This window comes from Emys orbicularis, chromosome 11 (assembly GCF_028017835.1).
Source record: "Emys orbicularis isolate rEmyOrb1 chromosome 11, rEmyOrb1.hap1, whole genome shotgun sequence".
Classification (NCBI taxonomy): Eukaryota; Metazoa; Chordata; order Testudines; family Emydidae; genus Emys; species Emys orbicularis.
The window spans coordinates 58,945,302-59,233,659 of NC_088693.1; the positions used below are offsets into that span (position 1 = coordinate 58,945,302).

The following is a 288,358-nucleotide window of genomic DNA, read 5'->3' on the forward strand; positions in this document are numbered from 1 at the left end:
TAAGTAGAAGTTGAGAGCCCTTCTGACCTGAGGCTTTGGATAGAACTCTGGTAGATGGATTTCCTGATTAATACAGTATTATGAAGAAACCTTAAGGAGGAAACAAGGATAGGGACATAATGTGACCTTGTCTCTGTAGAATGTAGTGAATGGTGGGTCTGTCATGAGCACACTGAGTTCGCCCACCCATCTAGTGAAGTGATAGTTATAAGGAATGAGAGAAAGGTGGCAGAGAGAATAGGTAGCCAATTGTTCAAAGAGAGGTTTCCTTAAGGAACTGAGAATTGAATTAAGGTCCCATGGGGGAGCAAGGAATCTGGTAGTGGTAGGATGGGCTAAAACTCAGAAGTTCTCAATAGGTGAGAGGAAGGCTTTAACAGCTGCTATGTGTACTCTGCTGAGCTCATTGACAGACCCTGTGTCTTTAAGTCCAACTGGTAGTCTAGGATCTTGGATATCAGAACTTCTGAGGCTGGAAAAGAGTGGCAAGAACATCAGGAATGACAATGTTTCCTCTTCTACAAGTCAGTTTTGCAAGTAGTAGGTTTCCTGATAGATAAGAGGACTGACTGGACATCATCCTGTGATGCTACACCCCATATTCTTCAGAGAAATATTGTTATGATATAAATAAGGCATAACTAAGATATGTTTTATGCAAGATGGGTCTGTTTGGGGACTACACAACCCATAGCCACATCTGAAGGCATCTGAGGCGTGGTCTTCTGTGAGGTGTCACAAACATGAACACCAACATGGAGCGTAGGCGTTGTAGGCAGGTCCTTGCAGTTGTTTGAGGGCTGTGCTGTAGTGTAGAAATTAGCCTGGACATAGTGGAGATTCTCTTCTTGGGCAGGTAGGCTCTGGTCATTAGGAAGTCTAGAGTGACTATGATCAAGTTTGTTCTCTTGAGTGGAGTCAGTGTAGGCTTCTTCAGACTGATACAAAGACCCAGGGACTGAAATAGGGCTAGTGCCTTGGAGGTTGCTGACTGATCGAACCTTGAGGAGCCAGTTGTCTAAGTATGGGAATACTGTGATGCCTCACTGACGTAGGTGGGATGCTACTGCTTTGTGAAGATCCTCAGGGCCATGGAGAGCCTGAAGGAGAGGACTAAGTACTGGTATTGATCTGAGCCCATTATGAAATGTAAGAGGGGTGGAGAGCTACATGAAAGTAGGCATCCTGGAGGTCAAGGCTGATGAACCAGTCCCCTGGATCTAGAGATGGAATTATGGTGGTTGGCATCACCATCCTTAAGTGCTCTGAAAAGACATAGACATCTAAGATCGAGGATTGGTCTCTATCCTCCACCCCTTTTAGAGACTAGGAAATAGTTGGAATAGACCCCCTTTCTGACAAACTCAGTGGGAACCAGCTTGATCACCCCCAAGAGCAGGAGAGATTGGACCTCCTGCTTTAAGAGCTTGTCGTGAGAGAGGTTCCTGCAGAGGAACAGGAAGGGAGGAATAGAATGTTAAGTGGCTGGAATAGCCCATGTTGACCACCTCTAGCATCCATTTGTCTGAAATGATGTGCTTCCAGGCAGGCAAGAAGTGGGATAGTCCATCTCAAAAAGCGGGGTGGATAGTAGAACTGTACAGCAGATGATCCAGGGGAAAAGGTTGCTCAATGCTCTTGACCAAGCTGTCAAAACTCTTACAAGAAGGTGCATAATGAGTCATTGTAAATGGGACAGTTCATCCAAATCAGACTCTGGAAAGTGAAAGAAGTCTAGAATAGTCTATGGTCATAGCCTGAGTCCGTGCCAGAACCAGGAATGTGGATTGATGCCAAAGAGTTGACGCGTGTAGTACTAGAGAGGCCCAGTGGGCAGCTTCTCTGACCTTGGAGCTGTAGAAAGGTGACTGTATCAGAGTGTCATATGTGCTGAGAGATGGCATATGGTACTGAGGCAGGAGCCACCCTGTGAATGGAAGACCTCTCTGCACACAATTTATGTGGTACTGGTGCCTGGGTACCAATTTCAGTCAGACCCTCTGTGGTACCCCTTAAGGGACACAAGGTCTACTGGCAATGAGATTTATGGGGTGACCTACCCCTCTTTGTTTCCCTAGTAGGGGAGAGAAGTTTCTTTTTCTTAGAAGTGTTAGCCCCCAAAGCTGCAGCCAGGGCTCCAGCTGTCACCAGGGCAGCTTGAAACGTTGAGGTCAATGTATGGGGGAGGGTGGTGTAGGATTGGGGGAGAGGAAACAGACTCTGCTGGATCTAGGGAGCATTCCATTAAGAGGAACTTCAACTTAGCTCCTCTCTGTCTTTTCTAGAGCTGCCTTTAAACCCTGAGCAGACCTTGTCTTCTAGACACCAGAGACAGTTAGAATGCCTATCACTACAGGGAGAAGACCTTTGGCAGATCTGGCAGGGTTTAAACCCCAGGGTCTTCAGTATAATCCAGCGTGCTGAAGTATTAAACCAAAAGTCCTGAAGGGGGATCCCCTTTGAAAGCACAACTATGCTGATATTAAATATAAATAAATAAATAATATTGGGAAGAAAAATTCATAGCCAGTGAGAAAAGGCAGGAAGCTGTACAACAGCAGACACCAAGCGCTCCATATCAAACCACAGACGGTTGAGAAGGAACTGAGTGGTGGTAGGTCCATGCCTCCCTATATGCTCTCGTATGTGTAGGTGCAGGCCTATGGACACTGCTTTACAGTCTTCAGTCAAGAGTGCACAGGCACATGCACATCTTATGGTGGAGCACGCAGAGGGACAGATATTTGAAGAAGCAGCACCTTTAATACTGGTTAATAACAGAATATACACAATCAAATAATATGCAGCGAGAACATTTATTTATCGTTACATTGGGAAAAAAGTTAGAAGATGATGATGAAACATCACCCTCCCCATGACACTCGTCTTAGCCATATCAATAGTCTGTGGTTGAGTTCATTAGCCATCCTTTTGGGGTCTCAAGTTCTGATGTAATATTCTTTGGACAATCTTACAAACAGCTGCCCACTTTTCAGAAGTCATTTCCACCTGCTGCTCTTGACTGTCTAGAATATCAAATTTTGAACTGGTAGCATTTCCTGGATCATCAACAACAGAAGGATCAAGTAAAGTTGTGTAAGAACTTGCAGGCTGTACTCTGCAGGTCTTTTTAGTTTGACTACAAATACTTGGAGCAGTGTGTGGTCTTGCAGAATGTAGTGGCTGGTACATGCTGACTTCTGGAACCTCTCCTAAATCACACAGAGCCCTTTCAACTGCTTTTTCAAGATGCCTAAACATTTCCATGTCTAATTCTTTTTTATCTGCATAATTCTGAATATTAAGATAAAAACAGATCTCATTAACAAATTGATTCAGACCTTAGACATCAGCCAACATTAAAGGGATATAACTTAATAAAAATGATCTCATATTGCCAATAAAAAGCAAGGGTGTTTATACACAAATAAAGGCATTCTGAACCATCAACACAGTAACTGGATCATCACTTATCCATAAACCATGTCCCTCTTTGTCCCCTTTCTAGAGTATTTTATCCTCAAAGCTCATCCAATTATTATTATTATTATTCATAATAATCATTTGTATTGCAGTAGTGCCTCAATCAGAATTTGGGTTACAATGTGCATTTTATGAGTTTCCCGTGAAGAACTTAGAATAATGATGGCCACTGTGTGTGTATATTTATATATGGATAGGGTGGTGGCGGGTAGAGCAGGAGTGCACTTTTTTATTCATGGATCTCAAACTGCTGTGCCAATTACCTCAGTAATCCCTTCACCCGCCACTTCAGTGTAGCCACCTCTGGGGCGAAAAGAAAAACTGTTTAAATGAGCTCAGCAACACTTACACAGTAGTTTAAAACAGGATGTGTTGTCTATCATAATCCATTAAAACTACAGGGAAATCTAGGAGTGTGGGATGCAGTTATACAAACTAGAATTTGGCCAGAACAATATGAGTAACAACCCATCTCTCACAAAAAGTGACACTGGATCTTTATAATGACGAGAAATAAAAGTGAAACACACTAGAAATGTAAAATTATTTTTCTGGGCAACACTGCAAAACACCCTGATAAACAGATAAATAAGCTCAGCTTCAAAATCCAAACTGAGATAAAACCAACACAAAAAGTGTAAATCAAGCTCTCAAAACGTAAGTGATATGAAATGGCCCCAAAATCCACAGCATGCTTCTTCTTTGAGTAGTGTCACTATGGGTGCTCCACTGTAGGTGCGTCTGCCCCCCCCCGCCCCCAAAAAAGGAGAAAAAGAAAAGGACTTTGTTCTTTTGTCAACCCTCTGGGTGGGGGGAGCCCCCTGGACAGGTATCTCCAGTTCCCTGGACTTCAAGAAGTGCCGCGGTTGCAAGGAATTTATCCCAGTGACTGATGGACACTCTCAGTGCTTTCACTACCTGGGAGAGAAACACATTCCACAGAAAAAACGGTTACTCACTGTGACGGTGCACGCGCTAAGGCTTTATGGAAATATACTTATGAATGTATATATGACATAACTGGAATATGTTTTATGCTACATATGCCATGTAACATATCTCTGTAAAGGTTATGATCTACTGAATCTATTCATCCTATTTGTATGCATGTATCATTTTTGTATTCGAAGTTATGAATGTTGGCTGTGTACTTGCTTGATTTTTAAGTACCCTTAGTAAAGCATTTGGTCAGCTTCTTGAGAAAGGAATGTGCAAATTAAGTGCCCAATCAAGAAACACTTAACGAACAATGGATCTTGGAAGGCTCCAATCCACATAAGAAGTCTTCCTGGAGACATTCAAGATAGCATGTGGGCAATGGCTTCTGCCTGTAAAAACTGAGTCATGCATGGACATGTGACTTGCCCATATGACTCCAAAACTCCATCTTGGAGCTGGACTTTGCATAGGGGAGAGGAGGGGGTCTCCACCCACAAGAGAAAGTCTATTTAAAACCCTGGGAGACCCCTCCATTTTGTCTACCTCTCCACCCCAAAGGATACCTGAAAGAAACTGGAACAAAGGACAGTAACCACAGGGGGGTGGGGGGGGTGTGTGTGAGTGATTGCTGGACCCAGACTAGAAGGAGACTAGTCTGTAAAAGGAAGCTTACTGGAACACCTCTGAGGGTGAAGTTTTATCTGTATTCAGTTTTCTTACTGTATTAGGCATAGACTTGCATGTTTTATTTTATTTTGCTTAGTAATTCACTTTGTTCTGTCTGCTATTACTTGGAACCACTTAAATCCTACTTTCTGTATTTAATAAAATCACTTTTTACTTATTAATTAACCCAGAGTATGTATTAATACCTGGGGGGGGGGGGGACACAAACAGCTGTGCATCTCTCTCTATAAGTGTTATAGAGGGCGAACAATTTATGAGTTTACCCTGTATAAGCTTTATACAGGGTAAAACGGATTTATTTGGGGTTTGGACCCCATTGGGAGTTGGGCATCTGAGTATTAGAGACAGGAACACTTCTTAAGCTGCTTTCAATTAAGTCTACAGATGTTAGGGTACGTGGTTCAGACCTGGGTCTGGGTTTGCAGCAGGCTAGCGGGTCTGGCTCAAACCAGGCAGGGCACTGAAGTCCCAAGCTGCCAGGGCAGGAAAGCAGGGGCAGTAGTAGTCTTGGCACATTAGTTGGCAGCCCCAAGGGGGTTTCTGTGATCCAACCCGTCACACTCACCTTCTTGTTGTTGTTCTTTGACATGTGTTGTTCATGTCCATTCCAATCAAGTGTGTGTGCGTGTGCATGGCAGCTGGAAACATTTTTCCCTAGCAGCATCTGTCAGGTTGGCCTGGGTGCCCCCTGGAGTTGCACCTTCATGGCGTTCAATACAGAGCCCTGCCGACCTGCCACCCCCTCAGTTCCTTCTTGCCGGCTACTCTGACAGGGTAGGAGGGTGGGTATTGGAATGGACGTGAACAACACATCTCAAAGAACAACAGTTATGAGAAGGTGAGTAACCGTTTTTTCTTCTTCGAGTGCTTGTTCATGTTCATTCCAATCAGGTGACTCACAAGCCCAAGTTCAGGAGGGGGGTCAGAGTCGTCCACTGATGGGAGCACTGCTCTTCCAAAGGTCGCATCATCGCTGGCCTGCTGGGTGATCACGTAGTGCGTCGTGAAAGTTTGGATGGAGGACCACGTCGCTGCTCTGCAGATTTCCCGGGTGGGAACCTGTGCCAGGAAGGCCGTTGAAGAGGCCTGAGCTGTGGTGCAGTGCGCAGTGATTGGGGGAGCAGGCACACCTGCCAGGTTGTAACGCTCACAGATGCAGGATGTGATCCATGATGAGATACATTGAGAGGAGACAGGAAGACCTTTCATTCTGTCCACCACTGCCACGAATAACTGGACGGACTTTTGGAACGGCTTTATTCTCTCGATGTAGAAGGCCAGGACCAGCCTTAGGGAAAATGGCACCCTGGGCAAACTTGTATTTTAGTGCCCCCATCAATCCTGGCCCCTATGGGCTCCCGGGGCTTCTCCCACCCCATCACCTCTGGGCCCTGTTGAAAGGGATGCCAGAGCTCAGCCGTGGCTCAAATTAAGCACTGGCAGGGTGGCCTGATACTGGCGGGTGCTGGCCGGGCACCCAGCTCTGAAGGCAATGCCACTGCCAGCAGCAGTGCAGAAGTAAGGGTGGCATGGCATATGGTGTATTGCCACCTTCTGCGCTCCTGCTGTGACTTGTGGTGCTTGATGCTCGCATGTGGCTCAAAGCGGGCTTCGCACTGTCACACATGGGCTGCATCTTGCCAGAGCCCATGGCCTTCCTGGCTCACCTGGGGCACCATTTCAGATGGGGGGGAGGGGTAGAGGAAACTTTAACCATGATTCCAGAGACTACTTAGGCACCTGAAAACTCTAGGGTTTTTGCAGATAACAACTTAGGAATTAGCTGACAGTATCTAATTGTTATATAAAGAAAGAAAAAATATACACAAACGCCAATTAAAGCCACGTTTAAAGTTTATATGTAAATTTAGAACAATCAGGAGATAATACAGCAAGACATTCCCAATCCCAAGCCTTGTGGTATCAGTTCTGGAGCTTTAACGCAGATATCAGAAACACAAATTTGATACTTTGTACAATATCTTTAGTAGAGATAAATAAAAATAAATAAAATCTGCTTACTTTCTCTAACAGACACACTGTGCTACTGCCATTATCTCCTCTATTTTAGTGAATTGTTTTTCACTTAAAACATAATTTTAACATAAGTGATTAAGGGTTTTTCCCCCTCTTTTATTAAGAAAGGGAATTAATTTTTCTAAATTATTTTGGCATTTACGTTTACCGATCACAATCATATATGTGACTCACTAACATTTGACTCCATCATTGCTATTGGTATCATAGCTAAAACTGCATTTATTTTCATGCAAATTTTAAGTTATTTTACAGATATAACTAAAAATACAATCTGAAAATAAGAAACCTTCATCTGCACAGTGTCTATAGTTATGTGTTTAGCTAATGTTTTTTAAACTGGCATTACTAAAGTGAGTACAAGCTAAAGTTACATTCTAGGAGGAGACTATTATTTGATTGTCATTCATTATTTAAAGTGGTACAAAGCACAATATGATAACAACAGTAATAATGATAATTACTCCAGCCAGGACAGGTTAGGCATTTTAGAACTCACTCCTCAAAGAAATCAATGTAACCATAAGAGAGAAATAAAATTATGAAATGCATAGACAGTCAAAAAACTAAAACAGTAGCACTTTGAAAGAATAAAATTACAGAGACTATATGTGTATTGCAGGAAGTACCAACAAGTAACAACAACAATATAAGTACTCCAGGGAGGTACGGTGTTTGCAGATGTATCGAGTGCTCTATTCAGAAGTCTCACAACATGAGGGCTTCCTGGCACAGGGGAGAGGAACGTGCACCCGTTTGTTGATATAGAACATCGCTGTGGTGTTGTCTGTCATAACCGATACACATCTCCCTATCAAGTGGTCTTGGAAAGTTATGACCTAACTACTAATACTAAACTAACACTAACAAACTACTGAGAACTAACTATAAACACAGTGACAGTTCAGTCACAGAGACCCCCTTGAGGCTGTCACCTGATGTGCTGGAATTACCTCTGAGCCTGTTTTTCCCTGCCAGCTTGGGACTCCAGAGCACTGCCTTGTTGAGCTAGACATGATAGTCTGCTGCAACACAGATCCAGGTCTGGTCCACGCCCCCAACGCTGCAGACTTTAACCAAAACCTGCTCAGCAAGTTACCTATTTCCAGTACCCAGACACCCAACTCCCAATGGGATCCAAACCCCAAATAAATCTGTTTTACTCTGTATAAAGCTTATACAGGGTGAACTCATAAATTCTCTGTCCTCTATATCACTGATAGAGAGATATGTACAGCTGTTTGCTCCCACAGGTATTAATCACTTACTCTGGGTTAATTAATAAACAAAAGTGATTTTATTAAGTATAAAAAGTAGGATTTAAGTGGTTTCAAGTAATAACAGACAGAACAAAGTAAGTTACCAAGCAAAATAAAACAAAATACGCAAGTCTAAGCCTAATACATTTAAGAAACTGAATACAGGTAAATCTCACCCTCAGAGATGTTCCAATAAGCTTCTTTCACAGACTAGACTCCTTCTTAGTCTGGGCCCAATCTTTTCCCCTGGTACAATTCTTGTTAGTTCCAGCGCAGGTGGTAACTAGGGGTTTTCTCATGAGTGCAGCCACCTTTGTTCTGTTCCACCCCCTTTTATATCTTTGGCACAAGGCGGGAATCCTTTGTCTCTCTCTGGGTTCCCACCCTTCCTTCTAAACGGAAAAGCACCAAGTTTAAGATGGATTCCAGTATCATGTGACATGTTCACATATCCTGTGAGACTTCATTACTCGCTGGCTGGCACCCAGGTATACAGGAAGGCTTATAAGTAAACAGAGCTATTTACCACCAATTGCCCTAGTTAATGGGAGCCATCAAGATTCTAAGCCACCATTAATGGCCCACACTTTGCATAGTTACAATAGGACTTCAGAGTAATACTTCATATTTCTAGCTACAGATACAAGAATGATACTTCATACAAATAGGATGAACACACTCAGTAGATTATAAGCTTTGTAATGATACCTTACAAGAGACCTTTTGCATAAAACATATTCCAGTTACATTATATTTACATTCATAAGCGTATTTCCATAAACATATGGAGTGCAACATCACAAACACTAAGAGTGGACACTGTCCAAACACGCTTGCAAAGCAAGAGCAACAGGTTCTTCCAGCTAGCCGTCACCAGCGGTAAGAAGGAACTGAGGGGGTGGTGGGTCGGCAGGGCTTTATATTGAGTGCCATGAAGGCGCGGCTCCAGGGGGTGCCCAGGCCGACCCGACGGATGCTGCTAGGGGAAAAAGTTTCCAGCTGCCTTGCACGCACGTGCGCACACCTGATTGGAATGGACATGAACAAGCACTCAAAGAAGAAGTGTGGTTTGTGTCAACAACTGAAGCCCAGATCCAGAAAGTACAGAGAACTGAGGCTCAAATTCCTACGTAAGGAGTCAGCCCTTCAACCACCTGAGCCGTGGCAGGGAGACCTCACCACAACTCTCTATTTCCAAGGGAGGTGAGCCCAAGAAGACGCTCGCAAGCCACTCACATAAAGCCTCTAAGAAAAGGTCCTTGAGTCCCCATAGCGAGTCCCCATTGAGTTGAAAACTACCTCCAGCTCGATCAGTATCATTGGTACCCATGGCACCGAAGCCATCTAAATCCAGTACTCAGAGTATGGCAGGTTGCCCAAGGACCCAATGGGCATAGGCAAGGAACCACCAGTACCATCAGGGTATGAGAAAGACAGAAAATCTGCCCCGGGGAAGGCTCCACCAGTTTGGACATCATTACCACCTGTGGTATATCAGGCACCAACAGACCATACTATGAGGTCCACATCACCGTCCCCATCGGTACAGGCCTCTCAGCACCGACAACCACTACTAGTACCAACACCTTCGGCACAGCCGGACTTCCAGTGCGTAACAGATCTTTCAGTGTCTCTTGCATTAGCTCTCCTCTGCTCAGTACCAGGGCCCTTGTAGTAAGTTCACCCAGAGCCTTTGACTCGCCGATGACTTCTTGCTGTGCACCGCCCTTTTCGTCTTCCAAGTCAGAAAGTGAACAAGAGGATGTGGTCTCCCAATGCTCTTCTCACCTGCCATATGGTGCCCATTTCACTATGGACCCCAGTGATATCATCCTTTTGATCCACAGCCTCCCTGGTTTGGACATCCATGGTGCCAACCACAGGGTTCCTTCCCACCCTCGCAATGGCTATACTGAGATCCCTCGCAGGCTCAAAGACAACAGGCCTCCCGTAGTTCTAGTGTGGCCTACCAGAAACCAAGGAAACACACTCCTCCAGCTGCTGCAAGGGCTTCTGAATCCCCTAAAAAGGCAAGGGAGGAACAGGAGGAGTTGAGGAGGAAGTTACCCCTCAAATCCATTTCTCATCATTATCGCCAGATGAGACAGTGATGATGAGACAGCCATCTATCGCAGATGACTTCAAACTGTTCCAGGACCGAAGCTTTACAGATACCATTACAAGAGGTGACTGAGTCACACCACAAGCTAGTGGATATTTTACATATCTACAGTGGAGCACCCATAGGGACACATATCTCAAAGAACCATCATTACTGCACAAGGTGAGTAACAACTTCTTTCAATCACTTCTTCAGTAGTGAGTACCCTGATAGATATAATAAATGTAACAAAACAGTAATAAAAAAGACATGTTAAAAATGACACAAATGTATAGAAACAGAAAGAGAGAGTAGGCCCTAATGTCTGAAATAGGCTTGGGGGTAATAACCTAGTACATTTCATACAAACATCCAAATATTTGTTTTAATACAGTGGATTACATTCTGTTCTCAGCCAGACGTTTCATTGTCTATTGATCTAGACAGAAGGTAACTAACCGATACAATGGCCAAGTTCTCCTCTTAGTTATACCAGGCAAGCTCCAATTTTACCTTTCACAAAGCCATACTAACTCTCAGCTATTCAATTATGTTTTTAAAATGTAACCTTAAGCAGCCCATAAATATCTCAAGTTTTTCCTAATTTAGAGCAAATTTCACCAAGTCAGTTGGAGTTTTGACTGAATCAGTATTGAGGGCTGTTCTAATAACTGGGCCTACAAATTTACTTTAATTGTAAGCTTAACTGGAAAAAGTATATAAAAGTTCATAAACTGTTACAATAACCTATAACAACAAATGTTAATAAAAAGTAAGTTAAATTGCTTTTAATAATTAATGTTACAAACAGGTGCAAAAAAAAAATCAATCAAAAAAACTAAGTCCAAACAAAAAGGCCACATCGATATAACTCAAGGACTGAGTTAAAATCATGCTTGGTAAAAAAAACAGAAAATGTGGAACCAAAAATTAATGAACCAAAATTCGTGTGTCAAATATTAGGCCTAACTGGTGGACATAATAAGGAGGGAATTGGCTATTCCACCCATCATTCCCTTTTTGGGTCCTTAAAGAAAGAGGCTTTTGAAGGGGAAGACAAAAAAAACAGACAGAGCCTAGTGAAATGAGTTTCACCATCATGGCTGCCCCGCCACCACCTCCTGGGACCCCAGGCTTTCATCATCCTAATCCTGAGAGATGTCCTGATCAGATCAGGCCAGAGAGAAGGACCCAGGAAACATCCACCCCTATTAGCTCCAGGTAAATCCCAGACACCACCTGGAATAAAATGGGATTGGACTTTAACAACAGCAGCTCCAGCCCATCTCAACTAACTTCTTCTTTTACCCAAAAGAACAGTTATTCCATCCTTAATACCATCTAAAAGACTGTCAAACAAGGGGGGAAGGAGGGTCCTTTCAAAACTCTCTCCAGCTAAAAGGAAAGGGAACAAAGAAATGTTGTTAAAATAAAAGTCTTACTTAATACTTTATATTTCAAATGCTTTACCTGTTTTTCCTTCTTTTTCATATCATTAATAAAAGGTTTAAAAGGATTTTTAATGGTTTGTTTGCTATGGTACCGAGCAGGCTAAGGTGTCTGCATACCAAAACCTGAACCTTGTTTAACATTGTTTAATATTGGACAGTGATTGGGTTATGTTAACACGTAGCTCATATATTCCATCTAACTTAATACAACAGGGCCCAAACCTTCATACCTTACTCACCTGGGCAGTTCCACTAAAGTCAATCCCAGCAAACAAATCAAAGAGACCGCTCCTCACCTTTGGGAGAATAGGTGAAGGGAGCTTTTAAAGGAGACAGCTCCCTTTCAGCCTGGAGGTCTGACTCAGGCCTTGGCACTGAGGGAGGCTTACCAGCCACACTACACATGCCTGAGAGACCTTTTTAGGAAAAAGTCATCCATACTCTCACCTCCAAAGCCTCTGCAGGTAGAGATTCTGGATTAGAGTGTCTTTTGGTGCTTCTGGGCTTTATCTGAGAAGGACTTGTGGGTATTACAGTCCTTGGTCATGTACCCTTCAATGGGGCATAATCCTTTATCATGTCCACTGGAAGCAGGGAACATAGGGTGGGTAAAAGGAACATCTCAAATTCCAAATTCTTAGATGTCTCTAAGTGCCTGAGGCAAACCAAAAACTATAAAAAACTGCCAAATTCCCCCTTTGCGAATGTAGACTAGAGGCTACATTTACTCTCTAGTAAACTTACTACATTATTTATAGTTATTCACTATTATTTCACTAACATGCCAGAGAAATTGAAATGCTGGTTTTCTTTGAATTCCCTGGCAGGGAGAAGCTGAGGAAGAGCTAGAAGAGTGAGGTATTTAGTTTTGATTTTTCTTCCCTATTTGGGTGACATTACAAACACTTTGGGGGGGGGGGGAGGGGGAAGAGGACTAGGGCGGAAGGGTAACAATGATTTCAGTGTCGGGCCTGCCTACTTGGAAGCTATCAGTTTATGAAGAGACACTGTACTAATAATTCTGCCTCCAGATATTTAGAAAGTCATGTATTTAGTTTTCTGTTTCAGACATTCATGAGGTGGAAATTTGAGAGAAAATTATTATTCTTACAGGTCTATTTCCTTCTGCACACCAGTCAAATGGAAACTACTCACGTATGATTTTTCTTGCGATGCTTTTTCAGAGTGCTGTAGCTGTGGTTCAGACACTGTGGCTGTTGGTATCTTAATAGACTTGCTAAGTGATTTCTTTGGTCTCCTATCATTCTCTCTTTCTTGCTCAGCTTTCTGCTTCAGGCTTTCCTTTTTCAAAATGTTTGAGACTGTTGAGTCTTTTGAATCCTTCTTGGCTTCTGAAACACAAGATCTTGGAGGTGGTGGTTCAGAATGTTTTCCCTTTAAGATCTCCTGACAGTTATTCAAACCATGTTTTTCCTTTTTAAACGTTGTGCACATTAATACTTGTCCCTGGGGTGGGTAGCATGATGCAACATGCTTCTTAGAACGCTTAGCATGCTTTTTTTTGCCTTTTGACTTCTCATGAGACTTGTTTGGTGACTTAGTTTCTTCCTCAGACCCTGAATGTACAAAGATAAATGTTTGAGGGTTTACGGGAAAGGACAGTGTTGGTTTGCAGAGATATTCCTTAAGTTCTGTTTGGATAGCAATATCATGGGCACGTAAGGAAGTTGAGTCTATTGTTTCATGTGTTCCCTTCAAAGTCTCATTCGGGGGCTTTGGTTTTAAAGATTTGTCAAAATCTGTGTTTGAATATGCTACTTCTGCTTTACCAAAACAACTTTGTGGGTCTTGACTCTCTTTTTCTAAAGTATTTTTTTGAGGAAGGTGTATTACACTATTGATTTTGGTTTCATTGATTAGATTTGCCATCACACATGTTACTTGTCCTGGAACATTCTCTACAGGAAGTTCTAACTTCTCTTTTCTTAAAATAGGCTTTTCATTTATTATAGTGAGTTTATCAAGACTCTGCTTAGAATGACATTGCTCTATCTCAAGTATATCTGTATCAGTAACTATCAGTGGTTTTCCTTTAGCATTCTGGCATACGCCCTCTAATTCTATCTCATTGATTAACCCAGTTTCTGAAGCACTTTCTATAGGAAGGTTTTGCAAGTTGTTGCTTAAAACAGATTTTAGACTTTTTATTTCTGTTTCAGAAAGTTTGTCTCTATGATCTTCCCTCAGTATTTTGCTTAAAAGAGAGTTCAGATGTACTAGTTTTGTTTCTGAAAGTCTATCTTTAAGGTTTTTGGTTAAAAGAGATTTTAGACTTAGATTTTGCTCTTCCCCGGGTAAATCTGATTCCACATCCCATGACAGTCTTTTGTTAGCTCTCAGCACAAACAAATTGTGGTATATCTTTCTTAACTCTTCCTCTGTGATCAACCCTATTTCAGAGAGTCGTTCTACAAGATGGTCTTGGATCTTTTTGCTTAAAAATGACTTTAGATTCATTATTTCTGTTTCTGAGAGTACCTCAAGAAGGAAGTCCTGTATATGTCCACTTAAAACAGGTTCTTCTTTTATTATATGTGGTTTAGCAAGACTCTCACCAGAATGAACTTGGCTTATATTGTGTAATTCTGTCTCCAGCGTCATTGGTTGTCCTTCCAGAATGTTCAGCAAGGAATGGTTCTGATGTACTGTCTCTAATTCCTCTTTTGTGATTAATCCTGTTTCTGAGAGTTTTTCTAGGAGATGATCCTGGAGACATTTGTTTAAAAAATCCTTTAGACTCATTATTTCTGTTTCCAAAAGTCTTTCTATGAGAGAATCTTGGAGAGTTTTGTCTGAAGCAGATTTTAGATTTATTTGTTGTTCTGAAAGCCTCTGCTTGTGACAATCTTGTCCTATCCTAGGTGAATTTGTCTCCATAACCATTGGCAATTTGACTTTGATGATCTGCATTGAGTGGTTTGGGTGCTCTTTTCCTAACTCCATCTCTGTGTTTATCCCTGTTTGTGAATGACTCTCTGCGGCACAGTTTTGTATGTTTTGACTTAGATATTTTATTATTATTTCAGGTTCTGAACATTTTCCCCTGGATTGACCATTCCTCTTCTTCGATAAATCTGCCTCAGGCTTTGGTTGTCTCTCATCAATCCTTGACAAAGAAAAGTTTTTGTGTTCCTTTCCTAACTTCACCTCTTCAATTAGCCTTGTTTCGAAAAGCCTCTCTATGGGAAGATATTGTAGATTTTGGTTTACAACAGATTTAAGACTTATTTCCATTTCTGAAGGTCTCTTCTCACAACTATCATGCATTTTCTCAGCTAAATCCATCTCCAAAACCACTGGTGATCTATCTTTAATTCCCTGCAATGATAGGTTCTGGTGCTGCTTTCCTAACTCCAAATCTGTGATTATCCCTGTTTCAGAAAATCTCTCTATGAGACGATCTTGCAGGTTTTTACTCAAAACAGATTTTAAATTTATTATTTCTGCTTCTGAAAGCCTTTCCCTGGAAATATCTTTTCCTTTTTCAAGTAACTCTTTCTCTAAAACAACTGGTGATCCGTCTATAATACTCTGTAGGTTCTGGTATTCTTCTCCTAATTCTATCTTTGTGACTATCCCTATTTCTGAAAGTCTCTCTGCGACAAACCCGTCAAGATTTTTGCTTAAAACAGATTTTAGCATTATTACTTTTATAAGTCTATCTATAAGAAAGTCTTCAAGAGTTTTACTTAAAAAAGAGTTTAGACGTACTATTTCTGTTTCTGAAAGTCTTTCCTCATGCCATTTCTCTGGCAAATCTGTTCTTATAGCCTGTGTTGGGGACTCTTCTTTAACGCTAATCCCATCCTCCTCTAATTCCATTTTTGATTCTATAAGTTTTAATATGGACAGGTGCTGACCGTTCTTGCTTAAAATAATATCTGGACTTCTTGCTGCAAATGTTGAAGATGCCTTGACAGGTGGATCTTGGTCTTCTTTAATCTCTGCACATGAAAGTTTGTTTTTCAGAAGAGTGAAAATAGGCACTTCTTGATCTTCTTTCTTTTCATTCTGTGCACTTGATTGTGTTCTACCTACATGTCTCAAAAAAGGTTCAAACTTGTCTCCACTAAGAATAGGTTGCTGGTACTGTAACATAAAACACAAATCAACTAAGAAAATATTTTCCGGGGGGGATTAATTAACAATTTCTTATATTACAACAGTGCACCAGTTATTTAATTTTCTCAGAACAGTTATTCAAGACTGATTAAATAAAAACATAAGCAAGAAAAAATGTTCTATGATAAATTTCAATATGACTAATACCCAAAATGTGTACAAACATTAAATTAATCCAAATAAAATTTCTGTGAGATCAAGGCTGGCGCTAGGATTTTTGCCGCCCAAAGCAAAACCAATTTTGGCGGCCGCCCCCCCCCCCCCCGTTTTTTAATTACCCCACCCCCGGCCCCACCTCAACTCCGCCCCTTCCCCAAATCCCCAGCCCTGCCTCCTCCCCCCAGGCTCTCAAGCCTAGGAGGGAGGGGGAGAAGCGGCGCCCGCGCCGCGGCCGCTCGAGATCTCCCCCTCCCTCCCAGGTTTGAGAGCCTGGGAGGGAGGGGGAGACTCCGAGTGGCCGCGGCGCGGGCGCTGCTTCTCCCCCTCCCTCCCAGGCTCTCAAGCTCTCAAGCCTGGGAGGGAGGGGGAGCAGCGGCGCGCGAAACAGCTGTTTCGCGCGCCGCGGCCGCTCGGGATCTCCCCCTCCCTCCCAGGTTTGAGAGCCTGGGAGGGAGGGCGTGTACCGGCGCGCGAGCGGCAGCGGAGGTGAGCTAGGCATTCTGGCGCCGGCCATGCCGCCCCTAAAAATGTGCCGCCCCAAGCACCAGCTTGTTTTGCTGGTGCCTAGAGCCGGCCCTGTGTGAGATTGTAAAATGGAAATAAATGCCTAACAGTGAAACAAACACAGATTAAGGCTAACATTTTCAAACTTTAGTGCCTCAAGTTGAGCACCTAAATCCTTATTTATTCACCTAATAAAGAGGCTTGATCTTCAGAGGTGCTGAGCATCAGCAGCTACTATTGCTTCCAATGGAAGCTGCGGGTCCTAAGCCCCTCTGAAAATCAAAGCACTTTTTTTTATGTCTACATAGATATTTAGCAGCCTGACTTTGGGCACTGAAGCTTGAATATTTTGGCCTAAATGATTTACCCAAAGCCACACAGGGAGTCAGTGGCAGAGCTAAGATTAAAATTGTGGATTGCCTGGCTCCCTTTCCTGTGCTTTTATCACTAGACTTGACCATGCTGCCTGCCTAGTGCTACTTCTTTGGGAACATGTACTGGACAACCAAAAATCACAGTCTTCAACCCTATAAATCAAGAAATCTTCAAAATTCTGTGTTAATGTTAAGGCTCTAACATAGACTAACGAAGATAAAATTAAGATGCTACTGCATCTCACCTAAAAAGCTTTGTTAAGCAAAAGACACTGATGATCATATTTTACAAGTAGCCACCTCTAATTTTGCATGCACAAAACTGCACGCAAGCAAGTTTCTGCACATACAGATCTGTTATTTGGAAGACTAACTTGTATTTTACATATTCTAATGCCTGTTTATTTGCACAGATGTAGTAACAGTGCACACACTATTATTATTACTATAACTGAAAGAGTAGGTGAAAATTTGGCTCAGAGTAGCTACAGCAGTTCCCCTTCAGAAAAAGCAAGCATGCCTCTCCACGGTACCTAGTTATTAAATAAGGAACTTAGAACTTGTCTACAAGGGAAAGTTTTACCAGTTATACCTGTATCACTATATCAGTATAACTGCCTGTTCGGACACACTTATTCTGGTAGAAAAGTAGATTTTTTCGATTTAGCTTAAATCGTTTCCCAAGCGACATAAGCTAACCTGAAAAAAGGCACACATACTGGAGTGTCTACATGGGTGTGTGTGTGTTATACTGGTATAAATATATTGGTTTAAATTCACACTTGGGATCATATAGATAAGACCATGTTTTAGACCCAAATTTACTTTCAACCCCCACAGAGAATTACTTACATCTGCAGCGCTGTCGCCAGCAGCAGAGCAGAAGTAAGGGTAGCAGTACCGCAACTCCCCCTACAATAACCTTGTGACCCCCCACCCCCACAACTCCTTTTTGGGTCAGGATCCCTACAATTATAACACCATTAAATTTCAGATTTAAATAGCTGAAATAATGAAATTTACATTTTTTAAAATCCTGTGACCGTGAAACTGACCAAAATGGACCGTGAATTTGACAGGGCCCTACTTATATCATATAGCTATTCTCTAAAGATATGAGACACTCAGCATTCTTGGATACATGCTACTGAGCAAAACCAAGGAGAGAATTCTCAAAGCTTGAAGCCACTGACTCCAGGAGCATGAATCCTGCGTCAGCCCCTGAAATGAAACTTAGGTGTCCCCTTATAGCCTTAGCCTTGAATGTCAATTTCTTTTCAAAGGGAGATGGAAACTACTTAAGTAAAAAGTGATTAAAAAAATTAAATATGACAAAAAAGTTACAGAGTCCTCAACACTGTGGAGAGGAGGGTGGATGAGTTATCATCAGGCATCACAATGTATATCTCAGAACAGCCATCACAAGAAATTCACTTAAATTTTAAAAAGAATAGTCACTTACGGTATGTCTTCACTACCGGCCGGATTGGCAGGCAGTGATCGATCCAACGGGGATCGATTTATCGCGTCTAGGCTAGACGCGATAAGTCGATCCCCGAGCGCTCTCCCGTCGACTCCTGTACTCCAGCTCGGCGAGAGATGCAGGCAGAGTCGACAGGGGAGTGGCAGCAGTCAACACACCGTTGTGAAGACACCGCAATAAGTGGATCTAAGTACATCGACTTCAGCTATGTTATTCACATAGCTGAAGTTGTGTAACTTAGATCGAGCCCCCCCCAGTGTAGACCAGACCTCAGGGTGTTATGTTTGAGAGAAATAGTTAGACCTAGGTTTGGAGCACTTTAAATAAACTCACTATTGACGCTGATGTATTGAAACAGTCTGTATATTGCAAGTAGATACCTGTATTTCTATTACTGGATAATTTTCTAAACCTGACAGGTCAGGCCTCTTTGATGATATGCCTGCTGGTTCCAGATCTTTTATTACTTCTTTGCCATGATTGTTTCCCAATTTTGTTTCCCTCTCTAGAGCTATAGCAATAATACTTTCTGAGTCCACAATTTTGCCTTGATCTTCTGAAGATTTCCTCGTCCGATTTTCAGATACTTTCTTAGTTGGCAGTTTTTGAGAAATAGTAGATGCAGATATTCCAGTCTCTCTGGGAACTGAAAGAGGATTTTCTTCAGATTCTGCATGTTCCTGGGCATCACTTAAATCTGTTTTCACACTTCTCAGTATGGTCTCTGCAATTCTCAAGGGCAGGTCAAAATCCTTGCTGGGTTCAGTCTGTAATTAAAGAAAAAATAAAATTATTTTTTCTCTAATAATTACTAATATTTTTAAAGGTCAAAGTCCAAAACGCAGCCTAGAATGAGTAGAGGCAACTCTCATGGAAGTCTCTGTGTCAATTTCAGCAATGAGCTAAATGGTGGTATATAGTTAACCATCAGATTTAAGTTGGTACAGTGGGAAAGCAGTTAAATTGCACTGATTTGGCATTCAGCAGTTTGCAAAACAATCACACTTTACACATTAATTTTTATGAATTTACAACAATGTAGCAGAACAAAACTTGGCCCACTGAGTAGGGAAACTAACAAAAGGGTGCAAGGTAAAGTACGCTCCCCTACTTTAACTTAAGCCCATGCTGTTCCCAACACCACAGGTTAAATTCACCTCCGGCGAAAGCAGGTGCACAATTCACACTGATTTCAAAAGGAGATGCACCCACTCAGACCAGGACTAAATTACTACCTAGAGAAAATCCTACACTGTTATAAATTACATTCAATCTGCAGACCCATTAAATATCAAATCTGTGCAGTACTTTACCATTCCCATCTGTTTTATAATCAACTTTCACCACCATTTATGTAATTGGTAAATTTGGCCCAGTCTGGATTTTTTGCTTATAATAAAAAAATCCAATATTATTTAAACATTTGAAAGTAAAAATAAAAAATCCCCCTTTAACAATAACTCATGTAAATAGCTTTTAAATATCCAACATTATGCCAATCAATAAAACAGAAGCTACAGAAAGGAGGATAAAAGTAAATGAAATGAGAAAATGTTACATTAAAATAAAATGTATCAGCATTACAGTACTTCTATTAAGGGCCTCAGCCAGCTCCCACTGAAGTTAATGGCTAAACTCCCATTGACTCCAGTGGGGAGCAAGATCAGGCCCCTAGAAAAGGTAAACATCATGATCAAAGTTAGCATTCTTTTGATTTTTTTAAAATTCCTATATATTACAGGCATTGCTGGACGATAGGTTCCCAGATAAGGGCTTTTCCTACAGAATCTGTCATAATGAGTGCTACTGTCTCTGAGTGTACATTGTCTTGATGACCTGAATAGATTAAATGTTTTTTCTCTTGCTTGAAGCACTTGCTAGTCACTCCTGTCAGTCTGCTCTCACAGATGCATAGCATTTCAAGTCCACAGTTATCCACCTCCCTCCCTTTGATAGTTGAAAGATTGTTCTCATGTTCCAGTAACTGACTCTGAAGTGTTTTCTTGCTGCCAGCCTCAAATTTTGGGGGGTTCTGCTTTCACCAGGAGACTTCATGAAACACGAAGGGTCAGAAAGTGTTCTCTATTAAACAGTCATTTTTATCATATCTATAACCCATGAGGTGTGTGCTTGGTTTGTTCGTTTTAAATAAGCTAGTTGGTTAGCCTTGCTCTCAAGCATCTCCACTTTATCTGGGCTTGGAACCGGCAGCATCCACATCGAAGTGCAGAAAGTGGGGTATCAAAAGATAGGAGAAAAGGCATCCACTAAACTCAACAATGTATAGAAATAAAAAATATACAGTACCAAAACAAAACAGAGTTTTCAACTCAAATGTCACCTGAATGCTAGTGTTTAACTGTCAGAGCTGGAGAGCTATTAAAAATGTTAGATAGAAAACTAATGCCTTCCAAAATAAATGCCTATGAAAGATTCTGGGTATTGGATGGAGAGACTTTATCAACAACCAGCAGCTCATCTCCACTAGAAGGAAGCATTGGATATATTTGGGCCATCTAGTCTGCATGCTAACATACAGACTCCCACATGAAGCTGTCAATTGGAAACCAACTAGTGTGAAGACATGAGGGCACCCAAGAGAAACCTTAAGAATTCTTAGAAGGGAGGGTAGACCAGTCTATCTCAACACCATAGAACGGATGGAAGCAGCTGCAAATGACAGAGAGGGATGGAAGAGACTAGTTTCTGCCCTGTGCACCAACATTGGTGCGAGAAGGATGTAATCATAATAATTGTTGGACAGACATTCCCTTTTCTAGAAATAGGATTATTTTCTTGTTTGTCTGGGGAAACAAAAATCTAAATCTCTGAAAATTCTTTGCATCATATGTGACTCACAGAAAAGAAAATTATTTAAAACTATGCTTGGTACTTGGAGTGCCTTTGTGCTTTCTGTTTATGAGATAACAAGTACATCTTGGGCTGTATAATCTACAAGGCCAAGGTGTTTATAGGAAATGTATTCTCAGGCCAAAGAGTTTACTGATCCAGTGTATGGTTTTTAGTGAGTTAAGAAAAAACGTCCTCAGGTTATTAATTATTGAAGATCTTAATTTACATATTAATTCTTAAATGAATGGGGGAATAGGCTGTCAAATGGATATGAAAAGTAAATGGTTTGAAAAAAGTTTTTAAAACTCTTTGGGTCCTTCCACTCTATCTTCTCTCCCTCCTTCACTCTTTCCTTACAGTTTAACAAAGTTCTTCTCATGAAAATTACTGCAATATATTTCTACTTGCATTGTTCTCAAACTAGTGATCTGTAAGTGTGGAGTTTCTCCCTGTGAAAGCAAACAATGTAAACACAAAACAAACGATATCCTGGTAACAGGAGTTATGCTGGGAAGAGAGAAATGGGCTCAAATGAATGTTTTTCAGAAGCTGCGGACTTCATTTTCTTTACTTTTGGTACTTTTCCCTTCTCTCTCCCTCCCTCTTTTTCTTTTCTTTCTTTCTTTTTTTTTTTTTTTTTGCTTCAAAGGAAGAGGGTCAAATAAAACTACAGGATCTGATTTTTCTAACTGAACAGGCACCAACCAATCCAGTTGAACAGGCACCAACCAATCCAGTTAAGCATTCTGGCTATTAGGTGTATGGTAAGCTCTTCAAGCCCTATTTATGAAGCATGGATGAATGGGGGAGAAAGTGCGTGAGAGGATGCATATGTGCAGATATATGGGTGTGGGTGGGAGAGAGAGAATAATTAAAGTTACAAAAGAGAAGTCAGGGTTGTGAAAGATTTTGGGGAGACATGAGAAAGACAAATATAGCAGAGAAGTTAGAGTATAAAATATAGGAAATGGAAAGGGATATAAGGAGGTGGAGGGAAAGAAAAAAAAAAAGAAAACAGACATTGGAAAAAACGTACACAAAGATGACCACAATCTAGCACGGAAAAATAATGCCAGAGTGAATAAAAGCAACAAATCAGAGACACTCAAGTTACATTTTTAAAACTGTATTAGCAAAATGTTACAATAAACAGTGTGCGACTGTTTAATTCATTGCAGCTGCAGGGTGGGAGGAGAGTGTGTGCTTCTAGTGGTGGTGCAAAGGCAAAGATTTTTTCCATCATAACTAGTAGGTGTGAGGTAAGTGTTCCAAGCCTTGTCCACTATATATATATATATATATATATATATATATATATATATATATATATATATATATATATATATAATATAATATAATATAATATAAGACAAGTGAATTCCAGCTACCCTTGCACTGAAGGGTGGAAGTCAAAATATAAAACAGACTGGGTAGGAAAAATTTTAGCCAATTATATGAGGGCAAATCTCTACTCAGACAAAATGTGCTATGGGATCTTTAATGTCTACTCAGGATAGACAGGTCCTCCATTTATATCATATCTTCCAAATGACTACCACCATCATTTGAAGATAAAATGAAACCCTGACCACCTGGTAGCCAATAGGAGTTTTGCCATGGATTTTAATGGAGCCAGCATTTCACCCATTGAGTTAAAGAGCACAGAGAGTTAATCCACCTACCTCAGAAATGCGAAGAGCTGAGCTGACCCCTGCTGAGATTTGAACTAATGGTTTCAGGGTGTTATGGTATTTCAAACCCTAAGTACAAACATCAACATTTCATTCTATGAAAATGCAATTAATTTTTAAGGAATAAACACCTTTACCTCAGTTCCAAACAGCTGCTCTTCCTGTAACTGTGAATCAGCTTCAGGTGAGAAAAGAATAATTAGAAACTATATACATTCTTAATCTTACTAACAAGGTATGATGTGCATCACAAGCAGAAAAAATGTTTAAATTCTAATTTATTCTTAATAAGTTTAAGGGACACTGCCAAGTTACACAAAGCAGGTAAAAAACTGATTTACTTTGTAAATTTCATCTCCTAAACTAGCTAGATCACCAGGCTGACTAGATAATAAATTTCAACAGATTACTTTATGCAATTTCACCTATAACTACTGAGATACCTACTAACAATATACTCTTTAAATATTTCCTTTATAGATTTGAAACATTCAATTCTAAAGCCTTTATTATGTTATAGTAATAACTGACAAAACATCAGTCTTATTCACAAAAGGCTGACTTGTATTCCAATCACTTGATTTACTTCTTTATACTGAACATACTGGATATTTGCCAACATGAGAACTATAGTCCCCTATCTCTGTATGTAATTTTACTGTGTACTGCTTAATAATAACTGAAAACACACACCATGGTAGATTTTTGCTTTGGTCAAATCTCATATGTAATAACATGTCCAATACAGTTCATAAAACTGAATGTAACAGCTCACAATAGGTCATCTACAACATCTGGTTACTGATAACTCATATGCATAACCTCCCAATATTCACACCAATTCTAGCAAGTCATCCATTGACTAATCATTACCATAACAAATAGCCTGTCACAAACCTTAAAATTCACCTCACAGGTTTGCATGGCAGTATCTCTAAAACACATGGCATCTCCCTAAATTATAAGGAAAAACAACTTAAAACTGAACTAAGACCAAAATCTGGAGCACATATTTTGACTCTGACTAGGACTATTTCCCTTCTCTAATACGGCCTCTTTAGTTATTTTGTTCATAATCGTTTATATATACACACCAACTATACTTAAAATTGTGAGCAAAGAGAATTATATATTTTGCATCGATAAGAGGCTCAAAAATCGCAGTTTTTGGCACTGTCCTTGCCACTTGCCGTTTTTTAAAATATGAAATACTGATGTTCTCCAAACCTGATGCGTCAGAACAGCTTCTGATTCCTTCCTCAGTAGCATGTTGTATCTTTCCAACCATTTCCTTGAAGCGAAAAGCCTAAAACCCAAAAAAGGTGAAAAGTGGAAGGTTATTTGTCAGTATCGTATCTGAATTTCTCCTCCTGAGTTATCTTCATTACAGAGTCACACTTTTTGATGTGCAAATTCTCAGAGACGTGTAGAGACATTTTAAATCTGTCAAGTAAGCTCAAACTGTAACTCTGTATGTTGTTAATAAACTCTAGAAAGAGACCATTTGTTACTACAACTTTTCTTTTCATCAGCTCATTCTGTCAAACATAAGCCAAAGACACAAAAGGAAATCTCTCTTCTTGCTAGGTGAAGTTCAAGAGGGGGAAGCAAACTACTGAGATTAGTGCAGATGGCAGTTATTTTTATTTTGAATGCACAATGATTTTAATAATTATAATAATATAATTCCCTGCCAAAAGTTAATTTAGAATGGTGTTAAGGTTGAGGGTACATTTCAGTAATCTAGAATAAATACATTATATCGATTATTACAAACTGGCCCAGTATTGCTCTGTATGGTCACTAGTCAGTTGTAAGTGGACCCAATTGCAGGGTTACTATCACTTGCTTCTAAGTCAACTGGGTCTGGGCACATTCAGTGTTTCTATCTCTGGGGTCTTAGAACACATCTATAGATCCAACCCTGATATTCTATGATTCTAAGTGGTTTGAAGGGACCTCAGGAGGTCATCTAGTCCAACCTCCTGCTCAAAGCAGGACCAATCCCCAACTAAATCATCCCAGCCAGAGCTTTGTCAAGACTGACCTTAAAAACCTCTAAGGAAGGAGAGTAACTGGGTAACCCATTCCAGTGCTTCACCACCCTCCTAGTGAAAAAGTTTTTCCTAATATCCAACCTAAACCTCCCTCACTGTAACTTGAGACCATTACTCCTTGTTCTATCATCTGGTACCACTGAGAACAGTCTAGATCCATCCTCTTTGAAACCCCCTTTCAGGTAGTGAAAGCAGCTATCAAATCCCCACTCATTCTTCTCTTCTGCAGACTAAATAATCCCAGTTCCCTCAGCCTCTCCTCATAAGTCATATGCTCCAGCCCCCTAATAATTTTTGTTGCCCTCCGCTGGACTCTTTCCAATTTTTCCACATCCTTCTTGTAGTGTGGGGCCCAAAACTGGACACAGTACTCCAGATGAGGCCTCACCAATGCTGAATAGAGGGGAATGATCACATCCCTCGATCTGCTGGCAATGCTCCTACTTATACAGCCCAAAATGCCGTTTGCCTTCTTGGCAACAAGGGCACACTGTTGACTCATATCCAGCTTCTCATCCACCATAACCCCTAGGTCCTTTTCTGCAGAACTGCTGCCAAGCCACTCGGTCCCTAGTCTGTAGCAGTGCATGGGATTCTTCCTTCCTAAGTGCAGGACTCTGCACTTGTCCTTGTTGAACCTCATCAGATTTCTTTTGGCCCAATCCTCTAATTTGTCTAGGTCCCTCTGTAGCCTATCCCTACCCTGCAGCGTATCTACCACTCCTCCCAGTTTAGTGTCATCTGCAAACTTGCTGAGGGTGCAATCCACGCCATCCTCCAGATCATTAAGGAAGATATTGAACAAAACCGGCTCCAGGACTGACCCTTTGGGCACTCTGCTTGATACCGGCTGCCAACTTGACATGGAGCCATTGATCACTACCCACTGAGCCCGATGATCTAGCCAGCTTTCTATCCACCTCATAGTCCATTCATCCAGCCCATACTTCTTTAACTTGCTGGCAAGAATACTGTGGGAGACTTGTCTGATGCTCATCCATTGAAAGTGGGGCACCACCACCAAGCCACCCTAGACCTGCAAACCAGAGTCTCCGAGAAACGGAAGATCTTCCAGGAACTCCCAGTCACTTATACATGTTCGCCCAGAGTTCCACATAGGCTGTGAGCACGCTGGGCTTCTAGTTTATCTGATCTGGGACAATGAGGCAGGAAAGCAAGGAACACAGGTTTCGCAAAAGAATTTCTTAACCAACAAGATTTTACGGTTAAAGTACTCGAGAGAGATACAGATCTCTGAAAACAACAAAAGTTCTGAGATGCATCCTCCCCATTTCTCATCTCCAAAGTTTGTCAGTGTTTCTAGCTAGGCAAAGTACACCCTGCACGTCCTTCTTATATATCAGTGGTCCCCAAACTGTGGGGCATGCCCCCCTAGGGGGGCATGGAGGAACGTTCGGGGGGGGGCAGGGCCTGGGCCAGCTCCTACGGGGGGCAGGGAGGGAGTGCCACCAAGCCCTGCTCCACCCCCATCTCTGCTATGGCCCTGGCTCCTGGCTGCGGCTCCGCTCCCGCTCCTGCCCCCAGCCTCAGCCCTGGCCGTGGCTCCATTCCCAGCCCCAGCCCTGCCCCCAGCTGTGGCCACAGCCTCAGTCTCCTTACCCCTGTCCACGTGCCCCCCCCCCGCCCCCAAGTTGTGGCCCTACTCCCGGGGGGAGGCCCAGATAGGGTAAGCGGGAGGCATGACAGTGAAAAGCTTGGGGACCACTGTTATATGTGGTGATAATTGGCCCTCATGCACAGAGCACAACTCTGCACTTAAGTACGGTCTCTCTCTGAGCTATGTGCTTAAACCAAGAGCTACAGACTGCCCCCAGTAATCATGCTTGCCCCATCCCCCATGTGGGTGTTTCGGTAGAAGGCCCATTGTTCCATGGGGACGAGCAAGCAGTTGAGAATCATTCAAAATCCCAGAATGCAATCTTAATAGCGCTTGGTGACAGTCCTTTAAGGAGATTTGAAACACTTTGCAGGGCAAGGCAATTATGTGAAATTCAGTAAAACAGGCAGATTTTGAGCAAGTTTAGATGTGTTCAACGCAATATAAAGTGAAGTTCATAATCTGTTTCTCCTCCAACTGTGTGCAGGGAGAAAGAAAGAGAGAGAATGATGTAATTATCCCCAAATCAAGCATTATAAACCCAGGAAATTCAAAGTTAAGATTAAACTTAAAAGAAACTCTAAACACTTAAAGTATGGAAATGCTATGTTAGGGCACCCAAACAACCTTAACTCTGTCCTGTTAGCTACTTGAGTGGGTTAAACAGAAAGACCAGCATCAATTCATCTGTTACTAATAAGTGACTTAGAAGGATAGTGTTTGAGAAATACTCGCATGCACTAACATGTTCTCCAATTTGTACTGAGCTTTACATAAATTCAAAATTTAATGAAAATTAGTCTTATTTAATGGTAATGTTTCGCCAATAAGAAAAGCAACAATAATAAAGTGTATACAGAATGCTTTCTACGTGCTCTCTAGTTACCATATTCTGCTCTGTTGTCATTTTAGGTCCCCTTTTCATGATGAGTTGGTCTAAATACTCAGCCTTTTCGGGCCATGTTTTCAGACCCCGATATTCCTTTTTCATTTTTTCCAATCTAAAGTGAAGAATCAGTTAAGACATTTATATCTAACCTTGCAGGGTTGTTCATCAGTGACTACAGCATGTAACTATGGAAAAGGCCAAAGAGCTTATTGCATGAACTCACATTTTTTGGCATTTACAACTGCTGTACAGTTAAAAAACATAAGAACTCTAGATTCAGTACATATATATCACTACAATAGACATTCTCCTCACCAACTCACTTTGTTTTAATGACAGTCCCACCAGTGCAATTTGAAGGGTATTCTTCCACTATGCTCTCAAACAGACAGAGGTGACAGCAATTACAACTAAGATGCTCATCAAAGAGGTCATCCTCTTCTCATTCCTATTTGCTCCTCTTCTTTGAGTACTTCCATAAATGACTGTAGCACATTAGCTTTACTCTGGTTCTACCTTTATTTATAAGACCAACGCTCTGTCTATTTCCTAACAAAATCTTTTCTGGGTGAATGTCTGCACTGGTATAATCAAGTCACAGATAGTAAAATTAGCAGATAAAGAGAAAAATTGCATGTGACTGTGCTGCCATCAGTGTAGATTGTGAAGCATGATTTTGCACAGCATGAAGGCAGAAACAGTAAGTACCTACTCATGCCCCCATATCAAAACTATTACTACTACTTTTTTAAAGAACAACGAGGCTAAGGGCACAAGTTAAATAAGAAGGAATCCATTTTGTCTCCTCTGTACAAAAGTGCACATTTCTTGCCTTTTTCGAGGAGACATTCTATTCAGAACACTCTGAAACATTTCTAAACCATCAGAAGGCACACCAGATGTTGTAGGAATATCCTTCTCAAGAGTCTCTTCTCTCACATTCAGATCTGGGGATAAGAATGCTGGGTATCCCATGTGTTGTGATGTGGTAATATTACTGCAATAAAACAAACCATTATAAGATCAGTAGTAAAAGAAAATTGTGTAAGGATAATGCACAAATCATCTTTACAAAAACAATGAATAATCTCTATGCTACTTCAGGGTCACTGTAATGTCACAGGTAATAAATTAGATGTTTTTTCCCCCACAGGACCTTAGATGTTAAGATTTTATTTTCGAAGGGGAAGAGAAGTCCCTCATCTCAATGATGACAGATGGCTCCAAAGTGATTATTCTTGAATTAAAAAAACAATGCTATAGCTATGGTTAAGAAAGCACGCTGTATAAGTCATTGTTTTCACACATTTTCTGAAAAAAATGACCTTTAGTTTGAAATTTCTCATGCTCTCTCTCAGCTAAGAGAAAAATCATTTTATAATTTTTTATAAAATTCTATTTTGTAAAGATCCATTATCAGGCTATAAAAGCGGTATTTTTCATGCTTCATCATTTTTGTACTTAGAACATACCCTCACAGCAGTGATTTCCATGGCCTATTGTGTTATTGGGAACACCAAACAATTTTGATGGTTGTACATTAATTTATTTTTTAATTATGAAATGTTTGCCATTTGGCTTTGCATTTTGGAGCCATCCCATCAGCCTGCATGGCCATGTGACAGTATTATGTCACAAGCAGACAAATAGACATGTTGAGATGATTGACAAGTTTCTGGACTAAATTGATGGTTCTGACCATTTTCAACATGTGTTATCATGATACCATGTCTGTGACTCAATCATGAACCTCTGTTCTCCTGCTGATAGTGTAGGGGAGAGATAGAGAGAGAGAGAAGAGCCATAATACCTCTGTAGGAATGGAAGAAGGTTGTCAGGCCCATTCCATAGTTAGGGCTCAGAAAGCACATGTACAACAGATGGGAGCCTTGACTGGTAGCTTTCATACCCAGACACTAAATCTGCAAGGAAGAAATCAGTGTTCTGCTCACTCTGCCTGTGAATGAAGTGCCAATCACTAAGAATCCGATCCTGCAACAGAATCCATATGAGCAGACCCTGTGCTTGCATGGAGCCCAACTGACTTCAATGGGGGTATAGAGGTACACTCCTGCAGATCCTGTTGCAGGATCTGGCCCTTAGCAAGTACTCCATACAGTCAGGGAGCTCCACTGGCCGTTACTGAAGTGTTATGGTTGCAGAGGTGGGGGAAAGGAGAAAGTCTTGGGGAACTCTCCTTTCCTTTCCTCCTTGCCTTCATGCAGAATAGATGAGAGGAAGACAAAGAAGTATGATCCTAATTTCTCCAATGTAGGTTGACTATTAGAAAATTTATTTCCCCAGTGATGCAGAAAGTATGATTGCTGAATGAATAGTACTTACTTGCAATAGTTACATCATGAAATGTCATATAAACAACACGTGGACAGATACATAGATGTCCATGGTATTTTTAAATATCACTAACAAAAATGATTCTTAAGAACCTTTGAGGATCTGTTCTGTCTTCAGGTGGTGGAATCCGAATAAACATGGAATGTTTAGTGGTCTTCCGAAGATCTGCTGCAGAATGTTTCAGCTACAGAAGGAAAATACTGCTATTAAAGTGAATAATTAGCATTGATATTGTAGACAGTACCACCCAACGATTTGATGGACTCAGGAAATATCTGAAACCTTCAATAAAACCAGAGAGACTGAAAAATTTGGAAGGACACAAGAAAAAGCTGTACAGTGAGCAAGTGAGGATAAGGTACCGTTTTGCTAATAATTTATCAAAGCCAATTACTGAAACCAACTTGTGGGTTGCATAGTACTATAACTGAAATATTTTGTAAAACCCACTCACATGGTTCCTATTATAGAAGGATGTTAGTTCCTCCATAATTAAGGCTAAAGTTAGTTTCTCATTAGAAGACTGATTTTCAAAACCAAACCTTATCTCACTAAAACCAAACTAACCTATCTGAAATTTCTTATGCCACATCCCATTCTAGGAAAGAAACTTTTGAGAAAGTTTGGGACAAATCACACAAGGAATATTACAGACATGGGGGTATAAAAACTTCTAGGTCATTCAAATTTCTGATTTTTCTAATGTCTTTTTGGCTTATCTTGGCCTTTCATACTGCTGAAAAAGATTCACTTAAAAAAAAAAATCAAGCTTCACTTCTTCAAGGGTTCCTGAGTTTTTTCCATAAGTTTTATGGGGATGTGTGACAGGGTATACCAGGCCTTCATGGTTCCCTGCTGGAGGCCCTGTGGTCTACTACACACCCACCCCAGGAAAGGAGCTGCGAAGGTGGATCCTCCAGGCCTGCCTAGAGAGGCTGCATGGAAGCAGCCAATCTTAGGCCAGCTGGCTCAGATAAAAGGAGATGCAGGGCCTTAGCAGGTCAGTTCCTAGCTGAGATTACAGGAGCAAGGAAGGATGTGCCTCTCTAGCCAAAGAAGCTTGAGGGACAATCAGAGTTTGGTTCTGGCTGCATTTTGCTTAAGCTTGGAGAGAGAACCTGAGAACTTTAACTCTAATGAAAGGGCTGAATATAAAGGTGCCAGGTGGGAAGAGGCCCAGGGAACAAGCAGCAATTAATTGAAGTGAGTGGTATGTAGCTGCTGTTTATAGGGTCCTTGTGTTGAAAGCCGGAGTAGTGGGTGGGCCCTTGTTCCCCCAACTGCTCACCAGCGAAGTAGTCTAAACCCTGAGAAGGGCACAAGGCTCCTTTGGAAGCCTAAGTGAAGGGATGAATTTAAAGGGCCCAGACAGAGGGCTGAAGACACTGGTGAGGGCAGATACACAGTTTTGTTGGACTCTCTGCAACCCCAGAAGGGGTTTATTTTGACTGGGTGACCTGGCTGGAGGGCCAAGCCACTGAAGACCTGCCAGGCAAGGCTGACAACCAACAAAGGGGTGCCAGAAGCAGGAAAAGGTCTGCAATACCACAAGCAGCAGCAGGCACTTACAAGGTGAGCGCTCCCCATTATAGGATATATGTAGAAAGTGTAGAGATAATTACAATTATTGTGGGCTGGTGCGCTGATGTGGGACGGAGCATTGCACAAAGTCTGCTTGGATCCGCAGGATGGTCACTCAGCCCTTCTTGCCTGAGTCTTGATGGCAATCCCATTCTGTGAAGGGTGTTAGTTTTAGCCCCTCTGGGGTGTATGGGTTTCCCCTTATGCTTGGTGGGGGCTAGCTGGTCCTGGTCCTCCGGGAGCTTGAAAACCCTTTTTGGTTCTTAAGCCTCTGTTGAGGGAACAGTAGGGGAGCCCAGGGCCATCCATTTCTCTGGGTTCCAGCCCAGGACCCTTAAACCAGGCAGGCAGAATCAATCCTCAACAATTCCTCCTGCCATACCCTGAACCTTTTCCTACTTCCTCAGACTGTGGTTCCAGTCATACCTTCTTTAAGGTGTTGTCTCTGGGTGGCTTTTCACGCGTTTGCTGGCAGGACTTTCCTTCTCTAGTCTGTTTACTCCTCTGACAGCTGCCCTCCCCACCACTGCTTCTTCTATTCTCTGAGCTGCTGAGAGGATGCCAACTGGCTCTGGCTGGCAGTTGCTGCATTATCTCCTTGGTGGCCAGATCAGCATGGGGGTTTATTCACCCCACAACAGACTTCCCCCCTTTGGACGGAAGCGTTCTCTGTGGAAGAAGTGCTCCCCACTTCTTGGGAGAAGAAATCCTCATTCTTGTTTTGACAGCCAGGGCAATGCTCAACTGAGGAGGAGGATTGTGGGCCAAGGTAACACTTCATTACTCTTGTGTTTATTTCTTTCATGTAGTTCAATCATTTTAGTGGGGTGTGGTCAGTCACCAGCTTAAAGTGGTTGCCTTGTAGATGGTATCTTAGTGTCTCACTAGCCCACTTCACTGCAAGGCACTCCTTTTCAATTATTATGTACAGTAACTCCTCACTTAAAGTCGTCCTGGTTAACGTTGTTTCGTTGCTGATCAATTAGAGAACATGCTTGTTTAAAGTTGCGCAATGCTCCCTATAACGTTGTTTTGCAGCTGCCTGCTTTGTCCACTGCTTGCAGGAAAAGAAGCCCGTTGCAGCTAGCTGGTGGGGGCTTGGAACCAGGATGGGCCGGCAGCCCCCCCCATCAGCTCTCCGCTCCCCTAAGTTCCCTGAGCGGCAGCCGCCCAGCAGGCTATCAATTGCCGGGCAGTTCAGCTGTCCCTCCCCTCACTGCCATGTGCTGCTCCTTCCCTCTGCCTTGGAGCTGCTCCTGGGAGCTCCTGATAGCTGTGCGGGGGGAAGAGGGGGAGAAGAAGGGTGCTAATGTCAGGGTGTCCCCCTTCCCCCTACTCCTGTCCCCCCCGCTTACCCCATCTCCATAGAGCAGGGGGGGATAGGACAGGGCTCAGGATGGAGGGAGCTTGCTGGCTTGCTGATCTAATTAAAATGGCAATGCACTTAGAGTGCGGTCAGCGTACTTAAAGGGGCAATGCGCATCTCTCTCTCTCTCACACACAGGGTGTATGTCACTGTCTCTCTCTGCCATGCTGTCTCCCCTCCCTCCCTTCATGCTGCCTTGTAGAATGTGAGGCTACATTAACAATGTGTTACCCTTGAGGGCTCAGCCAAGTGCTAGTTCATCATTTAATAGTAAGGCATTCCCTGGGAAATATCCCACCCTCTTCCTCCACCACCTCAACCAAGCTTCACAATCATCATTGCTATGTACACTATTAAATTGTTTGTTTAAAACTTATACTGTGTATGTGTGTGTATATGTACACAATATAGTCTTTTGTCTGGTGAAAAAAATTTCCCTGGAACCTAACCCTCCTCCCCCCCACATTAATTCTTATGGGGAAATTGGATTTGCTTAACATTGTTTTGCTTAAAGCAGCATTTTTCAGGAACATAACTACAACGTTAAGCGAGGAGTTACTGTATGGTTTTCCACAGGAGAGTAACTAACAGAAACTTGATGGAATGAGGATAATCAGTGAGACACAGTAATACCACGGTACAAAATATATCAGAAGGACAAAACAGGTCATGCTGGTGGGGAAGTGGCACTATATGTGAAAGAAAGGGTAGAGTCAAATGAAGTAAAAATCTTAAATGAACCAAACTGTACCATAGAATCTCTATGGACAGTAATTCCATGCTTGAATAATAAGAATATAGCAGTAGGGATATACTGCCAACCACCTGACAAGGATGGTGATAGTGACTGTGAAATGCTCAGGGAGACTAGAGGCTATAAAAATAAAAAACTCAATAATAATAATGGGGGATTTCAACTATCCCCATATTGACTGGATACATGTCACCTCAGGATGGGATGCAGAGACAAAGTTTCTTGACACTTTAAATTACTGCTTCTTGGAGCAGCTAGTCCTGGAATCCACAAGGGGAGAGGCAATTCTTGATTTAGTCCTAAGTAGAGCAAGGATCTGGTCCAAGAGGGGAATATAGTCGAACCACTTGGTAATAGTGACCATAATATAATTAAATTATATATGTGGTGGGGAAAACACCACAGCAGCCCAACATGGTAGTTTTTAATTTAAGAAAGGGGAACTATATAAAAATGAGGAAGTTAGTTAAACAGAAATTAAAAGGTACAGGGCCAAAAGTGAAATCCCTGCAAGCTGCATGGAAATTTTTTAAAGACACCATAATAGAGGCTCAACTTAAATGTATTCCCCAAATTAAAAAACGTAGTAGGAGAACCAAAAAAGTGCCACTGTGGCTCAACAACAAAGTAAGAGAAGCAGTGAGAGGCAAAAAGGCATCCTTTAAAAAATGGAAGTTAAATCCTAATGAGGAATATAGAAAGGAGCATAATAAACTGGCAAATGAAGAGTAAAAATATAATTAGGAAGCAAAAAAGGAATTTGAAGAACAGCTAGCCAAAGACTCAAGAAGTAACAGCAAACTTTATTTTAAGTACATCAGAAGCAGGAAGCCTGCTAAACAACCAGTGGGGCCACTGGACGATCAAGATGCACTCAAGGATGATAAGGATATTGCGGAGAAACTAAATGAATTCTTTGCATCAGTCTTCATGGCTGAGGATCTGAGGGAGATTGCCAGACCTGAGCCATTCTTTTTAGGTGACAAATCTGAGGAACTGTCCCAGACTGAGGTGTCATTAGAGGAGGTTTTGGAACAAATTGATAAACTAAACAGTAATAAGTCACCAGGACCAGATGGTATTCACCCAAGAATTCTGAAGGAACTCAAATGTGAAATTGCAGAACTACTAACGGTGGTGTGTAACCTATCATTTAAATCAGCTTCTGTACCAGATGACTGGAGGATAGCTAATGTGATGCCAATTTTTTAAAAAAAGCTTCAGAGGTGATCCCAGCAATCACAGGTGCCGGCTTCCAACTTTCCCCAGGGGTGCTCAACCCCCGCTCAATTTTTTAAAAAAAGCTTCAGAGGTGATCCCAGCAATCACAGGTGCCGGCTTCCAACTTTCCCCAGGGGTGCTCAACCCCCGCTCAGCCCTAGGCCCCACTCCACCCTCTTCCCCCAAGCTCCCACCACTGACCTGCCTCTTCCCATCCCCGCCTTGCCTCCGCCCACCCCCACCTCTTCCTGCCCAGTTCCGCCCCTTCCCCCAAGTGTGCGCTGGTGCACTCACGGAGTCAGCGCCTATGCTGCCAATTACAGGCCAGTAAGCCTAACTTCAGTACCGGGAAAACTGGTTGAAACTATAGTAAAGAACAGAATTATAGTAAAGAACTATCATCACATAGATGAACATGATTTGTTGGGGAAGAGTCAACATGGTTTTTGTAAAGGGAAATCATGCCTCACCACTCTACTAGAATTCTTTGAGGGGGTCAACAAGCATGTGGACAAGGGTGATCCTGTGGATACAGTGTACTTAGATTTTCAGAAAGCCTTTGACAAGGTCCCTCACCAAAAGCTCTTAAGCCAAATAAGCTGTCATGGGATAAGAGGGAAAGTCCTCTCATGGATCAGTAACTGGTTAAAAGATAGGAAACAAAGGGTAGGAATAAATGGTCAGTTTTCAGAATGGAGAGAGGTAAATAGTGTCCTTCATGGGTCTGTACTGGGACCAATACTATTCAAAATATTCATAAATGATCTGGAAAAAGGGGTAAACAGTGAGGTGGCAAAATTTGCAGATGATACAAAACTACTTAAGATAGTTAAGTCCAAAGCGGACTGCAACGAGTTACAAAGGGATCTCACAAATCTGGGTGAGTGGGCAACAAGATAGCAGATGAAATTCAATGTTGATAAATGCAAAGTAATGCACATTGGAAAATATAATCCCAACTATACATATAAAATGATGGAGTCTAAATTAGCTGTCACCACTCAAGAAAGAGATCTTGCAGTCATTGTGGATAGTTCTCTGAAAACATCCACTCAATGTGCAGTGGCAGTCAAAAAAGCTAACAGAATGTTGGGAATCATTAAGAAAAGGATAGATAATAAAACAGAGAATATCATATTGCTTCTATATAAATCCATGGTACACCCACATCCTGAATGCTGCCTGCAGATGTGGTCACCCCATCTCAAAAAAGATATATTGGAATTGGAAAAGGTTCAGGAAAGGGCAACAAAAATGATTAGGAGCATGGAACAACTTCCATATGAGGAGAGATTAATAAGACTGGGACTTTTCAGCTTGTAAAAAAGACGACTGAGGGGGGATAAGATAGAGGTATATAAAATCATGACTGGTGTGGATAAAGAAAATAAGGAAGAGTTATTGACTCCTCCTCCTAACACAAGAACTAGGGGTCACCAAATATAATTAATAGGCAGCAGGTTTAAAACAAATAAAAGGAAAAAAGCAACAAAGAGTCCTGTGGCACCTTATAGACTAACAGACGTATTGGAGCATAAGCTTTCGTGGGTGAATGATGTTGCTTTTTACAGATCCAGACTAACACGGCTACCCCTCGGATAAATAAAAGGAAGTATTTCTTCACACAACACACAGTCAACCTGTGGAACTCTTTGCCAGAGGATGTTGTGAAGGCCAAGACTATAACAGGTTCAAAAAAGAACTAGCTAAATTCATGGAGGATAGGTCCATCAGTGGCTATAAGCCAGGATGGACAGGGATGGTGTCCGTAACTTCTGTTTGCCAGAAGCCGGGAATGGACGAAAGGGAAAGGATCACTTGATGATTACCTGTTCTGTTCATTCCCTCTGAAGCACTTGGCATTGGTCACTGTCATAAGACAGGATACTGAGCTAGATGGACCTTTGGTCTGACCCAGTATGGCCATTCTTATTGTGATGAGTTGGATCACTGAAACCCCCTTGGGTTGCCAACTGATGTGCCAAGACTACTTCTACCCCTGCTTTCCCTGCCAGCTTGGGACTCCAGCACCCTGTCTTGTTGAGCCAGATACGCCAGTCTTCTCCAACACAGACCCAGGGTCTGAACCACGTGCCCCAAAGCTGCAGACTTAACTGAAAGCTTCAGTGCCCTGCCTGGTTTGAGCCAGACCCACTAGCCTGCTGCAAACCCAGACCCAGGTCTGAACCACATCCCCTAATAGCTGTAGGCTTAATTGAAAGCAGGTTAAGAAGTGTTCCTGTCTTTAACACTCAGATGGCCAACTCCCAATGGGGTCCAAACCCCAAATAAATCCGTTTTACTCAAATTGTTCACCCTCTATAACACTGATAGGGAGATATGCACAGCTGTTTGCCTCCCCAGGTATTAATACATACTCTGGGTTAATTAATAAGTAAAAAGTGAATTTATTAAATACAGAAAGTAGGATTTAAGTGGTTCCAAGTAGTAACAGACAGAACAAAGTGAATTACCAGCAAAATAAAATAAAACACGCAAGTCTAAGCCTAGTACAGTAATAAAACTGAATACAGATAAAATCTCACCCTCAGAGATGTTTCAATAAGCTTCTTTCACAGACTGGACGTCTTCCTAATCTGGGCACAATCCTTTCCCCTGGTACAGCCCTTGTTCCAGCTCAGGTGGTAGCTAGGGGATTTCTCATGATGGCCACCCCATTTGTTCTGTTCCACCCACTTATATATCTTTTGCATAAGGCGGGAATCCTTTGTCCCTCTAGGTTCCCACCCCTCCTTCTCAATGGAAAAACACCAGGTTAAAGATGGATTCCAGTTCAGGTGACATGATCACATGTCACTGTAAGAGTTCATTACCCACTTGCCAGCACACAGGTATACAGGAAGACTTAGAAGTAAAACAGAGCCATCTACAGTCAATTGTCCTGGTTAATGGGAGCCATCAACATTCCAAACCACCATTAATGGCCCACACTTTGCATAATTACAATAGGCCCTCAGAGTTATATTTCATATTTCTAGTTTCAGATACAAGAGTTATACATTTATACAAATAGGATGATCACACTCAGTAAATTAAAAGCTTTGTAATGATACCTTACAAGAGACCTTTTGCATAAAGCATATTTTAGTTACATTATATTCACACTCATCAGCATACTTTCATAAAATCATATAGAGTGCAACGTCACACTTATGTTCTTATGTACTCTCACAACTATTTTTAACAGCTCTGTTGCTATTACCAGGGCTATAGTGGTTTGTAGAGGAACTGGTTCTGGTTAGCAGGTGACATAGTCAATGCCAGCCAGTATGTATTAATAACTGGCAGTACTCTTCTCTACAGGTGATGACGACATGTACTTCTACCCCCTTGAATGAGACTTCCACCAATAGAAGGGGAACCAATGGGGCCAGTCACACTTGTTTGGGGATTTCCGGTTGGCGATCAGGACAGGAGGCACAATAATCTCTTATCTTCATATGGATTCTGGGCCAAAAGAAACAGGGTAATAGACAGCCGAGAGTTTTCTCCTGGCCCAGGTGGCTCACCATTGGTACCTGATGGGCCAACTTGAGTATTTCCTGCCTGAATATGTGGGATACAAAGAGTTGGATGTACAGTTCACCATCCAGCGTACTCTGTGCTAGACGACAGAGTAAGTCTCCCCGTAACTCAAAACAAGGCAAGTGAGCGGCTAATTCAGGTGTCACCACTTCCCCATCTATAAGAGCTATGCCTTCTTCATAGACTCTCCTGAAGGAATCTTTCCTCTGCTGTTCGACTTGCAGGTCAGATGATCCCTACAGCTTCCCCACATCCACTAGGTCTCGTTCCAGGTATGGAACTCTAGGAATACCCATTCCAGTGGGAGTCGTCTGACTCACCCAGACAACAACACTGGTCGCTTTTGCATAGGTCATGTCCCTCACATCTGGCAGTGCGTTTCTCATTCCTGGTCCGCCAGGCCTTCATTGGGGTAGGAAAAAGTCATTGTCCTTGAAGGGAAAGAGGTCGCCCAGAGTCTGTTCTATTTCACCAGCCATCTCCATTCAGCTTCTCAAGAGCATCTGTAATAGAGTCTGAAAGTGAAGACAATCCCACCCCAACAGGATTGGGTAATACATGCTAAGCCTACCATGAGGTGGCCAGACTGTCCACCTCTGTTAGACGGACTTTAGTACAGGAGTAGTCCCTCATGTACCCATGGTGACACATTAAGGATACTGTGCCTTCTGAGTGGACTTCAGCTTTCCTCAGCAGATCTTCTCTCACTGGGGTTTGTTCACAACCTGAGTCCATTGGGGCTTATAACTCTAGCTTGTCAACATTCATTATGGTTGTCAATTTCAAACCGCCTAGCATTTGGTTGAGGCTGGGTAAAGAGAAGCCTGCCTCATAACTAGACTCTATGGTTGGGCAATCTTTCTTGATATGCACTTGTTCACACTGGAAACAGATCATCCTCCCTAGTGAATCCTGTAATGGTGGGTGTGACATTCCTCTCTGGTGTTATCTGGACTGGTGATCTGCTAGGTCACTCCAAACCTTGACTTTGGGAGCCAGCCTTACCCTGCTCTGCTGTGAGAACACCCACTCCTGGGCTGTTCACGTACAGCCTCTGGCATGTAAGCTGCTGCTTGGATTGTGCAACCGAATGACACTAGTCAATATCTCCGGTCCCAGACACAACCCTAGGAACCTCCATCTTGCAGCGTCCAGTTATGCCCGCTGGACGCTGCAAGCTTATAGGAATTCATCAGTTTAACAAAGAAATTGATATGTACCAGGCTTGTTATCCCAAGGGGAGTCTCTGACACGCTTCAAACCAAACGCACTGCTTCAGGTAGAATAAACAGATTTATTAACTATAAAGATGATTTAAAGTGATTATATGTCAAAACATAAGTCAGATTTGGTCAAATGAAATAAAAGCAAAACGCATTCTAAACTGATCTTAACACTTTCAATGCCCTTACAAACTTAGATGCTTCTCACCACAGGCTGGCTGGTTGCGCTCCAGCCAGGCTCTCCCCTTTGATCAGCACTTCAGTCGCTTGGTGTGGTGTCTGTAGGTGTAGGTGGAAGAGAGAGGAAGAGCATGGCAAACGTCTCCCCCTTTTATCATGTCCTTTCTTCCCTCTTGGCTTCGCCCACTTCAGAGTCAGGTGAGCACTACCTCATCGCAGTCCCAAACTGACCAAAAGAAGGTGGGTGACTCACTCGAGAGTCCAACAGATCGGTTTGTTGTTGCCTAGGCCAGTGTCCTTTGTTCCTGTGAGGCTGGGCTGGGTTTGTCCCATACATGCCCTGATGAGGTGTGAATTGCTGCTCCGCTCTTGGAGAGTTTTTGCCTGGGCTTGCTTTAAGCCATGAGGATACATTTTCAGCCTCATAACTATATACATGAAATTATAACCTATAACATTACTATAACATCACTGTAACAACAATGCTCAGTGCATCATGAGCGCTCCGAAGACACCCAACATGACAAACTTTGCATTGGATACCACACAATCATATTATAAGGATGAACATGGGGGTGTAGGGTGTTCCCACAAAGTACAGAATGTCACAGTAGGATAGTCGGGATCTTGGTCTGGTGCGACCTTCAGAGTCCGGACTGTCAAGGGTGAGGCCAGCCCTGGTCTCAGAACAGCCATCCCCCCACCTCCTTAAGGGCAGCCCTAGTCCAACCAGAGGAGGCAGGCTCTGGCCTGCTGGGTCAGGTTTGTGGGGTATTACCCTCCAAATAGTTCCCTGCTAGCCTCACCACTTCTTCCAGAGTCTCTGGTTAGTACCTCTGAACACACCCTTGCACAGCTGTGGAGAAGACCCAGAGAAACTGTTCGAGGATGACCAATTCACCTATCTGCTTGCTCATTCTAGCCCAGGGGTCGGCAACCTTTCAGAAGTGGTGTGCCGAGTCTTCATTTATTCACTCTAATTTAAGGTTTCGCGTGCCGGTAATACATTTTAACGTTTTTAGAAGGTCTCTTTCTATAAGTCTATATTATATAACTAAACTATTGTATGTAAAGTAAACAAGGTTTTCAAAATGTTTAAGAAGCGTCATTTAAAATTAAATTAAAATGCTGATCTTACGCCACCAGCCTGCTCAGCTCGCTGCCAGCCTGGGGTTCTGTTCACCTAGGCCAGCAACAGGCTGATCAGGGCCTGCAGCCGGGACCCCAGACCTGGGGGGTGGGGGTGTTTCACGGGTCAGGGCAGAGGGCTGGGGGAGGGGGTTCAGGGCAGAAGGCTGGGATGTGTGTGGGGGGGTTCAGAGATCAGGGCAGAGGGCTGGGGGGTGTAGGGCAGAAGGCTGGGTGTGTGTTGGGGTGGGGGGTTCAGGGCAGAGGGATGGGGCTGTGGGGGTGCAGGGCAGAAGGCTGGGTGTGTGTTAGGGTGGGGGGGTTCAGGGCAGAGGGATGGGGTGTGTGGGGGGTGCAGGGCAGAAGGCTGAGTGTGTGTGTGGGGGGAATTCAGGGCAGAGGGATGGGGCTGTGGGGGTGCAGGGCAGAAGGCTGGGTGTGTGTTAGGGTGGGGGGGTTCAGGGCAGAGGGATGGGGTGTGGGGGGTTGCAAGGCAGAAGGCTAGGGTGCTCGGCTCGTGCGGGTGCTCCCAGCCCCCTGCCCTGAGCGGCTCATGGCAAGGGGCTGGAAGGGATATGCCCTGTTCCACCCCCTTCCCCCAGGCTCCGTCCCTACCTCTCTCTGCGTCCTCTACGGAGCTGTGTGCACGCTGCCGCTCTTCCCCCTCCCCCTCGCTAGGGCCATCAGCTGATTGGCCAGGGACCGAGAGGAGGCGGGGCAGGAAAGCACCACACTGGGGGAAGAAGTGGGGGAGGGGGGAAGCTTGGCTGCCGCAGAACCAAGCTTCTGCCTCCTGCCCCCGCAGGGGAGAGCGGGGGGGCTGAGTGGGGCTGGGGGCCGGGACTGCATCGGGGAGCTGCGTGCCACTCAGAATCGGCACGCGTGCCGTAGGTTGCCGACCCCTGTTCTAGCCTCAGGTCTCATCCACTTCCAGCTGACACCTTTGAATTTCTTTGCCAGTGCCTGCAGTTGCATGAATGTGCTACATCTCTGCTCTCTGAAATAGCAGCAAGTCTCTTCACTTAATTGCAGCCAGTCAAATATGGCTGCCTTTACCATTGGGTAGTCAAGGACGGATTGTTGGTTGAGGGCCTGTGGTTCCCTGGTCAAAACAGAAGCTAGGTGGATGATCCAGGTCTCAGGGTCCCAGTGGGTGCAGGTGGTGAGGTGTTCGAAGATCTCCTAAAAGGCCTCCAGGTCATCCTCAGGTCCCATCTTGGACAGCACAGGACTGCTGGACCAACTCATCAACTATGCCGTAGCTCCAGCCAGTGCGGGTGGTGCTATCCTAAGTGTTGCCCCCATACATTTACCCAGCTGCTGTTGCTGGATGGCTACATATCCAACCTTTGTTGGCTCTGCTGTTGAGCCGTGGCCTGGGTGGCAGGCCTCCTGCTGTTGTCAGTGAGAGACTGTTTGCAGGTCATTTTGCCGCTGCTGGGCCTGTAACAAGTGTAGCGTCAAGGTCTGCATCTGTTGTTGTTGCTCCTGGGCCATTGCTTGCTGATCCAAGGCAGCAGCCCACTGCTGGGCTAGAAATCTGAGTGCTTCCTCCATCTTAGGCCTTATTGGGGGCTCAGACACAGTGAAACCCCACTTTCGGTACCACATATGGGCTGGTGTGCTACTGTATCAGTGCCCCCTTTGGTCAGACGGAGCATTGCACAGAGTTTGCTCGGTCCAGCAGGACTGTGAGTCAGCTCTTCTTGCATGAGTCTCTGTGGCGGTCCTATTCTGGACTATGAAGGGTGTTAATTTCAGTCCTTCTGTGATGTACACGTTTCCCCTTATACTTGGCGGGGGCTAGCTAGTGTTGGTCCTCGGGGGGCCTGCAAACCCCTTTTGGTTCTTAAGTCTCTGTTGAGGGATTAGTAGTGGAACCCAATGCCAGAATCAGTCCTCAACAATTCCTCCTTCTGTACCCTGAGCTCCTTCCTACCTCTTTTGCTTCTGTGGGCTACTTCAGCCTGTGGTTCCAGTCATCCTCTCTCTACAGAGTTGTCCCTGGGTAGCTTCTCACCAGTTTGCTGGCAGGACTTTCCTTCTCTAGTCTGCTTGCTGCTCTGGCAGCCACTCAGTCCCTCTGGTTCTCAGCTCTTTTATTCTCCTAGTTGCTGCGAGGATGTGCCAATCAGCACTGGCTGGTAGTTGCTGCATTAACCCTTAGACCTCATGCCAGCACGGGGTCTATACACCCAGTGAAAGTGTATCAAGATTACAAAACTCAAGTTATACTGTTATAATTTATTTGCTAGCTAGATGAACACCATATATATATATATAAAACTATATAATATAGTTTTAAGCATACAACTTTTTTCATCTTCATCCACTCAAATACCATATCAATGAATTTTGTTCAATCTTTACAAAAGGATTCCACATAAGGATTAATCCAAGTTTGAAAAATATCATCCCCAAATACAAATTTTTATGGAAGTGATAAATGTCTGAACTTTGGAATGGAATAGCTCTAGTCCAAAATTATAACAGATCAAAAAAAAAAAAAGGTCCGAACCTGGTGCGAGTAGCCATATCCGAAACTTCCATAGCAGAACATAAACTCCACTTCTACTGTGCAGAAAACCTGAAAATAAAACATTTTTCTCTTTTAAACGTAACAAGTAATTAACTCTTACAGCAAATACATTTACAAACAAGTTCCACGGTAAACAAGTACAAGTATGGTAAGCAAAGGGTTAAAATACATGACACACCCTTTTTATTAACATGTTACTTATTTAATAGGCAATTCCTATTACGGATACAAAAATCTCCACAGTTACTTTCCTATACAGTAACTGTTGTTCCTCAAGATGTGTTGCACGTGTACATTCCACTGTAGGTGTACATGCACCTAATGTACTTGAGTCAGAGACTTTTACTCGTCATACCATTGGGTAGTACGTGCACCCCTGCTATCCTTGTGTACCAAGCTGAGGGTATAAAGAGACGTGGTCACCATCTCCCTCTCTGTTCCTTCGCACAGCTGGTAAACTAAATCCAAAGCTGCAGGGAAGGTGGGAGGGTCATGGAATGTACATATGCACAATACATCTCAAAGAACAAACAGTTAGTGTACAGGTAAGTACATTTTTTTCTCCTTTGAGTGATTGTGCAAATATATATTCCACTGTAGGTGACTCACCAGCAGTTTATTTACAAGTGGTAGGACTTCAGACTACTTCAAGAGAGACTGCAATAATGACTTGCCAAAGTTGGCATCCTCTCAGGAAGCTTGAGTAATAGTGTAGTACTGTATATGGAGAAGGGATGTATAAATGACCACATTGCTGCTTTACAAATGTCTACTATAGCAATGTTGCTCAAGAAGGCTGATGAAGTGAAATGAACCCTAGTAGAGTAGGCTGTTATTCTCAGTGGCGGAGAGACCTTTGCCAGATCATAGCAACATTTAATACAATCTGACATCCAATGTGAAAAACGCAGACCTATAACAGGTGGTCCTTTAATGCTGTCAACATAGGCTACAAACATCCTGGGAGAGGATCTGAAAGTCCACATAAAATGCCAGAGCACTCCGAACATCCAAGGTATGAAGCTTCTCTTCAGCCTTGGAAGAATGAGGCTTTTGAAAGAACACTGGAAGATGTTAGTCTGGTTGAGGTGGAATAGTAATATCACTTTGGGCATAAACTTAAGGATATGGATAACTTATGGATACCAAGTGATGCAAAAAAGATGGAAAATCCATCCACTGCTGGGTGTACTGCATACACGACCGTCAAATGGACTCTCACTGATCTGATAACGAGACCAGAGGATTTACAATGCAGTAGGAGTCTCATCTCTATTCTATCAGCAGATAGCTGATGACATTCTTCCCAGATTTAAAACCTTTTCCATTTTGCTGCACATGTGGTGTTGGTGGAATCCTTTCTGCTGTTCACTAGAATGGTTTGGACATCACAGGAGCAGACTTTCCTCACTGCTCAAATAAGATCTTCCATGCCAATAGGTGAAGAGACTGTAAGTTGGGGTGTAGTGACTTGCCTTGGTTTTGAGACAAGAGATCCTCGACCAGAGGTAGAGATACAGGTGCACGAATGGGGAGCTGATATAGATCTGTATACCAGTACTATCTTGGCCAGGTCAGGCAGGCAGGTGCTACAAGAATTAAGTTTGCCTTGGCTATTTTTCATTTTCTGATCACCCTCAGAATCAGAAGGACTGGAGGGAATGCATACAGTAGATGGTTCGACCAGGGAAGAAGAAAGGCATCTGTCACGGAATCTGGGCTGTGACCTGCCCTGGAGCAGAAGCTCCTGCAGTTGCTGTTCAGGTTGGTTCCAAAGAGGTCTATTATTGCACAACCCCTCTAACAGAAGTTTTGCTGGAGAACATCCCTCCCTATTGACCGCTCATGATGGTCTCTGAAGTTTCTGCTGAGGGAATAACGTTCTTCACCCTGGAAGGTGAAAAGCCTTTAGCAAGCTATTGTTCTTTATACAGAAGTTTCACAAGTGGACTGCTTCTTGGCACAGCTGAGATGACCTCACACTTCCCTGCTTGTTCAGATAAAACATAGCAGTGGTGTTGCTGCTGAGAACTTGAACCACCTGCTCCCTGACGGTAGTAATGATCATCTCACAGGCCCAACAAATAGCTCAAAGTTCCAGCACATTTACATGGAACAAAAGTTCCTGAGGCATCCAAAGTACTGGAGTCTGGAAGCTGACCCAGGTGGGGCCCCCCCAACCACATTGGATGCATCTGTTACCAAAGTCACAGTTTGTTCTGGTGGTAGGAAAGGAAGCCCCTGCATACATTGTAAGGGTCTAACGACCAATTCAGGGACTGATCCATTCGTGCAGTGTGTCCAGTGAATGTCTGCTTGGATGATATACTGAGTGAAGCCAGGCCTGCAGACATCTGAGGTGCAGTCTGACATGCTGAATCATGTATGTGCACAAAGCCATGTGTCCCAACAGTTGTAGACACAAGTGCACTGTTGTCCTTGGGTTAGACTTGAGATTCTCACACAGAAAGACTATGGACCGGAACCAGTTCATCATTGGGAGGTAAGCCATGGCAGTTGTGGCATAGAGATCTGCCCCTATGAAACCTATTCGCTGTGTTGGTTGTAATGTTGATTTCTCTACATTCAGGTTTCTTCTGGTAGTAAGATCTGTCCCGCATTTGGGGCTTAAACAGCTTCCTTTTTGTTACTGGGAATATAGAAACCCAGCAAATGGACCACATGAGAATCTTTCAACATGCACATGGTGTCACTGGTCTTCTGAGAAAACAGTTTAGCACCTTCAAACAGCAGATCTTCTATTGTATTTTGTAGATCTTTTGGGATGCCGGAGGTCTGCAACCAAGAAGAGCATCTCACTGAGATGGCTGAAGCCACGGAACATGACATAGTATCTGACATGTCGATAATCACCTGGAGAGATGTCTGTGCTGTGAGATGACCCTCAAAGACTAAAGTCAAAAAGTGATCCCATATTCTTCGAGCAGTTGTTCACAAATTTTGAAATTGCTGACTAGTTAATAAAGGTGCATTTGGACAATAATGCCAGGTCATTTGCAGGGCCGGCCCTAGCCATTTTTGTGCCCTATGCAGACCCCCCCACGAGGAGGCTGTGTGGGGCACCAGGCCTCTGCGGGTGGGGAGGGGAGCAGCTGGCCCCAGGCCTCTGCGGGGGGGGGGGGAGGGGAGGAGGAGAGGTGGCTTGGGGGGCAGGGGGAAACCGCCCCCCAGCATGAGCCGGCGGAGCGGGTTGGGGCTGGGTCGCTCCACTTCCTGCTGCCCGGTGAGTACAGGGCAGGCCCGACCCCACACTCACGGGGCCGCGGTAAGTGGAGCGACCTGGGCCCAACCCGCTCCGCTTCCCTGGCTCCCAGCCTTGGGGTTTGGGGGACAGGGGGGAACCGCCCCCCAGCACTCACTGGCAGCGCGGCTGGGAGCCAGGGGAGCAGAGCAGGCTGGGGCCAGGTCGCTCCACTTACCAATGCCAGTGAATGCAGGCCCGCTCCCTATTGCAGTCCTCAGGGGAGTGGGAGCGGGGTTGGGGTGGAGCAGGGGCAGGAAGAGGCGGGGCAGGGGCTTTGGGGAAGGGGTGGAGTGGGGGAAGGGCTGGGGCAGAGTAGGGGTGGGAAGAGGCGGGGCTGGCGTGGAGCATGGGTGGGAGCCACGGGGAAGAGGTGGAGCAGGGCCTGCAGCAGCACATAGCTGCGTACTTTGCATATGGGTAGGGACAGCCCTGGTCATTTGACACCCTCAATTTGAAGGCTTGCAGTAGCATAAACCTTTCTACTGTACAAGTTCAGTCTCTTACTCCTTATCCTTCAGGGTAGCCAGGGGGTAAGACCGCCTTGAATGCTTGTGTACCACTGTGACCACTAAAGAGTCATGAAAGAGGCAATGTGGGTAAAAAAAAAATTCAGATTCTTGCTGGGGAACCTGATACCATCTGTCCACTCATTTGGCAGTGGGTTGGGTAGAGAACCAGTCTCTCTCAAAGGGTCTTTGTGGAATCCAGCAAGACTTCATTAATGGGAAGGGCAATCGTTCCCAGAGTGGAAGTTTGTAAGATATCCAATAGTTTGTGTGGATTGTCTTGCACAAGCTCCACCTGTATTCCCAGAGATGTGGACACCTTCCGACTGAGATCTTGAAAAAGAGATCTTGGGGAAGAGAAAGAAATACTGAGGGGGACTATCCAGGCGTTTCTCTCTAGCATCCTCTTCTTCTGTGGGCTCCAAAAAAGAGACTGTTTCAGGTTAGGAGGAGGATCTTCTCTTGTTGCTGTAAGTGCTTGAGCAGGCGACTTTCTCCTGCATTGTGTGGCCAACAGAGACCTAGATGCTCTTGGAGCAGTTTAAGACAGTGGTTCTCAACCAGGGGTACATGTACCCATGGGGGTATGCAGAGGTCTTCCAGGGGGTACATCAACTCATCTAAATATTTGCCTACTTTTACAACAGGCTACATAAAAAGCACTAGCAAAGTCACTACAAACTAAAATTTCATACAGACAATGACTTGTTTGTACTGCTCTATATACTATACACTGAAAGTACAATATTTATTTTCCCGTTGATGTATTTTATAATTATATGGTACATATGAGAAAGTAAGCAATTTTTTTTCAGTAATAGTGTGCTGTGACACTTTTGTATTTTTGTGTTTGATTTGGTAAGCAAGTAGTTTTTAAGTGAAGTGAAACTTGGGAGTACACAAGACAAATCAGACTCCTGAAAGGGGCACAGTAGACTGGAAAGGTTGAGAGCCACTGGTCTACGAGGCCAAGTGGGGCCAAGGAGCACAGCCCAGTCTTTGTACTGCCATTGTGGTGGGCATCATAATGGGGAGTCTTTATAATACTGTTCTAATAGGGTTCATGTATCCTTAGAGCATGATCTGTATGGTGACTTGAAAGACCTTGACAGATACGTGGGACTATCATGGTCAGTGTCTGAAGATGAGGCAATATTACTCCCCTCAATGAATGGCAGAGCAATCCCAGTATATGTTGATGGAGGTCTCTGCATGGGTGACTGACATACAGTGCTGTCCCAAAAGTATCAACGTTGACGATGTATCTGGTGGTGTTGGTGGAAGCAAACGGGGAGGACACAATGCAGACAGTTGAGTTACTTTTGATGGTGCCGATGGAGAGGAAGCAGGCTGCATCTATGAAGAAGATGGAACTGCTAGTGCTGTGGTGATTATTAAGGCTACAATTTAATCATGGGTATTTTTAATAAAAGTCATGGACAAGTCATGGGCAAGAAACAAAAAATCATGGCCCATGACCTGTCCATGACTTACACCATAAATACCCCTGATTGAATCTTAGGGGGAGAGCCCCGGGGGGCCGGTCGCTGCTGGGGGGTGAAGCCCGGGGGGCCAGCCGCTGCTCCAACTGCCCCCAGCACCGCTGCTCAGGCAGTCCCCAGGGCCAGCCGCATCAACTGCTGCTTGGGTGGTCCCGGGGGCCAGCTGCCCAGGACCACCAGAGCAGCAGCCAGTGCGGGGCCACTCCAGCAGTGGGTGGTGCAGCTGGCTGCAGGGCCGCCTGGGGTCAGCTGCTGCAGAAGTCACAGAGGTCGCAAGATGTCACGGAATCTGTGACCTCCGTGACAAACATGCAGGGCCGTCCCTAGAGATTGTGGTGCCCTACGCAGCCCCCCTGCGGGGAGGGGGGCCGGCCCCAGGCCTCTGGGGCGGGGCGTCGCAGGCCTCTGCAGGGGTTGGGGGGTGTCCCAGGCCTCCGTCTCTTACTAGTGGGCTGGGGCCGGGTCGCTCCACTTCCCGCCGCCCACTGAGAGCAGGGCAGGCCCGACCCCAACCCCTGCTGCAGTCCCCCGGGATGCATAGCTCAGGGGATGGGGTTTGGGGGGGAAGGGGCGGAGCAGGAGCGGGGCTGGGGAGGGAAGAGGTGGCGGGGGTGGAGCAGGGGCGGGGGCTGAGGGGAAGAGGTGGGGCAGGGACGGAGGCAGCTTTCCTGGGCCTTGCTGTGTGCAGCCCACGAGGGGCCGGCTCAGCCGTCCGGGGAATTGGGCTGGCCGCTGGAGCTGGATGCAGCACACAGATGCATAGGGCACCAGGAAATTGGTGCCCCAAATTTCCTGGTGCCCTACGCAGCTGCGTAGTTTGCGTATGGGTAGGGATGGCCCTGCAAAGACGGAGCCCTAGTGATTAGTAGTGCTCATAGTGCTGATGTAGTGGAGGCCACTGAGATCAGGACCAGACAATACAACAAGGAAGAGCCTGGAACAGAGAGAGACAAAACATCTTTTGCCACGAAAAAGCCCATGGCATCAATGTCACTGATTGCAGAGGTAAGTGCTCAGCTACTGACATCAAAGGTGCTGGACCCAACAGTGCCAGGGTCAAATCTCTCTCTAGTAGAAGTGCAGGCACTGGTTTTCACAGACCCGCTGAATCTGGGGTCGACAGTGCCACCTCCGATGGTGCTGGTGCTTGCGAGCAGACGTCAACTTAGCACCGGAGGACTTTTTCAGAGCCTTTTTGATAGTCCAAGAATGAGATATCGAAGGTATATCAGTCTGTGATGATGAAGATAGTTTTGAGTGCTTCAAGGAGGCTGCAGAAGAGGAACATGAGCAACATTTCTCACCAGATTTCAGCTTAGTGACTGAGGCAGTGGGAGGGGCACTCCTCAGGGAAAACTCTCTGACCATTTCTGGTCAGGGTCAGTCTCTGAGGAAAGATGCATTGCCTTCATCAGAAAATGTACTTTAAGGCAGAAATCCCTTTGTTTCTTCATTCTTGTCAGGACTGAGGAACTAATAGGACATTTGTCCGTCACATGTCCCTTGTGTAAGAAGATTAGGCAACTAACAAGGATCACAGTCTTGCATGTGGCACACTGTTTAAAACCTGGGGATTTCTGTATATTAAATCCCAGTTAACCTAATTTACTAACTACACTGAACTAAACTACAGCTATATAAAAGAACTGTTTCTTATTTTCAAAGGCTGTCTATCTGAAGCTCAAGGGTGAGGGTGAGGTCCAAATCTCATCACGGGTAGTAAGGAGGAACTGAGAGGGAGCTGCCAACCATGCCCCTTTAGAGGCTCAGCACATGAGGAAAATGGGGGCCCATGCGCCGCCTGCTGGTACGGCCAGTAAAACTCTCATACACTTCCAATGGAATGTATGTGTGTACAGTCAATCATAGGAGAACTTTTCCTTGTCTGTTTTCATGTATCTGTTGCTCCTGACAATACACACATTCATCTGAGCACTGAATTCAGAAAACCCATGCTCACTTATGGGCTTTGCCTACAAAAGGATAATGTACCAAAAACTCATAGTGTTTAATCTGTCTAATGCATTTTCAAACTTCTCATAAAACATTGTGTATGTTTAAGAATACATAAAGTAGCATAAACTGTATTTACTTTGTTTCATACTGCTATGGGTCATACATTATGACAATATCAATCTTACCAACCTGTATTCTCTATATTGCATAGACACAATGGGCTAGATTCATCTACCCAGCGCAAAGGGGAAATTCATCATGGGGGAAAGAGCAGGCATTGTTTCTCCTGCCAACTTCCCTCAAGGGTTATGGCATGGGAAGGCAAGTTTACTTTCTGCCAAGGTTTACATAGGAGCTTCACCAATAGAGTCTGCAAGGGGATGCACTGAATTGGTGCATTTTCTGATCATCCTGGCTATGCCCTCTTTCCACTCAGCACTGTCCAATGTTGTGGATACAATGGGCACCTCTGGGTTCCTCTGCAGATAAGTTTTTGTTGCCCTCGAGGGTTATGCCACGGTAAGGCCCTACATTGCCACAATCTCAATCCTGGCCTGAATTGCACCGCCAAACCTACAAACCAATGTGTGTCAGAAACTGGAGATGGCTCAGTAGGTTACAAAAATTCACATGGCCTAAACATTTGGCTAGCATACAGTAGGTTAGTACAGTTTTACACAGACTGATTTTTGTGTATTACTTCTCCCTAATAATTTTAAGAGTCTGAAATTTTCTTATTATGCGGACTATCTAAATTGTGTTGTCAGTAGTATCAGTGCAACTCCTCTGAAGTCAATGAAGCTGTGCTGGCATCACTGTGTAGACTATGGCCCATCCATGGTATGTGAACTTTATGACATCACTGGTGCTATGCTGATTTACTCCAGCCAAGGATTGGGGTCTAGTTGCCATTCTTCTCTTTCACTATCCTTTTCTCTGTTTTTAGTCACTTTAACATTCAGTGCTCCTGGAAGGCTATAATGCAGTGTTCAATTTATATGCATATATCTGTATGCAATTAAAATTATATTGCAATGACATGAAGTCACCTATGTATATTATTTTGTAATTTCACCAAAGAAATCCTACCATGTTTCCAATCCTCATGGCACATGTTTCAATGAAGTGGCCTTTCTGGGTGGGTGGGGAAAGAAAGAAAAGGAGTATTTAGATTCACAAATCTCCAAAACCAGTGTTTTATAGTAGTATATTACCAAGCATGTAAGAGGAATACACAAAATTTGTAATTACAATAGATGATGCTTGTAATCAGGCGCAGACTCACCCCTGCGGCGCCTCCTGCTGGTCGTCTCGGGAATTAGCTCACCAGTCACCAGAGCACCCTCTGCAGGCCAGGTGTCCCGTCCGTCGTTGGCCCCGTGTCCCTCCCGGACCCCGGTGCCCTTGGCTTGGGTGCTGCCCCCCTGGCAGTACCCCACTCTCTCTGGGTCTCCCCACCCAGGGGAACCCCCACCCCCTATCCCCACATCACCTCAGTCGTGGCTACTGCCAGTCACCATCTAGCCCCCACGCCCTGGGGCGGACTGCAGTCTATCAGCCAATCATCACAGGCAACAAGGGGTTTGGACTGGCTGCCTTTACCCACCTTCAGGCTGCCCCTCTGCAACCCCAATACCTATGTGGGCCTAGGACTAGGCCCTGCAGGCTGGGGAGTTGCTGGCTTAGGGCTTCCCTGCCCCCAAGGCCTTTCCCCAGCCCTGCCTCACTCTAGACCCCTGGTGAGTTCCCCAGCAGCCAGGCCTGTGTCTCTCTCTCCAGTCAGAGTGAGACTCCCGAGCTTCTGGCTGCCCTGGCCTTCTTATAAGGCCTAGTTGCTCAGTTTGGGGCGTGGTCCCAGCTGCAGCCACTTCCACCAATCAGCCAGGGTTTTGCTCCCTTCCACAGCCCCAGCCCTCTGCAGGGCTTTTCCAACCCCTTCAGGGCTGGAGCAGGTGTTCACCCCACTACAATGCCACATACTTTTTCCACACATTGTTATAGTTTAAAAATCAAATAAAAGGAAGCATACATGGAAAGGCAGTTAGGCAATCTAGTTGTCTGATCTTGAGATTGTGAATTCAAATCCTAGTTTTGCCACTGTCATTTTTTGTCTTTACAAAAGTTATTTAGAACCAGATTTTCAAACTTGAGTGATGAAAATTAGGTGTCAAAGGCCCAGATCCTGCAAACACATGCGAGTAACATTATGCATGCAAGTAGTCCCACAGATTTTAATGCTACTACTCACATAAGTAAAGTTATGCACATGTCAGTTGTTGCAGGATTGGGACCCAATTCTATATTTAGGTACCTAAACACTTGTTTTAGGAAATAACTTTTGACACCCAAGTTTGAAAAACTGGCCTTAAGCCCTCAGTATCTCAGAGATATTGAAATTTATTTATCTACAATATCTTGCAAGTCTTGCGAGGATTACATTTTTGTAGGCACTTCAAAGATAGAAAGAACAATATAAGTACCAACTATTATTATTACAGTACATTATCACCCAGTCACCTAACAACTGGACACTTACATAAGGAAATACTGCTTTCTTATATTAACTGCTCTATTGTTTCAGTACAAACACCTTATGTTGTGAGTATGGTTTATCTTGTGTACTACTTGCCAAAGCATGTGTGGAACAAACAATTTAGAACACGTCCTAGATAATCTTTTCTTTTGTCAGACCCACCTTAATGACTTCATAAAGGTGTACAGTTGCACTCCCCAGCAACCTTGGAAAGTCTTTTGGACCTTGAAATCCTACCAATTCTAGAATAATCCTATTCCGCTCATCCTGTTGCTGCCTTGGAACCTGAAAATTAAAACACAACGTCTACATGCTATCTACATGGAGCAACAAGAGCAACTGAGAAAAGGGTTAAATCTGGGGTAAACTGACCTATTTGCTACAGCACTCGCTACACAGTTCTGAGGGGAACGAGTGAAGGCTGGGCACTCACAGATCTCTTTGAAACTGATGGCATAGTAGCAGGCACCTTCCATTTAGGCTAAATGGGAGAACAATTAAATGCCCCTCTGTTTAGTACTGTAATAGTTGTAACAATGGAAACTTCCAATGAAGGAGTAGACTTCCCACAAGATCTGGGCAGTAGGGGCGATCTGGTCCAATAGGATGCCCTGAGGGATGATAAATGCAGGGACTGGCAATTAATTGAACTGCAGTTGCATGTCAGAGGCAGGCAGAAAGCCAGGAGACAGTAAGAGAAGAATTGGTAGCATGGGCCTGACAGAAAACTAAGAAAAAGGGTTTGGGGGCAGAATGCTGGCTGGAAACGCAGGCTTGGAATTATGAGCAAGGAAACTGCCTCCTGCTGTTTGACCTTACTGCTTTCAGAGAAACAGGAGTTTGTGCACCTTCTTTGTAAGTAAACAGGACTGCATCAAAGAAACATCTGACTATCATCAATTTCTCCTAAAGGAAACAACCCAAAACACCCTAAATTTTGGCTCACTACTTGGGTCAAAAGGGGTAATAGTAAGTTTCAATTGCCCCAAATAACAGGAATTTATGTTCCACAACAAAGGCTAAATGGAGAACCCCATCGCACCCACTAGCAAAGGCATTCTGACTTCCCCCATATCACCCAGTCATGCTTCACGTCAATCTCACCACCTTCCACCCTCCCAGTAGGCACAGCTCAGATTAAGTGTACTTAGTTCGACAAAGATGGTATGGCGTAGTGGAATTGGCTAAATTGGAGCGAAGAGTGCGTTTTTAGTAACATACACCTACATATCACTAAGTTATTCTTAAAAATGAGCCCCAAAAAGTTCCACATCAAAACAAGTTAAGCTGGACGTAAGGTTGTAAATATGTATCAATAACTTCAGAGGGAAATATCTTAATAAAACATTGCAATTAAAAAAAATACAAATATCTGAAAGCCCGGAAATTCAAAGTTAAGATTACACTTAAATCAAACATTGGAAAGCATGGAAATGCAGAGTTTTACTACCCAAAACAATCTTAAATCTGCCCTTTTATTCCCTCCACTCTCCAATCTAAACCATGGAACAACTATTTGCCTGTTCACAATTTAGCTTGAACAATGATAGAATGAATCACATATCCCCAGTACACTGTACCATACTTGACAAATGAATATAAAGCATCAAGCGAACACTACGGGCCTGACTCACCAATCCATTATACCAGTTTTACACCAATGTAACTCCAATGATTTCTACGATGTTACGATATATGTGCACCCTACTCAACCAGAGAATAGTCTCCAATTCATCCTCCCTTGACCAGATAGCAATAACAATCTCTCAACTCTGGGCAGAAGAAAAACAGTCTTGTGGTTAAGGGACTGGAGAGGAGCCTGCAGACTTTATTGCAGTTTTACTTTATGAACCCAGATGAGATGTACATTGATAAAAAAAAAGAGAATAGTCCCAAAGTACTACAGTACATGAGATTCCCTCCTCCTTGCCCCTGAAAAAACAGCTCTAGATATTCAGTGTTATCATGCTATTAAACCAATAATGAGAATTACATTATAAAAGAGCGGAAGCTGTAATAATACCTGTACAGAAAAATATTTCACATCTTCAAAATGAATCACAATGTCCTTTCTGTTCTTCTTTAACTGTGATTTGAAAGTTTGTGGATTTGTGCATTTCATGACTTCGTTAACACTAATGCGAAGCAGCAAGTTTGTATTTTGCTGTATATTGACTGAAAGTCATTCATTTAGGAAACATAGATCTTTTTAGTGAGTCAGCAACAGTAAAGTGGGTTTATTACATGGTAGTGACTACCATGAAAATAATGAGCAATATACAATAAGATCTAATTCTCCTCACTGTGTGTGTGCGAACCCAATTAATAAACATGGGTATACTTTTAAGATTCAAATTTATCTTTTTCTGTCCACATTGGCACTTAACCAAGATCATATTGCTATTTCTTCTTTCAGAAATAAACAGATATTTGACCACTGGCAGTGGTCAAAATATGAATTCACATTTGTCTCCTCACTATTACACTATTGTCAATTTTACTGTTTCCCTTTTATGGGTAATTCAATTGTACTTGTATATCATTAAAACAGCATTATTAATTTTTTTAATATCAGACTGTAAATTCACAAAAATTGGTAGAGGGACTTAATGGCAGGTTACTTTGATGTTGCCGCACTGAAGAATGCAATGCACTGAACTGTGAGACTTGTGATTAAAACATTCAGAAATAAAACACACCCACAGACTGCCTGTGATGAACTGTAATGTTAGGAAGCTGATGTACTATTCATAGGGGGAGAAAAAAACACCTGAAAAGAGAAATAATAAAACTCTCAAAGGTTTATTATTAGGGCCCTACCAAATTCACAGTCCATTTTGGTCAATTACATGGTCATACGATTTAAAAAAATCATAAATTTCATGATTTCAGCTATTTAAATCTCAAATTTCACGGTGTTGTAATTGTAAGGTCCTGACCCCAAAAAGGAGTTGTGGGGTGGTCAGAAGGTTATTGTAAGTGGGATTGCGGTACCGCTCCCTTACTTCTGCGCTGCTGCTGACAGTGGCGGTACCTTCAGAGCTGGGCAGCTGGAGAGCAGTGGCTGCTCTGAAGGCAAAGCTGCCACCAACAGCAGCGCAGAAGTAAGGATAGCATGGCATGGTATTGCCATCCTTACTTCTGCGCTGCTGCCTGTAGAGCTTGATACCAGTCAGCTCTGTGTTTTGGGGGAACCAGGGCACAGTGTCTGGCCTTTCTGACTCATGAGGGACACCCCTCTTCCCCCACCCGGTCTCTGCTTGAACCAAGACTGATCAGAGAAAAGGTTTGCAGAGAGCAGTGAAGGGTGTTGGGAGACACACCTAGACCCCTCCTGACAAGGGTGACAAGATTAAGACATCTCCATTTGCATACAGAATGGAGAGCAGAGACAACTCCCCTAGCCTCATCTGCATGAAAGATGGGACAGGGATTAGCATACAGAATGAAGAACCGAGAACTGCACTGAACTCTGGGACCAGAAAAGCAGGGAAGCACTGCATCATGGGAATCTCTGCTCCAGATGTTAATGAACCTACGCCTGCCCACACCCAGCTCAGCAGTTATCTGACCAATTCTAGTAATGAATCCTTGATTGATATCCAAAATACTGAAGCAGCCTAGTTGCATTGTGAGCTCCCTGGAAGAAAACACCACCCATAGCCAAGAGTGATCAGCTCCTATTGTCTAGCCTAAAGAAACCCTTGAGTCATCAGTTTACCCATACACAAATCTAGTGTTCTCCCTTGAACCATTGTTGTTTCTCTAAAATCCCTACCTATGTTCAAGTAAGCATTCTGATGCATAGACCCAAGCTCTGCATCAGTTCCACTGGCAGGGTCGGCGCTTCCACTAGGCAACCCTAGGCGGTCGCCTAGGGCGGCAAGATTTGGAGGGCGGCATTTTGCCGTCCTCGGCGGAAATTCGGCGGCAGGGGGTACTTCCGCTCCGGGTCTTCGGCGGAAATTGTGCGGCGGGTCCTTCACTCGCTCCGGGACCCGCTGCCGAAGTGCCCCGAAGACGCGGAGCGGAAGGACCGCCGCCGCCAAATGCTCAGAGGAGGAGAGCTGCCACCTAGGGCGGCAAAAACCCTGGCGCCGTTCCTGTCCACTGGGACTCCATCTCCACTGATCATGCTGGGGGCTCTGCCTGTCTCCTGCCCTCAGGGCCCTGAGCTACCACCATCACCTGGGAACCCCGACCAGTTCAAGCTTCAGGAAGCGGTGAGATCCCCTTCTTTCTCTCTCTCTCTGTTTTCCTTTCTACCTTATGTATTAACCTTTAATAATGTATGTTATGTTGGTTTAGCCCTCCTTGTGTAGTTATCACTATTGTTCAATAAATAACTTTTATTGTTAAACTGGTTGCTTCTCTCTCTCTTGCTGAACTTTATTCTTTTGTGTTTTTAGCTTCCCCCATTTACTCTACAGCAACGCTTCTTTTACCTAAGCTAAAGATCCCTGCAGCGCCCAAAATACTGTGGGGTTTGCTCATCAAGTAAGTTACTATCAGTACAATTGTGATGTGAGAGTGGGGATAGGGACCTGCTGAATCTGGGACACATAAGGGTGGCAGCTTGAAAGTGCTGCTTGATCCAGCCCATTGAGTCCAGGGACATATAAGGGGTCAGCTTGAAAGTGCTGATTGACCCGGTCCACTCAGACTTGCTCTGTTAATGTATGTGTGTGTGTGTATGTGTGTTCATCCAGTTCTGGGGCTGGAGGAACCAAGCCCTAGGGAACCTAGGTCCGGCAGGATAGCTCCATTGGGAGGGGACTTGCATAAGGGAGAAGTAGAGCTCCATATGAAAACACACGTGACACAAGCAGTACATTGATAGAATTACAGAACACTCTCCCCTCCCAGAAGAGTAACCCGAATAAATGAGCATACCCCAAAGTAACGGGCAGATCTGGTAACAAGCTAGTCCCCCAGTCAGCAACCACCACTCTCCAGCTACCTAGCTCTGAAGGCAGCAGCGCAGAAGTATAGGTGGCATGGTATGGTATTGTCACCCTTACTTCTGCGCTGCTCCTGGCGGGACGCTGCCTTCAGAGCTGGGCACCTGGCCAACAGCTGCTGCTCTCTGGCCACCCAGCTCTGAAGGCAGCGCAGAAATAAGGTTGACAATACCACTACCCCCCTAAAATAACCATGAGACCCCTCTGCAGCTCCCTTTTGGGTCAGGACCCCTCCGTTTAAGAAAGGCTGGTCTCCCCCCATGAAATCTGTATAGTACAGAGTAAAAGCACACAACAGGCCAGATTTCATGGTCCGTGAGGTGTTTTTCATGGCCGTGAATTTGGTAGGGCCCTATTTATTATATATTGTTTTCATTTATTTTACAATAAAAAATTGAGTAAATAGTATGTTGCTCACATTACTTAAAATGTGAGCAACATACTATTTACTCAAACAGGAAGTTTTGTGTAGACTGCCTGAAATACTGTACGTAAGATTTCCCAAGTGTCTTCTGGTCACTAACAGTAACAATGTAAATGGCTTTAAAATAATTTGTCACCCTTTCATGAGTAAAAAATTCAGTCTAGATAGAGTACTGATTGCTATATAACAATCCTAATAATTAAATATCTTTGCTTTTTAAAATTACAATTGTTCTCTCCATGTAAACGTGTCTTTTGTTCCTACAGTACATAAACAAGGAAGTCTACTCAGTGAGTCTCCTTAGGATTCTATTACTGGACTCTGGCTCACTGCTAAATTCCTCATAAGTTCACACACTAAATGAATGTCAAACTCAATAGCTAGAGAAAGAAAGCATTATCTCTTAAGTGAACTGCAAGAACCTACAGAGTGAGATGCTCTATACTTCCCTGCCAGAATATTCTAAAGGTGTGGTCAGTGCAAAGATAGAGGAAAATATGCTTAGCAGAGGGTAGGGAAATAGAAAAAGGATACATTTTGATGTAAAATCTTTGCACACCTTCACATGAACAGCCAGGCAACCAACCTAATGAAACCCAAAAGAGGACAAGTGATAAATTAATCCCAGAAAAATCTTGAAACTTTCTTTAGGTCCTGATACAGCAATTTTTTGTAGGCACTTCTTAACACAAGAAGTCATTTGTAAATGCATTTGTTGCTTTGTGGCAAAACAATGTAGTAACTTTGTCTTTATAAAATGGTGAGAAGAAATACAGGGTTTCAAAAAAATTACACGCTTCCAGCAAACCCACAAAAGGTGGAAACCTTTTTCCTCTAACCATTAGGCCAAATCCTGGATTCTTTATTCAATTTTGCCTAGGGAAATATTTCAGGATTTAGTCTATGTAGAATTCCATTACTCTTTTTTAAAATGTAAAATATACTGCTCAGAGATATAGAAGTTTCAGAACTAGACAGGGAGAAAAATTAAGCAATGACAGCAATTTTAAAAAGCAATAAGGCACTACAAAGTATACAGGGATGGTGAATAAATGACACTTTTTGGAGACCACACAGGAAACAACCCAAACATGCCTATACTTTAGGCAAGGTATTATTGCTTCTTTAACAATGTTTTAAATAAACATTAAATAATTTGTTTTTGAGTGAGACAATATTTCTTTACATTTTTTTATAGACCAAATCCATGGATCTGGTATTAGATCTCCATTTGATATAGGCAAAGTTTGCAGTTGCTTTGTTCAAGACAGTGAACTCCTGGAGACAGGGGCTGTCTCTCTTTTAGTTGTATAGTGCCTGATCCACAGAACAAAAAAAATGTTCATCAGTAAACTGAACAATGAGTTTCTTGGCTTCAGCTGTGAACACAGAAGCTTATTAGCGAAATGAAAATCAGTAAACATTCTGCAATATAGAACAATTTCAAGGACATCCCTGAATGAGTATATTCAAGTAAATCAGGTGATTAAATTTTACCAAGAGTTGCACAGTAATTTTTAAATCTCTGTAAGCACATAAAAGCTTGATGCAGGGGTTCTCAAACTTCTTCATTTTGTAGATATCTTAATAAAGAGATTATCATAGATCATGCCTCCTCTCATTATCAATCATATGAACAACCCCCCTCTAGTTTATGATTGCATTAATATCCATGTGACAACTAGAACAAATACTTAACTAAAAATACATAAAACACTGACTTAATATTACTTTTATATGTTTTTAAATGTAATTTGGTAACTGAAAACAAGAAAGAATCACAGCACTATGTGACCAGCCAACTCTTCATTGATTGCCAGCTAGTTCTCCAAGTACCACAGACCACTGTCGGAGAACCAATGGTCTGTAGTGTACATACCACATCTCCACAGGGGACTAAACTGTGGACGTCAGCAGGTTGTTCAGTTCCTTTATCAGATGTCTTCAGGATTTTCTGCAACAACTACCAAAAGTAAGAAAAAAAGATTTTGCAATTGCCCTTTCAAAAAGAAAATACAGTACACTATTTCCTAATTAATTTGGAGGTTAAAACAAACAAGTATATTTTGCAGCTTCCAACATAAGAGAACACTCCTATGACTCCACCAGTGAATAAAAACCAATAAAATCTAAAACCCTATAAAAATATGAGTCTCTCTTCCATAGGAAAGCATACTAACACTGGTGTTTGGACTCTAAACATGTATTCCTATGTATATTAATGGGCATACCTCTGCATTTCATGGCCAATCACAAATGTTGCTCTATTCAATCTTAGAGTAAAAGAGCTTTGAAACTGAGAAAGCATGTTTTCCCACAACAGGGATGCACAAGGCAACATTCAAGAAATGTAGTCACATAGGTTATCATCTACCACCATATTCAAAACGTTATTTTGAAGTCTAATTCAAAACATTTTAAATATGTTTGAAACTGAATTCTATTTTTTCCCATCTTCTGAGCACAAGGCATTTTTGACAAAACACAGTCTTGTACAATGGATGGACTCTTAGCATACAAATGGAATGATAAAACACTAGCCAAAAAGTGTGACAACCTGGTGGCAAAAGGTTTTAGGGCCCTCACAAACTGCTGATGATAAACTACTGTATGAAATATTCTTACAGCAAATGAGAGTTTCTCATTGCTACAAAATAAGGAGCCACTACTCCAAATTATTACTATGTAACAGTAGCCTCTAGTGCTGAAAACAAAAGGACTTTCTGGCTGCTTTTCTTATGAATATTCACAATTTCAACTTTCTGGATCAGTAGATGAATGAAAATAAAATGTGTTAGCCATTCACACCATTATAAGTACCTCCATCATACTGGGTGGATGTCCACAGAGAATACTAAAGTGACAAGGCCTTTATGTGAATGGCCAAGCTGATCAAAGAACACTTAAGCAGCAAATACTGCCTTTTGCTGAGAAGTGAAACTTCTCTTCAAGGCCATTTCTGAGAGCTATGAAACATACACCTTGCATGAGTGTTTGAATGTGTACAAGCGTGTGCATGCACAGCTGGTGTGAGATGGGGAGATACCCAAGTGCAATTTCAACACCCCAGTCTACCAATACCCACTCATACCCCTGCACCCCACCCTCCAACACCCCCACACCTCACCAACCCTCCACACCCCTGCACCCCACCCTCCAACACCCCCACTCCTCACCAACCCTCCACACCCCACCCTCCAACACCCCCACACCTCACCAACCCTCCACACCCCTGCACCCCACTCTCCAACACCCCACCTCACCAGCCCTCCACACGCTCCCCTCACACCCCCCTTCTCCAACCCACCCCCTCCCTCTAACCCCCCACACCCTGCCCTCACCCCCCCTGAAACCACCCACCCTCATCTCAACACCCCAGTCTACCAATACCCACTCATACCCCTGCACCCCACCCTCCCACACCTCACCAGCCCTCCACCCCCCACCCACCAACCCTCCACACCCCCATACCCCACCCTCCAACACCCCCACACCTCACCAGCCCTCCACACCCCCGCACCCCACCAACACCCCCGCACCCTCCCAACCCTCCACACCTCACCAGCCCTCCACACCCCCACACCTCACCTGCCCTCACCCCCCCCCTCAAACACCCTCACCCTGCAGCTCACCTTCAGCAGGGATCGCACCCTGCCGACCTTGGCCACCTCGCGGCTGAAGCTCCCCAGCACCGAATCCACCGAGCCGTGCCGGCCGGAGGTGCGGCCGGCGGGGGACTGGAAGACGGAGAACACGGAGCCCTTCGCCCCGGGGGCCGACATCGCGCCGCCCCGCGCCTCAGCAACCCCAGCAACGGCCGCTTGCTCCAGCGCGCGGCCCGCGCCCTCGGGAGGGGGGGGGGGGAACTGCCCCGAGCGCCTCTGCACGCGCCGCCCCCGGCCCCAGCTGGCCCCAGCCCCAGGCACCCGGCGTACTGGAGAAACCCGCGCTGCGAGGGCAGAACCAATCTACCCCAGGGCTGCCCTGAGGGCCGGCTGCAGCACCCAGTAGTACCCGAGCCCCATTCCCTTGCATAATAAATACACATCAGCCCGCCCGTGAGAGAGACGGGGTGAGCAGCTAGACGCCGCTGTCACACGAGACAGATGTTCGTTTAAAAATAGACTGAACAATGTATCTCTAAAACGGAATCTATGCCAAAACTTTACCCACCCTGACTCCTTCCACCAGGGAACACCACAATGGGTACAGACAGGCCCGACACTCTCCCTCACCTTGTGTTATTGAACCTACAACAAACATACAGGGCTGATTTTCAGAAGTGCTGAGCACTCACCCTCTAAGTGAGCTCCATGCCAGCGCCACTGAAAAATAACAATGTCAACAAATAATGAGCTAACCCAAATTGCCTATTACAGCACTGAAGAATTTAGGAATATCTGCCATAATTAAAAGAAGTAAAATTAAGTAACTATTTTATGAAGATATAGAAGATAATTCCATCTGGATGTTCTTTCCACTCTTGAGTCATTTTTAGTGTATAGTATTCACTCATACATTTGCAAAAGAATGAGTAAAATCTGACCAAAATCCCAAATATCTGTATTTGGGGGAGAAAGTGTAAGTTAAGCAGTACTGTACAAGATGTAGATTTGTAAAGACTTGTTTTTAAATTAATGTGAGTTGGCTTCAAACAACATGGACTACATTTTTAAGGTGTAAAACAACACTGAAGGGATACCATCAACTAATAAATGAGTTAAAAGTAGTTTAAGGTACTACAATTCCTGAGTCTCCCTGACAGTTTTTGTGGTTTTACAATCACATTTTCTTTTCTAAGACTTTCTTTCTCTTGTTGCTGTGGGAAAGACCAACACAACAGGGGGAAAATTGACTGAGGGAGAAACAGGCAAACTGATACACAATGTACTGTCAAAATGAACAGAGTAATCTGAAAAATAGAGGAAAATAGTTCTCTCTAATCTTCCAGTCATAGCTTATAGTTATTTGTAACAGTAGTGGGGAAAACCAACAAATTAGCACTAATATTTCCATAATATTTTAATTAACACAAAAATACTGCATTAAAAACCAAAGATATCACTGAAGTGGAAACCGACAAAAGTATCTCAGTTAAGGCTGCTACAGATATTTCACATTTTTAACTAAATGTATTTATTTCTCAAACTTCTTTTTTGACTTGTTCTAAACTTTATGATGAGCTAAACAAAAACAAACAAAAGCTCTCACTTAGATCCAATTTCAATTGTGAGGCTTAATAAACTGAAAATTATTTTGTAAAAGAAAACAAAGCATACATCAGCCAATGTATCACTTTCTGAGATGCAATTGTAAATGGCTGTAATATTAAAAGGAGATCCCTGGCTAGGCTCTGGGTAATTTAAGCATATCCATACACATACCCACAGAAACATATGAACATAAAAAAAATGTATACTAGAATTCTTAAACTGCAGGCAAACTTGGCTTTGAAGAATTAATTACCTTAAATTTAATCACTGGCTGTTTGTTTAAACATGGGAGCACTAGCCAGCACCTTCTTCTCCAGTACATTCAGCCAAACTATTATAACTGCCGCCTCCAATGCAGGAACAATGGTGAAGAGGGGATCCCTGCACCACCTCCACTCTAGTGTACCCATGCAAGGCCAACCATAATTTAGTCCTATGGATTTAATTTACAGAGATACACACGAAACATCCATAAAAATAAATACTGGAATTAACAACATTTTAAAGTAGCAGAATAGACTCTCTAGAAAGTTGCCTACAGTAATGAGTATGTGTGTGTGTGTGTGTATATATATGAATTAACATACATATATATTTTCTATTACTAACTCTAGGAAAGTTTCCTGCTTGGTTCCTACACATGCTAAGTGTAACATGAAACAATGTAACATTGCTATGGGAGAAAGCGTTCTCCACCAAGAAATATATGTTACAGATACCTTAGTAATATGGCTGAAATCCATACATCTTACTTTAAACAGTTATGAACAATACTATAACAATTACTCATATTACTTTTACAATGGCCAGGTCTGAAGTAAGGAGAAATCAAACTACTATAGCCATGATTGACTTTTTAATACTTACACACCCTGACCGTAGAGACATTTTTGGGAGTCTTAATTTTGAAAGTATCAAAGAATAACCCCATGTGGCAAAAAGACATTGTATTTATTCATGTATTACATCTCACAGATGGCTGCCCAATTACTTTCTTATTGCTAGATTTCTCATTTTATATATTTACTCCATCTTGTAATTTTCTGATGTCATAAGGACTTCTGTCGGAAAACTAACTGAAGAAATGGAAAAATTTAAGCGTACCTTAAGCGTATCAACCACCCCCTTTTCAAACAATGCTCAGGCCTTGTCTAGACTATGTAGTTTTGTCAACAAAAGTCAGCTTTCATTGATAAACGGTGGAGGTGTAACTCTCCTGCTACACCAACAAAATAAAACCACGTGGATGAGCAGAGCCGGTTCCAGGCACCAGCGGAGGAAGCACGTGCCTGGGGCAGCACATGCTAAGGGGCAGCATTCTGTCCATTCTTGGGGCAGCAGAGTCTGAGGTTTCTTTGGTTTTTTTGGTTCGGGTGGCAGCTCAAGCCAGTTCCAGCCCTCTGGCTCTGGTGCACATGATGCAGGAGAGGGTAACTCTGGTCAGTGCTCATTTTGATTTGATGCTGCCCAGCTACGTGAGGTAGAGCTGTCCTTTGTTTCATTATATGCTAGAAGTGGGTTAAGGATAGAAGTGTACAAGACTAGCAGTGTTTGCATCTGCTTCCCATTCCCCTATGCAGCTATGCAGGGGAGGCTCTGCAGAAAAATGCTGCTTCAAAGCCTCCCTGATTCGAATAGCCCCCCTTTGTGCCCCTCTAATAGCTGAGGTATTTGGCTGCTCAAAATCAACTGCCAGGTGACCCACCTCCATGCTCTACCCCTGGGGAAACATTTCCCTCTTAGCTTCACAAATATTATGCAGAGCACAACATGCTGCTATGACCATGGAAATATTTTCCTCATTGAGGTCTAACCTGCCATAAAGGCAGCGCCAGTGCACTTTTAATCTGCCAAATGCACATTCAATGGTCATTCTGCACCTGCTCAGCCTATTGTTGAAGTCTCCTTGCTGCTCTCCAGGTTTCCTGTGTAAGGTTTCATGAGCCAGGGGGCAAAGGGGTATGCTTACTATGGGGATTTCAACATCCCACACTGGAATTTTCTGTTCTAGAAAGAAAGTCCCTGTTTGCAGCTTTCTGTACAGACCAGTGTTCTTGAAGATGCATGGATCATGCACCTTTCCTGACCCCCTCGCATTGACAGCAGTGAAACGACCTCAGTAATTCACAAGCGCATGCGATATTATAGAGAAGTACCCCTTTCTATTGATGTATTCTCTCGCAAGACGGTCCAGGGCCAAAATTGGGATATGCGTGCCATCAATCACTCCGCCACAGTTAGGGAATCCCATTGCTGCAAAGCCATCCACTATTTCATGCATATTTCCCAGTATCTCAGTCGTTGGTAGCAGGATGTGATTAATGGTCCTGCAAATCTGAGTGAACGCAAACCCCATGGTGGACTTCCTAACTCCAAACTGATTTGCAACTGACCAGTAGCAATCTGGAGTTGCCAGCTTCCACACAGCAATCGCCACATGCTTCTCCACCAAGAGGGCAGCTCTCATTGTGGTGTCCTTGTGCCATAGGTCAGGGGTGAGCTCCACACACAGTTCCAGGAAAGTGGCTTTCTGCATCAGAAAGTTTTGCAACCACTGGTCATCATCTAATACCTGCATAACAATGCGATCCCACCACTTGGTGCTTGCTTCCCAAGCGCAATGGTCCACCATGTGCAGCTACTCCGTGAACGCCAAAAGTAATCTGGAATGGTTTCTTTCCATGGCACACAGCGGGGCAAGGCACCACGGATTCCTGTTCCGATCTGCAGCTCAAAATACTGCATGATCAGCCGCCTTGTGTTCATAACACTTATCACAAGACTTGAGAGCAGTGCTGGATTCATGATTTCAGGTGGAGATGATGGGTGCATAGTTCAATGATGATGCACTCTGATCTATTCCCCATTCCCACAACTCCTAGCAGCAGAAGGTGGCAAGTTGCACAGTGGGCTAGCTACCCATGGTGCACTGCTCTCTCTGTCAATGCTAGAGAATGAACTGTGGATGCACTCTGCTGACTCAGGAAGCATTATGTAAACATGTGCAAGCGATGTTGTTATTGCAGTTAATGATTGTCGGCGACACTTGTGTCGACTTAACTCTGTACTGTAGACATAGCCCTAGACAACCTAATTCCTTACACCAACAACACATTTTTCTATGACAACTAAAACAGATCACCCCAAAGGACTGTTAGTTTTCTCTCTAACCTTATATTCTGTTAAAATAAACTTTTATTCTACTATTTTTTTCCATAAGATGACATGTGTTTCGATCTTTAAAAATAATTAACCAAGTAATATGTCCTAATCAGATGAGCTGACATTAGCATCAACACCCAAATGCAACTGGTTGAGGATAAAAAAAATGCTACTCACAAAAGCATTTGCCCATCTAATCTTTTGTATCCCATCAGTCTTCTTCCCGTGCTATCTAGGTAGTGATGTTTACCAAACTAGTTTTGAGTTTATCTACCAGAAAAGACTCACGTTATCAGAAAAAAATATAAAATGTTTTATAGTACTATTTTCAAAAATCTTTGGAATTTTTTAAAATAGCATAATTAAAATAAAAGATCCATCAGAAACAAGTATATATAAAACAATACAAAAATACAAATTTTGTTTTGTAGAAAAGCATTATATACAGGTACAATACATATAAGTGCTAAGTCCTCAGTCTCAGCTACAGTATTTGAAGATGCATTTTCTGCACTACGACTGGACATTGAGGCCTTTATCCAGCTGAGGAAATTCTTCTACTTCAGCATGAAACATCAGTTCTGGAAGAGAGAAAAAACAAAACAAAACAAAAAAACCAACAGTATTTTTTAAATGCTTTAGTGAAAAACCATATAAATTATTGCTAAATTTTTCCTCCTGCTTTTCTCCAAACTTCCTCTTCGAGTTGTCTTCTAAATAATACCACCAACACCAGGGCCATCCCTAGCTATTCTGGGGCCCAATGCAGTCCCCCCCCCAGGGGGCGGAAGGCCTCCGGGGGGGGGGGGGACTGGCCCCAGGCCTCTGCTGGGGGGGGGGGGGCGCGCTGGCTTGGGGAACAGGGGGGAACCACTCCCTAGCACTCACCGGTGATGTGGCTGGGGCCGGGTTGCTGCACTTCCCGCCGCCAGTGAGTGCAGGCCCAGCCCTGCTGCAGTCCTCAGGGGAGTGGGGACGGGGCTGGGGAAGAGCAGGGAAGGAAGAGGTGGGGCGGAGCAGGGGCGGGGGCTTTGAGGAAGAGGCGGAGCGGGGCCGGAGCAGCACGCAGCTGCGCAGGGCACCAGGAAATTTGGTGACCCAAATTTCCTGGTGCCCTACGCAGCTGCGTACTTTGTGTATGGGTAAGGAAGGCCCTGACCAACACCTTGATAATGGCCAGAGACACCCCTGTCCCCACCAAGCTGCCATTGTACTAAAACCCTTAGTATGATGAGGAATGTTCAATGCCAGCAAACAGCACACAGCAGCATCCTCCATTTGGACTAGTGACATTATCAAAAATAGAAATTGCAAAATTAACTAACCAGCCAAGTCAACATTAGAAAGTTTTTAAAATTACATTAGAATCAGAAAGCAGAATTCAATTTAGATTATCAATTTTTATCTAACTGGCAGCACATTTAGCTGAGGAAAAGCATACTTCAGCATATGACTGGATCCACCGCATTTGCTGATGCCCGTGCATATGCTGTTTCAGATGGTGAATGAAGTATGAACTTGTTAGACTGTTTTTGAATAGTTTTGAGTTTCCTTTGAGATAGTCCTAGGTGAACCTTTTCAGAATTTCTCTCTCAAAACTTTTAAGGCACTGTCCTAGTCAGTGGTTAGAGCCTGGAAACACGGAGGAGTTCTGGGCCAGACCATGCCATCGGCTCACCTTGGGCAAGTCAATTTCACCTCTTTGTGCCTCAGGTTCCCCACTTCTAAAGTGCTTTTCAATAATGCTATTGTATATTGCTTGTAATCCAAAGATTTTAAAATCCAGCTGGATTTTTGAATTTCAACTCACCCCCCAGCACGTATGAATGACACCAGGAAAGGGAGTAGGGGACAGTAGGGGACTGAGATATAAAAAGTTGTCAAATAATGTTGTAAAGCAGCTTGAAGAAATATTTTAAAGCTCCATAAATCTACAAAATATTATCAAAGAGGATTTTTTGTGTGACATCAGTTGACATGTGATTGAAACACATGCAATCTACATATTCACTGTAGGTTCACTGGACAGGCTGAGCTGTGCTCGGTACAAGTCTGGGAGGAGTGGTAAAGGTGGCATTAAGCCACCTTTTGGTTCCTGATCCTGGCATCAAAGGGCACTAGCCCTGGTCCAAGATAACAGAGCAGCATCCAGGCTCCGCACCAAACAGACAAGGGGACTACGCACTGCCCCTGAGCTCTGGAGGTCCCAGTACGTTAAAGCCTGCAAAATTTGAACCGAATAAGTAATTCAATCATCACATAATAAATGACGCACTATTGCTGTGTGAGGGAGATTAATGGGCCTGTATCACTGGACGGGGGGCGGGGGGGTTGAGTGTGTAGGAAGGTCTAGGTAAAGACTACTCCTGCTTTTCTAGTCTGTTGAAAAGAGTTTGCTGCCCAAGCTGTATTGTACATACATTCAGCAAATGTCATTTGTGAAATGTGCACTTTAAAACGTAATATAGTTTTGTAATATATAAGCAGAGTATTCCAGGCGGCGCGGACCCCATCTCCAAGCAGCGCGGTAAGGGGGGGCAGGGAACAGGGAGGGGGTATTAGATAAAGGGCGGGGGGGTGGATTAGGGTCGGGACTCGGGGCGGTCAGAGGGCAGGGAACAGGGGAATTGAATGGGGGCAAGGGTCCTGGGGGGGGCAGTCAGGGGATAGGGAGAAGGGGTGGTTGGATGGGGCAGGGGTCCCGGGGGGCCATCAGGAATGAGAGGAGGGGTTGGATGGGGCGGCAGGGGGCAGTTAGGGGACGGAAGGGGGGTGGATGGGGCAGGAGTCCCGGGGGTGGGGTGTCAAGGAACGTGGGGGGTTGGATGGGGCAGGAGTCCCAGGGGGTGGGGGTGGGGCACAACCCCCTCGTGGGGTGAGGAGGAGGGAACCGGTTGTTAATATTTTGGCAGCTCATCACTGGTTATGAGTATTCAGAGGAAGAAAGAGTGAGGAAGAGAAAAAAGGATTATAATAGAAATGTTTTATCCTTAACTATAGCAGTGATACACTTCTAAGGACCAGTTCTAAACACAGAACAAAGTACATCTGGGGGAGCCAAAAGAACACAGTCTCCAAATTTCTTCTAGGCTTAATGTCCCATACCTTCACTGTGATCTAGCTCTGGTCGGTAAGATAAGAAGAGCCAGGATAGTCCAACTAGAAGAGCTACCACCAGATTCACCACAATCCATGGATGAAGAATCTGTTCCTCTGCACCTGCAGTCCTGAAAAAAGCATTAGCTACTTATTAGAGGGCAGATAGCGAGGCTTATCCTGGTGTGTATATATTATTATTTTAACAACTTCTACCATGTAGCACTCTGACAGCTAGATGCTTTAACTGGAGAAATTAAAAACACCAAACAAAAACAAATACTGAACAACAAATGTTTCTCACAACATGTTCTAAAGGTTCTGGGGTCTGAAGAGCTGCAGAGGAGAGTGAATACCAAAGGCTATGACCCAACTGAGAAGCCCCACTACCTATCATGGAGTGAGTGTTCAAGTTAGATGTCAACACCAACCCCCTTCCCTAGCTGGAGACAGAAAACAAAGAGTAGGATTAAATGGTCAATTGTCATCCTGGCAAAAGGTTAACAACAGGGGGCCTCAAGGTTCCATATTAGACCCAGTGTTGTTTAATATATTTATTAATGATCTGGAAAGGGGAATGAGTAGAGAGGTAGCAAAATCTGCAGAGGAGACAAAGTTTTAATTATGATTGTGACAGAGTGGGATATGTCTACATCAAATTACCAATTCTGTTTTTACTTTGTGTTGAACACTTGTCTGAACTTGCCTAAGGGCTGTATTCCAGACAGCTGTCCTGCCTAGGAAAGGCGTATGACACCTTGTTGAAGGACTGTCTCTGAGAGCCATGAAGACTGCAGACTGGGAACATCAAATTTGATTCTGTCTCAATTACTGGCCCACCCTCCAAGAAGCAATGGTCTTTCTACACAGAGGCCAATAATTCTGCAGTATCCTCTTGATCAGTCTCTTTTTATGGCACTTTTTCCTAATTTGTTGGACACAGGGTGACCAGACAGCAAGTGTGAAAAATCAGGACAGGGGGTGGGGGGTAATAGGAGCCCATATAAAAAAAAAAAGCCCCAGATATCGGGACTGTCCTTATAAAATCAGGACATCTGGTCACCCTGGTTGGACAGAATAGATAACCTCCTCCAAAAATGACACTGGCACTCCACAGATTGATCTGCACAAGGAAAGAAAATGTGCCACCTCTGTGATGTGCCATTTCAGTTTGGTCACTTCCAAAACAGAGGCCTCAGGACTGAGCCAATCAAGGGGTATAAAGGATACATTTAACCATTAGACACAGCGAGCCCGATCATGTGAGTTGCTAAACACCCTCAATTCTCAAAGTCATCAAGGGCTCAGTTTAAGGTCTCAAATGCAAAAATATTAGGACAGGTTTAGTATTGGGAATCTTTTATAACCCTTTTAGATGTGTACTATATGACATCACTAAACCACTGTTAATTAAACATTCTTACATGGTCTGTGTCATAGAAGGGGCAAGAAAATGTTAAAAAATAATGCTATCTAGATTTCCTACCAGAGGCTCCCATTCTCCGAAGGTGGTGTATAGAGGTTGATTCTGTCACTTGTCATCTGCTGGCTCAGAGACAAGATGAGAGCAACAAAGTATACTAGGAGAAATGGAAAGAAATTTGCAGCTTTCATTAATTTTACATAAAACACTATCTAGTCACAAAATAATGATTTTTACCTTGCTCTCTCTCTCCCTCCACCCCACTGTCTCCAAAGTCATAGAATGTGCTGTTCACTTCCACTGCCCAGTCTTCTTCTCCAGCACTCTCCTTAACTCCTCAAATCTGACTTCTGTCCCCTGCATTCTACCATCCTGACCAAGGTCACTAACAACTTGCTGGCTAAGTCAAAGGGATATGTCATTACTCTTGTTCTACTTGGTACATGTGCTGCATTCAAAATGGGAGAAAATAGCATTACAAGGGGTAAGGAAGAGAAAAAGGATTCAGAAGCACTAAAAATCCCATCACTTATTCCAAACTTTTACATGAGACTAGTTAGTAAAACATTCAGCTCTTTGACCCTCCATTTTTATCTAACAGACTGAAGTGCTAATATTTAATACAGTAATGTAATTTTTTTTTAACGTAGAGAACAATTAGGGATGAAATTTCCATTAACAGTATGGAGATTGCATGTTTAAACTCAGCACTGAAAATGTATGCCAAGATGCATAAAGGCTGTAATTTTCTGCTACTGAATGTTATGGTCTCCTGTATACTCACTGTCAGGGTTCCCTCCCCACTTTGAACTCTGGGGTACAGATGTGGGGACCCGCATGAAAGACCCCCTACGCTTATTTCTACCAGCTTAGGTTAAAAACTTCCCCAAGGCACAAATCCTTCCTTGTCCTTGGATGAGTACTGCTGCCACCACCAAGTGAGTTAGACAAAGATTTAAGGAAAAGGATCACTTGGAATTCCTGTTCCCCCAAAATCCCCCCAAGCCCCTTCACCCCCTTTCCAGGGGAGGCTTGAGAATAATATACCAACCAAATAGGTTAACAAAGTGGGCACAGACCAGCCCTTGGCTTTTTAGGACACTAAAAACCAATTAGGTTCTTAAAAGCAGAACTTTATTATAAAGAAAAAGTAAAAGAAGCATCTCTGTAAAATCAGGATGGAAGGTAATTTTACAAGGTAATCAGATTCCAAACACAGAGGATCCCCCTCTAGGCAAAACTTTAAAGGTACCAAAAAAACCAGGAATAAACCTCCCTCATAGCATAGGGACAATTCACCAGCTAAAACAAAAGATAATCTAACACATTTTCTTCCTATTACTTACAATTTGTAATCTTAGAGACTTAGTTCAGGTATGGCTTTGGGAGATGTATTTTCCCTGCCCTGATTCCTCGCTGACCCGGACAGAACAAAGGAACACAAAACAAAAACCTTCCCCCACAGATCTGAAGTATCTTCTCCCCTTATTGGTCCTTTTGGTCAGGGGCCAACCAGGTTATCTGAGCTTCTTAACCCTTTACAGGTAAAGGAGGGATTTTATGCGCTACCCGTAGCTGTATGTTTATGACACTCACAGAAAGAGGCTATGGCTGCTGGATCCAGGGTCAAGAAGCCTCGCACTGCTACTGATGCTTTAGCCAAGTCAATCCTGGACAGATATATATATATATATATAAAGAAATGAAGGTTACTTATTTATAATCAAAATTCTTCAAGATGGCTCTGTTTATGCACACTTATGGGTACTGTGCCACCTTGTGGTGCCCTGTGGTAGAACATTCTTCCAGCAGTGTAAGAAGCATTCTCATGCCCCGCCCCCCGCCTCAGTCACTGACGTTCTGAAGCCAAGGCTGTATAGGGGTAAGGTGCCCTCATCACTTCAGTTCCTTCCACCACAAAGCCAGAGAAACCAAACAAACAAGGACTCTGACAGAGAGAGAAAGTCTGGTGGGAAGTGTGAATATGCAGAGTGATCTCGAAGAACCTTGGTTACAAGGAAGTAACCTTAAGTTCTTCTTTGCATGGTTCTGCATATTCCCTCTTAAGGGATAAAGCGATAGGCAGTGCTGAAAACTGACCTAGAGCCAGAACAGAGTCCTAATTGAATAGAGACTGTAGCACCGCTTTACGAAATCCAGTGCCTATCCTAGAGGCCAGGTCCAAGGCATAATGTTTACTGAAAGTCCAGGTTGCAGCTCTGCAAATTTCAGCAACTGGCACCTGCCTAAGACAAGCGAAGGAAGAAGCCACAGTGATAGAATCAAAGCAGGTACAGGAACTTTTGCTAGTGTGTAACATTCAGCAATAAATCGTTAATCCGTCAAGATATAGTCTGGAAAGAAACCATATAACCCTTTCAATTTTTAGCATAAGACACAAACAATCTTGATAATTTACAAAACCTCTTAGTTCTATCTATATAATAAGCAAGGGTCCTTCTGGCATCCTCCTTATTAGAACAAGGCCTCAGGGGGAAACCAACAAATTAATTGTCTGCTTGATGTGAAAATCAGATATCACCTTAAGTAAAAGCCTGGGATCAGGTTGGAGAACTACCCTGTTTATGAAAAGAAGTGAAAGTTGGATCAGCCAAAATGGTATTCAATTCACTCACTCTGATGGGGATAATGAAAGCCATCTTGATAGATCAAATGATACAGAGAACACTCAGCAAAGGGTTCAAAGGGCAATTTTCCCAGCATGACCCATGCTGCATGGGCAATACCAAATTGAGATCCCAGGAAGGGACAGGATCTCTAAGTGTGTGTGTGTGTGTGTGTGTGTGTGTGTCACATCTGATAAACCTTTAGACTAAACGCGGAACAAACAGCAATCTTTCATCAATTAAAAGTATGATATGCTGAGATGGCTGCCAAATAAACGTTTAAGGATGAGTCAGATAACACTTCAGGCTTCAAGTATATTAATTATTCCAGAACACAAGGAATGGAAGCAGATACAGGGGAATCAGGTTTTCCCTTCATCGATGCTTGAAATCTGGTCCAATTTAAACTAACAGCTTCTAGTGGACTGTTTTCTAGAGTTAACTAGTATGTCCTGCACAGGCAAAGAAAATGACTGCTCAGGAGCAGACAGAGTCAATGTCCAATCACCCACGCCATCAGGTGAAGAGACTGTAGGTCTGGGCAAAAGATCTTTCCCTCCTGCTGAGACAGCAGGTCTGGAGACAGAGGAAGACACATAAAGACTCTGCTGTACAGTTGCAGGAGATTGGTAAATCACAGTTGACATGGCCAACCCAGGGCAAAGAGAATCATCTTTGCCCTGTTCTGATATAGTTTTCTTCCTACCTTCTGGATCAATGGAGAGTGGGAAAAGGCATACATTAGAGTCTTTCCCCAGTGGAGAAGGAAAGCATCCGACAGGGATAGACTGTTTCTGCCCGCTCTGGAATAGAAGAGGCAACACTTTTTGTTGGACCTCATTGCAAACAGATCCACATATGGGTGATCCCAGCTGAAGAATATGGTCTGAACCAACTGATACTTCAAGGACCATTCATGCACTATCTCTGCTAAGTCGATCTGCAACTACATTGTTTTACCTTGCCAGATGCAAGGCCACAGGATAGACATCAGGAAGGAGACACCAATACTATAGATTTACAGTCTCTGCACACAAGAGCAGAATGAACACCCATGCTTGTTGATGTTCTACATTGCCGACGTACTGTCCGTCACTACCTGCACCACCCTCCCTTATAGGTGAAGGAGGAAGTCTTGAGGGCCAAACAAATAGTTCTCAATTCCAACTCACTGATGTGCAGGGTGTCTCCTAATAAGACGAATGCCCTTGAACTGTCAGCTGATTAAGATGAACCCCCCCAACCCTTGCTTGAAGCATCCAACTTGACTATCAGAGATGGATCTAGGAGACTGAACTATATACTTCTGAACAAATTGTTCTCACTGACCACCATTTCAGGGAGGCTATGATGGTCTGAGGTATGATGATCAACATATGGAGGCTGTCCCAACTTGCTCTGTAGACCCAAGACATTCAATGCTGCATAGGTCTCATTCTCTGATAACAAAACGAGTAACATAACTAGTGGCTGCCATAAAGCCCATGAGACCCAAAAAGAATTTTATTCTTTGAGTGACACACCACTGAAATCTTTCATCTGGTAGAAAAGCTCTCCCTTCCACTGAGTCTGGTAAAGGGAATCCTTTGAGTAGGTCAGAGAATTGACTTCGGGTGGTTGAGAAGAAGTCCAACAGCTGAAAAGAGATTAGTTGTAAAAACAATATGGCTTAACAGGTCCTTGCGTATAGCAGCTTCAGTAGCCAATCGTCCAAATGAGGGTAAACAAAAATACGCTCATTCCTCAAATGAGCGTCTACCACAGGGAGGCATTTTGTAAAAATTCTGGGCACTGTGAAGAAGCCAAATGAAAACACCTGAAAAAATGAGTCATTTAAATCAAGAGTTGTGAACCAATTCGTGACTGAAAGCGAAGAGATGTCAACATAGGGAACCGGAACTTCCAAATGTGCTTGTTCAAGTTGCTCCAGTCTCGTATCGGATGAAATCCCTCCCATCCTTCTTCCACACCAGAAAGTAATGGGAATAAAAGCCATGACTCTGCCCCCGCTCCAGTATTTGAGGACCTCCACAACTGCTCCCATCCAAAGTAATTTTTCTAAGAAGCAACAGAGGGTCCTGTGGCACCTTTAAGACTAACAGAAGTATTGGGAGCATAAGCTTTCGTGGGTAAGAACCTCACTTCTTCAGATGCAAGTAATGGAAATCTCCAGAGGCAGGTATAAATCAGTATGGAGATAACGAGGTTAGTTCAGTCAGGGAGGGTGAGGTGCTCTGCTAGCAGTTGAGGTGTGAACACCAAGGGAGGAGAAACTGCTTCTGTAGTTGGATAGCCATTCACAGTCTTTGTTTAATCCTGATCTGATGGTGTCAAATTTGCAAATGAACTGGAGCTCAGCAGTTTCTCTTTGGAGTCTGGTCCTGAAGTTTTTTTGCTGTAAGACGGCCTACCTTTACATCTGCTATTGTGTGTCCAGGGAGGTTGAAGTGTTCTCCTACAGGTTTTTGTATATTGCCATTCCTGATATCTGACTTGTGTCCATTTATCCTCTTGCGTAGTGACTGTCCAGTTTGGCCAGTGTACATAGCAGAGGGGCATTGCTGGCACATGATGGCATATATAACATTGGTGGACGTGCAGGTGAACGAGCCGGTGATGTTGTAGCTGATCTGGTTAGGTCCTGTGATAGTGTTGCTGGTGTAGATATGTGGGCAGAGTTGGCATCGAGGTTTGTTGCATGGGTTGGTTCCTGAGTTAGAGTTGTTATGGTGCGGTGCGTGGTTGCTGGTGAGAATATGCTTAAGGTTGGCAGATTGTCTGTGGGCGAGGACTGGCCTGCCTCCCAAGGTCTGTGAAAGTGAGGGATCATTGTCCAGGATGGGTTGTAGATCACTGATGATGCGTTGGAGAGGTTTAAGCTGAGGACTGTAGGTGATGGCCCATGGAGTTCTGTTGGTTTCTTTTTTGGGCCTGTCTTGTAGCAGGAGGCTTCTGGGTACACGTCTGGCTCTGTTGATTTGTTTCTTTATTTCCTTGTGTGGGTATCGTAGTTTTGAGAATGCTTGGTGAAGATCTTGTAGGTGTTGGTCTCTGTCTGAGGGGTTGGAGCAGATGCGATTGTACCTCAGTGCTTGGCTGTAGACGATGGATCGTGTGGTGTGTCCGGGGTGGAAGCTGGAGGCATGAAGGTAGGCGTAGCGGTCGGTGGGTTTTCGGTATAGGGTGGTTTTAACGTGGCCATTGCTTATTTGTACGGTGGTGTCTAGGAAGTGGACCTCCCGTGTAGATTGGTCCAGGCTGAGGTTGATGGTGGGGTGGAAGCTGTTGAAATCATGGTGGAATTCTTCCAGGGTCTCCTTCCCATGGGTCCAGATGATGAAGATGTCATCAATGTAGCGTAGGTAGAGAAGGGGCGTGAGTGGATGAGAGCTGAGGAAGCGTTGTTCCAGGTCAGCCATAAAAATGTTGGCATATTGTGGGGCCATGCGGGTGCCCATAGCGGTGCCACTGGTCTGGAGGTATATATTGTCACCAAATTTGAAATAATTGTGCGTGAGGATAAAGTCACAGAGCTCAGCAATAAGTTGTGCTGTGTCATCATCAGGGATACTGTTCCTGACAGCTTGTATTCCATCTGTGTGTGGGATGTTTGTGTAGAGAGCCTCTACATCCATGGTGGCTAGGATGGTGTTTTCTGGGAGGTCACCAATGCATTGTAGTTTTCTCAGGAAATCAGTGGTGTCACGGAGATAGCTGGGAGTGCTGGTGGCGTAGGGTCTGAGTAGGGAGTCCACATATCCAGACAGTCCTTCAGTGAGAGTGCCAATGCCCGAGATGATGGGGTGTCCAGGATTTCCAGGTTTGTGGATCTTGGGTAGTAGATAGAATAACCCCGGTCGGGGCTCTAAGGGTATGTTGATTTGTTCCTGTGTTAGTGTAGGGAGTGTCCTGAGTAGATGGTGCAGTTTCTTAGGCCTGGTCTACACTACCCCCCAAATTCGAACTAAGGTACGCAACTTCAGCTACGTGAATAACGTAGCTGAAGTCGACATACCTTAGTTCGAACTTACCGCGGTTCAGACGCGGTCCACACGCGGCAGGCAGGCTCCCCGTCGACTCCGCGGTACTCCTCTTGCCGAGCTGGAGTACCGCAGTCGACGGCGAGCGCTTCCGGGATCGATTTATCGCGTCCAGACCAGACGCGATAAATCGAACCCAGAACTTCGATTCCCAGCCGCCGAACTAGCGGCTGGGTGTAGACCTGGCCTTAGTGTATTCCTCAGTGGGAATACACTAAGAAACTGCACCATCTTTCCAGGTTTGTGGATCTTGGGTAGTAGATAGAATAACCCCGGTCGGGGCTCTAAGGGTATGTTGATTTGTTCCTGTGTTAGTGTAGGGAGTGTCCTGAGTAGATGGTGCAGTTTCTTAGTGTATTCTAAGAACTAAGACGTGAACTGGAGCTGGAAGATGAACTTGGGCTGCCACGGTGACAAAGCTCTCCAGAACTGAGGATATAGCCGGAACGGAGCCAGGAACTGACAACGGATCTGACAATGTGGACAACCTCAGATCCAACATTATAAATAAATCCATCTTCCTTGTTACTGAAAGCAGGTCTGGAACAGATCTCCACTTTGGAACTGTAGAGGCCCTGTCAGAATCGGATGGATCTGATAGTTCTAGTTCTGATGCTCAGGAACCGGCACTGCTAACAGTGACCATTTAGTCTCTATGCCTCTTTTTCTTCAGCGCTGTGACAGACTGAACTAAAGGTGCTGATGGCCCAGATTCTGATACATCAATCAGTTCCATCTTCCTGGATCCAGAAGTGGAAGTCAGAACCGACTCTGTTCCATAGGAGTTCCATCAGGGCCAGGTAGCTGGGACGAACGAGATACACAACCAGTGGCCAAACTCTCTCTCAACCTCTCTTCCAGAACAGGGGCAGTCAGATCCAACCACATGGCACTTGCTTTGGACATCTGTAGCCTCAGGGGCTTAACGGAGGGAATCTGCAGGAACCAAATCAGGCCCTGACAGAGGTTGCAGCTTCTTGAAGCCATTCAGGTCACTGGGGCAGAGACTGGCCTCTTAGAGCTAGGATCCAAAGCCTGAGTGGGTCCAGAGGTTTTAGCCTTGAGAGCTTCCTTTAGAAAGAGGAGCTCTTGCAAGTCTCCCTATCTTTACGGTCTCTGGGAATAAAGGTTTGGCAAATCAAACACTCTGTAAGAGACAGTCCTTCTTCCAGGCACTTAAGGCACTGCACATGGTCATCGGATAGTGGGAAGACAGCCACGCAGGAAATGCACTTCTTGAGACCTGGCTTCCTCTGTTTCTTCATTTCCTTCATAACCCAGAATCAGGAAAAACACAAACTCTACATAATTAGCTAATACTAACTATTCCTAAGAAACAAGAAACTCCAAAGAGACCGGAGTAGTTCACATCTGACCAGGCATATGGTTGGAAGCAACTGAGGTGGTGAAGATGCTCCTCTCCTATATAGCCTTGCCCTCAGAACACCAGTGACCCTGACAGGAGAGGTGGGAGGCACAAAAGAGCTCTAGCTTACACAGCAAGAGGAAGGATCTACCACAAGGTACCACAAGTGGGAACATACAGATCCACTCAGGGAAGAAATGCGTCTGACAAAGTGGGTATTTACCCACGAAAACTTATGCTCCAATACGTCTGTTAGTCTATAAGGTGCCACAGGACCCTTTGTCGCTTTTTACAGATCCAGACTAACACGACTACCCCTCTGATACTTCAGGGAAGAAAAGCTCATTTAACACTGTACAAGGAGACAGTAAACAACTGTCTCCTTTGGTACTTTACCATTCTGTTATTTTTGCAAAATGTATGTGTATGCATCCGCTACATTCCCTTAATGTAAAAATATATGGCATATATACATAGAGGATAAATCTTCTTTTGTCAAGGTAGAGCAAGGTAGAACTAACTGCAGCAAATGAAGCAATCTGTAGTACATCCTATCACAGGTGAGAAAAGTGTCACAGAAAGAAATTTTATGACTAGATGACTTTAGAAGGGGATGTATGGCATACAAATTATGTAAGTTATACAAATGAACATTTTACCTGTCAAAGGCTGAAACTGTGCTGATAGCCAACAACAAGTAAAGGAAACTCTGAGCAGGATATGCTAAGGCCTTGTACTGCTGTAGCAGGTTTGAGAGAGTGGATAGCTGGTTTCCTGCTAGAATGTATATTACAATAATGTTCCACACAGCATAGCCAGCAAGGAAGCCATGAGAAAAGAGTCCAATCACCCTAAATGGATAAGAGATTGTTAGAGTTTTTGTAAATAGCTGTAATCTCAGCAAAAGTTCATGGTCCAGACTGTCATAGAAGCTAAAGATCCATTCCATCGCTGCCAGGACAGAGGGATTGTTCCTTACATATCATTTTCTAGCAATGTGTCCAGTCTAGTTTAAAAAGTCTCAAGCAATAGGGCTTCCACCTCTTCCCTTGAGAGACTGCTTCACAGCCTAAGAGGTCTTATTAAGGAAATTTTTCCTGATGTTCAGCCTTTTCTCTATCCCATTACTCCTATAGTTATAGGAGTTATATTCCATTGCAATGCTCTAAATAATTCCTCTCCAAACTTGATGTTCATGCTCTTCAAATATAGAGGCTATGTGCACTCCTCCCTGCTGTAGCCCCCCAATTCCATTTTAGTAGTGTTTTATCCAAACTATATGCATCTTTTTCCCCCCGATAAGTCAGTCCCTCCAGCCCAATGATAATTTTTGCTATTTTTCTCTGAACTCCTTGCTAACGTATTGCCCAGAAGTGAACACAATGTTCACACAGTACAAATACACCAGAGCCAGATAGAGAAGAGCTATTATTTTCCTGCTCCATATCATAATGTCTCTACACAGCCAAAAATCACACTGGCCTGTTTGCTACTATATCACATTGCAAACTCGTGTCTAATTTGATTTAAATTTTGCTCCTAACTCTTTTTCAGCATTACTAATTTCCAAGTTTTTCCCTCATGAGCTACGTATTTTTCAAATATTTTCTTCCCAGATGCATTACAGTAGTTACGTATATCTCATTTTTAATCTCTTTCCTCTGTAGGTCCCTTTGTATTACTTCTGTCCTCACTAACATTTGCACCTCTTTCCACTTTGGTTTCATCTGTGAATTTCAAAGAGTTTATTACTTCTTCAAGATCATTTCTGATGACGTTAAATAAGACTGGACCTAACACAATCACTAATCACCTCATACTAGCTCATTACACTGCTATTTATCATTACATTTACCTTAGGGTGTTACAACCTCTTTTCAGGCTAGTCCCTTTGCCTTTTTTCTACAAATGGTACACTAAAAGCAGCTTCTGAATTTAATTCAAACTAAAAATCTGTTCTTTTCTAAAATTATACATGACACTTTTATGGTCTCTCCTACAGTTTAAATTCTGGCTGCTATACTGCAACTTTCCCCCCCTGCCCCTCAAAAGCAGGCACTCTCAGTCAAAACAAAACAAACTATACTATAATTTGCTAGAGTGCTGATAAGCTTTAGGCCTAGTCCATCAATAGAAAAGCTTGCAGTTATTCAGTTCTGCACTCATCCATTGTTTGTTGAGTGTGTCCAAAGAGATTAAGAGAGACATTTACAAGGTAGACAGAAGGTGTTCACTTCAAAAGCATTCCCTAGCCAGAGAGAAAAAGAAATGGATTTCGCACGAAAGTCCCTTTTCTTTCATCAAAATATTGACCTATCAGATACCTGAAACCACGGTGCACTGAGAGTGCCACATCCCTAGTGGTCCATAAAGCCTTTACATCCATAAATACATCAATGTTTTCTGTGGTTTTAACCAATTCTGTGCGGTCAGCTGCCTGGAAACGCCCTGAAAAGAAAAACAACTTTACTCAATCACGGAGATTATTACTACTTCCTATTATTTGTATTGCAGTCATACTTTGCCACTTGTCGACACTAGAAAGTTTTACTGACATTCTGCTACCAACATAGCTATTTCAGTAGAATGCATTTACATGAGTACCAGTGCATTGTGTCCTCAGGATCAAGTTGTATCAGCAAAGGACATGCTGCACTGTAAGCAGGCATCCCAGTGTCTCCCATATCACCATCAGGCACACTATCAACCAGGAAATGTTTGCATTATATTGTGGGATATCATCACTCCTCTCTGGGAACTGTGGGAGTTTGGGATCAAACCCATAATCCACTCTTTCATGCTGTTTTTAAATCCCTCATTTCTTGCATCCAAAAACATAGATGCTGCACAGACCAAAGAATCTCTCTTGTCTATTTTAAGGACAAGGCAAGTGATTCTTTTATATTTGTGGAATCTTGGTAACCCATCATATAAAGGGGATACTGAGGAGTGGATGATACAGACAGTGAATGAAAGCAACCAGCTGCTGTAAATATTCATTGACTAGCTGCACACAGGGGAGCGGTGGTTCTTGGCACCGAGTGGTGGGACCAGACTGTGATGCAAACTGGGATGACCTATAGAACTTTTGGATGCAAAGGGTCATATTCCTGGAGTTGTGTTCTGAGCTCACCTCAGTCCTGTAGCACAGACACTCCAGAATGAGAGCTGCTTTAATAGCAGAGAAACAGATAGCAATCACTTTCTGGAAGCTTGCAATCCTGGATTGCTATCTGTCAGTAGACAATCAGTTCAGGGTTGGAAAATCGACAGTGGGGATGATCCAGCTGCACAGGATTGTGACTCTGAGCAATGTGTAGGAAATAATAGATGGATTCTTCCCTAACGGTGGTGGGGTGATAAATGGAATACATATCCTGATTCTGTCCCCTGCTCCTACCTTACAGCTGAGTACATAAACAGTGACAATCCCCAAGACGTCCTGGCAGAGTACCATGGAAAGGTATCCTACCAGGGTGAGAGAAATGTTTCTCACACAGAAATGTCCAGAACTACTCACTTGTTACAGGGGAGCAGAAAACTAAAGATAAATGGTCTTCTCTGCAAGGGGCAGAAGGCCCCTGGGACTCCTGGAGAGCAAGTGAACCTGTCCATATCAAAACCCTCCTTCCCCTCCCAAAGCTACCCACACACTGTTTTTAATCTCTTTCCTGAACTGGATGCAAGTAGTATGATTTGGAGTTGATATCCTGCATCCAATCAGTTTACAATGGATTTTCTGCAAAATCACATACAGTAGTATGAATGCTCACTTACTGGGTTCTGTGTAGCTTACAGTCAGTGCAAGTATGTTTTCTGTTTTTAACATACTGAATTGTACTTGGTTATTGTCAAGCATTGCCAGCGAAAGTACTGGCAAAAGTATATATTTGGAAATGGTTTTGACTGCTTTATCCTGATTCTCTGTTTGTATTACTTACTACTGCCAGTTCACACCCTGGAAATAAACTGGCTATTTTAAAACAGAATTCCTTTGTTCCCTGCCCATGCACAGTCGGCTGCCAATTTGAGAGGGGGGGGGGAGAAAACGGTGACCTCCCCTCCCCAGTGGGCCCTGGAGAAAGTAAAAAAATGGCATGCATTAACAGGGACAGTAAATTACACCTACATGAGTTCCTGCCCCCTTCCTCAGTGATTAGTTCTCTCTCTAGGTTCAGCTGGGTCTCAAAGAGGTCCTGATGTCAGACTTGCATCATCCACATCCCCCTCCTCAGCAAGCTCCTCCTTGGTCTGCAGTTCCAGGGTGCCCTGCTCCGGAACTTGCATTTTTTTAATTTAAATTGGATTTTTTTGATAAAATGCTTTTTGAGGAAAAATCCTATCTAAAGATAGTTTTAATTAAGATATCTTTGATCTATAATGTATCTCATCATGGAATAGGGATTATAAATTCTAATTCTACAGTATGAGACAATATATTCATGTAATGTTTAAGAAACATTTTGTGAATGAGTTCCAATAGTTCATGAATTAGGGACCGAATTTTATGGGGTTCCAGGGGCTTCTGTATAGATTATTTAGATTAATCTTTCTATCTACCCAATGTGACTCAGTGCTTAGTCTAGAAGATACCATCAGAGATGCTTAGTTTTGCAATTCTCAAACTGTGGATTTGTGTTGCCAGAGATAACATGCTTGTTAAGAGCAAAAATGTTTTTAAATAAATAAATAATATATAGAGGTGAGAAATAACAGACCTCAACCCTATTGTCCCTCTGCAAATTTGTGTAGCCAGAGTCAATCCCTTACCACTCTCTAAAAGTGCAAAGCTTCATAAAGTTCAATGAATAGAAGATTGTTGGGGGCAGAATAGATCTGGACATGGAGAAGAAATATGGAGATAAATGTGAGAATGGAGGGACAGGCAGCAGAAACAAAAGTGAAACTGGAATATGCTGCACAAACAGTCTTGAGGTCTGAGTGTAGCCTTCATTGATTTGAGATCTACCATACCATTCTCTCACTAGAAGGGAAAATCTATAATGGCAACAGGCCGTAAAAGAGACCCAGTTTGGGAATAAGAACCATTCAAGAAATATATGTTTGCTGATGATGTTTTAAAGAAAGTCACACCAGTGAACTGGTGGAAGTCACTTAAGCACTTGGATTCAGAGACTATTGAAGTGATAATCCCACTTTTAACAGCAGTAGCTTCTACTACCGGTGTAGAAAGAGTATTTTCTTCCTTTGGACTAATTCATTCCAAATTGAGAAATCGTTTGGGACCCGAAAAAGCAGGAAAGCTTGTTTTTCTTTTCCAGATTATGAACAAACAGAAAATGAAGGTGAAGACGACTGAGTTAGCTGCAGAAGCCAATATTTAAAGTTTCTCATGTTGACCTGGCTGACATAATCGATTTAATTTTAGGGTTTTTTTACAAAAATATTTAATTTAACTGTTTTAGTTAAAACCAATTTTAACAAAAACAAACCTGATTTTAAAAAACTTAAATGTTTAAATTCAAAAATTCGTATGCTTGTTTTGTTAAAATATTATGCTTGCTGTTGAAGAAAAAAATCCAGAATACATAACGTTGTTGTTTTAGTTAAATAAAACAATTTAAATGTCTGTCTGGTGATGTCCTCCTCCTAATACATCATGGCAAGAAAATCTTCCAAATATTAATGATTAACCTGTTGAATTGGAGATAGTTCACCTCCCAATGACTTCATAAATATCTGCTTCAGTTACCTTTGGTAAATGAAATAACCAATCATTCATTTTCTGATATAGCTGTAAAACTAATCTGAAAAGTTTTCAAAATAAATCACTTTAAAAATGTATAGTGTAGGTTTCATTTTTAGAAGGTACACATCTATCTCTGAGTTGTGAAGAATATGTATTAAGGTTATAACAACCAACAAGAATACACTTTTATGTAGAAATCCATGATTAAATCGAGTCTTTCTCACTAGTGATTTAAATCAAATCTACCCTGGCTCCACATATTAGCGGCACCTCTTGGGGGAAGTGCCAGACTTTTTGTTGCCTTCCTTTTTCTTCTGTAAGCTTACTGCAGCTCCTTCCCCGTTGCCTGGCATAGGCCCTCATCCTTGCTGTGTCCCCCTCCTTCTGCATCTCCTTTGCAATATCAGTATATACACATCTTGAATCCTGTGGGAATCCACAGCTGTGCCTGTACAACTCCATCTGCTTCACAGACTGAGGAAATCCAGGACCTCTTTCCTGGAACAGGTAGCAGCACAAGGTTTAGTTGGAATCATGCTTGGACAAGAATGCTTGCGGAGGTGGCAGGCAGGTTAAGAGGTATTTCCAAAACATGCTGGCAAATTTAAATGGGAGGCAGGCTTCCAGTCACTGCAAGCCCTGTGCAGCAGAATTCAAAAATTTGACCAGAGGGGTCACTGCTGCTGGGACAGCTGCATTGTGGGCTTGTTGCTGGAGGGCTGCATTTGCTGGTACAGATATTTCTGTCTTCTCACAGACAATTTGATTGCACAACTATCAGGGCTGGCTCCAGGCACCAGCCCAGCAAGCAGGTGCTTGGGGCAGCCAAGGGGAAGGGGCGGCACGTCGGGCTCTTCGGCGGCAGGTCCCTCAGTCCCTCTCGGAGGGAAGGACCTGCCGCCGAATTGCCGCTGAAGAAAGCGGCGTGGTGGAGCTGCCGCCAAAATGCCACCGATCACGATCGCGGCTTTTCCTTTTTTTTTTTTCCCACCGCTTGGGGCGGCAAAAACCCTGGAGCCGGCCCTGACAACTATACTGATAGAGGTGTTATGTCACTTGGTGAACTGGTTTAATTTTGCCAGCAAAAGTGCAGGGCTTTGTTGGCTGGACTCAGTTTTTAGTGTGGATGCATGCAGAGCTGTGCCGAATAAAGTTTTGCCAGTAAAACCTTCTAGTGCAGACCAGACTTTAGAAATCTCAATCAGGATGAGGGCCTTGTTATGCTGGGTGCTGCACAGGGAGGAAGCATTTAAAACATTTTGGTCCTTATATTCCATAATAATTACCAAGACCCCAAAACACAACTAGTTTTAATAATAGCTTCAGAACAACTACAGTTTTCACTTAAAAGAAAAATGCTTTAGCATCCCATTTTGTCTCCCATAAAAACCTCTTTCATCCCTCTTCCTTTGTATTCAAAAAAGTATATGAACATACAGGCCTTCCTATAGCATGTTTTCCCTAAAATTTCTCACCAGGGTAGCAACACTGAAAATACTAGCTAGATAAATCTCTGTCGTCTTGACTTGCTCTGAGCAGGGTCAGATAACTCTGTGATTAAAAAACTAGTGCTTGTGGGACTCATGTCAAGATGAGTGCAATAGTAATTCTTGCTTTCCATTTATTTAACTTAGGGGAGCATGACATTTTAAGACAGAATGCTCTACTTCAGAATACCCAATGATATATTTTAAGTCAAATTACACATATGCAGAAATTTGATAACTTTAAAAATACACCTTTACCCTGATATAACGCTGTCCTCGAGAGCCAAAAAAATCTTACCGCGTTATAGGTGAAACCGCGTTATATCGAACTTGCTTTGATCCGCCGGAGTGCGCAGTCCCACCCCCCCGGAGCACTGCTTTACCGCGTTATATCCAAATTTGTGTTATATCGGGTCACGTTATATCGGGGTAGAGGTGTATACATAAGGCCACATGCTCAGGTGGTTTTAATGTTGTAACTATTTCTGCAGAAAAACACATCTGGACAACTTCTCTTTTTTAACAGGACAGCATTAACTTTTTCATTATTATTAAAATATCTGAAGTTACAAGAATGAGAAATTACTTACGATTTTTTTCAACAAACACCTTGCTCACAGGCTGGCTAGCACCAGTGGGAGCAGCAAACACAGGTTGCTGATCTGGACTTTTTGTTTGTTCATCTTCAATAATGTCCTCTTCCTCCACTCCCAGTTCATTGGAACATTGCATTTCTGCTGGCCGAGTCTTCCTATCATCACAGGATATGTGGAGAGAAAAAGAACAATGTCTAAAGCTTTAAAGACTAATGCTCTAATACTGTAAACACTTAAGTACATGCCTAATTTTACTGGTATGAATAGTATGGAATACTCACCTATAAAAAGGTTCTTCTGCGTGCAACTGCTTGTAGGATTAGAGCCTAAAATTCTTTTTTACGGAAGCATAAAATCACCATCATCAAGCAAACCCCCAATAACTATTTTAATATTTTACTTTTGTTTTGTGACAAACCACTCAGGTGGGAAAAGAAAGACATGAAAAGATTATTGTAATAGAAAGAATGCAGAAGAAATAAGTTAAAGAAAAAAGCTAAAGAAATTGAAATACTTAGGCAGGAAGAGAAGCAAAAGTGTTTTAAAGGAGCAACATTCAGAAGCTGAAGGAAAGTGGAGACAAAATAAAGAGCAAAAGTAATGTTCTAACAAAGTTAAGAAATAAGAGTGAAAGTTAAAGAAAAGCAGAAATCAGATGATTAGGTTATATCTACACTACAGACTCCTACCAGCACAGCTATGTCAGTCAAGGGTGTGAAGAGGTATGATCCCTGACTGCCATAGTTGTGCTAGCTGAAGTCCCTAGCCACACTTTTACTTCTATAGCTTGTTTTATTTGTGGGAGGTTGTTTCACGATACCAGTACAAAGCACAGTATTGCTGCATCCACACTAGGATCACTTTTGCCAGTGTAGTGGTGGTATTCCTATACCGTTAAAGGACTCTAGTACAGATATGGCCTATGTTACATATTCTGATTTATTTTTTAATGTATGTGATTTAAGTATTGTATTAATACTATCATGTTCAAATTGTAGTGTAGATTTGAAGAAAGATTAAATTAATAAATTGCCAAAATGTACCTCAATATTTCTTAATACTAAATTCTTAGCATTCACTGTGACCATGGATTAAAAAAAACAAAGTTAATCCCTGATCCTGCAAAGATTTACACACACACTTATCTTTGCGCACTGAGTAGTTCCAGAGACGTCATGTCTTTGCAGGATCAGGGCCTTAAATACTAACATATATTAATACATTATCATAGGTATTCTTCGACAAGAATCACAAGGCACCTTAGAAACTCTCACTTTGTTTTTTTTCGATGTTTACGAATCACTGTATCTTCAGAGGGCTGGGGATCCATGCCATTTCCAGTCTGAAAAAAGGATGTGTTGGGCACATTCTGCTGGGTGAAAGAGGTCTCAGATTCTGAAGATTTAAAACAAACCACAAAAATAATCTAATCTGCAAGCTAGTACAGATTAGGAAATGTATGCACTGAGACAGTTGTATAACTATAATGCAATCATTGTGAACAAAAAGCACCATGTTCGGAGTTTCAGTTAATACAAAATGTTAACACAGGATCATCTATAATTCTCCACTTCCAAAATTTGATGTTTCCATTAATCTTGTGACAATTTTTAACCTATTTATCTTTTAATATACTTTTAACAATTTAGGAATTGTGATTGTGTGCTGCAGTACGGTGCCAGTAAACTAAAGTGTTACATGTTTTCAAAGTAACACTTCCAAGTGTTTCAAAGGCAGCTTTCACAGCAAGGACTGGAGTGCTGTTTGTCTCATTAAAAATATTAAATCTGGGATCAGCATTGGAAAGCAATTCTCTATTTTTCACTCTAAGAAATAATCAAAGCTCTTACATTATTTTTTTATGATCACATAAACTCAGCCCACCATTGGTCTTGAAATCTTTTAGCAGATGCAGACACCTCAACGTATTTGCTTTTGGATTGAAAATAGCTACTTGAATAATACAATATCCTAAAAAATATTACAAGATTTCTCTAATTTATTCCATTGTTAAAAATCAGCAAATATTCAAATTCAAAAACTAGCAGTAATGAAACACTGGAACATTAAATATTCAAAACTCAGGAAATTCCAAAATATAAGTTTCTACTAGAATACTGATTTGGCCCCAATTCACATTATATATGCATATATTTTATGGCATAGATTATAAAATCTAGCAGCAGTAACAAAATATGGCTCATATTTAACAAGATAAACAGGAATAGAAGATACTACATAGGTGCAAGACGGCAGAGTTATCACTCCAGTAGAAACCTGAACATCTAGAATTGCATGACGCTTGAGTGTTGGATTTCTCAACCTAATGCTTCATTGATATGAATTTTCACTCACTCCAAGGATTTACACCAGAGATGACTTTGGCCTGTCATCAGTGCAGATGGACTTATTCTAATGGTTTAAGAAATAGAAACTTAAGAAGTGGGCTAGCAAGACTTTATGCTGCCAAGCCTAATTCCATCTTCCATCCTTTCTGTCACTCTCCACATACCAAGAGGCATTCTCTTCTTCTTGCGTTTCCTCTGAGGTGGAGCATCCTGAACCTCAGGAGTTAGAGGCTCGCTACTCTCAGATGGCCGACGGACAGCTGCGTGAACAATACCCTCTGAAAAGCAGAATAAAAGAAAAAAAAAAACTCAGTTCAATGGTAGCGTGAGCCTTCCTGGGAAGGCAACCAAGGCATATCTGCACTTTGTATTTCTTTCTGTTTAGCTACTAGGTGGAATTCATGTGGAACACACTTTATGAACAATCCATCTCCTCTGTGAGATGTTAAAGGATACCTGACAATATTTAAATCTATTACAGAAGCAGGCACAGTAGTATTTACTTGGATTTGTGCTGAGTCCATTCAGAATTTAGAGCACTTAGTAAAATGATCAATTTGAAAAGCATCTCATGGCTGTGGATGACTGTCCAGTCTCAAGGACCCAAGCAACTGAGGTAACCAGAAAGGGAAAAAATAGCAAGAAAAAAATTCAAGCAATTTTTCAATGCTGTATCAGCACCTGCTGCTTTATCAGTAACCAGAATGGAGGGGGGAAAAGCCCAGTGACTTTAGTATTCAGACTATAATTCTAACTAATACCGCTTCAGAATAAAAAAATCATAATGTATAAAAACTGTGATAGATATGGCAATTTCCTACAATATCTTTAGGAGATCTTATTGAATTACATTTAAATAGCTTTGGAGTCCATTGTATTATAAATGCAAGTTAATGTATTATTGTGGAATCGTATGTAACTTTTCCAGGGGAGAGACATGGACAATGCAAACCCTGGGAAACGTTAGGCACTTCAAGGACTATCTTCAACACTGTAACAGAAAAGAAGAAACTTTCAGGACCAACAAAGTTAAGTGGGGGTTTTTTAGGAAATATATGGGGGAAGGGGAATGCAAATCCCCACGTCAAGACCTAACCTTTTGAAGCTACGCCCTGAGAGGAGAACCACTGGCTCGCTGATTACCTATTCATGGTTTCTGAAGATCAAAGACTCAGGCTATATAAAGGAAAGGCTAACTGATTCATGGGGTGCTTGTTCTGAGGGAACAGCTGTTAAGAACTTGTAACTACAGAAAAACCCCATGGTGGGATTTGAAGAACTGCTCATGTCCCAGAGCCCTTGCTGGAGTTTGGGGCGATCTCTGGTAAGTTTATTAGCATGCGTGTAAGTTCTTTTATTGTTTTTAATACGTTTTCTCTGTAATGCTTTCACTATAAGAATATATGTACTTGTTTATATGTTTGTAGCCTCTGAGGAGAAAGCAAAGCAGGCCTGCTTAGGCAATCTGATTTGCTGGGGAATTCGTAGTGTAGGGAGAGAACTTTGCAGCCCAGAAAAGCCCCAGTCAGGAGGAAGAGAGACACAGGTCTCAGCCCAAGAGAGGTGATGGCTGGGGAGCCAGAACCCTAAAAGTGGGTGCCCTTGCTGGACCATGATGGGGAAATACAAGTGCAATTGCTTTGAACTGTGACAATAACCAATGAAGATGAATGAGCCAGAAAGACTAAAAGTTGCCCTGTTAGGAATGGTAGGTATGAAATCCAAATTGCTATTTGTCAGGAGATCAGCTACCGTACAGAGTTCCTCCAGCAATCCAAGTATATCTTTCACTCCTGGCAGCTTCTTACCCAGTGCATTTTTTCCTTTGGGCTTCTTTCTTTTTGGACGACTAAGTGGAATTTCATCTGTAGGATGTAAAATAAAGGAAGTAGTTACACACTATGGAGAAATCCATCCTCTCTTTCTAACAACTCTACCTCAACCCAGAAAGGGGAATCCCTTTGGAAGTGAAGAAGATTGGAGTTTCCTAGCCCCCTTTTTACACAAGCCATGACAACCCCCATCAGCAGAGGAAAGAGAAGGAAGAGTACAGCAAGGAGTGGGGAAGTAATAGAAAATAAAAAAACCTCGCAGACTGCAACATATGTTAAAAAAACACACATAGGGTGGGCTTTTTAAAAAAAAGGAAATTATAATAATGATGCAACATAGAAAAAACTTCTCATGTAGAGCATAGTGTCCAATTCTGGTCACTTCACCTCAAGACAGATATAGCAGAGAATGAAAAAGTCCAGAGAAGGGCAACCGTGAGATGGGGACTGCACAACGAGTGACTTTAAAGACTCTCTTCTCTTTTCTAAGTTAAATAACTCTCCTCTGAAAATAAGGCCCCTTTAAAGTGTCTTGAATTGACCACTCAACAGCATAAGGCACTTTCTAAAATCTTGACCCATGTACACATTAAGCACTAAATAAATAAATTATAATAGTTAGCAATCAGCTTTTAAGCAAAACATTAAAGTGCAGGCACTAAACTTTAAAAATAGGATCAACTGAAGTCAACAGGAACTGTTAAACAGAAGTATATCCATGCACAGCACTTAATACTCAACAAACTCACCTTGGCTTCCACTTCAGATCCAAGATTTTGCCATTTAAGTTAAATTAAAAAAAAAAAAGTCAGAAAGGAATATAAAAAGAACAAGAATGTTAGTTTTGAATCAGTTACAACACAGAATTGTGTTAGAGCTCACAAAACGATTGGTTTATGGGGTCACAGAACTTATACATAAGAGCCGTCCACCTCCCCTGAACCCTATTTCTTTTTATAAACATTTGAATATGACAAGGTTGAGGCTGCTTAGCAATAGACAAAACAATAGTCTGTTTGCTTCTTGTGACTATGTACAGTTTCTTGATTTGTTAGCTGTTCATGAGATTAAAACTTTCATTTTACCTGGTTCTTTAATTGGAACCTGTCTTACTATCTGACAAAAACTAATGGGAGAAGTTATATGACAGTGAAGCAAGCAGCTAACAAAAAATATTCAGACTCCTCAATGGTGTTTATGAGCTACTATGCACATATGTCTTAAAGCACTGAAGAGGATTTTCGACTTAACAGACCATAACAACTGCCTTTCCTATCATCAAAATCTATCTTGGCTCATGGATCATTGAACCCTCAGAACCATAACCTCTCCATCTTTTGCATCAATATGGTATACATAGATTTTATTATTTATACCACACTCAAAAGTATGGTAGGCACCAGGCTGATTTAAAAAAGTCTCTGCCCCAAAGTGCTTGCAATTTAAAATATAGATGAGAGACAGCATTCAACAGCAATAAACAATGAGGCAAGGGCCAGGAAAGGAGAACAAGGGGTTGAAAATAGAAAAGTTACTGAGACTGAAATAGTTTTTAAAATCTTTGATGCATTTTCCCCCCTCCAAATGACCGAAGCAATGAGATATTATGAATTAAACTGTTTCCCAATCTATTTACAACATGAAACTTCTTTTGTACTATATGATTGGAAAACAAGCATCCGATACCCCAAGACCTCTGGAAAGTCAAAGGAGGAAGTTACACATACCCAAATACTCACATTTTTAAGGTATTTTTTTAAAATTAGTAAAAAAAAAAAAGTTGTTTGCTGCTAAGCTAAAACTTACATAAAATGTTAGTCTATTGCAAATTTTTGTGATGAAATACAAAACTAAAATAAAGCTAGGTTTATAATGAAATTGCTGACACAGCCTTAACCCTAGCTTCACAAATGCAAGTTTAATTTTATTTTAAACTTTGTTTAGCACAGAATTGAAAGCATATTTGTCTCTTTAAGACACTTAGCAAAATCTCACTGAAGTCAGTGAGAGCTTTATGAGATTTTTGTTGAGCTAATTTTTCTTAATTTCACATTTTTCAAGAATATTCCAGTTCACAAAAATTACCATATTTCATATAATCAGCTAATCTTACCTTGGAACTGGGGGAAGGGCACGGGGTGGGCACTGAAATAAAAAATCTTCCATCAGTATGTTATGAAACCATCTCCCTTCTAAGCCCTTGCTAAGCCATTTAACAGAAACCAGCTCATTCCAAGCATGACAGACACATCCAACAAATATTAAGTCTTCTGAAAGGCGATTCTGAACATCACATACATAAGCAATTGTACACAATTGCATTGAGATCCTTGGATGGAAGGTGCTATGTAGAAATGTAAAGTAGTATCTAATACACATTTGATGTCAATGCCTAAATTCTGATATGTGCTGTATTTTCGAGAGATACTATAGATCAGGGGTTCTCAAACTAGGGACCCCTCCGGGGGTCACGAGGTTATTACATGGGGGGCCACGAGCTGTTAGCCTCCATCCCAAACCCCGCTTTGCCTCCAGCATTTATAATGGTGTTAAATATATTTAAAAGTGTTTTTAATTTATAAGGTGGGTCACACTCAGAGGCTTGCTATGTGAAAGAGGTCAGAAGTACAAAAGTTTGAGAACCACTGCTATAGACACCTCAGAGGCATATGTAGCTGTTCTCTTTAAATATTTTTACTTCTCTTATAATAAACTACACAAACAGGAAAGTTAATTCATCACTCCAGTCAGTTATTGAAAATATTATCTACAAAAACACTGCCAAAAATTAGGCATTTAATATCAACATATTTGCAGATTATAGTATGAAGAGTTGCGGGTACTTTACTAGTGAAATTATAAATTTAGAGATAGAACAGTCCAACATGATAAAATGTGCAATAAAACACAACCTTTTCAAATTATTTTGACCATAAAGTCAAAACAAAATTAAAACTACAAAATCATAAAACCTCTTGTTAACAAACTAGCTGAAGCATAGCTCACACACCTGATAAATTTTTCTCACCTAGAAAAAATGAGGCAGCTTAGATTCAGATTTTGTATTAAATAAGTGAACTGGACAAAGGAAAAAATCCCCATGCTCCAAAGACTTTATTTCAATTAAAAAAATACACAGATAATGTAATTAAAGGCTCCCTAGAACTGAACTCACCACTTGTTTCTTCCCCATATCATTCAAAGTCAGTCCTTGAGAGAGACACTGAACAGCTTCCTAAACCCGACAGTGTCGACTCTGACCTCAGCTAATTCTGCACTAAAAATAAACTTCTGATAGACAGGATTAGCTGGACATGAACCTTGCTGTCCCTGATATCGCTCTTATTTAAGTCTATGGGAGTTTTGCCATCAACTTTCCAAATGGAACAGCAGTAGGTCTTAATGCTGCTTGCAATTAGAAATCCAAGATCCCATGACCCTTTACTCACAAGAGTAATCCTTATCCATGCTAGTTTAATTGAAGCAAGTGGGACGTCTTGTGCGAGTGATGGTTTGCAGGATTGGCCTCAAGTCTCTGTCCTGAGTTTTGGCCATGCAGAGACTGACAGTAAATAATATTTTCATGCAGGTGGGGCTGACTCCATCAATCAACATCCACCTAGCTAGCTGCTACTTACCTTTCCCATAAGTGTTAACAGAATTCTATACAGGGAGTATGGCAAAAAAGTGACAAAATGTTGGTAAAGCGAGGATAAACCCAAAATCAGTCCAATTTTTGCTTATTTCTATAGCACCCATTATATGGTTTCTAGAACACTGGGTAACTTTAAAATTAATATCTGAAAACCTTCAAATAACTTTATGTAATAATTCTGTATGCAGTAAACATGTTTTGTTACCTAAATGTGATAGTTGTAAAGAGCTGTAAAGAGACCAAGAGTTTCTCTCAGATATTCCTCAAAAACAGAACAAAAAATTTAAAACAAAAACAGTTGCTGGCAAGGTCCTTTCTACTCAGATTTTATAAAAGATCCAGCACTGTGATATGTATAACAGTTTTAACTCCATTTCAGATTTCAAATGACCAGGACCTGAAAAATCTCTTTTCCCAACTCCATAGAAAAAGCGTATTGCAGTGCACCTTTGCAGATGAACATTATAATAAAACTACCACTAAATATTTTCTGTTTATAGAGCACCTTCCATGCCAAAGGATCCCAAAGTGCTCCACAAACTATATATGGGCAGGACTGCTGAAACTCAGTATTTGAGTGTGCACGTACTGTTCCAAGGGAGGGTGAAAAGAACACCGGAACAAGTCTATTCTCTTGCTCCCTCAGAAAAGTATCTTTATTGTCTAAGCAGGAATGCAGAGCAGACAGGATCTTGGTTTTTAAGATCACATCCAAAAGTGACCCAGGCTAAATTGCACTGAACTGAATTTATTTGCCACAGAAGCATAACGGGCTAAGTCAGCACTGTCAGGATTTAAACCAGTGGTTCTGGGGAGTATAGGTACTGCAAGTCCTGAGGTTTAGACCATTATTATTTTTATAGCTCTTTACATCTTCAAAACACATTACATTGATTTCAAAAAACCTATGATATAAACATATTTATTATAAGGATAAGGAAACCAAGACAGTAAGAGAGACTTGCCCAAGCCCACAACTGAACAGGGATCAGAAATTCCTGGCTGCCAGTTACATGAGACCATGACTATGTTCATGTGCAAAACTTGATTTGATCAATGAAGGGGGGTTAATATGTCCTCTTGGAAAATGTCACTCTTTTTGGTCTACATTGGGAGGGGAAGGGTTGCAAAAAAAAACAACTGGTGAACTCCAATAGCGACAGCACCAGTGTAAACAATGCTCCCATGAGCACTAGCAGTCTTAATACAGTGTTATGTGGGTCTGAGTAGGGTTAACAACACTGTTAAAAAAGCTGGTGACCACAGGAGCTTGGTCTATGCGAGGGTTCCCAATATTGCTACAACTAGGATGCAACTGTAAAACACACACTGCCTGCTCTGCTATTCCAGCAAACTGATTTTAAGCTCTGCTTTTAAAGCTGCAGTCTGCTAACATGGCCATGCTGGCCAGCTCGGATGGGGTGCAGAACTTTACTGAATGGGCTTTTTAAAAAAAACGCTTTTCAAGATTGGTCTGTACCATGAACAGTTCTTAAACTGCAGCTTTTAATCAAGATCGGGGTCCCATTTGCACAATTGAGGTAGCAGATGCAGGTCAGGTTGTGGCCTCAGAAAGCTCAGCAGGATTAAAAGCCTCCATATAGCCATCTGTGTTACACACTGAACTGGGGCTGAAGGGGGGGCACTGTGACAGGGAGATGTCAAAACCCCTGCCTCCAACCTGAGAGAAAAAGGCTATAAAACTCAAAAGTAACTCTGAGAGTTCACCCTCCCATCCGGTACACTCCCCCCATGAGGGGACCTTACCTTCCCACCCTTTCCCCAACCCCCCCCCACTCTCTCCCTCCCCACCTACACACGACCCCCATGAGGGAGCCTCTCCCCACCTGCAACCCCCATGCTCCCCCCTACATGCCCTCTCCCCACACTCCCCACCTGCAACCCCCAACACATTCCCCCCATAAGAAAGCCAGCCACAGACGCCCCCTCCCCTCACTGCGGGAACCTGCCCCTCCCGTACCGCCGCCCGCAGCCCAACGAGGGAGCCGGCCCAGGCCCCTCACCTGGCGGGGTCCCTGCTGCGGGGTCTCCATGCCGCGCCCTGCCCGGAGCTCCCGGCCGGCTGCACAGCCCGCCGCGCCCGTCGCCAAGACGCTGGAGACGCGAGGGAAGGGGCGGGTGCTGCCGGGCAGGGATTTCCGGGCGGCACCAGGGGCTCAGCTAGCGGGCTGCGGGCCCGGAGGTTAACGCGCCCCCCGACCCAGCCTGGGCCCAGGCTGCACAGCGAGGTGGGGCCTGCCCCTCCCTCCCCCCGGCCCGGCCGGGCCGGAGCCCGCGGTGCGTGAGGCGGCGGGGGCTGTAGTGTGTACATGGGCTGCGGCCCCCTGCCCAAGGGAGGCGCGGGGCCTGGGGGATGGCGAGCTCGCGGGGCGGCCTGGTGTAGCAGCTGCAGCCCCCTCCAGCTCGGGGCCCCGCGGCTAGGCGGGGTTTGTGCGAGAGCCCCAGCAGGCTCAGTTTTCCTTTGAGGCCCCCCAAGACCCGGGGGGGGGGAGAGGAGACCCCCACCCTGCTTGGTCGCGGAGCCATCGCCCCTACCCGGCTCCCCTCTTAGGCACTTGTTTCACTGTAGGCGTTAAGCAGGCCCTAGAGGACAGCCCCCTCCCCTTACAAGCGGGATCTGCAGTGAGGCCCCCGGCTAGGGTACCCCAGCAGCACCTGCGCCCCCCGGCGCAGCGATCTGCAACCTTTTCCCGAGCATCTCGATCTGGGGAACTATCTCACTCTGAGGCAGCTGCTGCTGACAAGTAACCTCAGTTTTAAGTGGATCTTGAAATGGTTTCTTTAAACTTGACAAACGGGGAGTGGGGGGAGAAGAGAACCCTCAAGCAGAACACAATGATGAACAGCAGGGGCCCCGCAATAGAACTTTGCATGGCCCTACTTGGAGCCTTTGCTCTATTACCAATCGAGTTAGCTCCCAGTCCTGGACAGGAAGAATCAGAAGGGAAAATGGGGGGTTGCGCACTCAGACTCTTATAAGGAGGGAATAATATAAGTACAGAAATAAATATTACAGAAAAAATGGAACCAGCAAGAGGAATCCAGACTAAGAAAAACAAAACAAAAAAATACAGATTTGCACAATTCTAAAAAAAATCTAAACAGAACTCCCACTATCTAAACTAGCCTCTCAGATCAATGACTGAATCACATATACTCTCAAAGGGCAAAGTACAGGAGCGACTAGGATGGTGTGAAAAAGCTCGGTGTGGCTTGTCAAATCCAACAACTATTTTCCAACTCTACTATTTCATTACAATATGCTTTTAATATCACCACTTTTAAATGTTCAGGGTTTTTTTTATTATTTATTTAAACAGCCTGGACTGGCAATTATGAGAGAGCAAAGATTGCATTTTAAAAGCTCTTAAAGGAAAACAAATGTAGAAAAGACAGGAAGACCACATACACGAATGCCCAAGATGGCCTGTGATCAAAGGAACAGATTGTGAGGAAACACACCTACACATGAACACTGCTTAGTGCTTCAGAGAAAGAGAGAAACCATCACAAGGTTCTTGTCAGTTTGCTGGTAGTAGGGAGAGAAAGGTTCCTTCCAGTTCTATTCCTTTACATTGGCTTGATGTGTACTTTACACACTCACCCAGAGTAGTGATGTAGTGGCACATGCTAGTATAAGATACCAATCTCTAAAAGTGCACTCAACTGAAAGTGTATTACCTGGGTTTAATGTGTATTGTAATTTTTAGCTGGAGCAGTCAGTAGGTGTAAGAATTGTACTAAGGGAAAACCCAGAATCTTTTCTATTAGACTTAAGAAACCCACACACAAGTCAAGCAAAAGTTAAGGCTATTTCTTGTAATGGTGAATGACTGGTGCAACACCTACAGTAAAAAAGCTCAGGTACATAAGGCATTGGACACTGAACTCTGCACTCTTGCTTCCCCTAGCTTTGGAAATAAAACTTTTTTTTACTAAATGCTTTAATCCTCTAATTGTTCTGGTTTAAATAAATTAAAAATGACCAAGGAAAAGGAAGTTTTACCAGTTTATCCAACTGACCTTGCAACACATTTCAGTTATACTGATTAGGATGAGAGAACAGTGCAGAGTAACCAAATGCAAGTAAGTACTTGATGCGTTTATAGTGTTATACTTCTACATAAACTAGGACATGAGAGGATTCAGTTCTAAAGATACCATTATTCTTTAGTATATTACACACACACCCCTGTCATTATTAGGCATCATAAATACACATTTGCTTCTACTGGACAACAGTAGATTACTAGTGTAAGCCAAGATGCACCAAAGGGAGTCAGGAGTTAGAGTTACCAGCAGCTTTCCTTCCTTTGATGGTGCATCTCATTTCTAAATCGTGGGCCAGAAGCAGGGTGCTGCCATCAATCAATCGTGCACATCATCTCCCATTCTTATTTACTGCTGTGTTTGGGAACCTTTGTAACCAAAGGACTCAGAACCCAAGGATGCTCTCTTACACTTAGGCACATGAGTAACTTCACTGATTTGACTTCAGTTAGACTAGTCATGTGAATAAGCATTTGCAGTATCAGGCCCTTAACCTGCTCCTGCTTCTAGACTGATAAACCTGCTCTTGTAAATTGCCTGGGTTAACCTGCTATGGACTAGATCATCATTACATTTAGTCACGTGTCTTTACAAAGCTGATATGTCAGCATCCGATAGCTGTAAAAAAAATTAAAATAAAGTCAATTTTATTATACACGTGAATGTGAGTTCTGGAGTAATTTGTGTTGTGAATAGCATTAAACCTGTATCTCGAATTTAAAAAGAAACATCAGCTAAGAAACTTGTTTGAGACAGAAGCAAGCAGCAGAATAATACATTTATAAAGCACTCTCCCCTGCAGCATCAAGTCAACCTACTAAGCGTATTCCAGACTTGTTACATCTTGAGATAATCCCCCATAGTTTTTCTTTGGGAATACACAAGCATCATAAAAATCAAGAAGCCTCTAACAAAAAGGAGGTATGGGAAGCACTTTTTCTTTAACCCAGGTATGATTAGACCACACAAGTACATGCAAGAAAACAGATCTTTTATTTTTGTAATTCTGAGAGACTACAGCACTTTTTTGGTACAAAATTGATGTTAAGCATCACATGTTGCAGTAAGAACTACAATGAAGACAGTATGATTATCTTATTTAGTTTTTTTCCTAATCCCCCTGCGAAATCTCTCCACACAAAGATATATTCTTACAATTCTGACAGGATTATTCTTGAGGTAAAACATAAGATATCATCTTTGTGAAGCTGCCTGCTTCTCAGAATTATGGCTGAGTGTCTGAACATATCCATGTAGCAGGGACCCACTGGGGCTCGTCCTGTGCCTGATGGACTGCAGACAGCAGCTGCACACAGGCCTCTTGTAAGTTGTCATTTACAATCACTTGATCAAAGAACTGACCAAACTGAGCTTCCATTTTCTTAGCACAATCCTCCATCTCCTGCAAGTCTTCCTCCTGTAAGAGACAGTACAGACCTATAAAACATTATAGTTTCATGTGGGACACTTTTGGATGGGGAATAGGTTTATCCAAGTTTTCACTTTCTACCCTTCCAAAGAGGAACTGGAGGTTGGTTGGCTAGAAGACAGAACTGGGAGTCAGGAGATTTGATTTCTCTTCCCAGCTCTGCCATTCACTCAGTATGTGACCTTGGGCAAGACACTGAGCCTGTCTATGCTTAAGTTTCCCAATTTATAAAATAAGGATACTACTACTTCCTTACATCACAGAGAGATTGTGAGGGTTAATTCACGTATGTTTGTAAAACACTGAGATCCTCAGATAAAAGTTGGCATAGAAATACAAAGTAATATTATTATAATAAAGACCTTCTATTCTGCCCTGGTTTCCACTGAAAGTGGTGCAGGCATCCCTTCAGAAAACTCAGTTACTGTATGTCAACGCCAAACTATTTGCATGCGTGTCCCATTATAAACCTCATGCTTCTTGGAATAAGCTCCCCTGTATTAAAATATGATCACATGCTATTCGTTTGAGAATAAGAGAGATCTTGCATGTAATTTTCAGTGGAACTCAATTCTGCAAGCCAGCTGCAAGCAGAAGCGCTGACTGAAGTCATTGCAAATTCCACAGGACTTCCAGGATCAGTTATTTTGCATGTCTTTTCAGGGTAGGGACCAGTTGGAAAGCCACACCATAGGCCAGATCCTCAGCTAGTGTAAATTGGGATCTGATAGTTCTAGTGACTTCAATGGAGCTGTGACAATTTACATCAGCTGAGGATTGTCCCTGTCTGTAATTATTAACACAAGTGGAAATTATTCTGATTTATAACCCATAACTCTAAGATGGGCATGCCATGACAACAATAATCAATTCTAAACCTTTGGAGCACGACTGATTGCTTGCATGGTTCACAAGAAGTCTTCCTTTACCCCCCATGTGCTGCATTGCACAGTTGCCTAGATGCTGTGAGGATGCCGTTATCTGCCTCTGAAATATCACTGTACTGGCTAATGCTACAGGCAGAATCCAGATGTGATAGACCAGAGGTCTGATCAGTTTTGCCACACCTATGTTCCTAATCTGTATTTCAGTTTGTCAGCAATATTTCCCCAAATTCCATGTTTTTAGCTATGTAATTATGATCACCCCCCACAGACAAAATGAAGGACAACTTTTAAAACATACTGTGCTAGATAATAAAGGTCAAACTGAAGATTAAAAGTTATAGAAACAAGTGTGACATTCTATTTTTTAATCTCGTTTAATTTTTGTTAAGTGTCTAGACATAGTAAGGCATCTATAATTTTACTGTAATATAGGTAGGAATGCATCACATGCAGACCACCACCACTGTGCTTTTGTTTGAAGTATTAATAGCTGATGTCTATAGGAAAAGGGACTATGACAGCACTGAAGGAAAGGGGTTCCACATATTTCAATTTAAACAACATGGAAGTGCCTACCCAGAGATCTAGGCACCTTGGCTATATACTACAAAAACAAACCAAATAACGCAAATATAAATACAGAAAGCAGACTTCCTCCAAAGAATCCCACTCTAGCCACATATCCCAACCTCCAGCCCTCTGTACTCCACTTCCACTCCAAAACACCAGGGAGAGAGACAGGCTTCGCAACATGTACTGAATGTCCTCAGATCTGATTTATTTCAGACCAAAGACACAAGGGTCCTTTAAAACATTAATACAATATAGGAATGTGGCAGGTTCTGACTGAACAATCACGGTTGCACCTCCTTCATTCTCTAAAACTCACCTTGAATTTCATGTTCACATAATAGTCTGTAATGATCCTGGCGTTTTTCCGAGACTGTCTCATGCAACTCATATTGGGTGGCTTGATGAATATAATATAGGGTTTTAGTTCGTGGGTCCGAGCCATTTGGATACCCTGCAGGTCAAGGTCAGATAGTGGTTAAATTAAAATGTATAAGTCGTATCCATCCCATATTTTATTTCTATTAAACAAATTGTTGTGTACCATCATTTCCAGACCTTGCAGTATTCAAAAACATCTGTTATTTAATAACTGCACTAAATCCTCAACCCAGACACTGGTCAGCGACTGCACCACACTAATTAATTCAGTTCGGTAACCTTATTAGATGGGAAATTATTTTAACTACAATGAATATAAAAATCCTAACATGGCCATTAAAAGGTTACACCTGCTACCTTTTATGGGAGTTTTAAATCTTCAATTGTAATTCCTTTTTTAGAGGCTCAAAACTGTCTTGGTTTTGGGCCTGCCTTTGGAAAAGATTGATTCTCCTACTCCATGTTTTGCAAGGCACTGTCTGCCTTTTGTTTAGTTCTCTCCATGCATTGATGCAATTGTTGATGTCAACAGATCACTGTGAGTGAGTAGTGTTTGTAACCTGTTGTGAAAAGCAGGGGGAGTTAAAAAACTAATGAGTACAAAGTAAATAGCAGCAACATGTTCTGCCACAGTGGCAAAATCTAATTTCCTTTTTTCATTGAGAACTGAATTCAGGCGAAGAAATGGACAAGAAGAAAAACTCGAAAGGCAGCAGGAGCACCGGGAACATCAAAGTGCAGCATAGGGGCCTTCACGGTAGGTTGTTTTGTTCTGGTTTTGAGTAGCACACTCCTTCATACCTGAGGCTGTGTAACTTATCTCATTTCTTCAACCAGCACAAGCCACTACACCAAGACAAAGCTTGGACAATTCTAGGTCCATGTATCTAAAGGAAGTTTCCCTCTGGAATTTATTGGGCCATGGAGCCTTTCTTCCAGTTATGTTTTTAAATGATATTTTGTTAGGTTCCCAGAGACACCCAGGTATGGAAACCCTATAAAATTAGAAGAATTAATACCAGCAAATAAGGGAGTAATTTAGAAAAATCTTAGAAGGGTTCTTTGCAGGACTTAAAGCCTTCAGCACCTTCTGACAACTACTAACTCAGACCTTTATTAGCCTTATCCCTCCCTACCAGCAAGCCCAGGGCCAGGGATTGGAAAGAAGAAAGCCTATGTGAACTAGCAGCATGCTGACTTTCATTTGGCTGAGTGGTCTAGAAATGGATTAAGAATAGTAAAGGTAGCTGAGAGAAATCTTGTTCTTTTCTGGCCTTAGAAGAAATATTTTTTGCAGTGCCCAAAAGAGGCACATATGTGGAAATTATCTTAATGTTTGAGGCACTGATTGTGACCATCATTTAAGTACAGTAGCTCCATCTAAGGAACAACGCTTTTAGACCTTTAAGGTGATACAACCTAAACTTCTCTAACCAACCACCTCGCTGAGGAGATACAGTGACCATTCTTCCTCATAAAAGAAAATCAAGTCACACAGGCAGCTTCTGAAAAATTCTTTTGTTATCTCCACCCTGGTTTTCACCGATCAGTGAGAAGGAAGAGAAAAAAGGGGTTCTCCCTCTAACCATTTAGAGAGATTTGGGGAAGGTGTTTCATCAGTGACATTGCAGTGCCTCATACACATGGTACTACTTTTACGTCTAATATAGACAACAATGTAAATTTAAGGTGGGGACGCTTTGGACTCTCTCAGATCAATCATTCTTTCTTAAATGTTCCTGTCTCTCCTACTGGATTAAGTTTCCAAGCTATGAACGAAAACAGTTTTCAGTTGCTAGTAGCATTCGTTCAGGATGTATTGTCTCGTACAAAACAGTATAAGGCAATATGGGTCAGTGTCCATTTTTCCTGGAAAATTTTCAATTGAAAGTATGTGACACAATAACCAGATTAGACTTCTAAACCACGGTGATAAGCACATCGGAAATGATAGCATGTGTGCATGTATATGCTTCACCTCACTTTGTTGTTTACAATGTACACAATCTTGTTAATGAATCCTTATCCAATTTTATAGTAAGTTTTCTAATTGAACCTTCTCTCCAAGCAGCAACCATATTGTATGTAGTGAGCATGCTGCAGAAACCTGCCTCCTGGTGATTTTCAACCTGAATCTAGTAATTACACTAATGAGTCCCACTAATACACAGGCATCTTGTTACTGCATAGAAGCTTCACTAATAAACCCCAGAACTAGTGTCAGTAAACTAATGAACTCCAGCTTAGACCACTAAACCTCCACACCCTGCAGATACTTATGGGGATTATGAAACAGACAAATAGCCCTGTGCAAGCCTTCCCTTCCTCTACAGCAGATGTTTTAAAACTGTGATCCACGGACCATTGGTGGCCTATGGAAAACTTGCTGGTGGTTCTTGGAAAGTTGGCTCGTCACATGTACTAGCTGCTCTTCTTTATTCCCACCTGTTAAATTGCTTCAAAGAAACCAAGAATATGCTAAATACTTCCCTAGCATTACTTGTTCATTTAAGCCATTGCTGTTGATACCGCAGGGATGGTATGCGATTGCAAACAGAAGAGGCGATGTCCGGTACAATCATATGACAGATGACAGTCTCTTCCATGAAGTTTACGGGCTAGTCTACACTGGCAATGCTAATGTGCCTCTCCCAGTGCCCTAAAAAAAAAATCACCTCCACGAGGGGCGTAGCTACCAGTGCTGGGAGCCATTGTCTACACTGGCGCTTTACAGCACTGAAACTTGCTGCGCTCAGGAGGTGTTTTTTCACACCCCTGAGCAAGAAAGTTGCAGCGCTGTAAATTGTCAGTGTAGACAAGCCCTTAGTCTTAGATCCCCCTATTTACCCGTGGTTCCAAATCCACTATACAGATCTTCCCTTCATCAAGAACTGTCCGCACAGCATCAACACTGGTGCCATATAGGTGTCCCTTGTATTCCCCATGTTCCAGCATTCTGCAAGAGGGGTGAGAAGGGAGAATGAGAAGAGAAATGAAGCAGACCCTAAATGATAGCCTCTGAAATTTTGCATTTAGCAATGAAATCTGCAGATTAAATCAAGAGACCGAAGAGCTAAAGAAGGATTAATCCTCTGTGAAAACAATGATATTAAGTATAGGAACCTTTACTGAGGATAAAAATCTAGATTAAACAGGACTGTCAGATCCAAATCTGGAGTCTCTGAAGAGACTCCAAAATTATGCAGCTCTACCCACTTCCCCTCCAGATATACATGAGAAGGTTCAGAGGTCATGGTTTTGATTGGTGTCAAGACAGCTATATGGAAATTCTACACTGGTACTTACTGCAGTGATAACAAAAAACAAATACTTTGCTGTTATGTAGGGCCAATCACTGGGATCTCAAAAAGACAGTTACCTTTTTCGTAACTAGTGTTCTTTGAGATATGTTGCTCAAGTCCATTCAACTTAGGTGTGTGCGTTCGCCACATGCTCCGGTGCCGGAAGTTTTTCCCTCAGCAGTATCCGTAGGGAACTGGCTCCAGTGCCCCCTGGAGTGGCGCACACATGCTCAGTTCCTTCTTGCCGGAAACTCTGACAGTGGGTAAGGAAGGCAGGTTGTGGAATAGACATGAGCAACATCTCGAAGAACACCAGTTACAGGAAAGATAACTGTCTTTTATTCTTTGAGTGCTTGCTCATGTCCATTCAACTTAGGTGACTCCCAAGCAGTACCCCTCGGATGTGGGTAGGAGTTCACGGACGTGTAGATTGCAACACCGCTCTGCCGAACCCAACTTCGTCCCTGGCCTACTGAATGATGGTGTAGAGGGCTGTGAACGTGTGCACTGAGGACCACGTCATGGCTCGACAGTTGTCCTGGATTGGGAAGTGTTCCAGGAAGGCCACCAAATGTTCCAGGAAGGCCACCAAAGATGCCTGCGCTATGGTTGAGTGGGCTCCAACGATTGGCAGAGGAGGGACTCCCACCAACTCATAGCCGTTCCGAATGCAAAAGGTTATCCAGTTAGAAATCCTCTCCGTGGACACAAGGAGGCCCTTCATCCTATCAGCTGTAGAGATTAAAAGCTGAGTCGACTTATGGAAAGGCTTTGTCCGATCTAGGTAGAAAGCCAGGGCCCTTCTTACGACCAAAGCGTGAAGGCGCTTCTCTTCACTAGTCTCATGGGGCTGCGCGCAGAAGACCAGAAGGAAGATGTCCTGGATCATGTGGAAAGTAGACACCACCTTGGGAAGGAAGGCTGGGTGGGGCCAGTTCTGGACCTTGTCCTTATAGAAGACCGTGTACAGCAGTTCTGAGGTCAGGGCTCGCAGCTCAGAGACTCGCCTCGCCAACGTCACCGCCACCAGGAAAGCTACCTTCCACGATAGGCGAGACAGGGAGCACGAAGCCAAACGCTCCAAGGGCGGGCCCATGAGCCTGGACAGAACCAAGTTGAGATCCCACTGTGGGACCGGGGACTGAACTTGAGGAAAAAGTCTCTCGAGACCTCTGAGGAACCTGACCGTCATGTCATGGGAGAAAACCGTCTGTCCCTGGATGGATGGATGAAAGGTGGAAATGGCCACCAGATGCAGCCTGATCGAGAAGTGCGCCAGGCCCTGGTTCCTCAAATGAAGTCTAAGATCAACTGCACTGAAGAATGCGAAGGGGAGATGCCCCATTCGGCCACCCAGCGGGAGAACCTCGTCCACTTTGCCAGGTAAGTCTGTCTAATCGAAGGCTTTCTACTCTCGAGGAGGACCTTCTAGACCCCTTCCGAACAGGCCCATTCTTCGGGGTTCAGCCATGCAACATCACACTGTGAGGTGGAGGGACCTGAGGTTGGGGTGCAAGAGAGTCGTCCATGATCCTGTGACAGCAGGTCCAGTCGGTTTGGCAGAGTTCACGGAGGGACCACCGACGGGCTCAATAGTGTCCCAAACCAGTGCTGGCGAGGCCACGCCAGGGCAATCATGATAACCTGAGCCTTGTCTCTCTTGATTTTCACTAGGACTGTGTTGATGAGCTGAATCAGAAGGAATGCATACAACAGGCAGGAGGAAGGTGTCAGAGAGGGAGCCCTTGCCCAGACCCCGTCTGGAGTAAAACCTGTAGCACCTCCTGTTCTGCCTGGTGGCAAACAAATCCCTTTGGGGAGTTCTCCACCTCTGGAAGATCATGCCGGCTACCTCTGGGTGGAGCACCCACTCGTGGCGAGAGAAGTCCCTGTTTAAGTGATCTGCTAGCGTGTTCTTGGCACCCGGAAGGTGACATGGTTCTACATGGATTCCATGCAAAAGTCCCAAAGATGGAGTGCCTCTTAGCAGAGGGCTGAGTATCACACTCCCCCTTGTCTGTTAATGTAGAACATCGAGGCTGTGTTGTCCGTCAGGACTCTGACCACGCTCTGCGCACTGCCCTGATCTCTTTGACGTTTATGTGTAGCATCGTTTCCACTGGGGACCACATACCTTGGGTCTGGAGGGTGCCGAGGTGCACCCCAGCCAAGGTCCGAGGCATCCGAAACCAACTCGACTGAGTGAGGAGTGCTGACAAAGAGAACTCCTTCCAGGACTTTCTCGGGGTTGGTCCAACATCACAGCGAGGTAAGTACAGTCACGTGGATGTGACCCCTGCATCAATGGCTGGCGACAGTCTACTCCCAGTCCAGGGACCACCTGGAAAAGATCGTTACCATCCCCATGACTGTACTTACCTCACTGCGATGGTGGACTGACCCCGAGAAAGTCCTGGAAGGCGTTCTCTTTGTCAGCACTCTTCACTCAGTCAAGTTGGTTTCGGACGCCTCGGACCTTGGTTTAAGCGAGGGTGGCTCCCCTGGCCCTGAGGCTGCTGCAGCTTAAACTGCTTGTGGGCAGGGCCAGGAACATACAGGCCCAGCGTTTTAAGAGTCGTGTGGGAGTCCTTTAGGCCATGAACCTTATTGTCCATCTGTTCCGCAAACAGGGCTTGCATCAACTGCTGAGCCTCCGTGGACAAGCCAGAGAGGAGCAGCCAGGATGCCCGGTGCATAGCGATGGCTGAGGCCATGGTTTGGGCAGTGGTGTCCTCTGCATCCGATGCCGCCTGGAGCGTTGCCCTGGCCGCAGTTGTGCCCTCGTCCATAATAGCCCAGAACTCCTTCCTAGAAGCTTCAGGAAGAAAGCCCTTGAATTTGGCTATGGCTTGCCACATAAAATCATAGCGTCCCAGGAGGGCTTGATGGTTGGCTACCCTGAACTGGAGGCCAGAGGATGAATAAACCTTACGGCAAAATGAGTCTAGTCTCTTAGAGTCTTTGTTCTTAGGGGTAGCCCCGGGCTGACCTTGTCGCTCCCTGTGCGAGGCAAAGTCCTGTCCGGGACCTACGAAGTCTCTAACTGTAGCTAAGGGATTTATAAACACTAACAGACAACTGTAATACAAGAGATAACTAGTTCATACGAATGAGCAGCAACAGCACTAGCTGAAGCAGCAACAGTTCCAGCACCGTCACTGGCGGCAAGAAGGAACTGAGGGTGGGGGGAAACCGGCGGCACCCTATATACCGCGGCATGTGTGCCCCGCTCTAGGGGGCGCTGGAGCTGGTCCCCTATGGATACTGCTGAAGGAAAAACTTCCGGCACCGGTGCATGTGGCAAGCACACACACCTAAGTTGAATGGACATGAGCAAGCACTCGAAGAAAAAGGGTACATCTCCACAGAGCAAAAATAATAATAAAAAAAAAATACCACACCCAAACCCCAGAGAGTCTCAGAGGCTGGGTTTACAGACTTATGCTTGCACTACGAAGCTTAAAAAGAAAAGAAAAGAAAAGAAATAGCCATATTACAGACCTTCTGGCTTGGGCCTGAGCTCAGGCTATGAAGCCCAGGGAAGAGGGTAGAATGTCTACATCGCTATTTTTAGCACCATGGTGCAAGCCCAAGTCTGAAGACCGAGGCTCAGACTTGCTGCTGCAGGATTTTTTTTGCTGTAAAGCTGTACCCAAAGTGCTTTATATGCTTTAATGAATTATGCTTCATAACAGCCCTTTGAATTAGGTAAATATTATCCTCGTTTTACTAATGGGGAAACTGCAGCATACAAGTTAGAGGGCACTTTTGAAAATTTGGTCCTTAAAGGTTCTGGTGCCTTCAAGGCCCATTGCAAGGCCCATGCCCAGTAAAGATGTGGATGTGGGATCGGGGCCTGATTTTGGGTGCTCAGTTTTAGCCTTATTTTAGAAATGTAGAGTCTGTTTTTCAGAAGTGTTGAGAACCCATAACTCCAACTGAAGTCAATAGGAGTTGCAGGTGCTCAGCCCTTCTAAGAATCAGGTCCAAGGTTGCTAAAACTAGGCAGTCAAAAATCAACACACTCCAAAGGAGAAGCTACTTTGAAAATCTGGGCCTAAGAGTATTTGTGTGTACACTGCAATTAGACACCCACTTCTGGGCAGTGCCAGCTGACTCAGGCTCATGGGGCTCAGGCTGTGGGGCTGTTTAACTGCAGTGTAGGCATTCAGGCTTGGGCTACAGCCCTAGCTCAAGGACGCTTCAACTTCAGAGTCTTCGAGCCTGGGCTCCAGCCCAAGCCTAAACATCTACACTGCAATTAAACAGCCCCTTAGCCTGAGCCCAGTAAGCCCGAGTCAGCTGGCATGGGCCAGCTGTGGATTTTTAAGTGCAGTGTACACATATCCTATGGCTCACACCAGAAGTCTGTGGCAGAGGAGGAAAAGAACCCTGGTCTTCTGACTGTCAGCATTTGGGCTAAACCACAAGACTATCCCTGCCTTGGAGCACGTTAAACTTTAGAGATGAAAGCAATAGGAATCCCAAAGTTACCTGTGACTATATACCATGTTTTCAAATGTTTCCTTTGATACATAGTGATACTCACGACCGTTCTCTTCATAGCTCTTCTGAGCTCGAGTGGTGTCTTAAGAAAGAAAAATTAAAAGTTTTTAAAGTTCTTGTAAACATTTTCTTTCTTCAGTAAATCAATTTGAGAACAAAGTTCCTAGTGAAAAGCCAGGACTCCCAAACTCCGTTTTTGGAGATGTGAATATATAAATTTTAAAAACTCTGTTCATTTTCACAAGTAATCAAAAGGAAATAATAAACGAATGGTTTCTACTTTCTAGCTCACAGCAAAAGCCCTGTTTACACTAGAGTGAGGTCAGCAAATCTTCCAAAATTGAATCTACCCTTTGGGGTCCATTTTAAGCACAATGGGCATTGTTCCTGAAGGGACAGTGAACCATTAGACTTAGACCTTGTCTACACTACACAGTTTTGTCAACAAAAGTCCGCTTTCGCTGATGAAACAGTGGAGTTGTACACTCCTCCCGCCAATTTAACTTTCCTGCTACACTGAAAAAAGAAAACCACCTCGACAAGTGGCAGTGCATGAAGACTGTTCTGTAGTATTTTAAAAATTGCCTGCACAACTCCACTTTATATTATGTTAATTTATTTGAGAAGGCTAAGAAATGTAAGATTGAGGAACTGGAGCAATTTATCAGTTTTATACTGTATTAAGACAGGCATTTAGAGGCTTGCACTCCTGGTGTTTTATCTTCATAAAACCTTGTATCGAATGAGCAGAGAGGCCAAACTTCTCTCCATTCAAGTCAGAGATGAGAAATGGTAAGAATCTGCTTTAGATTTAGTATGCTAGGAAGGAAATCTACAAGGCTTGCTAGTTTCCTGTCTGTCTGGGTATTTATATGGCCCTCATTCCCATACTATCTGGACACCTTATAAACAAATATTCAATGAATTTATCTTCACTACTCCCCTAGGAAGGACCCATAGCCCCATTTTACAAATGAGGTATAATGAGATTAAGTAACTTGTCCAAAGTCAGGCAGGTAATCCATTGGCATACCAAGAATCAAACCCAGGCACACCAAGAATCAATTCAAAGTAACAGTGGCTTAAGACCATCCTTCCTTTTCCCCTGCCAGCTGGAAAAACTGACCAAAGACAATATTTTAAATAAAGCCCAGTAAAAGAAAGTAGCTTTCCCTTCTTTCCTGTAGTTCCCACAAAAATAAAAGGAAATGTGTATTGTTAGTCTAGGCATCTGTGCCCTGTTAACAAATTCATACGTTCAGAGACAGCACAATATTTTTGATTGATAGGGAAACCATCCCTGCAGCAAAGAGTCTATAAATATTCCATGGCAGGAGAAAGGGAGTTGATATTTCATGTTTTCTTTCCCCCAAGCAGGAAGTTAGAGAGTGAAAGGAACATGTCACATACGGGGTACAGCACTTTGAAAATGATGAGGGTTCATTCCAATAAGCCGCCGCCTTAGCTCATTCACGCCAACCCCTGAAGGACCTGGATATTTGGGGGGGGAAAAAAAAAGCCACACACAGTAACTCTGGTACATTAATGACTGAGACTACACATAAAATAGTTTATTAAAACTATGAGTGTATCATATTTATGACAGTCAAATAATATGTTCAGGTATCTCATATGCAAGAACTGGTGAAGCAAGTGACAGGCATGGAAATCACGTTACTGCTTCCTCCACTGAGCTTCCCAACTGGTGGCATCACAAATTAAGTGCCTGCCCCTGAACAGTGCAAGGCATCTACAGTTCCCATTGAATTCAACAGGAGCTGTGACAATTTAACACTCTGCAGCATCAGGTCATCACTTTCTAGCAAAATAGCCACAGCCAGAAGGGGGTTCAGCAATACTAATTTGAATTATATCTGTACATCTAGATCTATAGATATATCTCAAACGTGTACAGCTCTAGCCAAGGTGAGAGGTTTTCCCCTCAGCACAAATATCCAGGAATGCTGCGCCTAGCAAAAATATGAGCAGCTTCCATTCAAACAATTATTAAATCTAAAATTCCATTTTAGGACCAGCAACCCATCACATATCATGATACTCGCTCAGGGCCAGCCTTACGGGTGGGCAGCGAGGGCAACTGCCCAGGGTGCTGGGGAGTGGGGGCATGCCATGGTCAAGAGGCTGCAGAAGGGCCATGCTCACCCAGGAGGCGGGGAAAGGGATAAAAGGGGCTGCGGGGCAGGAACCATGACAGCTGTAGTACTGCTGCCACTCCACCTGCCAATATCCACATTGATATCCTCCTAGCTTTCCCAACAGCGTAAGGCTGAAGTTTTCCAGGCTGGGTTTTTAATATCCCTCCCTCCATTGCTGTTTCGGTTTGTTTTTAACCATAGTCCTATAAAAGGATCACTTCAAAGTATTGGTCACAAAGGATTTATAAATGTTTTATCATTGCTATTTACATAACTCCACAGAAGTTAAACTGGACTCTGTTTTCATGATGAAATGCATTTTCATCCAATATTTGTTACTGTAGGGTTGTCTGATTGTATTGCATTGCTGAAACTTTTAAAGCATTGAAGGAAATGTTTTGGAACAACAGAAATCACATAGACTTTATAAAACTGGTGTTTGGAAAAAATAAAAGGTAGGTCAAACTTTGGGTCCCTTCAAGAACTACCTGTTGGGGCCCAAGTCACTGCCCACTGCAGTCAATGGGAGGACTCCCACTGGATCGGGCTTTTATTGAATTTCTCATTCCACAAGAGCTTGAGCAGTAAGGACACTTCCCTCTGTATTTACTAGAGCTTGTATGATTTGCATGAGTAGGTGCATCCCTGTCTGGGGGCATGCTCCTGTCAGTTGCTGCAACATACCCACTAGCACAATTAGTCGGTTTCGATCTGTGGGATGTCGCTGGTATCTCACCACCTCCTCATAAGGGGCTGCTGCTGCGCTGTAACAGCTGCTGGGACACCGTGCGTAACAGGGCTGCTGGCTGTTCTGGGATTTCCTGCGGCACAGACGCATGCTTCTACGGAAACCAGCTGGGAAGGGCAGAAAGTAACTAATATTGAAAGCCAAGCAGTGGGTGCAGGTGATAACTAGTTCCACTATCTGAATGATCTCCAACTAGACTACCAAGAACATACTGGAGTTGTAGCTTTTCTTAAGGTAGAAAATTATTTATAGTTCTTGATACAACAGTTTGGTGGTGACTCTGAAAGCAGCTTGGATTTTCAAAATAGAAGCACAAGTATTGAAAGTCACTCTAACTTTGTCCAGAATTAGACCCCCAGAAACAAGTCTGCAAAACAAACCAGAGGGAGATTTCCAGCCATCTATATCATCATTAGGAACGGGTGACTTGCTCTGGAACATTTAACTGCTCCAAAAATTCATCCAACTTCTCAACTGAATTCAACCTTTTTTTCAGCTCAATTCATAAGAGTTCTGTAGTTCACTTACCAGACTTGCTGCTTGGCCTCATCCCCAGCATTGGAAACCTCACATGGTCTGCACTGTACAGCTTGGGAAAGCCCCAGAAGCCGTTCACACCACAGCATGAGATTTAAGGGGGCGATCAGAAGGACCAGAAGCCTAGTGCAGCAAAGTTATGCAGGTGCTGGCAACCTACTGGGGAGGTGGGCTTATTGGAAAAGAATCAACAAGCAAGGAGCTGAAAGGGAAGGGTGGCTTACTGGGTTCTAGAAATGCAGAGTGAACACAGATAGGGTCAGGGATCTTCAGAGGCACGGGAAAGGAACGCTTCGGAGAAAAACCACACACACTGGATTTAGCTTCAGACAAGCATCCAGTCTAAATCAAACCTTTTGCCTATCACTAATCACCACATACCAATAAAGACCCGTTGGCCAGAACCACTGAATTCCTCCTCTTCTGGGCATGAAGAACAAACAAGCGGGAAGGAGAAAGGAGGGTGAATACTGAACAGTCAATTGAATTTCCCCTAATCTTTCATATCACAGAATTGGAAATATTTAAGTTAATGATAATGTCACTGAAATAAGGTCATGAAGTACAGAGACCAGTTTACTAAAGTACTGTATAATATCAAAGATTTAAACCAAGTCACTGACATTTCTATGAAAGTGAAATTTAAGCTCATCACCCACTAGTAAGTCTAAATAAGAGTTTAAGTGGCCACACTTTATTAACTTTGAAAAAGAACAGCTAAAGTGCCACACACAGTTTTTAAATATTCATAATGTAGAAGAGCAGTGTGCAATTAAAGTTCTTCAGGTGGAATCTAGCCGGCAATATTAAAATAATCAAGAATCTGGGAGCTCAAAGTATCAGTAAACCTAAAAAAATCCCAGAACAATTGTAAAAATTTCATCTGCCTACATCTCTGCCTTAGATTCCACACCCAAAGGCACTTTGATACCTCCCCACTGCCCAAATCACCTGCCTAACCAATCTCCTTCATTTCCTTCTCCTGCTCTCATTTTCAAACCTTCTCCCATGCTGTGCTGTGTGCTTGGAACAGCTTTCCTGAACAGTGCACACATTCCCTCCTTAAAACTCCCTTCTCCTGCAAAGCCCCTGAATTCTAATTCCCCACAAATCTCATACAACTCTTCTCTAATAAAACATTTCCAAACCTTATAACAAACAAGATGAAGAAAGTTAAAAATAACTAGCAAGAAATCTATTTTGACAGCTGTGTTCAGAACTCATTTCCCATGGGAAACTGTGCCTCCCCTCCCCTCCCTCCTGCCCAAGCTAAGCTGTATCTTCTTTCCTGTTATTCAGCTTTATTCTCCCTACATCTCCTCTGTCTGCTGTCTTTTCTTGGTCTCTTTTGTCTAACTTTATATGGAAGTTGTTCCAGAGCAGAGACATTGTCTTTACATTCACTTGGAAAGCACCAGGCATGCTATGGGATTACCTTTTAAAATTAGATACTACACTGATGGGTGCCTCATGAACAACTAAGTGCCAAAAGAGTAACCGAGTCACATGGTATTGTCCATAGTGGACTTGATAATAGATTCTACTCTTCACTTCTCCCAGGTTCTTAGAAGCTTTGCTTCCTGCCTGTGTACACCAGTGGATGTACACTAATAACACCTCATCTTTGGTTATAGTGAGAAGTCTCTGACAAATAATGGGTTGTGGAGCATGCTCTGAAGACATTCAGGCGAAGGTATACAGCGATAATAAATCACCTCGTTAGCAAAGATGACAGATTTCTGGATCAGAGTAAAGTAAAATTGCATTGCAATCTGCCTACCACACTTTCCATGGTCATTTCCTCCTGAGCGATTTGTTCCTCTGCCTGACCTGACCTCTCCACCCAGAGCTAACAAGCAAATTCAACAACTATGTACTGTAATGGGCCTAATTCCTGAAAGTAACTGAGCTATTGTTTGTAGTATTTTTCTGGCTTTAGCAGATTGCCGTTGAAAATCCATAGGAGACAAAAGTTTAAAGTTACCTTCTTTAAGCTCCTCTGGAGATTTGGATAAGTATGTACAAAAAAGAGAGAGATGAAAAATTAGGGCTCCGAGGAGACCAAGTTCAAGCCTAAGTGGGCAAAACTGGACCAATTCATATGTGCTTCAACTTGAGTGCAAACTATGAAACACACAATGCTGGTTTAAAATTAAAATAAGCATGTGCCAGACAAACCACAAAACTTGGGTCTGAATCCTACCTCCCTAAACAAGAGGGTGCTCAGCTACAGAGTTTGGCTCTGGCCACTCTCCAACAGTTTACTTGGAAAGTACAACCTCAGTTGTCAAGGTAGAGTGGAAGCCTGAGCTGGGAGTGATCTTTGGACTTTTTCCCCTGGCTGCCTAGAAACAGAAAAGAGGTGAGACAGATAATGAGCAGGATCTGAACTAATTCCCTAAGAACGCAACTATTGCAGGGAAAAGGGCATTAGTGGCCCTGAATAAAGATGCAAGTGACTGCCTCACAAACTCCCTTATTCTGTTTTGTAAGCCTCAAGCACTGCCCTCAAAAGCGGAGAAGAATGAAGCCTCTGTGAGTTGGAGTTAAGCGGATGGGGAAGAGCCCACATTCAGATCCTTGGTACTCTTATACAGCAGCAACAGCACAGCAGGAAAAAGAAGAGGGCAAGTAATTTAACCAAAATAAGAAAGGAAATTATTTGAACGGAGAAATTTAGAAATGATGTGGGATCTAATTTGTTCTAAAAGACCAAGTTTTGTAGAGCTTCAGATACACAGTTGAACATGTATGGCAGGGCTTTCAAAGTGTGATTGTATTCTGAAAAGTGTCTGTAAAAATTACATCCTGAGGTTCCATGATTGTGTCTCATGATTTTATATCTGAGGTGCTCAGTTTACAATAATAAATATATTTGTTTCTATGCCTGCCCTGAAAACGCAGACTAGGATTTAACAGTCAAACAGGTTCTTCATTCTTCTTCATCCACAGTAATAAAGATACCGTGGACTAAATTAGGGTCTCAGTTGTACTTGAGAAATCCCATTATCTTCCAGTTATCCCCTCTGACACCTTGGGTTTGCACACGTGTAATGGATTAGAGCTTAATAAACATGACTGTCATTGCTGCACAAGAAGGAATAGAATTGAGCTCACTTTTCCTTCTGTACATGGGCTCTGCAGGGCTAACAGGAAGAAACAGCAGTAAACATTTATTTTAGTCACTGAAGTCACCCAGATATGGCTCTGGATAAACACAGAGAGCAGTTCTACTGAGTAAATAGTAATTATTTTAGAGAGTCACTTTTCAAGAAAGAATTGCACTTTAATCTAATTGCTTTTTGGTTTGGTTTGGTTTTTGTTGGATACCTCTTACATGTCTGTGAGTCTTAGAGGATGAGACAGAACTGGAATTAGGCAGGAAGAATTCGACTTACCAGACTCAAATGTTTCTTCATCTTTTACGTCACCCAGATAGCAAAAACAGCAAATACATTTAGTTTCAATACTATTTCTGCTTAAAATAATTTTATCACATCAGAAATTATTTCCCTTCCAATACTGTAAGGACCACCTAAGGCTCTCAGACTCCTGCCAACTTCCCAAACATACTTCCACTGCTTTCTTTTAGTTCAATTAGAAATGATCTCGAGCTGCCAAGTGAGAATCTGGAGCCAAACTTCTGTCAAAGTTGCTGAAAAGTGAGAATTGGAATCCAAATGTCCACCAGAGTTTGAAGACGTTTGGATTCGGGGGTTTTATTTTTTTCCTCATTTTTTACCATCAGTGAAGCACGTCCAGCTCCTTGTATTTCATGCAATCCCATTCAGAAGGTTAATGTTCCAGAAATCAAACACAGTATATATGAAAGCTCTGATATGAACATCATCCCTAATTCAAACTCCTTATTGACTTGCATTGAGAAATAGAACACAGTGGAAAACAGATCCTGCAATATAGGAACATAGGAATTGCCATACTGGATCAGACCTGCAGTCCATCTAATCCAGTATCATGTCTGCAAGAGTGGCCTTTGCCTGTTGCTTCGGAGGCTAGTGCAAGGAATCCTGTTATGGAATAGCCTGCCTCCAAGAAATCTTTCTGTTTAACCTCATTAGTAAGAGTTTGATTTGTGCTTTGAAGCAAAAGGGTTTATTATCCTTTCCGAAATTCTTGTTTTTATAATCTGTATTAGTATAACTCTGCATAGTCTTGTTATCAATATATAAACATCCAATCTGTGTTTGAATCCAGCTAAGCTTTCTGCCTCAATGAAAACGTGTGGCAATGAGTTCCAGAGGGTCTTTAAAACCACAGTAACTTATTATTATTATAGGTTTAATGAGCCAAATTGAGACCAACTATGTTGCACCCCTTTACACCAGCTCTGAATTTGGCCCACTGAGTCTATAATCTGCATTGTAAATGCACTGGATCTCAAATTGAGTTGTATGTATTTAGAACAGCCATTCATTTTAACAGAACATCTGCACTATCTGTTCATCCGCAGTGCTTTGAAATGGTCTGGGGCTTTCACACTACTTCACTATAAATAGAACTTCTTTATATATGAGCTCACTATAAGGATGTTCCATTTTATTCAAGAAACACTAGTGGTCTGTGTGTAGCTGGTATATTGCCGCAAACACAGACGAATCTCCTTAAATGAAGTCAGTTACCTGTTTCTACACACTTCTCATCAATCTGCATGTCGTCCTCTGCAGGTTATAACAGACAAAAAGAGAAAGGAAATCAAATGATCTCCAAAAGCATTGAAAAAAAACCTCACCAAATTCAAGACTTCAACATCAGAATAAAACTAATCCCCCCTGAAGCTCAAATTGGGTTAAAACATTTTCAGTATTTCAATAGCGCCTTGCTCTAAAGTACTAATACCTTTCTTTCAATAGGCAGAGGAAAGATGCTTCTTATACCAATGCTCAAAAGGGTTCCCAGCTGGGAGGTAAACACGCCTGATTTGAATTGTCCAGTTGAAACAAGAAAGGAGTTTAATTTGAACTGATGCAGTGTTTGTATTTCAGATGATCTATTTGAGAAGGATCAGCATGACTATCATCAGAACATCATTTCCCCCCAATACCCTTTGCATATTTTGTATGTGTGTGTTTTTCTAGAATGCTATGTACACTGACAATTTTTAAAATTAAAATTGGAAAAATAAAGCTTTTTAAACATCTCTCTTCTGTTTTAGTAATTGCTTGGAAGCTTGAAACGGAAATCCATTTCCTTATCAGTTTGCTCCCTCCATTGCACACACCACACTGGTCAGCTCTTAGAGGTAGGGATATAAATACCATTTTAAAAGTTAACCGTTTAAACTATTAAAAAATATTTAGTTTCAATGATTAACTGATTAAAGGGCCGGCCGGCGCGGGGCCGCTGGGGCTGCTCCGGCCCCGGAGTTAACGGTTCAGGTGGGTTAACCAGTAAGACTAATGCTTACCGGTTAGCTGGTTAACATTTTACATCTCTACTTAGAGGTCCATACAAGAATAGGGTGAATATCCTGGTTTTCAGAGTCTGATGTGCTCAAAACACACAGTTTTGTCCTAGTGTTTGTATATCTCTGCAGACTGGATCCACGAAGGGGCAGCTACCCAGCTGGGAGAACATGACAGCAGGCGGGCTATGTTCCTGGTACAAACTTCAGGGACTGTCCTCCACCAGGCCACCTGTTGTCACCCTCCCTCGTTATGCACTGCCCTCAAAAGTAGACTCATAGGATTTTAAAGCCAGAAGGGACCAAAGTGATCATCTAATCTGACCTGCTGCATAACGCAATTAATAGGATCTCACCCAATAATTCCTACTTCAGGCCCAACATCTTGTAGTAGGGAGGCAAAATGCCCTACTCCCCATCTCCCCCCCCCCCTTTTTTTTTTTGTTTAATATATGCTTCACAGCTGCTCCTAGCGTTGGTGGGTTGCTGCAGAAACAAGAGAACGAGAAGGCACCTTTTCTTCTTCCAAGCAGCCTGGTGCACCTTCCTGACTGATCACCAAAACTCTCCCATTCCCTCTCCATGCAACACAAGCTCCGGGTTTTCCAGTTCAAACATCTGATCAGACACATGACTGCTGAGCTATGGGTATTTTTAAGTGAACCAACCACAATGAAGCATTTCTTTAGTCACCCTATTTACACACAATGCAGATAGCCTGGGCAGAGAGATGTAAAAGGAAAACTGCCCCAACCAATCCTGACATGTATCCTTGTAAGTACAAGTATAGCATCTAGTCATTTTTAAAGTTTTTGTAAACAAGATAGTATCTTGTACATTTAGAGATCAGCTAATGCTGGACTTGCAAGCAGATGTGAGGTATTCCAATGTGATGTAATCCAGGCATCATCTCTTACCTTCTTCCACAGTACTCACTGTCCACGGCAAATCCATTGAAGCAGTTAAAAATAAATACACAACTAAAGAGATTGCCAGTGCTACAGTTACCAAGTAAAATTAACTGCATCAGAAAGACTCTTGAAAGATGAAAATACAGAGCATTGACTTAACTGGAAATCTACCTCATGGGTCATAAAAAGTATTAGCAAGTAATAATGCAGACCACAGAAAAACAGAAGCTGTGGGAGAGGGAAAGGGGAAGCAGGAGAAAATGTATTTCCTGGCTGGGAAATTATTGCATTTAGAGCCAATAAAAGGATAGTTTAGGTGGGAGGTACACTTCTGGCTTCTTACTTTACAAATAAACCACAAAGTCAATTGGTTATATCTATTTTTCCATGTCATCTTAGACACTAGGCCCAGAAGTCAACTAAATGGCAATGAACAAGCATTCATATGAGGAAAAAGACAGCTTTAATAAGAGAAATACAGTTTAAAACTATCACATTTATTCTTAAAGGAAAGAATGAAAAATGAAATGGTATGATTTCAGTAACTGAAATGCTATACATGACACATTGCAGGGTATTTTCTGGTACAGAACTACTAGCTATGCCTTAGTCTCCCTTCCAGGAGAATCTACAATAAACTTGTCTAATAAGTGCTTCAGGAGGGCACAAACAGTAGAGATTTCTTGCTACGAATAGCCTACATACAAGGCTCAGTCCTGGATGGTGTTGAGTACTCTCAGCTGGGAATTCAAGGCGCTCAGCACTTTACAGGATTAGATCCTAAATATACTGTATTCTGATAATCATGATCCTTAGAATCCAAAACAGGTTAAGTGCCGAATTCAGATACACCTGCTACACCCACAGATTTCAGTGGGGATTCTAAATGCATTTCTGAGGTCACAATATGCAATGAATGATTCTTGGTATATTAAACATGATCAAATGAGTTTATTTCTGTATTACTGGATGTAAGAAACAAAAAACAGACTTCTCCCTCCCCGCTCTCACTGGCAGCTGGAGAATTTTGCACTCACATATTGTTGATTTGAGACAGACATGGGGCTGGAAGGGCTGAGACCACCAGAATTCTCGCTGCTTCCTGAACAGAAAGGAATCCATCACAATAAGAAATCAATTCAGCATTGCATTACTTCCTACTTAGATGCTCCATTCTATCACCTGCACACAAAATGACATGAGTGCTCAGAGCTACCTGAAGGATAAACACCATTACCAACCACCAAGAGTGGAAGCATAGCTAGTGTTCTACTCCACCTGCAACTGTTGGAGGGAAGCCAGTGTCCTACCATACCTATCTGAATGCCAATATTCGACATCATTGGCCTGAAAGTATTGCCCCAATTAATGCACATAATGGAGGAGAGCAGTATTAACTGTATTGTGGTACACATGGTTGGAAGTGGGAAGTGTGCTGTATTAAGACTCTGTGTCAGAGAGAGCCCAATTACAACTCCCTCTGGGCCTGCGTGTGTTACAACTCTAAGCTTATCTTAGTTGTCTGGCACAATTAGGGGCATCCTATGCTTTTTTTGTTTGTACCCTGGATAGTACAACATGGTTATAGAACCATGCTACAGAAGCTGTATAAACTAGGCAGCTTTGTGTAAAAGGGTCCTTTCTAAATATAAACGGACTATATGCAGAAAACAGGGAGGTAGTTTTCTGTTTCATTTAAAAAAAAAAAAAAAAAAAACACTTTCAGCTCTGCTTTGAGTATGAAAAACACAAAGCTACACATGCCTCAGACACACCTTTAAAATACTGTAGTGATTTTTTGAAATAATTATGCCTCTAACAAATTCTGATTTTTCTCTTTATATTTTTTGTATCACGAAGGACAGTACTGAGAAACCAAGGTCCTTAAATCTTTGTCTGAAGCTATTTATCTTAGTTTATGTACTGTTAGGGGCTTTACACACTAATATAAAGACGATGCCTCTGCCCTGAATTACTTACAATCAGACTTAAGGTGAAAAAAATCCTGTTTTCACACAAATGTCCATAGTACTATTAAAACAGGAGAAGACACATACAGAAGGCTCACACTGTCTGCAGGCATCAGTGCATCTTTATTGCCTGAATCAATCTGTTCTATAATTGCTAAGTTCAGATCATGAAACCCAAGGTAACTGGCTCATTCTCTTGTTTGAGTTCAGAAACCCTACATTTTCTTACCTCTTCAGAAGATGGTTTGATGGTATCAGCCCAGCACAGGCACTCAGGTCTGAGACTTGCCTTGCCTGCCACCAGAGGACATCATTCTGGTCAACAATCTGAAGGATTTCACCCTTTTTAAAGGGCAAGCCTGCATCAGCACAAGGTATGGCAGGGTCCTGCAGGGGCCAGTAATCTGCCATTGCTCGCACGTAGAGCTGATACAGAACACACAGACATGAGTGAAGGGGAGCTTCTTCAGAACAGATACAGTAACAGTGTGTATGAATATTTACAAACTAAGGGCCTGATCTGACTTCAGATGAAGTCAACAAAAGTTTTGCCATTGACTTCACTGGGAAGAGCACCAGGTCCAAAATCCAACTACCGGTATTTTCCTGATCAAGAAAAACGTAGTCACCTATTCTACTGTGAACAATTTGACCTTCTCCTTCTGGATCACTCCAGAGATGCCTTCACTACCTTTAGCTTTATCACAGCTTGCTACGTTTCATTACATTACCTACAGCAAACTATTAATTTCAGTGGAGACATGTGTGTCTAGGCAAGACATGTTATTAGAGATTTCTGTGAGCTGGGCTGGCAATAAATGCTTCTAAACAACCTTACCCTTATGTATCACACAGTGCAGACTGCCCATTAGACATTATTGGATTAACTGTCTGCAGTAACAATAATAATCTGGAAGAAAAAATAAATGAATCTCTTACTGTTGTTTGGTGGCTGACTGGCCGTTCAGAAACTGGAATCAGTTTGAACATAATTGTTCCCTGGGACAGAGACTAAAAGATTTCAGAAGAAAAAAAAAAGTCAAAATATATTTGCTACTGGTAACACACTGAAAGCATTTTAAGTTTCATCAGTCCAAGACGAATGATGGCTCCAAAAGCCCATTATAAATATCCTTATTATAAGAATGGAAATTGCTTAGCTCAGCAGAATGTCATATACAGAATCATTGTTAAAACAAAGATCTTTAAAAGAAAGATTGATTTAATTCCTGTGTGGGAAACTTTAGAACCTTGCTAAGATTTCTAATTCCCTTAAATATATGTCTTGTTAAAAACCTACATATTTTCAGTATCAATTCACAATTAATTTTAGTTCTGGAGTCTAATTTAAATTAACTATATAGGGCTGGGCTAGAAAAGCATGTTTTCAAGATTTGTAGATTTTGTGTTATGGTGAAGTTTGTATTTCTAATGGTACGTTATGCATCCAAAGATAGGTGCAAACAGAGAAATCACGAGAGAGAAACAAATAAAAGAACAGACACTAACCAAACAGAGAGGAACCTCACTGATTGGCACTAACAACTAGAGAGCCAATGGAGAATACTAAATATTGTGACCTGGTGAGCAAGCTAACAAACATCAGGGATAGTGCATCACGGAGTGATCTTTGTTTGCTAATTTTAACGAAGATTATTTTAATTTAAATTATTTATGACAGTACTTGGTAATATAGAAGTTAATGCATTTTGTAAAATGAATGAAGGCTTAGGAACGTGACACCTTATGACAGCATTCTGCAACTAATCCTTTGCAGAGAAATGAAGTGAGATTGGCAGAATTATTGATTTTAGATAGAGAGAATTAGTGAGGTTCTACTGGTCCCAAAGGACCCCTAGTTCAAAAGGCAAAGGGTAGAATGCACCCCTATACAGAGGTCCACAACAGTGTTTATGTACCACTTAGGCTCTACTTAGAGGGCTTAAATAGCACATAGGCCATGTGCTGGCTCACTGCACAGGATGAACTTCACCCACAATGAAGAAACAGACAAAATAGTACATTACATGTAAAATTATTGCTTGTGTGTAGGTCTTCCTTCCTCTAGAAATTTACATTGAGAATTTAGGCTGCTCTTTTTACAAAGAACTACAAAGAAATTAAAAAAAAAAAAAATGTAAAGTGCATTTCATACCAGAATGTGGATAACTTGCTCTGGCTCTAGTCCCTCCACTGAAACTCCATTCACCTCTACCAGCTTGTCTCCGGCATACAACAATCCTAGAATAAAAAAGGTACAGGAAAGAAGACACACTTATTATAGAGAAGATGTGAATCTGAAAAAGTTCAGAGATGCAACAGAAGACCGGAGAACAGCCCTGAAATAAGAAATGCCCCTATCCTAGATTCGGACCCGAGTCAGGAATTTCAGATCTGAAGTAGTATTGTGCTGTTATAGGCTTCATTGTGCAATCTCAAGCAATTGACTTGACTTCTCTGAGCCTCAGTTTCTCTATCTGTAGAATAGGTGTATTAATTCTTCCCCTTTTTTTGTAAAGCACTTTGAGATCTAGTGATGATGAAAAGGACTCGAGGAGCGTTAAGTATTCTTATCCAAACTAGAGTTCCCCCAAAACTGACGTGTTCAGATTCAGAGTTCTGGTTCTGACCATTATAGTAAAAGGCTAAGTTACAATGTTCAGATCTAGATCTGAAACCCTTCATGGTTCAGAGGAAGTAATGGTGGTGGGGGAATATGATCTGGTGTTTGGGCTCATCTCTAGTTACTACAGAAGTAAGTGTACTAAAGATAAGCAAGAAACACATGATCTATCATGCAAACCACAAGTGGTAGTTGCATCTTCCCCTTCAACTCAGTTAAATAGGTTATCTTGTGTATCTTAATTAATCCTAACAGGATCTCATTCAGCTGCTGTATACAACTTTGGTAAACTTATCCTCCAGACAGAGGCCATGATACACTAATGGGAACTATTTTATGGTGGAGGGACTAGAGCCCAAGCAAGTTATCCACATTCTATGAAATTCAGTGTGCTGGTGTTCATACCAGGTGGCACTGTTTTGTATTACTGCTTAACTCATGCCAGATTTATCCAGGTGTTGATGTTGAATGTAAATACTGTAAGATTGTGTTTGACATTGGCTTTCTGTCTCACCTTTTTTGAATGCAACACATTTACCCCGGAATGAGAGAGTCATGAAGAAATAAAAAAAAAAAAAAGTCAGAAATACTTCAGTGTGAGACAATTATTACTATTTATATGGTACTGTACAAGGTGCCTAAAAGTTCTAATAGGAGAGAATTTACAGTTGCAGGAAAAAAAAGTCTATTTTTTCCCTGCTGTGTGTTTCAAATGACACTTACCACTTCTGTCTGCTAGCCCACCATGGATCACCCTGGCAACCACAATATCACCCGTTATCTCATGGCGTTTAATGGTGGCACCCTGGCAAAATAAAAAGAATAAATATCTTTAGATTCTTTTCAAACTGCAAATCTGATCTCCTTAATGACTGGAGATTACTGAAAAAGATTCCCTTTCCCCTTCAAGCTGCACAGTATTGCAGGACCCGTAAGTACAGTGCACAATACATTAAAAGATGTGTAAACCTAGTCTCTTAAGGGCCATGAACAAAATGGTCATTATACAGCCCAGTTTCCGACTCTCACATTCTATAAAATTGTACATAGGGCCTACTGTAATACATCTTTGCCATCTCTAATGCTATGATTTTCCAGTGCTAATCCCTGTATTTATCACAAAAATAGTACAACATAAAAGGGCAAACAACAAGGGCAAATGACTTCCAAGAAATTATGTTAGTTTTTTTCCTCCTTCCCACTCCATTTGCCAAGGAGGCACTTTATTTGTTCAAGATGAGTCTTTGTCAATTTAAAAGAGAATAGAATTAACAAAATGTCTATAGCATTGCATATAAATAACCCATTTATACAAAACACTTTATTACATCTATTGCACAAGTTCAAATCATCAAAACATCAGAAAGCTTCCTTACCAGGGGCTGCTTGTTTTTCACTAAGCAGACAATCCTCATGGCTTCTTCATTTTCAGGGATGTTATCTGGTAGAGGGGGAAGGATTGGTTCAAAATCTTTCTGGGCCACAGTATCATGAGCTGATAGTAAGGCCTGTGACAAGAAGAAAGAAGCAAGCGAAGGTCATCCCAAGAAATAGCTTTGACTGGGGCTGTCCAGGAGTCAGAAACAGGAGATTGAATTCTTACATGAATACAGACCCACACAGCAGTGGGTGACATCATTGCTCTTTCCACTGAAAAATTCAATCACTGGACATTTTCCTGATTTCTTGGAATTTAATCTTAGGAAAGCGGTGTCCTTGTTTAGTGATATAGCACAAGCACATAAGCTTTGTAATAGTTTTTAAGACAAAACAAGTTTGTTCATGTAAAATACCTGCCCCATGTCTCTAAGAATTTTTTTAAATAGATCTCTCAAAAGCATAGATATTAAAAACAGCAGTAACCATCAGTCTGTTGTGCATACTGTAGATATTTAATTCTTTCATGAGGTAGGGGATGAGACAAAGACTTCAGAGGTGGGGAAAAGAATCCCACACTTGCAAATTCACAGATACCATTGTCCACTAATTTCTTCTTGCCATAACTAATCCAAGTCTCTATTGCCTTCTTTGCTGTCTTCTGCAGGCAGCTGCAAAGTTCATACCCCCCATACTGCAGTCATTTCAGTGAGAGATGTTTCCTCTCCCCTTTCAATGGCCAGCACTTGCCTTCAAGTTTGGATTTCGCAGAAGTCGTCTCAGCTCTCTGATCTCTGTGGATTGAGGGACTCCACGCAACAACTCCACCACCTGGTGATGAGAGAGTGGGAACTGGATCCATCAGGAATTCCTATTTTAAATACTGTAGTAAACTTTATTTGGTGAACTTTATTTGGTAATGTAACAGACTTTTTCTTTAACTCCATGCTATGAGACTAAGTGAATTCCCTTCTCCAATCCTACAACTAGATTTCATCACCAGTATAAGTTTCTAGCATGAACCATTAAGCTTCCAGCTAATTCTGTCCTGAACTTATTAAAATCATCCTATCAGAAACCTTATAAAATTCATAGATTTGAGCCAGGCTCCTTTATGGTCAGCTTTTATGACAAGGCAGGTTGTGAATTGGGGAGGAGGGATGATCTAGCAGTTAATGCACAGGACTTGTAGTCACTCTGCCACAGACTATGTGATTCTGGGAATTCCACACCTTCTATGTGTCTTTGATCCCCTATCTGTACAATGGAGATGATTAACTACTTGTCTCACAAGGGAGCGAGGCTAAACTAATTAATGCTTGTGATGTGCACTCAGATCCTTGGACAGGCTGCGCCACAGATATGCAGAATATTATTATGTGCAATCAAGTTAACAGATTAGGGTTCGGTTTAAAAAAAAAAAAAAAAGGGAATATAGTCTCTTATAGAATCTCACCTCACGAGATAGTGCACGCGCTTGGGGTGTGACTGGGACTGGTTTTTTTCTGATAGATTGATGGAGGCATTCATAAACCTATAGGGTGAAATGATCAAGATAAGGGCACAATTCAATACTACTCAATGGATGCACACCCATGGTGTGATCCATTCATATGGAAACATACACACATACAGCAATGCCACACCCGTAAGGATTTTCTAGGACTAGCTAGAATAAAAATCATAAATAAGGTTACGATTTAGTCACGGAGGCCACGGAATCCATGACTTCCAGCAACCTCCGTGACTTCAGCCTGCGGTGCTCAGGAGCTGCCGGGTCCCCACCACCAGCGGGGGCAGGGAGCTGCAGGGTCCCTCCGGCACCTCTGGCGGCTCCCTGAGCCCACAGCCGCTGGCAGGGGAATCCCCGAGCCACCCGTGCTGCGGGCGGCTCCTAGCCCCTACGCAGCTGCCCCGCTTCAGCCAGTGTGGGGACTGGCAGATCTCCATTTTGTCAGATATATTTTTAGTAAAAGTCACCGACAGGTCACGGCTTCCATGATTTTTTCTTTTTTGCCCATGACCTGTCTGTGACTTTTACTGAAAATATCCATGAGAAAATCTTGGCCTTGATGATTAAGGCTATTAGTCCTTCTGATTCAGGACCGAACTACAGATTGCCAGCTGAGGCCAATTTTAAATCTCTGACATTGCATAGTACTACCCAATTAGCCAGGTACACTGGGATTTTCCACCTTAATCTGAAGTATCTGTAATAGGTCACTGTCAAAGGCGAGATAACAGGCTCACTGGACCAATGCTCTAATCCAGTATGGCAATCCTCAGAGATTCCACTGTTTCCACTGTAATCCTTACTAAAATAGCAAAGCTAAAGTAAATCACCAAATTTAAAGACTGACTTCAAGGAAATTTGTATTCACCTAGAACAGTGGTCTACAACCTTTTTACACCCAAGATCACTTTTTTAATCTAAGGGCAACCCAGGATCTACCCCGCCCCTTCCCCAAAGCCCTGCCCGGCTCACTCCATCTCCCCCAGCCCCCGCTCATTCTCCTCCACCCTCACTCACTTTCACCGGGCTGGGGTAGCGGGTTGGGGTTCGGGAGGGGGTGCAGGCTCTGGGCTGGGGCTGAGGGGTTTGCCGTGTGAGAGGAAGCTCCGGGCTGAGCCTGGAGCAGGGGGTTGGGCTGCAGGAGGGGGTGAGGAGTGCAAGCTCTAGGAGGGAGTTTGGGTGCAGGAGGGGGCTCTGGACTGGGGTGTTGGGGTGCAGAGGGGGTGCAGGGTGCGGGCTCTGGGAGGGAGTTGGGGTGCAGCAGGGGGGTTCCAGGCTAGGGCAGAGTGTTGAGGTGCAGGAGGGGATACAGGGTGCTGGCTCCGGGAGGGAGCTATGGGCTGGGCTGCAGGAGGGGGCTTGGTGTGGGCTCTGGGAGGGGACTCAGACTGGGACTTGAGGTGCAGGAGGGGGTATGGGGTGCTGGGTCTGGGAGGGGGCTCAGGGCTGGGTGCAGCCTTCTGCCAGGCAGCACTTACATCCGGCGGCGCAGCACTTACAGTGGTGGGTGCAGCGAGGCTAAGGCATGCTCCCTGCCTACCCTGGCTCCACACTGCTCCCAGAAGGGGCCAACACGCCCCGCGGGGGGACGTGGCTCCATGCGCTGCCCCTCTCTGCAAGCACCTCCCTTGCAGCTCTCCCGGCCAATGGAAGCTGCGGGGGTGGTGCTTGCAGGCAGGAGCAGCATGCAGAGGGAGATCCCCGCCCCGCCCCCACCCGCGGAGCCGCGCTGGCCGCTTCTGAGAGCAGCATGGGGCTGGGATAGGGAGTCTGCCTTAGTGGCAGCCACGCTGCGCCGCCGGAGATCGCGATTGACTGGGAGATCCTCTAGGATCGACCAGTCGATCATGACCGACCGGTTGGTGACCGCTGACCTAGAAGGGTTTTTTTTTTATTTTTGTTTTATTAACATTGGACCTGTTTACAGACTTTTAAAAATTCCTTTCCTGCTAAAATGTTTAACTTAGTTTTTTGAACTGTTTTGTCTAACAGGAAAAATTTCCTTCCCAGTTCAGTCTGATGCTAACATACAGCCCTTGATTATACGTCACACCAATGCAATCAATAGTAAATATTTTACACTTGTATAGCACTTTTCATTCATACAAAACAGGATATCACACCCATTTTACAACTGGGGTACAGATCACCACCTGCAGCCAATCTTAAATCTCCCTGTGATTGCATGGTATTACCCAATTAGCCAGGTACACTGGGATTTTCCACCTTAATCTGAAGTATCTGGATTAATTAACCTACAATCTCCACATGGCACAGTGAGGGAGATGCCAGTTGGAGATATTGTTCTCCAAGGAAGACTGGCCTGGCAGACAAAGAGGGCTTTACCTTTAGGAGAGCTTGCAGCCAGGGAGATCTGAGCAGGTCGTATAACACTCCAACTCCATTGACATCTCTTTTACAGAACTGGCTCAATTCTTGTAACACTAGAGTCAGAACATGAGATAAACCTGAGCACAAGAAACGAGAGTGTGCAGTGCATTTCAGCACAAACAGCTGATCAAAAAAGCCAAGTAGTGGCCCAGAGCTCTGAGAAGGTAACTCACTTGAATTTACATTCCCTTATAATGTGTCCCAGATACCCAACTGGTAATTCCTTAAGAAGAAAAGGTTCCCTGTTATCTCTATGGTACATACCTTCTTATCAGCTGTATTTGTGCAGGGCAAGCAATTGTCCACTGATCAGAGAAACATATTCCCCATGGGCATCCCACTCCTATTTAAGTTTGAATCCAAGTTGACATTTATTCCATCCATGTACTGTAGTAACTTTGCCTTGCCCATGTTTTAGGGATTTCTTTTAGATTGTAATCTCTCTCGGCATTGGAAAGTGCCCATCACATCTCAAGGGCTATGGAATATATAATAATAATGCACATTCCAGTCTGACCTGAGAGTTCAGTTAAGAAATCTGTACCACTATCAGCCATCCTGTACATTACCTCCTGGAAATGGGGAAAGCATCATTCCTATCAGAAACAGCACCATTTCCCCTACATAAAGAGAACAGGAATAGTGTGCAGACACAATGAAAATCTAGACCTATTTGAAATCTGAAGGAGGCATAAGACTTTTGGCCCTTATCAGTTTATGACCATTATTCAAAATCAGGCCTATATGCAACAGGAAACTAGATTTTTACAACAGTATTGGATCGCTTCTAAAGTCCTATGCTCTGCCCAGGAAATATGAGAAAACTGACAATATTAACATACAAAAGTCTGAGGATAGGTGGCTAACTCCCATTGAAAGCCAATAGGACCTATGCACCTAATTCACTGAGACACTTTGTAAATCCCACTAGGCACCTATCTGAATCTTCAAGTGCCTAAATACCTTTATAAATCTGGTCCTAGATGATTTTCTGACAGAGGCCAAATAAATTTGATCTGCTCCCTCACTCCCAAATACACTCTGATTTTCAACACTTTCTATTATTCCCTCTCTCCCTTTTTTGTGCTTTCACAGGGTGACTACGCTTCTCCATCCTGCCTCAAGTCAAGCATCTCACTAGTAAAACCAATCAAGGGCTAACAGATTCTCTTAACAACAAAGGGGAGTGAGAGAAGGAAATTAAGCACTGAAGGCTGGAATGCTGTTGCCACAATAACACTGTCCAGGCTGCTAAGCTGTTACAGGTGTTCAGTGCTTCTCTTCTTGGAGCTCTGGTGTTATCAGCATTGGAAGAGAGTGCAGCCTGCACACTGAGCAGACCTTGATGTTACACGTAAGACAGACCACAGGCTCAGTTCGGTGACAAAGGCACTCGGCCAGGTTTATTGCCCTCAAGACAGTACCAGCGCCCTGGCTCTGTGGTTACGGGTACACTAACACATGAGTGCCCAGTGGTAAGGAGTGGCTCAGTCAGCTGTGGGAGTCTCTGCTGTCCCCTCGGCTGCACAAAGAGTTAAGGCGAGGTACCCCAATGTTGATCGACTGAGACAAAACTTATGTACTACCTTACAGGTTTCATGACATCTGCTTGTTACCTCCCCTTGTACTTTGCTCCTGATGTCTCGGGAAAAACATCCCTCTTCATCACTTCTGTCAAACCCTCTTATCTTGTGTTAGGTCAGGATGTACCTGGGCTCATCTTTTGGAAGGTGTTCACATACATACCCAATGCCGGTACTTCTTAGGCGTGCCTGTGTTTTAGCAACGCTAGCAGTACCCTTGCCAAGTTCGTGTGGCAGACAGTGAACTTGTAAGCACCTGCTTTAATATATGGCCTGACTTTGGTTCATAGCTTAGCCTGGTTTTGCTGACTGTGGTTCAGGCCTCAAGTCTTGCACCAGGCCCAGTGCTCCATGCTTGCTCACTTTTGCACTCTCTCTACACTACACCCTTTTTGTGCTTTTTTCCATGCTGCCTTTATGCTTGCAAATGTCTCCCTGATCTAATGCACCAAACAAGTTCCTTCTCATTCAAATGTCTCCTAAAACCTCAATTCTTCCACCAGACTGATCACTTCCTCACAAAAAATGTATATTAAAAAACAAAACAAAAACAAACAAACCTAGCCACAATACAGTCAGCTTGGGCCACTGCAGATAGCTACACCAGACAAAGACCACATCTCTTCTTTTGTTTACTGCTCTCCTTCCACAGCCTCTCTACATTTATTGACAGTTCATTTTGGTTTTGCTATCACTTTAGGCCTTGAGCCTTATGCCTGTGCTTAGCCTTAAATTAACCGACTTCAGTTAAATTATTCAGATGCTTGTTTGCCAGATCAGCACCTTAAGAGTGTCAGCTCTTTGAGATAGGGACTTTGACCTAAATTATTGGGAAACACTAGTGATTTTGGATGCACAATTTGAGAAATTTTAAAAAGGTACCTGATTTGGAGGAAAAGTGCTCAGCACTTTCTGAAAAATCAGACTCTTTTAAGGCACTTAAAAGCAGGCTTCCCAAAGTCACTACTCACTTATAAAAAATTAGGCCCTTACCTCAATTGTGCCTGTAAAGCCTGACTCACACCTGTCTGGTACTACATAAAGAAACAAAGACGACTAAATTCCAAGCAACAGGATTTGTCATATATACTATCAGTAATATTTTAAAATATCTGCTGACTTGATAAGAAAATCTGCATGTTCTTTCTTGTTTTGAAAAAGGAACACAAGAGTTATGTGCTGTACCGGTCTCCTGGCCACGTACTGCAAGCATCTCCATCTTCACCTTTACTCTAGGAGATTCTCCCCGTTTCTCTGAATGGATCATTCACAGGAGCAATGTTTCACAAAACAGACTCCAAACTGGGAAACGAAGAATAAGGATGTTGGAATAACTTTCAATTTGTAATAAAAGCAGAATAAAAACAGAATTGGGGATGAAAATAGTGTTTCAGATTCAAATGTCACAAAACAATATCACAACCAGTTTAAATTAGACATGGGCTGAGAAAACCAAAGTAGGCAGGACTTGTATCTCAGCTTGAGTCCATGTCGACTGCTAAAGGTTAGGGTGGGATTCAAATTAAATGCTTTTAGCCTGGTCCGTCTCTAATTTAAACAGAACAGAAGAATATTGTTCACAAAGCCATGGTGCCCAATGGGCGGCCTACAAGTCAAAAAGTGATCCATGGCTATATTTACCTTTAGTAAGTAGATGTATTCTCCATGGGACACTTGTGCTAAGGTGCATTTCTTTACCTTGATCAAAATAGTCTCTCTGGCTGCTCGTAGCATATGTTGATGCAAGACCACATGTAATACCATCAGCAGTTAATGGGAAAGGCTTATCTGATCAAACCATTAACTGTTCAAATTCTACCACCATATTAAACAAGCCATCACTCAGACAGTACGGCTCAAATCTGTTTACTCCTCACATACAGCCCTCAGGCTCATGGTAAGTTGCTAATGTGACTCAGCTGGACAAAAATTTGGGCATCCGTAGTCAAAAGTAATTGCAGATTTAGTGGTAGTCTTATGTGAATTCGTAATGAGCAATACTTTGAAGAGTTTGCCCCATTTGCCATAAAGCTGTTATAGTTTATGGGGTACATTCATATTTTTGAAATTTTATAAAACTCAGTTTAGATAGGACTGAACTATAGTGGCTCCTTGCAGTGGGAGGGGAGGGTTTAAGTTGCATGTTTTCAAGGAGTGTGTATGAACTCAAAATCTGCATTACATTAATGCACTAAGCCACTGTATTTAAATTATGAAGTTTCCACTGCCCCCTCAAAAATAAGTCACCCTTGTGAAAACATGCTATACACCAAATTTTTAAATGCACTATCACAGACAGCTGTAATTTATTTCCCCCAAGATATCCGAAAATAAACATTAATAGCCCATTTTTCAGTCTACAGGAACTGTCAAGTTAAGAGTCATATTTAAAAATAAACCAAATTCTTTTCCTATTACTACTACGTTAGACTATTAAAATTGAAACAATTTTGAAAATCAGATTTGCTTCCTCCACTAACGGGGCCAGAATCTGCAAAGACTTCTTCGTATAAAGAGTTTAATTGCCTCCAATATGAGTAAAGTTGCTCTGATATTTAAGACTTGGCAGGGTATTCCAAGGTATTTACTTTTTGTACTTCTTTCATCTTGGACAATAAAAGTAGGCTTATCACTATCACACCCTAGTTCTTGTGCACTAGTTCAATGCTACAGTGAACAATGGAAAGAGATCATTTAAATCCAAAGTGATTTTCAATTTCATTAAAATTACAAACATTGCTATTAATATAGGCTTTCATCAAACTTATTGCATGAACAAACTTACAGTATCCCTTTAAAATTTTAGGTATAAAATTATGAAATGTAAAGCATACACCAAAAACAGCATTAAAAACCAATATATTCCATTATTCGTTTGCACTCATAAAAACAATGTTTTCCCTCAATTTCTCAAAAAATTCCTTCCAACAATTTCTCTGATAACTTTAAGCCCAATTTAAATTTTTATGGCCATCTTAATACAGCAGTCACCCCTAAAAACTTAGCAACTTTGCCTTAGAGAACGAAGATCCTGATCCTGAAAACATTTATAAACATGCTCAGTTGTACCCAGGTGACATCACTAGGATTGATGGCAAGAGTAAAGTTAAGCGCATCAGTGTTTGCAAGACTGGGGCCTAAACAGCCTTATCTCCGTATTTGCAAAATAATCTAGACTTCCCTATACTTTCTGTATGGAAAAATGAAGACAACATTAAAATTATTTAGTAATCAAAGGCAAAATTTGCCTCTCTTTTAGGGCAGCCCATGATATAAAACCTGAAAATGGTGTTTTATAATGGAAATACTAATACTTTCCACAGCAGCATGAATCATGGCATTCAAAAATGCTTGCAACTTAAATGAGTCCTTAAAACTTTTTTTTAAGTACGCAATATATGGGCAAATTAAATCTGTCAAATGATTACATTTTAAATTAATGATTAAACACAATGGACCACGCACCCAGATTGAAATCAGAGGAAACTCTCCATTCCATTTCTTTGAGCAAATGTCGCTATAGGGAGACTGAGTCATGGATTTTTAGAACTGGTATTTTACAGTGGCAGAAGAGTCAATCATCTATTCTAGAGAAAACTAAAGTTGTATGTTCAGTTTCTCATTTCCAGCAGCTCAGTGCCATCCATGGATCTGAAGGAACAGGATGAACACACCACATTCAGTCACATGTAATTTATCAGATTTGAAACCGAGGTCTCCAGAAGTAAAAAGGTCTGTATCAACCTAGTGTGTCTCCTGGACCCTACTTAGATGCGTGTCTTCAACAGCATTCTGTGTAAGGTTTCACGGTAGAGCCAAAATTACAATTATAAAATTAACATTGAAGAAAACCTTTCCACTGAGAAATTCCTGTTATAGCTCAATCCAAAGGTAATGCCTCCCACAAACATTAATGAATTGCACCACAAAACATTTGAACAAGGGAGCCAATAACAATACTAATGTACAAGTAGTGAATACCATACCAACCTGTGTTAGACATACTGCAGTTTATCTTCTGGATTACCAAAGCAAGAAGGCAGCCATTTCCCCACGACTGTGGACAGGAAATTTATATGGTACAGCAAGAGATTTATTACCTCAATCTGCTTATAAAAGCAGAAGGAATTACTGTCACTTTTACCGCACTTCTTAGTGCCTATTTTTAGAAGGCACTTCTTCTCTTCTCTTGGGTCGTGCCCTATCTTGAAAATGCAGCTGGGATCAGGGAAAGAATTCAGAAGAGATACCTGATTATGGTTTAATCAACGTACTGTTGAATATACCCTATTCACCACAAATTTGCCCCATAAGGGAACAAAGAAAAGTACCATTTTAAACCTTTGGGGATCTGGTAGGTTCTCGTGTACTGCTTGTATAATTCTATTCCAAGAGATGGTAAAGAATACAGTCTTTGAAAACATGCCTTATTGTTTTTTTAAAACATAACCCAGGCTTCCCCCAGCACAGTGTGATTTTCCTACCCCAGTGCTAGTAGAATACACTGAGCAGTTTCTACTTCATTTCTTCCAATGACTCCAACTATTATTCATACATTTTATACATTTGGAGTCCCCCCCCCCCCTCCTCCCCACATCTTGTAGGTGCCGGTATTTAATGTTCCTCAATAACTTTGAATCTGTTCCTTTAAGACTGTCTTCCCCTTTGTTAAGCAGAGCTGATCTGCCTAATGCTGGGATTTAACCAAGGAGGCTATGTAAGACAGATCATTAATACCTGCTTCCTAAACTGCTGAGCCATTAGAAAGAGCAATGCAGAAATCCTTTATTGCAGGGTGGCAGAGTGAAGGAAAGAAAATACTATACGAAGAAGTAAATTAATTCAGGACAGGGGGACCCCCAGCTTCCATTCATTCCAGTCATATTGAAACACATTACTAACTGCAGGATTGTGTGATATATTTGCAGTTAGGTGCAACTATTCAGACTGGTTCCAAAATGCAAGTGCAAACTGCACCCACAGAAGGGGAGGCCATGTTTCTGTAAACGTACCCCTATAATCTGTGTGGAGAAGTCCAATTCATTTCTTATTGTGGAAAACTAGCCCTAAACCATTTGTAGCTTGATATCTCCACTTCTTCAATGTCTGAATAGTTATGTCTCAACAGCTCTGAACTGGAAATCTGGAGCCAGACCTGAGTGCAATTTATTTTTAAGATTAAATCTCAGAAGATTTTCTTGGTTTAAAAAATCCCTTTATCATACAAAGGCTTTCTGGGTTGCTGAAGGAGCTGAGCAACTGCGGTTTACATTCAAAAGTTGACGCTACACTGGAAAATTCATTTTGAGTAGTCTAAAAGTTTTTAAGTTATGTAGGATGACCATGCTCATCTCCATGTATTTGTTACCACATATATAATTTTGTAGTAGCTGGTGAATACTAGACAAAGAATAATGACATTTTATAGAGCCAGTCTTCCATCCTCAAGGATCTCAAAGCACTTGTCAAACTATACAATTCATTAACAATAAAAACCAAACTATTAAGGCTAACCAAACTTTTCAGTTGTGATAATCACATTGAAATTCCCACCAGAGTTCTGATCCCTCTGCCTCTATTTTCTTGACTACTGTAATCACCAACCAAACTTGCATGCTGATGTATTGCCCATTGCGTAAGGGAGCAGAGCGAAGTGATTGTATCCTCTTATGATACAAGCAAGTTGAAAAATGCTGCATCTCAGTGAAAGGCCCAAATAAGTACTCCTTACAACCTATGGGGAGTTCTCTTGTGCAAGAAATATTGATATCAATATTTGGCCCATGAAGGGAAACTCAAGTTTGAGTATTTCTCAGCTAAGATGAAATATACACAATAGATATGGCCCCCAAAACAAGAAAACCCACATTTGTAGCTATCAGAGGCATATTTTACAGTTTTCCCACCGGGCAGCTATATTTGGCTACAGCAAATAGTTGTGAAATAATTAAGTCATGCCGGAAATAAAGCTCAGGCACATTTCTGGAATGGTTAATTACTTTTGACAGCAGTGTCTCTTTAAAATTTCTGGCAGATCCCTTACTCCTTTTTCCATTAAACTAATGCATAGCTCTTGTTTACAGATAATCTGTTTTAATTGAGAATGGATGTGGGATTGGTCTGAAAGTAAGTGCTGTAAATGTTACCTAATTTTGAACTTGCCTTTTGCCTTATGATCACTGACCTCAGTATCCATGACACTAGGGTTGGGAAAGCTGCTGCCTGCTGGTAGCCAGCAGCTGAGTGGGAACTCTTGTGTAGCTATCAGATACCAGATGTTGGTGTCAATAGACAAAAATCAGTGACAGATTTCTGGGCCCTTTTACCTTCTAAAGTAGGAAGCCTACAGTTACTTTGAAAGAGAAGTTTCCATCAGCCAGATTCCTCTTTCTCACAAGGTTCACTTCATAGGTTAAAGGTGATGACTTGCAAAGGGAGTGGCTACTGTGAACACCCGCATACCTCAGGATTGTTCCAGGGTATGAGGCACTAAGCCAAACAAAGGACCTTTCAACTTGTGAGACCCACGAAGCCTGATTTTAGTAGATGCTAGTGGCGAAAGATAATCAGGAACCACTAAGGGACAGACACATCCCTTGCTCCTAGGCAGGCCATTAAAAAGAAGCAGCAAGCAAGACTCATCCAACCACATGGCCTACCAAGGTAGCTACTTGGGGGAGGAGAGAGCAGGGATTAGCACAGGGGAGGGCAAATTTTTTGGCCCGAGGGCCACATCTGTGGGGAGAAATTGTATGCAGGGCCATGAATGTAGGGCTGGGGCAGGGGGTTGGGGTGCAGGAGGGGTGCGTCAGGGGGCTCAGGGCAGGAGGAGTGCAGCAGGAACTCAGGGCAGGGGGTTGGGGGCTCAGGTACAGGAAGGGTGCAGCAGGGGGCTCAAGGCATGGGGTTGGAGTGCAGGAGGGGTTCAGGGTGCGGGCTCTGGCTCGGCGCCGCTTATGTCAAGCAGCTCCGGGGTGGCAGCGGCGCACAGCGGGGCTAAAGCAGGCTCCCTTCCTGCTGTGGCCCTCTGCCGCTCCCGGAAATGGCCAGCATGTTCGGCAGTGGTTCCTGGGGGTGGGGTTGGGCAGGCGGCTCTGCCACGTGCTCCCCTTGCCTGCAGGTACCACCCCCGAAGCTCCCATTGGCTGTGGTTCCCCATTCCTGGCCAATGGGAGCTGTAGGGGGTGGTGCCTGCAGGCGAGGGCAGTGCATGGAGCCCTCTGCCCCCCTCCTCCAGGGGCTGCAGGGACACTTCTGGGAGCGGCGCAGGGCCAGGGCAGGCAGGGAGCCTGCCTTAGCCCCACTGCGCTATGGGGCTGGCAATTCCACGGGCTGGACTGAAAGCCCTGACTGGCCGGATCCAGCCCGCAGGCTGTAGTTTGCCCTCCCCTGGATTAGCAGCTGGGACTCCGCCGATCTGCCCTAGCACTGGTCTGATCATGTATGCCACAGGTGTCACAGCCCAGAGTTTCCTCAACCCAGGATCATAATAAATTAGATGGCAAAGAACTACTAGAATATTTGGCCCATCTCCCTAGCAATGTAGCACTGTTCCCAAAAGCATAAAAGGGTCTATATATTACACACATTTAAAAAAGTATCCATCACCATAGTATCTGGGTACACCACATAATTTGGATGAAGAGGCACATTTCCTCAACAGCAGGATTCAGAACTTCTGCATCTATTGAGCCAACTACCTAGAACAAAGTAATACTGGCAGGAGACTAATTTCAAGGGAAATTCTAATACCTACCGTTAGTCACATGGGTGCAATTTTCAGAGCTTTCTAAACATGGCCAGATTTGAACTCGGATGAATTTCTACTGCGAACAAATGCCAGAGATGAAGTCCTGACATTCAGAAAATCCTGCCTCCATCTCCTGCAAGCTGCCTTGCAATATCAGTGATGCTACTGATCACTGATGTGGCAGAATGTAGAGGTAGAAGGTGAGCCAATCTTTCAGATTACCAAGACCTAGACAATTTAGCGCTTTATAGATTGCAAATTAGTACTAGGGCAGGGTGAATAATGAAAAGCCTTAACTGAAAAAATTAATGAATTGTTTGATGAATATTCAACCAGCTGTAATTATTCACTTCCAGGTGAAATTTAAGGTGTTAGGCAGGCAGCATATATGGCAGAGAACAGATACAATGTGCTTCCACTGACCTGCCCTTCTCAAAAGTTTGCTTTGTCAAACAACAAGTAAACTGGACAAGTCACTTGATTGCTATGCCTCAGTTTCCCCATCGATGCAATGCGGATAGTATACTTCCCTGACTTTGTAAACTGCTTTGAGATCTACTGATCAAAGATAATATTATGTTTTTTTATATATATTAAATTTTGGATTTACTCTACCCCGTTTTTGACATCGAAAGAGTAAATATTGAGATCTGTTCTTGAAGTTATTCCATGGCGCTATGGTATTGATGCCCACATGTTAAAGTTGCTAATGTAATAAAATATGCTTTCATTATTTGCACTGATCTACATTCAGTTAGATGTTGACTTCTACTTCCCTCCAGAGCAATTTCGTACTAGCTCCAGTACATGTGGTGTTAATATTGCTTATATGGGGACAGATCCAGACAGGACTTGGGGGGAGGGATAGCTCAGTGGTTTGAGCATTGGTCTGCTAAACCCAGGGTTGTGAGTTCAATCCTTGAGGGGGCCACTTAGGGATATGGGGCAAAATCAGTACTTGGTCCTGCTAGTGAAGGCAGGGGGCTGGACTCGATGACCTTCAAGGTCCCTTCCAGTTCTAGGAGATAGGATATCTCCATTAATTTATTTAATTTGAAATTACAATTTACAGTGCATGTGGAGTTCTGTGAAGCAGTCATCATACTCTTTCAGCTGATAATTTGGCCTTGTCTCCACACATCAGCCACAGTTAGTTCATGGTTCTTGCTTTAAAACATGCTGGCTGACATGTATAATAAAGTATGAAAATTAACTCATTGAAACACATGGCAAAATCATTCATCACAGGAATGAGATAGTAAAAAAGTTGTTTTAAAAAACAAATCCAAAGCAAGGGATAGTTGACCAGTCTATTACATTACATACAATAGCAATAAAAGCAGTTAGAAAATTAAACTGGATCTTTACTAGCAGAATAATTACTCATTCTACTGGGTAGAACCTGTCAATGTCACAGTGACTTCTGAAGACTTGGAAAAATGCATTTGTTGAACATTACAATTGTCCATTCAACAAAATTCTGTTAACAAAATTCACATGATCCTATTTTTATTAAGGAATAACTTTTCCCCTACACAAGTTTCCAATGTCAAATTTTTAGCTGGCAGGCAAAGAACTAAACAAACAGCTATCACAAGTTTAATTAGGGGCCCATTGGTACAAGCCAGCATCTTAAAGACATTTAAATTGGTTTACCTAGAATTAGGTCACAGCAACGACATCAAAAACAAATTTCACAGTTGCAGGTGAGAAATGCACCTATGCTGTACAATTTGTCTTTTTCAGCAGAGTGCAAAATTTCTTACCTGTAAATGCTGCAGTATACACCATGTTCCAATCATGTAGAATTGCCACAGGGAAGAATATTTGTGGGCTATTAGTAGCCTAAGTCACCTCACCGCCTTAGCTAATCTATGAAAATCCTCTCCTTTCTAATCCGCAGAAATCTAACCTTAGAACCAGGGTGTGGAGAGATCTTCTTAACCCTTTTCTTGCATAAAAATCATCTTTAACTTACATAGTTACTTGTTCCCACCAACTTTCCCAATGACCAACACACTTGGTTCTTAAGGTCTCTCTGCAGTACCAAGCCTGTAAATGCAGATGAAGAGAATATGTAATATTTTAGCCTTGATCTCCTATTACACTCAAGATGAAATCCTGTAACAAGAAAGAAATACCCAGATTTTAATTTATGAACAAAATGTGGTGACACTGAAGTAATAAAAGGGAGAGAAACCCTGCAGGTTAACTCATTTCTTGGTTAGCTACAGGAACATACAATCAAAGCTGACCCTTATTGCTTTCTTAATGCATCACAGACCACAGAGGTTGAAAAGAGGAATCTTGTCGGATACACATTTAATCCCAAGAATCTCATCAGCTGATAATTGAGCCATACATCAGAAGGATCAGAAATAATCCACTCAGACATTCAGTTGTTTCCACCAATCAGAGGATGAAATACATTCGCAACATCATTGAGTTGCATAAGGGGATTATAAACCTAAAGCAAGTTATTCAATTCTCAGACTTCACATCTGACAGTCGGCACTGTTAGAAGTAACTACATCTTTGCAGGTACAAAGTCCCTTTCATGAGCAAGAAATGGGGAAGGGGTCGGGGGAACCATTTACTGTCCTTAAATTAGTTGCATTTTAAGGTTAAATTTTGTTCTCCTACTTTCTTCCTCACACTTTAAAACATGAATTGGGGCTTTTAAAATGCTATGAACCAAAGGTCATGGTTAACTGTTTCTTCTGAAACTGACATGAAATTTGATCTTCCAGAAGAGAGACAGGAAAATACTGTTTGTAATGTGATCAGCTATTGTAGAAGAAAAACTGAACCCTGAATTTAGATCTTGGCAGGTAAGCAGCAGGAGAAAATTATTTCCGTTAATTTTAAATTGTATTTGCTCAAGTCAAATCTGCATGATATTTAGCATGATACACTGTTCCTTTTCAATAGCGGTTCTCCCATTGCATGTTTCAACTTGATATTTTCTGCGCACAGAAGTTCTAAAAATGACCTACATGGAAAGTCTACAGCTAGAACAATATTTTATATTGCTGCCTAACCTTTCTTCCTCAAATCGATCATGGGTCTACACAGTATTTGAAAATACTTACTTCTTCTCTTAGGACCAATGCAATTTTATTTTTCAATTGTCACTTATCCCTGACTCCCCCCAAAATATTCAGTATTACATACGGCTAACAAAACCACATTTTAAAGTTAACAATTTTGTTCTCAATGCATCAAGGGGCCGGACTTTTTTTCCTGTTGAATTCAGTGGCAAAGTTTCAATAGGACAATATCAGACCCATCAAACATACATAATAGCTTTTGGACTGAAAGGACAACTTTTCTCAGATACATCAAAAACTATGGCCTGGGAAGAAATCTTGCTACAATTCTACGAACTATGATTTCAAGGCTGAAACCTTTTGAGATCACTTAAATATTAATGTGATGGTCACATAAGTGTCTTGATAAATTAGAAGGAGCTATTAAAAATATCAGAAGATTGTTAAAATGCACACCCATTTCTCTATGAAGTAGTTCGCCATTTCTATACTGGCTAAAAAGGCTTGGATGACTTGTATCCAACACCTTCATCTTTTCTCATGTGCACATATACTAAATATATAGTCACACAAATATGGTAAAGATGTTTAAATAAGAACAGTATTTTTATTTGACTTCCCAAGAATGCACTTGTAGAGAAAAGAAAGTAATCCCTTTGGTAACTCCACAAGGCTAAAAACTAATTTTTGTCACCATAAGCCAACAGGATTCTGATTAGATGAGTCACTTGTAGGATTGGAACCTCTGGGGCCAATAAAAGTTTGACCCTCTTATACTTAAATATAAATTTTTTTTGGGTGGGAAGGGGATAAGGAGAAAGGAGAGGACAATTGGTTTATAAATGTTTTTACTAAAAAGACATGTATTTAGGATGATCAAAAACTCCCTGGGAATTTGTCAGTAACTATAAAATGGAGTAATACTTTCCTCCCTCGGAAGTATGTTGAAAGGATAAATATATAAGATTTGAAGTACTGTAAGATCCACTATTAAAAACGCCATAAGAGCCAAATATTAACTATTATTATAGTTTGAGTCTTTGCTACGTTTCAGAATTCTGCTCTCAAAAAATGAAATATCTTTCATTTTAAATAGATTTTTTTAAATGGTATCTTCTTCCTTTAAAAAAAAAAAAAAAAATCTATACCGAAACGTTCCATAAATCCCAGTAGTCATTATATGTTGACCTGTTCAACAGAACTACACCTCTACCCAGATATAACACGATCCAATATAACACGAATTTGGATATAACGCGGTAAAGCAGCACTCCGGGGGGGCGGGACTGTGCACTCCGGTAGATCAAAGCAAGTTCGATATAACGCGGTTTAACCTATAACGCAGTAAGATTTTTTGGCTCCCGAGGACAGCGTTATATCAGGGTAGAGGTGTCCCAAGTATCAGGGGGTAGCTGTGTTAGTCTGTATCCACAAAAACAACGAAGAGTCTGGTGGCACCTTAAAGGCTAACAGATTTATTTGGGCATAAGCTTTTGTGGGTAAAAAACCCACTTGCATCTGAAGTGGGTTTTTTACCCACGAAAGCTTATGCCCAAATAAATCTGTTAGTCTTTAAGGTGCCACCGGACTCCTCGTTGTTTTTGCCAGAATACCAGTTTCTTGGATTGACTAGTTCATCCATATGAAAAGCCCACTGTATTGCTGAACCTACAGTTCCCTCAGTGGGGCACATAGCCTGAATGCTCTGAAGTGCCTTTACTAGTACAAATAGGAGAGAGTGTTGTTGTATCTACACAAATATTTTACTTTATCAAGATTGAGATAACAGTTGAACAGAATTTGGCATTGAAGCTCAATTAATATTTCTAATTTTGATGTTGTACACATATTTGGCTTTATCGTGATATTCTTTATTTACACCTTGTTTGGTATTTTCCCAGAAAAATGTTCATACCCAAGAGGAGAAGAAACAAAAGCACAACATTTGCAAACAATATTGGTCTATGCTTAAATATTTTTATAAATAAGCTGTTAACCATAATCAAGAATGGGTGTATAAAAATAGGTTACCGTAAATGCTAAACAGCAAAAGTTTTGTCTATCTAGAAAAAGATTTATATCCAGCATTGCAAGTTCTATAGGCTGGTAGAATGGAGATTCAGGTATATCAATTGCACCCAGCTAGGGAACATTTGGATTTTGTTGTAGCACGCTCTTTTTCAGTGTGATCTTGGGTAAGCAGGTAAGCTGTTGATGAACAGACAGTATAAGATAGGCAGCTATATTGATAGCAAATAAAGGAGCAGCAGTATGATAAAGTTTTGAAATACAGAGAAGTAATACAGATATGTCTCGGAGAAAGGATTAGGGAGACAGTATGTACAGGAGTGTGAAACAGAATAGCCCTTTATAAACATTTTGAGCCAAATCCTGCCCTCTGATGCATGTATTTGGTTTTCCGTGACTTCTGCATAAAGAAAAGAAAAAGAGGAGTTTGGCCTTATTTAGAAAAGCATGACAACAAAATGGGGGGACTTTTCGTTGCATAGAAAGGTAAAGACAGGAGGTGATCAGTTTTTGTCACGTTTTCTAATTTCTTTGCAGACTTTAGTGGTTTAATGTCAGCTCTGCTTCCATATATTTAGTATAAATGTTTGGACTTCAAATCTGTCAAAAGATGGCAGATCAGTAGACCGCACTTCCTCTGCTGGTAAGGTTCTTACAAAGCGGTATAAAGTAACCTTCCCACATTTTCCACCTCCCCATTCCCAGCACTTATCTTGCTTTCAGCCATTAGATTGGGACCTCTCTAGGAAGTAAGAATAATCAAATAGTTACCATGGGGGGAGGGGGAAAAGATCTCTATATTGATGCCGAATGATATTAATTAAATTAATTTTATTTTGTTTAAGTCATTACAAACTTGTTTGCACCGTTGCTGAATATTGATATAGCTACAAGAGTGTTATAGCCAGAATACTTGGAAATGTAACAGTATACATCTATAGCTAATTATATTACAAAATGTTAAAGCTAATCAAAGAAATTCGAGATGGGTTCTGCTTTTATCTCCCAAGGACAAGCAAAGAAACCCTTTGACTAAATAGTGGGAGCCAGATCCAGGAAGTGCCAGAAGAGAAATAATTAGCAAGAGTTGGCCTACCATTTCTTGCTCCTCGAAACTAAATGTTTTTAAAACGAAGTAACTTAGCATCATCATCAGCGATCCCTTGATTCGAGGATGCTCTCTACTACGGATTTATATATGGGTCCTGAGAGGACTCAGGAGTCCGATCCTGGAACCACAGATCGGCCTGCAGTAGGTACAGGCATTTCCTGGTGGGCCAGCTGCCTGCTGGGAAAAAGATTTCTTTTTCCATCCTTCTCTCTCGCTCTCTTTTCAGCTTTGAGGACAAGGCCCTTCTCCTCAAAATGGGCCATTGCCTGATGGAGGATGTGGCACCATCGGGGGTCGGTTGGTGGCATGCTCCTCCCAGCTTGTGATGTCCACATCACAAGTTGTCTTGATACGCTTTCAGTGTGTCTTTGTAGCGTTTTCTCTGACCACCAGGGGATCTCTGACCATGGATGAGTTGAGAGTATAGGACTTGTTTTGGGAGGTGAGACTCTGGCCTCTGCACACAATGTCCAGCCCAGCAGAGTTGGTTCATGAGAATCATTGCTTCAATGCTGGAGACAATGGCTTCAGTGAGGTGCTGGCGTTAGTACAGCTATCTTCCCACTTGATGCAAAGAATCTTACGAAGGCATCGTTGTGGGTACCTCTCCAGACTCTTGAAGTGCTGTTGAAAGGTTTCACATCCATAAAGGAGTTTAGGAATAACAATAGTCTTCTAGACCTGGATCTTGGTGTCCTGCTGTAGGTCACGGTCCATGAAAACGCGTCGGAGTAATTTCCCAAAGGAAGCACTTGCGCACTGGATCCTGTGCTGGATCTTGCTGTCAATTTTTGCGTTTTCTGGAAAGGAAAATCTGCAGAGGACAGGTGCATTCATGGTGTCAGTTTTACAATTAGGAATAGGTTGTCAGTCAGCTTACAATAACTTGGCATGCAACAATTTAAAGCTAAACTTTTCAACCTCGCACCATTTAGGGACAATAGCATCACTGCCATTTGGGGGGGAGGAGGAGAAGAGACAGACAGACAGACACACACACAATGCCAGGTATTTCTCAACACTTTTCAAAATTCATTTTAAAAATACATTTTAATTTTAGGAAATATTAACTGTAGCCAAGTAAAACCCTGATTAATTTTCTATTGAAATCAACAGGCAGAAGATAAAACGGTTACTTACCTGTACTGTGACTTGTTCTTCAAGGTGTTATGCAGACGGGTATTCTATATAGGTGTGCACGCGCCCAGGCAAAGCTGGAGAATTTTGCCTACCAGTCTGGGCAGCATTTGCACCCTGTGGCCCTACTGCCTCCTCTGTCTATAAGAAGGCAGCACCACCCAGACCCCTCTCAGTTCCTTCACATCGAATGTTAAAAGTACAGACTCTGAAGCAGAGGGGACAGAGGATGGGTTGTGGAATAAGTGTCTGCATCACATTTCAAAGAACAGTTAGTAACCATTTTTTCTTCTTTGACTAGATGCAGCTGTGTGTTCCATGTAGGTGACTCACAAGCAATACTCGCAGGAGGTGAGTCTATTTAAACAAGGACTGCAGAATTGCCTTCCCAAAGTTTGCATCTGATCTGGATGCAGTAATAATGGCATAGTGCTTTGTAAACGTATACACAGAGGACCAAGTGGTAGCCCTGCAAATATCCAATACAGGAACCTCACTTAGAAAGCCACCGACATTGCCGGGGCCCTTGTGAAATGATCTTGCACCTTTTGAAGAGGCACAGTCTGAGCTACTTTGTATGCTGTCTTGATGCAGGGAATTATCCACCATATAACAGTCTGTGAAGAGAGCGCTTATCCCTTCATTCAGTCCGCGTATGAAACAGGCGGACGAGATGAACGGCAATGTTTAGTCCTATCCAGGTAAAAAACTAAATATTGCATGACATCCAATGTGTGAAGATGCTGCTCATCTGGGTTTGAATGCGGCTTAGGGAAAAAACACAGATATATAACTTGGTTCAGGTGAAACTGAGAAGCCACTTTAGATAAAAGCTTAGGGTGCAGAGCAACAGAGTTACTTTGTCTTTGGAAAATTGCATGTAAGGAAGCCCTGCCATCAAAGACTGCAACTCTCACACTTTCCTTGCACATGTTACCACCACAGGGAAAGCAATTTTCTGACACACAAGGGAGAAAGAAGTTGCCAGAGGCTCAAATGGAAGTTCCATAAGAGCCATTAAGACAGTATTAAGGACCCACAAAGGAACTGGTTCTTTAACCGGCAGGTGGATATGAGTGACGCCTTTCCAAGAACTTCACTGGCATGGAGTTTGAAAACCACTGACTTCCCATGGATGAATTGCTGCCAGATGCCAGCCAGAATTGCTGCCACATGCACTCTCAACAAACTAAGTGCAAGACCAGAAGACTAAAGGTATAGCAGGTACTCCAAGATATCCTGGATACAAACCAGCATCATTTGAACTCCTCAGGCTAACAATCATATCAAGAATTGCTTCCAAACAGGCCACTCAGGTGGAAAGCTTTCTACTATTAAGCAAGATTTGCCAGACGGCCTCCAAACATCATTCCTCCTCCTCATTTCAGCTTGAGAATGACTTGAGGGATGGTCAGAATTGGAAGAAAAGTTTACTAGAGTGCTGATTCCAGCTCAGGTGAAAGGCATCAGTTGGAGCCTGGACTGAAACCCCCTCGAGAGCAAAACAGACAGCATTTCTTATCGTCTCATGTGGCAATCATCAATATGCCCCAAACCGTCAAGATGGACTGCAGGATACTGGACTTCAGAGACCACTTGTGATTCAGGGAGAAATTTCTGTGAAGTGGTCTGAAAGGTAAAGGATTGGCCACAGGGGTAATGTTTTCCCTAGTGCAAAACTGCCAGACCCTGATCACCTCCTGACACAGCATGCTGCAGAGTGCTCCTGCATCTGTTCACATAATACATCGTGGTAGTACTGTTGGTAAGGATGTGCACTGCCTAGTCCCCAATGTAATCTTTCAGGGCGTTACAGGCACTGTATTTGGCACAAAGCTCCAGAAGGTTGATATGCAGAGAAGGTTCCTGTTCCAATCAAGGCCTTGAACTTTCAGCAATCCCAGATGCACTCCCCAAGAGACATTGGTGTCCAAAGTGCTGGTTGGTGGAGATTCAGTGAAGGGAACACCCTACCACCCATTGCCCTGAACCATCCAGCACTGTAAGGAGCTCAGGATTGGAAGGGCAAGTCAGACCAGTCTGTCCAAGGGATGACGGTTCGGATGACAGACCATCTTCAGCAACATTTGAAGAGGACGAAGGCACAACCTGACGTATTGGTTACCTGTGTGCAGGCAGTTATATGCGCGCTGTGGTCGAGGGTTGAAACTGAACTCCCAGACATAGACAGCAAATCCACGTGGAATTGGTCAGTCGGCAGAAATGCTCTCAAACTCAGTCTATAAGGGCCCCAGTGAACTTGATTCACTGAGTTGGAACCAATGTTGACTTCCCACTGTTTAGGACAAGACCTAGACAATCAAGTAAGCGTAGCATGAACTGAACATGAGAGAGAACTTCTTCTCTGGACTTGCCCCTCAGTAACTAATTGTTCAGATGTGGGAAGAAGATATGAATTGCCCTCTTACTAAGGTATGCTGCCATCACAATCGTGCATTTGGTAAAAACCCAGGGAACAGAAGACCGACCAAGAGGGAGCATGGTGTACTGATAGTGCCAGCCCGTCACGACAAACTGGAGAAATCTCCTGTGGCTCAGAATTGCTACGTGGAAATAAGTGTCCTGAAAGCCCAGGGCAGCAAAATAGTTGCTGTGATATAACATTGGGAGTATAGTTGCCAGGGTGACCATAGGGAATCTCACATATCTGATGTATTTGTTGGCAGAGGTCAAGGACAGGTCTCATTCCTCCCTGGGGCTTGGGAGACAGGCAATACCAGGAGTGGAATCCCGGTCCATGATTCTGCCGGGCAACATCCTCTAAGGCCCCGAAGCCAGTAGGGACTGAACCTGCTTGAGGAGCAGTGTCTTGTGAGAGGGGTACCTGAAGAGGTGGGGTGGGGAGGAGGAATGGAGAGGAAATATATGGTATAACCGGAATGCCGGTGCTTAGGACCAATCTGGGTATGGTAACTGAACCCCAAATACTATAAAAACAAGCCAGCCTGTCCATGAACGGGGGGAACGGAAATGGAAATGTCACCACTGGATCGCTGCCCAGGACACCCAAGTCAAAATGACCACTTGTCAGATGCCAGGGGAGGACCAGCCAGCTGGCTAAATCCAGAGCAAAGGGCCTTAGCCTCTGGGATCTATGTCCCTTCCTAGGGTAGTCCGGCTGCCTTACAGGAAAGGAGGACAGCCCGAAGAAATACTATGAGCAGTATTGCTGCGGACTGCTACAGTGCCATCTCTTTATAGTCAGAGCATAAACTCCAAAAGAACACAAAGTAACTCGTGAATCCTTAAAAAAAAAAAAAAAAAAAAAAAGAGTGGAGGGGCTCATCAAAAGGTAAGTCCTCACTGGCCTGCTGCTCATTGGGCACAATGCCTGAATTCCACAGCTGAGACACCCTCCTCATGGTCACAGCTGGTGCCATAATCCTGGCCCAGGCATCTGCCACATCCAGAGCTGACTAAGAAAAAGTCTTGGCTACAATACACCCTTCTACAATGAACGCCTTAAAAACTCTTCTCTGGAGGTTTCTGGCAACTCGTCTGCAAACTTAGACATAAGACCGTAAGAATGGCCCTACTGGGTCAGATAAAAGGTCCATCTAGCCCAGTATCCGGTCTTCTGATAGTGACCAGTGTCAGGTGCCCCAGAGGGAATGAACAGAACAGGTAATCATCAAGTGATCCACCCCTGTCGCTCATTCCCAGCTTCTGGAAAAGAGGCTAGGAATACCATTCCTGAACATTCTGGCTAACAGCCATTGATGGACCTATCTTAGATGAATTTATCTAGCTCTTTTTTGAACCCTGTTATGGTCTTGGCCTTCACAACATCCTCTGGCAAAGAGTTCCACAGGTTGACTGTGCGTTGTGTGAAGAAATATTTTCTTTTATTTGTTTTAAACCTGCTGCCTATTAATTTTGTTTGGTGACCCCTAGTTCTTGTGTTATGAGAAGGAGTAAACAACACTTCCTTATCTACTTTCTCTACACCAGTCATGATTTTATAGACCTCAATCTTATCTCCCCTTAGCCGTCTCTTTTCCAAGCTGAAAAGTCCCAGTCTTATTAATCTCTCCTCATACGGAAGCTGCTCCATACCCCTAATCATTTTTGTTGCCCTTTTCTGAACCTTTTCCAATTTCAATATCTTTTTTTTGAGATGGGGCGACCACATCTGCACACAGTATTCAGGATGTGGGCATATCATGGATTTGTATAGAGGCAACATGATATTTTCAGTCCTATTTTCTATCCCCCTCATAATTGTTCCCAGCATTCTGAATAATTTGACTGCTTTTCTGACTACTTCTGCACATTGAGTGGATGTTTTCGGAGAACTATCCACAATGATTCCAAGATCTTTTTCTTGAGTGCTAACAGCTAATTTAGACCATCATTTTTATATGTATAGTTAGGATTATGCTTTCCAATGTGCATTACTTTGCATTTATCAACATTAAAATTTCATCTGCCATTTTGTTGCACAGTCACCCAGTTTTGAGAGATCCTTTTGTAGCTCTGGCCATGGCCATCTTGTGGCTGTCTTTTGTAGCATTGGTCATGGCCGTCCAATGAACAAAGTCGTATTTAGAGAGCAATGCCTACTGGTTCACCATGCAGATCTGCCTAGAAGAGGTGTAAATCTTTCTTCACATCAAGTCCATCCACTTGGACTCTTTGTCTTTAGGTGTAGCTTTCTACCTTCCCTGTAATTTGCTGCAGTTACTATAAGAGTCTTAGGGGCCAAATGGAAGTTGAAACCCTCAAAACCCTGCATGGGGACTGTGATGGGGCACTCACCTCTTGAGGCAGCCTGGGTGTGGGTGTGGTACTGCAACTTTTCCCACTCCTGGTGCCCCCAGTAGGTTGCTGACCTCACTAGGCGCGTCTTCAGTGGCTCAGACCTCTGACCAAGTCACACAGTGAAAAATAGACCCCTTCCAGGGCAGGAAAAAGTTCAAACTGTCTGCCCTTCTTAGGGTCTTCAACCTTGTCTCTAGGCCTTTTAAATCCAGTCCTTTGCTCAGTCTTGAAAAGTGCCTTTTCCCCTTCTCAAAGCTTGGGTGACTTTGTCAGTGGCCAGGGGGAGGGACACTCGGGCCTGCCCACTACTTCGGGTTCCAACCCAAGCACTCTATAAATAGCAACCATATACTGCTCCAATTGGTAGCTGCTGCAGTCCCTGGGCCTCTTCCCTCCTGGTCCATTTACCTTCACCCATTACCTTAGAGTTAAAGTTCTCAGGTCCTCTCTCTCCCAGGTCCAGTAAATGCAACCAGTCCACCTCCTTTGGGCAGAGAGGAACCTTTTTCGGCCCTCTGATCTCACCCAGGAACTGACCTGCTAAGGCCCTGCAGCTCCTTTTAGCTGAGCCTGCTGGGCTCTGATTGGCTGCTTTCATGAGTCCTCTCCAGGCAGGACTGGATGAACCACCTTCAATGCTCTTTCCTGGGGTGGGGTGTAGTAGAACTACAGGGCCTCCAGCAGGAAGCCACAAAAGGTCAGGCACACCCTGTCACAGGGACAGGTACCGCTTCTCTGCATGCTTTGCCATGGGAGGCAATGAAGCAGAAACATTCTAGATGGCTTTTGCAGGATCCAAAAGATCCTTATTTATCAGGAGGGCTACTCTCTCTGGAGCTAATGATGGGAGAATATCTAACAGCTTATGCATATTCTCCTGCAGAAAATTCAGCCTGAATGCCTAAGGTGCTGGCCATATGCCTAAGGAGGTACTGATATGCCTTAAAGTCCTCAGGCATTGAGGGAGAGCCCAGCACAATAGAGTCATCCAGAGAGGACAAAGAAGCAGTTTGCTGCGTCAATGATGGGTCCTGTTCTTGAACCCCAGGATCCATTCGGGATAATCCTGGAAGCCCAGAGGGAACAGGCTCAGCAGTTGCTTGTAACGGATTTGGGAAAGGGAACCCCCAATGGGACTGGCGATCTCACTGTGGAGTGGGTCTAAGAATGGGACCTCAAAGATCTAGGAGCTTCCAAGGAGGCTACTGGGCAAACAGATATGGCTTTGGTGGCCAGTAGGCACCAGGCCAAACACCCTTGTCCTGACTGTGGGAACGAAGTCATTCTCAGTATCAATGATGATACGAGGACAGTCTCTTATCAAGGCAATAAAGGGGAATACGACCCTGACCTGGATCTCAAGGAGTCCCAGGGATTCTAAGAGACAATGGGGGAACCAGCCCTGACGGGGCAAGCAAACAATCGGACTCATCCAGACCCCAACACAGGGGCAGCATCAGTGCCAATGAGGGAATATAGAATCGGCACTGGCAGAACCAAGTAAGATATACTCCCATCCAGTATTAGGAGGCGGCACTGGCACAGAGGCCAAGGGCAGTACCAAACTTGATAACGGGATCAGCTGCCAGGGCAATAACAGAGCTGAAGGGCACACCAGCATTGAGGGAGCCTTTAGGGCTTGACACAGCATCAGCCTGGATTCCAGTCTGGGAACAGGACAGTGAGAGCTGTAGTGCCAACAAACCCAGCAGCTCTGCAATGCATCCAGAAGGTGCCAAGGGCACAACAGAGGTTGAAGCAGTAGAAGCTATAACACCAGAAAATTTTCCGGTGACTGTGCTTGGAGCGCGCATACACCTACACTGGAATGGACATGTGTAAGCACTCAAAGAAGAAAACTCCTGAACTAGGGGAAAGTCAGGCACAGCAGGTCTGATGCTGCTCAATATGCCACCAGCATCAGAACAGTAGGCACTGGTGCAGACGTGATCAGTACTGGATTCAGACGCCCCATCGCCAGAACTGGTGTTGACAGTATGGGCTCTACCTGATCTTAGCATGGTACCACAGAGCAGTTAGACAGACCTACTCCATCCCACATGCCAGAAGAAGTATGGTACCAGTCAGTATTCCTTTTAGAAGATGAGGAAGCATCTCCCCAAGCCCTGGAGTTGTTCCAATTAGTCTGATGGGACCTCTTCCTCATTGCACCAGAGGAGGGAGAATAACTACTACTCCTATTAGGGGGAACACCAGAGTCCAAAAGTGGAGGGGCATCACTTCCAGTTCCAAAGGTGACCACTGATCAGATGAGGACCTCAGTGCTGAAGTGGATCTCATGGCCTGCTCCAGAAAGTGCTGCTTCAACCATAAGTCTCTCGCCCCTGGGTCCTCTTTTTGAATGAATGATTTACAGACAGAGCACCACTCCTTAATGTATCTCTTACCAGCGCACAACAAGCACCGTGCGTGGTAATCATTATTGAGGATGCTTCCCCCTATGATGGACAATGCTTGAACCCTGGTGAGGGTACCACACAGAGCAGCCAACTACTCTAACACTAAACTAAACCTAATGTACTACTATTATCTAGAGAAAAAACTCTCAGAAAACGGAGATCAAAAACATGAGGTGAAAACACCCCACAGATCTCTGACTCTAGTTGCCAGGAGAGGGGCTAGGTTCACAGGGTGCGAGAGCCACTCCTACGGGTACTGCTCAGCAAAGTTCTCCAGCTTTGGTGCTATGGGCATGCGCACAACCAAATGGAACACAGCTGAATCTACTCAAAGAAGAAATGGTTGTAAAGTACTCTAAAGAAAAAAAAAAGCCAAAACAAAAATCCATACACTGCAGTCTTCCTCCCCAAAAGCTCCTGTCCCTTAAGAGGTTTTTGAAATTCAGTAGGAAACAGGTTACTTAATTAAAATAACTATTTTTGATCTATTAACAAATATTTTCTCTCTGTAAGTACAGCTTGGATAACAATCATTTGTATTAAAGAGACACCTTTTAAAAGAAGATATTGGTGGGACTCTAGAGATAGTTCCTCTATCCTCTCTGAGCAGTTAGGTGTTATGTTAAATGAGATTTTAAATAGACTCTTGCTGAACCTTTTAATTTTCTTTTCTCCAACCATCCACAAAAACAGTCTCAAAGACAAATACTCTTTACTTTATTATGAAAAGTGCTACATTACAGTCACTGCTCCCAACAGCATTTCAATGAACAGTTTTGTTTCTATTTTTTAAAGGGTCAACACACAAGCCATGATTCTGATTTCCAAAACCGATTTAGCCTTTGCTATGCTAATTCAAGATAAGTTGAGAACATTTCATATATCTCCCACTTTTCTGTCAGACATGGTAAAGAACAGCACCCATTGTATCCAAATGTTCACTGGCATTATTTGTATAAATCAAGATAAATGTAAACCACAAGAGAACACGCACACACACAAAAACCCAAACACTGAGATTAAGTTTTTGTTTTACAATACCTTTGAGAATATAATAGTGAGTTTTCCCTTGCCAAGTAAGTACAGCATAATGGAGGGAGTCAAAATCTCAATCCAAATCTAGTGTCACTTAGTTTAAAACATGTTCTCATTCTCCTGCAGCATGGACTTCACAAGAAAACCGTTCCAAAAACAGCCTGCACGTTGTTCATCCTTGGGACTTAGAATGCAAGGCTAGGAACAATGAAACTAATAGCTCTGCAAAAACTTATAAAGTACCCAATTCAGCAATGAAATTCAAACCTGCTAGTGCTTTTTGTTTATGAAGTTAATTAAATAAAAAGGATATGTTCTTACCACTATGGACGTAAAGGAGCCCATGTCAATTTGATGATTTCCATAACAGGAACTAAGGGCTGCTTTCAGCAATCCTGCTACAAATGATTCAATCAGAACCCTTCCAGACAGATATTCTGTAAACTGCCTATTATAAATACTAACATAGCAACTTTTCTTTTTCCCTTTTTCAGACAAACATAATTAGCAGCTTAATTCAGGAAGACACAGAGCGGTTCTATGATGCAATGTAATCCTTTTAAAGGAATCTGTGGTCAGTGCAGGTAGATTCAGGAAAGCCAGAAACCCATTGTCTAAGAAGCCATATGCCCAGACTACTCTTTGAATATGAACTCCAAGTCGATGTCTTGCCTTTTAAAAACACTGCTAATTTGGGAAGAATAAACAATCCCTCCTTTAGACCGGCAAATAAGTCTCTCTTCTTGGAAACTGTTGGACAGGCCAAGTTTAAGTATTACTTTTCTGCCTCTGTCATTTCCTCTAGTTGGCCTCAGTACTTGGTTTTTTCAATCCTTATATGCGGTTCAGAAGCAATATCCACATATCTCTGTTGTAAGTGCCATTCTAGGGAAGAACATGGATGTTGCTGACGCTCCACTCAGTAGATACTCATCTACTTAGGTTGCAGAGGTGATCTAGGTGAGCTTTTCATGTTGAATCTGATAGTAACAAGCCTGAATTGAAACAAAATTCAGTTTAACTTAAAAATACTACTTTCCATGATTTCCCCCCCAGTCAACCTACAAAATGTGCTACATCTATGGATTTATTCCCCCCCCCCGGAAGTTAGACTTTCTGTGATCAGTTGTGCAGTGACAACATTCACTGTGCAGCAATCTTGTGAGATGTCATGAAGTATCAGGGGGAAGGTCTGAGCTTTTAAGTTCAAATAGTGTTTAGCTCCTCATGGAGTGCGAGGATGGTTTGGGACTCCAGATCCTCCGGTTCAGTTCCAAGTTGTCACAGATGTCCTGTGTAACTACATGCAAAAACCCCATGGCAGCAAGTCTCAGAGCCTTGGTCAACTGACTCAGGCTCACACTGCAGAGCTAAAAATAGCAGTGTAGACTTGTGGGCTCCAGCTGGAGCCTGGGAGAGGGAGGAGGGGCTTGCAGCCCCAGCCCAAAAGTCTACACTGCTATTTTTAGCCCCGCAACATGAGCCTAACTTAGTTGACCTGGGCTCTGAGACTCACTGCCAGAGGTCTTTTTTTTTTTTTTTTGGCTGTGTAGATAATCTTTCAAGTAGATGTTTTTGAAGTACTCAGACATTACAATTAAAGGTCCTAGGAGTAGCTAGAAAAAAGCCCTAGCTGAGACAGCCATTCAGTTCTAAATAACTGTTTCATATATTGTTTAGATGGGTAGCAACTGGAAACTTTGGGAAAATACTCATACCAATGGCAAAAACCCCCAGTTACCTACCTTTTCGTCACTGTTATTCTTCGAGATGTGTTGCTCATGTCCATTCCATTCTATGTGTGGGCATGCCCCTGTGCATGGTTGTTGGAGATTTTTGCCTTAACGGTATCTGTAGGGTCGGCTGCGGCGCCCCTTGAGTGCTGCGCTCATATGTCGGTACATCAGGTGCCGCCGGCCCTACGCCCTCTCAGTTCCTTCTTGCCCACAACTTCAACAGAGGGGCAGGAGGGCGGGTAATGGAATGGACATGAGCAACATGCTCCAGACCTTTCAACAACCGGGTTATCATATCATGAGCAAAGACCGACCTGCCTTGGAACGGAGGGTGGAAGGCCGCAATAGCGGCCGGATGGACCCTGATCGATGACAGGAACAAACCTTGAAGTTTGAAGCGCAGAAGATAATCCAGGACCTCCTGCAGCGAGGCCTGCTCGGCCCAGATATGCCATTCCGAGGCCCAGCACATGAACCTTTTCCATTTGGCTAAGAAAGCCACTCTAGTGGAGTGTTTCCTGCTACCCAACAAGACCTGCTGAACACGGACCGGGCATTCCCATTCGTCCGCGTTTAGCCATGCAGTCAAGTGTAGCGCCGCCAGGTTCAGGTGCAGAAAGCTGCCGTGGTTCTGGGACAGCAGATCTGGCCAGAGGAGCAGCTGCAGCGGGGTGGCTACCAAAAGGTTCGGCAGCATGCTGAACCAGTGCTAGCGAGGCCACGCAGGGGCTATTAGGATAACCTTCGCCCTGTCCTGCTTGATCTTCACAAGGACCCTGTGAATCAACGACACTGGCCAGAAGGCATACATTAGAGCCCCTGACCATGGGATGAGAAACATCTGACAGGGACCCCCTGTCCATCCCTCAGATCGAGCTAAACACATGGCATTTCTTGTTCTGCGTGGACGCGAACAGGTCCACCCGGGGAGTCCCCCACCTCTGGAAGATTATACTGACCGCCTCTGAATGGAGTGACAACTCGTGGCGATACAAAAAGATCCTGTTGAGGTGATCTGCTAATATGTTCCTGGTCCTGGGCAGGTGCGCGGCTACCAGACGAATAGCATGCGGCACACAAAAGTCCCAAAAGGCAGAGAGCTTCTTGGCAAAGGGCCGACGATCTGGCTCTGCCCAGCCTGTTGACGTAGTACATTGCGGTGGTATTGTCCATCAAGATCTGCTCTACCTTGCGCCCTTCTGGTGGGGTAAGAAAGCCTAGCAGGCTAGGTGCGCCACTCTGAGCTCCTTGACATTGATATGGAGGGCCAAATTATCCCGCAACCAACGGCCCTGGGTGCTGAGCTTGCCCAGGTGGGCTCCCTAGACCAGGTCTGAAGCAATGGAGACCAGGGTCAGTGACAGGGCCAGCGCCGCGAAGGGAACTCCCTGCAACACCAACCGGGGGTCCCCAACCACCAATCCAGGGATGACCGGATGTGATCAGACTGACTACCTGGTCTAGGTCATGCCTGTTGGGGATGCCAGCCACGCTTGCAGAGTCCGGAGATGGAGCCGGGCATGACTGACCACATGTACATGCGGCCCAACAACCGCAGGCAGGTGTGAGCCATGGTGAGCGGGTGGTTCTTCACATGGGAGATCAAGTCCAACGTGCCCCAAAACGTGGATCCAGGCAGCTGACTGAGGCATAGCTCTCAAGCACACCTTCAAAATGAGCACTTCTGACCCCCAGGATGCTTTGCCGGGCTGGGCTTTGTGGGTGACTGGAAGGAGGAGGAGGGACAGCAACTAAAGCTAGTCTCTCTACCCCTTCTCCTTGCAGACTGCTGTTGAGGCTGCCAAAGCCTTGACAGCAGGGGAGACCAGAACTGCTTCTTTGCGGACTGTGGCGTAGGTATACCCAGCGAGTGAAGGGTGGCCCGAGTGTCCTTCCACCCATGCAGCCTCGCATCCGTCTGCTTTGCAAAAAGAGTCCAATCCCATCGAATGGGAAGTCCTGGATCGCTGCACCTCCTGACCACTGCCCTAGCCACTGAGTCCTACATGTCCTGTACAGTGTTCCCTCTAAATTTTTCCCACCAATGTGTGGAATGAATTTAGTTCTGTGCACTAATATGGAGGTGGTGTGTGACACATCACCTCCATATTGGTGCACAGAACTAAATTCATGTGGTAGGTGGGGGAGCAGAGGGTTGAGGTGCGGGGGGGGGGGGGTGAGGGCTCCAGCTGGGGATGTGGGCTCTGGGGTGGGGCCAGGGATGAGGAGTTTGGGGTGCAGGCTGCCCTAGGGCTGCGACAGGGAGAGAGGACTCCCCGCCCCCCCCATATCTCTCTCCCCACAGCAGCACCTGGGCTAGGGGAGGGGATCACCTCTCCCCACCGCGGCAGGTCCGTGCCGGGGCTGGGTTGGGGCTGTGCGAGAGGAATCTCTCCCTGCCGCAGTCCTGAGCGCCTGCGCAGCACTTAATAGGCTGCTGCGCAGCTTAGAGGGAACTTAGGTCCTGTGCCATTTGAAGAGAACACCTCCCTGCTGTGGTACGCTCCTCCACCACTGGGTGCGGAATTCCTGGGCCAAATCTTGGGGGAGGGACTCCTTAAACTTACAGAGGGAGTCCCATAAGTTAAAATTATACCTGCCCAAGAGAGCCTGGTGGTTCGCTTACCCAGAATTGCAGGCTAGCTGTCGAATAGTTTCCCCCCCAAAAGGTCCAGTCTTTTGACCTCCTTATTGTTAGGAGTTGAACTGGTGTGCCCCTGCTCGTCCTCCTTGTTGGCCGCAGAAACAAACCAGCGAGTTCGGACGCAGGTGGGTATATAGGTACTCGAACCCTTTGGCCAGAACGAAGTACTTCTTTTCGGGCCTTTTGGAAGTGGGAGAGATGGATGATGGGGTTTGCCAAAGGGCCCGCGGGATTTTCAGGACCCCATCATGCACTGGAAGTGCAACACGGGCAGGGGTAGAGGCCGAGAGCACATTAAACAAGGCGTCTGCCTACTCAGCCATCTCCTCCACTTCTAGGCCCAAGTTCTCGGCCACCTGTCGAAGCAGGGCCTGGTGTTCTTTAAAATCATTTGGTGGGCTGGCCCTCGAGGGTCCCACGACCACCCATGGTCACTCCATCCAGAGGAGGATTACTGTACCACCAGGGGTGACCCTGGGGCATCATCCCCAGTGGGGGAAGGGGGTTTTGGGGTGGGCATTGTCTCCCCTACCCCTACCGAGCCCCCTGCCGTCAACTGTTGCTCCGAGGTGGCGGTAGATGAGCGGTGCGAAGGGTGCATTGGCATCACCAGCATGCCCCATGCACTCCAATATCGCCACTGCGCTGGCCACTGGCCATGCTGCCAAGGTGGCGCCGTAGAAGTCGACGCAGCCTCTGGTGCCCAATCACGCCGGTGGAGTCTCGACGAGGGGCTAAACTGCCCTTCGGTGCTGGAGGAATTCCTTTCCGGTGACCACGGCGGGGCTGTCGGCACCTCTGTTTGTCTGCTGGCCACCGCCAGAAACCAGTGCTTGGGATTGGGAGGACCGTTGCTGGTGTTGGCAGGGACTGGTGCCGGGGCAACCGGTATCACGACAGAGAGTGCTCCCATGGAGTGGGTGACTGAGATCTGCGCTGAGAGGAAGACCAGCAGGAGGGCAAATGTCACCGATGATGCAGTGACTGGTGTCTCCCGCTAGGCGATCTGTGTTGAGATGGTGGGGACTGCGAAAGCGGTGCCAGAGATCAAGGGCAAGCCCTAGAGCATCTGGGCTGTGATGTTGGAGATCTGCAGCGCGGAGACAGAGTGTGCATTGGCTCAGGGGATCGGCGGCCCTCAACTGCCCTCTGGGGGGGGGTCTTGATGGCTGGCTTGCCCTAGGGAGCCTTTGCCGATTTCTGTGGCACACGCGGGGCCAGCGGCGCGGGTGGAGGCCTCTCCTCTTGCGGCACCGGGGGAGCTTGGGAAGGCATCTATGTCACCACAAGTTTAGGTCCCCAACCTCTCCCGGAAGTCGGTGGTTAATCCTTTAAGGAGCGAAGGTACCCGACTGGGGAGGCACATCCACATGACTCCGGAGTGGCTGGGTGGCCCAAACTGAGTCCTTTGCCCAATGCCCCATGGCCTTTCTTGCTCAGTGCTGGGGAGCCGTGCTTCATCTGGGTTTTTTTGGGCACCGGTGCCGGGGAGTGGTGCAGGGTGGAGCCCAGTGCCGGGGGTGCACTGCGCATCGAGGCCAAGGTACCAGGGGTCAAGTCTGGCCAGGACGGCTCAGAAGCCGGTCGGAGGGCAGCCTCCATGAGGAGAGCCCTCAAACGAATATCACGCTCTTTCTGGGTCCTGGGTTCAAAGTTTTTGCAAATATGACACTTATCCTTCACATGCGATTCCCCCAAGCACTTGGGGCAGCAGCTGTGGGGGTCACTTACAGGCATAGGCCTGTTAAAAGTCCGTGCAGGGCTTAAACCCTGGGGACCAGGGCATGCCCCACCTCGGGCAAAGACCCCGATTGGACTCTAACTTCTAACTACACTTAACAAATACTTAACACTAACTATTATAAACAACATTTACAAGGCACTAAGACTCGAAGTCAGAAGAGGAGAAACCGCTAGCCCTTGCTATGCAAGGAAAGGCGCTCCAACTAACCACCATGGGCAGTAAGAAGGAACTGAGAGGGTGTAGGGCCGGCGGCGCCTGATATACACCGATGTATGGAGCGCGGCACTCAAGGGGGTGCCATAACTGACCCTACGGATACCGCGAAGGCAAAAATCTTCGATGACCGCGCACGTGAACGCGCCGACACCTAGAATGGAATTGACATGAGCAATACATCTTGAAGAAGAACCAGACAGATTGTGTTGTTACTAATTTAACAAAAATTAGGTTTTGATATTTCACCTAGAATTTTAAGAGCAACATTCACCTCCCCTCTTTGCCGCACCAGGACATAAAAGCAATCCTACTTCCAACTTCCACACTGGAATCCTTGCACACTAGAACAGAACATCAAATGTTACCATACACTAGAAAGCTCAGTAATCACAGGAGCTGCATGTTCAAATCTCTTTATACCAAGAATTTGATTTTTTTGGTGACAGAGGGATCAGAACCAGCACATTAAGTTTAAGTGAGCAACACGAAGTGATTTTGTACATATACATGCCATTTTATTAATAACCAGCATTAACAGGGCTTTGTTACTTTGAAATTTTATCAGTGGGTGGTGCTAGAAGTGGTTGCAAGAATTTGTTGCTAACTTTCATTGAAATTTAAATTGTACCCTTCCTATGGCAATGGCCACAACTAAAGCCAAAGAATATTAGCTGCCAGAGAAAGGCAACAGGAATTTTAGACAGTTGATATGTAAATTTCATACTCACTTTCAGAGTAGTGAACATGATGCCTTGTTCTCCATGCTGGAGATACGGATCCATCAGGTCCTCAATCAAGTGCACCTCAGACCCCAAATTCCTTATCCTGTCACGTGAGGAAAAGACACGATTATATTTTTTCCTAGCCTTTTATACTTTAAGAATCTTTTTTTAAAATGGGCAAAATGTTTTTTCCAGCCTTTTTCTCAGAAATGGCTGAACTGTTTTAGCTGAACTAGTTAGGGTTGCTAACAGCTCTACCTGCACTAACAGACTACCCTTAAGACCCTCCAGCTGTACTGAATAAAGTTCTGTTTCAACTTTAATAAATCATCCCCATTCAGGAAACCATTTTAGTTGGTCTGTGGGTTTTATTACATACTTTAAAAACCACTCACCTGGCTCGTAGCACCACATAGAGAAAAACAGGAAATAAGTCATCCATTGACCACAAGAAGTCTTCCTGAAGAGTCTCAAGCACACTTTGAGAGATCTCCTCAAAAGTCTGCTGGATCACCTTCAGCTTGTCGGATGGGGTAAAGGTTGTACTATTGGGAAAGGAAATCATCAGGATTACAATGAAGAATTGCAAATCAACTTATCTTAATAAAAAGTTTGTTCATTTGTGTCTTTTCTTTCTTTTCTAGAAAGACAGAACTCTTCAAAATAGCCACTGATCACATTTGCATCACAGCCACAAAAAGCTGCCCATTTCTAAGCCTATACAGTAACTCCTCACTTATCGTAGTTATGTTCCTGAAAAATGCGACTAAGTGAAACGATGTTAAGCGAATCCAATTTCCCCATAGGAATTAATGTAAATTGGGGGGGGGGGTTAAGTTCCAGGGCAGCTTCCCCTACTCTGCAAGCACCAGAGGTGGGGGGGTTCAACCTTCAGCCGGTCCACTCCACTCCTTCCCCCAAGTCCCCACCCTTGACCCGCCTCTTCTCCCCCCCACCTCCTCCCCCTTTACTTCGCTCGCTGAGTCCTGGCTCCTCCCCCCTCCCTTCTAAACGCCGCAAGACAGCTGATTGCCGAGTAGGGGAGGGAGGGAGGTGGAAGGTGCGCTGAGTCCTCATGCCTCCCCCCTCCCTTCTGCCTGGGGCAATCAGCTGGCTTGCCACGTTGGGGAGGCAGGGGAAGGAAGAGGAGCCTGCGCGCCAAGTCCTCGCTCCTCCCCCCTCCCTTCTGCCCAGGGCAATCAGCTGGCTTGCCGTGTTCGGGAGGCAGGGGGAGTCTGCATGCCGAGTCCTCGCTCCTCCCTCCTGCCTCCAAAACGCCGCAAGCCAGCTGATTGCCGCTGGCAGGAGGCAGGGAGAGGAAGGGGAAGGCACTGATCCTCAGAGTCTGCCGACAGGCGGGAGGGGAGGGGGCCGTAGGGAGGCTGTCAGCTGTGGAGAAAGCAGGCAGCCAAACAACGCAAGAGTGAAGCATTGCACAACTTTAAATGAGTATGCTCCCTAACTGATCAGCAACAAAACAACGTTAAGCGGGACGACCTTAAGTGAGGAGTTACTGTACCAGCTGCACAGCATACTGAGTTGCAAGTGAATCAGATCAAGAGATATTACTGAACATAAAATAATGTTATTTTAAATCAGTGCTTGCTTTTTTAAAAGACTTTCTTCATTACAGCCACTCAAACATTTTTAAAATGAGAAGACCAGCAATTGAGATAGTTTTCACAGCTAATGGCTGGAAAAGGCCTCCATAAATAAGCCATTTTGTCCTGACTGCTTAAAAAATGCACATGCACAATTGATTAAGTATCTTCTCCCTTTTGTTTGTCAAGGTAGCTTACAAAGACCTGCCTAGAAGATACCAACTGCCCCCACACAAAAGGGCTCACCCACTTCCTCACTGTGAAGAATTACTAACATTTTTGGCAGAAAGACAGAAAAGTCTTTCAAGGCTCCTTGTTACAATGTGAATGGCAACAACATCCTGAGGCAACTGAAGACCACAATCTAATAACTAAATTAAGGCTTTGCCTACACTACCCACCTTTTAGCAACACTGCGGTGCCGCTTCAGCCGTGCCGCTAAAAGGCATGCAGTGTAGCTGCTGATTGTCGGCAGCAGAGAGCTCTCCCGCTGACAAAAAAAACTTCCAACCCCAACAAGCGGCAGCAGCTTTGTTGGCAGAAAAATGCTCCTGCCGACAGAGTGCTGTTCACACCAGCGCTTTTTGTCTGTAAAACTGTTGTTGTTTTTGGGGGGGGGGGGGGGGGGGCGCGGGGGAGGGATAAAGTCAAAGGATTACCTGATCTGTTGTAAACATTCAACTGCTGAGGCAAAGCAGACATCTTTTGTGTTTGGTATCACCTAGGTAATCAGAAGAAAATCACAATCTTTCTAGTAAATACCTCTGACAGCTCACAAGAAAGCGAACATGGCTATTGCAAAGTTCGCTATGCAACTGTTATTAAATAGGAGTGAGAAAAATGCAGTAAAATAAAAGTATATTTTTATAAAGTGATTTTGGGGTTCATAAAAGATGCTGGATTGACTTAAGAAACTGAAGTCCTATGTCAACAAAACTTATCTGTCTGGGCATTGTTTACGTAGGTTTCCTCATATTGCCCCACCAATAGATCTCAACTCTGACCTGGAAGGACCAAGTCTAGAGGCAGAGAAATTCAGTCTCTTTTTTGATTCAGTCCTTCGCCTCACTCCTCATGATGCCAACCAGGAGGCCAATTAGAATGAATTATATTGAAAATGTCTGTGATGGTGACATTGTCTAAAAGGAATTGGAAGGAGACCACCAAAATAGTCTCACATAACAGCAACCATCTGATGGGAAAGAAATTTGGTCACTACTGACCTGTGCTGACCAAAGTAATGACCTAAAACTGAAAGGCTCTGTATCTCTATGGAAAACTGAATTTGAAGTTTTTGATTAAGATTTCCATCTACAGCATAAATCTAGCCATATACTTAAACAAAATATTTAGGTTAACTAGTAAGAGACTTCTGATTGTTAAACCACCATTAGTGGGAAATAGAAACTGGCTACTGTAAAGTGGGCTATTGCTCCTAATTGCATAATGTATAAATGTATAATCTGTTCCTTTATCATCCTTATTAATAATGTCTTTTTTGGTGATGATGATCTACAATAAAAGTGGTATTACCCTATTTTTAAAAAGTCTTTATCAAATGCAATTTACAGGTTATCCTTGGTAAGAGAGGTTTCTAACCTCATCCTCTTTCACAACTGTGGACCAAACAAAACAGATGCAGGCTTCTTTTAAAATATTACAAGTTCTCAGAACTATGCATTCTCTAATATATGGAATAATGAAATTCTGGATAGAGCTGCACTTCTGAAGTGACAGCTGCTTACAGTAAGGACATCTAATGTAGCTTTAAAATACATACAAAAGATGTAAGCACAAAGGAAATATGTTGCCAAGTGTGTGAGCTCACATATTCCTCTGTTCCATTAAAAAGTGAATATACCTTTTTACTTTCTCCAAGGATGGACACAGTCACTGGCCAAAATTTGCTGTAAGAAACCACATGTATTCAATTAATAGAATGAATTACTATTTTTAAAAAGTGATTTTAACTTATCTTTTGCTTGATGCACAGAAAGGGACCCTCAAGATTTTTCTAATTTCCTCCCCCCACCACATGATTACCTACACTTAGCAGAAATAGTTGAAAATACTAGAATTTGGAACACTACCCTCCAGTTCTTAAAGAACTGCCATGCCATTTAAGCAAAAAAAAAATAATTTATATATATATATATATATATATATATATATATATATATATATATATATATATATATATATATATATATATATATATATATATATATATATAAATAAATAAATAAATACATACTTAGTTATCAGGCTACTTCTTTACCTATCACCAAGTACCATATTAGTTTAAAATGAGCATCTGTGTGATCAGCCCCCTCACATACTACTTACCGCAAAGATATAGTTACATACAGATGTTCTGATAGTCAAAGAAAAGGAAATATAGAACAGCCCGTGACAGATTAATAGAGCATAGGACAGCAGTTCAACCTGCATCCCAATTAGCACTCAGCTGGGCCACAGCTAATGGCCACCGGGCCGCACGGGGTCCAGGTTCCTGGCTGCCTGGCTGGGTTGGGGTTGCCGGCCCCACATGGTGAGGGTCCGGGGCTGCCGCCCAGCCTCACAGTAGCCCCACAGAGTCGGGGTCCAGGGTTGGGGTTGTCTTGGGACTGCCGGACGACCCTGTGGGGTCAGGGTCCAGGCTGCTGCCTGGCCCCACAGCTGGGTCCAGGGTCAGGGCTGCCACCTGGCCCTCCACCCAGGGCTCCACTTCTGGCCCCACTCTGTGGAGGGGTCTCTGGGCGGGAGGCACTGGATATACGGGTCTGTGGGGCCCACAATGATAAATAGGTCGAGAACCACTGCCATAGGAAGCTTTTTGGTACAATGCCTTCACTTGGCCATGGTTTTCCAAATATCACAGTTTTGTTTTAGTGTTAAAGCCATTACTTTTAACAGCATACTCACAGCTGAACTCCGAGAAAGCTCAGAAGAGCTGTATCTGACTGTTTGTTTAGACGAAGAACACATTCCCAGTAAATATCCTCCTCGCGTTCATTGTCTAAGGCATATAACATAAACAAAGGAGGGTAGAGTCGTGGTAACAACACAGGAAGCAGCAGCCCAGAACTGGTTACCACATAACTGAAAAAAGCAGAAAAGAAAAAGGGGTGGGGGGGGGGAAAAGAAAAAACACATTTATAGAAAATGAATTGAGCCAAAACAATTAGAACATATACAGCACCATTTCAGGGTATGTTCAGTAGGGGAGAAGGATAAGAAGAGGGTGCAGGTTAAGGAGTTAACACTTGTGCTAAAGTTATAATTATGAGTAAGATCTTTTATTTAACAACAGTGTCCAGGTACAATGCTGTAGAACCAAATGAGTACCAAGTAGGCTTTCCTACACAAGACCATAAGAACAGCCACACTGGGTCAGACCAATGGTCCATCTAGTCCAGTATCCTGTCTTCCGGCAGTGGGCGGTGCCAGATGCTTCAGAGTGAATGAACAGAACAGGGCAATGTGTCAAGTGATCCATTCTGTCGTCCAGTCCCAGCTTCCTGCAGTCAGAGGTTTAGGGACCCCGAGAGCATGGGGTTATGATCCTGACCATCTTGGCTAATAGCCATTGATGGACCTATAGCCATGAACTTATCTGATACTTTTTTGAGCTCAGTTATACTTTTGGCCTCCACAACATCCCCGGCAATCAGTTGCACAGGTTGACTGTACGTTGTGTGAAGAAATACTTCCTTATGTTTGTTTTAAACCTGCCACCTATTGATTTCATAAGGTGCCCCTGCGTTGTGTGTTATGTGAAGAGGTAAATAAGACTTCCTCATTCACTTTCTCCACACCATTCATGACTTTATAGACCTGTCATACTCCCCACCCCCAGTTGTCTCTTCCAAGCTGAGCAGTGCCAGTGTTTTTAATCTCTCCTCATGCGGAAGTGGTTCCATACCCCTCATCATTTTTGTTGCCTCGCTCTGTACCTTTCCCAATTCGAATATATCTTTTTTGAGATGGGACGATCAGAACTGCATGCAGTTCCTGCAATTCTAATTCAAAACTTGTATGTAAAATTTGAAACATAATGTAACACTCATCTCCCAGCCATTCAAGTATGGTATTTGCATTTAGTCTCTACTTTAGGCCACTCAGAATGAAATATTTGTTGTGAATTCACATGGATGTTTGCTTATGACAATCTGTCCTCAGAGCCAAAAACTATTTTCCTCCCTCGTTACTAGATACATTTTCCAAAGGAAAAATATTTAACATAAGTACAAATCTAAGGTCCCAGTTCAGGACAGCACTTAAGCACATACTTAAATGCTTTCCTAAGTAGGGATTGCTTTATGAATTGGGTACTAGTTTATGAACTGACTAGTTTATTGGAGATCATTTTCCCCCTACACACCCGGGTTCAGGAGATTCTGATCTGGAGTCCATTTTCCCACTACAGAAGGACTTCCTTCTCTTTGTCTCAGTCACCAACAGTGGAATTGTGCTGCCCTCTTCAGGAAGATCAGGAAACAAGAACCTCAAAAATAAAATACATAATTGCATCACTTAATTTATTAGAAGAGTCCATAAATAGCTAATATATTCATACTTCTAAGGGAAAGCAGAGGAATTTATTTGAGAGACATTCTTCTAACACATAAGTTGCACATGGTGATTTCTCCTGGGTGAGCCTGGCAGCAAAGCCATATCCAATTACTTAAGCTTATGACACAAACAGAAACAGCTTGATACACATTAATTAGGTTATCTTTCCTCAGCTCCTTTTTCATTTGGCTCCTCTCTTCATTAGCTAACTACTCAGGCAAGATCGTGTCTTAAAGACACGACAATCTCATTAAGCTACATCTGGGACCAGTAATTTTAAGAAACCATAAACTACTGACATCATGCAACCTCACAAGAGTGCTCAATAACAATCAGATTCCTGGAAAATTTGGAGAGACAGAAAACAAGTAAGGAATTATGCAATATAGCACAGAGACTGAATTAGGGCATACTGCGAGTTGAGAGAGAATGGTTTTCCTAATTTAAGATTTTTGTCCCCCATATCCTTATTTTACAGTTCATCCTTTCCTTACTATTTAATAATCAAAATTGTCATCAACTACCGACCTGGATAGAGTAGCACAGTGTCAGAAGATTTGCAGAGAATGCAACTACTGTTTGGCTTGGGGGGGGGGGGGGGAAAAAGCTTAAAATGTGTTTGAATATTCTCCAGTTTTCTTATTCATATTTACCGATTTATTTAAAATACATGTTCTTAAAAAAAGCTTATACTGGGGTTCACCGTACGTGTCTACATGTGTAACCATAAGGTTTAGTTAAAAGTCTCAGTGTATGTGGGTGTAATGTTTTCCTTGTCAAAATTAAACTAAAACATGCAGCTTTGCACAAACCTTAACCATATTAACATCTACATCTACACTAAAAATGCCGATATCCATAGTAGAATAATAGACAGCTTGGAGAATAACTTCCTGTACTACAACTATAGCAGCTGGCAAGAATTTAAGCATAGCTCTTCACTTTAGTGTGAATGGAGATTACCACCAAGAATTTTTACAGAATACACTCTTGTGAACCCTGTGCTGTGTGTCTGAGCTTGGTTTATATACTGCTCTAATACCATCCCCTCAAACATCCCCTGTATACACTGGTTTGGAAACGGACATTAGGGCTGGTCTACATGATGCACTAGTCCACACTAGGCAGGCATAAATTCTAGTGTGTGCTAGTGTGTTGTGTACTAACTGGGCTGGCATGCACTACAAATCTGCATTACTGTAGCACTCTTTGCAACAGGCCAGTTAGTGCACAACATGCTAGTGCGCACTAGAATTTACACTCCTCTAGTGCAGACTAATGCACTATGTGGACAAGCCCTTAGAGCCCAGCTAGAAACAACCACATTGAAGAATGCCTTCCACTGTGGACAGAGCCTTAATGGGTTCCACTGTGGACAGAGCCTTCAGGGGGAAAGGGTTTTCTGTCCAGATTCATCACATCAGCTAAGCACAGAATCCTATCATGACTCTTCAAATTTAAGAGGAATGGGGGAATGCTGGCGCACAGAGCCAAATTAATACAAACCAGATTAGGAGAATGAAATGTTTTTCAGTACATCCAGCAGCAATCTGACTTAAAATGTGATGCTTCTTACCTAATCAACTGGAAGATGCGTTTGAGGTAGGATTTAATTTCTCTTACTGCCTCCTGTAGTAACCGCCGATTGGCTCCCACTCCAACATAGGTCATTCTGTACACAGCTACTAGTGTCTCCACAAGCCTCCCCAGAGGGTGGAGAGGGGTGTCACAGGCCTGAGTGGAGAGGTATTAATCAGAGAGTCACCAGCTATGCAGCAGTAAGAGACAGATCTAAGAGACAGAAATGTTATCCCTCGTGAATAAAAAGAAACTTGAGTACAAGACACACAAGCAGGAGTCTCAGTTCAACTACTCAAGGTTCAATAATTTAACCTTTTAAAAAATGTTATACATGCATATCAACTATACATACAACATACTACACATATAAAACTAATTTTAGAAATAGTCAAAACTTTATTTTGACTGTAAAGTTTACACTAAGCTGAAAAGTAGCAAACTCCTCTATTATGTAAGAATTCACACTACAGCTGCCTCAGGTAATTCAGCAAATCATCTATGCAGTTCTACAGAAAACCCACAAAATATTTCAGTAACCTCACAAGCACTTCAAAATTCCACAGAATGTTCTATTGGGACCCAGCACTTTTTAGGGTGATGAAACATAAGAAGCAAGGAACAGACTAAACGAGCAGATTAGTATTACCAGAGAAGTGACCATGAGGGCTGAGGCTTTAGAGAAAGCAGCACCCATATATTTTTTTCTTATTAATTGGTTGGTTAGGTGGATTTGGCAATTACTTGAGAGAGTAGAACTTAACTAGGACCCTAAATGTGCAAGTACAGAAAGTAACAGACACTGTACATGGATACTGACTGAAATCAGCTGGATAATTTAAGTGGCAATGAGCAAGTTACGACACCTGAAATCATGCTTTATAGACAACAGCCAGCAATATTAGAGGATGCTCACGATACCTTAATTAAATATTTCTTGATATTTTCATATTTCTCTAGTGTGAAGGCACCAACATGTTGTGGAATGAACTCTAAACTCTCCAGTGTCTGAGTGTGTGAACGACTCAATAGTTCTGGGCTGTAGAGATACAAGGACAGAGATATTGTATGGATTATACATGAAATATGCACAGTACATGTGCATATATTTAATCAGATTTTAGAGTCTAAAGATATATGAATAATATTTTTTAAAGTGAGGTGGGAGGATAAATGGTGTATTAGGAAACATTTCCCTTCTCAAACCTCTTAATGTTGACACTGTTGTTCATGCTGAACTTCCTTGCTCCTCCTGCATCTATACCTGCAAACGTGCCTATCACCACTTCAACAATATTGCCCCAACTTCACCTCCGCTGAAGTCCTCATCCATACTTTCATCTTCTCTCAACTCTGCTACTGCAATTTGCTTCTCTGTGGTGTCCCAAAATCTCACCTCTACAGAATCTAGAATGTGCAGAAAGCTGCTGCCCACCTTGTCATGTCTGTGAAACAAAGGGACCCCCCTATATCTCTTTGGTAGAAAAATCCATGGAGTTGAACACTGATTTCAGTATCATGTTCAAAATGGCTATTTGTTTGAAAAACCCTGCATAGATTTGCTCCAGCTGTCTCATGGATCTCTCCTACCTTCATCTAATGCCAACTTCCTCTTTTCCTTTGCACAATTGACACTCTTGGTACAAGAGCCTTCCCTGAAGCTCTTTACAGCCTTCCTGTACCCATTTTCTTTATTAGTGATTTCCAAATTTCATCTCTTCTCCCTAGCTTCTACCTCAGTGTCTCTCCTCCTCCACTTTTATTTCTTATTTGAACTTTTCAAATACATTATGAATCATTCTGAGAAGTATAACTGTACTAACTAAATCCTATTACAGAGTTTTTACTTCACTGTATATTTTAATATACTTCAGAACAGATTTAGATCATGACTGTTTCTAAACATTATTTAAAATAACTTAAGATAGACACACTTATGTAAATATGTTTATGTATTAGTGTGGGATTGTATGCATTGTCTTTGGTGGGGGGAGATATGACTAATGTAAACCCTGGGAGGTGTTATGAGCTTCAAAGGACTCTTAAAAATGAATCAGACAAGACAACTTTTAGGAAATACTTGGATGAGAAGGATGCAATTCCCTACCTCCACACCCTCCTTTTGAAGCTACACCTTGAAGAGAAACCCATTGTCTGGCTGATTACCTATTCAGGGTCTCTGCAGATCAAAGACCCAAACTATAGAAAGGAAAGACTCAGATTCATAGATATGTTTCTTCTGAGCTAACAGCTGTTATGAACTTGTGACTCCTTCGCGGGGTTTGAAGGACTGATCACCTGCCACTGCCAGAGCCCTTGTTAGAGCTAGGGTAATCTCTGGTAAGCATACTAGCATGTAGGTAGGTTCTTTTGTTGTTGTTTTTTAATATTTTCTCTGTAATGCTTTCACTTTAAGAATAAATATGTTTGCTTAGAAAGGGCTGTATAGCTAACTTATACCTATGGGCAATTATGCTGTTTATAGCCTCTGAAGAGAAAAACAAAGAAGGCCTAATTAGGTAGTCTGACTTGCTGGGGTACTCAGTGAAGGCAGGGAACTGTGCAGCCTGAAAACCCCTCAGTCAGGAGGGAGACAGACATGTGTCTCCACCCAAGAGAGGCGATGACTGGGGAGCTGGAAGGTTACAAGTGGGTACCATTGATGGATGAGAGGGAGAGAATACAGGTGCAGTTGCCCTGCGCTCTGACACCTGTACCCCCTCACACATATATTGCACAATACGTATAAAATACCATCTGTAATGATCCAAGCTAACTCCTACCAGCTGATCTGTTCTGAAAAAGATTTTGCATTATGAGGTAAAGTTAAACAATGCACTTCTGAAATTTTCACTAACTACAGAAATCTCAAAGAAGTTTTCCTAGTCTTCCCTTGCTGTGATCCCAGGTTTTTTTTAAATAAATTTCTTCATCCTGGTGACTACACTAACCTGTCTTTGTGTTGACGTCGGTTGGTGGTCAGAGCCACAGCAATGCTGTCCCACGCCTTCCATCTGTCTCCCTGGCCTGGATTCTCACAACCCAGCTGGTGCCAGCATTCTTCAAACACTGCCTTCCATTTCTCATCAGCAGGCACAGCTAGGATTCCAAGCTTCCTCCTGAATAAATCATCACCAATTGCCACTCTGATTCATAACAGTCTTGGAACACAACCCAGCTGTGAAACTGCGCCTAATTAGATTTGTGTGCTTGTAAGATGTTCACACTTGTTTGAGGAAATCTGAACATTTAAGATTTTATGAATATTAAGTCTAGTGTCTAATGTTATCTTATTGGACCATTGTAAGCTGACCTGGTATATAAAATATCTTTTCTGTTACGTGTTCAGTTTGGCTCTAGAACTACTCTGATCTAGAGTAGTTTGACTATCAAAAGTTTCTGAAAAGAGTTCATTTAAGGATCAGCGTGGCCCTTATGTTTCTCATTGTCAAAGAGCAGCCTTGAAATGTACAGCAATCTGTGTACCTAACAAACAGAAACAGATACCCCTTCCAAAATTAGAAACGTCAGTCTCTACTCTTTTTAATAGGTGTCTTCCTATATATGATACACAAAATCTGCTCTAATATGGAATACATGTTTCCTCAAATATGCACTGCTTTGATGTAATACATGGTTTTGAGACAAAGGAATGTGCTGCATTTGGCTGTGTCTACTTTCACCATTATTGATACTCCCAGAAAAAAGCTTGGAGACCCCCAGAATGAACAAAAGTTGCCAGTGATCGACAGTTTTATACAGATTTAGGTATAGCCATTAACATGTTAGCAATACTGATAGTTTTTTATTAGTATTAATTTGTTTCACTGCACTTGAGAATTAAGCACAATGAGAACTGCCAGTACTTTGATTAAAACTTTGTCTAGTTTCATACCACCATAAAAGGTGGGCGCTAGCCCTTTTTACAACGATACCGATAGATTATGAACATCAAGGCAATTTGAAGGGGGAAAAAAAAAAAAAAAAAAAAAGAGAGATCGAACTCTTGCTGTTTCACAGCCAGTCTTCACAAGTGTGTACATACATTTATTCATAGACTCCCTACTGGGGTGAAAAGCAGACAGCTAGCTAAGATTGCAAGTGTTCAGTTCAGCAGGGATGCCTGCTTAACTTTGCATCAGGTTGTAGGTGTCAGTGCTATCAAAAGAAAGTACCAGGGAATGCTTCAGGAAGCATAGTGACAAGTCAGCCAAGTAAAATCATGTTGGTTATAGTTCTCATTCTAACATACATTTCTGAAATTTCAGAGTGAGCTTTAGTGACCCTGAAACTGAAGAATCCATAATACTAGTATAATCAGGCACAGTGCTAGTAAATACTGTGAAATTTCATCCACAGCTCTGCCAATGAATCTTTGGACAAATGAGAACAAGGACGAAATCAAATGCATCTTCATTATGACTTAAAAGGAGACTCAAACACAGGTCTTAAAGATAACAAGTCAGCAGACTAACCCAACGTGCCACCTGTTCCTCCAAATGAGAGTTTTATTGATGCTTTCTAGAATTAGCTTTGCCAAGGTGTGAAAACACCATTGCTTGTGATCCAGGAGGTTCCTCCAGTACATTTCCAGTTGCTGTTAATTACTTTCTATGCACAGCCCTAGTTCTACTAAGATGTTTTAAAAAAAAAAACAAACAAAAAAAAACCCCAGATTCCTCCACAGAACTAATGATAGGTCAAAAGGTCTGTGGCCAACAATCCTGCAAATATAAACTATCCCATTCTTTTCCCCTGCAGTCTCTGAACTCAGTCATATAAACTTGTGTTCTGAAGCTGTCATTACCTTCACCCCCAGCTAGTGTTCTGGGGAGAAGGAAAAAAGCAAACATGATAGAAAAGTAAGCCTCCCCAAGTCCACCATCCTGAACCTTGTCTTCAAGGACCTGCAATTCCTGCTTAGCAATGCAATTCAGTAATGCCATGCCCTGACCCTTCTCCAACTCCAACCGGAGAGTTGCTATGAATGACCCTAGAAAAGCTACAGAGAGTCAAAAGACATTGTTCTATATGAAATGTTTTTGCTGAACTAGCTAGCTTTGAATGAGATTGGTAATTAATTTCAGTTACACTCAAATGCATTACTCTACTCTATCAGACCAGAAGTGATTCCCCACCCATAACTCACAATGCTTTAGGTCTGTCCTTCTCACTGTCATACAAGCTGGGTTTGAAGTAGGTTCCAGCGATTTTTATCCCAGATCCCCATTCTCCACTGAAGAGACCTTCAATGTAATCTCCATTTGGCAAGGTCAGGATTCCCTTGTGAGGGGGGGAAGAGAAGGAGTTGAGAAGAGAATTAAACTGAATCCCATTGAGAAATGATTCAAAGAAGAGAGAACAAATGTACAAAAAGGTACCCAAAAAGTATAAATTACAACCTTTCCACTAAGGGTCCAGTCATCCGAAAACTCTCCTTCATAAACTGTATCATCTTCAGAAAGCAAAATCCCAGTCCCCTATATAAAGAAAAAAAAATAGTTATTAACACAACAGAGCAATTATGGACAGATGACATATACAGTAGTCACGATTTAAAAGACCGCATTCTAGGTATAGAGATATCATAGTGTATCTCAGATTATATCCACTGGCAACTGTGGACTTTTTAAAATGACAGCTACTGTAGGAGATTGCAGTGAAATATAGACCAGTCATTACAAAGACTATCTGAAAATTACAGGACAGAACGGAAGTGTTAGATTTTGACAGTGATATGTAGAGTGCTGCAAAGGATAAACAGCTGGGGGGGGGGGAACAATATGCAGTTTAAGGTCCAACTCACCATCATTTTGTTGTTGCTAAAAGCTCCTTCATAGTACAGTCCAAACTGAGTAACCACAACACCATTTCCCTGGCAGAGGTCATCTTGCCATGTTCCCATATATTTTTCTCCTCTGCAGAAATAGGAAAGCATAGCTAGATAAAATAGCCTAATTTTTAAAGGAAAGAGTGTTCATTATATCTGCTCTCAATTGGGCTCCACTATGGCATTGAAGAGGTGATGTTAAGTTCAGGAAGTCATATGCCATACATTTGAACTCTGTATGGTGTTTTTTAATCTGGTTTCATTAGTTCAATGGAAAGAGGATTCTCACCAGCAGAAATATACATAAACCTTAACAAAAAGTACTCTGAAATGACTGGATGTGGCAAGATTGTTACTATGAAATTTAATATTTCAGATGTTCTGGGAGATTAGAGAGTGTATAAAGAATAATAATGGAGGATTTCAATTATCCCCATTTTGACTGGGTACATGTCACCTTAGGACGGGATGCAGAGATGAAGGTTCTTGACACTATGAATGACTGCTTCTTGGAGTAGCTAGTCCCGAAACCCACAAGAGGAGAGGCAATTCTTGATTTAGTCCGAAGTGGAGCACAGGATCTGATCAAGAGGTGAATATAGCTGAACCGGTTGATAATATCAACCATAATATAATTAAGTTTAACATCCTCATGGGGAGAAAAAAAAACACCGAAAAAAAGCCCACCACAGTAGCATTTAACTTCAGAAAGGGCAATACACAAAAATTAGGAAGCTAGTTAAACAAAAATTAAAAGGTAGTCACAAAAGTGAAATGCCTGCAACCTGCATAGAAACTTTTTAAAAACACCATAATAGAGGCTCAAATTAAATGTGCACCCCAAAATTAAAAAACATAGTAAGAGGATCAAAGAAGTGCCATTGTGGGTAAACAAAATGAAAGAAGCAGTTAGAGGCAAAAAAGTTATCCTTTAAAAACTGGAAGTTAAGTCCTACTGAAGAAAATAAAAAGGAGCATGAACACCGGGGAAGTCAAGTGTAAAAGTATAATTAGCCAGCCCAAGAAAGAAATTGAAGAGCAACTAGCCAAAGATCCAAAAACTAACAGCAAAGAAATTATGTACATCAGAAGCAGGAAACAGCCAAACAATCAGTGGGGTCACTGAATGATCAAGGTGCTAAAGGAGCACTCAAGGAAGATAAGGCCATTGCGGAGAAGCTAAATTAATTCTTTGCATAGGTTTACACTGCAGAGGATGTGGGGGAGATTCCCACATCTGAGCCATTCTTTTTAGGTGACAAATCTGAGGAACTGTCCCAGATTGAGGTGTCAGTAGAGGAGGTTTTGATTAAACGAACAGTAATAAGTCACCAGGGCCAGATGGTATTCACCCAAAAGTTCTGAAGGAACTCAAATATGAAATTGCAGACCTACTAACTACGGTATGTAATCTATCATTTAAATCAGCTTCTGTACCAAATGACTGGAAGATAGCCAATTGCGATCCTGGCAATTACAGGCTGGTAAGCCTAACTTCAGTACCAGGCAAATTGGTTAAAACTATAGTAAAGAACAGAATTATCAGACACAGATGAACACAATATGTTGGGGAAGAGTCAACATGGCTTTTGTAAAGGGAAACCATGCCTCACCAATTTATTGGAATTCTTTGAAGGGGGTCAAACATGTGGAAAATGGGGATCCAGTGGATATAGTGTACTCTGACTTTCAGAAACCCTTTGACAAAGTCCCTCACCAACGGCTCTTAAGCAAAGTAATCAGTCATGGGATAAGAGGGAAGCGAAGTAATCAATCGGGATCAGTAACTGGTTAAAATACAGGAAACAAAAGGGCAGGAAATGGTCAGTTTTCAGAATGGAGAGAGGTGAATAACAGTGTTTCCCCAGGGATCTGTACTGGGCCAGCGCTGTTCAACATATTCATAAATGATCTGGAAAAAAGGGGTAAACAGTGAGGGGGCAAAATTTTCAGATGATAGAAAATGATTCCAGATAGTTAAGTCCAAAGCAGACTGCAAAGAACTACAAAGAGACTCACAAAACTGGGTGACCGGACAACAAAATGGCAGATGAAATTGAATGTTGATAAATGTAAAGTAATACACAATCCCAACTACACATACAAAATGATGGGGTCTAAATTAGTTGTTACCAATCAAGAAAGATCTTGGAGTCATTGTGGATAATTCTCTGAAAAACATCTGCGCAATGTGCAGCAGCAGCCGAAAAAGCTAACAATATTAGGAACCATTAGAAAAGGGATAGCGCAGAAGACAGAAAATATCATAATGCCACTATTTAAATCCATGGTATACCCACACTTTGAATACTGAATGCAGTTCTGGTCTCCCCATCTCAAAAAAGATATATTAGAAATGGAAAAGGTACAGAAAAGGGCAACAAAAATTATTAGGGGTATGGAAGCAGAGATTAAAAGGGCTGGGAATTTTCTGCTTGGAAAAGAAACAACTAAGAGGGGATGTGATAGAGGTCTATAAAAAATTGTGACTGGTGCGGAGAAAGAATAAGGAAGCATTATTTACTCCTTCACATAACACAAGAACCAGGGGTCAACCCAATGAAATTAATAGGCAGCAGGTTTAAAACAAACACAAGGAAGTACTTCTTCACACAATGCACAGTCAACCTGTGGAACTTTGTGCCAACTTTGTGAAACTCATTGCCAAGGGATGCTGAAGGCCCAAACTATAATGAGGTTCAAAAAAGAACTAGTTAAGTTCATGGAGGATAAGCCCATCAATGGCTATTAGCCAAGATGGCCAGGGATACAACCCTGTGCTCTGGAGTCCCTAGCCTCTGATTGCCAGAAGCTGGGACTGGATGACAGGGGATGGATCTGTTCATTCCCTCTAAAGCACCTGGCATTGGCCAGTGTCAGAAGACAGGATATTGGGGTAGATGGACCATTGGTCTGACCCACTATGGCCGTTCTTATGTTTTTATTTTCAGAAACTGACAGTTTTAATAAAGCAGAACACAATAAGCCAACATCTAAGCAAGTAGATCTGAACAACTGCTACAGAAGTAACAAGGGAAAAGCCTGCTGGCTGATCTGGATCAGCATAAACTGAGCTACATATAAAAGGAGATCCTTACTGATGTGAGGCATGTGCAGAGAGTGGGTGAAGGTTAGATAAAACAAAATCAGATTTCCTTACATCTTTTTTACCCAGACCTCTTGACTGTTTTTGATTTCATGACAAACTAACCTGCCCTCACTTGAGCGGGCCCACATTATATACTGGGGTAGGACCAATAAGGGAGGAAGACGACTAGTTCCACAGCTTGCAGTTAAATTCAAGAGGGTGGGGGGGGGGGGGGGAGGAGAACACATGGTCAGAATAGTCATTTGGTTCATGGACTAATGATATTTAAAGCAAAGGGCTGAAATAAACCAATCAACCAGACATTCATTTTGAGGGTTCTGCAGTATCAAAGATCGGGGAAATAAGAGCCATTTTGAAAGAAAGATATTTCGGATAACAACTAAACAAGATTGCGATCATAAATAGATTAGAGGATCTGAGTTATTTCTTACACATAAACATATGAATCTTTCAAGGCCACTGAAAGACACACTTAACGGGGCCTTTCCTTTCCAAGTCAAAGGGATCAGCTTAGACTGTATGAATTTAATTGTATGCTTGGAAGTAGATCTAACACTCTCTTCATTTTCTAACAGTCCTGAAAAGACATATGGTTTTATGCATTTCACGGTCTTCAATTAGTAAGTGAAACCAACTTACAAATGACAAAAAAGGTGCTTGCCACCTGGTATCATGGCCTAGTGGGAGATGCTGGTTTGATTCATGGTTTCAGCCACTCATGTCTGATTGGGACTTGTTAGAAAGCAGATGCAGCAGGCTAAGCTTCTGGGATGGAGAAGGGAAGAGGTAAATTCCAGGCTTTGCTCAAAGTCACTATCACTGCCCAGTGAGACACTAACAGATGAAAGCAGTCTATCCATTCCTTATTCACGGTGCCTTGAGTAAACACACTGAAAGAAATCCTCCTACCCAAAAACCAATGTTATTAAAGTTAAAGAAATATAAATTCCACATTGCCTTTGATTTTTAATTATCCACAGAGGTGACAGTGAAAGCTACTTTCTGAAGTCTCCTCCAAAATTCCTAGCTTTTCATAAAGCCAAAACTTAACTTGCAAGTGAAGAGTATTTCAATAGCAAGAATGGCAGGCCTGATGTGGTTAAATATTATGGAAGTCTGAAGAATATTGTGAGGAAAGTACCTTATGATCAGGACCAAATGTGAAACTGATGTTAGGAACAAACTACAGAGGTCAGAACAGTTCTCCCTCTCATCAAAAACCCAGACCTTGGTCATGGCTTTTCACTCTTCTACCTCATAGATGGGCTTCCAGCTCTGTGAACTAGGACCAGCCACCTTAGCTTCCATGAAAAGCTCTTAGCTTGGAGAAAGGAGACCTTGGCAGAGAGGACTTCAGGTGTTTTGTACAGGTGGCTTATATTAACTTACCTCTGTTCAGAGAGTATCAAGTTTTTAGTACACTCCTGCTACTTACCCCATCTTTTCATTTTGCTCACTCATGAGGAGATGAAGTAACTTGCCCCCAGCTGCCGGAGTGAATCAGTGGCTTTACCTGGATTAGAATCCAAGATGACCTAGTTCCTAAATCTTTAATCAATGGGCAACTCGGGCTTCTGGTTGGTGGGATGAGAGAATACTACATATGCCATTTGCAAAGCATGCAGAGATATGGATGGTACTGAAGAAGCTATCAGAGTCAGTGCCACACTTCAAGCAGAAGTATGATGGAGAGCATGTAAAAATATTGGCTTCAAACAGAAGCAGTGGAATGGAACCCATACTTTGAGTTCCTAATTCTCCCCCATCAGCCCCAAAAGCCTAAAATAGACTAAAGTCTAATTGCAGAAACTGAAAACACGTAAAGAGATATCTACTCAACCCTTCCCCCCCCCCCCCCCCAAGTTTATGTAATTTTGGGTCAGATTAAAAATTTAGGATTCCTGCCATCAACACATTACCTTGTGATATCATCGAAGACGCCATATCCAGTCTTCTTATCCATCACCCACTGGCCAATGAACATACTGGGAGAGGAAGATGTCAGTTTGCCACTGCGCAGGAGACCATGCCCATGACGCATGTTATCCTGAAAACATCCTTCATACACCTCACCAGTGGCATAACTGTAATGACAAAAAGAATGGGTAAGGTTCTTATGATCTGTATTCTTTCATCCCAAGGTTTTCAGGAATAGATACTGAATTTTTCCCTTTTCCTTCAGAGACTGTACTAAACCCAAGCCCAATTCTGGAATCAGATTAACAAATACGTTTAGGAGGTGAATAATAACAAAGTTAAAATCCTTTTTCAAGTGAGATATGAAATACGATGAGACATCTGTCATGATGAATTTCAAGAGAAAACCTGCAGGTTAAAAGGACGAAGCAACATTAAAACAGAGACAGTAACAGCGATCAGACTGTGTCTGGACATGTGCAATAAGAATTTCCAGATTTCTTGGCAGTTTTAAGCCACAGTAACTGCAGCTCGGCGTTTGGGAATATGAAAATAGCAATAGAAATGCTAGTGTGGAGACCTGAAACATTAGCCCTCCCCCTGGAAAGAAAACAGAGTTCCAGTGCACCAACCAAAGGGAATAAACTGCTACTGAAAGCTGCACTTGATATGTTAGCTGAAGTTCAAATAGTTATTGTTCCTTCTTGGACCACACACTTACTATTGCAAGGAGCACAGATTATTTTAATGAAAGAAGGCATTACCTGTAGACTCCTTGTCCACACATTTTGCCCTCCTTCCAGTATCCCACATAATGGTCATCCTTGGTCAATGCTTTGTTTGGTATTTTGTATTCACCATACCTGCCAATGCATGAAGATCAAACATGAGCAGCCATGATACGAATGTATAGACAAATCCAAACTCAGTTATTTACAAAAGCAGGTATAGAACCAAAAACAACATATTTCAACATTAGACTGCACTGGGTGGCTCGGGCTCCAGCTCCAGCAGTTAGAAATGGATTTTTGTACTGAAAAAAAAAAAAAGGAAGAAGTTCTAAATCACTAGGTTTTTTTTACTTTGTACTGTTTTCCACACATTTAGTTCTGGCCTGTAATAAGCCTTCCCTTCCTCCATCAGTGCTTTGGCTTTTTGTGCTCCACAGTAGAACCCTGCAGCGCAACAGCAAGGCCTCAACCTACTCTTTGCAAGAATCTCTCTTATTTCAGATCCTAAGGGCTGGTCTTCAGGGAGATGGGGCGAGCGAAGCTGCTGCAATTGATGCAGCAGGGGTCGATTTAGAGGGTCTAGTGAAGACCTGCTAAATTGATGGCAGAGTGCTCTCCAGTCAACCCTGGTACTCCACCTCTCTGGGAAGAGTAAAAGAAGTTGACCAGAGAGTGTCTCCCGTCGATGCAGCGCAGTGAAGACATTGGGGTAAGCCAACCTAAGTTACGTCGACTCCAGCTACGTTATTTACATTGCTGGAGTAGTGTAACTTAGGTCAACTTACCCCGGTAGTGAAGACAAGCCCTAAGTCTGTCTCCATCCCCTGTGCACTGCTCAGCTAAAACAGATAGATCTACCTTCAGTATTATTGCAAGCTAAGTTCTTAAATCTCCTTATACCTTTATGGGTCAGTCACAAACACTGTTATTTTGGCTATGGACTTAAACATTTATAACCACTGAGAATATCTGAAGGAATAAAAGGATTGTAAAGTGTCTAGCTAGATGAGGAAGGTGGCACAGGTCTTTAATGTGATTATAAAGTGCCAGAGGCTCAAGATATTGGTGCTGCTGTCTTTCCAGAATGGCTTGTGGTTGGGTAGATGGTTCAGACAGCAAGTAATGGACAGCAAAGTATTCAACACTGACCATATGAGCCGCATACTCCAAATGTGTGTAGTGGTGTTTAATTACAAAATTAGTATTTCTAATCTTAACTACAGCTTAATATTTTTGACCTGGAGAACTTTTTTTTTTTTAAAATGGGTATTCCTGAGATACACTGATGGCTGTGAATGATCAAATGGCCAGTTGGGGCTCTTAGATCCGTTACGTCCTGGCAGCTGAGCTATAGAGTTTAGGAAGTTGTCTGCAGGCTGTAAACATGCCAATCCTCCAGCCCCTACAGGTTCAATTACAAGGAAGTCCTGTTGCAATTTCTAGGTTGAAGTCCCTTATGTAACCATAAATTCCTTATAAGTACCTAATATAACCACAGTTCTCACTATCCATATAACATGTCTATTCCTCGTTAGAAAACTATTAAGCTCTTGGTTTCAATGATATAGCGTAGAAGCAAATTCCATGGGTTAAACTATATGCTGTGCAGAAAGTTATTCCCTTTTATCAGTTTTAAATGCTGCTTTTCAGTTTTATTGGATAGCTCCTTTATCTTGTATTAGGAGATGGGAATGCCTATTTATCTATTTTTTCCTTCTCTATACTATTCATTTTACATATCACTATCAACTCTCTTAAAAGTAGTCCTAACCTCCAGGCTTCTCTTTATGGAATCCTTTGCCTTTATATTGCTGTTGCCTTTCTCCAGGCCTTTTCTATTTCTACGCTTTTTGAGATGAAGTGACCAGAACTTAATACACTATTCAAGATGATGGTGCACCCCTAACTTATATAAAGGCAGTATATGCCTTTTGAAAGAGCAAATAAAAATAATGAAGCTGAATCATTTAAAAAAAAAAAAAAAAAAAAAAAAACTTCAGATACAACAGAAGGCCTAGCTGGTAAGCAAAGATAAGAAAGTTGACTGATTTTTGCAGTCAGATTCCTTCTTAAGGGAAGTTAGCACAGACTCACTTGTCCATCTCTCAGCATCCCCTCCTCCACTTCCAAACTTCATTTGGTCTCTGTATTGTTTACATACACACACACACACACACACACACACACACACACACACAACCTTAATCTATCATAAACACTTTTTCTGTTCACTAGCTCAGAGGGTAGTGAACTCTGATCTTACCCATCTTCCAGGCCATTTCGGAACATCCCAGAATACATCCTTCCATCAGCCCATCTTAGGATCCCTCTGGAACACACATACACCCACTACAGTTAGGCCAGTTTCACTAGTATTTCATGTTTTATGCAAGCAAAGTAACGACTATTTTGCACAGCAACCAAACTATCCCTATCCCATTCATGTGTTCAGTTTGAATGCTTTTACCTGCCATGGGGTTTCCCAGAAAGCCATCGCCCATCATAGGTGGCATCTTTAAGCCGAGGGTCCTTGTAAAAGGTGTATTTTGCACTACGTGAAATAGGAGGCTCCTGTCTCTGAATATTCCCACCACTTCCATAAGGTGGTAAGTCAGATGTCCCTCTTAGGGCCTGATCCACAGCTTGGCTTATAGCCCTCATCCACTTTGTCTGAAATAGACAGTTTATAGAAGAGTTTATTAGTAATCCATCGTCTTTAGTAATCCATCTCTCTTTACACAGGTATTATTGCAGGACAAATGTAGATAAAAATGAGACCTTTTAGTTCCTTGGATGAATAATGTTCACATGTGATACAGGTAATGTGAGACGGTGAGACAAGACACCTCTCTGTTTCCCCCCCCCCCCATCTCCCCATTATAACAGGATGCTTAGTATCACCACACACTCCCAAACTGTGGAAGAAGGGGGGGGGGGGGGGGGGGAAGAAAAATCAGGAAAGTTACCTGCAAATCACACAAGAAATCCTAAACAACTATAAATATCTCAATCTATATATCTCATGACAGCCATCCAACAGAAAAAACAAAAAGTGAAACTACAACAGACTGCCACCTCCAGGAAAAAAAACCATAGCACCAGTACCCACCACTTGGACACTACCTGACACCTGATCATCATCAAATTTAATCAAGACTACCCCGAACTGGAGCTGAATTATCTTTATTCTCGAAGAGACTGAACTTCTACCCCTCCACAGAACCGGATACCATACTAACATGTGGAGCACCAGAAGAATTACTCCGGTGATTCTGCTCACACCACTCACAATTACTATGTCCCCACTGACAATCATAAGAAAAAAGAATTATCTGACTGGACACCATAGAGTGGACAAAACCACACTCTAGATCATTACATAGATTGCTTCGGGGGGGTGGGGTGGGAGGGGGGAGAGAGAGAGTGCGAAATCCTTAACATACATCACATCTACCACAATCTTTCCACCGCCAAGAGGACAGCTATGCAATCCCTGAAATCTAACCACCACATAGTGCTCAAACCAGCAGACAGAGGGGGCACCATCATAGTCCTAAGCCGTGATGACTATGAACAAGGCCAGCCGACAACACTCTGACACCACCTACTATAAAGAACTCAAAGACGATCCCACACCACAATTTCCCCAGGGATTTAAGGATATAAATCAAATCCTTCCCCAACCAACTCCAAGAGAAACTCTATAAACCTCATCCCCAACAAATACACTTCAGGGACCTTCTACATGCTTCCCAAGATACATAAACAAGGGAAGCCAAGCAGACCCATCGTATCTGGCCACAGCATTCTCACTGAAAGAATATCGGGACTTACAGAAACCATCCTCAAACCACTCACCACACAAAGGGCCTGCTTCCTTCAGGACACAACTGACTTCCTCCACAACATTAACAACCTCCCTCAGAACACCATCCTTGCCACCATGGATGTCATTCCCTTTACACCTACATCCCTCACAGTGATAGCATAGCTGCCTGCCTCAAATATTTACAAGACCATGGACAACCCTCAGATATCTACCCAAACATCAAACTCAGCCATTTCATCCTTGCCCAGAACAATTTTACATTCAACAAACACTTTGTACAAACCATGGGAACAGCCATGGGTATTAGTATAGCTCCCCAATATGCCAACCTCTTCATGGGCCACCTTGAAGAATAATTTCTGGACAAATGCACCCCAAAAATCAATGAAATACTTGACATACATTGATGCTATTTTTATCATCTGAACAGATGACTTACACTCCCTCAGATTTCCACCACAACTTCAACAACCACCACTTCTTCATTAAACTCTCTCTGGGACACTCGCACACTAGCATCAATTTCCTGGACACCACAATCAGCTTCAAACAATGGAACCCTACAGACAACTATATATAAGAACCCCACTGATCACCCCACCTATCTTCCTAGATCCAGTAACCTCCCAACCAACCACCCCAAGAAATCTGTTATCTACAGCCAGGCACTCAGACACCACAGAAGATGCTCCAAGAAGAAAATCCGGGATACACACCTTAACACACTCAAAACCACTTTCACAAAAGGACGCTCCACCAGAGTAGATCACATCATGGAACAGGCCACCCAAATACCCTGACAGAACCTGCTTCAATACCGAAATAAAATCCCCTCCAACTGCACACCCCTAGTTGTCACCTACCACCCCACACTGAAACCCATACGGAGTATCAAACTACAACCCATACTCAATGGGGACCCCATCCTGAGAAATCTTTCCTGAACTCCCCCCCCCCCCCCACTTCTGGCCTTCATACAACCCCCAACCTCTCCAAGCTCATCAAAAGCAAGCTACCCATAGACCAAGATACACCTACTCAAAGCTGTACCAGACCCTGCCAGAACAACAGATGCAAAACCTGAAGACATATCTCCACTGCTACAATCATCAACTCCTCCCATAACACACCTTTCAAGATCTAGGGTCCTACACATTTCTGTCACAACATGTGGTCCTTACCCAGTGCACCAAATGCCTATGTGGGTGAAACCAGACCATCACTACAATCTTGAATGAACTCACACAGGAAAATGATACAGGACAAAAAACACCAGATCACCTGTGGGTGAACACTTTTCACAAAACGTTCACTCTATATCTGACCTCTCAGTCCTCATCCTCAAAGGAAACGTGCACAACACTTTCAAAAAACAAGCCTGGGATTTAAATTCATAACTTTGCTAGACACTAAAATTAATGGTCTTAATAAAGACACTGGATTTATGGCTTATTACAATAATCTATAAGCCATTACCGCTCCTCCCCCCACCCCTCCGTTTTTGTCTTATTACTACAGAGGTGTTAACAGTCCACTCTACCTTGAATGGTCCCATTGAATATGTGCCAACTACTTATACTAAACTATCTGTTCAATCTTGTATTTAGCTGTGACACTCTGAGTATGTTTCCCAGATCTGAAGAACTCTGTATAGCTTGAAAGCTTGTCTCGCTCACCAACAGAAGTTGCTCCAATAAAAGATATTAGCTTACTCACCTTGTCTCTCTAGCATCACCAGAGGTAATTAAGAAGTTCTGCATCTGCCTACCTTTTCCTGTGGTGTTGATGAAAGAAGAATGAAATGTTCCTCTGGTGTAGTAACCTTCAAACCATTCCTAAGTGGAAACAAGAATAAAACCAATCAAGAAAAGACCTTTCACTAGCTGGTGAAATTTTCAGCCTGGAAAAAATAACCTAGACTTCTTACCAAAGGAGGAATAGGTTATCCTTTTTTAAAAATGAGTGTTACAGTGAGTGTCACTTAGCTTTAACTGCTGGTTTAAAAGAAAACAGTAACACAAGAAGTCTCAGAAATGGCTACTTTTTGCACTCTTCCTCATCACCCCAACTGTTCGTGCACTCATGTGATTTACAAGTACAAAACAAGAATATAGCAGAATCCTATTTTAACCGAGCACAGTGAAATACAAAAGAAAAAGAAAATTTGAACTGGATTAGAATATATGGACCAAGGACACATCCCATACTGTGCCTAGCTTACAAGACTTAGCCCAAATGGTTGCAAATTATTTTATTATTATTAGGAACATCAGACTATTTCAGCAATAAAAATAAGAATGAACCCTAGTTACAGAGGAATACTCACACATTACCAGCTTCTTCTGAAAGAGCCTCCACCCACAGCGTGGAAAGGGGGAAAATATGATGTGTTGAGAACTGTAGCAGGGAGAAGGAAGGGGGAAAACAAAAAATAAATCGCTGATACACCCATTTGCCCACCCCAAATTCCTTATGATGCATCTTCCCCCGCAGTTTTGTCTCCCCACAGCTGAGAATAGGCATGAGACTTGTGCCCTGAAAGCTAGTTGTTCCTAGAAGTGCCATGCAAACCATGACACCTGTGAAGCCATAATGAAGACCTTGATGTATGAATATTTTTTATGTTTGACATACAGGTTATTTCAACTCTCTTTGGAAACAGGCAACACGTCTCACTTTTAGGTGTCCCAACACCATTGTGAGACACAATATAAAAACCTAGATTAAGAATGACAGACTCACTATATGGAAAAAATGGTCACATGCTTTCAATCAGATGGGGTGAAAATAGTTTTCAGTTCTGAGAACTATTTTTAATGAATCTGTAAACTCGGGGGTGGTACCGTTGGACTGGAGAATAGCTAATGTGGTTCCTATTTTCAAGAAGGGGAAAAAAAGTGACCCAGGTAACTACAGGCCTGTTAGTTTAACATCTGTAATATGCAAGGTCTTGGAAAAAATTTTGAAGGAGAAAGTAGTTTAAGGACCTTGAGGTCAATGGCAATTGGGACAAATTACAACATGGGTTTACGAAAGGCAGATCGTGCCAAACCAACCTGATCTCCTTCTTTGAGAAAGTAACAGATTTTTTGGATAAAGGAAATGCGGTGGATCTAATATACCTCGATTTCAGTAAAGCGTTTGATACGGTACCGCATGAGGAATTATTGGTTAAATTGGAAAAGATGGGGATCGATATGAAAATCCAGAGGTGGATAAAGAACTGGTTAAAGGGGAGACTGCAGCGGGTCGTACTGAAAGGTGAACTGTCAGGTTGGAGGGAAGTTACCAGTGGAGTTCCTCAAGGTTCGGTTTTGGGTCCGATTTTATTTAATCTATTTATTACTGACCTCGGAACCGAATGTAGAAGTGGGCTGATAAAGTTTGCGGATGACACAAAGTTGGGAGGTATTGCCAATTCAGAGAAGGATCGGGATATCCTGCAGGGAGACTTGGATGACCTTGTAAACTGGAGTAATAGTAATAGGATGAAATTTAATAGTGAGAAGTGTAAGGTGATGCATTTAGGGATGTCTAACAAGAATTTTAGTTATAAGCTGGGGACACATCGGTTGGAAGTAACGGAGGAGGAGAAGGACCTCGGAGTCCTGGTTGATCGCAGGATGACTATGAGTCGGCAATGTGACATGGCCGTGAAAAAAGCTAATGCGGTCTTGGGATGCATTAGGAGAGGTATTTCTAGTAGGGATAAGGAGGTGCTGCTTCCGTTATACAAGGCGCTGGTGAGACCTCATTTGGAGTACTGTGTGCAGTTCTGGTCTCCCATGTTTAAAAAGGATGAACTCAAACTGGAACGGGTACAGAGAAGGGCCACTAGGATGATCCGAGGAATGGAAAACCTGTCGTATGAAAGGAGACTCGAGGAGCTCGGTTTGTTTACCCTAACCGAAAGAAGGCTGAGGGGGGATATGATTGCTCTCTTTAAATATATCAGAGGGATAAATACCAGGGAGGGAGAGGAATTATTTCAGCTCAGTACTAATGTGGACACGAGAACAAATGGATATAAACTGGCCGTCGGGAAGTTTAGGCTTGAAATTAGACGACGGTTTCTAACCGTCAGAGGGGTGAAGTTCTGGAACAGCCTTCCGAGGGAAACAGTGGGGGCGAAAGACCTCTCTGGCTTTAAGATTAAGCTTGATAAGTTTATGGAGGGGATGGTTTGATGGGATAACGTGATTTTAGTCAATAGGTCAATAACGTGCCATCGCTGGTAATTCGTATCAATGGTCAATGTGGGTCTGGCTGGAGAATCTTGCCCGCATGCTCGGGGTTCTGCTGATCGCCATATTTGGGGTCGGAAAGGAATTTTCCTCCAGGGTAGATTGGCAGAGGCCCTGGAGGTTTTTCGCCTTCCTCCGCAGCATGGGGCAGGGGTCGCTTGCTGGAGGATTCTCTGCGACTTGAAGTCTTTAAATCATGATTTGGGGACTTCAACAGCTGAGTCAAGGGAGAGAATTATTCCAGGAGTGGGTGGGTCAGCTTTTGTGGCCTGCATCATGCGGGAGGTCAGACTAGATGATCATAATGGTCCCTTCTGACCTTAAAGTCTGAGTCTATGAGCTATGGGAGTTGGCTCACCTGAGCATGGACCAGAGCATCATTAAAGAGGATGAACCAGTTCACTGAGAATCTCCCGGAATGCTGTAGGGACAGCCCCCGATTACTGCTTTCACAGATTAACCGACGTTCTGGTCTCCTCAAGGAATCCTACGATTCAAAAAAAAAAAAAAAAAAAAAAAAAAAAAAAAAAAGATTAAATGTGCTTGATAGTGTCTGAATTTCAGTGCTGTTTGTGTTATGATTATTGTTCACAAGAAGGGCCAAATTGAGATATTGGGTTAAAACTTCCAAAAATTAGAGAGGCTTAAGTAGAACAACATCATAAAGCAGGGAAATGTGGGGAGAGGAAAGTAGTGACTTCAGAGCCAGGCCTATACAAACATGCAGTGGGATGCTAGTGATAATAGCAACTTAGCAGTCATCATACCGTCATTTTCCCAGGAAAGGTCTTCCAGAAGCTCAGTGTGTATTCTGCTTCCTTCCTTTTCCTATTGAGATGGACAGCAAGAGTCTCATAGCAAGAACTGGAATCTTGTAGTTTTTGGTATTCTGGAGATGTCTAAAGGGTAAAACAAAAATAAGTGGTTCTGTGAGACACACCATTTCAAAGGATGTGTACCAATCATAATGGGTTAGTAGTTATGAGCCCCTGACTGCAGGGGAGGCCGCCCTGCTGCTGAGTGGCTCTGTCCTCAGGCCCTCTGTGACAGCAGAGGTGCAGAGGGCTCCCTGTGCTGCCAGTGACAGATGATCCCTTCAGGTGCGGGGAAGGCTGCGGTCCTGGCCTGACAGAGCAGAGACCCTCAGCCAAGACCGCAAGGAGGACGACGAGCCCCTGACGATGGGGGAGGCTACCCCACTGCTAAATTGGTCCTGCCCAGGGGCACAGCCCTTTAGAAATAAGATGGCCTCCCCCATGCCCCGCCCTCCTCCTCGCTGTCACAGGCGCGAGGGAGCAGGACCATGACAGCAGGGACACAGAGGGCTCCCTGCATGGTGGCAAGGCCAGTGACACTCAATCCCTGCAGGCATAAGTGGGGTGGGAGGCCGCACGCCTGCCGACTATTACCAATCAATATATTTTTTCCATCAATTTCAGCATGTCAGCTGAAATCAATGTGTACTGACAGTGATTAAAATTGAATTCTGCCAAGCCTACTTATAAACCTAAAGAGATAAGGGTTTTAATCAAATTGTTTTAGTATAGCCTTATTACAAATATTAGTTTAATGATTTAATGGTTTGGGGATACCAATGTGTAATCAAAGAACAAGCAATTCCCCAAAAAATCTCCTACCAAGTAAGTTTCATACATGACAAGATGGCTTACCACTTCAAAACAGGTAGCAAGCTTTAGCAAAACTCTAGCATAGTTATGAAGTCGTCTGACTGGCAAGAAAAACAGGGTATTTAGCACTTCGACCAACTGTATGTTTTCCTCCTTCATTTCAGCTAGATCTTGTAACAACTCCTGGTTTTTACCTAAAAAGTCACTAAAGGTGAAAAATGACATAACAAAACCTTAGTAATGCTTTGCAGTACTACTACAGAGCTCCCCTTATGGGGTTATAGCAAACCAGCAGAGATTTGTTCTAACATCGTAACATAGCTCTATGCTAACTTCAGTACTTGTTTTGGTACAAGTAATGGACTTGTTTGCTGACGTCAGTTAATTTAGTGACTGCACATATGAGCGGATTTGCTGAAGGAAGAGTTGCTCTCCAAAGAGGAAACTAGACAGATACTTGCCTTTTTCCATTAGGTCTCCAACTAGCCAGGTGAAAATATATACGAAGAATGAGTTTCCATGCCACCTGTTAAACTAATGCGGCTCTAACACTGAGAAAAGTGATTTGCATAACAAAGTGCAATGAAAAAGTCCCTATCTTTGCTCCAATGTAACTCCCTAAACACATTTGTGTATTCTATTCCCCGCCACTGTTGTTCAATGAAGTTGAACAGCCCTTTCCCCCAGCTAGAAAAATCATATCCTCCCTCAAAGATACACTGGGAACCTAGTCAATCCTCAGTCGGATTTCCTAAATGGAGGATTAATGTAGTTCAGGTAAGAGGATGGAAATAGTTATAAGAATACTACATTTGGGAGCAAGAACAGGATTTCTTCACACACAAAAATCAACCCCACTTCTCCTTTCATTCAACACAGCTGTGTGTGTGTGTGTGTGTGTGTGTGTGTGTGTGTGTGTGTGTGTGTGTGTGTGTGTGTGTGTGTGTGTGTGTGTGTGTGTGTGTGTGTGATGACAGACAGTTATTCAGAGAGAAGCTATTTGAACAGGGAATTCTGTGAAGCTCAAGCAAGTTGAAAAGGCAAGTAACAGAACAAAGAACCAGCTTGGAGACTTGCACAGCAGGACACCTAAGAAGAATTCTACATGATTAGCAAGGTGCTGCCTCACAAATATCAAATGAATATACCTTGCCTAATTCTGCCCATGAGATTTATGAGCCTTCTTGTTCAACAAGCATAAGGGAAAAAAGAGCCTTCTTTGGAGATAAGGCTGCTTTTCTTCTGTCACAAGACTAACAATCTGGATAGTTTGCATTTTTAAAGCGCTTTAAGATCCTCACAGGGAAGGCTCTGTAGCAGTATCAAGTAATAGAGTCCTCATGCGCACTGGTCTTGCCCACTAAGAGGAAACACCCAAGAGTCTGCCAACAAATTAGGACTCCTGGTGAAACTTACACTTTGTCTTTTTTTGTTTTTTACATATATAAGGTTTGACCACTAAAATGTTTATATTGGGAAATATCTATAGGAGATCAGCTGACATTAACCATTGACAAAAGCTCTCACAGAACGAATAATTCATTCTAAAGACAATCATCATCTGCAAAGAAACCTTGTTTTTTGTTACAAGGAACAGACCAAATTTCTAAAACATATTTCCTCCCTGAAGTTTCAGAACCTGAAAAAGTGTCAACTATCTAATGAGACTTTGGTGTCAGTATTAGAAGCTGTCACTACTGACAGTGACACTAGATATAAAGAATTCAGTATGCTGAGTAACTCCACCATCTGAAATCTATTTAAAATAACGTTCGTCAATTTTGTTTACTCTCTTTCTCCACCTTCAAGAGAAAGCAGACCTAACTAAATACCTTCGCTACTATTTATAAAAGGAGTAATACATCATAGCTGAGGTGAGGTACAGTGAAATTTCTCTTCACCTAATGGGAAAGAAATTATGGTACCCGAAAGTCCTGAGAAATCATGTGAGAGGGAAGCCAGAAAAAAAAAAAAAAAAATCCATCTGCATGTCCATTAACATGCATATATGTTAACACAATAAAGTAAGTCTTCTGATTAAGAAAATAAAGACTAGAAAGGATTTACTTACATTGCTGGCTTTGCAAGAAGCATGAATCCTCCCATCACCAGAAAGTTTGTTACAGATGTGCAATACCTAGAACAGATAAGAAAAAAAAAACACCTTCTGAAATCTCTGGGGAGAAGGGCAGTGAATTCCTGTATCGCTCGGCATTTTTACCAAATAGGAGATTTTTAGTGCCTACTTTATTACAAGACTGCTCGTAAGATGCTTTTAGGTCAGGTTCTGTTCCAAATGCTAAGGTTTCTATAGCAAAGTATTTCCCAATGTCTGTGTATCCACAAAATGGCTGGTCCTATACAATGGGCTAGTTTAATTGCTTATTATATTAAAAAGGATAGGATATCTTTCCTGCCATTTCAACTACTCCCTTGACCAGAAGTTTGAATAAACATTCCTCCAGAGTGCTTAGGGACAGGCCTTCTACAACCCGAGCAAAAGGATTCTCTGGGCCATAGTATTTAATACAACGAACTGGCAGCAAACCAAACCAAATCAAAAGCAGCATGTGTATGGGATATTTTCTGCAGTGTCAGTTTGAACTTTTCTTTATAGGAAAACTGGTTTTGCACTTCATCTTTTGTCCATGCCACAAGGGGCTTTTGTTGAGCAGTACTGATCTTCAGGAGAGAGATAAAGTATGATTTCCATTTTTGCCCTGACAAGAACTTTTGTTCGTTTGTTCAATGAATCTTTTGGCATTACTTGGGCATGCCCGCTTAGCCTCAGTGATACCATGAAGTGGTGAATGTAAAGGAATACAAAAAGTTCACATTTTTGATCCTGAAGGGAAATAACTTTAGTTTTTTACTGGTTTTCTCCCCCTTTCTTTAATCCTCTTCTCTCTTACTGTCTCTCAGGCTGGATGTTAGGCATATTTATGAGTAGAGCCCTGCAAATCTGTGGATATCCACAGATGCTGATTTCCACAGACCATTTTTGCAAATTAGATGTGGATACAAATTTTGTACCAGTGCAGGGCTCTATTGATTACCATTTTATTATTCATATGATCTTGAAATATTCAGGAACAACAACTTATCATAAAACCTTGTCCTCCGAACCTTCAGGTTCAGATTCGGAACATGCTCTTTCTTCAAAAAGGCAACAGGGGAGCTGCTGTAGGAAGAAAACATTTAGTCTGGATCTTTATTACTGTTGGATGAAGATCTTGAACTATGAGCCCTGTTATTCTCTCAAACCAGTGCCTTGCTAGACTCTGTCTTCCAGAGAGGAAAAAAAGATGAACTAAAAAACGAGAGACTGCTTTAAAAAAAAAAAAAAAAAAAAAATCTTGGGCTTCTTTCTTTGTTTATGTTTAGAGACGTACAGTCAAGGAGCAGGGGGTCACCCTGACAGCAAGCAGGAGTTCCGGGGAGCAGCTCCAAGGCAGAGGGCAGGAGCAGCACATGGTAGTGAGGGGGAGGGACAGCTGAACTGCTAGCAATTGACAGGGAACTTAGGGGAGCGGGGAGCTGATAGGGGGGCTGCCGGTCCACCCTGGTTCCAGCTAGCTGCAACGGGCTGCAACGGGCTGCTCTTCCTGCGAGCAGTGGACAAAGCAGGCGGCTGCCAAACAACGTTAGAAGGGAGCATTGCACAACTTTAAACAAGCATGTTCCCTAATTGATCAGCAACGTAACAAAACAACGTTAACTGGGACGACTTTAAGTGAGGAGTTACTGTACTAAATTCAATTGAACCATTCACTTTAAATTTTTATGTGGTATTGGAAGCCTATGATCTATTTCTGATCTGGATTCACATTCCCCTACATAAAAATTACAATCACTGGCAGTTAAAACTTCAGGCTGAAGCGGTCCTCACTTTTCGTCACTTTTAAAATGCACAAGTTAAGGGTGCAACAGCAGACTGCAGTGCCACAAAATCCCAGAAATCCTACATGGGCAGCCATCTGCACGAGTGCAGAGACCCATGGACTTCAAATGGGGCTCTGAGGATAGACCTTTGTATAGTCACTTGCCAGATGGGGACCTTTAATAATGAAATATAGTTCTTATTTCACATCTCTTGATTTAAAAGAGTTCAACTAATGGAACATTCAATAAAAATAGAGAAGATTGCATACTTAGTGCTATCTTTAATTCTTATATGGCGGACATCATGGCGATTAGTGGCGGGGGGGGGAGGGAGAGAGAGAAGAGGCTAGGATATTTTAAAATAATTATTCTAGAAACTAGAATGGCTCCAGCTTTTGGATATAAGTTTGTAGCTAGTTATCAAATGTGTGTACATAGTTAAGTATTGCTCTTGTACCGGGCAACTTAAAAAATATTTGTGTAATTGCCTCTTTGAGACTAAATTATCTCCAAAAAAAAAAAAAGAGCATTCAGATTAAACTGTTAAGACCCTTTATAGTACAAGTATATGTATTATATTGACGCCAGAGATAAATTGTTCTGTAATAAACTTTTTCACACTATTACTTCCTACAGATGTATGTGCAGCAGCCAATCAAACGTGAATAAGTGAACCACTGCATTTTTCTTTTTAAGCATCAAAAAGGTCTAGGCCACTGTATAGACAAAGGACTTGAAATCTGTAGTTTAAACACATGGAGGGTTCTTTTTGTAAATCTTATTGCAAATTATTTGAGTTAGGGTTTATCTATGCTTAAAATGCTACAGTGGCACAACTGCAGCGCTACAGCTGTTCTCCCATTGCTGTAGCTCCCCTAGCTCCCCAAGAGGTGGTAGCTAGGTCAACAGAATTCTTCCATTGACTTAGCACAGAATACATCAGGGTTTAGGTTGGCATAGCTACATTTCTGAAGGGCGTGGATTTTTCACATTCTTGAGACATGTAGCAATGCCAATGTAAGTTTTCAGTGTAGACCAGCCCTTATATTGCAAGGTATTAATTTGCAGAACATTAGCATGCTGCTTGGCAACTGAGGTTTCCTTATGCCAGTCTCCTTATGATCTATTCTTCTCTGATTATAGAGATATTCTGCTCTACAGAATAAACCTGCAGACACTCAGTATGAGACAGATTTTAATACTTGCTCTGTATAACTGTCCAAGAAGAGACTAGAATGCTTCAGGATGGCCAAACTCTTTGCCTCCTTTATCCCATGAAGAAAACTACTCAGAGAGGCTCCATGTTGACCAATCAGATAACACAGCTTGCTGAACCTGCTTGCCATATCCTGCAACTGCTGGACTGTAGTTGCAGTACCCAAGTTATCTGTAAGAAATAAAGCAATACAATGTACATTTCCAAAAGAACAGTAACAGGTATATTAATAATGGGAATTAATCCAGGCACTTAATCTGCAATTAGAATTTTTTATTTCAAAGAATGTTATCACCTAGTGAATGTCTTCAGACTAACTGGGGTCCACAATCCATGCAATGCCTACCCCTACCCCAACCCCCCCGCCCCCACACACAAAATTTCATCATGGGAAGTGAAGATACAATGACTGATTCAAGGAATTATCTTACCTAAACCTAGAAGGGGTCTGAGGACCTGAGATTTGATCTCACTCAGTTTGCAATAGAACCTTCTCTCTGTGGAAGCCAACTCGTGCAAGCTTGCAATATATCCCATAATGTTTCTGTCCACCAAGGCCAAACAGTCGTCCCCACCTGCTGTCACGCTGCTTATGTACCCTAACTGAAAGAAAAAAATAGAAACTGCTTTAACATAGTATCCTAATACAAAATGAAAAGTAACCTAAGGTGATGAGCACAGTATAAAAACCTAGACTGGCAGATTAGGATTTTTGCTGGTACTAAATAATTTGATGTCTAATACTAGGAAAGTTACTCATTAGTTGACAGTGGATGTCAGCTATCTGTTCCCCTTCTTCCCCACCCATCTATGCTAGCAACCAACCCATTTTCAATGCTTTCTGATTGAAGAATAATGATGGAAAGGAGGAAGTGAGGAACCCATATTTAACATCCACTGTCAACCACTGGTAATTTTGCAAGTGTCAACAGGGCCTAGGAGACAAGAGATGACCCTTAACTCATGCAGCTGTCACTCAAGCAAGAGATACTGACCATGAATTCAGCTACTTTCAAAACTGCAAAATGTTTCTTTGATTTAGCTTTCCCTCAGTTTCTTCATGCATACACACCACATTCCATCCTCAAACAAACAATTTCTCCTTAGTAGAAGAACAGATTTTCTCTCTTTTTCAATGTTTGGGAGGCACGCTGTTCCATTTTTCTCATTTTTTCAGAGCTATATCAATCAGCTCCCTTTCTGATGTGGAAGACACGAGTTAACTGATAGAGTAGGAGTAATAATGCAGCCTTGATGATACAATTTAGTGTAGACACCATAATCAGCACTCTAATACTACTCCTACTCAATCAGTTAACTAATGATTCTATAAAGCAGGATGCCTCACTATAAGGTCACCGTGAGCACTTATGACTTACTGTGGAGCTCCACCAATACTAACTCAGTTTCAGCTACAAATAGTGACAATGTTTCAGATCTCTACTTTTAATTCCCATTTAGTTAAATCTCGAAGAGCTTCTTAGAAGAAACACTGAGCCATCTCAAGAAAGCACCAGTACTATCTAAGCCAAACAGAAGGAACAAGTAGTACTCACCTTACTACAGGCTAGCAACAGAGTTGGACTTTTAGTGCAGTTGTTTCCAGGTGAATTATTTTCCTTAGTCTCCTCTCGACCACTGTAATATAATCCAGGCTGGAAATCTTCTCCATCCACTAAGAAGAGGGAATAATCTGGTCCTGCTGCTGTGCTCCAGACTCCACTATCATCACACACCTGTAGTTTGGGAGAAAAAGAGAAGAAAAAAAAAATAGTATCCACCACTTATCAGAGAAGGGAGCCTCAATCTCACACATGATTTGTTTCTACACAAAAGTAAGAAGTCTGAGTACCAATAAGAATCCTGCAAGGACTGACATTCTTTAGTCAGACATTGGTCTCCTTAACCAGTAAAATTCCTGTGTCTTGTTGAAAATCTGGCATGTCTCAGTCCTTGTACCCCATGCCTGATGCTTTGTAAAATTCATCTGCTTTGTAATTTAAAAGCAAACAGACAAATATGGAGATGGTTCAGATGCTGCTCTCTATATAAATTCCAACAGCATAAGAGACAGCCATTTAAGTTCCTATCTACTAGTTTGTAGGGGAGCTGCAGAACTTTCCTAGTTGTGTGGCTGATGTTTGCCTGGCTGAATGAAACAACTAAGGGCACAGACAAGTGGTTTAGTTCAGGGGTTCTCAACCTTTTTCTTTCTGAGGCCCCACAACATGTTATAAAAACTCCACAGCCCACCTGTGCCATAACAACTGGTTTTCTGAATATAAAAGTCAGCACTGGTGTTAGGGGGAAGCAAGCTGGGCAATTGCCTGGGGCCACGCCACAGGGCCCCTGCACAAAGCTACATTTCTCAGGTTTTGGCTTCAGCCCCAGGTGGCGGGGCTCAGGGCCCTGGGCTTCAGCACCATGCAGTGGGGCTTCAGCTTTCTACCCTGGACCCCAGCGAATCTAATGCTGGCCCTGTTTGGCGGCCCCACTGAAACCTCTTGCGGCCCCCCGGGGGACCCAGACACCTGGTTGAGAACCACTGGTTTAGTTGAACCTAAACTCATCATTTGGATACCCATAGCTGATCAAAGAATTTGCTTCTAAAGCCGATCACAACAAACTGACTCTTGTGTAAGGCATGACTAACATCTCCAGAAATATATAGACAAATGACAAAAAATGGTAATTAGTGATTAGGATAAAATGAATGAACAGCTTTAACTAAGGTTATAGTCTGAGAATTACCGGAACTTCGAGGGAGAAAGATGAATAACTGGGGAGAACCAACAGAACTCCACTGGCCATCACCTACAGTCCTCAGCTTAAACCTCTCCAACGCATCATCAGTGATCTACAACCCATCCTGGACAACGATCCCTCACTTTCACAGACCTTGGGAGGCAGGCCAGTCCTCGCCCACAGACAACCCGCCAACCTTAAGCATATTCTCACCAGCAACCACGCAGCGCACCATAACTCTAACTCAGGAACCAACCCACGCAACAAACCTCGATGCCAACTCTGCCCACATATCTACACCAGCAACACCATCACAGGACCTAACCAGATCAGCTACAACATCACCGGCTCATTCACCTGCACGTCCACCAATGTTATATATGCCATCATGTGCCAGCAATGCCCCTCTGCTATGTACATTGGCCAAACTGGACAGTCACTACGCAAGAGGATAAATGGACACAAGTCAGATATCAAGAATAGCAATATACAAAAACCTGTAGGAGAACACTTCAACCTCCCTGGCCACACAATAGCACATGTAAAGGTAGCCATCTTATAGCCAAAAAACTTCAGGACCAGACTCCAAAGAGAAACTGCTGAGCTCCAGTTCATTTGCAAATTTGACACCATCAGATCAGGATTAAACAAAGACTGTGAATGGCTATCCAACTACAGAAGCAGTTTCTCCTCCCGAGGTGTTCACACCTCAACTGCTAGCAGAGCACCTCACCCTCCCTGATTGAGCTAACCTCATTATCTCCATACTGATTTATACCTGCCTCTGGAAATTTCCATTACTTGCATCTGAAGAAGTGAGGTTCTTACCCATGAAAGCTTATGCTCCCAATACTTCTGTTAGTCTTAAAGGTGCCACAGGACCCTCTGTTGTTTTTTACAGATTCAGACTAACACAGCTACCCCTCTGATACTGGGGAGAGACAAGTTATGCTATCAACATCAGATCTGAAAATTATCTTTCAAGGAATAGTATCTTAGATTTGGGCAAAGAGGTAGATATATTTTTAAAAAGACTTTACAAAATCTAAGACCAAACATGTTGGAAATTTTTGTTCCTAAACAAATAAGAGTTTAAAGCCAGAACATTGGTGCATTAAGAATGTGAGAGGAAACTTAACAGAAAGGAAACTTGTTTGAAAGAAATGCAAGATGACTTCCCCTGTTTGTAACGCCCATGTCACAATTCTTTTTTAAAATAATTCAGTAGAGACTTTAACTTCATGTAAAAGTAGTGATGGTTTTTTATATTAACAGTGCCTCTTTAAATAATGCTGCTGCCAGTTATCATGGGATCATCTGAGGATCAGGGTAACAATGGAAACCAAAAGATTTTGCAACTTTAGAGCAATGCCAAAAGCTTTTTGTGGGGTATTTTAACGAAAGAGGTCAGACAGTTTTTCAAAGTTCCTTAAGACTCTCTGCTCTGGGAGAAGCCTGTATTATAAAACAGATATGGAATCCAGAAATAAGACGACAGTACCTTTGCAAGACGAGGGACAGTAGTTGGAGAATTTAAGTGACCAAGCTGGCCAAAGGTATTACTACCCCACGAATATACCTGTGTAAAAACACATGAGGAAAAAAGTTTGCATGCACAGAGTACACAGTAATAAATCCAGCGTGACAAACAGCATATATAAACACTACACTTATGCACACATGTATAATATCACTATGGATAAAAATTTTAAACAAAAAACAAAACAAAACAAAAAAATCTATATTTGAAAGGGCAGCTGAAGAGAAATTTGGGGAGATGCAAGTTCTCCAAAGGAACTGCTTCCTTATCTCCATTCTCTTCCTACTTACATTTCCTCATGTGTGTGTATGTGTGTAGGGGGAGGAGAGAGGTAACCACACTCAAACTATCACATTCTTGTAAGTATAGCAGCAAGGACACATGCTCATACAAAATGCACAAAGTTAATGCAAAAACAATCAACAATTCATCATGCACACCACTCAAGACTCTCATTCCACATAAGAACACAGAGCCTGGAAGCACATAAAATAAAGACCAATCCAGAAAACAGCGAACAAGTCAACTATGCTGTGGATGCATGATAAAAGGGACCGTTATCTTCATACCTGTGATTTGGCAGTGAGTGCCAAGGAATGGTGGCCACCAGCCGACAGCTGTATCACTTCTTTACTGTCCAGACTTTTTACACATAATGGTTGAAGCCTGTAACACCCCGCACACACAAAAACAAAACGGAATCAGGGGTACTCTCAGCATGAAACATAAGAGGCAGGGAACACAGAATATAAAACATTTTGTATATTTTTGAAACAGAACAAACATGCACCACAGCACCAGAGAGCACAAAGCTCTTTGGTGATAAACTAGCTTAGTCATCAGGAAAAGGGTACTGAGCCGCTCCTTTGACTCTCTAGGTATAATTTCACAATTGACTTCACCACTGGAACCAGGATTTTGCCCTTCAAGTCCACTAATTATCCTGCATAAATCACATTCGCGGTAATAGTTAAAACCAAGAGTTTCAAAAACAGGAGCCTACCTTTGGGGTCTTAAGACTATATTCAGGCAGTTGACAGACTTTCAAGAGTTTTGAGCACCCAAAAACTCGCATTGTCCCATGGGATAAGATTAGCTTTTTGCCACTGAAATCTTACCTTGGCAGGACATCACCGTGTCCTAACTGTCCTTCCTTCCCTTTTCCCCAGCTCCACACCTCAGTTCTTAAAGATGGGAGAAGTGCATCAGCCTCTCCACTATAGGTTGGGGTCAGAGCCACTGTCCTCATTTTTGCCCGTCCTACTTTTCTTAGGAGCCTTGGAGAAACTAGAAGCAGACCAGGAGAAACTAGAATCAGTTTTCTTTTTAAAAAGCCCCACACAGAAACGGAGATAAACTAATGTTGTCTATCCCTATTTTAAATTAAACATGGCTTTTACACAGAGCTAGTGTATTATATGATATGGGTACCATATACTGAGTCACTGGACTTCACAGATAATAGCTTCCTCTTAGGTATTTTACTTAAGATTTAGTAATGCTGGAGAGCAAAAAGGTACATAGCTGAAGGCAGCTGTAACAGCATATATGCTAATACAGATCTAGGTCTTAAACAGAGTTTACCCATTATTTCCTTTCAATAGCTGTAAACACAAAGTATGTAATTATATTGAAGAGAATATGACCTGTGACGTTCACTGTCAATAAGGTATTTTTCCTGAAATAAAAACTACCCTGTAGAGATCATACATCTTCCAATAATTTCTCTCAGCTTGGAAAGAGTATCACTGAACTCAGCCTTACTACTGTGTGTTACACAAAGTACTGCAAATTCAGAACAATTAACATTAAAAACGAGAAAGAAGGAGACCACCTGGCTGAGAAGTTTGGTAATGGGACAGGGAATTTTTCTAAACCATTGGCTACAAACCAATCAAGAGCAGTAGTGACAGAGGGTCAGACCAACTGACGTCTGTTATGCAGCCTACATGAAGCGAGTTGGTGGTTACCAGTCCCTTATGTAATGAACATCCATCCATATCACCAAAAGCAGCACCACAATGGGTTTGGGATAATCCTTATTTTAAGGTTAAAGAACAGTCCTTTGTCTTGCTCAAGTAGCATGCATTTCCCACTAGTCTTCTCCCCTCTCTCTCCACATTCAACAAGATCTGAAGGACTGTTCCTTACACACACACCTCAGCAGGGGGTTTGAATCTGTGTTCGTACTGTAGGTAATATTGTCAAATAAGGCACACATCTAGTAATTACCACACTACATTAACTCTCCCTGGCCTCTTGGTTCCTCCTAGTCACTATCTTACCTTGGGACAACAAGCCAGGAAGGGAAAGTCTTCGACTGACTCCTTCAGATTCCTCTTCTCGAATATCAACTAGGCTAGAACTCTTCTTTCCTTGCATTGATTCCAGTTTGACTTGCTCTTCCCGAGTGTCCTTCAGCCCCTCAGGACCTGGGGAAGGACTACCAGACTGAGATCCTAGTTCACCTGGAGTTGTGCCATAGAAGTTCATTACTTTCTTCAGAGACAATGCCCCAGCTTCATATGTAGCTGCAACTCTCACACCAACTGCTGATGCGCAAGAGACCACCAAGCTGTTCAAGGCAGATGTACTTACACCTGGAGGGCCGGGGAGACAAGCAGTGAGTTCTTCTTCTTGAGAAGGCTAAAAACAGAAAAAGAAATCAATGAAACCTATCAAATTCCCAACCCAGGGCAATAGTGTGACCTTAAATAAATCTAGTACTCTTACACCCTCTGTTGCATTTATCAGTAGTTTGTTTAAGTCTACAATTCATAATAATCCTTTATAGTTGGAAGCTGGAAACCAATACCTGTTTCTGTATAAAACAGGTTCTCTGTTGCATATTAGTTTGGCAGTGAAGGGTTGTTAATTAGTGCTGGAACCGTGGTTTTTTTGTTTGTTTGGTTTTTTTTTAAGAGAAGAATGCATGTTTTGAAAAAAAAAAATAACTTGGGTCTTTGCAAACAAATAAAAAGAGGGGTTAAATTTTGGGCTTATAACTTTGACTATGTGCCTTTAAATTCAAGTCTCTGCTGTTGATTACAGTATATCAGCAAACATGCTACCTTTATGAGCAGACAGTTGGGAAAGCTTATCAAAGGAAAACAAATGATTAACTTTGCTCACACTGACAGACATCTAGTTAAAAATTGTTAAGCTTTATACAGACAGCAGTATCATAAGCAGGAATGTACCAGAGAGGCTTCTTCAGGCAGACCTCAGAAATTATGGCTCTGGTATAGATCAGAGGACAGTCACCTAAAGTTTACTGTTATAGTCAGCCAATTAGAACCAGTCACTATATAAAAAGCAGCATACTAAAGCCCTATCAAAAACACAGCTTTCAAGCTACTGACAGATATCCAATACAAAAGGCAGTAAACCCCATTTCACTTCTTCATATAGGTCCCTTAATACACCGCTTCCTACAGCCTCCCTGTAAAAAGGGATCCTTTTGACATCTTCCTTGTGAATAAGGAAGACTAAGGGATACTGGAATAATTCTTATTTATGAAATATAAGTATGACAGATATGACAATTTCCTGCAATATTGTGGACAAACCTTATTGAATTAAGTTTAAGATTTTAGGAGTGTACTGTACTAAAAACATAAATGTTTATGTATTATTGTGGGATTGTATACAATGTCTGGAGGGGGGAAAAGATAGATTGACTAATGTAAACCCTGAGAAGTGTTATGAGCTTCAAAGAACTCTTTTAAACAAATGTACCAGAGAAGAATGAACTTTTAGTTGAGTGGGTTTCCTAGGAAATACCCAGGAGGGAGGGAATGCAAATTCTAACCTTCAGACCCAAACTTTTAAAGTTACACCTTGAGGAGAACCCCACTGTCTGCTGATTACCTGTTCCAAGGGTCCCAAGATCAAAGGCCCAACCTGTCTAAAGGAGTGACTCTCAGATTCATGGGGGTTCTTGTTCTGAGCAAAAGATGTTATGAATATGTAACCACAGAAAAACTCCGTGGGGTTTTAAGGACTTACTATATGCTAGAGCCCTGGTTGCAGTGGAGTGATCTCTGGTAAGCTTACTAGCATGCAGATACGTTCTTTTATTTCTTTTAATATGTTCTCTCTGTAATACTTTCACCTTCAGGATAAATATACTTGCTTAGGAAAAGCTCTGTGGCAACTTTTCCTAACTCCCGGCTCTGGGAGTACGGGTGAAGGAGTTTGGAGCGCAGGTGGTATTCTCTTCGATTCTTCCTGTCAAAGGTAGGGGCCCGGGCAGAGACAGATGCATCATGGAGGTGAATGCCTGGCTGCGAAGATGGTGTCACCAGGAGGGCTTTGGCTTCCTAGACCGCGGGATGCTATTCGAGGAAGGACTGCTAGGCAGAGATGGCGTTCACCTTTCAAGGAGGGGAAAGACCCTATTTGGACACAGACTGGCTAACCTAGTGAGGAGGGCTTTAAACTAGGTTCGACAGGGACAGGTGAGCAAAGCCCACAGGTAAGTGGGGAACATGGAGACCTGGGAGATGGGTCGGAAACGAGAGGGAGTGTGGGCTATATTGGCAGAGAGAAAGGAGGGTCAGGACAAAACTGGGAGGAAAGATCAAACCAGTATCTTAGATGCCTATATACAAATGTGAGAAGTATGGGTAATAAGCAGGAAGAACTGGAAGTGCTAATAAATAAATACAACTATGACATTGTTGGCATCACTGAAACTTGGTGGGATAATACACATGATTGGAATGTTGGTGTGGATGGGTACAGCTTGCTCAGGAAGGATAGACAGGGGAAAAAGGGAGGAGGTGTTGCCTTATATATTAAAAATGTACACACTTGGACTGAGGTAGAGATGGACATAGGAGACGGAAGTGTTGAGAGTCTCTGGGTTATGCTAAAAGCGGTAAAAAAACAAGGGTGATGTCATGCTAGGAGTCTACTACAGGCCACCTAACCAGGTGGAAGAGGTGGATGAGGCTTTTTTTAAACAACTAACAAAATCTTCCAAAGCGCAAGATTTGGTGGTGATGGGGGACTTCAACTATCCGGATATATGTTGGGAAAAACAAACACAGCGGGGCACAGACTATCCAACAAATTCTTGGACTGCATTGCAGACAACTTTTTATTTCAGAAGGTTGAAAAAGCTACTGGGGGGAAGCTGTTCTAGACTTGATTTTAACAAATAGGGAGGAACTCGTTGAGAATTTGAAAGTAGAAGGCAGCTTGGGTGAAAGTGATCATGAAATCATAGAGTTTGCAATTCTAAGGAAGGGTAGAAGGGAGAACAGCAAAATAGAGACAATGGATTTCAGGAAGGCCGATTCTGGTAAGCTCAGAGAGCTGATAGGTAAGGTCCCATGGGAATCAAGACTGAGGGGAAAAACAACTGAGGAGAGTTGGCAGTTTTTCAAAGGGACACTATTAAGGGCCCAAAAGCAAGCTATTCCGCTTGTTAGGAAAGATAGAAGATGTGGCAAAAGACCACCTTGGCTTAACCACGAGATCTTGCATGATCTAAAAAATAAAAAGGAGTCATATAAAAAATGGAAACTAGGACAGATTACAAAGGATGAATATAGGCAAACAACACAGGAATGCAGGGGCAAGATTAGAAAGGCAAAGGCACAAAATGAGCTCAAACTAGCTACAGGAATAAAGGGAAACAAGAAGACTTTTTATCAATACATTAGAAGCAAGAGGAAGACCAAAGACAGGGTAGGCCCACTGCTTAGTGAAGAGGGAGAAACAGTAACAGGAAACTTGGAAATGGCAGAGATGCTTAATGACTTCTTCGTTTCGGTCTTCACCGAGAAGTCTGAAGGAATGCCTAACATAGTGAATGCTAATGGGAAGGGGGTAGGTTTAGCAGATAAAATAAAAAAAGAACAAGTTAAAAATCACTTAGAAAAGTTAGATGCCTGCAAGTCACCAGGGCCTGATGAAATGCATCCTAGAATACACAAGGAGTTAACAGAGGAGGTATCTGAGCCTCTAGCTATTATCTTTGGAAAATCATGGGAGACGGGAGAGATTCCAGAAGACTGGAAAAGGGCAAATATAGTGCCCATCTATAAAAAGGGAAATAAAAACAACCCAGGAAACTACAGACCAGTTAGTTTAACTTCTGTGCCAGGGAAGATAATGGAGCAAGTAATTAAGGAAATCATCTGCAAACACTTGGAAGGTGGTAAGGTGATAGGGAACAGCCAGCATGGATTTGTAAAGAACAAATCATGTCAAACCAATCTGATAGCTTTCTTCGATTGGATAACGAGTCTTGTGGATAAGGGAGAAGCTGTGGATGTGGTATACCTAGACTTTAGTAAGGCATTTGATACGGTCTCGCATGATATTCTTATCGATAAACTAGGCAAATACAATTTAGATGGGGCTACTATAAGGTGGGTGCATAACTGGCTGGATAACCGTACTCAGAGAGTTGTTATTAATGGTTCCCAATCCTGCTGGAAAGGCATAACGAGTGGGGTTCCGCAGGGGTCTGTTTTGGGACCGGCTCTGTTCAATATCTTCATTAACGACTTAGATATTGGCATAGAAAGTACGCTTATTAAGTTTGCGGATGATACCAAACTGGGAGGGATTGCAACTGCTTTGGAGGACAGGGTCATAATTCAAAATGATCTGGACAAATTGGAGAAATGGTCTGAGTTAAACAGGATGAAGTTTAACAAAGACAAATGCAAAGTGCTCCACTTAGGAAGAAAAAATCAGTTTCAAACATACAGAATGGGAAGAGACTGTCTAGGAAGGAGTACGGCAGAAAGGGATCTAGGGGTTATAGTGGACCACAAGCTAAATATGAGTCAACAGTGTGATGCTGTTGCCAAAAAAGCAAACATGATTCTGGGATGTATTAACAGGTGTGTTGTGAGCAAGACACGAGAAGTCATTCTTCCGCTCTACTCTGCTCTGGTTAGGCCTCAGCTGGAGTATTGTGTCCAGTTCTGGGCACCGCATTTCAAGAAAGATGTGGAGAAATTGGAAAGGGTCCAGAGAAGAGCAACAAGAATGATTAAAGGTCTTGAGAACATGACCTACGAAGGAAGGCTGAAAGAATTGGGTTTGTTTAGTTTGGAAAAGAGAAGACTGAGAGGGGACATGATAGCAGTTTTCAGGTACCTAAAAGGGTGTTATAAGGAGGAGGGAGAAAACTTGTTCACCTTAGCCTCTAAGGATAGAACAAGAAGCAATGGGCTTAAACTGCAGCAAGGGAGGTCTAGGTTGGACATTAGGAAAAAGTTCCTAACTGTCAGGGTGGTTAAACACTGGAATAAATTGCCTAGGGGGGTTGTGGAATCTCCATCTCTGGAGATATTTAAGAGTAGGTTAGATAAATGTCTATCAGGGATGGTCTAGACAGTATTTGGTCCTGCCATGCAGGCAGGGGACTGGACTCGATGACCTCTCGAGGTCCCTTCCAGTCCTAGAATCTATGAAACTTCTAACAGTGGGTAATTATGCTGTTGATAGCTTCTGAGGAGAAAGCAAAGCAGGCCTGCTTAGGCAGTCTGACTTGCTAGGGAACTCACAGTATAGACAGGGAACGGTGCAGCCTGCAAAAACCCCCATAAGGAGGGAGAGAGAAATGCAAACCTGTGCCCAAGAGAGGAGAAAACTAAGGAGCTGGGAGCCTAGAGTGAATGCCTATGGTGGACAATAGAGGGGGAATACAGGTGCAGTTGCCCTGAACTGTGACAGTAAGGATATACTAGCAGGCTACCAACACTGCCAAGCAACCCAGAAAAAGACAGTCCATTTGTGTACGGAAGCTACATCAAGAGGAAAAACCTCTAACTGCCACTGTAAGTAACACATTACACAATCACCTTCCGTGCTTATCTTTCCTCTTCAAACAGCATCCATATATTGCATGGTATTAAGATTCAGTGAGTCTCCAAGGCTTTGGGGGTAATACTATACTGTATTTCTGGGAACTGTGCATGAGAAAGTATTTTCAGAAATATTTGGGGGAGAGAGAGGGGGAAGAGAAGAAAATGAGCAGGAGACTACTTGTTTTCTACTCCTCAGAGGAGTCCACAACTGTTGAAAATAAGAATTTGTTTTACCTTTACCACCTTCTCTTCCTTAACTCCCAAAATCCAACAGTGTGGGAGTATGGAACTGGCCTCTCTAAAAGAAATCCCACATACTTACAAAAGATAAGCTTAAGAAACTGACTCACACATAGTATCAGCAGCTACTGCAGTAATTTTCCAAGTTCAGCTGTGAAGCCACCATGCTGTTTGTACAGTAAGATGCCATTAGCAGTACAAAGGATTTTCCTAGCAGAAACAAACTTCCCTAGCATAAAGTTATTTAGTGGGACAGAACTTGGGTAGGGATGGGGAGACAACACTGCTGGACAGATAAATCTGGTGTGGTCTTCTACAGAATAATCTACATATTACATCACTGAAATAGTCTTAAATCAACCAAGTGATTATTTCATAGTTTGAGAGATGACATATAGGCAAAAAGTTTGAAATTGGTGGTTTCTTTACACGTCATACCACCTTTCCTCTTCCCCTAACCCTCCAAAATAGCAACACATTTTAGCAGATTCGATAAGTCAAATCAAGAGTTTCCCTTCCGATGGCTACTAAAAGGACTGGGGATTACTGCAGTCTTCCAACAGTCATAACATAAGTTTGACATGTGGAAGATTAATTCACCACTCATTACACTGTTGCTAAGGTCTCCCAAAGTGGGGCAAATAGGGAAAAAATGTGGATCCTTCTACTTCAATAAAAAGATAACTATCCAGCTAAAATCCATAGCTTGACTCAAGAAGAATCAGACAGAATTATGAGGGTGAGGGGGGTCTCTCTCTTCATAGGAAGGGAAGTATTATACCAGCTGGCCAAATCCCAGAATATTGATCTAGCTGAACATGATACCAATATATCCTAAGGAATTAGAGAAGGAATGGGAAATGGGTTTTACTGGGTTCTCACCGCTGCATAGTCCGTAGCACATGACTAGAGAACTATCTGGCAAGGCTGCTCATATAAAGGCCCTGAACAAACATGATAATTCTACTTTCAGTCCAAAAATCACTTCTGTATTTGGGTTTGATTCCTAAAACTGTGAAAGAAACACTGTGATAACTCCAGAATTGTAGCTATATCTTCAAAATTATGTTAATATTGAGAATCCTTTAGTTTTCATGAGCACATTACAGGATGTCATGCATACAGTACAAATATTAAGAGAAAAAGTATAGACCAGTGATGGTTGGTACCTGTTCAAGTTCTGTACTGATGCTTTTCTCCTGGCTGTCATTTAATGGGTGATCTGACAGATTCTCCAAGTATTCTTTTACTGCTTTTTTGTCAGGAAACAAAACATTTCCAGGACTGGAAATACCACTATCTTCCTGTCCATCATTGTTAGAAAGCACACTTGTCACCTCTGATTCTGAAGCAGCTGGCTCATCTTCTACAAAAGTTTTCTGACAATCCTCACTTTGGCTACCTGTAGCACTCTTCCCCTCAAGAGTCTCCAATGAGGAGCAGGAAACATGGTTTTCTGATTGGGAGTCAGCCAGTGCCACACCTAATGGGCAGCAGTGACTATCCGATATGATTACATGGTCTTCTTTATCTGTCATCGTAATCAGGAGCTGGCTGCAATGGTTGCATCTCTCTGGGATAGGTTTCATGTCCTGTGCAGGGAGACATTGTACAAGAGCCAGGCTGTGGTAGGCTCCACAGGCAACTTGGAGCACAATGCGTCCTGCCAGGTGTTCTACCTTTTGTGGCTTGGTCACTGGGAAAGTAGTTGTTATGAGACCTAGCTGGCAGCCACTTCCCCATGCCCATATTTCTCGGCTTAGTGAAAGTGCCAAGGTGTGCTCCTCTCCACATGCCAATTGCAAAATCCTGACTGACAGCAGAGGACTGGTTTCAGAGTCAGAAATACTAATAGGATTTGGTTCTCGCAGATAGGGCTGGTTAGCCACTGCACACTGGCCAGCAGAATTGTTTCCCCACATGTATACCACACCACTCTCGGTCACTGCTCCATTATGGTAGCTTCCAGCTGCCACAGTAGTAACATGCTGTCCAATCAAAGCATTTTCTAAGATGGGGCTCTTAGTGCAAGTTTCCTCCAGCCCAACCCTCCAGGGAAGTTTTCCAAAGCTGTAGACCTCGCCACCTGAAAGACAGCATCATTCTAATGAAGTTAACCACATAAACAACTGAGGAACTCATTTAATTGGATTTTCATTTTTAATTTGTTGTGGGCTCAGTGTTAACTGCAGTTGTTGAAAGCAGATCTCTCAGATACTTTCAGTAAATCAATAACTATTAAGGACTCTGTGCTATTGCTGGCAAGAGGTCCTACACTTGATACTGATTTTTCTGTTGGTCCATTCTAGTAAATCACTAGCATGGATGCATTATATAATGGGGATTTGACCTATTATTGCATGCTGCCTTTAAAATGAATTGTAGTACGTCCAACTTAAATTTTTATCTATTCAGAGCAACCTACTAATCTATGGTGGGCTCAAAAGAGAGCTTTTCAGTCAATACCTTCATGAATGAGTGCAATCCACCCTGCCAGTGCTAATCATTCTGATATACTAATGTCAAGATAATTTGCATAAAATTATCTTAAAATGCATAAAACATATTCCATTTCTTAATATTTACACTTTTCATCTTCAGTAAAAGTTAATTTTGTACCATCATTAATAATGTAGTATCAAACTTGAAATATAACAAAAGAAACTCTAAACTGAGGCTTCCACAGAGACTGTGGGCCTACCATGTATACTACAAATACAACAATGTTGGTAGAGCAGGTTAAAGCATGGTTCCCTTCTCGCTGTACAAACATTCAGTGTCCCTGAAGCATGCCAAAGTGCTGGACTTTGATGTGTAGCAAGAGTGCATAAAACAGTAAACATTTGTCCTACTATTTATTCTTTAATTATGGAAAAATATACTTATTGTTGGTTTGACCTTTTAAACATAGATAATGTTGATGAAATTCTAGAGAGGCTAAGATAGTGGTAACAGTGCCAACTCATTTGAAATGAATCACGAAGCAACAAAAAAAATAGAATCCTATGAGGAGGATTGATTTGGTTAACACTTTTTTGATAGTTATATACCAGTGATCACTACAGTCATATCCATAAACAGTGCACTTCAAGTCAAATGTGCATAGAAGCAAAGTTTTTCTAGTTCAGAAATGTTCTATTAGGCAAAGGAGTGACATGGCAGGTCAGATTACAACTGGCTCTAACTGGCACTCCCCTAAACTAGAACATTCTTTACCTGCAGCTCAGTAACATTCAAAGGTGTGAAATTCTTTTCTTCCTTTGAAAACATCAGAGAAATATCAAAGACATTACTTCCAGTCTAATCTTTAGAACGGTATGCCCATTGATCAGTACAATCAAGTGACAAAATATATCAACACCCAAAGGAATTGTCTTTTGGAAAATATTTTTTGATTCCAAGAGTCAACTGATCAAACCAAATTTCACTGCTGCATCTACTTGCTTGCAATTTTTCAGAACTTTAAAATAAATAAATAAATAAATAAATAAATAAACACAACCCCCACCCCCCCAAAGTTATCCCATATCAAGAGGACTTTTTGTAATGTTGTATTTTTAAAATCCAATACATTGTTGTAACATGCATTTAGAGGTAACACAGAGGGTGAAATGGCAAGATAATTTGGAGCTATTTTATAAGTAATGCTTCTCAACTTTGAGCCACTTTTTATTAAAGAGAAAAATTAGCCCAGTGCAATTTAAAAAGACTGATGAAGATAACGTAGAAAAATTGTCTCTTACTCAACCTTTACAATAAAGACATTTTGGCAGTAATACAAATCTTAAATATTTCTTTAAAGTTTGTTTTAGAATTTTACACTAGTTTCAATCTAGTGTTAACCGGAATTTTAAGTTGTTCATGATCTGTGACCTAAAACAATACTGTCTAATACCTTCTGTTAGAAGCAACCCATGGTTTATTCCGAGGGCCGCCTGCAGTACGGTCTTTCCACTCCAGCCTGGAAGTCTCTCAGGTGTTACAGAGCAGGAACCAGCCTGCCAGATATGGACCAGGCCTCTCTCTTTGGCTCCTTCTGCCTCTACTGAGCTGTAAAGAAAAGGAAGAATCAAAGAATCAGCTTGTAGTTTTCTGTACACCAGTTTACTTTTCATTTACATATAGGAAAGAGAGGAAGGATGGTTCAGTGATTAAGGAACTAGCTTTGGACTTGGAACCAAGGTTCAATTCCCTACTCTGCAACAGACTTCCTGTGTGACCTTGAGCAAATCACTTACTTTGTGCCTTGTTTCCTGGCCGTAAAAATAGCACTTACCTACCTATCCTAGATGTTGTGAAGTTAAATGCATTAAAGATTGTGCGATGCTCAGTTACTATGGTAATGGGGGCCTACGGTAGAGTATGAAGTGACACCTGACCTCTAACAGTCAAAAGACCCTAAAAACAATTAACCTACTGCTAAGGGGTGATGTGCACACTTTTGAGCATGGTACATCCATTACTGTCGGAAGGTGTCTGCAGAAAATATTCGTACATTTTAGAGTAGTCTCATCAAACCATCTCTAGCTACGAAGAAAGTCTATTTTTGAGAAACTCTGGAATATCCAAGATCAGGTGAGACTAAGTTGTTCAAATGGAATGTTGTCTTATTTCAGTTCTTTTTCTATCCGCTGGGTTTCCGTATCAGAAAGCTGAGGAGGACGACAGTGACCGACAAGAGCTCTTGTAAAGTTATAAGTATATCATTTGGTCCAACTAGTAGAATCAATATTTAAATTTAAAGACAGTTTTTACTTTAGATAAATAATGTTATTTAAAATAGAATTTGCCGAAAATTAACTAACTGGTTTTTTATCCAATTAGGAAAAGTAGTAATTAATGTGACATATTTTGGATATTTTACTAAAATTATAATATAATAGGGGGCAGAATGATGGGATATAGAGCCTTTCATCACCGTACCATGTTATATTCAGCCAAAAGTGCTAGCGAATGGATATTGAACATCTAATAGCCCTCTGTGAAACTAATGTGGTGGGTTTATTGCCCAGTGTGTAAATGCCCACATTACAAAAACCATCACTACAACTGACACTAACCAACCCCTTTGTTGGTAGTCACAGTAAAGAGGCTAAGAGGTAAAAGGATATGAAGACCGAACTCTCTCTTTCACTTAAGATTTCACACCGCTAGGGCAGGCTAAAGCATATTGGGAGGGCAGTACACTGAAAGTTTACACAGCCATTGCTGTACATGTTTCTCTGAATAATTAGAGGATTTCAGTCTCCGGGCCTGTCAATCCAGTGCAGTTCATAAGAACTGAAAATCATGCACACAATTTTTTTTAAATTAGTAAATTCTACTGTACAAAAGAAGCGTTAATGATTCCTGGTGAATTCATATTTTCAACCTTTGAACAGACATTCTGAAGTTTCAATAGCTAACTTTAAAAAAAAAGTCACAGTTGCAATAAGTTATGGAGAGTACCAATCATCCCATAATCCTGTAGTATGATTAAGCTACTACATATTTTTCCTTTGGTCTAAAATACTGTACAGTATTCTAAAAAAATAATACAGTAACTCCCCACTTAATGTCCTCTCGCTTAACGTTGTTTTGATCTTACGCCCCTGCTCAATTACAGAACATGCTCCATTTAAAGTTGTGCAATGCTTCGCTATAACATCATTTGGCTGCCTGCTTTGTCCACAGCTGGCAGCTCCCCCAACACCCCCCCCCCATCAGCTCCCCTATGCCCCCCTCCCCCCACAGTGCCGCCCGCCCACCAGCAGACCCCGCAGATCAGCCCCTTCCCCCTCCTGCCCGCGGCAATCAGCTGGCTTGCGGCATTCAGGAGGGAGGAGCGAGGACTCGGCACGCAGGCTCCCCCTCCATCCCGAACGCCGCAAACCAGCTGATTGCCGCCAGCAGGAGGCAGGGGAAGGAGGTGGGAGCCTGTGCACCGAGTCCTCATTCCTCCCCCCTCCCTCCCGAACATCGCAAGTCAGCTACCTTCCCCCTCCCTCCCATGCCTGCGACAATCAGCTGGCTTGCAGTGTTCAGGAGGCAGAGAAGGGAGGAGCAAGGACGCAGCGTGCGGAGTGGGGGGGGGGGGAAGAAGAGGCAGGTTAAAGATGGGGGCTTGGAGGAAGGGGTGGCGTGGGCGGGCCAAGGGTTGAGCCCCCCACCCCGGTGCTTGCAGAGTAGGGAAAGCTGCCGCTGCTGCTGTGCAACATGCTTCTCCTAACCTACAGGACCTTCAGCCTCCTTGCCTGCCTCATTGTCTCCAGTGCCAGTGGGCTATGCCTGTGTGGGGTAAGGCGGGGGCACCTCCCAACTATACTACTGTACTGTATGGCCCAAAAAAAAAAAAAAAAAAAAAAATTCCCTGGAACCTAACCCCCCACATTTACATTCATTCTTATGGGGAAATTGGATTCGCTGAACATCATTTCATGTAAAGTCGCATTTTTCAGGAACATAACTACAACGTTAAATGAGGAGTTACTGTATTGACAAAGAACATTTGGACTAGAGCTATGCAAATTGATTCCTTGATTTGCTGGCCAAACTGGAAAATAAACAGAACAAATTGTTTCAAGACGGCACAAAATGAAAAATTTTCAGCAAACAAAAACAACTTCTGTTTCAGGTTGAATGAAATGTTTCATTTAATGCAAAATAAAACTAAAAATCAAAGGAAAGTCATTTAAAATCTATTTTTTTTAAAAAGTGAAAAACCATTTTTTCCAGATTTTTTTTTTTTTTTACCAAAATAATCTGCTGAATTAAATACACATTCTTAAAATGTTTTAGTTGACTCTCACATGCATTTTTTGGCCCCCCCAAAAAACTGCCCAAACATTTTTGCCCAACTTTAATTTAGACCTTAGAAATTAATTTTAAAGGCAGTTATTAGCTTAAATGGTTTTATGGGGTCTGCATGATCTCAGCAGATTTTTACCTTCTCTCTTGTTGGTCCATCAGTCAGTGGAAGCACTCCATCACTCCTCTTTGCAGTGAAACTGTAAGATGAATAGGCTATAGAACTGCACATCACACGTAAACACTGTAAAAAGACATTGTGTATTCAAAGCTTTATCTCCTATCTTAGATGTCCAATAAATGAACATCCACATAGTATGAGAATGCTTAAAAGTATTTAGACTATTTCATACTGAGTTGGCAAACAAAAGCTAAACAGTCAGACATATTCTGCCCACTCATGCTACAATGGGCCCATAAACAGAATGAACAAAGCCTATTTCTAAGACAGAAAAGAATCAACCTATATGCAGGCTGTTTGAGCTTTCCCAACCAGCAACATTCTTATTACAAACTGCTAAAAAGTAGTATTTAGGATTCAGAAATCTCTGGAAAGCGTTGTGTTGCTTTTGCAATGACACTTCTCTTTCTTGGACAAAAAGGTAATTTATACCAACATCGCTGTAATACTCAAAAGATGTCATTCAAAAATTTAACAGCAAGACAGCAACTTTTTCACTGATCTCAGGTAGCTTAACAATAGACTTCTATACTCAAACTTAACAATACAGCAATAAAGCATTACTGCAATCAGCTCACACAATTAGGAGTGTTGAATCCATAAACTTATTCCTGAATCATAAAGTACATACTACCACTAAAGTGCACAGTTATAGCACAAGGCCTGATAGTAAGAATTTAATAATGCAGGAATTAAATTATAGATTTACTGTGCCAGCTTATAAAGGAGTGTGCATACAGTGTAGTCAAATTCACAGAGAAACGGAAGAGTTTAAAATTGACACGGTCAGTTTTCTCCAACCTTTTTGTCCTTTTTCAAACCCTGGTCTTTCTTCCCTCCCACCCACCATCTTACCACCTCTCCTCCCCCTCCTCCCACCCCAGGACAACAATTTCCCATTTCTACTATAAAAATCTTAGATGGGAGCCCTTAAACACGCTTCCAATGCTGCAGGTTGCAATTCAGGTAGAAGGAGGCCATACAATTTGATTTCAAATCCACTGGAAATGAAAAACAAATTTAAAGAATTTTATACCTTTCTGTTCTGCATTAAATTTTATAGCATTTGTCAAAGACAGAATACCTAGACCATCATTTACTCTACTGTAAAATCTTCCTAAAGCAGAGGCTAAGTCAAAGATGCAATTACATATTATATTTATTGAAGAAACCAGGCCCCGTGAGGATTCTTATATACAGCCTCATGAATGAAAAGAAGCCACAGCACCTCTTCCAAATAACTTTAATTTTGTTTATAAGAAACAAAGTTACCAATGACTTTTCACACAGTTATCAACATCCAGAAATTCAAAAAACTTTGATTCTTATTGGCCAAATGCCTTGCTAAACACTGAACTAAAAATAATCCTTGATAAAATGACAGCAGTGCATGCGGGTGATACCTTATCGATTCAAATCGATTTGGTTTTATGTACAGGAGATCTTCAGAAGGTTTTGCAATATTATGGCAAGACAACAGTGTTTATTATGACAGGGTCTTTAATGCATCAAAGGAAACAGAGAAAAGATTCAGAACCAGGAGAAGTTGTAAGCCTTTTACTGTAGAAAGATTAGGACTAAAACTCTGTCAGTCACATTCATGAAGTTTAGTTATGTGTAGATAACCTCTTGTACTAGGACAGATGCATCTAGAATTCTACAATTTAACAAAATATTAGATAACTGAGAAATATTGTAGATTGAGTTGGGAAAAAACAGTTTTGGGGAACCAGAACACAAAATCCAATTACCCCAAATAGTTACATATTTGGGAGAAGGGGGGCAGGGAGGGTTACATTTCAGGTACATAAAGTTGAGAGGTGATAATGGCTGTGGCATAAAAAAATTCAGTTGTCCAAATACAGTACATTGCACTGTTGTTGTAGCCATGTTGGTCCAAGAACATGAGAGGAGACAAAAAGTAGGTGAAGGAATATCTTATATTGGACCAACTTCTGTTGGTGGAAGGGACAAGCATTCAAGCTTCACCGAGCTCTTCTTCAAGACTGTTGAAGATAACCAGCATGTCAACCTGAAGAAGAGCTCTGTGAAGCTCAAACGCTTGTCCCTTCCACCAACAGAAGTTGGTCCAATAAAAGATATTACCTCACCTACCTTGTCTCTTTCAGAGATGTTACACTGACACATTCTTTGCCACATGCAGTCATTCTAATAAAAACCAAGTCCAAATGATGACATTTTTCAGAGATAAATAAAAGAGCCACCAAATAAAAAAGCTCAACTTATTTGAATATGGTACAATCTTAAAATCAGAGATAAAATAAATTAAATACCCTTGATTAAATATTGTGGCCCACTCTCTAAGAAATATGACACTTAAGCCATATTTCCTACAACACAGTTACTAACTGCCTCAGTTACATTTACAGTTACCACCTGTTGCAAAAAGTCATTTTAAAATGATCTTTGATTAAAATCTCAGTCATGATATGCAATACCTGAGAATAAGCAATAAACCATAGCTTAATTTTTTTTTAAATGAGTCACAAAATGTTTTTGGAACCTCTAAACATGTGAAATATTTTTATCCAGAATAATACATCACAGTGAAGAAACTCAAGAAAACACAAATTCTTTGAGTCTGATGACACTTTCTAACCCTAAGATTCATACACACTTAAATTCACCAGTGCCCCCATCACTGTGGGCAACCCAGGCTTCAGAGATAGATATCTGATTGAAATGTGATTCCAATGAAGGAAGACTTACACAGATAATGTTAAACACCCAATGATTAGATTATAGTCATGAGCAGAAACTAAGCTTATTCAAGATCATGCACATACATGTTTTGTAACATCAGAGGCCACAAAGTTTTAGTTTTAGTTTTGTTTTTGTTAAGGTACTAAAAACAACTGAGCAGCGGACTAAGTTTTAGATATCTGGCAAGATCTCTTCTAGCACTCATCTGAAGAATGGCACAATACAGTTGATGTAGTTATTAAGTATGAAAAAATTACAACATGATTGAGACTAGGCAAAATAGAAAAGATAAGTGGTGTTTTAATTTTTATAAACACACTCCTTATACTAAAATTAAAGTTACTAGGTATACTGATTAGAAATTACAGTATTATTTAAATTACACATTAACCGTTTAACCTAAGTTACCTTTATACACTACCTTGCCATTTATTAGAGAGACAAGGTGGATGAGGTAATAACTTTTTATCATACCAACTTCTTTTGGTGAAAGAGCCAAGCTCCTGAAGAACAGCTCTGTGTAAGCTAAAAAACTTGTCTTTCACCAACAGAAATTGGTCCAATAACAGATATTACCGCACTGACCTTGTCTCCTGGGAACAACACAGCTACAACTACATAGCAAACTATTTGTCATTTCTAAGGCATTTAAAACCTTTAAATTCCATGTAAGGATTAATTAAAGCTTCTGTCACTCCTATGAGGTAGTTAATTATTATTTACATTGTACAGACAGGTAATTGAAGGACAAAATTTAAATAACCTGCCCAAGCCACATAGTGAGTAGCTCGGATTAGAGCTCAGGAATTCCCAATTTCTAATTATACTCTCTGACCACTGGACATGCTACCTTAAAAAAAACAAAACAAAAAACAAACAACACCATTTACTTCCTTTACTGATCTCCATACATTCTTAAATTCAGATTTACAGTATATTTGTAAAATTTTGTGATAGAATACATGAACATTTAAAAAAAATGTTACTTATCTCCATGAGTTTAATGCTATTCCAAACCTAGGCCTCTCTTGAACCGAAACTACAAATAGATTCATAGATTCATAGATTCTAGGACTGGAAGGGACCTCGAGAGGTCATCGAGTCCAGTCCCCTGCCCGCATGGCAGGACCAAATACTGTCTAGACCATCCCTGATAGACATTTATCTAACCTACTCTTAAATATCTCCAGAGATGGAGATTCCACAACCTCCCTAGGCAATTTATTCCAGTGTTTAACCACCCTGACAGTTAGGAACTTTTTCCTAATGTCCAACCTAGACCTCCCTTGCTGCAGTTTAAGCCCATTGCTTCTTGTTCTATCCTCAGAGGCTAAGGTGAACAAGTTTTCTCCCTCCTCCTTATGACACCCTTTTAGATACCTGAAAACTGTTATCATGTCCCCTCTCAGTCTTCTCTTTTCCAAACTAAACAAACCCAATTCTTTCAGCCTTCCTTCATAGGTCATGTTCTCAAGACCTTTAATCATTCTTGTTGCTCTTCTCTGGACCCTTTCCAATTTCTCCACATCTTTCTTGAAATGCGGTGCCCAGAACTGGACACAGTACTCCAGCTGAGGCCTAACCAGAGCAGAGTAGAGCGGAAGAATGACTTCTCGTGTCTTGCTCACAACACACCTGTTAATACATCCCAGAATCATGTTTGCTTTTTTGGCAACAGCATCACACTGTTGACTCATATTTAGCTTGTGGTCCACTATAACCCCTAGATCCCTTTCTGCCGTACTCCTTCCTAGACAGTCTCTTCCCATTCTGTATGTTTGAAACTGATTTTTTCTTCCTAAGTGGAGCACTTTGCATTTGTCTTTGTTAAACTTCATCCTGTTTAACTCAGACCATTTCTCCAATTTGTCCAGATCATTTTGAATTATGACCCTGTCCTCCAAAGCAGTTGCAATCCCTCCCAGTTTGGTATCATCCGCAAACTTAATAAGCGTACTTTCTATGCCAATATCTAAGTCGTTAATGAAGATATTGAACAGAGCCGGTCCCAAAACAGACCCCTGCGGAACCCCACTCGTTATGCCTTTCCAGCAGGATTGGGAACCATTAATAACAACTCTCTGAGTACGGTTATCCAGCCAGTTATGCACCCACCTTATAGTAGCCCCATCTAAATTGTATTTGCCTAGTTTATCGATAAGAATATCATGCGAGACCGTATCAAATGCCTTACTAAAGTCTAGGTATACCACATCCACAGCTTCTCCCTTATCCACAAGACTCGTTATCCTATCGAAGAAAGCTATCAGATTGGTTTGACATGATTTGTTCTTTACAAATCCATGCTGGCTGTTCCCTATCACCTTACCACCTTCCAAGTGTTTGCAGATGATTTCCTTAATTACTTGCTCCATTATCTTCCCTGGCACAGAAGTTAAACTAACTGGTCTGTAGTTACCTGGGTTGTTTTTATTTCCCTTTTTATAGATGGGCACTATATTTGCCCTTTTCCAGTCTTCTGGAATCTCTCCCGTCTCCCATGATTTTCCAAAGATAATAGCTAGAGGCTCAGATACCTCCTCTATTAGCTCCTGGAGTATTCTAGGATGCATTTCATCAGGCCCTGGTGACTTGCAGGCATCTAACTTTTCTAAGTGATTTTTAACTTGTTCTTTTTTTATTTTATCTGCTAAACCTACCCCCTTCCCATTAGCATTCACTATGTTAGGCATTCCTTCAGACTTCTCGGTGAAGACCGAAACAAAGAAGTCATTAAGCATCTCTGCCATTTCCAAGTTTCCTGTTACTGTTTCTCCCTCTTCACTAAGCAGTGGGCCTACCCACTGCTTAGTGAAGAGGGAATGCTGATTAGAGCCTAATTATGGGATGGTTTTGTTTTGTGGACAGATGGTGACTGTCAAGAGATGGAACTCATGCATTCCATTGGATTTTAACCCAAATGCTCCAAGAAGTGAAACATCAGTGTACTATCCTATACCCTAGTAAGAATTATTTCAAACACAAGGAAAAAAAACCCTACAGTACAATATAAAGTATGCCGATTACTATAGAACTGTGTTTCTTATTGACCATTCAGTGATAAAATCATACATATTCGATGCCACAATACATTTCCCATTACACTCAAAACTTAACCAAAACAAAGGACCTCATTTTTGTAGGTACTGTAACTCCTGTAAACTTTATAACATGACCATCCCCCCTTTGATTTACTTACCATTTCTATTTAATAACTAGACCACACATTTCAGTGACTATACAAAACACAACTAACTAAATAGTCACAAAGAAAGTTTTAACTAAAGGTGTTGCAGCATATGCTTCAAATTTATATTAACAAAAACATAAATTTGCAATATTTCTGTCAAACCGATGAAGCAGCAGCGGGGGCTCTGGAGGAAGTTACATCCAGCCCTCCTCAGTCAGACAAAAGTTGGCCCTGTTGACGTTCGGAAAATTTTTCTGTAACTGTCACATTGTTGCTAACAGTGGTTCAGGTCCACCGGTATTAGCAATGCAGGTAGCCCCCATGTATGTGGGCCACTAGTTGCCAACAATGTTTTTAACACTGTGCCAATTACGTCTGCCCTAGCCAGGTTAAATGACATAATATTAAAAATGAAGCAGGGCTGCAGCAGGTGGTACATCTATGTTAGGGCTCTCAATGTTGCTAACACCAGTGCAGGTGAACCTGTAATAGCAATTGCAGACAGCGCTGACATATGGCCTTTGGAAATGTGATCCTAGGAGACCTAGTGTAGAAAGGTAAGTATAGTGGGGAAAAAGAGGATGTTAGCAAACCAAAAACAGGGTGGGAGGGAGGAGAGACCAGCTAAAATAAAGAATTAAAAAAAAAAAAGTAACACCCAGACACAGAAGAGGGAAGAGAAAAAACAGAGAAGATGGGAATAGCTTAATATTAGGAGGAATCTGGTAGCTGAAAAGCAATAGTACAGCCCCAACACAAGGGAAAAGAGTTTACTGGACGAGTAAACATAAACCTCCAATAAAATATTCAGGCTAGAATTGCTAGTCCCCTCTGTGACAGCATGTGAGTGGGAGTCACTGAAGAACAAAAAAAAAAGTTAGATCTGTGCACCCTTACAGCTATTTGATTATTTTTTTTAAATTAAGATATTTGATCTGTGCACGTATTTCATCTGACGTTTATGCCATATAATTGGTCCCAAGAAACACATCCACACAATACTATTAACAATAGTGCATGCTCCTCCATAAGCACACTTCAGCCTGGCCCTGGAAGAGCCACCTTTAATAAATTCTCCTACTAAGCAAACCATGGTCTCTTCTGAAATTATCAACACGTTTGTCAAATGAGCACCAGTCAAGCTGGATTTCCCCTCCCCCCGTTCATGTGGACACTAATCCTCTGGGGACTGGAGTGACATTACCAAACTTATTATCTGGCGGCTGTTCAGTAAACTTTCACTTAAGTGCTGAGGGAGCTGAATTCAACACACCAACCCAAAGAGGTTGGACTGGTCCATGGACCTATTGCTACCCCATGAGCTAGCCCCGGATAGCCCAGCGCTCTGGCCCGTCCGGCTTTAACTGCGTGAGGGGGCTGCCACAACTCCCGCCTCAGAGACTGCTCCGCCGGCTGGTTCATCCCACTGCCCGGCGGGCCCCTGACCCCCACCCCCGTTCTTCCGAGTATCTCACAGCCCTACTTAGCCCCCCACCGAGACGCCACCGGCCCCTTTGGCAGGATACCTACACCCAGACCCCGACCCGCTGGCCTCCTCGGAAAGGATGCAGGGGCCTGAGGCAGCCTCACCTCAGCAAGGTGGCCGGGGACCATCACCACCCGCCCGCCAGGAGCGCCCCGGGCTGCGCTGAGTGCCGCCAGCCCCTGGCACTCCCAGGGACCCGGTCGGCGACGGGCGAGCACCCGCGGGGGGACGTGCCAAGGCCACAGAGGGGCCGGGGCTGGGAGGAGTCGCCCGGCTCTCGGTCCCGCGCGGAGCGGAGCTCGGAGGGGGCCGGGGAGGCGGACGGCGAAGGATGGGGGCCTCGCGCGCCCTGGGGAAGGGATGAGGCGGTTGGATAATTAGAGCGCCTCTGCCCCCGCTCCCACCCCCGTCACGTGACTCAAGTTTCACTCCCCGCCGGGCTCCAGCCCTTCGCGCCCCCCTCACTGAAGCCGGCGCTCGCGCTACCTCAGGCGGCCGGGAACCACTTCACCTGGCGCCGCTCTCGCCTTAACAGCCGGATCGCCGCGGGCTTCTGGGGCTCAGAGATCAGCTGATTCACACGGGGGCAAAGGGGCGGAGCCTAACGCCAGCTCCCTCCGAGTCAGGGCGGGTTGGTAAAGAGGTCGAACCGAGGGGCGGGGGCTGGACTGAGCGCGCAGACGGGCGCTCGTCTGGGACAAACTAGTGTGAGGGGCGTTAGAGAACCGTCCGGGGTGTGAGCCCAGGGGAGAGAGAGTTAGCACAAGGCGGACCGCGTGGGTATGGTTTGCCTCCCCTCCCTCAGTGTGCAATGAGGGGGTGGAGAGCCGGTGGTGCTAGGAGCATCCCTCTCGAGGGGAACGGGTACATCACTAGCCTTAGACTGGTCCCATAGGGCCCGGGGTAAATGCACCTTTTCCTGCACCCCAAACACCGTCAGCGCCCACCAGCACAGGGTGGGCCTCAGCCACACTGCCCCATAGCACCCCATCTCATCCTCCTGCCTCCCAGCCCTCGGCCTGTATAGGTAGTGTCCCCCACATTGCCTGCCTCAACCAACCAAGCGTTCAAAAATCATGTCAAACCCCTCAAAACCATGAGATGGGCTTAGAGATCAGGGTTCTTTTTATTTGCCTTCTGATGTTTGAGTCTCTGAGGTGCACTTGGGTCATGTTTCAAGCTTTTCTCTGTCACCACAATGGTTAGAAATGTTAGAAAAAATAAAAACAGAATCTTGCATATTCACATGACTCCAGGAACTGGTGCTTCGGAAAAACAACCAGATATTATGACGCAATAAAATTGTGGGAGTTGGTAATACTGCATCCTCAGTCAGAACGCTGGGATCTCCTCCAACCCCATTCCAGTCTCACTCCTGTGGTGCTAGGAAAGGGATTCTCAATCTTTTTTGAATCATGTCCCAACTTTAGCATAGTTTTTTTCACAATAGCAAGATGGTTACTGCCACTTACCATTGATAATGCGTTTCTTCAGGCGATACCAGGCAAATTACTCAAAAATGCAAGTAAAATGGTACTATAAAAACACCCCTTACCTGTATTTAGTGCTGACAATGTCAGTCAGTGATAGATTTGAGTCAGTGGTTCGCAACCTTATGCACAGGGTCATAACACTGTTCAAATTTGGCCCATCTGCCCCTCTGTCATGACATGTAATTCCTGAATTATTAGAAGCCTTGCCGCATTTCCCTAGAAAGTTTGATGCATCCCTGCCTGCCTCCCTGGTTGAGAACCTCTGTACTACAGCAAACCACTTTATAACATTGTACTGGAACTTGACACATACATTAAAAACACCAATAAAACCCAGAGTTTTACACATTCAAAACACTGGACTTGTATTACTTGCAACATCGATGGAAAGGGGTTCAGCATTATTATTCCCACTTTACACATGGATCAATGGTGGCAAAGAAAGGCAAAGGGACTTGCCCACGGTCACAGAGAGTCGATGACAGCACTGGGTTTAGAGCTCAGCAGCTCCAAACTCTATATTCATTTCTCTTACCACTAGAGGTCTGCTTGGCCTTGGACCTAATTTGAAAGCCTGACTACAACTAGCCCACAACCGACCTGAACCCGACCTGAGCCTGAGTGTCGAGTGTTTTCAGACTCGACCTGACTCTGACAGTCCCCCTCTGTAGGATGTAATATGTAGACAGTCAGTGTCACCACCTCATCCTTGGGGTTTGGCCTGATGGGGCTTCCTGGTCCCCAGGCCCTGTGCCCATAATCCATCTCCTGCCGCGCCCTGCCTGTGGGGTTGGCTCAGCAGCAGCTGCATGCCCCAATCCTGACAGCCTCCACACCTCACTGCACTGTGTGTGCTACAGAGTGAGAGGGCAGCAAGGTTGTGGCGACCAGCAAGAGTGGCGCACACAGCCTGGACCGCTGTGCCAACCCCACAGGCAGGAAGAGGTGATAAGAGACCACTGAACCTGCGCCTGAGAGTGTTGGTTGTTTTCAGGGCTGACCCAACCCTGACGCTTGTAGTCGGGTCCCATCAGATTCAGGTCACATTGCAAGACTCTAAATACCACTTACTAAAGCCAGAATTGCTGGTAAGGAATAGCAGACACACAGTGGATCATTTCTGATCCCATCCAGTAGAGGGCAGTGTTGCACATACACACTTCCAATTCATTACCATATAAACCATGAGAAGGTATAGGAAAAGTAAAACTTAATATTGGGTATGTTACATCATATAATAAATTCTAAGAAGCAAAGTCATGACCATTTTTTTCATATTATTATGATTATTGAAACTTATATCTCTCACCCACCTTATTTCTAAGATTTGCAGTGTGTCAAAGGAGAAGCAAGAAGTTATATTTTCAGTATTACCAACTCTTACAATTTTATTGTGACTCTCATGAAATTTGGTTTTATTCTTAAAGTCCCAGCTCCTGGAGTCATGTGACTAGAGTGTTTCTGAGCTTTCTTTTTTTTAAAAAAAAGTAAGTTTCTAGCCCTCAGGAGTGCAGAGAAAAGTTTCAAAATGTGATAAAAGCTGAAAACCCCAAAACCAGTCTCTCCCAGAGAACTATTAAAGAACATACTCAAACTGAGGAACACTTAGAAGCTAGGGAAACTGAAGAATGGAGCTGTTAAGTGATTTGTGCAAGGCCATGACTGAGAGATAGGCACCCAGACAGCCAGTTGGGCACCTATCAATGCATTTAAATTTTTGAAGAAACAAACAAATAATAAAACCCACACAGGAAGTCTGTGGAAGGTCTAGTAAGCAACCCAGGGGGGTTGATCCTACTCTACTGAAGTCAATGGGAGTTTTGCCATGGAAGTCAATGGGAGCAGGATAAAGCCCCAAATTTCCAAAGTCCCAGTCCGGGGCATTAATTGCAAGGCCATCCTTTGTTTCCTTTTTTTAAAAAATTATATTTAAAACACTTTAATGTTTCTAAAATAATGTGCTCTTCTGTGTCATTATTTATGTAGTGATAAGAATGTTATATTACCTTGCAGCATTTCTTTAGATACCGAGGTGCCATAATGCAGCAGTTACAGGGAGTCCAGTATTTGCTCTCACCTTCCCTCACAGTAATCATTCTAACAGTAAATTAGAGCGTCTACCTCTGCTACGTGGGCTGAATACTCCATTTTTATTCAGTACTCTGAAGTACAGACCTATTGTGATGCTTTGTTCGTTTCGCTGCTTCAGCTAGCTGGGAGAAGTGACATTAGCATTTTTGTTATAACAAAGTGATTTTTTTTCTGTGATTTAGTATGAGATGTGTCACGGAAAAATAAATCTAATCTAATCTATCTATCAAAAATTTACATCTTTCATTAGTATTTATGCTTAAATGTATTTTAAAAGGCAGTTTCTATTCATTGGGATTTGTACAGGTGTACCTCTCTAATTTCCCTAACCTAGACAAGTTCTGACTCAAATATACACACTTAGGAGCCTAATGGAGCAACAAGAGTCAGAGGATCCAGATAAAGGAGATAAATGCTCAAGAAACAGGATGTTCAATAGTGGCTATAGGTTGTTAACTGGGGAACTGCTTGGGTTGGATTGGGAAGGGAAGTCCATGTAAATGAGATACCTGCTTTCCGTGTGCCATAACTTCTGCCCCCAGGACACCCAGGATATGCCTCTTCCCACCCCTTATACTGGGTTAGAGGGGGAAAGTTGGTTCAAGAGGCAGCAGAGCTACTTCCACTGGCAGAGGGTTCCAATGAAAGGGGGAGATTCTTCACCCTATCTCTGGCCAGTTTAAGGCTACTTTGCACTGATTATGCAATGTACAATTGATGGGATATGTTCTGGGCTGGATTCATCAATCTGCTAAAGTCACTTTGTGCTCTTAGCCCAGAATATATTCCATCAACCACAGCTCACTCTGTCCTTCAAAAAAATAACCAAACAAGGACATGGAGTGCCCAAAGCTTATGTTATTATTACGTGATAGCTAAGAATTTAGATGCACAGAAGTGAGGAAATTCAAATGTACAGTTTCTGCAGAAACCATAGCTCACCCACACTGTACATATAAAATGGCATAAAACCTAACAGCATGCACTATAATTAATACAAGCTATTATATATGTACAAGCAAACTAAGCCACTGTTGCTGGGGGAACCAGTACATTTAATTACTCAGTAAATTACAGTGAATTACTTAATTACAACAATATTGAACTAACAGAGGTTTTCCTTTCCCATTGAGCTTGTACATAAATATTGGCAGTTTTTAGAAGCTATTGGGCCAAATTAACTGAAATCAAAGGAGTTACACCAGCGATGAATTTGACTCATTGGGTGTTGGGCTGATGGAGAAAAACTGCTGAAATCATGAGACTACTTGAGGCACAGACCTCATGTGAGTCATATGAACACTCTGGCATAACACGCTTCTAGCAACAGAGGAGCAGACAGTCGAAAGAAAGAGATTGAGATAATATTTTTTTACCGAACTCAGGAGAACATGGGGGAAGCGCTGTGTGTAAATGCTCTCAATCCTGGATCATGCTGTTGCTGTTCAGAGAGAAAGGGCTCTCAACGCAGCCAGAGTACCCAGTCCGTGGAAGTGGAGTCTATGATGGAGGTATCCAGTATCCCAGCCAGCGTTTTAGCAGAAAGATAAATGAAGGAGCTCAGAGTCTTCCATTCTGTTTGGAAGTCTGAAATGTCTGCCGTTTTTTCTAATCCACTAAGGGTCAAACTTTCCATTGAAACCACACAGAGGACTTCTAGCTATCTCAGCTCTAGTCTTGTGGATTCCCTGCTGAGAGGAATTATAATCGCCCCATGCTTTAGCTTATGAAGAATTCCCTCGATCTGATGTTTTCAGAGGAGAAGTCCCACTCCAGCTATCTCTGTGCAAGACAGGAAGGGGAGCCAAAGATTTACATCTTGCTAAAGGAGGCAGCCTGCTGTGGATTATAAATCCTGTTACATCTGGATTAAATAGTATACAGGCATCCAACCCCAGTGCAGTTGTGCTATATGTGTTTGGAGGCTGCACACTGTTAATTATTATTTTTATTTAATGTTGACATATCAACCTAACTTTGCATGGTGTTTTACAGCAATAAAAAGACAATGGGTCAAGTTCAGAGATGATGTATAAAAATGTGTCAGTTACATAGTGGTAAGAGAGACCCAGTATGAAGGGTAATTGTGGGGGAAGGGAGCAGAAGAAGGTGTAAATTTAGACTTCCGTAAACCTCTCTTCTGAATTTGGTTCGCAGTTCCTACCCCAAACAGATTACAACCAAAATAGAGGAGTAAATCAGCCCAGTTATTGATGCATTCTTAAATATCAGCTTCACAAGCTATACCATATACAAAAGCTGTAGCATTTAAACAGTTGCTCGTATTATGGCTACTTAGAGAATCAGCACATGGGCACATGGGTGTGGGAAAGGAGATGGAAAAGAAAACAAGAGCTGAAAATCGGAGAAAATGAGGAGAAAAGAGAGAAAATCATCAATAAGTAGGAGGAATTTGTCTTTGATTTAGTTTGCTTCCCTCCTCCCAGTTACCAGATCTGAACAGAGTGCCACATCCCGTGGATTCACTTCAATCACAGTGGTTCCAAACACTCCAGCTACAAAAGTCTGGGGGGAAGAAACCACGGAGTAACAGCGATCCTTCCCAGGAGACGGATTTTGTGAAGAGATTCCAGTGGGTGAGTATGCAGTATGTATACAGCCATATAAGATGTTTATCCAGAGATGGTCATTAGCCATGAATCACAGTATAATTACCAAGCATTGTGTATAGAATAGACGTCATGCAAATAGCCTCTGTTTTTGCTGGGGGACAAAAGGATCTAAAAAAATGTCTTTTCCTTATCTAAGCAGAGACAGGGCCTCCCGTTTGGAACGGCTTCATCCTACCTGAATCTGGAGAAGCTGTGCGAAGGTTCTTACTCTACAGTTTACAAGGGGATTAGCAGGTGAGCAGGTTCCAGAGGGAGCTTCCTGCGATTTTGCCATTTATTTAGTCCACTGAAACCAGTGGAGCTTCCTAGGAGTGAATTTGAAATTAGAAGATTCTGAATATTCAAAACGAGAGAGGAGCAAATAAAAGGTTTTGTTTTCCCTTTACTGGAATATTACACACACTTGCGAGGCCCATTAAGTTTCTCAGAGAATTTATTTGTTAAGATGAAGGGCGCTTTGCCCTATCAGAGCTGTGCAAAGTCATCTTAAAGCTGTTCCAAAGGAGGCGCTCTGGATTCCCCTGGCAAAGCAGAATCCTCGGATGGTGGGAAGCTGGTTAAGTCTTCATTGTGGGGGGCTGCCTGGAGGCAAGGAGGGTGTGTTTTGTCATGTGGAGAGGGCAGAGTGGAAGTACAATACATTCCACTGATACTCAACCAATGGAATGGTTCTTAAGGGACTATTTTAGCCAACTCAAATTTGTGCTAGTGCCCAAATGGCCAGCAACCTGTCCAGGATCAGAGGAGCCATTAAGGTGGTTTTGAATCACCTTTGCTGCCCCTTCACAGTTGTGCTGAGCATGACCTTGGCAGAGTTTGGGACTGAGCCTTTAAACGCCTTATTAGAAAAGCACAGAATAGTCCCAAGCGGTTAGTATTAGTTGGCATGTTAGGCACTGATGGGCACCTTCTGAGTCCATTTATGTCCTTTCACTCTGACCCTTTAGAATAAATGGCCAGTTGGTGGCTTTGAAAGTAATCAGTCTGGAGACAGAGGAAGGAGTGCCTTTTACCGCCATCCGAGAAGGTAAGGACATGCAGTCAATCCAAACATTGAAGAGAGAGTGGGAATATCATTTTTCAACAACATGTATTTTAATTTAAAACCTCCATATGTGGCAACTTCCTAACTTCTTTTTATTTTCTTGCCTGCTCTGTTCTTCTGCTTATACTTTATTATGAGCATTTGTGTAATTCTGTTTGCCACTGGTGGGTTTAGGAACAAGCAGAAGTTTAGTTTTGTGATTAAGGCACTGGATTAGGACTCTAGACATCTGGGTTTGATTTGTGTGTCACTTAATCACCTAATCTCTCTGGGCCTCAGATTCCCATCTGTAAAACATGGATAATAACACTTCCTTTCTTGCATCCTTTATCTGTCTTTAGATTTTGACTGCAAGCTTTTCAGGGCAGACACCATCTCTTACTGTGTTTGAACAGTGCCTAGCATAAATTGGAATGTGTAGGTGCTACAATAATACAAATAATAAATACTAACAATTGTAGATAATTGAAAATGTCCATGGCAATAAAGATATATGAGTTGACAGTGATTCTTTAAAAATACAGTAATACTTTTGATGAAGATCCCAAGTGTTTATATAAAGGGTAAGTATTATTACTAAGCATTTTACAGCTGGGAAACAGAGGCACAAAGAGACTGAGTAATTTACCCAAAGCTACACAGGAAGTTAGTGTCAGAAACTTAAGTCTCTTGACAATCCTAACCATGCTCTAAGCCATGCTCTAATTATATGATATGTGATCATATAATTAAGGATTGTGTCATGCATATGAACAAGGGAGTTGGCTTTGCAACCTTGATGCTCTTTTAACATGGCGTTTTGTACGTAATAGATTATCATACTGATGGCTGCTGCTATCAGGAGCATTAGAAATTCCAGTCTGATGGAATTTTTAGATACAGCTGACTTTTGGGAAAATGCACCATTTCAACATGGCAAGAAATGTTTCTCAACATGAGACCTCACAGAGCACTGGACTAAATGTCTGCAGCTTTCTTGATTTCTTTTCTTTGCTTAAGTTCCTGATTTTTTTGTCTTACAGCTTTAGATGCCCCTACAAACATAACTTCCCAAACTGCCAGTTTAATCTACCATTAAGGCTGCTTTTTTAGTATGCTATAAGATCCCAAAGGAAATATAATCCAGTTTCTTTTTTACACTGAGGAGAATAGAAGTAGAAATATGTAATCTTTCTGCCAGTCTGTTGTCTAATATAAGTAAGATCTATAAATGGAAGGGGTCATGACACTCTAGTTTTATAGTTCCACTGAGTATTGCACTTCAAAGCTGGGGTTGATTTTGCCATACCATTAGTGGTATGCAGGGGGAGACCAGATGGCCCACATTCATAGGACAACACTAGAACAGAGAAGGAGGTCCAAACTCTGATCTCAGTTACACCAGTCTAAATCCAGAGTAGCTGCAGAGAAGTCAGTGGAGCTGCTTCAGGTTTACACCAATATAAACGAGATCAGAATTGGTGTGGACACTTTACCCCAATTCTGGGTGAAAGCAAAGAGGGATACTGACCTGTACCTATTTGCAGGGAAGCTCATCTTATAGGGCCACTGACACTCAAAGTAGGACCATTTGCTGATCTACTTACCACAAGAACCTACCAGTACAATACGCTTTAGAAGAGAATCCCTCCAACATTTACCTGCTTAGAACTCTGGTGCTAGTTCTTTGCTCAAAAGATCAGGTTGCCCTAATTTTAGGGTGAGCTGCTTAACTGAGGTGCCTTAATTGAAATGCCAAGAGCCTTTAACTTCCATTCACTCAGATAAAACTAGAAAGTTCCTAAGACGGGTCTATTTTAAATAGTTCTTTTGTGCTGTGTTGAGCTTTGTGACATCTGACATCTTAAATTTACAATGTAAGTCAATAGTTCAAGTGTCATTAAACAAAGCTTTAGATTTATTAACATGTTGCACTCTATGTTACTTTGAAGGAGTGGCACTAAACACTTAACAGCCAAAGGGGTAATTTATCTCAGAGAGCCTCAAAAGGATTAAACATACTTAAGGCTCAATAATGGCTGTAATGCTATGGTTGAGGGATGCTGAGATGCACCAGCTGAAGAGCACTGAGACCTCTAAGAGGCACTATGTCCAACTCAGGACACAATAGTCTTGATTCTTCATTTCACTACAGATCCTTTGTGCTGCTCCACTGGTACAAAAGGGCGGGAAATCCACAGGATCTGGCCAGCTGGGAATTCCTCCATGATAGAGGAATCTCTGGGTAGCATAAAGCCAGTGTAGTTGCATTATGTCTCTCCCCTCCACGGCATAAGGGATATGGCTGAAGCATCTTTATTCGGTCCATAGGCAGCCAGATATAATTTTTAGAGGAGCCCTGAGGCAGCTCTCTTATGTCAAGGGCTTGACTAACCCTGCCCTGGATAGCCTTGGACTCAGGGAGTCTCAAAAGGCCGCTTTTACCAACCTCCTGGTGTCCTGGACTGAGCACAATTTGATTGAGTGCAAGAATTGGACTCAAAATCTCTGGAGCACCAGGGATCTGAGGGTCAGCAGCCTCTGCTACATCCTTTCTCCTCCCTCTCCATTGGGAAAGCTATTATTGTCTCAAGCCTGAGGCAGAGCAATTACACTGCAATTACAAACCTGTGGCTGGCCTGTGCCAGCTGACTTGGGTCACAGGGCTCAGGCTAAAGAGCTGTTTAATAGCAGTGCAGACATTTGACCAAGGCCTGCAGTCTGAGCTCCGGGACCCTCCCAGCTCACAGGGTCCTAGAGCCCAGGCTCCAGCCCGAGCCAGACATCTACACCGCAGTTAAACAGTCCCTTAGCCCAAGTCAGCTGGCACAGGCCAGCCGCAGGTTTTTATTGCAATGTAGACGTACCCTGATTGGGACTATATCCCCTAAGCAAGGCACAAAGTGCTGAGAGTTTTTACAATCTCTTCCTGCCAGCCCATCTCTGCTGTGCCAGGCAATCTAGACCTCAGATTACAAAGATGAGTGTAACAAGCTTGTTTTATAATAGTAAGTAATGCAGTCATCAGCACAAGTTACAGGAAGAACTACAACCATGAACGAAACATTTTCACTTACCTAAATTGGCTACAAACAAAGATTTAATCTGTATGTGTTTCATTTTAAATTGGTATTTTTATCCCTGGAGCTAACCACCGCAGTGTCAGGATGAGAGCTGTGCATAACTAACTTTTTGGTTCAGCGGCCGAATCAAAAAATCAAAAATATATTTAATTTCAGTTCAAGCTGAAATGATTTTTTTTTTTAAATTTTTCGGCAAACCCAAAAAGTATAAAAATAAAATAAAATTGTTTAGGTTTGAACAAAACATTTAGATTAATTTTTTATGGGGTTGTTTACCTTTTAAAAAAATAAAACTGAAGTAAAATTTGAATCAAAAAGTTGTTTCAAATAAAAATATAAATGTTTTATTTCAAAAATGTTTCAACTTGTTTTATTTTTTTTTAATGTAAACAATTTGGCGAATTCAACACAAATTCATGAAATGTTTCAATCAGTCAACCCAAATCTGCATTTTTCAGCAAAAAAGGGTTTTTCTGAAAAATTTTGTCCAGCTCTAGTCAGGACATCATGTGATGCCTCCCCTAAATTGGAATGCACATGTGGCTTGTGAATCTGTTGGTTGAGTCAATGGTCTTTTTAAGGCAGAGATTGCTTGTTAATATGTGTGTGTACAGCACCTACCACAATGGGACCCTGATCCTGATTGGGGTCCCTGGACTGGACTGTATTGCAAGCAATAAATACTAATCGCTCTAGCAACTAGATCAAAATTCTAGAGACATTCTGTTGGGAAGTTTCCTTCATGAGATTGTCAGCTGGAGCCCATCCCTAGTGTGAGAAATGCTAAAGCATGCCCACAGGGGAGAGTTGAGTCTAGGGGGCTGTATACTTGCAGTGGCTCTGAAGTTATATAAGATATAAATGCAGTTGAGATACTGTTAACTTAATAACTGCACTCTTGGCACTCAGAGAACAGTTCAGTGGAGCATTAAGGTGTGAGAATTAACCAATATGCTTTTCAAAAACAGAAACTGGCTAAATCCTGCCTAACATCTAAACCAGTTTAAACTGGCATAAATATCAGCACAGACTCCCTGATATTGCACTTCTGGAAAGTGACTCCAAACCCTCTTCTGCACAAAGTCAACCTTGCCCCAAAATTGGGTGGCACCTCCCATGTGCAGCCTGGGAAGTCACAGAATGTGCTGAATCAGCGAATCTTCTCAGAAACCATGAGAGAGGACAAGTGGTGACAATGTTGCCAGCCCTCCATTAGGGTGAAATCCCCCTTGCAGTACACAAGGGGCCAGACTGGTGCATGAGGGCATAGTTTACATGTAACTCCCTCCCTCGGCTTCACAGTATCTGGCCCAGCGCTTTTTCCAGACAGCCTGATTGATGGAGCCATGTATAACCCAAGCCATAAATATGCTACTTCCACTGCCAAAAGCAGCTCTTGGGATCATAGCTTCATTTCTGTTTCACTAGCTTCTCTTCTCAAGAGTCTGAAACATGCCAATATTGTGCTCCTGCACGACATTATCCAGACAAAGGACACGCTGACATTTGTCTTCGAGTACGTGGTGAGTTGCTCTTTTGCTAGTTTTATGAAGCATCGAGAAGAGACCTGGTGATAGTATAATGAATGTTAATATTTCATAGCATTATAAAAGGAAGGTGTTACGAACAATTTCATTACGGTGATTATTTCTTTCACTCTCGATATCTGACTTCAATCTATATGGCCTTGGCTCTTCCTGCTTCCTTTCTCCCTTTAGTGACAGCCACATTCAAGAAGGGTCTCCCATCTTATTTACACTACACTGGCAGAAACTGATTTCCTTCATTGCTACCATGATAAAGTGATGAAAACAGTGCTGTTGAGCCACAGTTTCTCTTACTATTGATCTCAGTCAACAAGCTCCCTAATTTCAGCATCTGTTTTGGTAAAAATCAACAAAAAGACCCCCTCAGCAAGCAGGAAAATACATGAGCCATGGTTTCCTCTATTTGCAATTTTATGATGAATTCTGACAACTAGCAGCCCCTGGTCTTAAACTGTTAGGATGAGCCAACATGCTGATCAGGGCCCTGATTTCACGTACCACTTAAGCATGTGCTTAACTTTAAGGATGTGCTTAAGTGCTATGCTGGATCAAGGCTTAAGTGAAGTGTTTCTTTCCAGAAGGAAAAAATACAACTTTGCAGCCTGTGTTGTATACTACACTTCAGTCACAAAAGGGTCACTGTCATTATATGTATGTTGTACCACTGGCTAAGAGACCTGTGGATTTGACTTCATAGTGTGATCCTAGTCAGTCTTCAATAGAATTGATTCCCCTGCAGATTTGTCCTAAGTCTTCTTTCTTTCTCCTCTCCACACTTATTTAGCACACAGATCTGGCACAGTATATGGCCCAGCATCCTGGAGGACTTCATGCTCACAATGTCATGGTGAGTTCTTTAAGGGGCAAGTATCCCTTAAAGCATGAAATGTATGTTTATATTCCATTATGGAGAGTCATTGTAAAATGCTGCGATGCTTAAAACATCTTAAATCTTTTGCTAATATCTATTTATCTCAGGGTATGTCTACACTACGAAATTAGATCGAATTAATAGAAGCCGGTTTTATAGAAATCGGTTGTATACAGCCGATTGTGTGTGTCCCCACATAAAATGCTCTAAGTGCTCTAGTCGGCGGACCGCGTCCACAGTACCGAGGCTAGCATCGACTTCCGGAGCATTGCACTATGGGTAGCTATCCCACAGTTCCCGCAGTCTCCGCCGCCCATTGGAATTCTGGGTTGAGATTCCAATGCCCGAATGATGCAAAACAGTGTCGCGGGGGGTTCTGGGTACATGCCATCAGGCCCCTCCCCCTCCATCAGAGCAACGGCAGACAATAGATTCGCGCCTTTTTACCTGGGTTACCTGTGCAGACAACATACCACGGCAAGCATGGAGCCCGCTTAGCTCAGCTCACCGTCACCATATGTCATCTGGGTGCCGGCAGCCGTGGGACTGCATTGCTACACAGCAGCAGCAGCAGCTAGCTGCCTTTTGGCGGTAGACGATGCAGCATGACTGGTAGCCTTCATTGGCGATCTGGGTGCCGGCAGCCGTGGGGCTGGCAGCCGTGGGGCTGCATTGCACCAGCCCCCTTGCCTTTTGCCTTTTGGCAGTAGATGGTTTATTACGACTGGTAACTGTCCTCGTCGTACAGCAGTGGCTGTCAATCATGGGCACCTGGGCAGACATGCTCAGTCCTATGGAACTGTCTTGATGATGATGGTTATCAGTCGTAGTATGCCATTTTCTGCCACGCGCCCTGTTGGCTCATCGCACATTAGCTGAGTCTTCCCTGAGCAGCAGATCGTGCAATAGGCCTGAAGGCTAACTGCCAAGCGCCCAGTATTTGCTGCCAAGCACCCAGAAAATGCTGAGGGCTATCAGTCATGCTGCACCGTCGTCTTAAGATGTAAAAAATAGATTTGTTCTGTATTCATTTCCTTCCCCCCTCCCTCCGTCAAATCAACGGCCTGCTAAACCCAGGCTTTTGAGTTAAATCTCTGGGGGGGGGCCATTCTGTGTGACAGTTGTTTGTGTTTCTCCCTGATGCAAAGCCACCTTTCTTGATTTTAATTCCCTGTACCTGTACGCCATGTCGTCACTCGCCCCTCTCTCCCTCCCTCCCTCCTTCCCCTGGTCCGTCAGATACTAGTTTCGCGCCTTTTTTCAGACCAGACGCCATAGCTAGCACTGGGATCATGGAGCCCGCTCAGATCACCGTGGCAATTATGAGCACTATGAACACCACGCGCATTGTCCTGGAGTATATGCAGAGCCAGGACATGCCAAAGCAAAACCAGGACCAGGCGAGGAGGAGGCGATTGCAGCGCGGCGACGAGAGTGATGAGGAAATGGACATGGACATAGACCTCTCACAAGGCACAGGCCCCAGCAATGTGGAAATCATGGTGTTACTGGGGCAGGTTCATGCCGTGGAACGCCGATTCTGGGCCCGGGAAACAAGCACAGACTGGTGGGACCGCATCGTGCTGCAGGTGTGGGACGATTCCCAGTGGCTGCGCAACTTTCGCATGTGTAAGGGCACTTTCATGGAACTTTGTGACTTGCTTTCCCCTGCCCTGAAGCGCCAGAATACCAGGATGAGAGCAGCCCTCACAGTTGAGAAGCGAGTGGCGATAGCCCTGTGGAAGCTTGCAACGCCAGACAGCTACCGGTCAGTCGGGAATCAATTTGGAGTGGGCAAATCTACTGTGGGGGCTGCTGTGATCCAAGTTGCCAGGGCAATGAGAGACCTGGTGATATCAAGGGTAGTGACTCTGGGAAACGTGCAGGCCATAGTGGATGGCTTTGCTGCAATGGGATTCCCAAACTGTGGTGGGGCGATAGACGGAACCCATATCCCTATCTTGGCACCGGAGCACCAAGCCACCGAGTACATAAACCGCAAGGGGTACTTCTCAATGCTGCTGCAAGCCCTGGTGGATCACAAGGGACGTTTCACCAACATCAACGTGGGCTGGCCGGGAAGGGTACATGATGCTCGCGTCTTCAGGCACTCTGTTCTGTTTCGAAAGCTGGAGGAAGGGACTTTCTTCCCGGACCAGAAAATAACCGTTGGGGATGTTGAAATGCCTATCGTGATCCTTGGGGACCCAGCCTACCCCTTAATGCCATGGCTCATGAAGCCGTACACAGGCAGCCTGGACAGGAGTCAGGACCTGTTCAACTACTGGCTGAGCAAGTGCCGAATGGTGGTGGAATGTGCATTTGGGCGTTTAAAAGCGCGCTGGCGCAGCTTACTGACTCGCTCAGACCTTAGCGAAAAGAATATCCCCATTGTTATTGCTGCTTGCTGTGCGCTCCACAATATCTGTGAGAGTAAGGAGGAGACATTTATGGCGGGGTGGGAGGTTGAGGCAAATCGCCTGGCCGCTGATTACGCGCAGCCAGACACCAGGGCGGTTAGAGGAGCACAGCAGGGCACGGTGCGCATCAGAGAAGCTTTGAAAACGAGTTTTGTGACTGGCCAGGCTACGGTGTGAAACTTCTGTTTGTTTCTCCTTGATGAACCCTCCGCCCCTCCCCCCCCACCCGGTTAACTCTACTTCCCTGTAAACCAACCACCCCACCCTCCCCTACCCTCCCCCCTTCGAGCACCACTTGCAGAGGCAATAAAGTCATTGTTACTTCACATTCATGCATTCTTTATTAATTCATCACACAACTAGGGGGATAATTGCAAAGGTAGCCCGGGATGGGTGGGGGAGGAGGGAAGGAAAAGGACACACTGCAGTTTAAAACTTTAAAACTTTAACACTTATTGCTCGGGAAATCATCTTGGGTGGAGTGACTGGGTGGCCGGAGGCCCCCCCACCGTGTTCTTGGGCGTCTGGGTGAGGAGGCAATGGGACTTGGGGAGGAGGGCTGTTGGTTACACAGGAGCTGTAGCGGGGGTCTCTGCTCCTGCTGCCTTTCCTGCAGCTCAACCATACGCAGGAGCATATCAGTTTGATGCTCCAGCAGCCGGAGCATCGACTCTTGCCTTCTGTGTGCAAGCTGACGCCACCTCTCATCTTCAGCCCGCGATTCAGCACGCCACCTCTACTCTTCAGCCCGCGATTCAGCACGCCACCTCTCCTCTCGCTCATATTGGGCTTTTCTATAATCAGTCATTGACTGCCTCCACGCATTCTGCTGTGCTCTGTCAGCGTGGGAGGCAGTCTGTAGTTCTGTAAACATTTCATCACGCGTCCTTCGCTTCCGCTTTCGAATATTCACTAGCCTCTGTGAAGGAGAAAGATTTGCAGCTGGTGGAGGAGAAGGGAGAGGTGGTTAAAAAAGATACATTTTAGAGAACAATGGGTACACTCTTTCACGTTAAATTTTGCTGTTCACATCACACAGCACATGTGCTTTCGTTACAAGGTCGCATTTTTCCTCTTATATTGAGGGCCTGCCGGTTTGGTGTGAGAGATCACTCACGCAGTGCCAGGCCACAGATTTCAGCTTGCAGGCAGCCATGGTAAGACACAGTCTTTTGGCTTTTTTAACCTTGTTAACATGTGGGGATGGTTTAAAACAGTACTGCTCTCATTAACCATACCAAGCACCCGTTGGGTTGGCCATTTAAAATGGGTTTGCAATGTAAAAGGAGGGGCTGCGGTTTCAGGGTTAACGTGCAGCACAAACCCAACTAATTCCCCTCCCCCACACACCCAATTCTCTGGGATGATCACTTCACCCCTCCCCCCCACTGCGTGGCTAACAGCGGGGAATATTTCTGTTCAGCAGAGCAGGAAGGGGCACCTCTGAATGTCCCCTTAATAAAATTGCCCCATTTCAACCAGGTGACCGTGAATGATATCACTCTCCTGAGGATAACAAAGAGCGATAAGGAATGGATGTTGTCTGCATGCCAGCAAACACCGGGACCATACGCTGCCATGCTTTGTTATGCAATGATTCCAGACTACGTGCTACTGGCCTGGCGTGGTAAAGTGTCCTACCATGGCGGACGGGATAAGGCAGCCCTCCCCAGAAACCTTTTGCAAAGGCTTTGGGAGTACATGAAGGAGAACTTTCTGGAGATGTCCCTGGAGGATTTCCGCTCCATCCCCATACACGTTAACAGACTTTTCCAGTAGCTGTACTGGCCACGATTGCCAGGGCAAATTAATCATTAATCATTAAACACGCTTGCTTTTAAACCATGTGTAATATTTACAAAGGTACACTCACCAGAGGTCCCCTGTGTGCCCACAGGGTCTTGGGTGAGTTCGGGGGTTACTGGTTCCAGGTCCAGGGTGATAAACATATCCTGGCTGTTGGGGAAACCGGTTTCTCCGCTTCCTTGCTGCTGTGAGCTATTTACATTATCTTCATCCTCATCTTCCTCGTACCCCGAACCCGCTTCCCTGTGTGTTTCTCCAGTGAGGGACTCATAGCACACGGTTGGGGTAGTGGTGGCTGCACCCCCTAGAATGGCATGCAGCTCCGCGTAGAAGCGGCATGTTTGCGGCTCAGCCCCGGACCTTCCGTTTGCTTCTCTGGCTTTGTGGTAGGCTTGCCTTAGCTCCTTAATTTTCACGCGGCACTGCTGTGCGTCCCTGTTATGGCCTCTGTCCTTCATGGCCTTGGAGACCTTTTCTAATATTTTGCCATTTCGTTTACTGCTTCGGAGTTCGGCCAGCACTGATTCATCTCTCCATATGGCGAGCAGATCCCGTACCTCCCGTTCTGTCCATGCTGGAGCTCTTTTGCGATCCTGGGACTCCATCACGGTTACCTGTGCTGATGAGCTCTGCGTGGTCACCTGTGCTCTCCACGCTCAGCAAACAGGAAATGAAATTCAAACATTCGCGGGGCTTTTCCTGTCTACCTGGCCAGTGCATCTGAGTTGAGAGTGCTGTCCAGAGCGGTCACAATGAAGCACTGTGGGATAGCTCCCGGAGGCCAATAACATCGAATTCCGTCCACACTAACCCAATTCCGACCCCCTAAGGCCGATTTTATCGCTAATCCCCTCGTCGGAGGTGGAGTAAAGAAACCGGTTTAAAGGGCCCTTTAAGTCGAAAGAAAGGGCTTCGTTGTGTGAACGTGTCCAGGCTTAATTCGATTTAACGCGGCTAAAGTCGACCTAAACTCGTAGTGTAGACCGGGCCTTAAATACCTGACAAACAGTTGGGAGAAAAGATCTAGTTGTTAAAGATTCAACCCTACTCACTCTTCAATTGAAGACTGAAAAAGTCCTCCCTCCAGTTTTCTGACTGTTCAAGAAGGATTTCAGCTTTTGGCCTCAATGACATCTTGTGGCAATGAGTTCCATCTCTATTTAATTCATTACTTTATCATCTCCCCACTCACTGGTCTCTTCTCAAAACTCAACCATTTGTCTCTCCTAATATCTTCATGGCTCTAAGCTTTCTAGATCCCTTTTATTTCTGCTATAGCTTTCTGAGGTAGGTTGACTACAAGCGAACAGAGTGAGGGTGTACCATTAATTTATAGAAGGGCATTGTAATATTTTCTGTATCTTTTATCCCATTTCTTACACATCCTCACATTTTGATTTCTTTTTTTGACCTCCACTGCACACTGAGAAGCGGTTTCCATTGAGACGTCCACAATGAACGCCCAGGTCTTTTTTCCTGAGTAGTTTCAGTTAATTCAGAACCCAGCATTTATGCATAATTCAAACAACTCCTCCCAGTGTGCCCCATCTTACATCTGTGAACAATGAATTTCATTTGTCATGCTCTCCTAGCTTTATTAGGCCCCTCTGAAGTTCCTCAAAGTCTTCTCCCATCTAGACTAATTTAAATAATTCTGTCATCTGCAGATTTTGCCACTTTACTGGTCGCCCATTTTCCCAGATCGTTAATAAAGTTATTAAATTACACCCTTTCTGATGGTCAACCCCCTCTAAATCTTTTGCCTTGCTTAAAAATAAGGACTTATCTGAATCCTTGTTCAGATTTCAAACACTCTCAAAGTTCAGAGATGTCCAAGATCCAGTGTTTTGGTTTTGGCACAGTTCTACTTTTAACAAAATCTTCATTACATTAATATTCTAAAACAAAATGGCAGGTTGCAAGTTCTCTGGAGCAAAGACCACATCTGCCCCTACATTTATATAGCACCTAGCGCAATGATTCTCTGATCCTGGTCAGGGCATCTTAGGATGACTGTAACATAAATGTTAAATATCAGAAACATTGCAGAATATCAGAAATGTTTAAGGTTGAATTCTGGTTCCATTAACTAAAGAGGAGTTTTGCCACTAACTGTAATGGGACCAAAATTCAGCTCTTAGGTTGTTAAAAAAGAAGATTTTTTAGTGTATAGTAAAATAATGTAGGAAAAGCAGGTTCAGATCCTGCAGTTTCTTCTCTCCTGTAGAGCACTGCATGAGCAAACGGCTCCTATTCTAATATTTTTTAATTAAGGTTACAATTCAGAATGGAAACCTAAATTAATTGGAATGGAATTCCTAAGGTAGCTGTGCTTGTGGAGCTCAGCCCTCGCCCATTATAATTCCAAAATTAATGCCAGCCTTGACTGACAAGGGAGATCTCAGAAGCGTGTGGGCAACAGTCACTTGTCCCTGAAGATGGAGCTGCTCGGTGTCTCCACTTCCAAGAAACGATGGGTCGGTGCATCGCACAAGTGCTATGCCACCAGGAAGGCTTGTTAAAAAACAAAAACAAAACTGTAACGTGTCCTGACTGGCACTTGCATCAGTAAACACCAGCCAGCTGCCCTCCTTAGATGTTTTCGTTCCTCATTGACAAGAAGACTGGAAAACAGCAAAGTGATTTACTATGAGCCTGCAGGAGGGTGTCATATGGCTCGTTTCTTTCATCCTTGCAAAGCAATTTTTGAGATCTCACATGGAAGATGCTATAAAAATGCAAAATATGATTATATATCTGATTTTTGTTTGCCTCTTTTCCAGTAGAAAAGCTAACCATGAATGTCACCTTTTTTCCTAGTCTCCAGGAAAGGTCTCAGATAAAAAGTGTTTCCCCTCTGGAGAAGGCTAATAACTTATGCAATGAATTGTTTTCTATCCTTCATGCCTTTTCAGATCCTGTTCTGGGCCTGATTCTCATTTATTTTAGGATCACTTTACGCTGCCAGAGTAGTGAGAATCAGGCCCTCTGTCTTTATTTTTCCCTTCTGTATCTTCTTTCTTCTCCTTCTCCCTCTTTTCTTCTGTTGTTTTTCCTCCTCTGCCTTCATTTTTCCTCTTTGGTGTCTCCCTCAGTGATTTACACCAATACCAGGCCGTCTGACATTGCAGATGCTGAGTCTGTGCTTTGGGAAGCCTTACATCATCTTTGCTCCTAAAATAAACAGTCAGATTCTAAAGGGAAGCACAGCTTTTGAAATGCCCATTTAGGATATGAAGAGTGACAGCCCCTTCACTGCCACAGTATAACACACTGAAAGCATCAGGGAGAGTGGGAGGAAGCATATAACCATCAGTTGATGTAACTATCAAAGATTCCATAATTTTTATTGTTGCAATTTTTCAGTCCCCCTTCTCAGCCTGTGCCATTGCTGAACAAGTTGACAAAGTTTTTACTGATTCCTCCCTCCCTTTTGCACTGTTTCATTGTAAAGGTTTTCCTGACATTCAGAGTTAATATACTGATTCAAAATCCCAGACATCTGCTTAAGTTTGTTGCCTGTTTTTTCTAGCTCTTCATGTTCCAACTTTTGCGAGGCCTGGCTTACATCCACCACCAACACATTCTTCATCGTGATCTGAAACCCCAGAACTTGCTCGTCAGTTGCCTGGGCGAGCTCAAATTAGCTGACTTTGGTGAGTCACTGCCTAGTTACAACTAGTGCATCTAAGAGCCGTGTTTTCACATACTTACATTTATGCATCTAAAGCCACCAATGGGTACGTGAGCATAACCTCTCTCACTGCACTTCAAGAAAAGCATTTCTGTGATCAATCTGTAGACCTGATCCTCCTCTCCTTATACTGGTATACACTGAAAGTAACTTTATTTAAAACAGTGCAATTACAGTAGTATAGGACTCATTCCAGAGAGATGAGAATCAGACCCCTACATTAAATATGTGGCATACAGAATAGATGATTATGTAGGGAAGGGTAGAGATTTTATTGGCATGAACTGGCTTTGCCAAAACTGAATTATATAGGTCATCCCAAATGTGTGCTAATAAAACCTTCCTTCCACACCATCATGTATTCTGCATATGCCACATTTTACAGGACAAAATTATGTTAGAAATGTTTACAATTTACTTTTTTTTACCTGGCAGCATTTCTGTTACCCTTCCTCTCTGTAAAGCCAGTTCGCCTCAGCCCCATACAGCCAATGATACAGACCTTGTAGAGAGAAAAAATATAACTAAACTTCCAGAAACCTTTAAAATAATTTGTATAAAAATCATAACGTCTTGATTTTAAGGTCTGATAATTTGTGATCTAACAGGGCTACAAACAAAGGCCTTGAATTCTCCCTTACGCAAAGGCCCCTTTAAACCTCTCTGACAGTTACACCCACTTTAAGGGCCAAGCTACAGCAGTGTCAAAGGGCCTTAGTATAACTGAGATTTCAGGCCAAATGCTTCAGAGCTGTGGGAAGGAGGGATTCTCAGCTCTCCAGTGGTATAAAGCTTCCTTTTTCCAGCCCTGATGAGTCTCACCATATTTTGGGACAGATCCTCAGCTGGTAGAGTTGCCACTTTTGAGTGGACGTATTCCTGGAGGTTTCATCACATGACATAATCTTTAATTAAAAATTAATCTTTAATTCCTGGGGACTGCAGGACAATCCTGGAGGGCTGGCCACCCTACCAGCTGGTGTCAATGGTCATAGCTCCATAGAAGTCCATGGATGGAACTATGACAATTTTTACACCACTTGAGGATCTGCCTTTCTAACTTAATATGCCATGATCTAGGACTGACTCTGGGACATCCTGCACTTTGGATCCGTGTCATTTTGAGGAGTGGGGAGAGAATGTCACATTTTGCAGGAAGGAAAGAAACATTCTGAAGGTGTTTGTTCATTCTAAAATGGTAGCTGTCTGAAGCTGCTCAGAGGTTTGCAATGCCCATAGTTGTCTCACGTGGTTTGAATCAGTGGGCTAAGTGCCTTAGAAACACTGAAAAGGTGGAAGATAAATGCAATTTATCTCATGGCTATAAATTTTGTGTATATATAAAATGTATGTAAATATTATATACACACAAATCAGCGTATCTGCTGAAACTGGATATTTCACACAAATTCCAAAACATTTTTTAAATATATGTCGTACATATCTTTAAACTGCATGCTCTCTCCATTCTTCTGAAAGAGATAAATTAAGTACCAGAAAACTAAGTATAAGTAGAGACCTTAGAAGCCAAGGTCCGTCTGCTTTGTATAAAAACTGGTGGCACTTTTTTTAAGAGCAGGGCTTTGCCCAGTGTCCTCAGTCAAAACATCCCTTTTTCCTCCTCACTGTTTTACAGAATGCAGCAGGTTGTATTCTACATACTTGGTATGTATATGTTGATTGTAAAGTGCTTTGGGATCACTTAGGATGAAAAATGCTACAGAAAAGTAAACTGTTCTTCTGATTATTAAGACTCAGGTACTGTCCAGGCAGAAGGAAATGGTATGTCACAATGAGTTACAAAGGGACATGGAAGTGTAACTAGATCCATGTTTTTCCTGTTCTGGCAGGTCTTGCTCGTGCCAAGTCCATCCCCAGTCAGACATACTCCTCTGAGGTGGTGACGCTCTGGTACCGTCCTCCTGATGTGCTACTCGGAGCCACTGATTATTCTTCTGATTTGGATATCTGGTGAGAAACCAACTTTGACACATTTTGATATCTCTCAGGGAAACTGAACTATCATTTGCCTTATCTTTAGATGACTGAAACGGAGTCAGCCAAGTTTGAGCAAAGATAGACTGAAAGATGTGTCAAGGCCTGTGAGTCGTGAAGGTGCTGTGCTTATACTGTTGGGTTCCTACAAGTGGCAAACATCAGTAGCTCTGCTTTCAGGAATGCCATCCTCATATCTCACCTATATACCTCCCAGGTGTCATGAGTCTCAGTTCACTAACCTTTGCAAAGCACTTTCAAATCTAATGCAAACGTGTATTTTTCTGGAGGTATCTGACTGGCCGAGGCTGTGGTATCATTCTGGAAATACTGCTTTCTGGAGGCATAATAACTAGAAGAATTACGCCAAGAATAAATTTGACCTTTGATAACAAAACACAGCTCTGGCCATCAAAGAGTCCTAGATGGGTTTGGAGTTAGAAGGATATTGGGATTATCTTTATTTCTGTGATACCTCATCTTTTACACCACTGATCATTTCCTAAACACACTCCACAGTTAAAATAGGCAAAGCCCCATGTTCTATACAATTACACAGCAGAGTAAACTACTGCTCAATTTCACTCCTTCCTCAAGTGCCAGTTAATATCTTGTAACTCCATCATTCTGCTATGACTGCTTCTGTGCCTGACGTTTAGCCTGTCTTTCCAGAGCTCAACAGCTCTGCAAGGACAAAGACCTCATTAGGGTCTGGGGGACTGGGCAGGAGCCTAATAGACTGACAAAATCTGCAAGAAGCACAGGGAGACTTGCGTTAGCAGGTGTGTGCCCAGCAGAACTCCAGCGCCACAAGGCAGGCATCTTCTCCAGAGGCATGAGGCTTATCAGAAGTTCTGGTGGCTTGGGTCTAGACGGCAGAGCAGGGGAACGGGAGCGCAAAGTCTCTTCCTCTCTCAAAGGCTACAGCCACTTTAATTGCATCAAATTTTCAATGACTAAAATAACCTGTTTCTCCATTATAATGGCTCTCAGCTGCTGGGCAGATCTAAATTGTAATGTCCTTCCCCGCCTCTCTCTAAGCAGCCACCAGTCCATTACCTCCTCCCCAGGCTAAGCCACCTACAGCCACTCATGGACTGTTGAAGAAGATGCCTGCCTGCCTAGTGGAACATGCAGTTGTACTCAAGGGTGTCAGAGCCTTCCCAAAAGTAGGGGAGCAGCAGGCCCCACCCCTGCCCCCCTCCACCTGCCCTGGGCCAGACAGGGAGCCCGGGGGTGGGGACATGGGACGGGGCTGCTCTCAGCCCCCCCGGCCCCCCCCCACACACACACCACAGGCAGATGGAGGTCCGCATGGCTTCCACAAATGCCCGGGCTGCCCGGCCAGGCTCCACACTGGCCTAGCTGGGGGGCGGAGCCTTGGGGGGAAGAGGAGGGGATGGGGGCGGGGTCCACCCCAGCAAAAAGTGGGAGGGCTATGGCCCCCTTGGTTCCCCCCCGGTTCCGGCGCCACTGGTGTACTAGGCAGACACCTCCTGGTACCTGCCCTCCTGCTCCTCACTGACTCGAGGCCATTCCACGGGCCTGATCATCCCCTAAATATATAAACCTGGAGTTCCTGCTGTACAAAGCTGGGATCTCTGTTGCATAATTTTGCCCTAATGTACCACATAGGACATAGGGGCTTGACTATAAAGATTTCATCCAGCACTCTCTGTCACCAATAGCACAGCATAAGGGACTTTGAGCCCCACTCCACTACATTCCAGTATAGCACCTTTGTTATAACACCTCCTCCTAATAATAGCATTCAAAGTGTTTGCCTTTCAGAAAGACATCATGCTGAGAGAATGGAAAGTATGTGAACTCTATTCACTGACTTCCTCTAACAAGAGTCATTTATTATCTGCATGTAGGCTCCATATAAGTTCAATTTTTATCTATTAGGAAAAAAAGTCCATTCACACAGATGTTACTTGTTTATCCGGAAAAAAAGAAAAAAATCCTCTTCTTTCGGACATGGCAATTTACATGAAGTCGGGTCAGAGTGCCCTTGGCAATGGCATGTGACAGTGAGTGTAATAGCCTTGGTTTAAAGGAACCAATTATAAAAAATAAAACATGATGGCAATTCATCCATAATGCGCGTGAGCGGCAATACTGTCAGTGGGAGGCACATGGAAAGTGAATAGGGCCTTGAATAGATTAAGAGAGATATAGAAGGAGGCTCAGTAGCTCTTGGACTAACTTGCACAGCGTCTTTAATCTCTTACTATCCTTTCTCTTGCTCTCTTTCTCCCTCACTATCTTTCCGAGACCTTAGAAGATTCAATTAAGGGACTTCAGGGAGACTAACAGAATGTTTTGGGAAGATTACACTGAACATCAGGGAAATTTTTTTTTAAACACAAAATTCTTTATGCATGCAGAGAGTTGGCTTTCAGCAGCTGCTGGTTTCGTGAGTACTGCCAGTTTGTCTGTATATCTTATTTGCAGTCAACCCCGCCCCCACAAGAGCCCGATATAATCTTACAGGAATATTACACCCAGGGCAGATTCATGCAGACCTGGAACCCCTGTGAAGTCATTTGTTGGGGATCAAGGCCCTAAATTCAAGATACGACCTTCTTCTCACTCCTGCTTCAAATTTCTCTGCTCTCTATGCCAGCTAGGGCACTCAAAGGTGTTAAGGACAAAAGGAAATGCATCTAGAACTAGGAACTGTACTTGAAGACGAGGGGAACAGTGGATGAAGGTTTCCCATTGAACAGGAGGAGGGGGAAGCCTTCAAATTACCCTTCTCAGTGACATGATAAAGAGGGAGATTGAAATCCTGAATCCCTGGAGGGCCCAAGTTCTTATCACCCCAGAGATCACCATGGCAGCTTGTACACCACATGAGGTAGCCCAGGAGCATGAGCAGCAAGTATCACACTAGCATTTAAACCTGTCCCTGGTGAATTGAGAAATGCTGTGACAGCAGATTTGGTAGCATTGTCTAAACCTGCCCTGATTACACCCACTTGAATTGAAGACTCTAATACCAAATTTTACATCTCACTTGCACATCAGCAATTGATATCTTATTTTACAGCCCAAATGAACATCACAAACTTGTTGAAATCACAACTGTAGGCCCCTTCCTGAGGGATTTCACAAAGGGATTTAAGATAGCGCTCCCTATTATTTAGTATTGGGGTTGGTAGGAAGGTCTGTTCAGGTTGGGTCACAGGAGGTGGAAGAGAAAATCCAGAAAGTACCCAAAAAAGGCAGAAAACGTACTCTTAATTGGGTTAGATGCAAATCTCACTTGCCCCAATTTTACACCAGTGTAACTCCATTGAATTCAGTAGTTACTCTTGATTTATACCACAGCAAGTGAGATTAGCATAAGGGCCATACTCTGATTCTCCTGTATCACTAGTATAAATCAGAGGAAACCCAGTGGAGCAAGTAGAATTACCCCAGTTTAGAATTGGTGCAAGTGAGAGGAGATTCATGCCCTCAAGCTATTGAATAATCACAAATGGAGCAGTGAAATGCCCCATTGCATTTTTCCCTTATGGAAGAATTTGCTGTTTGATCCCACCTACTTGTTTTCCCCACCAACATACCCCTTCATCTCCACTGATTGCTCCAAAGTTAGCTCTACAGAACAGAAATCCTTTGAGAACCTTGTAGATATGAAGGGACAGGGAGCCTCAAGAATAAAAATTCTGAAATTTAAGAAAAGAAAGAAAGAAAAGAAAAAGGAAAAAGCAAATGAAACGATTGTGTGTCTGGGCCTAACTCTTAGAAATATTTAAAATAAAATGTTGGATTTAGAAACATCCTGCGTAAAACAGCAATGAAGACGCACAGCTCATTCCTATGGGGCTGGATCCAGAATAAATACCAAGAAGGCTACAGAAAAGCAAAAGAAGAAAAAAGAGGAGATGTGGATATACACGGAGGCAAATGTAAACATGGAAAAGTACATATTTAAATATTACAGAAGCACAGCTGCCAATTCCTAATTCACAGCAAATGTTAACTGAGCATGGAAAAACTGGTTGAGTACTACTTCTGGTTGTCACCCCTGTCTGGATCTCTGCACTAATGATTAGCAGCTCTGGATTTCTGTGTCCTATATTCTTTTCTGTTCAGACTGGAACTATATTGCTCTAGACCCTGGTGTCAGATGGCAGTTTAGGTAACAGAGATCAGTTTTGCAACACCCTTTTATGTCACTCACATGTCCAAACATCCTAGCAGGACAGAAACCCTGGCCCTGATCTTGAAGAGGTGTAGTGCACCTCCAATTGAGAGTTAGAGACACTCATGCCTTGACGTCTTAGATTTATATTTATCAAAACAGGCTCTCCAGAAAGCTGCCTAGTTCTATCGACCTCATCTTGGGGGCTACAAATAAATTAGGCCTGATATGAATCCATGTAAGACTTCACAGTCCCACTGCTGCTGCTAAAGCTAATTACCATTTCCACCTAGCACTTCATGGTCTTTCTTTTCCAAGAATACATGGGTTTGATTCTCCTCTCACACTGCTGTAAATCAGAAGTAACTCCACTGGATTTGATGGAGTTACACTAATACAACGAAATCAGTGGATTACATCGGTGGCAGTCTGTAAGTGAGTGGGCAATCAGTCCTTATGCCCCTGCTATATGAGGAAAAAGAGAATCTCCGTTAGCAGTAGTAGCAGTAATATGAGAATTTATATCCTGTCTGGGCCAAGCAGTAGAGGGCAACACAACCTCATATACTTACCTATGTATTTCAGACATCAGAGCCAGTAAAGAGCAGTGGTACTCAAAACACCAGACAGTCCATGCAAGCTGCAGACTCACAGGTTGCCCTACTGCTTCAGTGGAGACATTTCTGAACTTCTCCATCTTCCCTAATGTCCCAAGGACACCTGAACTGCCTAGTTTGAAGGGCTATTCCTCTGAAAATAGTGCAACTGACATTGGCCATGGCTCTAAAATAGCTGTGCTAGTTTTAAAGTAAGGTCAGATGCATCTAACAGCGCAAAGAATGGAAATATTAATTCTTTCCACCACTACTCCCCCTGTGTGGCATGCCATTAGCTAGAAGTGAAGTCAATTATAACCATGGTCAGTTAAACCATGGCTGTTGAATAACAGTGCTCTCCTGCCAACAAAGCACTGTTCACACCGGCGCTTTTCGTTGGTAACATTTTTGTCGTTCAGAGGTGTGTTTTTTTTTCACAACCCTGTACGACAAAAGTTTTACCGATGAAAGTTCAGTGTAGACAAAGCCTTAGTTTAGAGAGAGAGTAAAAAGTACTGAGTTGACAGGGAATGGTAACTAAAAAATGCAGCATCAGAAAGTAAGGAGAATAGTTTTAGAAAAAGTAAGAACCAAGACAGCTCATCACACATACACATTTAAATAAATTAGGTTGAATGCTCATTGGAAAATTGTTTATGTTTAGTTGTTTGGGGTTCAGTTTTGCAGTGAGGAATTAATTATTTCTGCAGGAAAACTCTCTGAATGCACAATGCCTTCTATGCTTTCTCTGGTGTGGTGTGACAGATCAGTGGCCAAAAGCCAGAAAAAAAGCCCTATCTGTATCACTGTGTAAGTGCCAGGGACCATGTCTACAATACTATCTACCACTCTACCCAGAGTTACATTAACATCTAGGCCAAGATGCTGGAGGATAGACTTTTTTTACCTATATATATATACTGTACATGCCGCTTACTTAAATGAGTTGGTATTTTCTTTTTTGCAGGAGTGCAGGCTGTATATTGGTTGAAATGCTCCAGGGTCAACCCATGTTCCCAGCAGTTACTGGTACTCTGGAACAGCTGGAGAAGATCTGGGCGGTGAGTAAAATACAGCCAGGAAAATGAGAGGAAAATATCCAGATTGTTAAATTTTACGTCCTGAGCATGGCTGCTTTATACAAGAGACGTAATTTGGTTTGAATCCTCAGTCGAATGTGCAGCCATATCCTATAAACCATTTTATATTTGGTAACTTTCCTATAGTCACTAGAGTACATCAAAATGACTTTCCTTTGATGTTTGCCATCTCATCAAAAATTTAAAACCAATTATACTGACATCAAACTGAAGGAGGCATAAAAGGTATGTAGTTACTGCAAATCCTGTTCCCTCTAGTTAACACCCTTACTTGGCCAAGGCATACAGTAGATTGTCCTCTTTCAAGAGGTGCTAACATTGTCCTAGTGCAGCGTTTCTCAAACTGGGGTCCTTACTCCAGAGGGTCCGCGGGCCCCACTGATCAATTCCTCCCCTGCCCTCTCTCCCTCCCCATCCCAGCGTCTCCTGAACACCGGGGAACAGCTGTTCAGCGGCATGCAGGAGGCACTGGGAGGGAGGGGGAGGAGCAGGGACGGGGCGTGCTCGGGGAAGGGGGCGGAAAGAGGCAAGGAAGAGGAGGTTTAGGGGTGGCGTGGGAGCTGGGAAGAGGTAGGGCAGGGGTGGGACCTTGGGGAAGGGGTGGAGTGGGAGCGGGGCCTGGGGCTGAATGGGGAGCTTGGGGGTCCGTGAAAAAATTTAAATCAAAATGGGGGTCCTCGGGTTGCTAAAGTTTGAGATCTGCTGTCCTATCGGCTTATGCTGATGATTTGTGACTGCTGCACTGAAAATGGCAACAAGATTCTGGGCTGGTCTACACTAGAAAATTAGGTCGGTAGCTAAAATGACCTATGTCCCCATGTAAACAGCATTAGGTCAATGAAAGAATTCTTCTGTTGACCTAGCTACTGCCTCTTGGGGAGGTGGATTACCTATGCTGACAGGAGAATCCCTCCCATCAGCGTAGGTAGAGTTTACACTAAAGAACTACAGCAGCACATCTGCAGAGTTGTTACTGTAGCGCTGTACGTGTAGACAAGCCCTTTAAGGACACACTCCTGTTCCCATTGATGTTAATGTCAACACTATCATTGACGTCCGTCAAGAGGAGTAGATTGAAGGCCTAAGCCCATACAAGAGACTCCTCATGGAACTATATGCTGCTGGATAGTTAAGAGGATTAGGAAAAATCAACAGGGTCTGCCATCGTTCTGTATCATAGACCCTCTCAGAAATTCTAGTTTTCATTTTTCATCTGGTTCCAACTGATGTTGGACTCGAACTATGGGTCTACTGATCTCCATGGAACTCCTGGTGCACCAGCAGAAACCAAGAAAAAAAGAGTTACCTTTTCCGTAACTGGTGTTCTTTGAGATGTGTTGCTCATGTCCATTCCATATTAGGTGTGTGTGCTCGCCACATGCACTGATGCCAGAAGTTTTCCCCTTAGTAGTATCCGTAGGGGACCGGCTCTGGCGCTTTCTGGAGTGGCACCTGCATGGTGCTGTACAAGGAACACCACCGGCTTCCCCCACCCTCAGTTCCTTCTTGCTGGAAACTCCAACAGTGGGGAAGGAGGGTGGGTTGTGGAATGGACATGAGCAACACATCTCAAAGAATACCAGTTATGGAAATAGTAACTGTCTTTTCTTCTTTGAGTGCTTGCTCATGTCCATTCCATATTAGGTGACTCCCAAGCACTACCCCTGGAGGTGGGTAAGAGTTCACGGACGTGTAGATTGCAACACAGCTCTGCCAAACCCAGCGTCGTCTCTGGCCTGCTCAGTGATGGCATAATAAGAGGTAAACGTGTGAACAGAGGACCATGTTGCCGCTCTACAGATATCCTGGATAGGGATGTGCGCCAGGAAGGCCACCGAAGACACCTGCGCTCTTGTCGAGTAGGCTCTGACAATCAGCGGCGGTGGAACCCCCGCCAGGTTGTAACAGGTCCTTATGCATGAGATGAACCAACTGGAAATCCTCTTCGAGGACAGCGGGTGACCCTTCATCCACTGTAGTGATGAAGAGTTTAGTCGATTTTCAGAAAGGTTTGGTAGGTTCTAAGTAGAAAGCCAAGGCCCTCCGGATGTCCAGGGAGTGAAGACGCATCTTCTCACTGGTCTTGTGCGGTTTGGGACAGAACACTGGGAGGAAGATGTCCTGGTTCATATGGAAGATGGAGACCACCTTCGGCAGGAAGGCCGGGTGGGGCCACAACTGAACCTTATCTTTGTAGAAGACCGGGTATGGAGGTCCTGAAGTCAAGGCTTTAATTTCAGAGACCTGTCTTGCCGATGTCACTGCCACCAGGAACGCAACCTTCCATGACAGGTGGGAAAGGGAGCAGGAACCCAGCGGCTCAAAGGGCGGGCCCGTGAGCCTAGAGACGACCAAGTTAAGATTCCACTGTGGGACAGGAGTCCATACCTGTGGGAAGAGTCTCTTGAGGCCTCTCAAGAATCTGACCATCATGTCATGAGAAAACACTTTCTGGCCCTGGATCGGTGGGTGAAAACTGGAGATGGCCATGAGATGCACTCTAATGGAAGCGTGTGCCAGGCCCTGGTTTCTCAGATGAAGCAAGTAGTCTAAGATAGACTGTATGGAAGAGCGTGCGGGAGAGGTGCCGTGCTTGGACGCCCAGTAGAAAAACCTTGTCCACTTGGCCAGGTAAGTCAGTCTGGTTGAGGTATTCCTGCTTCTCAGGAGGACCTGTTGGACCTCATCTGAGCAGGTCCGCTCCTCCGGTTTCAGCCACGCAGCATCCATGCCGAGAGGTAGAGGTACATGAGGTTGGGGTGCAGGAGCCAACTGTGGTCCTGTGACAGCAAGTCTGGTCGGTTGGGCAGGGGCCATGGAGGGCCGCTGCCAGGTTCATGGGTGTGCTGAACCAGTGCTAGCGGGGCCACACCTGGGTGATCATGATAGCCTCTGCCGTGTCTCTCTTGATCTTTGCCAGGACCCTGCTGATGAGAGGAATCAGAGGGAATGCGTACATCAGGTTCCCTGACCATGACAGGAGGAAGGCATCAGAGAGGGAGTCCTTGCCCAGGCCTTGCCACGAACAAAACCGGTGGCAATTCCTGTTTAGCCTTGTGGCGAACAGGTCTACCTGGAGAGTTCCCCACCTCTGGAAGATCATGCAGGCTACCTTCGGGTGGAGCGACCACTCGTGGTGAGAGGAGAAGTCCCTGCTGAGGTGATCCGCTAGCATGTTCTTGACGCCAGGGAGATGACAAGCTTCCAGATGGATTTCGTGGCTGATGCAGAAGTCCCAGAGACGGAGTGCCTTTTGGCAGAGAGTCGACGAACGTGCTCCCCCATGCCTGTTGATGTAGAACATCGAGGCCGTGTTGTCTGTCAAGACTCTCACCATCTTACCCGACAGGTGAGGTAGGAAGACTCCGCATGCCAAGCGGACCACCCTGAGTTCTTTGACGTTTATGTGTAATGTCATCTTCTCCGGAGACCACATACCCTGGGTCTGGAGGTTGCCGAGGTGCGCGCCCCAGCCGAAGTCTGAGGCGTCCAATACCAATTTGATGGCGTGATGGGGGGGTGTCAAATGGAACCCCCTCTAGGACGGTCGTGCAATCGGTCCACCATCACAGTGAGGCGAGTACCGTCGGGGGAATGGTAACGACCTTGTCCAGGTGATCTCTGGACTGGGAATAGACCATTGCCGGCCATTGCTGCAGGGGCTGCATCCGGAGCCTGGCATGGTGGACAACGTATGTACATGCTGCCATGTGACCCAGCAGGTGCAGGCAGACCCTGGCTGTAGTCAGGGGGAACGTGGAGACCTGCGCAATGAGGTCCATCAACGTCTGGAACCTTTCTAGTGGCAGGAACGCTCTGGCACAGGTCGAGTCGAGCACCGCTCCAATGAACTCTATCCTTTGCACCAGAACATAGACTTTTTGTCGTTCACCAGAAGGCCAGGGAGTGGCACATGGCTTGCAGCACCGTGACATCCTCTTGGACCTGAGGCCTGGAGTTGCCTTGACAAGCCAGTCGTCAAGGTACGGGTAGATCTGGATACCCTGACGCCTGAGGTAAGCAGCCACCACCGACATGCACTTGGTAAACACTCTGGGTGCTGTCGCCAGGCCGAATGGGAGGACCACAAACTGGTAGTGGTGGGGCCCCACTGTAAACTGGAGGAAGCATCTGTGACCCTGAAAGATCGCTATGTGGAAGTATGCGCCCTTCAAGTCGAGGGTGGCATACCAGTCTCCCAGGTCCAGGGAGGGAATGATAGAAGCCAAGGAGACCATGCAGAACTTGAGCTTCTTTAGATACATGTTGCAGTCCCTCAGGTCCAGGATGGGCCACAAACCACCCTTGGCCTTTGGGATTAAGAAGTACCAGGAATAGAACCCCTTGTTCCTGTACTCGAGAGGAACTTCTTCCACCGCACCCAATTGTAGCAACTCCTTTACCTCCTGTGCGAGGAGACTCTCGTGAGAAGGGTCCCTGAAGAGGGATGGGGAAAGGGAGTCGGGGGGTGGGGGGGCAGGAAGTAAACTGTAGGGTATAACTCTCCACCACAGTATTGAGGACCCAGTGGTCTAAAGTTATAGCTGTCCATGCGGGGAGGAAAAAAGAAAGGCAGTTGGAGAACAGCAGGACAGATGGATCCTAGGCTGAGTCCCATCCGGGACCAACTAACTAGAACTAATACTAAGGGTAAATACACACTGAACTAAGTGAAAGCTAGCCGAAGCAGCAGAAGTTCCAGCACCATCACTGGTGGCAAGAAGGAACTGACGGTGGGGGCAGCCAGCGGCGCCCCTTATAGTGCACCATGTGGCGCCCGAGCTGGTCCCCTACGGATACTGCTAAGGGAAAAACTTCTGGCACCGGTGCAGGTGGCGAGCACACATACCTAATATGGAATGGACATGAGCAAGCACTCGAAGAAGAACTATAAGGAATAAGGGGAGACCAGGAGGAGTATTCTAATGAAGTCTACAGGGGAATTCACTAGGGGATATAGAATTTCTGAATGAGAACTCATTTCTTTGATCTGCAGTGTCCCATCCTTTATTTGTGCTGCTGAATGACCTACATCTCCCTGCACTTGGGCTAAATCAAGGTGGATGTAACCAATATATGCACTGTTGTATATTGCTGTTGGTCATTGACTCTTCAGAAACATGAAACATTAGCTTCTTGTTGTTTTTTGCTTTGAGTGGCCAACACTGCCATCCTCTGGCCACATCTTCAGCTTCTCTGTGGACTTACCCCTCTGAAATGGGACTTTCCCAAAGGTGGTTGATCCAAGGAGGAGAAAACACAGAACTCCGCAGCTGAGGTGGTAGGAAAATGGTTCTTTAGCCTCAAGCCTGAGGCTATGTCTACACTACAAATTACTTCGGTATAATTTAGGTCACTCTACATATGAGCTGATTGAAACCTTCTTATGCGTTGGGTTAATAATTCATACTACAAAAGACAGAAATAATATTTAAGAATCAGGAAGGAAGGTCTAAGAGCCGTGAAATAGTTAATCCATTACACAGAAGGTTCATTGTTGTTATACATTTACATCGGGGAGATGACTATACTGAGACCAAGATTTTCAGAACTGATTAGCGACTGTTGGGTGTCCAACTTGGGACACTTTAAATGATGTTTAGAGGATAGGTGCTTGGTATTTTCTAAAAACCAGGTTCTTTAAAATGTTCCAATTTAAGTACCAAAAACGGAGGCAACCTACATCACTAGTCACTTTTGAAAATCTTCAACCTACGTCTGGTGTGCTTGTCTCAGTTTGAAGCTGTTTGTATATAATCGGCACCAATGTGTTGAGTTGAACTGTAGACAGTTCTGACTCTGTGAAATGAGCATTGATCCAATCTAGTGAGCAAGGCTGAGAGTCTGATTAGGTAAAATGTGTTTTTTAAAAACTTGCGTTGTAGATAGAAGTAAACTTAATAAGCTTAAATTATTAGCTCAAAGTTCCCAGGTGTCAGACATGAATTTTGCACTAGATAGCCACACATTCAGTGGCTGTCAGTGACTTCTGTAGGGCTCAATGTGGGTACAGGAGTTCACCCATGTGATTCTAGGAATGGGGCCCAAAATAAGGCAAGCTCTACCAATTAATTGTCCAAAATGTTACCGAGCTAAAGCACACAAGGGAAAAATATAAGAGGGTTGTAACACAAAGCAGCCAACAGACAGGGTGGGAGGGTGGGCTCTGTGGAATATAACGTTGCATTTGTGTGAATTTTTTACAAATTGTTTTATGAATGGTAGCAAGTGCTCTAGCACCGTCAGGCTGTGACATTTTCTTACCCGTGTTTTAGTGCCAGACGTGTGGTATAGGAGGATATTTTTCGTCTACAGCATTCTGAAGGACTGTGTGACATCGGGAAATAAAATGCTTTGGACTGTTTTTATACTGAATATGTCAGTTGTGTGAAATGGTAGCGACAGCTAGATTCAGCACATGTAAAATCATTTTGTTTCTTTATTATGGTGTTGGTGCAGCTGATTGAAGGGCAGAAGAATATTATGAGGAGGGAACAATATCTTTCCTGGTGTAGGAATTAGTATTTTATTTTTGTTTGCAGGCTGAAATTGAGTGAATTCTACAAGTGTGACAATCAAAGGTGTTTTATATTTCGAAACGTGCAGATTTTATGGCTATTTTTCAGGGATAGGGCTTCAATCAGATTGATTTTAGAAAATGGCAAGTAATTTGTTTCAGACAAGAGGTTAAGGTATTCAGGAGAAATCACATTCTGTTCAGTCATGCGCCATGCTAACTGGAACAGATATTCTGCCGTTCCTATATCAGATGTAGTGATGCTGCACCGTGAGAGTCTGGAAGGAGAAGATGCCTTGTTTTCTTGAGCAATTTTAACTTACTAATGCTAATTCTAGGCTTCTTGTTTTTCCATAAAAAATGTTTGATAATTTGACCCAGAGATTTGTTATAGCTAGATTAAAAGAATGTAGGAAGGACTTGTAAAGGGTAAAGTAATCTTAGGAGTATGTTCATATCAATTAAATATATATAGTCCAGACCTAGAGTCTGATCGGTCACCTATTCATTGAGGGGTCAAACTCAAAACGAAGCCCTAGATCCAAATCCCTGGAAATTGAACACTGGACCCAAATGTCATGGCTTGCGACCACATCAACTTTTAAAGAGCAGACTGAAAAAACGTATTTCTAGCTTCTGATGAAATTGTGTAATTGATACTATATAGTGGTATTCTGAGCCCTTGCCTCATTCACACTCCAGTTCAGCAAAGCATTTAACCATGTACTTTACTCCCTCCCTGCTCAGCAAAGAACTTAAGCACATACTTACAGTTAAGTATCAGGGGGTAGCCGTGTTAGTCTGTATCTACAAAAACAACAAGGAGTCTGGTGGCACCTTAAAGACTAACAGTTTTATTTGGGCGTAAGCTTTCGTGGGTAAAAACCTCACTTCTTCGGATGCATAGAGACTTACAGTTAAGTGCATTCTTAAGTACTTTGCTGAACAGGGTGATCTGCTGAATTGGGCTACAGAGACGAATTCTGCCAGGTGCTGAACTCTCTCACTTTCCACTGACTTCTGTAGGAATTAAAGACTCTCTGTAGCTCACAGGAGGTGCTCAGCATATAGCAGAATCAGGGCCAGAATTACAGCAGGAACAACACTTCAAACCGTAGAGCTGGATTTTCTACACTGTGTATTTCAGGGATTTCAGATTCCGAGTTTTGATGTGGCTTGTTAGAAAGATAAGAGCCTACTGCAAAATTCTGAATTCAGGTTCAGATTATAAATGACCCCCTCCCCCACCACAATTTAGGGTATGCAGGTCTGGGGTTTGCTTTGAGCCAATCTGTAGATATAACATGTCCTATTTGTGCTATAAATTTGCTATTTATGAATTAATGTATCCTCATCCACATCCAGACCAGTCACCCTAGCTGTTCTGCCCATCTTGCAGAGTATAGGAATTTTCATCATAGCCCTATTATTGTTTCCAAAATATATATGAAAAAGGCATGCCACTTTTAATGATCACTCTCCATATTTGCTGTCTGTATCATATTTCAGTGTTGTCAACTGTTGCAATTTTATCACGAGTCTCATAATATTTGGTATTTACTTCAAGCCCCAGCTCCTGATGTCAGGTGATTACATGAGAATCTTAGTTTTCATTTTAAAGAAATGTTAAGTTCCTAGCCCTCCTGGTTGCAGAGAAAAACCTGAGAGTAATCTAAAGGCTCCAAAAAGCAGAAAGCAAACAAAAGATTTTGGGGGCCTGACTCAGATTTCTGAATTCCTGGAGTTGGCAGTACGGTTTTTATCATTTCATGCCATAAACTGGGTATGAGCTTTACATGTTTGGCACAGCTCATTTACAGAGTGTTATACACAGGTCACTTCGTATGTAATAAATAATAACTATCACACTGAACAGCTGCAATTCCAAAGAGAAAATACATATATATGTGCTCCGTCTCATAGTCCTCTGCAGCAAAAGTGACCTTAGGGGATACTTATTGGCCTGAATTCCACTACTTGAGGGGTGCTGAGCCACACTGATTGAGATTCAAGGCAAAAGGAGACATTGAGGCTCAGCACCTCTGAGAATTAGGCCCTGAATTATTTTTTAGCACCTGTCAGTAGATGTTTACCATCTTTTCTTTTTGATCTCGAAACAGCAGGCGTCTCTATTACAGCTACAGTGCGCGGCCACTGAATGCATATCATGTGGTGCAAGTACAACTGCAGAGAACCACTCATCAATGTAATCCTGGCCCTAGAGGGACATCTTTAGCTGTAAACATGGCTATACAATGACCCTGTTATTGCAAATACCCTTGTAAATGACACCTGTTAGTGCAGCTGCACATGTACATTGACATTCCCAGCAGCAGTGGCATTAAACTTTGGCAAGTCCCTTTTTACTAGAAATTCAGCAGAACTAAAGCATATCTCTCCTTTACACATAGGGCCAGATTTCAATTTCAGCTACACTAGAGTAGGTCCAGGTGTAATTGCATTGATTTCCAAGGGATTACTCTGGATTCACACTAGTGTAACTGAGGTCAGAATCTGACTCTCAGACTGTACAAATGGATTCACAAAGAGTTGATTTCTGTTCTCTTGCTCTTGCTTCACACAGGTGTTGGGGGTCCCAACTGAGGATACCTGGCCAGGACTTTCCAAGCTTCCCAACTATAAACCAGGTACAGTCTCACTGAAAGAGCTTCTACATGCACTCTGAGTAACTAACCTTTTAAGAACTGGATCCGTAATTTTCCATAAAAAAATTCAACGCTTTGCAGAAATGAGGGGGGGTCTTAGTACATCCCTAAAGCTTAGATTGTTTTAACATTTTGTTGTACCAAGTGCTGAAGAGTCAGGCTTTGCCTACACTAGCACTTTTGTTGGCAAAATGTTGTCGGTCAGGGGTGTGAAAAAACACACCCCTGACCGACATAAGTTTTACTGACAAATACGCTAGTGTGGACAGCACTATGTCGGCGGGAGATGCTCTCCCACTGACGTAGCTACCGCCACTCATTGGGGTGGTTTAATTATGCTGGTGGGAGAGCTTTCTCCTGCCAGCATAGAGTAGCTACACAGGAGACCTTATAGTGGTGCAGCTGCAGCACTACATCTGTGCCACCGAAAGGTCCGTATTAGACAAAGCCTTAGTTAGGGCTAGTCTACACTGGCAAGGTTAAAGCGCTGCTTTGCCACCTCCACGAGGGGAATAGCTACCAGCGCTGGGCGTGCGGCTCCCAGCACTGGTGCACTGTCTACACTGGCGCTTTACAGCGCTGAAACTTGCTGCGCTCAGGGGGGTGTTTTTTCACACCTCTGAGTGAGAAAATTGCAGCGCTGTAAAGTTCCAGTGTAGACAAGCCCTAATTAGTCTACTGCTCAACTTAAAGGGCCAGCATCTCCTATTTTACACTGGACAAGGTGACAAATACTTGTAGGTATGGTCTATCTATGCCTTTTATTCTTATGGAGCTGAGGTTTGAGGCCTTTAAACCTTGTTTTTAAAGGTCACTGCCCCTGATTTTGATGTGGGCAAGGTGAGAAGTGTGTGTGATTTATAAAGCTGGTTTCTTTTATTTCCATGCAGGCTGGTTGAGAAGTCCTGAACTTCAAAGGGCCAGTTGTTTCTTATTTTGATGTGGGCAGATTGAGAAGTATGCTTTGAAAAGCAGGATCTCTCTCTCTCTCTCTTTTTAATGTTTTCTCCTGGGATATATTTCAGTGCAATATATCCAAGTGTCAATGAGGGGGAAACGATGAGCACTGATTCTCAGCCTCCCAGCAGGATCATTCTCTAAGAGAAATATAAAAGTGAAATATTAAAAACCCTGGAACGTGAAATCCATCCATCCGCAGATCTAGCCAGTCTCTCTCACTCACTCCCTGAGAGGTGGGAGGGGGAAATACCTATCTTGAAAAAAAGTGGAGGAGGGAAAAGAAGTGCTTTGAGCAAGAGGTTTACATGTTTAGTAGAGCATAGTAACATCCCTTCAAAGGAGTGGGTGTTGCTCTGTGACCCACTCCAAGACACCCCTCCTTTGACTTCAGCACTTGGACACTAAACATCCCCCATTTTCACATGCTAACTGTGATTGGATGAACAATAACCTGGTCTCACATTCTAAAGGACTGGAATCTTTCACACAATTAGCCGAGACACATTAATCAAACTGGCGTGAAATTTGGAATGTGTCGCCTTCTGCAGCGACTTGCTAGTCTGGCTGGGAAGGGAGCACAGAGCAGACAGTTGGGGGGAAATGATCGGTTTTCCTCACTAAACGCTGGATTGGGATACTCTCACTCATAACAGTGATCAATATTTTATAGCACAAACTGTTCCAGACTGCTTGTGGAATAAGGCAATCCTTATGCAACTAAGGGTAGCATAATTTGACCCAAGGAAGGGAATTTTCTAATGTCACCAGAATAAACAGGGCCACTCACAGGCAGAGTTACTGTAAGTTTTAGCACCAAACTCTACCCAGTCCAAACTGTACACATTCAAATGCTGTCCCGGGTGACCGTGATGACACCAGAGCTGATACACTTCCATCCGTGGGGGGGGGGGGGGGAGGGGAAAGGGCAGGATTCTAGGCAGTCTTGAAATTGTTTAAGTGAAAATGGATCAGGCCATCTTAAGCAGCTCTCTATCTGGTTTTGAAACCGCTTCATCTGAAGTGGTCTGAAAACCAGTGAGAAAGTTTCCACAGTGTAGACAAGCCCTAGGAATTCAAGAGGGCAGAGCAGGCTTCCCAACTGCTGTGCAGCCCACAGGCAAGGCATTTCTGTGGGTGGGGCAGACCGGGGGCATGGGAGCTGGTGGACACATCCCTGTATATGTCCCCTCTATTCAGGCACCCACATGGGGGAAGGAAGAAGGATGTGCTGCAGTCCTAGCAGCTACTGAAGCCACTTCTTTGTAAACCAGCAAGACGGATTCCTTTCCCGTCCTCCGAGCCCCCCCGAATGACTCCCGCACACACCTGGCGGCTCTTGCCATACTCTCGAGCCAGCATTTGATTCTAAATCAGGAATACATGAACCCGTTTGGATAAAATAAGAACCAACTTGGGCATCTGCCCTAGACATGAACTGAACCAACCCATTTCTGGTGCGGGGAGAACGGGGGGGAGGGGGAGGGATAGATGAACAAACATGGTCTCTTTTTTTAAATGTATTTTTCATTTGCACACTGTTCTGCACTTTCTGCTTCCACCCAAAGCAAAAGTGCTGTTATCCCTAAGATATGCCAAGCCTGAGGGGAGGCTGTGGAGATCAGATGAGAGAACCTTTTCTCTTGAGATTATTTCCAGCCCAGCTGTGCCAATCTAAGTGGCTGGGATAGTTCAGCTAAGCAGACAAACTTTTGAGTGCTTCTCCAAACCTAGATACTAATCTGCATATAGCTAGTACCATTGATGTTCACAGCACTGCACTATAAGCACAGATAACAAATAACCAGGTCCATGCCTGGAGACACAAAAGGAGAATATCACAAAACAAAGCACAGAGGGTCTGATCCTATTCTCATTGAAATCAACAGGAAATCTCCCATTGGCTTCAATAGCACAGGATCAGCTTCAGAACTGAGGTGACCTCACCGGGTTGTGGTCGGAAGGGTTCCTGGACTAGATAGGTCCGTAGGAACCTATTAAAATGGAACCTCCAGGTGTACCTGGCACCATGAGGGGCTCCCCAAGTGCAGCTTTGCCACAAACCCTGACCAAGGTGGGGCATGCAGTTGTGCAGGCCCTGGGGTCAGGGCTGCAATCACTTCCTGCCCACAGGAGGGGAAGTAACAGCCCCACGGAGGATGCTCTCTCCTAGCCTGTACAAGGCAGTAATAGGGCACCTTAAGCCCCTTTGCTCCCTTGCATAAAACAGTTTAGAATAGGGCCCTATATTAAAGAAAACTCTGTCCTTCCTTTACATCATTTTAACTCAGCTATTGTTGCTTATGTGCCAAATCCTCAACCGAGTCCAAAACCCAACTGAACAGGAAGGTGAAGCAAGGAAGTCTCCCTCAGGCCAGAAGCAGTGCCCTCGGCTGCAATGTCCACAGGCTAGCCCTTGCACTCCCCCTCTTTACTTAGTGGATACACATAACTGTGGATCCATGGGCACCCTGCCCTTACTCTGACCCTGCCTGCACGGCTGCAGAACCAATCACTGCAGCATGTCATGGGTATGGAAAGTCCCTGTCTGGCCTCTCAGTGGCCCACCTGCCAGTTCCATTGCACTCAGGAGCCACTGTATCCTCAACAGCAATGGCAAGACTTTGCCCTGTGTTTGTTCATGTTTTTGTCCCTCTCCTTTTGCTTCCTGTGAAAGAGGCAGTTGTAGCTCTGTTAACACTATTTTTGAAAGCTCTCATGCTGTGTGAGCTCAAATCCTTGCATTAATCTACTGCTGTGTTCATTTCACCACACTGAAAAGCAAGGAGTTTAAATCCCCTCTCAACTCCATTTGTGGCACGAGAAGGCCAGTGTCTTGATCCACCTCCACTAATGGTTACAAGTTAGAATCTAGACACCAGGGGTCAAGGCAGGAAAGAATTAGGAATAATAGCACATGACAGTAACCAATGCGTTTGCCAGATTGTAAATTAGTTACTGATATGCTGAGTTTTTCACATCTCCACTTTCTGACACATGGATTCCAAAGGGAAGGGAACAGTTCATAATGTTCTTACAATTTTGTTAGCACTAGTTGCCTTAAATGCCTTTTACTGCTAAGCAACAGAAGAACATTTGGTGTTTTCTATGTCGGTTAGTATCATCTCAATCGTGATAGATGAGTTTTACAAGGAAGTTCTTCCAATGTAGCAATGATATTTAAAGCAAAAGAGGCTCACTAGTATCATTTATCGAATATATGCAGGCGGCTCTGCTACCAGGAATGGGATTTAGATGCATGCTTCTAAAAATGAGCTTTCCCCCCCCCCCCTCCAAATATAGAGGCATTTTCAGTGTCCCTTGCTTTTTCAACTTTCCACCAGCAGATGGAAGCAAGAAGCAACAAGCACTGAAACACCAGCATCCAATTACATTTTTGCATACAAATGAAGTCTCAGCTCTCAGAGTGTGTGTTTTTTTTTTTTTTTTAATCTCACTTTCTGTACTGAGACTTCATTTAACAAGAAGTCTCTATGGGATAGAAAGAAATTGAATCCTAAAATGATGGAGATCTTTATTTCGTAATAAACTGCGTATAGTTTTGGACCCAAAGGGAATAGGAACCCAGGAACTCATGAGCAGTACCGTCAGTCTGCAGGGCAGCTCGCTGTGCCTGGCATTGGGCATGTACTGCAGTCTATGCCACACAGCCACACTGATTCTGTCCTGCTGCACCACCAGTTTTGCTGATGATAGATAAATATTTTCTTGAGGCAAGGTGGGTGAGGTAACGTCTTTTATTAGACCGACAGAAGTTGGTTTGAAGAAGAGCCCTGGGTAAGCTTGAAAGCTTCTCTCTCTCACCAGCAGAAGTTGGTCCAATAAAAGATTTTATTAAGATGATGTTTTAAAAAAAAGTGAATGGTACAGAGTTTAAGCATAGAAGTTTCCGGTTATCAGGGAATAACGTACAGATTATCAAGGTGTGTGAAGTTCGGTTTAAGATCGGGTGGCATAAGGAATACATAATCTGCAATATCCCCAACTGGGGGTAAAAGGTTGATGGGACATTGACATTGTTCATATAATGGCTATGTTCGGGTGCAGAGTATAATGAGTGGATACAATGATGAGGATGGGTTGACCCTCATTTAGTGAGATTTAATGTTCAGTGAGTTTATGGCTCCAGTTTATTACCTCACGCACCTTGTCTCTCTAATATCCTGGGACCAACATAGCTACAACAACACTGCATACAAGTATTTTCTTGTGCATGTATGCAAAAACATTGCCTTCAAGTAGCAGCATTTAATATCATCTTCAATGTTCATCAAATGGGATTGTTTACTACTTTAACTTTTGTCCTCTAGGTTTGCTTGTCTCATTATCTGCCCATTAGCGGTTTACCTTCGTTTTGCAATGGGGAGGTCTTTTCTAATGAGCAGACATTGCATTTTGTATTGCTAGAAAATAACAGAATTACTGAGAATCTAGGGTTTGCACTCATTGTTAGTTAAGACCAATCAGCCATAAATGGTATCATTATCTTGTGTGTACATCACCATAATCATATATCACTTGATCAGTATTTCACCCATTTTGTTGAACAGTATTCAAAGATCCTTGAATTCCTTTATCTTCAATCAGTATCTATTTACATTGCTTTAAAACTGTAGATCTGTTTTACCCTTTGGGGCAGGAACTATATTTACCTGGGTGTTTGTAATGTGCCGCTTACAATAGCGCCTCAAGCCTGTCTGAGGTCTTTGAGAACTACTTCAAATAAGAACAGTAATAATATTTTCCACACTAATGAAGTTGGAAGGTGTCCATCTTGCCACTGGCCTTGTTCAGAATATAGGAATTGTCAAACTAGATCAGACCCAAGGTCCGTCCAGTCTGTCTCCTGTCTCTGACAGTGGCCAGAAGGAGATGCTTCAGAGGAAGGGGCAAGAAACCTTGCAGTGGGCAGATGAGGGATACTTTTCCCCCTCCACCAAATTAGGTCTCATCCTGATCCCTAATAGTTAGAGATTGCCTTAAGACCTGAAGCATGAGGTAGTTACAAATTCTGGCAGATGTAACTACTTGTAAAGGATTTGAAAAACGTGTTTTTTAATATTAGTCCTGTATCCCCAGGGATTAAAGCAAGTAGCACAATTTTGTTAGCTCATCATATTTCAAAATGATGGTTTTTTAAAAAATGCTTACATTTCGTCTAGTCCGTCATTTATTGTATTTAAAGTTCCTTTCTGAATTTTGCACCTGTTCCCAACTGAAATAATAAAATAGTAATTCAGACCGCAATTCAGGGAAAGATTCATGTTCAGGAAGGGCACTTAAGCACATGCTTTACTTTATACTTAACTTTAAGTCCCAGTGTGCTTTCCTGAATAGAGATGGATTTAAGCACATGTGTAAGTTTGAATGATTTTGTCATTGTTTGACAATGATTGTTTGAATGATTTTTGTCAAAAACATTGACTAAATTGATACATTTCCATAAAACATTCTGATTTTGTCAAATCAGCATTTTCTGATGGAAAACCATTTTGTCAGAAAAATTTCAATCAGTTATATTAATAGGCAAAAAGTTCTATAATAAGCTAAATAATTATAAATCATGTAAAATTATAAATAATTTTATACTCTCTTTGGGATAACATTATTTCTTTTCATCCTTTTTCTTTGCTCTCTGCTTTAGAACAAACTGCATCTCTACTCAAAACAGACAAATAATTACCACAAATTTACTAAAAGGTGAGAAAACAAAATAAAACAAAAAGAAGGGGGAAAGGAAGATCCCAGGGAAATGGTTAACAGTGATCCAAAAGGGATACGGATCTGAGTTAATTTCAATGATTGATTAGAGGAAGGGGTTATAAAAGATGCTAATAGTAACTCCCAGGGAGATATTTCCAGAGTTCTGGCACTAAAACAGTAATGAATTTAATCACAATTTATACAGTCAGCTACTATCAGTGACTTTATTAGCATTTGGAGGCAGGAGACTGCTACATTTCTGATGTATTGGTTACACTGTGATACAATCTAAAGGTGTCAGCTACTTGTTTGCCCAGCCTAATGGGGAAAAACTGTTGCTGAAAAGATTAAGTTTCGAGAGCTTCTTAATTTATGTCTTTGCAGACATGTCTGTGCATCAAATGAAATAATGCATCACCCAGCCCTAAAGCCTGGCTCACCACTGTCTTGCACCCTATGTATTTATTCACAATCACTTTCCAAGGGTGTAAATTACTACACAAGGTGCAAGGCAGAAGAGACTCAGGCCCCCAGTTAATAGTCTACCTGAAGTAGCTTGTGGCTCCAAACAAGGTGGCTGTATTAAGCAGTTACGCTGCTACCAAAGGCAAACAACGAGCCTGATTCTACACTGCTTGAGCCAGACCCTAGCTCTGAGGCTGTTTTGCACCTGTCCACTGGCACAAAACTGGCTTAGCCAGCTACCTGAGGATCTCCCTGGTACAAAGGTAGCCCCATGTGGCATGGGGCTAGAATATGTGGCTCTATGCTACTCCATCCAGTTTCTCTTAGGATAGAGGATGTGGCCAAGGAAGAGGGGCATGTAGAACACCCTTGTTCTCCAGAGATCGTCATCGGTCACAACAGGTACTTGATGGCCTTTACAGATGGGCACAAGCTAGAGCACCCTTGAAGCTGCTCTAATGTATACTGGGGCCTGCCTCAGGACAGGGGGGCATAAAGGTAGCACACAGCCTCCTTCCAGCTCCCTACCTACAGGACTCCATTGAAGTCATGCTGCCTGAGCTTTCCCAATCCCAACCCACCACTAGCCCTGAAACTCCTCTAACTTTGAGGGAGGTGTGACAGGGAGCTTGTCCTGGGATGCATGTGCCTGACCCAGCAGCCTGTTTCAAGGGGGTTCCAAGGCAAGGAAAGGGCTCCAAAGAATATGTAATCTAGCCTCAGGCTGCATTAACTTTTCTGAAGACTCCTGGTGAGGTTGGTGGAACAACAATGCACGTCCATTCCTCCAGCCTGGCGTACCTCCTTCCTCTACACCAGGGGTCGGCAACGTTTGGCACGCGGCTCGCCAGGGTAAGCACCCTGGCGGGCCGGGCCAGTTTATTTACTTGCTGACGCGGCAGGTTCGGCCGATCGCGACCCCCACTCGCCGCGGTTCGCTGTCCCGGGCCAATGGGGGCGGTGAGAAGCGGCGTGGGCGAGCGATGTGCTGGCCGCGGCTTCCCACCGCCCCCATTGGCCCGGGATGGCGAACCGCGGTCAGTGGGGGCCGCGATCGGCCGAACCTGCCGCGTCAGCAAGTAAATAAACTGGCCCGGCCCGCTAGGGTGCTTACCCTGGCGAGCTGCGTGCCGAACGTTGCCGACCCCAGCTCTACACTGAACCTGTGGAAAGCTGTTCAGAGATCTGGGAAGAAGTGGTGGGGTGGGACCATGTGACTGATATAACCAATGTCCCCCTTTGGAGCAGAAAGCATAAGATCTGCACACTGATCTCCGGGAGGTTGAGCTGGCTCTCCTACAGCAATTAATTACACTCCCTGAATTGTACATCTTTGTGTTTTCATCAGAATTGAAGAAGAATTTGAATTGGAGTTGTTTAGGTTGCCTCATATTCTCCTCTCCGGTGTTTTCCTAAGACTAGGATTTGAAAAGCCAATCAGCAGAAGAGACCATCCCCCATCGGGAGGAGGAGGGGGTGGGAGAAGGTATCAAAGAACTGCCATCTGTCCAGTCACATGTTTATTAATTAAGTTATAGTTCTCAGGATGTTCCAAGAATAAACCTAGAGTGTATTTTTGATCTTACCTAAAATCATATTTTTTTAAGCGCCTACCTACTCTTCTGTACCATTGTGCAGATTACCATTGTGGCAGATTACTAAATATTACATTGCACTGTAAAAGTGAACCCTGGTTTGTCATAGAGCTCAGTCTTAATTCTGTTTGTCTGATAAATCATTGTAAAGTTATATGTTAAGGCAGCTAAGTAAGTCTGGTAACAGTTTTATCCCTTACTATCTCAGATCAGTAGACACAGTGCATTGGCAGTGCATTGGCAAACTTGTGGCAGTTTTGGGAGTGCTACTTCAATTACACTCAGTACTGCAAAGGAATCCTGTAGTCATTGTAGTAAAACGATGGTAACTATACACCCGTATAGCTCAAACTTGTAAGTCAACATGGTGAACATTAGTAAGACTGTCGTGCTTTCAGTGAGACAGCACTATGGTTAGGACATACTGTGGACCCAATCCTGAAATCCTTACTGACTTCAGTGGGAGTCTGGCCTATGAAGAGACTTCAGAAATGGTCCCAAGATTAATGTAATTAATTTAGCAGTTTCTTGTAATATTACTACAATAGCTATAGTTCTGCCTTAACCTTCGCCTTCCTGTAAAACCTGTGGGTTTGATTCAGTCCTGCTGCTAGGAGTGCCTGGAGTTAGCTGTGCTCTAGAAGTGTTTGCACTGCTACCCACCATCAGTGATCTGCCAAGTGAGGGCAACTTTTAGATGTAGCTGAGACTTCATAGGAGTCCTCTGCCAATAGCTTCTGACTCTGGCTGCCCTGGCCAGCACTGCACACTTTGGGTCACATTCATCCCTGTTCAGAAAGCCTGCTTAATACATATCAACTGCTTAAATCCCAATTAAGTCCCATTTTGAACACCATGTGCTGTACAAGTCTGCTGTGGGCTTTCCACACAGATGTGAACATCTCCTTGGAAGCTGCATTGGGTGATTGTGGACATCCTAGCAAAGTGGGGAATCACAGGTGCTTTGTGCCTCTACAATCCCACCCCAACAGACTTTGCAGGAGGCATAAGGAACGGCGAAGAAGGCTCCTTTCACTCTCCACACCTCAGTGCACTCATGCAACGGCCAGGCGCTACCTTGTGACCCTAAATGTGGATATACTGGGCCAGATCCTCCGCTGCTGTAAATTGGCACAGCTTCATTGAACTCAGTGGGTGAAATCCTCAGAGGGTGTACATCATCCTAAAACCACTGAAGGCAATGGAGCAATATATCACCACCACCAGAGGATCTAGCCCATAGAATTTTTGGACTACAGACTACTGCATTGTGGAAAATAATGGCTCCTTCTGAGCCATTTCAATCTAAAGGGTGCAAAGCAGCTGCAGGAAATCTCACATTAAAAATTATTTTGAAGGCTTTGGTGTTAAAATGGCTGTGCAGATGCAATCCTTCCCTTGTTTGAAATGAAATACAATGGACCCTACTGATAGTTTGGGAGAGAGTGAAACTCCATTGAACAGTGAAGTGGAATGAAAGCCCTGAACTGTGTCAGTGCAATGCAATGTGCAGATTGCAATTCCAGTGACAGGGAATTGTTTGGTGATAAGAATGTACCAGTTAAAAAGCTCAAAGGGGATTGTTTCTTTTTCTCTTTTTTGAAAGCTTCAAGTGACTAGTCCATACTATGGATGCCATACGTGTGATGTTACATTAATTTTTGAGCTTGAAAAGTGGAAGATATTTGAAAAATTTGTTTTCATTCTCAATGTATAAATCAAAAAGATTCCAGTTGTTTTGAAAATTGACCACTAAAAAAACCAACCCCCTCCCAAACTGCAAAGTCTGCAAGGTTTCAGTCTGCTAGAAAGGTTATAAAGCAAGCATGACAGTGGGAATCTGGATAAGCCACTTAGCCATCCTAGAGCAGTGGCTCTTAACCTTTCCAGACTACTGTACCCTTTTCAGGAGTCTGATTTGTCTTGCGTAACCCCAAGTTACACCTCACTTAAAAACTACTTGCTTACACAATCAGACATAACAATACAAAAGTATCACAGCACACTGTTACTGAAAAATTGCTTACTTTCTCATTTTTACCATTATTTTATTTATTATTTTAATTATAAAAGAAATCAATTTGAATATAAATATTGTACTTACATTTCAGTGTATAGTATATAGAGCAGTATAAACAAGTCATTGTCTGTATGAAATTTTAGTTTGTAGTGACTTCGCTAGTGCTTATGATGTAGCCTGTTGTAAAACTCGGCAAATATTTAGATGAGTTGATGTACCCCCTGGAAGACCTCTGCATACCCCCAGGAGTACACGTACCCCTGGTTGAGAACCACTGTCCTAGAGCCCTCACTCAGGCTCTGTCCTGCAATCAGATCCATAAAGGCGAACCCTTGTACCTATGTGGGAGCTCCTGGACCTCAGTGGTCCTCTCTGTGGGTGTAAGGGTCTGCCCAGGCAGATCTGCTTGCTGGATTGGGTCCTTGGTTCTGACTAGGCAACACTACCCCTGATTTCTTAGTCTTAGGTTTTGGGGACTGATCTTGCTTCTGTGAAAGTCAAAAGCAGAATTCCCACTGGCTTTAATGGAAACAGAATTAGGCCCAAGACCTGCTCTCATAGGTGTATGAAAAGAAAGGGTTACAGACTGGTAACAGCCTTATTAACATCAATGCTGATATTCAAATCCTATAGGAATAATGTATATTTATAAATGCTACAGTGACAGATTCTATAGGAGCCTTTGAAATTCCAAGTGCATGTTTTTGTAAGGGCTCAAAGAATGGTTGTTTGCTTGATTTTTGTTTAATCTTTTGATTGCATATTAACTTTCTAGAGAGGGTCGTCTCCAGTAGACCTCAGAGGCTCCAAATGATCTGTGCCAGGTAAGCTACCTATGACAGCAACGTCAAAGCGGCCTCTGGGTTTGTTTGTTTTTATATGCAACCATTTAACTTTAAATGAGCTCCCTTCAGTGAGTTCAGGATGAGTACATCAGTTCTTAGTAATAATCAGACCTGCCATAAGGTAAGCATCAGATTCTGAGAAACTGCAGTAGGGATAGGCACGTAGTGGCTTTATTATTCTCAGACAAGCAGCAGTTCAACAGCATTATGTGTGACTATTTGAGGGGCACAATTTGATTCAGGAAGGTCATGCTTTCCCAGGCCCTCTGGAGCAGACTTGATGACCAATTTCTCTTGCATAGAAATAGTTGATAGGAATATTGCCAGAAAGAGTTAGCTAAGGCATACAGGGGTCTTGTCTACACAACATCAGAAAATGATCTTGGGGTTAGTTAAGGCAGGAGAACTCACATTCTTCAGTGACCAAATGCTACTAGAGATGGCCTGGGCCTTGATTTAGCAGCTCATCCTAAAGACAGCACTTCAAACAGGGCAGTAGAGCACCTTTCTCACTCACTCTCTCCTCTGCTAGAGTGTCAGCATTAAAATAGCTCCCCCTCCTCCTTCCCTCCACTGCCAAGGAAAGGTATTTATAATCTGGGAAATTGCTTTTCACTCATCACAGTACCCAAATCTATTTCAGAGGGCCTGGTCACTAGTGTCTGATTTGATTTGATCAATAATAGGGAAGTATTATTGTGAAGTGGCCCCGAGAGGGTTGAAGTCATCCCTGGTCACTGCTAGCTGGCACTTTTTAGTCATATAGGTCACCTCAGAGATAACTTCCCTGCACCTTAATCCCTGAAGATCAGATTTGAGGTCAGGAGGGGAACATTGCCTGATCATGGACTGGCAGCGGCCATGCTGTCATCCGTGATGAACCTGGCTGCACCAGATTAGTAACAACTCTGTGGAGGTTTTCGCTGCCTGGAATAAAGCTGCACAACGTGGCCATGGACATTCAGCACTACAAACCTTCCCTGTCTAAGCCTCCCATTGTGCTAGGTGCTTTGCACACATAGGCTAGCCGAAAAGACTATTCCTACTTATAGCAGAGAGCAGCTAGCCCGCCTGGCTCCTGCCTCTGCTACGCTCAGATAAAGTCACTCAGACACCCTCGGGTTCTGAAACCACTAGTGCTTTTATTTACAAGTTTGTGCTCCCACCACCTTCTCACCATACAACTTGTACAGCTCTGGGTTCCTTGGGTCTGAACCCAGGCAGGAAGGGCTTATCTCCTTGGGTACACTCCCTCACTCTCCTCCATCCCACCACCCCATTGCCTTCTTCCGAGCGTCTTATATAGCCCTGGCCTGGCAGCTGGCTCTCATTCCCCAATTAGGGCAGGTTCTTTCCAGCCAGCTCCACTTTATTCACCTAAATGGGGCTGGAGTGGCAGGGGGCTGATTCTGCAGTGTTTCTGTTCAGTGCCCTGTCACACTGCTCCAAAGAGCTCACACACCTGTAGGTCCAGGGTGGAATATGGCTTTTACACAGTAACTACCCTTTTAATCATCATTGTTCAGTACCTCACTGCTTTGTCCAGTACCACTCCAGGGGACAATATGCTCTGCTGTAGAGCTGGCATCCTTAGCCTCTGTTCTGAATTTCTGAAAGGAGACGCTGCTGAAGTCTTCAGAAAAGTACTGTTCTTAGATGCACGTGCAATTTTAATCAGTGTCTTCAGAAACTTTCAGGAATACACAAACTATCATTTCTCTAACTTGGATACCAGACTCCCTTCTTGCTACCATTACAAACAGGGAAATGGATGTATTCCCTGAAACCATGCTGGGTGGCACAGCTTCCTTCTCACTCGCCACAGTCCCTTGGTAATAGGACCCAGTCGCTAAAACTTGAAAGGGACCATTAAAGCTAACACCAACGAGCTGGGAGCTGGCCAGCGCCTTAGTGGCAGAGTTCTGCACTGAATGCTAAGCCAGCTCTGATTCTTCGTTTCTGACTCTCTAAGTCAGCAAGCTCTAAACACTACAGAGGCAGCACACTCAGCCCTTGAGAAGGGAAGAGAACTATAGTGTTAAACCCTCTATGGCCAGTTAAGGAGTCCTACTCAGTGCTTGGAAGCTGTGTGGAGTCTGAAAGAGGGGTACTGGAAAGCTTGGTAGCATAGCATGCAGCCTTGAGGATGGGGATACCAAGCAGGGCAAAGGGGATCACAAGGAGAGGAGAAGAAGAGCCTTGCAGCCTTTTTCTAATGGTCGGCCTTACCACAGGCTAACACCTAGAATTTGAGTCCCAGTATCTTGCTCCCCTAACCAGCAGGGGCTGGTATGGTTTTGCCTGAGGTGAGAATTGAGCAATCATCCATCACAGCCTAGAGTAGCTAAGACCTGACTTTTTCCAAAGCTGTGTGCTCTAGTGTCTCATTTTTTTAACATCCTCTCTCCTCACCCAAAGCATGAGGCACTCTGTGCAGCATAAGCATTAGAGGAATGAAACTGTAGGACACATGGGTGATACCAGTCCTGTGATGTCATTTAGAGGGGAAGCACCAGCTGGGGTAGTCAGTAGAAACACAACAGGCCAAGCTCTGATGTGCCACCTGATGCTGAAACACCAGGAGCAGAGCAAACAAAGTAAAAGCTGTAAAACCAAAAGCACTGTTTTTATTTGTTTGCTTGTTTGTTTGTTTTCTCTCTTTCACTTCCTAGTCTCCCAGCTGCAGTTGTCTCTGGGAGTCAGCCACTTGCCATTGACATTTGCTGGGCATATTTTCTTGTTTAAAACATTCATCCTGAGCAAGTGATTCACATCGGCACACCTCCAACCCATTTACAGCCTAATTGCACAGCCAAACTGGAGGGTAGTAGATGGGGAAAGGATATTTTATTTGGCTTCTTAATTCTGAACGCAAATCTGGAGGGCCACTGAAGGTATATCTCTTCACAGCAAAGAAAAACCCATGGCTTGCCCATGCCAGCCTACTCGGGCTTGCAGCGCTCGGGGTATGGGGTTGTTTCATTGCTGTGTAGACTTCCAAGCATGGGCTGGAACTCGAGCTCTGGGACCCTCCCACCCTGCAGGGTCCTAGAGCCTGGCTCCAGCCCGCGCCCGAAAATCTACACAGCAATGAAACAGCCACAGCATGAGCCCAGCTTGCTGCATAGACATACCCTGACAGGTCTAGCAGAGTATTGGCAAGTTGACATTTGACATTTTCTCACCTATACATTTCTAAGAGTCTGACCATAACAGTAACTTGTGAGGTTCTAGTTATGACACATGTAATATACAGCTCTCAGTAATCGCTAGCGTCTTTTTTTATTCCAAGCCCTTTCTTTGCTAAGTAACAATTTATCTTCAAAAGGAAGAAGGGAGGATTCTAAACAGGTTTATTTGGAGATAGGATTGAACCAAATTCTTGGACATATGCACCCTCAAAATGTAGTAAATTCCCATGAAGCTCCAAACTTCAGGACAGGCCCCTATCTCCATAACGGGCATACCCAAATTCCCCAGATTGTGCACCTCTTCCTCCCCCTCCCTCCCCCCCCCCCCCCCGCAAGCTTTAAGGAAGTTCAGATCCAGATCTGGTTCCAGATCTTAGCTATCTGACTTGGACCCATCTCTGGTGCAATTTATTTCTCTTGCTTTTCTAGGCTGGGCCGGGTGCCAGGAGCTGAAGACCTGGCATCGAAAATGTTAAAAGCTTTTCCTCGAGAGCGGGTCTCTGCACAGGATGCACTTGTTCATAACTTCTTCAGCACTCTGCCGTCTCGGCTGTATCAGCTTTGTGATGGTACGTTATCTCCTGATCTCATCTCCGGAAGAAGGGAGCTCCTTCACATTTGATTTGTTAAGAGCATCCCTAGTAAATTCAAAGCCTGAGGGCTCCTGCTAGGCTCCCATAAGCTGCAAAGTTTTGGGGCTCTGAGCTGCAGTTTGAACAAGTGTTAGCTTTTTCCCCAACACATGACAATATCTTCATATTAGTAAGGAACATGGAGGGGACCTTAATAATGGGGGTTCACTGAAAAAGGAATGGTGTGAATGCCTTGATGTAGTGCCATCCTTCCCCAATTGTGTAACTACATGTCCAAAGTTCTTTCCTAGAGCTGGGTGATGCTGTATTTTCAGAGGGAGTAGTTTCATTCAAATTGTGATTTGCTCATATCCTGAATTCCCAGCTGCTTGGCGCAATGTGTTAGCCCTTGTTCCCCGAAATAGACCTCCTGCTGCCTTTTGAAGTTTGAAGACACCAGCTGTCCCTTGCATCCTGTCATACCAGCTCTCCCTTGGAACTACCTGCATTTACTTCTCTCTCCCTCTGTAGCTCACTCATCACATACAAACAAAAACCACACATTCACATACTACCCCAGTACCTAAAGAGAATGGTGCCTGCCTAGCTACGGAGCTAGAAAATCTCTTCCTCACCCTGTATAATGTGCCCAGTGGTCCTGGCATTCTCCATAGATTCCTGGGCACCAGCTCCTTTTCTAGATAAGGGTGATTAAGGAAGAACCTTCTTGGACCAAGCTGCAAAATTATTTGAAAACTTTCGTTTTTGGATTTTCTGACATATCCCAAGCAAAGAGGCTTGCAGCTAGCCTCTCTCCTGCACTGCCAACCTTCTGAAGGTGCTGTGTGTGTGAGAGTGAGTGAGAGAGACACATCTGTATTCCTTTTCTGTTCACCCAGTCACAGAGCACAAATCTACTTTGACACTTTCAGAAAAATGAAAAGATGGAATCTCGCAGGAGCCTGCCTGTGCCGGGGGGGAGGAGGGGAGCACTCACAGCAGGAGGGAAGTTGACTTTTCTTTATACATATAAGGTTTTTTCCATGCAGAGTTTAAATTATGCCTGATAAAAGGAGTTTCGTGGCTGTTTCAGTTCTTTCAAACCCTCCTGGCTTCCTCCCAATTAAATGAGGTTTGTCAAAGCCACAGGGCTCTGCTGCTGCCGGAGAGGCGGACAAGCACTTCCTGCAGTGACATCTCAAATCCCCAAGGGAGGAGATGAAAGTGCCAGTGCCAAAAGACAGAGAAAGAGAGAGTGTGGAAAAAATAGGTACAGAGACAGACAGACAGTAAGACAGAAAGGGGGAGAGAGAGAGAAAGGAGAAATAGGAGAGGGAATGAGACAACAGATTGGCACAATGTGTCACTCTCCTGGACAAGATATAATATCCAAGGCATATTTCCATACAGGGGATGAATTCTTTTCACATGGGTTTATATACCATCTCGTGTTTATTGTCACTGGTATTGCATTGCATAGCAGTGAGAGGCACCTCAGTGGACAAGAAATTACATGTCGTTAGCATAGCAACGAATATGCTGGGAACAAAATTAAAGTCTATTGGATTGAAACAAGTACAGTATGATTGTACAAGATCATATTCATGAGCAACTCATTAGGACTGTACAAATTAGGCAAATTTGAATAATTCCCAACGCATCCATCTCCAGTGCTATGATCATGTAAGACATTTGTTCTCCTGTGTCATTTTGGTATCACATCATTTTGGAATTGAAATTTTGCATTCTGGTTGCTATGATAACAGCGCAGATTTTAAATATGTTCTGTTCCTACTCTGTTCTGAAGGATGCTGGGGGGTAGTTTCTGTCCTCAGAAGTTAAAAAGTTAAAGCAGGAGGGCAAAGAATGAGATGGTGATAAAGGTAAAAGTGGGGGTTAGACTTCAAGGGATGCAGGGAGGAACCAAAATAAGAGGGAGAGAAACCAACATAATCAACATAAAAAAATGCTCCCCCTGGAAATTCTTTTCTCTTTTTGTGAAATAATTGTAGCCTGAACTGTCCTTTACGTAAGTTGCCCTGACAAGTTTGTAGCCAGAGGATATCTCCTAAAGGTTACTTCTGAGGGGAAATTGGGGAACCAATGATTCAAAGGCAAGAGCCCTCCTAAATAGCATCTTTGTGATTACTGAAATGAATGCTAATGGACAGACAGTGGCTGCTGGCCCGTGAGCCTGAGAGTTGGGTGACAGGAAGCAGGGAGCTCTTTCTTCCCGCTTGAGAACCTGAGTAGAGGGGGCTAGAATGCCGGTCTTTGTGCTCCATTGATACAAGATTGTGCACCAGATTGTGCACCTCCCCCCTCCCCCGCAAGCTTTAAGGAAGTTAAATAGGCAGCAGGTTTAAAACAAATAAAAGGAAGTTCTTCTTCACACAGCACACAGTCAACTTGTGGAACTCCTTACCTGAGGAGGTTGTGAAGGCTAGGACTATAACAGCATTTAAAAGAGAACTGGATAAATTCATGGAGGTTAAGTCCGTTAATGGCTATTAGCCAGGATGGGTAAGGAATGGTGTCCCTAGACTCTGTTTGTCAGAGGGTGGAGATGGATGGCAGGAGAGAGATCACTTGATCATTACCTGTTAGGTTCACTCCCTCTGGGGCACCTGGCATTGGCCACTGTAGGTAGACAGGATACTGGGCTAGATGGACCTTTGGTCTGACCCAGTACGGCCGTTCTTCTGTTCTTAAGATACTGGGGAAGTGGTGTAACCCATGCTAAAAGAGTATGAGTCTTACTCCTCCCTCTACTGGTTGGTCCACATAAGAAGCTGCCAGCTAATGTACTCCACCTTTAGCGCCAATGACAGAGATTCAAGCTTTCAGCACGGTAGGTCCTAGGTTCAAACCCCACTCACAGTCCAGCTAGGCTCAAATACATCAGCACCCCAGTACTGCCGTATATCGAAGGGTCATGGTCCTGCCTTTTTCAGGATGAGCTGGTAGTCTGGAGCCAGCAATGCTGTCCCCTTTAAAAAGGTGTAGCAATTTTCATTCCTTCTCACCCTGAGCTACTCTATGACACAGCCCCCTGCCACAGCAATGCAGCTAAAGCCACAAGCTAGACCTGTGAATTGCATCCTGCTGCCTGGTACGGCTCAGTGTTTACTGCCTGAACACCAGCATGTCGGATGAACCATTTATGTGGAAAAACAGAGCTCCCTCTTCCTTTCATTCTAGTACCCCACTTCTAATGGCCTTACACTAAGGTAGCCCCCGAGGTTGTGTGCCACCAGAACTAAGGCAGAGTAATATTTGCCATAGCTGCAATTTAGTTTATTTTTACATTTCGTTTGCCTTCAAAGGCTTTAGAGCTGTCCTTTGGGATGGGAAGGCAGCAAGCTGCGGCACTTTGTGGATGCAGGGCCAGCTCCAGGCACCAGCTCAGCAAGCAGGTGCTTGGGGCGGCCAAGGGGAAGGGGCGGCACGTCGGGCTCTTCGGCGGCGGGTCCATCGGTCCCTCTCGGAGGGAAGGACCTGTTGCCGAAGTGCCGCCGAAGAAGAAAGCAGTGCGGTGGAGCTGCCGCCGATCGCGATCGCGTTTTTGTTTTTGTTTTTTCCACCGCTTGGGGCGGCAAAAACCCTGGAGTTGGTCCTGTGTGGATGGCACCAATATAGTCCTGTAGGAAGAACTTAACTAGAGAGCAGCTTCACCCAAGCACCCAAGACTGTGATGCTTGATTACCAGGGATAGAGGAAGCACAGAGGTCTGAGCTTGATGTGCCTTCAAGTTCCCATTGGACTAAAGGCCCAGCTCAACAGAAGCTATAACAGCTATAACAAAGTGGGTGACATTCAGCCCTGTGCAGAGGATCAGCCCAAGGCCTATGGACCATTAAGGCTCACTCAACTCCTATTTTGAGGGGCTAAATAAGATTTAAGTGGTGCACGGGCCTGATGCTGGGCCTTTGCTAGGAGGGGAATTTCACCCTTTGTGAACTGGTGATGAGAGATTTCAAGACATGCAAGAGTGCTTCCCAGCCACCTTCAGGCACACACGGTGTGTCTGCTCTGCCTGATTGGCCTAAAATTCCCCATTGTTGCTACCACCACTTCAGTTCCAGTGTGTGGGGGTGCTGGCGTCAACAGGGCACAGGCCTTTTAGCCGCTGTATCATGTAACTCTGCTCAGAGCAGGCCTGGACAACACAGTGGTTAAAACAGCACTACTCTAGTCAATGCCTATACTAGAGCTTCCACTGCTGGTACCACTGGCCCAGCTGCACCGGTGGGAAATTTCAGTGCAGCGTAGTGTAAAGTCAATAGGCAGCCTGCAGGAGGTTTCGGTCTGTGAAATAATCTCTTGACTGAGTCAGCTGCTTTGATTAGATTCTCAGTCACAGTTGAAAAGTTTATGTACTCGCATCAGTGTCCGACCACGTGCCTGATCCATCGCTGAGTTCTGCCGTTTGGATGGAGACATCCTCAGGACTCACTGTTAGACACCTCATGTTGAAAGTCAATTTTAGATGCATTGGAAGTTTTAAGGCCATTTTAAATGTCTAGATCCAGTTTTAATATGTCTTATATGGGAGTGACTCAAAGTTCTGCCTTTGGTGTTAAACAACAAGCTCAATTCATGCTGGCCCATGAATCAAAGCAATCCTTTCTATAGGGCAGGGGTGGGCAAATTTTTTGGCCCGAGTGCCACATCAGGGAATAGAAATTGTATGCCAGGCCATGAATGCTCACAAAATTGGGTTTGGGGTGCAGGAGGGGGTGAGGGCTCTCGTTGGGGGTGCAGGCTCTGGGGTGAGGCTGGGAATGAGGAGTTTGGGGTGTAGGAGGGTGCTCTGGGCTGGGACTAAGGGGTTCAGAGGGCAGGATGGGGATCGGGGTTGGGGCAGGGGTGCAGGAAGGGGGACAGGTTCCAGCTGGGGGTGCGGGCTCTGGTGTGGGTCTGGGGATGAGAGGTTTGGGGTGCAGGAGGGTGCTCCGGACTGGGATCGAGGGATTCGGAGAGCAGGAGTGGGATTAGGGCTGGGGCAGAGGATTGGGGCGTGGGGAGAGGCTCAAGGGTGCAGGCTCTGGGCACCGCTTACCTCAAGCAGCTCCCAGAAACAGTGGTATGTCTCTTCTCCAGCTCCTACGTGGAGGCACGGCCAGGCGGCTCTGCACGCTGCCCCATCCGCAGGCACCGCCCCTGCAGCTCCCGTTGGAGTGCCGGAGAGGGCCATTGGGGCACGTAGGAGCCGAAGTGGGGCCATGCCGCGGCTTCTAGGAGCCGCGTGGAGCGGCCCCTGACCCAGTGCCCTGACTGGAGTACCAGAGCGGAGCCGAGCCGCGTGGTGTGGCCCCCGACCCAACGCCCTGGCTGGAGCGGGGCTGAGCAGCGTGGTGCAGCCCCCGACCCAGCGCCCTGTCTGGAGTGAAGCCGAGCCGCCTAGTGCGGCCCCCGACCAAGCGCCCCGGCTGGAGCGCCGGAGTGACGCAAACCCCAGACCCCGCTCCACAGCGGGAGCTCGTGGGCCGGCTTAAAACGGCTCACGAGCTGTATCCAGCCCGCAGGTTGTAGTTTGCCCACCCCTGCTATAGGGTTGTTTCGGGACAATTTTCCAAATCTTTTCTCATTCCTTACTCAGGCAAATTTCCCATCAGCCTCAAGTGGCCTGATTTTCAGAGAGGCTGACTTCTATGGGAGTTCTGCCTGTGTAAAGACTGAGTGCCTTTATACCACAGCTGTTGGTAGCAGGCAATGCAAAGGTGCATCACCCTAGAGCAGGAGCTCCTGGAGGCCGAGTACCTGAGGCACAGGCCTCTGGAAATGTAGCCTCTGCTAAACCCTTTGAAGTGCCTGCAGCTGATCTCGTGCTGCCTAAGCGCAAGGAGTAGGAGTGTGCCTGGCCCCTGTACAGGAGCACAGGGGAGTAGGGCTGGATGATGGGAAGGAAGGAAGGTTCCCTGTGCCTATTCCCCCATTCATGCTCCTGAAAAAGTACAACTAGCCTTGAGTATAAACCTCAAATTTTGGCCCATATGCGCTCTGGCAAACTAAGTGCAACAGACAATGCCGCTCTCAGTCACACTGGTGTAAATCCAAAGTAACTCTACAGTGGGCCTATGTTTAATAAGTAAATGTTCAGGCAGCAGAACATCCATGACTGATGAGTGCTGTTAATACCCTTGAATATTACAGACATCACACACTAAGAGGTTACTAGACAGTCTGTCTTATTTTGTCTAATTACAAAATTGTATTAGAGGTTTCTTTAAGTAGCACTTTTCCTTTAAGACGATTACAGGCAAATCTAAAAAGATTTAGTTGTCTTGTTTGCTGTGAAAGGTGCTGAGACCAGCAATACCATTTAGTCACTTTCCACTCTCGACTGCACTTCTGCCTTCATCAGGTTATCAGCAGAGAAGCGTAAATGGAGATGCAGTGATCAGATTTCTAAGGCAAAAAAGTTAAAGCTAAGTTTGAGACAGTGACAGCAAGCAGCCATGAGCCTAGGAACTCAATTAGTCTGAAAGACAACTATCTCATTATCTTTCCCAAAATGATATAAATACATAGGAATATAAAAATTTAAAATAAACTCTCTCTATTGACTGTCTAGATGACTGAATTTCCCTTCTCAATTTCTTTAAACACCCACTTTAGTATTTATTTATTCTAAGCGCGAAGCAGCTGTGATAATTAGACTGTCAGATTCGGTAAGTTAATGAGGAGTCACTGGAGTGGAAGGTTTTGCATTTGTGAGATTGCTGAAGGAGAGAAGCTCTATGCCTTCGCTCTCTTTTCTTTTTCTTTCTTTTCTCCCTCCACTGGGTGGGAAGGAGAGAGCTTGGCAGTGCACAGATCGATCCGAATCCTTTTGATTAGCGGGTTGCATTCCCACCACTGTTCTGCCAAATAATGTTTTCCTATAGTTTGTTTGTTTTAAAAAAAGGAGCAAACAAACAAAAACATAGATGAGATTTTTAGGGGCAAGGGAGCCTGAGTTTAAGAAACACACCTGCATTCTCTCCTTCCCTCTCCAAAAATGCATAAGAAAGTGAGTTCTGAGAAAGAAGTTTCCAAACTAATTTATGTCGGGTGATATGAACTGCCAGTAGAAGCAAAGTACTAATGTAAGATTCCCCTTCCTCACTCTTTACAAATGGAGGTACTGTAAAGCAAGCAAAGTGATTACAGGTTTGCTTCAACTGAATCTTGAACAAAGGAATTTCAGCAGGTCTGCAGTTAAAAAGTTTCCCTCTTTCCACTGGCTAAACAAAGTTTCGGTGGATTTTAGTTAACTAAAGGGGAGCCTGATCCTGCAAAGCACACAATTAATTTTATTCATGTGATCAGTAATGAGATTGCTCATGCGCTGGTGTGTTTGCGGGATCAAGTCCACAGCTAATATGTTTTACAGCATCCTATATTTTGTTTTCTAAAGTGCCTGCTCCTGAATTAAATGCCATATTTTTAACACCAAGAGTTGGGGACAACTGTGATTCAGATAAACAGTTTATCTGCACTAAGACTAATTCAAGTGGAAGGATTTGCCTGGGTGAACATTCCACATATACAAAACTATATTTCTCTGAACAGTGGCTTTGAGAAACATTAGGCAGATCAGAGTTTCTCTGGTGTCTCTGCGGCCATTGCTGCTCCCACCCACAATTTTAGGTTAAGAAGCAGAGATATTTGCAGGTGGAGTGAGAGTGCCGATGATACAGAGCAGGTCTGTTGAGGAAAACATCCTTTTCAGTCTCTCTCCTCAAACTTGGTTTCTCCACAGCACAGTCACTGTTTACAGTTCCGGGAGTGAGGCTGCAGCCAGAAATCTGTGACCTATTTGCTCCTTACCAGAAGGGTCATCGCCAAGCCAGTTCAAGCAAGTTTTGGTGAAAAACAAGAATGTTCAACAGCCTTTTAGGTGAGGAACTAAAAGAACAGTGTTTGTTTTTCACTATAGAAGCTACTGCCAACATCCTCAACAAATGAGATCCCATAACGAGTCCCCATGTGGGCTGGTAAGGCCCTAAGGTGGGGAGAGCAGGACAGAAAAGGGTTACAGTCTCTTATCCCTGGCAAAACCCGTGGCTGAGGAAAGGTTAAGCAGGAAATTCTAAAAAGTTCTTATTCCTGAGCTTCCATCCAGGTGGAGGAAAGGGGGATTGCAGGCCTGTAGCCTCCAAACACAGCTGCACCAACATCCACAACAATATCCCACAGCTCTCAGGATAGCCAGACAGAGGGCAGACCCTTCTGCCACTAACCATGGGCCCTTTCCCCTACCCACCATCTGGAGGGTGTAGACAGGGGGAGGAGCAGACTCTGCAGGAGTTATAGCTCATAGGGTTAGCAGCATTAGCTCCCATGGTAACTTCCCCATCTCTGTTTTTAATAGCAACATGTTTGCCATATCAGCTCTCCTAACTCAGACCAGTGCCCTCCCCGTGAGGCCAGAACGCTCCCCCTTCCCCCGCACCTCAAATATTTTTGAATTTTATGTCATTCATAATTACGAGACCGCTTAACGTTTTTCTTTGATTGGTCTGCGTTTGCCAATGGTGAATTAATCAAGTTTTACAGTTAGCTTCTGAGCATGATCAGCAGTTGATTTTTTCAAACTTGCTTATTGGTATTGGTTTCCCAAACATTTTTCAGTCATACAAAGAGATTACTGTTGAAGTAACTGGGGAAAGGTATAGGTGCTCTACTCATCTGAACAGGGTTAGTCATAACAAATGTTCCATGTCATGCTTAGATTTTGCACTATATACATTCCTTCAGGGGCGTCTATACCCTACATGAGATTATCTGAGCCTAGGAACCACTGATGGATGGCTTCTCAGCTCCTGGGACTGCTCTTTGTCATATTAAGTCTAGTTCTCCACAGATCTGGAGGCTAGAATTTATTGTGTAGGCCTTTTCCTTTTAGGGTTAAAAATGCCAAAAAGTGGGCATATTTCATACACCCAGGTATACTCCCCACTACCACTCATATCTTCATTATCTAAGGCTATGTCTATACTTGCAGAGTTTTTGCATTCTTAGTTTCACCGGTGATAGGGAACCAGTAAAAGAAAAGTGCTGGTTTGTGTACTCACTGACTTCCACAGGTGTCAGATCCTGTTCACATTTGCAGCACTTCCATCCCCAATGAGAGCAGCGCACTGAGGGCAGCTATCCCACAGTGGAGCTCTCTCCATTTTGAGGATAGGTCTTGTGGGAAAGGGAGGGGGTGATCGTGAGGCATCCTGGGTCCCTGCACAGCCTCCTCTCCCCAAACACTGATCAGCTCCAGTAGCTCAGCATTGCTCCAAGCAGGGGATGGTTTGCTCCATGGAGCAGACATTGTCACCTGGCCAGATGATAAGTGAGCGCTTGCCAAGAAAACAGGAAGGGGAGTTTCAAAGTTCCCGGGGCTTTACAGGGGGAGGGGTGGACGTCTGTTTACCTGGGGTCAAAGCAGCAGAGCTGCTGGCCAGAGTGGTCACCTAGGCACCGTGGGATATCCTCCGGAGGCTAAAAACTGTGTAAACAGGAAGAACGTGTCTTCACTTGCACATCACTGCAAAGTATCACCAGTAAGAACTATACACCTCTCGTGGAGGTGGTTTTCTGTTTGCGGTGAAACTTCTGAGTTTCACCGCAAAAAGTCATTGGCAAGTGTAGACGCTCCCGCAGTTTTTGCGCAAAAAAGGGACTTTTTGCGCTTTAAATGACAAGTGTAGACATGCCCTGAGTAACTCAGCACACATGCCATGGATCAGATTATGCTTTCAATTACATCATTGTAAAACCAGGACCACTTCAGTAGATGGAATTACTTTGGGTTTAGATCAGCATAACAGTATTATCAGAATTTGGCCCTATGTGTGCTCTAATGTCTGAGAAGAGCTAGGTAAAGATGCTGAAATTGTCTTAAATCATAACAGCATTGATTTTACACGGTGTGTATTTCAGTTTTACTGGGAAATTGTTAATTTAAAAATCCCATTTCAGTCTGAATACCTTTTACCTACTATTGCAACAAATAACACCTCAGATCACTATTACTGAAAGAAAATACAGAAAAAAAGTTCCATTTTTTCCCAGTCTGTTTACTTTGTGCATTTGTCAGGAGATTTTATGCAGTCAGTTTTGCTGTTTTCTCTGTGCAGTCAGATATGTGTTCGCAGGATCAGGACCTGAGTAACTTTATTCTTGTCAGTAATTCCATCGAAGGCTCTAGGTTACTCACTTGAGTAAAGTGATGCTCGTGCTTCAGTGTTTGCAGGATCAGAAACTTAAGCAGTTTCCCCTGTTTTTTGAGTCTTTCACACACAAAATTTTTAAAATAGCACAATCACAAAAATAATTAATTTTTAAAGTATTTACTAGATTTCATGTTGACACTGTTCCTTCTTATTTCCCCATCACACACACACTCTCTCTCTTTTTCTCTCTCTCTCACACACACACACTTGCCTTACATACTAGACAAGTTAAATGTCAACTCAAGTTCTCTTCCAATGTTCAGTTACTGAGATGTAATCTAGTAGTGTACGAATTTAGATTTTTTTTTATTTATATATTTTTTTTAAAAGAGTGAGATGTTAAATGTAATAGAAATGTTTTTAGTATTTTAAAAGCTGCCAATCAAAAGCAGGTTTAAAATAATCTAAATAATGGTAACTGGGCATCTAAAGCACAACATTGTGCTCATGTATGAGAAAGTGAAACTGACTAGAAACAGTGAAACTGGCAGCCTGCTTTCACTACTCAACCTGAATGTGGTACAAAAATAAAAACAAAGAACAGAACATAAAAGGTTCAATGGTGGCTTTGCCAGGAACCCACAGTAAGGGGCACCACGTCATTGTCACAATCTCCTCCCTGTACTCCCAGTGCTCTGGGAGGAAATAAACTGTACCACGTCCAAATCCAGGATGTCATATGTTCCATGCCATAGCTCCATTCAGTCTCCACCTGGTTGTATCTCCGACCATCCATTGGACGGAGGGGGAATTTAGTGGCTCTGAGGAGCCTACTTCCCCTCTTACGCTGGTACCCTTAATGCAAATATCTAATGCAGGGGCCCCTTTATAGCTTTGTGCTACTGAACTAGCTGGGCCACAGGGGGTGTCCACGCAAAGCTTAGAGTTGTTTTAAATTTATCTTTAATAATAATCAAAGTCACTAAAGCAAATAAATCTGTAGAATATTTGGGATTATATATTTTTTCTTTCAATTTATAGATTTAGCCCATCAAGAACTTTCTAGGCACAAGATTTTTATCCTGATAGCATTCTTGGTTATAGGGGCAGATTCTGCTCTCTGTTACACATGTGGACATCGGGCAGGACTCCTCGGAAATCAGCAGATTTACACTGATGTAACTGAGAAGACAGTCTGGTCCAGGGAGATTTCTTTATAAAAGTCACCTTTCAATGGGAAAGAAGGAGACAGTGCAGATGCCCTGATGTGTCTTTTGTATTTTTTAGAAAGCAACGTCAGGAAGATTGACTTGGCAACCAAGAAGTAAAAGCACAGTCTAGAGTTTGGACCTTCCAAATAAACCCAGCCATTTGTCTCTTAATAGAGAGATCCCTGGACCAGAAGATTGATGAACAAACAGGACTGATGGGGGTTGACAATTGAAAGAAAGTAGGGACTGATCCAAGGCTTACAGAGACCTGTCAGGCCTGGGGCTTGCCTACAATCTCCTCCAACAAAAGAGCTCCTGAGGGAAGGAGGGGATTAGTCTAAAGTTGAGTGAAGTTTCCAGGGAAGATGGTTTCTTGGATAAAGTCATCAACAAAAGGAATTGTTTGAGACTATTTGTTATAATTTCCAAGGGGGAGCTTCTGCCATTACTAACAGGATTATCACTCTACCGATTCCTCACCAGCAGAGCATTAGAAATGTGCATTGTGGGCCAGCTGTTTAGAGCCTAATTCAGAGGTCTTCTTATGCTGTATCCAAAAGATGTGTAGGTGTTGATGAGGGCGAGGGCAGTGAGGAATTAAGATGATTGAAAACAAAGATTGTTTATGGTAAAATTGTTGCACAGAGCACTGATGCGCTAATGAGTTACCAGCCGGTTTTAATCCCCTTGATCTCTGGGCTGCTGACAGACTGTGAACAGAAAAGGTGCTCTCTGATGTCTCCTGACGGAGAAGGCTAGTGGGTGTAGCTGGGAGTTCTTTTACTCCTACCACATTTCTCACAGGGATTCTTTCTGGAAGAAGTTAGAAGAAGAGTTCTTACTAACAGTGCTTTTCTCTGTTTCATTCAATCATCTGAAGCACCTTTGCTCATCTCCTAGTATTTGGGGAAGTCCAGAAACTGGAAGCCTCAGCATAGCCTCAAAGCAAAGCTGTGAGGGAAATTTAAGCAAAGAAAAGATTCTAAAGGC

At 43.2% G+C, this 288,358-nt stretch overlaps 5 protein-coding genes across 8 annotated transcripts; 1 reads left to right on the plus strand and 4 right to left on the minus strand.

Moving 5' to 3' along the window:
- Positions 1-13,064: 13,064 nt before the first annotated feature.
- C2CD6 (C2 calcium dependent domain containing 6) lies at positions 13,065-62,550 on the minus strand. Its single transcript, XM_065412987.1, has 12 exons — positions 62,401-62,550; positions 60,648-60,731; positions 59,303-59,354; positions 55,407-55,558; positions 53,546-53,668; positions 43,601-43,669; positions 30,176-30,267; positions 28,561-28,725; positions 27,726-27,840; positions 24,038-24,118; positions 19,001-19,387; positions 13,065-16,067 (listed from the first exon to the last, which is right to left on the minus strand). The coding sequence occupies exons 1-12, from the start codon at positions 62,548-62,550 to the stop codon at positions 13,065-13,067; spliced, it is 4,473 nt and encodes a 1,490-aa protein (XP_065269059.1).
- A 5,106-nt stretch (positions 62,551-67,656) lies between these two features.
- TMEM237 (transmembrane protein 237) lies at positions 67,657-94,861 on the minus strand. Its single transcript, XM_065413702.1, has 13 exons — positions 94,844-94,861; positions 93,782-93,813; positions 92,418-92,422; positions 91,645-91,701; positions 90,001-90,114; positions 88,763-88,883; positions 87,483-87,643; positions 82,020-82,143; positions 80,355-80,546; positions 73,259-73,332; positions 71,726-71,819; positions 70,249-70,370; positions 67,657-67,724 (listed from the first exon to the last, which is right to left on the minus strand). Exons 1-13 carry the CDS (start codon positions 94,859-94,861, stop codon positions 67,657-67,659), a joined length of 1,182 nt encoding a protein of 393 aa, XP_065269774.1.
- A 5,758-nt stretch (positions 94,862-100,619) lies between these two features.
- On the minus strand, positions 100,620-153,372 carry MPP4 (MAGUK p55 scaffold protein 4). The gene is made up of 22 exons (XM_065412988.1): positions 153,120-153,372; positions 130,687-130,737; positions 130,073-130,194; positions 127,670-127,747; positions 126,964-127,044; positions 126,213-126,344; positions 125,560-125,641; positions 124,369-124,454; positions 123,153-123,224; positions 122,443-122,639; positions 121,281-121,345; positions 120,250-120,267; positions 118,551-118,589; positions 117,309-117,329; positions 115,895-115,909; positions 114,292-114,333; positions 113,310-113,480; positions 111,880-111,960; positions 110,458-110,551; positions 105,509-105,617; positions 102,600-102,734; positions 100,620-100,811 (listed from the first exon to the last, which is right to left on the minus strand). Exons 1-22 carry the CDS (start codon positions 153,370-153,372, stop codon positions 100,620-100,622), a joined length of 2,136 nt encoding a protein of 711 aa, XP_065269060.1.
- Positions 153,373-155,296: 1,924 nt separating this feature from the next.
- ALS2 (alsin Rho guanine nucleotide exchange factor ALS2) lies at positions 155,297-215,520 on the minus strand. Of its 4 annotated transcripts, none has more exons than XM_065413181.1 (34): positions 215,501-215,520; positions 212,471-212,625; positions 209,762-210,661; positions 204,668-204,675; positions 202,786-203,146; positions 201,619-201,787; positions 201,070-201,166; positions 200,462-200,539; positions 197,772-197,951; positions 196,647-196,818; positions 196,206-196,386; positions 193,189-193,254; positions 191,160-191,322; positions 190,257-190,388; positions 189,848-189,976; positions 187,572-187,642; positions 187,014-187,080; positions 183,884-184,086; positions 183,680-183,745; positions 181,450-181,548; positions 180,688-180,852; positions 175,636-175,747; positions 175,232-175,309; positions 174,979-175,112; positions 172,781-172,945; positions 170,751-170,868; positions 169,828-169,985; positions 168,061-168,183; positions 166,602-166,778; positions 165,538-165,583; positions 164,336-164,397; positions 162,471-162,620; positions 162,082-162,178; positions 155,297-156,008 (listed from the first exon to the last, which is right to left on the minus strand). In XM_065413181.1, exons 1-34 carry the CDS (start codon positions 215,518-215,520, stop codon positions 155,970-155,972), a joined length of 4,941 nt encoding a protein of 1,646 aa, XP_065269253.1. In that variant the 3' UTR covers positions 155,297-155,969. The 4 variants fall into 4 exon arrangements, with proteins under 4 accessions (XP_065269253.1, XP_065269252.1, XP_065269250.1 ...); XM_065413180.1 differs by having other exon boundaries at positions 172,781-172,948; XM_065413178.1 differs by lacking the exon at positions 204,668-204,675 and having other exon boundaries at positions 172,781-172,948; positions 209,745-210,661.
- Positions 215,521-227,917: 12,397 nt separating this feature from the next.
- CDK15 (cyclin dependent kinase 15) lies at positions 227,918-283,860 on the plus strand. Its single transcript, XM_065413619.1, has 13 exons — positions 227,918-228,037; positions 228,974-229,123; positions 229,296-229,393; positions 230,107-230,186; positions 234,695-234,789; positions 235,598-235,660; positions 243,443-243,566; positions 245,455-245,575; positions 251,319-251,412; positions 260,553-260,616; positions 272,171-272,219; positions 275,861-276,000; positions 283,751-283,860. The coding sequence occupies exons 1-13, from the start codon at positions 227,918-227,920 to the stop codon at positions 283,858-283,860; spliced, it is 1,308 nt and encodes a 435-aa protein (XP_065269691.1).
- The last annotated feature ends 4,498 nt before the right edge of the window (positions 283,861-288,358 follow it).

What these genes read in the sequence shown, in the direction of transcription:
- C2CD6 (XM_065412987.1), bottom strand. Translation starts at nt 62,550, where the DNA reads ATGTCGGCCCCCGGGGCGAAGGGCTCCGTGTTCTCCGTCTTCCAGTCC. An exon ending in TAGTCCCCTGTGGAGATGTG is followed by an intron (nt 59,355 to 60,647) that starts GTATGTACACTA and finishes GGGTTTCATTAG; the next exon opens with GTTGGTTGCCTGGCTGTTCA. An exon ending in GACAGAACAGATCCTCAAAG is followed by an intron (nt 28,726 to 30,175) that starts GTTCTTAAGAAT and finishes GTTTTATTGCAG; the next exon opens with TAATATTACCACATCACAAC.
- TMEM237 (XM_065413702.1), bottom strand. An exon ending in CAAAGGAAAAAATGCACTGG is followed by an intron (nt 90,115 to 91,644) that starts GTAAGAAGCTGC and finishes TCTGCTTTTCAG; the next exon opens with AGGGTATTGTTCACGCAGCT. An exon ending in GAAGAAGAGAATGCCTCTTG is followed by an intron (nt 88,884 to 90,000) that starts GTATGTGGAGAG and finishes TTAAATCTTCAG; the next exon opens with AATCTGAGACCTCTTTCACC.
- MPP4 (XM_065412988.1), bottom strand. Translation starts at nt 153,372, where the DNA reads ATGCGCGCTCCAAGCACAGTCACCGGAAAATTTTCTGGTGTTATAGCT. An exon ending in TAGTGGATTTGGAACCACGG is followed by an intron (nt 102,735 to 105,508) that starts GTAAATAGGGGG and finishes CTTGACCTGCAG; the next exon opens with GGTATCCAAATGGCTCGGAC. An exon ending in ATGTGAACATGAAATTCAAG is followed by an intron (nt 100,812 to 102,599) that starts GTGAGTTTTAGA and finishes TGTCTCTTACAG; the next exon opens with GAGGAAGACTTGCAGGAGAT.
- ALS2 (XM_065413179.1), bottom strand. Translation starts at nt 215,520, where the DNA reads ATGGACCAACAAGAGAGAAG. An exon ending in TGTTGCTAGCCTGTAGTAAG is followed by an intron (nt 196,819 to 197,771) that starts GTGAGTACTACT and finishes TTTTTCTTTCAG; the next exon opens with TTAGGGTACATAAGCAGCGT. An exon ending in CAGACCCCTTCTAGGTTTAG is followed by an intron (nt 196,387 to 196,646) that starts GTAAGATAATTC and finishes TATTTCTTACAG; the next exon opens with ATAACTTGGGTACTGCAACT.
- CDK15 (XM_065413619.1), top strand. Translation starts at nt 227,918, where the DNA reads ATGGGGGAAGCGCTGTGTGTAAATGCTCTCAATCCTGGATCATGCTGT. An exon ending in TTTTACCGCCATCCGAGAAG is followed by an intron (nt 230,187 to 234,694) that starts GTAAGGACATGC and finishes CTGTTTCACTAG; the next exon opens with CTTCTCTTCTCAAGAGTCTG. An exon ending in GCTTCCCAACTATAAACCAG is followed by an intron (nt 260,617 to 272,170) that starts GTACAGTCTCAC and finishes TTAACTTTCTAG; the next exon opens with AGAGGGTCGTCTCCAGTAGA.